The sequence below is a fragment of the Motacilla alba genome, chromosome 2 (assembly GCF_015832195.1).
Source record: "Motacilla alba alba isolate MOTALB_02 chromosome 2, Motacilla_alba_V1.0_pri, whole genome shotgun sequence".
NCBI classification, from domain to species: domain Eukaryota; kingdom Metazoa; phylum Chordata; class Aves; order Passeriformes; family Motacillidae; genus Motacilla; species Motacilla alba.
The window spans coordinates 14,779,081-15,005,606 of NC_052017.1; the positions used below are offsets into that span (position 1 = coordinate 14,779,081).

Consider the following 226,526-nt stretch of genomic DNA (forward strand, 5'->3'; position numbering starts at 1 on the left):
AGCTTCAGCTCTAGAGCATCCAGCATTATGGGCTGGTTGGGTTTGCTTCTTCAGTGGCTTTCCAGCTCTTGGAATAGTCCCCACATGACTGGCTCCCAGCCCACACTGCTCTCAGTGAACCCAGAGCACAGAGGCACATGGAAGAGGACTGTCCTAGTCATGGGAAAAGGCTGCAAGGTGAATGGCTGGTGAAATCCTGCCATATAGCTGTGCATTTCCCACATCTACCCCCGAGTCTCACAAACTGGAAAATCCCACATGAAACATTCTTAATACAGAGCAGGGCTTGGGGCTGCTAAACAGAGCTTAAGACGACCTGTGAGTCACAAAGCAAGTGGCTGCATCCCTTTTCTGCTTGGATTGGCTGCCACAGACAGGTGTTGCGCTTGTTCATGTCCAAGATCAGAAATCAGTGACCAGAAAAATATTGCTAGCAAGAAGCCAGTACAACACACACAGGGCTTAATGTGAAAGAATAAATAATATTAAAATATTTTATTATTATTATAGGACCAGGATCGTTGAATTAAGATTGAGGAAAACTAACACTGTGACTGCACCATTCCACAGTTACAGGTTTCAACAAAACTCATTCACAGAGCCAGTATGAATGAGGAAACCGCACTGACTCTCTAGGCTGTTCTTTGGGCAGTTTTAGCTACTACCTCACCTCAATAGCAGCAGGAGTTACAATTAGCTGTTACTCTCAGATTAGCTGTTCTGCCAGGTTCTCCTCTTACTCCACCAATCAAATTGCATGAAAACAACAAATCAGCACTAATCTTACAGGGTATCTACATATGAGAGCAGAGGAGAGAAAACAAACCTGGCATTTCAAGCACTGCACCCCAAATTCCTTTATCCCCATCAATTCACCAATCCAATGTCAGGAGGAAAGCTAGAAGTGTTCATCTACCTGGGGCAGCATCTCAGGCTTGTGTGGTCAATCCCATGGTCCTGCCTTGTGAGAAGGAAAGTGTCCTCAAAGCCAGCACTGACTGGCTGAGCATATTCCTTACCCTGTGCCCAAAAGGGAATTCCCTGCAGCATCAGCTGTTGGTGACCAGCATCATACTGTGAGCAAACTGGAGCTTCAGTGGAAAGCAGGCACTTGGGAGAATATTATTGAGCTATTTCTGCTGATCTACTACTTGTTCCAAAAGGGAAACATTGACTGGGAGTTAGAAGCAGAGACTGGTCAAACTGTTCTTCTCCACAGTGCAGCCAAGCAGGGTTGTGGGGAGCCTGTCCCACCAGCTGAAACCTCTATCCCAGCAGGGCTGTGCAAACAGTGGGACTCACCACAGCAACCTGCCACTGCCTCTTTCCACAAAAGCACCACAGGCTTTCAGAGAAGCTCAGAATCAGCTTTCACCAGTTCTGTCCATGGGTCCACAACTCCTCCTGAGCTAAGTACCCATTTGGGAGACTGGTGGGACAGTGGTAGACAGAAAAAAAGTTCTCCCAAATGATTAAATATTAATTTTTGTTTTTTTTTTCCTTTTACCTGTGTCCCATTTTCTCTTCTCTTCTGGCTGCCACATACAGGTAGCATATTTTTCAGACATAATGTTTTATTTGCTGTTTTAGCATACTAATGTCTTCACATTTCCAGCCCATTTCACTGCTAACAAATCCTTATGTGGGCAGGAATAATTGTGTAATCAAAGAACAATACTTTTAAGAGTCAGGATGGGGCAGTTTAAAACCATAGCAAATAAAATCATGACTCAATGCCTGAAAGCTATGTGACTGACAGAAAACACAGAATGTCATGTTCAGTGTACTACCTTTTTCATGTGCAGACTCCCTACACCAGAAACTTTGCTTAAACATGGAGTTCTTGGGTGTCTATTTGAAACAAGCAGAGAACACCAGGTAACCCAGGCAAGCAACCAAACTCTCCCCCTAGCCATTCAGGACATGTTTAGAACCCATGCAGGGCTCTAAAACCAGTTCAAGAATATTTTAATGGCCCTTTGTAATTTCCAGCCATAAATGGTATCCCTATAGTGGACAGGGAAGGCAGCAGAAAGTTAAAGCATAATCTGTCTAAGGCCTTACACTGATGTGCTTTCTGTTGTCAGCTTCACATTTCAGGAAAGCATTGTGATAAGTAACAAGTATATAATGGATAATAAAATATTTTCTGCAAAACCTTAAAGCTTTCCTAGGTAATGTTAAGAGCAAAGCACCCAGGTAGAAAGTTGGGTTCGTTGTCCTGCTTCATGGAACTGGGCCATTAGATACGAAATAGTGTAAAATTTACAGGAACTCTGAGATCTGACAACAGTGAATTGTTTCAGTGCCTGTGGCCCCCTTGCTGGCTCTTGTCTTTCAGCTGAGATTCTAAAGGCTTTAGAGGTGGGTGAATGTTGCCCTTCAGCAGCATTTGAAGGACTGACAATCTTTTCAAGAAACAAAAGCAAATGCTACTACCCTGCCAGAGGGAAAAACAAGGTCAATCATGCTATGCAAATCAGCTCTCTGCTGGAGAGAAAAATCAAAACAGAGGAACCTGCTACCCTCATGGTACAGACTGAACATGAATAATCAAAACCTAATTCCTGCTTGATTTTATCACCAGGGAGGGTGAACGAGGAAAATATATAGGTGCAAAAATGCTTAGATGAATACAGCAGTGACTTTAGAAACCTCTTGGTGCTTGAAAAATAAACTTGTTGCTATAAAGCCCTGCATTTTCAAACTAACAGTGTATCACATGAGGAAGGCAGCTAAGGACCTCTGAGGAACTGGCATCTAAACAGCTTTTTGCTGATACGTATGTAAGAAGCATTCTGGCTCTGAATACTGCTCCTAACATTTTCTTGGGTTATTTCATTTCAGTTCTTGACAGAAACCCATACATGAAAGGAAATACTCCAGTACTGAACATTCACCTGCAATATCTCATGTCAGGTGAATAGTACTTGCTTATTTCTAAGTTTTAATTAATTTACTTAAAGGCTTGGTTACAATTTACCAGTCCATCTGTCAAAACAAGATTCACTGTAACTATGAAGCAATACTTATTGCAGATCTTGCAGAAATTCATACCTCACACATTTAAAATTCCCACTTCAAGTCCCTTGGCCTAGGAGAATGAAAAGAGCAGCAACAGGCACCACCCCAAGAAAAGCTAAAACCTGAGGTATCACCACAAGCAGAGCTCTAAATGGTTGCAGGACAGAAAGAAAGCTATGGAGCCAGGAATGAAAATGTGAAACCCACTAGGATACCAGAGGAGAACCACACAGCTTATTTTAGAAATGCCAAATGCCAGAAAAACATTTCAAACCATAAGCAAATATTTACTCGAAGAGTCTATTCAATGTCCTAATTAACTGAGTAAAAACAATTTTATCTTCAGTGCTTATTAAAGAATGGACACAACACTCATTTTCAATTCAAATTTTACTCCCAATTGCACAAAGTTTTGAAAAGATTTTTTCAAATTTTGAAAACCATCATAATAATTTTGGTTTCGTATATAAAACAGGGAAACCCAAAGAATACAGAGTTGTGTGACTGACAGGTTCCAACATTCAGCATTAAAGTTTTGCCCAACTTTATCTCATACATTGATTATTTTCTACATTATCTGCTTCTCAAATTATAACTCTGTACAATACCCACAGACATCAAAGGTTAAAATATTTTGAGAAAATACTATGTTATGGAAGGTTCCAATGCTAGTACAGATTACAGTACAAATTAATGACAAGTCAGAGCATTGCTAAGAGTTTATTCAGAAGCTTTTACTTTTGGTTCTTATATCACAAAAGACATGTTTAATGTTTACAACAAGGATTAGAAACTGAGATGTTTTTATTTCTACTATTATAAAAGTAACATAGGAGACCCTTCTAAGCCATCTTCAAAATGCAGACCAATCTTTTTTTTTTTTGTATATAAACTGTACACAAAAAACAAGGCACTATACATTTTTGGATAATAAAGTATAAAGGTTGATTCGCATAGTTTCTCAAGAAATCCATGCTATAAATACAAATGCTTTGTTCAGTTTAGCACCTGAAGCAGCACTGAGAACAATTATTAACTATTGCAAAGAGAACTTTTCAGAATGCAGAGGAGATACATATTGGTGGTATAGCTAATTCAGTACAAGCAACTGCCATCCAGCTACTTTTCTGTAGTTTTGACATGGAAGTCTTGAAAGTGAATACATATTGCATTGTTAAATACATACTTGTTCTATGTGTTTATATAAATATAAATTCTTTGTAATCCACAAACTAACAAAATAACACTTTACAAAGAGAACTTCTTTAAAAACAAAAATGGCAAGTATTGGATATAGCCAAAGGACACCTGCAGCAGTAGCTCAAGAAACTACTGTTTAAGTGCATAGGAGAACGGGGCTTAAAAACATTACCTTTAAGAGTCAAAATTGAATTCCATTTTCAAAGAGTTCTCTTGGCCTTTTATTATAATATTACACACCTCCAGATAGGTAGTCACTAATAACTTTGGATTATTTTTATTTGTTCTGTAAATGTAGGGTACAATTCTTCTAAAGGACATAGAAAGTGAGAGTGGACATCCCTTTAGTGCTCACTTCCATAAACACAGCTTAGAAAAGTCCTTTTGCCTTCTTCAGGTTAACTTGCTTCCAAGATGGCAGTGCATTGTACTCCTCTCTTGTCATCTCTAATGCAACCTGCATTTAAAAAGAAAGGATGTACTATTAGCAAAAACAACTGATGAGTAGCACGACCAGCAAATTACTTTCTTGCATGGTTAGGCACAGATGCACAGAGTAACAGTGCACCTATTCTTACCTCAAAGTCCTTATCTGAAAGGTAAATTTCAAGCTTCAGTGGATCAACTCCCTCAGGCAAAGGCCTAGCTAAGAGGTCTGCTAATGGATACACTGTTTTACACAGCTTGGCCAGCACGTCCTCTACAAGTATTATCTGATTAGAAACGTCAGCGTCCTGAAAGGAGAAAACAGAGAACAGGATCGCAATGCTGAAAGCATCAGCTGCGCCCATGGCCATCTGCAGATGGCATGGGATAACCTGCCCTGCCTGAGCACAAAGCCGTGTGTCCAGGTGTGCACACAGGACAACAGACCTGCCCTACAACAATTTCACAGCTAAAAACAGGTCTGCACTTAGCAGAAGGACATCCTGTACTCCCAGAATCTCAGTTTAAGGCTGAAATTTGTTTTTAGTCATGAAGCCAGCATTTTTTACTAAGGATATCTGCAGAAGACTTACAAAACAGAAAATGTCACTTGTGTTGAGATGCACTTTGACTGAAAGATTTTAAAGCAGCCACATATAATTTGGCTGTGACTCTGAATCCCAGATGAGGGAGTCAGTAACAAAGCCCTTGGAGCCAGCTGACCCTTTGAAAGATGTTTTGTTCCCCTGCACTTCGAATCTGTGGAACAGACCAGAGCTGCACATTGCTGCATGACTGAAACAGCTATTCTGTTAAGCTCAAACTCCAGCACAGCTCTTTCTAAGAGATGATTCAGGTAACACTTTCCTTCTGTTTTTAACAAAAGAAGAATATAAGAAGTTACATGAAAAATAAAAAAGCAATGCCTCTGATATACACATTCCCAGTCAGAATTTTACTGTGGTGTTGGGTTTTTATTTTTCCCTGTGCAGACTCTTGAACTGTGCTTTCTAAGTTTATCCTCTGGATCTTGGGGCTTGACAATGGAAACAACCAGTGTTACTGACAACACAAGACACAATTACTAGCAACAGGAAACAGATTATGCAATGAAAAGATTTACCATTTCTGTGATCTCTGCAATGTCTTCCCTGTGCTCCCAGCTTGGGAACATATTAGTGAATGTCAGAGGCTCTAGGCCAGCATGAATTAGATAGGATTTGGGGGGCTTCTTTACATTTTTTCCTGAAAAAAAGGAGGGAGAAATTACAAAAGGTACAGTGTTTTGCAATCTCACCCACTATTCAAAGTTACCTCCTAAGGGTATTTAATTTTTGCCTTAAGAATAAATTTTCCAGAATTTCTTTTTAATTAATATGGAGCCTTTTAACACATTTTTCAGTATTTTTACACGCGTCTTTTACTGTATCTGACTGCAAAGATTAAAACATATATGCTGAAAATCCCCAACAGCTACTTCTAACCCAATGCCTTTTTTATCTTAGAAAAAAAGACTTAAAATAGAGTAAGCAGACTGTGATAGTCTGAAATAAGCCAAATTCAGGTAAACAAAATCTTCTGGTATGCTCAGCAGAAGTGTCCTGCCAAGAACCAACTAAGCTTAAGCTCGGAGGCTTAAGTGAGCATGTTTAAACTGCTAACTTGTGATTCTGAGGGGTAACACAATAAATAAAGCCTTTCTACTGAGAGCAGTCAGTAGAGTACCTTGGCAATTTGGGAACAGCGCTGTTACTAGACAAATGGTTTGCTAAGAAAGAGTGGGGAATGTATCTTCAAATGAACTGATGTTTATTGGTAACATTGGGGGAGCACCTTTCAGCTCAAGATAGAAGGCATGGACAGGTGTGACACACTCAGCAGTCGTGCACAGCACTCTGTTACCTTTGCAGTACCGGAGCACCGTCTCCATGGCGCATTTCCTGTCTGTAGCCCACCTGATTCGAGCTGATCCAGTGATTTTGTTCTCCACAGGCCACCAGCCTTGCCACAGGTACACTTCATGGTGATTGTCAACAAGGAAGAGTGCTACACAGTCAGAAAATAACAAATCCATCATTAGCCACTTACTAGTTTTTTTAATGCCCTGAACAACCCCAGTCTTATATGCTTGTCAGCATCACAACAGGATGACATCACCAATCTTACCAATTCTTTTGTTAATTATTCAGCTAAACTTTAGCTGGACTTTGATTCTCTAATATAAACAATGTATTTGTACAGCAAGCTTCTGGGATACATACATACACTTGATTATTTCTCGGCATCTTCATCATGGAAAAATTACTGTTATTGCTTAGTATTGTATAAGGATCACGTGCACACATTTTCCGGTGATATATCAAGTTAAAAGTGCTTACAATTACTGAGACACTGCTTGATGCAGGATGCAGTCATCTGTTTTCTTGTTACTTAAGTATTTTAAAGCACATACCTGGCTGTGGGGCAGTGTAAAGATCCTCTTGCAAGAATGGCATGGAATTGATGACAGCAGGGTCTCTTGAAGGGTAAACATACTCAGTGGCTGAAAATTCTCCTGATGAACTACTGAGGCTGAACAGGCGGGGTGTGAAATTAAACTTTCCAGGATCTTTAAAGAAAAAAAAAATTAAGAAGAGTCACAACAAAAAATGTTAGACTTAATTGTAAAAACTAACAATACACTTTAAAAGTGACTGTAAATTTTCTGGGTTGAAAAATCAGGAAAGACAACCAGATGTCTTGAGGGACTAGCAACAGCTGTAAAGAAGTCGAGCTGAGTGGCTGGCTGCCATCAGTCTGAATCTGATCCTGGTTAGTTACTATCAGCCATTTCATAACCAGCTGTTCTGCAGCTTAAGTGAAGCAAGGCCATCGCAGAGTTAGCTGACAAATTTTCCACTTGGTAAATCAATTCCCCTGCTATCTTTGTTGGCAGTTTCAAAGCAAAGGCTGAACGGGAATGTGAGCAGAACTGCCTATTAAATCCCTTCAGAAGAGAAGCAACATATATTTCTAACAGTGTTAACTATTGCTCTGTGCTGCCTGAATACAGAGGGGCAGGAGAAGCCGGGGAGAACAAAATGAAACACTTGGTTTTCCAGTACTTTCCTTCTAGAACAGTATTGCTTAACTCAGTGAGATTTTTGGTAGCATTTCTCTGAAGAACTCAACTACCAAAAAATTCTTCATAAATTTTATATTAAATCTGACAACACGGTAGACTAGTAGAGTAAAATGTGAGTGCCAAATCCAGGAAGGCAGATCTACCTTGCAACATGCAGTCATAGGCCTTCCGATCTCTCCTCCCCAAGGCGTCCCAGAATCCCAAAGGCTCTGACCCTTCATCACATTCATGAATTGTCACCTTGCTGCTGCTGTGCAGCCCTGCCTCCAGTGGACACCTATAATACACAAAGAGAGAGTGAACTCATATTGTTCCTGCCCCAAACACAGCTAACACAAACCTGCTGGCCGCTCGCAGTAATGGACCCCAAAAGCACCCTATAGGCTTGTTGCACACTTCAGGCCAACACAGGCACTTTGAAAAATTATCAGAAAACAAGACAGGGAATTTCAACAGCTGTTCTTGTAGCATTTGGATCCCATTCCCAGAGTGAAGGAGATGCTCACAGGAGTTCTCATTAGGGATTTCATAACTGCCTGCTTTTGTAATGGTTGCTGTCCTCTTTGCATGCTTTCCCAAGTTAATTTCCTATTCCTTAATCACAAGGCTGGATTCTAATTCTCCTATCAAATGCCCTTTAATTTTCTATTCAGGTGTTTAGCATCTCACTCCAAATGGAAAACTTTGCTTTAACTGTAATTAGTACAGTAGGAAGAATGTGGGTGCCCAATCCCTGGAAGTGTTCAAGGCCAGGTTGCATGGGGCTGTGAGCAATCTGGTCTAAGATACCAGAAGGTATCTTTGCTCATGGCAAGGGGATTTGAGTTAGATGGTCTTTAAGGTCCCTTCCAATCATTCTATGAGTTTATTAATAAACGCACTTGACCTCCAGTGAAAGCAATTACAGGACATGAGTTTTCTCCACTCTACCAACCAACCTTCACTCTTCCTCCTGACGAAGCATGCACATGCTGCATTTGTACTTAGAGGACAGCTTTATTTATTTCAAATTTTCTTTGAGTAAGACTACTTCAAGTAAATTGGTAGTCTATATAATCATCTCCAAAATATAGATCAGACACTCACTGTTCTTTTATTTTATTGGCTGCTGTTCTTCCTACATCCTTGGTGTGAGACTGTGCTTTGCAGCCATGCCACAGGTAGATGAGAGCTTTGTTGATATTAAGGACAATCATGGATGTCCTGGAACGCAGGCTGCTGCAGTGACACGCTACTTCAAGTAAGTTTCCTTCATTGGGAACTTCTCCTCGCACGCAATAAAGCCTCCAATCACCTGGAGCAGACAGAACAGAGCAGCACTATTATAAAATCACATGGGACTGAAAATTCAAAACCTCTGCTCTGGAACAGCTGCTCTCATACTGGATGAATTTCACCTACTGCATGCCTACGTTGTGACAGAATGAACTAGCTAAGCACCAGGTTTGGCAAACATTACTTCAGAAACCCTGTGCAGAAGAGATGCCTTCTAAAACCTTGCCACAAGAGCACAAGTATTGAGAACTGAAGAGCTTAACAGAGCAGGAGAGTCAAGTTCTGCTACTTCATACAGTGAAGAAGGGAAACAAACACAGTATTTCTCCTATTCAGCTTCTCTTCCTCTCTGCACCTTAGGAACATAAGGTCACAGTCAAGTGAAAACTGGAGCATCTCCATGCTACACTTCCATTGAAATTCTCCTACCTTAACTACCACATTCAAGGAATATGTTACAAAATGCAATGATTGGGTAATAAAAGCTTAGAGCTTTCTCTGGAGCAGAACTGCTCGTAAAAAACACTCTTCTTCCCCAGACTGTGTAGAAAAGAACATACGTTAAAGCAAACGGGTACTTGGCTTAAGTAAAATCAAACTAAAAGAAATTATAGGTGCACCAACACAATGAAGTCAGCATGCTCTAGGGTGACAAAATCCATTCTCTGCTCAAAGAAGAAAAAGGCTACCTTGAAACAAAGCATTGCAAAGCTGTCTCAAGAGTTTCATAGCATTCATTTTTTTTTTTCTACAGAGTAGGGTAGTTGAGACTGAATACAAAGCTCTTCACAACAGCTAAAAAGCATTTTGGGGCAGAAACTCATAACTAACAATAATTTACTTTGTGCATTTTCTTCTTCCTCTTCCCTTCTTCCAGCATGCACAATCATCCCTCCTTGGAAACACTGCAAGAAGCACGGTGGTTCTTTCCCTTGAAGCACTTGTACCTGGAAATTGAAAGCACCACTCTTCATTAAAAAAATAAAGCAAATATACAGACTCAGGAAAACTGGTCTCTATGGATTATTAAAAATTATATAGTTAGGGCCACACACAAAGATGGCTTTCCTTCTACTTTACAACTGCTGACTATTGTTTAAATTACCATATATCAGCATGCAATGGGTTCCATATGTGGCCTGTATATTAAAAAAAACTCTAGCTGGAATCCAACAATTGAGTTTCAGAGGATAATGGAATACCAAATGAGCTTTAATTTAAATTGGTTTAAACTAACCATTTTTTGAATTTTATGAATATTTACAGAACCTGTCCACCTTGACCGATGTTCACTGAAACTATTATGGAGATAACACAGGAACTGAAGTAGGTTCAAAATTTGCTATACACAGGTTTCTATGATAACATGCATGTTCTTTGCTCACTAAACATTGCATTTGGAGTATGAAACTGATACAGCCAATTCCTAAATCAGCTATGTTGCAGAGACTCACACTCTTGATCAAGGGCCCTTATATTTCTCCTCTATGAACTCCTGTCTTGCTGGTCATTTCTATGCTATTGTGAAAAAACTAATTAAAGCAGGATCAAGGTACAGAAACTAACTTTAAACTACCCATCTTGTATGCTGGTAACAGTGAAGCCACAGCAAAGCCCAAGTCTGCCTAAAGACAAAGCAAATTAGCCTGTCCTCTCAGCTTCTAATTTCATTTCCTAGAATCTCTGCAAACAATGCAATTAATATGTAATTAAAGAGTAAGCAAATTGAAAATTTCCAAAGTATTCTTTGCCTTGGCCTGCAGAAAGTACTTCTCCTTAGCACTAGGAAGACAGCCCTGCTATCTGAACACGTACTCGAAAGGATGGTATGAATCTGTGCAACTGTGCTTCACCTATTCCTGCAGGGAAGGGAGAAAAGACCTTCTCCTTCAGCCTTTTTCAGAAATATCCTTAGAAGCAGCATTTGGGAATGACAATCCATAAAGTCTCTGGCAATTGGAACAATGTCAAAAGTAATTTTGAAGTCTGACTATTTGTAATGGCAAGAACACATTTACAGAAAGGGAGGAGGCAAAAAAGAGAATTCCTGTTTACTGTTCATGGCTATCCAGACAAGCAAATCTTACCAGATCTGCCATCTAGAAAGCTCACCTGTGCTCCTCTCTCTTCATCAAGTTCCACTGTCATGAGTGCTGATGTTCCTTTCTCACTCACTGTGGAGTGCCTTCCTTGCCAAAAGAAATACACGCATTTCTCTTTTCCAACAGCCCGTACTTGTTGCTCTCCTTTTTGTCTGCTTCCAACTGTGAAACAGAGAGCACATGCTGAAGAAAGTATTCTGGCTATAGGTTTAAACAGCACATAGTTTCATCTCATCTGCCAGCTCAGCACTATCCCATCCAAAACAGGAAAGAAAAAATGTACAACTGGAGGAACATTAGGTCTCCAAGCCAGAGTGTCCCCATGCAGAGCTGGCATCGTCTCCTCAGGTGGATATAAGCCCACAGGCAGAGATGCCTGTGTTGGCTAGAGAAAGAGATGTAGAAAGACCTGGTACTATCTGGAGAAAAATAACTGACAGCATTTGAGCCAATTTGCATGTGAAATGGCATGTCCAGTAATGTTACCAGAGGAGTGCATTATGGCTGATTTTCCACATTACACACTGTTCTTTGGCAGCAGGAGAGGAGCTGCTTTTTTTTTTTTTTCTTAAGAATTGGCCTTTACTTTTTATGATAAGCAAATAATGTTTACAGCAAGTGAAATTCACAACACAACCACTTACAGAATATTGCAGTCTTCACAGTGAATAGAGAATAAACAGTTAGAATTAAATCAAAGATTTTAAAAAACCCAAGAGTTTTAAAACAGATTTGAAAAAAAAATATTAAAACATCTGCCTTGATTCCAGCAGTGCTGAGCAGCATCCAAGTGAAACACTTAGGAGAAAGCATCCTGTTTTTTTCAAGTTGAGAATACTCAAAACACTACTTACTTTAAAATTTATGGGTTTCATTCTTATCTGTACATCCAGCCCATAAAAGTACTGCCTCCTACATAAAAATTTATTCTGTTTTGGAGTGATGGAATATGTTTTCATCCATTTGGATTATAAGTCTGTTTACAGTTCAGTACTAGTGTTACCCACTTCTCCCAAGACTTACAAGCTTTTGTATTTTTCTTGGATTTGTCAGTATCTGATCTCAACGATCCTGACTAAGACCTACCTACATGTTTTCAACTAAAAGCCTGAAGCTGTATAACTGTTATGGTGCTTTCAACCGTAATAAACTCTATTTGGAACAATCAGTTTTAGACTATTTGTTTTTAACTTACCACAAAAACCACCTATTCTTAGTTTAGTGCCAGAAGGGAGAGTTCCAATGGGCTTATGGAGCTGACTAGTTCTCAGGCTTTACCTGCTGCTCTCAGGCTCTTTGTCAGAACACTGCTGAGCCTCAAATCCAGATCAAAGGGTTTCCAGCAATGGCAGAAGGGACAGCAAGGGCAATGAGCTGGCAAGGGCTTTTCCAGTCATTGTTATTGATCTCCATAACCAGCAAAGGTTTTCCTTGTTGCTAAGCCTACCTCTTTTACGAGACATTCAGAATACTGCCATTAGTCCAGCTGCCTAATTATTTTGGTGTTAAACTGTGGGCATAATTCTGGCTTAATGAACTGTCCTGTGAACATGTACACCACCAATGGTGGGAAAAAGCAGAGATGGACAGCATTACATCTGGTGTGTCAAAAATAACTACAACTTCTTTATTTTTTACTGCTTTCTTTTAAACAAAATACAAAACATTTTAATGACCTAGAAAGGCTAAATTAGCATCCCTAGCCTTTCAAACTGTCTCACATCCATGGAAATCTAGGTCTGGATCTCACCATTAACAGCAGGAGTTTTAGCTGCACTTCTGCATGTTTCAGCAGGATGAAATGGAATTGTTCACTAACCTGTAGTGCTCACCATGTACTTCCACTTCACCACATATGTGTCTCCCTCATGGAACTGCCCTATGCTTTGCTTAGGCAGTCTACTATAATCGAATTCCAGGATATGCCAGACATCCACAGAGGCAGTGATAATTTCAAACTGCCTCCCATCTTCTCCTTCTACCAGTCCATAACCCCGGCCAATATTCATTCCATCCAACACCGTGCCCACAGTTGTTTGAGGCACAGCTACCATTAGCATGACATCATACGGTTTAGAGTCAGATCTGGATTCTTCCTGTCAGAAAACACAGAAAAGAGATTTCTTTGAGCACAGCATTTTTTCTCCTTGTCCCACAGTTCCAGTCAAACATTTTGACTCCTGCAGATTTCAGTACTTTAGTATCTTGTCATCATTTGAAGCCCTGTCAAAGCCACCTCAGCAGTATTCATTGAGCTGCCTGGCTCATATATTATTATTAATAATATTATGAATAACAACAATAACAATAATTTTAAAATTATATATATATATAATATATATAAAACAACACATAAGTAATAATAATAATAATAATAATAATAATAATAATAATAATAAGTATAAGTATAAGTATAAGTATAAGTATAAGTATAAAAAAACTCTGTGGGTATACTGTAAGAGGTGATGTTCTGACCCTGAGGTCAAAGCCCACAAGATAAAAAATGCGCTCTTGATCCTTGAGCACTAGCTTTCCTGGCTGCCATCCCAACTAAGTCATCTAGTTTGAAATACCTAGCATGCTTATTATATGCACCTTCTGGTGAAGGGATTCACTAGAATTCTTCTCATTGAGTTTCTTCAGTTCTGTCCAATCAAGAAATTTTTCTTTGAACAGTATCGTCTCGTTATGTTCTGTGAGTCTGCCAAATACAGCCCAGTCTGGGCGTCCTTGTCCCTTTCTGTGCAAGGGAAGAAAAGATACAGAATCAAATTAAACACTGTGAAAAGAGGGCAAGAAAACTATGTATCTGCAAGGAGACTAATTTGAGTTACAATACCTGGGTATGAGGGGATTGCATTCTCCGGGGTCCAGAGGATTTATATCACAATTGGAGTAGTCAAAGGTGCCATTCCACAAGTGTTTTGCCAGCTGGAATGCCACTTTTCTTTGTGCTAAAGTAACTTCTTTTCCATGCCATACATATACTTCACTGCCAAAATCAAACACCAGCACCTAAAATCCAAACCAAACAACAAAAAAATCAACCTACCATTAGGTTAGGTGATACCCTGATCCTCCAGTTTCCTTGAGCTGAACAGAAACTCCTCCAAATATGAACTTCTTCAGTGACACTAACAAGTAGCACTGCAATGCAAGTAAGGACAGGCCAGTGGTCTGCATTGTGATGTTTTTGAGGATGACTGGAAGCAAGTAGGGGGAATGCTGTGAGGTGTATCATTAGGTAGCTGAAGTCACTAGCAGATTAGAGAGCTCTTACTGCTAGAAACGTGGTTTTGTTGCATGACTGATAGCTGTCCAGTTTCAGCAGCTTTCTCTGACATTTAGACCTATGCCTCATCCTACAGCCAGGGAGGGCTGACAGAACACACAATATAGGCAAAAGGGCAGTGACTTCAATACTTTGAAGAAAATGCATCATGTCCTCATTTCAGAAACCTGCTCTCATTCTGACTTAGATGGGTGAAATGGTTGTTAGAAGAGGAAAAGTCAGTTCGGGATAGAAATAAAACCAGGTTTTATTTTGTTTTGTTTTTCCAAAGTGCTACTTGTTTTGCACTTCACAACTTTGGGGTAAGCCACTGTTGACAAAAAAGATTTACACTTCCTAAAATGGTATTTTATTTTGAAGATAATATGAACTAATTTCTCAAGACCTTGCAGCACACTCTAGGCAGCAAAGTGTGCAGAAGCCTTTCAGAAACACAGAGGACCCAGCTTTCAGCGATCCTCTCCATGAGCATTTGCAGTTACTGCAAGTCATCACCAGCTGCATGTTCCTGCACTTACCACAGGAGCAGTTAGTGGCACAATACCTCTTTTGGTTGTAGCAGGGTACATTTTGGCACCTTTCCCCAGTAGTCATCCTCAGGAATGAGTTTATCCTCTACGAGGCGGTAAATGCAGTTTGTTTCTATTATTGCGGCTTCGTACATTTCATCTTCTTCAGGACTTCCAGCAGCTTAGGGGAAAGATTGTCAAAAATAACAACAAAAAAAATTTAACCTCCAACTATCTTTACTAAAGAGAACCAACTCTACTATTTTATTGTGGTAGAGCATCAGGTACTGTAACTATAACAATGCTTACACTGGTAATTTGTCTGTCCACCAAGGAGTTTCCAGAAGTCTTTGGCTGCGTGGGTATGGGTATTTATTCCTTCTTCTATAGTCTGTATATAAGAAGCTCTACAGCCAAGTTCCCTCTTTGTCTGAATTAAAGTTGCAAGTTCTGAAGCCTAAGAGATTAACAGTTATCTGAACAGGATTGCTTAAGTCTTTGGAATACTTGTGCAATATTCTTGCTCAGTAAGAAGGCAAATGAGAAAGCATACAGCAAATAGCATAAGAAATGGTTATTATTTATTTCACCAAATAAACAGACACTAGAAGAAATGTTACAGAAATGCATTCATTCTTTCATTTGCCTTAAAGCATGACTGATCTCAGTGGACATGGGGAAGAAAAGGACATCCTGCAATTCAGGCTATTTTTTTTTTTTTAGTTCAGTCGGTATCCTGAGGATATCCTTTTTTCTCTTGCAGCTTCACAAACTACACACTCCTTCACAAATGCCAGCTTTCATTCTGTGCATGACCTAAAACACATTTTCAGGAATCCTGCATATCTCCCTGTCATGGACTATCAGTAACATGCCACTTTTTGAGAGAATTGGCACTTAGGCTCAATTTTAGCAGAGACAAATACTGAAAAGGTTCTAAAAATAAATAATAAATAAAACCTCACAACAGTACTGACCTTTGCTTTTTCTATGACATTTGCAAACTCTCCTACCCACAAGAAACATAAATGTGGAGTTAACAACAGGAAACAGTCTCCGCTGTTCAGTGATGAGGCTCTTGGTTCAACTAATCTTGTTTGAACATGTCTTCTTCCTAAAGAGAAAACAAAGCTAATTATATTCCTTCAACTACTACTATCAAATGCCACGATCTAATTTGTTTTGAATGAAACACAAATAATCCCAGCACATGTAGCAAAATATGTGGAAAGAGACTGTTTAAAGAATAATTAAAAGACTACTACTGTGGAAAAAGTTTACTCACAGGAAAAAAAAAATGTTGTCTCCTATCAACTAATATTTCTATTATTTCCTGTTCTTGCTTTAACAACTCAGTGTCCTTCTGGAAAGAAATGATTTAAGTAAATGGCAGACAGCAGCAAAATTCCAGAACCTTTTACATTTGCTTCAGTGAAGTCATAGAACAGTTTCTGTAGGCAGTAAAAAGTTTTAAGAATTTAAGAATTTTAAGAATTTTGCTTTCCAAAACCTAGCTATTTGCAGAATCAGATATGTTACCATGCACTGTAAGGGGAAGTGGAGCAAGAACACTGTCACATCATTTCCAAATAATATTGAGCACTGGAAGAATGGGACAGTTAAAAAATTTCCACAGGGGATAGCCAGAATTTGTGAAATACTCTATTTTCTCTTTGGGAAACACACACCAGTGGACCAATGCACACCTATTTGTAAGGTTTAACTTTTTTTTGCACAATTACCACTTATTTTTTCAGGTTTTGGAATCCTGAAGATTTAGAACAAGCTAAGCATCTAAATGTAGTAGCAACTCCCACATGTTACATTCAGCCTATTATTTATGGAAAGTAAAAGTAGTTCCAGCATACCTTTAATTTGCAGGAGCATTAGCTTCTTGTATGGCACAGCACTGTTGTTAGAGTTTTGCTCTGTCAGGTTAACACTCCGCAGGCTAATGTTGCTGAAGTTCTCTTTGCTTGCCAGGCCAGCAAGTGCTACTTCTGAGAAATTTGAATTTGTAGACACTTGTACATAAAAAGAAATTGGAGGAAAGACAGACAGATGTAAAAATTAAAAAAACATTATAATAAAAAATTGGTTGTTGCATTAAGAAAATACTTCCTGCCCATTATTTCCAGTTTTTCTTTTTCTCCATAGCAATAGCAAAGGCAGGTTGAACTCAGATTAACCACCACTCTAAAAGATTTGTGGGTTCAGAATTATCTTAATTCTCAGATATCTAAGAGTACACTGTCAGTGTCAGAATTATGCTGTTTGGCATGAATACCAACTTTGTTAGGAACCATCCTACCCAATGTTTTGTGAAGTACTGTGCAGATCTTCAGTGCCTTATAAGTAATTAATAACAAAAGACAGCACGGAGACAAGGCTAATTAACTGTAATTCCCTTAAAATTTGGCTGAGACAGTCTGATGCAACACCCATTTACATTTCAAAGTCTTAGCCATGTTTTACTGTAAACTTACAGCCCAGATTCTTGGCTACTTTTGTTTATTACTCAACCAAAGACAAGACACTTTATGAATTTATAACTCAGGCAACAAAGTATTACATACATAGTGTTTTCATCAATACTATCAATAGTTAAAGATGATCTTTCTTTACTCAAGTGTAGTAAGGAAAACTTGTACCCCAAAATGTAAGAGTGGCTGGACAAATCTTTGAGTAAATTTCACAAGGATGTCTTTGCTGTCCATCAGGAAAAAGCAAATTCACAAGTAAAACACCTTGTAAGCCCTGCCACAAAGCAGTGATCCTTTATGGAAATTAATCAGAAGGAGTCAAGAAGGCTAATTCCACTATTTAAGAGAAAATTAGGACCCAAACGTGAGGCCAGTGTATCTGAATAAAAATTCATCTACTCCTGCCAGCTCTCACCCCAGCATGACGAGGTTGGATCTGCTTTCCTTGATCTCCTGTCCTCACCCTGCACACCCTGCAGGCATCGTGGCTATCTCTCTCTCTCTGCACAAGGTGACTATGCTAAAAACAAATAATTAAATCTGTGTACAGGAGGTGGCTATAGGTAGCTTTCCCTGAGGAAATCACACATGCCCTTCTCTCCAGGTCTCCTACACAGTCTACATTTCACCTTATACCTCAATCAATTTATTGCCACTCAGAGAATATGTTCCATTCCTTCAGTTCCATTCCTTCCAATGTTTTTTGCATTGGGATTTTTTTTAAATTACAAAGACAAGATGGTGTCTTGTACAAATCATGCTGCTAGCTTACTTTTTTCTACTTTCATTCGCTTTGACTCCATGAAGGCAACATTCAGTCTTTGTTCAGTATATTCATGAAGAATATCTTGTCTTGCTGCAAGCATTTTCAGAGGGTTTCTTGAGGACTGGACTCTGCGCGTGGGCCTAACTGCACGTTTGTGCTCTGCTACAGAAGATGTCAACCTGAAAAACAAGTAGTGTTTATAATCATCAGGTAATTTTTCTAGTCAGAATCATCTAATGACAAGAAATCAGGATCAGTTCCTCAATTCAGGCAGGAGCATAATTTCAGAAGAAATGGACATGGCCAGTGCTAAGATAGCTACGGGATGACTTAGAACTGAACATTCTGAGCACTGCCCTTGTGTCTGCATTCAAAACAATGGGAAAAAGTAATTCTTACTTTGGTGCGTAAGGATCAAAGATGGCATCGAAGTCCTCATCAAGGTCCAAAGGCACTGAGGAGGAAGGGAAATCCACATGGCGATAAAATTTGGAAAATGTTTCATCATCATCCAGCTTCATCACCTCTTTCACAGATCTTCCCGTAACTGTCAGCACTGTCTCTTGCATCCCAGCAACTGCAGGAAGAAAACACCTCACCCAGTAAATAACCATACTAGAGTTTCTAACTCTAGAAAAGGTAAACACGACTTGTTTGGTAGTTGCCTGGGTGTCACCGACATATTTTATGAAAAATCCTTTCCTTAGGATTTTCTCCTGAGAAGCTGAGAGGCCTCAGGAACAAAATGCAAACAATGACTGTCTGCTGCTGTGGAATGCTACAGGTGGAGCTGTGATTGGTCTCATGTGGTTGTTTCTAATTAATGGCCAATCACAGTCCAGCTGTCCAGACTGTCTTGGTCAGTCACAAAACTTTATTACCATTCTATTCTTGTCTAGCCTTCTGATGATTCCTTTCTCTCTATTCTTTTAGCATAGTTTTAGTTTAGCATTTTTAATACAATATATATCATAATATAATAAATCAGCCTTCTGAAACATGGAGTCAAGATTCTCGTCTCTTCCCTCATCCCGGCTGCCCTGCAATGGACACACCTGGGTCATTTTTTTTCCGGTGTGGTGGTGCTGGTATTTTGGTTTTTGTTCGGGTTTTTTTCGTGTTAGTTTTTTTTTAATTGATGGTAGAAAAGTGTGTGGATAAAGAATATTAAAATAGTGTAACTGCAACTATATGCAATAATCATTATATGAAATGGTAGGGAAATAAGGCTAAATGAAAACTTAGACACTATAAATGAGTTGCTATAGTATGATGATATAAGCAATTTGGGGTTTTGTATATTCCATCTTGCCTCAACTGTGTAATTCCTGCCTTTGAAAAGATCTAGAATCACAAGGGAAAAGTCACTACTTCAGACAAGTGAGTGTGACACAGTCATTATCCTATGCTAGTGCCTCCTGTACTGAAATGTGAATACATTTGTTTATGGTATCCATTACACTAAAAATTACAAAAAGATGTAATAAAGATTTTTGTCTTGCAAATGAAGGACAGACATATGAGATGGAAACACCAGACAACTCTAGAGAGCTTCATAAATAGCCAACAGGCTGTACAGGGAAGCTGATGAGCTGCTACAGAGAGTCAATTTTCAAAAAAGCAGGAAAGTGAATGAATTGCTGTGCTTGGGAGCAGCTTAGTATCCTATTTTGATTTTCATAGGACTCAACTACATTTAAAGATGTTTCACTGTATATGGCAATATGGTTCAGATTGGCTGTATGCTCTTAGAAAATTCTGTCCTACAGAAGAATGTGTACATTGTTTCCAGAGAATTAAGAAAGTTATTAAGGCATCTGTAATTTATTCTACCGTATACTTACACAATTGCGAAAGGCTTTTCTTAAAATTTAGCAAAGACTGAATCACAAAAAATAAATTATCAGTAACTGCAGTCTGAGCAAAGAAATATTCAGTTTCTGCTACTAGATATTTTAACTAAGGGGCACTTAAATCAATTTAATAAAGTTAGAGGGTGGATACACTTCCACCCTTCGTAACTCTACCAACCTTTGTTATTCAGCCTTCCCAAGAATGACTCCAACTTGTCAAGCTTCATATCCGATTCCAAATGCATATCAGGCCTGGCTTCAATTTCTAAGCAAACCAGAAAGTAAAACCTGTTAATTGACAGGAAGTAAATAAGCCTGAACATATTTCAACCATTTTTATTCCTTACCTTCCAAGGGCTTTGTAACTGGAGTGGTAGACTTCTGCCGGAAAGGGGATGCTACTGGTGTTAGTGCACTTGGAGAAGCCAGGCCTGCACAGGGACACAGAACATAGGAAATGCAGCCATGAGTCAGCTTGTGTTTCCAACAGTGATGACAGAGAAGCTATTTGGGGAAAGCAGATGAGCCTGGCTACTTCCTACAGGCCAGCACACTTCCCCAGCCATTGTATTAGAGATGGCAGAGGGCCCTGCCTGCTCCTTTAATCAACAGTAGCCTCAGAAACCACCCCATTCACAAGAACAAAGCTTCATTTCCAAGTGTCTCTTAGCAATCTAACACAAGATATAGGCTGTCTCTGGAATATAGTAATTTTGCTCCTTTTCAAGGTAACAGCAGTTCATTCAGTCTACATTTTGGGCTCAAGCTATACCACAAAATGTGTTTAAAATACACATTTTAAAAACATGTAAGTGTTCTGAACAAAAAGAGAAGTTTGGCAGGGAAGTCACCATGATGTCGCTAGGCACCTTCACCTCTACCACCCTCTTACTCCCTTTTTTAAATTTATGCACATCTCTATTAATAGATGTAACAGGATGCATCTGACTTGTGAATGCTATCCCTGGATTTCCCAGTAATTCTTGCGCCCTGTTGAGTTTTTAAGAACACATGGAAATTGAAGTAGAAATGGAAGTTAGAGTCTCCACTATATCAAACACTACGCTCTCCTTTTTTTGTACTCTCCTCCATCCTTTTCAGTAACTATCATAAAGCAATTCATTCTGGACCCAGTGGGTAAAATAAGGATGGATTTTTTAGTTTCAGTTTTCATGTGAATCTACACTGTTCTAGTAAGAGAACTGCACTCTACAGGAGTTGTGAGTTGTGGGTTTATTAGGCAGAAAAGGATACTGAGGCAAAGAATTGCACCTATTAACTTTTGTTGCCTAGACTTTCAGTAAATGGAGAAACAGACATTTACACTGTTCTCTATTATCTATTTTCCACTTAGCCATAGTTTACTAATTACTGAGCCATGTAAGTCTAAGTCTTTAGTTATTTTGATCAGATTAAACCAATATTATGCTGGGAGAACATATACTAAACATGTTTCCACAATCTTTACTGTAAGTCGTAGCAATATAATTGTTGTAATTGTTAAACTTGTAATTGTTAAACTCCAAGTTAAATTTGGAATATACCTAGGTAGCTTTTCCACAAGCAGTTTTGTCCCCTGTTACCTAAGAGATTCAAAATTCCAGCAGGTTTTAAGTCAATGGGTAAAGCCTTCCTCAAGACTCACTCAAGAGGACACAGCTCTTAAGCAGCTCTACCAGCACATAATCCACAAGACCACACTGAGAACTGCTTAGGAAAGGATCACCTTCCAATTAGGACTGGATAATTTTCAGCCATAAGAAGCAATTAAAATACAGCATCTGTGCACATGCATATAACAAAGATGTTATTTTGCACTGCTTTCTCATAATCTCTTAAATTAAAAACTCATAATGATAATGATAATTTATTCTTTCAGGATATAAATCAGTACGCATCTAACAAAAATTCCACTTTGGCTACTTTTATTGATTTCACTGTCATTGCATTACCTTGCTTCTTCAAAAGAATCATCATAGCACCTAAAGAGATCCTTTCGAGTTATTTTTTTTTCATGTTAAGAAGAGCAAATGCTACCACCTTCTTTTCCTTTCCAAAGACCAATCTATTTGCCAAAAAAAAATTAAAAATCTCAAAGAGCAGGTCTGAGGGCAACTAAACAGTTTTTCTTGGTGACCCTCCAAGAAGGGTTGCTCTTTAAACAGTGACCAAATGTCATTTCTAGCAGCAAAACTCAGTAAAATGTAAGCAGCAGCTAAAATATGTTACTAACAGAGGTGATTCCCGATACCGTTTATCTGTTTGTCTGCCAACAGATTATGGCTTGGATTGCAAGCAGTTACTGCTGTTGCAGTATTGCCTTTGCCCTACAATGATTTTTTTAAATGGTTGTAATTTAATTCAAGGCTCATCGTTGTTGTGTTTAATAACCAAGTCCTTGTAACAACCCAAAACCTAGTAGTCATTAAGCACAAAAGATCAGTTTAGGTGCCTTCTTCCCAAAGCTATCATCTTCTCAGGCATGCTGCATGAACAGCTGCGTTCCTACCATGTACTGCCTTCAGAGACTCCTGTCCATTTTAGAAGAATAATTAGATCAGGAAACAGTGACTGAATTCAAGAGATCCCAAAAAAGTCAACATTGCTCCCTTGTCATTTCTATTCTGTGGTTTTATGCAGAACCAGGGAATCTTCAGCCAAACATAACACTTCAAGCTGTTGTCCAAGACAGCATCCATAAAAACAATACTTGTTTGCTAAATATTCCCAGTGATCCTAGGAGTGGGGGAAATGCCAGCAACAGAAACAACTCGATTTCACAACTATTCTCTAGACAGTGCAGCTGGGTTTTCAAAGGAAGAATAAGTAAGAAAGAATAATCCAACTATGTCCTGTGGGTTGTATTAGAAGGAAAACCAAAACATATATCCCTGTTCAAGTGATAGATTTCCACCAGCCAGACAGTGATAAGTAGATGGCAGTGCAACAGTGCAGAATAAAATGGATCAATACCACGCCCACAAGAAACTAAAGTGAACAGCCTCATGACACAATTATTCAGTTGAAGATAAACAGTCTTCCTCTTGCTAAATACAGATGCTGTTTCTGCATAGCTTTAGTTTGACTTTATTTTGACTAGACAGATAAGAGGTGTCTTATTTATATTTGGATAATTTCATCACTGACCTTTTTTTACCATTCGGCCAGCCACAGTGAACTGTGAGGAGTCATTGGCTGCTCCTTTCCCCCTGGACTTCCAGGCTTCTTCTCGAGCTGTAATCAGGTGTTTTCTTTCCTCAATGGTCATTTGACTCTCCTGGTTATCTGCCACTCTTTGCTTTTTGGGGAAAGAAAGGAAGAAAGAAAGAAAGAACGAGATGTTTAAAAACCTGCTAGAGATATAGCTAAAGACTGGCAGAACATTTCAGCTGCCAGATGCAGAGGGAAGGGAGCAGGGAACGAGCTGCTGCAGTGAAGTCACACACAGCTTAGTGACCCTGCAGTGCTTCATTGTCTTGCTGCCACATTACACTGTGAGCACAAGGTTTTGGTCTGTGCTCTTTGACCTTTTCTTGAGACTACCAGCCAGGGCAGATGGCACTCCTCTACGCAAAGCAAACTATTCATTCCGTGTAAGAAATCATTTTCCAGGCCTTGTTCTTTTGAACCATGACTTGCTACACAAGTGACATCACTACTGACTATGAGCAGATGTTTCCAAGTGTGCAAATCTGGACGTGGCACAGGGAAAAACAGAGAAGTGGTGTAACTTCAGTGGGTGATTCCTAATCAGTCTCTTACAGTAACTCAGCTCCCCAGGCAGGATTAGCAGCGTCTCCAGAGGCCGCTCATTTTAGTTCTTAAGTCAGCTTGCTCTACTGAATATTTTTCCAGGGACTGATCATCTCTACCACTCCCTCTTTCCCCCCCACCCCAGGTCACCCTCAGCTTTCCTTTCTTGCTTTGGAGGTTGGCAGGCAACAGCTGCAGTGATTAGAAGCAGAAGGTGCACTGTCTCAGTGCCCTTCTCACAAAGACAGATTGATGATGGTACTTTAAGTAGGAAAGAAACTGAATTTACATACTCTGCTGCAGCTAGGTTAGGCCAAAGGACTGTTACTTTAATATACTTATCTTTAAAAACTATCAACATTTCAGGGATTACACTGCATAGAAGTCAAACAAAGAAGTATTTTTAGTGCACGGGACTGTCAACTCTAGAATCACTTCCAAGTTGATGCTATTCATAATTTTTCTTCACAACCTAGCTGCTAGAATTGAAAAAACAAATTAAAATCTCAAGCTTTAATATCACTCTAGGTCAGAGAACCGCAGAAGGAAAATGCAAAAGTCACCAGCTTGTGAACATAAACATTCTTCTCCTTTCAAGATACAAAGAAGATATTGTTATTTTTTATTTTCTTAAAAATCGATCAAGACTAAATAAGTAAGTCATTTTATATAAAAAGTATTGTGACTGCAGGGGACACTCTAATACAGAGACTTGGTAGCTTTCAGCATTTACCAGGATCAGTAAATCAGCCAGAAGAATGAAGACAAGCCAAGTAAAGGTTTGTACAAGGACTAGGACCATGAGAGCCCTCCACTACTTCCCTCTAGTTCCATGTATTTCTGCAGCCTTCTGCAGTTACACTTCTCTATTTATCAGGGAAGACAGCCAGACAATATGACTGCAAGCCATGATAATCAAGATTAAATACTCTGATTTTTCCCTAGAACTCCAAAATGTTCAATAGAAATAACAACATGCAAGTCTATTCAGTATCATTTCCTCATCTGTCAAAGCCTCTGAATGCTTTAAAGAAAAACATTGAAGAAGTCTCTTTCATTTCTTTCATTCTCTACCCATTGTCAGCACAGCCACCTCTGGGATGAAAAGTTGGTAGAAAATACCACAACAATATATTAAAGGAGACCTGGGCAGGAAATTAATAAATACCTAATGAAGCCACAAGTAAAATTTAATACAAAAACCAAATATTTTTAACTTAGTAAGGATGCTGACTTCCATTATGATATGAGAGAAGCGAGGGAGAGGCAGAAAGAAGTAAAATAATATGGATTTGGTTTTGGGTTTTTAATCTTACAAGAGTCTTAATTTTGGATTTTGTCTCCAGCAAATACCTGGAACTTCAGAGTCTACAGAGCTACTGAAAATTCTGAAGATGCAGACCTAGAAAGTATGTGTGTTAATCACTCCACACATGAATTGCCAGAAAGATTGTCAGTAATTCTGGAGCTGTGTCAAAGGATAAAAAAAAAAAAGAGCTGTCAGACAGGAGAAATGGACTTTTTGTTCTTTCTTTTTTTTTTTTTTAATGGAACAATTCAAGCCGTTTCATTGGACAAAACACCTTTAGAGTTCCTAACCAAAAAAAAACCCCAAAAAACCCCCACCACAAAACAACAAACAAACAAACAAACAAAAAAAACCAGACTGCGTACATACGTTACACAATTTGGAGAAATTCCCTACTAGATCTCTTCCTAATGCATGAAGACTCCTACCTTAATCTATTACTAAACAAATGAACTAAAAAATTATAAACCACCAAGAAATTCCCAATCAACTTAATTTCCCGTAACAGTTCTGCTGAAAATCAGAAGTATATGCCATGATTAAATAAATAATAATTTTATATAGCCAGAAAGCTAATATGAGACAATGCAGCTGTCAAAAGAAATTTCAGAAAAAATCCAACTGCTAGTTGGGAACAGTTTAGAAAGCTTTCAGAATTGGCACATGGAGCATTTGTGGAGGAATTAACTGGTCAAAGCACATTCTAATTGGGAGAAAATACGTTAAGAAAGATAAAACTCAAGAAGCTTCTAAGTCCAAATTTTATTTCTAAGTTTAAAAACCCAAATTATGATATGAAAGAAGAACCTCAAATTTGCAACTGTAAAAAAGTCAAATAAAAAATTAATATATCAAGAATAAATAAAAATAACATATTAAAACTTACGGATAAAACAGCTCTAATGCAATTTTTTCATTAAAAAGGTGGTTACTTTCAATGAAATATTCTAATTCATTGTGTAAAATAGATGGATGTGTTCATTGATACCTTAGACAAAAAAACTGGAAAAGGAGATGCCACAAAACACAAAAACAAATTTCAAAAAGTAGCCTTTGAAAATGGGAAAATAAAAAGGACAAAAGCTCAGATGTGGGCAATATTTAGAAGTAAAACTAAAGCATGTAGGAACAGGTCACACAAGCTGTTGGTTCTTTCAGACACCCATGGAAAGGCTGCTGCAAAGACAATCAATGAAGAATCAAATCACCAGCATGTAATTAATGCCATTCCACATGGCATTATGGAAAACAGGTTTAATCAAAAGGCTAAGTTTGATGAGCTCAGGTATGATTAAATATATTAACACTGTTACCTCTGATTTCTTTAATATACTTGAGTTAATTACAGATGACATTCTGGGGCAGTTTTTTTTTTTTTTTTGAGCAATATAAAAATATCAGAGCAGCTTACAGGCTATAAACTAGTTAACTGACCCAACAGGGAAGAGCCATGCAGTGATCTGATTCATCCCAAATTTGATCAAAATGTTTTCATGAACATGGAAAACAAAGGATGTAGTCTCATCTCCTGAGAAGACCCTCATGATGACACCAACATAGAGAAGAATGATGAAGATAAAGAAAAGATAATCACATAGATGGTTGGAAAAAAAAAGGATATCAGAAAAGTCTGGTAAAGCAGGCTTTTAAGAGAAATGTTATTAAAAAAAACCCAACCCAGCCAATTAGGAAGACAGAAAAAGAAGAGAGACAAAAACTCTCATGGAAAGTTTTTGGGAACAGATAATCTGTACTGGAAGAAGTCAGCCATTTCCAGACTCCATGCTTCTACCCCGGATGCTGACAATTTTGAAAGGTTTCAGGAAAGGGCTGGAATATTTTTTTTAAATTAACGTTAGATTATATCAGATAAGTATGTATTTTCACTGAAGGAAGGGTTAAGAGTTACATTTAATACAGCAAGAATAATAACATATGAAGAATTACTTAATATTGCCAAGAATTTTCTGTAGGCTGACAGTTTAGAATTAGGACTGTGTGTTTGTCTAAAAGGTCCTGGTTTTAGTCTGGGAAGGATTTCCAGACTCAATGCAAGAACAGTTAGAAACAGGGATTACTTTCTCCCACAGCTTGGCTAGGTTGGATGATGATATTGGTCATTTCTAGCACTGTACCACATTTCTTGAGGGTATGACAGGCACTCCCCTGTTTATGCTAAGGAAGGGGCCACATCTAGACAATGCTCCTACAGTTTTGCAGTCCAAGCAGTGTTCCCTTTAGGGCACAAGAACTGAGAAAGAGTGGTCTGTTAGCATGCTGGTGTGCTGTTTGGTTTTGTTGGTTTTTTTTTTTTTTGTTTGTTCTTGGTTTTTTTTTTTGATACAAGAAATAAGATAATTCATGGTTTTCTATGTAGAAGATCAAGACTGCCCCTACCTGGGGGAGTCTGAACCAAGAATGAACACACACAAAAAAAATCTGTTTTTCAAAAGAGGGTTCTATTTAAAACAAATGCTATGAATTACAAAAATTAATGCTTCAAAAAGTATCTTTTTTTTTTTTTAAAATACAAGTAACTTCTCTAGTTTAAGCTCATAACGTAAAAAAGCATTAGGAGAATTCAACAGTTGTACAAGTATGGTAAAAAGTGTCTGTGTTATTTTGCTCTGCAACTTTAGATGGGCCTTCATGTAAGAGAACATGGAGGGAAAACCCCAGTGCAAATGTATGCCTTTCTGTTCAGAACTGCTTTAAGGAAAACAGAACACACTCAACTCATGTTTGGTGCACATAACAAAGTGATTAACTGTGACAGAAAGAAAACCCAAAAAAACCCCAAACAAGTCTGCAAAAACCAAAAAAAACCTCAAACTGTGCTAGAAGGAAGCAGTTTGCTAAGAGAGAAGGGTGTAGCTCATCAGAGTCAATGGAAAGATGAACACTACTTTTGCTGTTTTCCTTTTAAGACAGATGGAATGAACAGTTCATGGAAGGGCCTCCTGTCATTACTGGAGGGTTATTATCAAGTTAGAATTTACTGTTCTCTTCTAGATACATAAAGCTGGTGAACTCTGTCACAACCAGATTAATAGGTGATCCAAAGTAAATAAGCTATATTAAATCCAGAGCTTATAGGAAAAAGGTAACACTAACAGATTTTAAAATACTCCAAAATTTAATGTTTAACTTTAGAAACTCACACTAAAAGATCATATTCAAAAACAGCTATGGAAGTGAATGTGGAAATGGTAAATATCAGTTGCCTAAATGTTTATAATGTATCCAGTAGCCTCTTCTCTATTCATTATCCTCAACCCAGCAGTGAGTATCTGCTCCTTGAATTCACTGCCATCACCCATGCTGGTGAGAAAGCTCCCTGCATGCAGCACAGACTGTGGGAATGAAGAACCCTGTAGCACAGGAACCACAAGTGCAAGCTGGGAGGCAAGGGACTAGGAAGTATAATATAGATTTACATAGACCTATTGAGACCTTCCAGTGAGCTCTCCTTGTTCTCTTGTGGTTTTCTGCAGCTTGTTTCTTTGTCCACTTCTGCCTTTGCATTTTTTACCTCTGACCATGTGAACCAGGTATGGTTTGCTCAGATTAAGGTCTAGTACTCTACTGCTCAAAGAGAACTTTGTTATGTTGCTCTGGGTGTAGGAAGTTTATATGTCTCATTATCTATGAATTCTGAAAATTGTCTGTGATGGAGTTGCAGAGGTACAGACATGATGTTGAAGAACACTTCACAAGGAAGCTTCTCTAATATGTACTGGAGCAGCAGCAGAACTCTGTTCCCAAGCAAACACAAATTAGGAATGTGCATCATCAATCTGAGTGTAATTTTCTGTCTCACTCCTCCCTCCAAAAATTAAATAGAAATTTTATATAGCATTTCACCTTCCATCTCCAAGGATGACGGTCATCAGAAATCAGAGAGCTTGATTCTTTCAAACTAGCACTACAGACCTTAAAGGAAGAAAGAGAGAGAAGCAGGAAGATGGGACAGTCAGAGAATAGAAGCAGGACGTGCAAGACAAAAATCCTTTACACAGGGACTAGGGAAAAGCACTATGGGAAAGTCACCTCTCAACAAAAGCAGTTTTTTTAGTCAGCAAGTTAGATAATGTTATGTCTTACATTGTACATGCACATTACTTACAAGGAGGTCAGGGTACACAGCATGTTATTCTAAAATAAATGCTGTGTAGTTTCATAGTACTCCTTTTATACACCCGTTTTAGCAACTTATAAGTTTTCAGTATTATAATGAATGCAATAATGTTTTCTTCCTTTACTTTCTCACCTACAGAGTCTAAAACAGATACAGAACTTTAGGAAAAGCAACCATAAGAGAAATAGTAGCACAATGTATACTGAAGTAGAGTACACAGGATAGTGGCATAACATTATGTTTCTTTAAAGCTACATTTACTGAGCTGGTTAATCAGTTAAGAGGATTATTAATTTCATACATCAAAAAACATGGGCAAATTGTCCTTACTTGAAATTGTTGAGCATTTAAATTGTGCAGACTTTTGCTCACCTGATTAATAGGTAGAAAAGGATGAAATTTATGGAGAGCAGGTATAACAGGAGAGTAAGTAGAAGCATATACAGGTTCCTATGACAAGGACAGAAGCAGAGCAAAGGAATTAGAAAAGAACTGGACTACCAGAAATGGAAATGTGGGAGAAATAACTCCTCTTTCCCTTATTTCTTACTAAATCTTTTGATCTTCTAGAGATGTTTTCCCTGTTGGAAAGCGGAGATCAAAAATGCTGTCATAATACAACAGCATGTTTACCAAAGCCATTCCATGCAGGAATTATCCAACTTAGTAACAATATCACTGCAACCCAACACAGAACAAAACATCACAGCTGGAAGATACACTTTTTGTATGCTGATAATTTTTATATGTCTCTGTTTCCATGCAGCATTAAATTGATGAACCATGTCAACCACAATGTGAATAATTCTGCTGCCAGTTTAATCAGACCCTGCTAAACAGCAAATCATCTATTCTCTGGATGAAAGGAAAGAATGCTTGCTGAAACTGGGAGACTCAAAAGCCATCTGGAAGGATTTGCTAAGCCCAGAGTACCCAGTGAAGGTGAGTTCACCATTCCAAACAGAGCCTACAAATAAACCCTGCCCCAGAGCTGGGCTTACCCAAAGCTGATTAGACATGGTTTTATCAGCTTTAATTCTTCTCCCTTTTTGTAGGTTACAGCAAATGAGGAACATGGCACAGTGGATGGATAAATGCAGCTTATTAGAGTGGCAAAAAACGAAGCCTAATAATAAAGTTTCAGCTTTGATGAGAATGTGATACAAGCACTTGGTGGATGCCATATATGAAATGGATAAAACTCTTACCACAGCAAAAGACTAATATTTTAGTGCCTAAAAGTGACTTTTCAAGGGCTTACCCTCTCTAAGATCTTTACACACTTCATCTCTGAGTAATTTTGAAATGACTGCTCAGCCCTAGCCTTTAACACTGGTGCTGAGCTATAATTTAAACATAATGTAAGAATTAAGTGTTTCAAATGTCAGTCACTGCTTTAATGCAACTGCAAGGCAGCTGGTAATCACATTAATCAGGGACTCTGTTAAAAATGGTTCACTATAAACCAGAAATTTTTATTCCAGTAAATCTTCCTATTTTGATATTATGGAAAAATTTTGAAGTTAATTAATTTTTCTACTCATGAAGAAATCCAACAAACTGCAAGTGTTCCATCCAGCCTAAGATGATGAAAACAAAGATCCTAAATCCAAAATATTTTTCCTAAATAAAAAAGCTTTTTTTTCCAGTAAGACATTCTTCCAGTAAGACAGTTGTTCCCCTGATGTTAGAGCTATTCTTTGAATTGTCACAATATGTTTTACCATATATATAAATAATTTAAGAAGTCTCACAGCTTCCAAAAATTTTTCCTCCTGTGTGCAGCAATCATCAAAACAGATGCTGGACCTCCAAGTAAATCTCAGCTTCCCCCCTCATCTGTATCTGCTTGTGTTAATTCCTTAGTCTCTCTTTTTTTTTTTTTCCTGTTTGAGGTTACTCTGTCAGCTTTTCCATGAATTTTATGGTGTTTTTCTACAGTTTAGTCTACACACAAATGACTGTAACACATTTGGATAAATATTTCACCATGTAGACACCACGAAGAAGTATTTTGACTAGAAGTGATCAAACAGCACTATTTAATGTAGCTATTTTGTTAAGAGTATGAATCTTTCCACTTTTGTTGTTTATATTAAATCTAAATGTACTCTAATAACTTCTAATTTCTGCAGCTATGCTTCAATAATCAAATCTCCAGAATAATTTAGGTAACCTTTTAAGAGAGACACACACAGACACACAAAAAAAAAAACCCTAAAAAGGTGTCTGACTACATTAATAGGAACACCATCCTGCAACTAAAACCATCAGGCATTGTTTTGAAGCAGCAGGGCATGACAGAAGTTTACACACCCTTGCTGTTGATGCCATGGTGTTGATGACTGCCATGATGTTGATGACTGCCATGTGTCTAACTAGCTCAAAATTCAGTAATCAATACTATTCCTGCATTTTTACTGTAATCCAGCAACAGAAAACACTTAAGATTCCCAAATGCAGCAGAGTCTCAAAGTTCTACAAACAGACCTCAATAGCACAGTGCTTTATGGTCCTCAAAGGATTACAGCCACCACACTGATTGCTTATCAAAACCAGTACTTCTAGATTTAAGGGCAGCTGACATGGTGTCTTGCAAGTACAGTAGGCACCTCAGTAAGGGTTTACATATTTCTCATGTATCACATGAGAAGCAGCATCCCAAACATCACTACTGTTCATGGAATTGTGTCTTGTGTATGGGTGAAACCCCAGGTTTTCATCCATAGGCAGACATGAAAATCCTTTGATTTAGGTTCTAAATAGGCAAGAGCTAATATGAACTATCAGAGTGGGTGACCCAGTGTCACAGAAACTTCCCCTGCTAGCACTGTCACTTCAAAGCTTGTATCCCTCAAGCACTTCATGCTCCCCTGCTCGCTTTAAAAGCCTGACTCGTGCTTGCTGCACATGGTAACGCAGCAGGGAGGGCATGGGTGCTGAGGGGTGAGAAGAGAGAACAAAGGGTTTGTCTCTGCCTAACTCTTGGCAGCTGTTTAAAGCTTTTCCTCAACCCCACTGTCTTTAGCTAGAGTACATTTGTTATCTGATCTCAACAGTTGTCATTTTGGAGACCAGCCTGTTAAAAATGTGACCACAATTTTGCTTTCCTCCCTGGAACCATTTTTGCTTTAGGATGTCTTTCAAACTAGCAGCTGGATTTTTGAACAAGTCCACAAGGGCAAAACCAAAACAAACCCCATAAATCAAACTGCAGAAATCAGCTTTATTCTTTTCTGTCCAGTTAACAGGACTGATGACTCACATGTTCAGACACAGATTTATCCTCAATAATGACAAACTGTGTCCTTACTTGTAATGCACTGATGGAACAGGAGACTTTTTGTTACTGTTTGCCTATGCTATTTAGTAGAAGTAAACAACCAAATAATTGGATCCAAAGATTACCGTCCCCAGTAGAAAATTTTGTAATACAAATTTTATTTTCACCTGTCCTCTATGAAGGACTCCTACAGAAATTAAAGGCTTTTGAGACAGCCTATTTCATCTGACTGAGAAGGGAAACAAGTCTCCAATGGTCCTTTACTTTGAGCCAGGGGACAGTCCATTTTGAAGCAAATCTCCCAGTCACCCTCGCTTTCTGTACTTTGGTTCACACTGCAGACTGCACAGACTTTTGCATGAAACCAAGCCCTGAAGTGCACTCCAAGATCCCCAGGCAGTACTACTGCTGCTAAAGGCAGTTAGGCCACAGGACCAAGCTAAATTTAGTCTGAAACAAAACTTCACTGAACCAAAACAAGCAAGTATGGCACAGGTAGCACATCCTCAGTGGTAATTATTCTGATTTACAGATCTGCTCTTGCTGGGCAGCCCAATTTACTCATGCATAGGCATAACCAGAGTGTGCTAACAGTGTGGATCTCCCTTTTCTCTACACCTTTCTGCGAATCTCCCTCTCCATTTGCTACCTGTTGTAAGACAGATAAAATCTTGGTCCTGCCACTTCTGGCTCTTCACAAACAGCAAAGATCATGCAAGATAACCAAAAGCCAAATGGCTCACGAATGCTCTGGTACCTGCTTTACCTCAGTAGCTCTAGGATCCAAAATTACTGGTCAAAACCCCAGTGTATGCACAGAGATAACACAGTGTTAGGAATGTGACATTTTTACAAACTCACCATACATAAGAAAACATCAGAACTAAGTATTAAGGCAATTTCAATGTAGGGGCATGGAAGGGGGAGAGGAGGAGAAAGGGCTTAAATCATTATACCTGTTCATTCTGCAGAAGCCTTACAGACCCACTCACTAGCTCATTATCTTCTGATGTGAAGACACTGTAACCACTATTACACATCCCAGGACAGTGAAGACCTCCTCATGAGGTAATCTCTCATGTTGGGAGAATTGTTTTTTAAACAAGCCTGACAACAAGAGGAGTAGCAGGAGCTAGCAGCTAATATTAGGCATGCTTGTCTACTTGGATGCATCTTCAAATAGCAAAAGCATTTCAAACAAGATGTTTTTCCCAAATAGGGACAGAGTTACCTTCTTCAACAGCTGCTCAACCTCTTGCATCTGCGCACTGCGATCAGCGACAGGCACTTTTGCATACTCCTGCTTTTTGCTGAGCCTGCTCTTCCAATCTTCTTCACCACTCTTCTTCAGCAATGCCAACCTGCAAGGAAAAGCATGCCAACAGGCAGCTTTAAACACTGTCCTTCACATTATCCTCAAAAGATAACCTTATTGTTTCACTAATGCTGCATTCAATATAATCTGAAATTAGGTTTTCTAGCATTAACTAAGTTATTTACATTTCATACACATATACAAAGCTCACAAACAAACACCAAGCCTTATACTGTACATGTTGAATGGCAATCATCTGTCAAAAAACAGACATCCAGACCTGAGACAGACACTCCAGTTAATTTGTATCATCAGTGGAAATTGCCAATACAGTCAAGGGAGACCAAGGTACAACACAGATCCTCCTAAAGTAGGTATAAAAAGGTCAGATTAATAACTGCTTTTCCCCCCTCCACTCAGTCACTAAGGCACAGCAAGTGAGTAGCTTGGTTATGGATACTTATCCTGTAGATGTCCAAAGTTAAGAATATGTATCATCCTACCTTTGGTCTTCATTGTACTCATTAAAAAATACTTTAAAAATGATTTTCTTTAAAGCCCAAGAAGAAAGAGGTCTGTTCAGCAGGCACACACCAATTAGGTCTCATCAGGCACATCAAAGGACAACTCTGCAGTTCCTGCTTTCACTACAACTCCAGGGGCTGAGGTTACTTATCAGACTCCCTGGGATCACTTTGTATGTCCTTGCTTAGCCCAGGCATTGCTGCGACACAAATCAGCAGCACCAATGCACTAATAACCTGGTGCTAACTACCCTGCAGCTGTGAAATCTATCAGCAAGGTTCAACTTGTTTAAAGGAGGTCTTACATTTAAAATGTGGATTACCATTAATCTCAGTAAGTGGGATCTTTTCACAACACTGTTTCCTAATCTTGAGCAAAATTCTGAATATAGTACAAAGGGCTGACTGGCTGCAGTGGAGACAACATGTAGATTAGTTTTGCTAGAATTGTATTTGTCCATACAAAGCCCGAGGTGACTACTTTTGGGGATAGGGGAAGTCAGTCAGGAATATGATGTCTATACAGCCATGATGATCTTCAGTTTACCTTCCTCAGAAATCAACATTTATATGAGTTTTCTACCCTTCAGAAATCATTCTTAGTAATCCCTAAAATGTGTATCTGCAGCACTTATGCAAACAGTTGCATTGATCTAGTAAACAATTTTTTAGTTTAATTAAGTATTATGACATACCTTCCTCAAATCTAAAGCATTTCAATAAGAATTATACAAAACCCTTAACCCTATTAATGTTTGAACAGGTTGAGTAGTTAAAATCTATTCTGATTACAAGATATGGAAATTCTTTTTCAGAGATGTGATTACTGTTATCCTCACAAATCTTGTCTGGAAACTCTGAGGAGAAGGAAAGGGTAGAACCAAAGAGGTCCAGCCAGAAGCCAAGTTTCAGGCAGCTGCCTCCTGCAAAAATCCAGGGGGTGCAACCATGCTACTGATCTATCTGGGGATGATCAACTGGGCCTAGGGCAGTCACTTGAGAAAAACTAAGAATGCAGAAAACAGTAAATCTACAGAATACAATGGCAGTAAGAATGTTAGTATTCAAGAAAGCAGTTATTTCCTCTCTTCCTGGCCAGGCAGGCAGTGCTGGCAGGCTTCACATTGCCTGGTTGCTTCATACCTCACAGCACGGGATGAGTAGGGGTGAGAAGGACTCACAATAAGGAGTTGAGGTCATGGTCACTGTTTGCAGAAAGGACACAAGATTTCACTGCCCAGAACTAATCTTCTGGAGTGCATCCATGCATGTGTAAAACTGTGGAGGAGACCAAGATGGGACTGAATTGCCAGCATGCAATGAGTTATCTTCAGTAGCTATGTTCTCTCAAGTCAGTTTTGCTTAGAAATGATCTGTGATAATTGAAGCTGGAAGGCATATTGGTCAGCTTTGGTCTAAGCTGGGTTTGTTTCAAAAATGTTTACAGCTACTCAGCATAGCAGGCAGGGGAAAAAGTGGTTTTTTTCTTTCTTGGTTTTTGGTTTTTTAAGCTAACATTACTGCAGGGTATTTAGACCTTTGACCCAAACAGCCTGCTTGATCAGGGAGAGAAAAATCTATAATTCTAAGAATACTTCTGTGTCTTTGGAGATTTTGTTTTCTTCTCTGGCATAAGAATGGTTTCATAGCAGCCCTCCACTCTTCACTGGTATATATAATGAAACAAGTGACTCCTACAAGTGAGAACACACATTTGCCTGTTTTGAGCAATGAAATCACCACTTAAAAGAAACATGTATGCTCTGTATACCAATAAAATCTTCACTGCTGTGTAAAACCTAAAGCCATGCATTTCTTTTGAACAATGGAAGTGGCAGTAAAGTCAGACTGCCCTGACTCAGCAACAACTGAATGGAGGACACGCTTTTGTAAGAATAAAGATGAAAGAGCTACTGAATTGGTTCCTAAAAGTAAGCCCACCAGCTCAGCAGTACAGAGCAGCTGATTCTTTGGAAAGTCTTAGAAAATAAGGCAAATATTAGGTCTGACCCTTAGACTTGTTTAAGGCCTGCTGTTTACTAGTTTCATTGAACACCTCTAGTTTTCCACCTTTTATAAATAATGAATAATCATTCATTAGTCACTTTCACAGTGTAAAAATGCTACTTTTGCCTCCAAAAGCTCCTTTTCCAATATGAAGAAAATAACTTCTACTCTTTTCTTGAAAGAAAAAGCTTTTAGTGTGTCTGCCCATCTTTGACAGCTTGCTCTGCATCCTTCTTTCACCTGCTACTGAGATAGACTGAGTGACATCAAGACAGAAGGAGCCTCATCCCAGAGGTGTCAGGGTGGCCTCAAAGCAAAGGCTTTCAGGGCTGAAGGCAAAATGCTGGATAGTGAATATTGAAGGAAAACAGAAATGAGATGTGAACAATGGTTTTGCCTAAACAAAGAGAGTTGCATGAAAGGCCTTGGCAAAAATCCTGGCAGAAAATGTCCAAAATGAGACATCTTTCTTCTGTGGCAATATTTTAATATCTTAGTTGCTAGTTGTCTCCTTGAGCTAGAATAAACTGGACATAGGCTTGGTTTTCACATGTTCTCCCTTGGCTGCACTTGACCAGTTCTTTTTGGATGAATCATAAATCCTGGAAGGCAATATGAGATATGTAACTACAGAAAGGAAGTTGACTGTTAAAGGAGTGCATAAATTCAGTATAGTGGGAACCAGACTGCATAAGAAAGTATTGCTCAGGTAGCCATACATCAAAAAGGTTGAAAACTAAGTTTAGGCTAGATTTTTCCTGAGAAAGTGAGAATGATGGTAAGAGGTTCACCAGAAATTAATCAGATGTAGCTTTTTAAAATGGTGATCATGGAATGCAGCTGACTTCTTACGTAGAGCTGACAGGATGGCCTTTGGTCTCAATAAATGCACAGAGACAGGAGAAGAGAGGATAGGTGTCTTTCCTCCTTAAAAAATAATGATTTTCATTTTTCTATATAATATGGGCAATTCTGAAAATGCCAGCCATAAATTTACTCTACGAGGATAGTATTAGTTCAGTGAAGCAAGTCTTTGTGGAAAATCACTTTCATCCAGACCAGCATTCATGCATCCTGCCCAAATACTATTTCATATGTGGAAAAGTTGTTCTTCCATAAGGTGAAAGAATGTCTGACACAGCCAGAAAAATCCACTGGATGGGAAGATGAAGTTAGTGAATGTAAAAGGAAAAAGAAATCCAAGTGTAATAGTTAATCTTTAGCAGAAATGTTCTTTGATGTTTATGAATACTTGGCATGAATTGCAGCCAAGCAAAAGAAACTTAGTGGTTGTAGTCTTTTAATTCTGGGACAAGAAGTAGACTACTGTGGTATTTTGGAAGGCTAAAACATTTTGATACGAGCTCAGTCGTTTACAGATGTTTGTGGAATCAGGGTATGCAAACTCCTGACAAGACAGCAGGTCAGCTGTCAGCTTTTGTCAGCTCTGGGACTGAGTGCACAGTCTTGCAGTCCTAACAAAAGTGGTTCCTGATTGTGTGACCGACAGGCTTCAGTTCCTCAAGAGATCAACTCAGCTGAGGCATTGAAGTTAGGCCTGCAACAGTTACTAACACTTGGATTTTCCCTCCAACCTCTTTCTCCCCATCAGGATCAGGGATGGTAGGTCATTTACCACCTATAAACCAGAAGTTATTGGTCTTAAACCTCATCTGCCAAGACAACTGACATATTTACAGGAGGGGAATGGGGAAGAGGGATGAAAGTTGCTTTAAACAAAACAACAGTAAACTGAAAAAGGTTCAGAATGCCTAATATCACACTCCCCTCATTAAGTGAGGGAATACTTTTACACAGTGAAAATTCAATCAGGCAGCTATTTTCATTTATTGGTTCTGCTTTCATGCAGAAAAACTGAAGCAAAGATAGGCCAAATAATCATAATTCACTCAATGGATTGCTACCAGTTTGGGACTGAGTTTATACTCTCAAAGTTTTAACTAAGTTAGGAAAACTTCTACAAGTACTACAGCAGCTATTGGCACTTCAATCCTGAACTCCCAGTCTCTGCACAAGTGCAGGACTTAACATTTTGCTTCAGATCAGAATGATCTTGGGTTGCAAAAAAGTATTTCTAGTACTCCTATAAACCTGTCCAACTTACTATACTTTTAAAATCCCTACATTAAGTTCTGAGAAGTCAAAATAGCCATCAGGTACTTCTGAAGTAGTGGGGCAATATAAGAGTCTATCTCTGACTCCCTCTAGTCAGCTTATTTAAGGGACTCCTGTAGACCAAGAAGAAATGGTTATTAAAATAAACCAGAATCACACTATAGCTGTTGTATAACTGAAAGCAGAACCTGGAGGAGTATATTGAGTATACAAGTGTAATTAGAACATGTATCTTTTACAACTTTAATTTTTGGAAATATTAATTGATTATTCAGGTGGCTCTTTCAAAATTAGGTTATTATGTTCTCTTGAATGGTAATTCTTATTCACCATCATCTGCTTTATAAGCATGTCAGGCAGATTAGCTGCATGTTTCTGTTGTTAGTAATAACAAATCCTAATAATCACTACTCAGGCTCTTTAGAAACAGTTTTAAAGTTTCTTTTTATACCATCATCAATATAATAACTGCATTTATAGGGATCATTAAAAAAAGAAAGAGAAATTTAAGTACCTTTCCTTAATTGACATAGTTTTGCTGGCATTGTCAAGGACATCCTCAGCTGTTTGTGCTTTGCTCTCTCCCATGGAAAACATCTCACAGGAATTCTTATAAAATTTGCCTTCCAATTGTTCAGAGAGCTCCTGCAGTCTACAGGATGCTGCAGCTGCTGTTTGTGAAACTGTCCTCGTGGCTGATGTGCTGGTGAGTTCAGAAGAAGGCTCAGCGTGGTCTGCCCATTCAAAAGAGAAGCGCTGAATTAGTTCTATTCTCAAAGACACTTTACATTGCTAACACTGAAGAAGCAAATCTGTATTTTAAACATTCACATCACATACTATTCTAACAGGGGGAAACTCCTGCCTGAGCTAGAGCACAGAGATTAATTGTGCAGCATTACTTGCTGCAGGCACTAGCCATTTGTGGCTGATGTTCACATGAAGCCACAGAACACCATGTTCAATACACGACTCTGAACTTCACATGGGTGAGGCACAAACTGCTGCTCCCCTCATCACACCAACAGGAAAACAAACAGATGGAAGTGACAGGGAACAAAGAGCAGGGAAAGAGAAGCAGACAAAATTTAAACAAGAAAATTAACTATTTGGTAAAGCAGTTTAATGTTTGAGTAGCATACTAGGACATTTAATAGCTTAATAGAGGTATTGTATTCTAGGAGGGTGTTGGGGGCTCTTTTGGGTTTGTTTTTTCAAGCAGCAATTAAACCACAGGGAAAAACTGCCTTGAAGAAAGATAAATGCACTATTATAGTTATCCTTAAAGAAATATAAGTCATCTTCATTTTTCTTTTTGAAATGTTATAAGCACAACACCTCTCTGATATATGACTGCTCCTATTATATCCCAGTCTCCATCTCCCCTGCAGTCATCAAAGGCTAATTGGACAGAATGGATACTGCTTTAGAGGAATACAGGCAGAACTGTACCTTCCTCTCTATGCCTGTGTGAAGACCATTAAATTCAAAATATATTAACTTCACAGGATGAACACAAAAATGCTTTTAGTGCTACAGGGTAGCGCGATCCTGTCACCCATCACAATAAAACAGAAAAGGAATACAACATCCTTCTAAATTCATCAGAATAGAAGGACTTATGAAATGACAAAATTCACTATTTATTTCCAAAGAACTTTAAATAAAGATGGGCAACTTGATTTTTTAAGTTTAAATTATGCTGTGCATATAAAAATGTAATTGCTCTGAGAATTTCCTGGTTTGTCTTTCATCACCACATCAAAGAGAAAATAATACTAGTTTTGCAAAATTAATTATCTGAAAATTATCCACTCCTAGTTATGCATGCACATATGTAGCTAATTCATAACTCTATATGCACAATAAGGCAAAAATTAAGGGCAGATAATTGACTCAGAGCAGCAAGTTTAGTTTGCTCTGAATTTTGGAGAGCAGGAGCAAGGGCAAAACCAGAAAGAATAAATCTTAGCTTCAGCATATAATACCACTTCTTTCAAAGTAAATAAATCTGAATAAAACTGAGCCATCTTTAAAGACTGAAAAATTGAAAGAATAATTAAAAAAAACTCCTCTAAAACTTAACACTTCACAGATATTTCTGTACTTCTAAGCAGTGTTAGAAAAAGGAAACTCAACCAGCCTTGATAAAGCTTGAAACATCATTTGCTGAATGAGACCACATCAACAGCAAGTAATTACCACACCTCTTTGCCAAGTCTTGCTTTTCATAACACTTTCCAAATCCACCTTTTCTTCAAAGGACTGGCCTTTTTTGTCTTCCCATTTACCTTGCATGCCAGTATCGATTTCCTTCTGTTCCAGAGGCTGAAAAAGTGCTTGTGAACCAAATAGTTCCAAGCTGCCCTTCCTCAGGAAGCTGTATGTTGTCTCTTTATGGTGGTCTCCTGTTTTTTCAGGAACAGGATGTGCGGTTTCTTCCTCAAAGGAGCTGTACTTTTTAATTTCATTAGCTTCATGGGCTAGAAACCTCTTTCTTTCTTCTTCATGTTTCTTTGATGATGTTCTGCTTTCTAGGGCTTCCGTTGAGGGCTGCCACTGTTCTGACTTGTGTGTGCGTTTTCCTGATGAGTCCAAGCTTTCTGCTGCAGGGTGGAACCTGGTGGCAGCACTCCCTCTGCCATCAGCGCCTGCCTTCCCGGGCAGCTCCCCGAACAGCGGAGCCAGGGCAGAGGCCATGGCTGAAATCGATGTTGCAACTGCAGATGACAGGGGAGCGATCTTTCCACTTTCACTCTGTACCTATGAAGGGAAAGAACAAACGAACAAAAAATTCCAAAAAAGCCAAACAGGACTTACAGGCTCTGAAATTATCAATTCCAAAAACCAGCCTTATCGCATCAGTTCATCCAAGGTATGTTTTCATGTAAATATTGTACTCTATCAGTACAGACTAGAACAGGTAAGGAAAGCAAAAATTGCTCCATAAATTCATCTGCAGATGGGTTATTCCACTCAAGGTAAAAACAACTGCATGTGAGCAGCAACATCTTTAGTAACAACGGGTGTGTGTGGAACATGCAACCTGGCATCGTGTCAGGGCTCAGGACCTGCAGCAGTGCAGGAAGGAATTAGCTCAGGTTCCAGATGCTGGCTGACATGCCATGTGCCCAGGCTAATCACCTCTGCATCTCAGCAGGACTCATTAGCTTTGGCACAGCTCTGCTCTTACACAGCTCTGCAGCTCCCAGCTCTGGTGACCACTCAGTGCCAAGGAGAGACTGTTCCGTGCTGTCCTAACCCGGGGCAGACATTCCTGATGCTCCTTCCACATAAATCACCTTCATGCAGGACTTTTTCAAATATAAACATTGGCTGTCATGAGCAAAGTATTTGAGCCTAAGAAGCACATTAAAAACGCTTCCAAACTTATTCTGCCAGCCCCCATGGTGGAACAACTATATTTTCTACTCTTCTAACATAATAATTTTGTAAAATTTTCCTTGATGCAGTTGAGATGCATTTTTTTTTTCTGAAATGCAGAGCTTTATCTTCTCCAAAAGAGACAAAAGCTAGGAAAGAGAGTGACAAACATGCCTCATACACATCTGGAGAGGGCTTTTTTTGTTGTTTTCTTAAACTGCAGAGTTAGTGAACAGTGTGCAAAAGGACAGACAAGATCACACCAGTACGAAGAAATCAGCTCAGAACCTAAAATGTGCATGCAGATTCCATAAAACACAGACAACAGTCATTCACTAAACAAACTGGGAAGCAGAGCAAAGACTATGTTAGCTCAAAGGTTCCAAAACAAGATGAAGAGAATAGTTACCAGTTTATTTTTTTTCCATTGCATCTATCAGAATTAGAAATTTAGAGGAGATCAGAAAAGTGAATTCAGTTTTACATTTACAAGATATTTACATTTGCAATATGCATTTTGGGAATAGAACCTCTAGTTATCTATTCTGAGACCTCTCTTTTGCTTCTTCCTACAAAAACCATACCTGCATCTCCAAACCCCCCAACACTCCAATGAACAGTTCACTGTAGAAAGTCTTTTTGAAAATACACTCCCATTGAGCTTGCTTCAGAGTCAACTCTGATTTCATTTGCTAGGTTCAGACAGATGACACAACATGCTTCCTCTGATTTTTCTTGCTTGAAAAACAAGTTTGCTCGGTAAGGCTGACAAAGTAACGTGACTGTCACTTCTTCCCCATCTGCTTCAGCCCTATTCTGTTCACCACCACGCTGGCCCCCAAACAAGTTGGTGACACAATCATTAAAGAGGCCATGCTGTGACAGTGACTGGCATGTGGAGAGTGAATGGAAAAAGGGCTATGTAAGGTCTGGAAACCTTGCTTATATAAATCTGTCAAGCATTTATTACTACTTCATGGGCAAGCGAAATAGGCATAAAGTACAATTATAATCTGTACAGCCTTGCACCAATATGTTTAGAGAAATCCTGCTTTCTCACTATCCTGTTATTATAAAATATGGAAAAGTTATAATCATGAATGAAGCATGTAGAAAGAAAAGGGTAGGAACTTTCTACCTCAGATTTCTCCAAATACATAGAAATATGACATGCACAGGAGTTGTGCTTCACTGTTAAAGTGATTTCTTTCAAAGCTGTAGTGCAAAGGGACTGCTGTTTTTGCTATTGTGAACAGATCTAAAAGACCACTTCTGGGCTACCTTATGCTGAGGCTTAACTAAAAAGGCATTCCTTTGCAGTTCCAATTAGATGAAGTATTCCAGAACAGGAAGCCAAATTTCACTGCACATTAAATAATTTCTCTTTGACTTCCTGAATTTCAAAAGTATTCTGCTTTTAGGGAAAAAAATACAGATAAAAATCAATGCCTCCTCCCAGAGGAAAATGACAGACCGTGTCCTTACTAATAATGGAAATATTTTGTGCTTTAAGGAAAGAGCCTGAAAACTGCACATGACAAAGCTCCAAAATGCCCTGAAAATACACCTAAAGCAAAATGATGTGTGTCTCAGTTTTTTACACCTTTGATCAGGAATTTTCTTTCAGACAACATGTAATACCCTACCCAACATGTGTGGAAGTGACACACACTGTGAAAGGTACAACTTGCACCAGGCAGGAAGTCGATATACTCTCAAATTACTTAAAAAAAAAGAAGAAAACCATACAAAAAAATTTGAACACTTCAGGGAATGTTCAGTGTCAGAAGGCAGCTTCCTGACAAACGTTTTCCTCTGTGTGTAGTTCAGAGCAAAGGAAAGGCCAGCCTTTATGGTATCTTACACTGAAGCTGTTTTCTCCAATAAAAAGAAATGCAGAAGACCTATGATGGCACTTACCTGCTCAACTTCTCCAAGAGTGACTGGCTGAGTCTGGTAACGAGCATTCATTCTCCTGTGCCTCACATCTCCCCGATTCCTCGTGGAGATGGCCCTGGACACTGGCTGAGACAGTTTGTTAAACAAAGCCATCTTTTCTGCCAAGCTTAAGGTGGAAGAATCTGGTTCCTCAGACTGATCTTGCCCCATCGCCTCTTTGGCTGCTCTTATCTCCTCTTTAGCTAAAATTTTTTGGTGTGCTGATGCCTGTAAGCTGAAGAAGCAGAACTAGGAATTAGTTTTGAAGAAGCCATTGTGCAGTTCCAAAATCTCAACCTGATAGAAGCAGAAGATCTGCACGTGAAGCACAATAGCCAATGTAATATAGCAGCCTAAGTGGGTATGCAGTGGTTCAACATTGGCATGATGAATTCTAATTCAACAGCTGAAGATTTAAAAAAAAGTTACATTTTCATTCATGAATTCATTTGATTAGGACACAACATTTTTTACAAGGGAACTCAAGATTGAAGAGTGATTTTAAAGATAATCTCTTTATACAGAGCACAGAGTTATGGAGAGACATTTAAATGCCTTTAAGGTCCTACAGTGCAATTTATATAAAGTTCAATTTTATTGAAAGCAATTTGTGGACCATATATGATAAAAACATTTAAATGCCAGACTTAAACTCCAAGTTTGTGCTGCTTTTAAGTTAGAATAAATTGCAATGAATCTTCTAATCTGAAGTGGAACAGAATTCAGACTGTCTTTTGTTTTGAATTATCTGGGATAAATCACCAATAAAAATTGGTTTTGAAACACAGTCCATTGATTTTGAAAATTGACCAATGCTGAAGGCAGACATATTCATTCATAAAAGCTGTAACTGCATTTGTCTCTACAATAATGTATTTTATTCACCTTTACTATAAAATACTTTATTGTTCAACTTCTTTCACATTTATGGAATTAGTAGTATTTTTTTGTCATGGTCTCTGCTGAAATTCTCTCATTCAGAACAGTATTCTGCAACTTTACCTATAGGTGGTGCAATTTCTTATATTTCCTTTAATTTTGCAAGCTAAAAAAATACATGTAGAGACAGACAAAGGACATGTACTGCTTGTGAAATCAAGCACTCAGCTGTGTTATTTCCATCTCAGGATGACACTACCATACAAGAAAAATTACAAGAGCAAAGAGGGTTCTGCTATGTTTGCTCACATGCAAATTAATTTCTTTCTTTCAGAAGAATAAGCTTCTACAACAGGTTAAGTGTGGTTAGAAGGGTCCTGAAAACAGACAGTTGACAAAAAAAAGCTGCATTGCTTTATCATGCAAACATAAATGAAGTTGACGAATGTTTTAAATATTCTTCAAACAAGTATTCACTTGACACATTGAAAAGGCATTCAAGACTTTAAAGATGCATCTGCTATTGAGGAATCTTGTGCTCCATGTAACATGCATGTTTACCCCCCCAGTACCTGGTAGGTTGTACAGTGCTCTTAACTACAGTGGGACTAGGTACTCTTGTCACTACTGTGTGGGTATTCACAGAACGTGAAGCAGGGGTAGTTTCACTTAAAGAATTGCCAAGGAGGGAAAATTCACAGGGAGAGAGAAGAAAAAAGCATTAAGAAAAGCAATACATTAAGTGTTAACTACAGAAAAGACCAAACCAAAACAAAACAGAAAAAAAACCAAACAGCAATCATTTTTAATTAACCGAGTTATCTGCTGTGACATTTGCAAAGTAATTCCAAAAAACTTGAAAGAACAAAAAACCTAGAGGAGCAAACAGGCTGTCTCTTGATGTTATTCTTAACCCATAAAGTAAGTTATCAGCTGACCATTAGGTGAACATCCATTCAATTCACTGTTGTTTAATTTTCCCCCCAAAATGATTTTCCCTTTTTCAGGAAAATGTCATGATATACGAGTACAGCATAAGAAAAGCATTTCCCAGAAAGTACCTTTGAGATTTCAGGGTGTAAAAAGTTTTCCCCAATATATATACATTCCATACAAAATTGTGCAGACTTCCCTCAGCACAAACTATCTTATTCATTTGGGTTATGAAACAATGCTATGATTAATCTCGTTTACCTAATCCACAGGTTCCTAAACTTCCTGCCAAATTACAGTTCATACAAGTTATGCTTTACTAGTCCCTCTACATTTAAAAAGGAATTTCAATATAGTTTCCCCTGTGGCTCTCAAGGCCCTTAGCTATAAATGTTTTCCTCGCTACAAAGTTATAAGCACCACAGATATGGAGCTCATTCCCAGGTTGGAAAGCAGGAGCCAGGGGTAGAGCCAACACGTGCACCAGACTTACGTAGCTGCAATGACCACCTCCTCGCTGGTGATGGGCTGTGTGTGAGACCTGTCCTGCAAGCGCCGCAGCCTTCTCTCCACCGCCGAACTTCTGGTAGGTGGCTTGGGAATATTTTTCATTTCAAATGATTTTTCCATTTCCTAACAGGACATATGTCATAATTAAAACCATGGAAGAAAAGTCCTGAAACAATACTTTATTCTTAGCTTTCTTGCATGCACAGCAGTGAAGTTCCCAAATGCCCATCTCTGAATTAGAAGCAAGATGGAACCACACAGTATGCACCATGGAGTTAAAACTAAAACTCTCCATGGAGAGTTAAACTAACCATGGAGTTAAAACTCTCTCAAAATGACATTCTTTAAGTAGGCAACAGGTCTACTGTGTAGGTAGGGAATGAAGTAGATAACAAAAGTTATGTAGCTTGAACTTGATTAATTGCATTATACTTCATACATTCATTTGGGTTCCTTCAGCATCTTGTATTTGAAATGTTTAATTCAACCTCCTATTTAGAAAATGCAATACTCACTCTAAAAAGGAGTCTCTTTGCAGCTACACTTAGTTTAGCTCGGTCATCCAATTTTTCTTCATCTACACAAAGAGAAAAAAAAAGGAGGCTGAACATAATGAATCAATCTCATATAAAGAGTAATATTTTTTTAATATGATTAATTACAAACCAGAAAATAAGCTGGCTGTTTCTCACATTAAAAAAAAAAACAAACTTATTGTGAACACAGCTGTGTAAACTTTACCTGTTTTTAAATGTATTGCATCAAATGAGCAATACAGTCTGACATGTAGTCTGACATGATTTGCAAACAAAAGACTTGTCTTTAGGACAGTTCAAGTCCTTTCAAACTATCTAAACAACATTTGATGAATAATCAAACTTATTGCATCAGTCTATGAAAACACATGGACTAAGAAAATAAAGACTGCCTTAAGGGTGAGTGAAGAGTACTGAACATCATCTTCTACTAGCTGGCCATTCCGATAACCACCTTGTGTCCACATTTCTCACAGGCTAAATTGGTATCCTCAGGAGCTGAAATCAGCATCCTCCAGATCCAAGAGCCAGCATCTCAGAGCTGCAAGGAATATCAGCTTTCAAATAGCATAAGGCATTAAATCTAAATATAGCTACTCATGAGATTACCTACTTAATTTGTGCCAGACTTGCCAAGGGTGACAAGAGGGAAAGAGAAGCAAGATGGCAGACTGAATTCTGTCATTTAATAACCTGCATTTTGCAACTTCCTTAGCCAAAAAACAAGTTAGCAACATCAGTTTCACAATATACTACAGGCTTTCTTTAAATTATAAGTCCTAGACCAGCGATTAAAACTGATCAATAATTAATTTTTTCCCAACAACTACCTTATTTATTGTCTAAATTAGGATAAAACCCAACCCCAACTATAAGGAAAAGTTTCAAGCCATTCTCCGCTTGATTCCCATTTGAAGTTTGGTATCCACCGACAGACTTATGGACTGAAAATGAGATTGAAATCAAGTCTGTAATAGATATGGCCCAAGGAAAAGGGGTATTTCAACTACATATCATACGCAAAGATATTTTCAAGTGGATTTTGTTTGTATTATCAAACAGTTCTTTAGTTAAAACAAAATAAAACTCATCAAAGCCCATTTCTTCCTTGGAAAACAGTACAGCAACATACCGTCAGCAGTTGGTATTTCTGCATACAAAATTGACCTAGTGAAAAATTATCAAACAGAAAAAAGTTAGCTGGAAACAAGACATCAAAAATGAAATTCAAATTCAATCTGAAGTAGCAGAAGAATTTATCTGTTTTTCAAGTTTCAGCAGCGTCCACTTGGGAACATCCTTTAATAAAGCATAAATGCAAGCAATTGCAGCCAAACTTAAATACAGTCAAGGAAAATTATTTCTAGTTCACCTTGCAGAAAACAGAAGTCTATGATTTGCTACCAGCTTTTTAACATAAAAAGGTACCTTTGGTGCTTTACAAAGAGAGTAAATGATAAAGCAGAATAGGTGGAAAGGAAACCCTTTATATGAAATCAAAAGCATTTAACATTCGAACCAGAGAGCTACAGTACTTTAGGATGATTCACTGTTCACTATTTCAAATGGGAGGAATTTGCAACAAATTGGTTTTAATGGGGGAGGGGTTTGGATTTCATTTTGTAAGAAGCTACAAAAAATTGTTTTTAAAGACAAACAATAACCTTGCAAAACATTTATTCTGATATATGGACAAATCTTATCCCAACCTTGTTAATATCCACCTGCGCCAGAATGCTACACAGAGCTACATACGTGCCTACCTATCTGTCTCCTTTCGTTCTGCTGATGTTATAGGTTGAGTTTTAAATCTCTCAGAAGTCTTTCTATTTTCACCAGGAGTAAAATAGCGCCTTGCCTTTCGTGGCCCACGGTCCCCATTGGCAGACACAGTACTACCTGCTGCTGACATCTCAAACCGAGATTCACTTTCAAATCGCATGACAGAGAGCGCATAGGAAAGAAAATAGGAGAGAGAAGTAAAACATAGATGTAAGCATCTCAACAACTCCCCAGAGATCACTCTGCATGCTCCTCCAGGTCCATGCGCAGACGAACACATTCCAGCTACCCCACATCACAACTCGCACTAGCAAGCAGAAGCACAAAAGCAGGATTCAAACCATCTCAGCCTCCAGTACACACTGGTGAGAGCTAAGCTGTGTGCTTTAAGTGCTGAACAACAACTGCTGTTGAGTGGGTGTAATTTTGCCAAGGACGTGCAAGTTTCACACGAAAATACGAGTGAAATGTCACCTACAGTTCCGTTTTCTTGTTGGCATTAGCAGACTCCAGAAAGACATTACGGAGCTGGGCAACAGAGACTTTTGTGTCAACCATGCCAATCTCACCATTTGGTGGATTTGCTTCCATGCTCTCCTTACTTTTAAAAGGTTCTAGCTTAGTAGTCACAGTATAGTCAGACATGGAGCGAGTCAGGACCTTATGCTTTGTTGACACTTTCCAAACAGGAGCCTTTGCCTTGTCAGGCTGCAATACAGATCCGCTCTGTATGTACATAACAGCTTCACTCCTTTCTACGTTCTCGGGGGTCTTAAACTGCTGCTCTGGGGCCTGCCTCTTATTGCATTCCAACTCCCTCTGAACTTCTGAGTTAACTTTCGGCTTGCTTGCAAAGGAGGAACTCCCCACAGGGGTCTCTAATTCTCCTCCGCCAAAGAGGCCTTCATGGTTCTTCCCTTGCTTGCGAATCTCAGATGGCAGAATGGGCCTTCTGCCTTTGGAAGCCTGTTCACCCTCCAAGGAATCTCCTTCAGCAGGTTTTGCTCCGTAACCGGGTGCTTCCTTCTTTTCAGTCTCTGAGGCGGTGGCTGCTGAGGATTTTGTTCCAAGGCTAGCGTGCTCTGTCGGGAGGAGGCTGCCAGCAGGGGTGTTCGCTGGTTCTTCCGCTGCCATCAGCTGAGCTGTGTGAGCAATGCCAGCAGGCTGGATATAGCCATGGATTGGCTGGCGGACGGAACTGACGGGCTGATTTATAACCCTATCAAAGGCAGACGTTTCTGTCTGAAGAGGCATGTAGTGGGCTGGCACTGGATGGGATTTTCTCTGAGATACTGTGTCTGTGACAAGTTCAGGGCTTCCACGAGCACTTTCCTCTTTCACCAATTTCTCTCTAACTTTTACTCTTTAAGAAAGAAAAAGGATTAAAGCTGTGAACAGCAATACCCAATCTGGAAAGGAACACAGACACCTACTGTGGGTACAGACAGCAACATTGTAGTAAAATAAAAACCAGTGCATTAAAATAAAGCAATCTTATGATGCAACCCCTTCCACCCCCCAAATCTCAGCAGTAACACTGTTCAAAAACAGTCAAGTGATTCAGGGGACATGGACATGCATGACTCCTGAGAAGGTAACTGTGCAAGCTCTGGGAACATACAGCATGTTCTCATGAGATCACAAGTGCACTTGCCAAACAGCACATACCCATAGTCTCAAAAAAACCAAGATGATCAAAACTGCTTTTTATATTATCAGAGTGTTGGGTTCAGCCTGAAATTACAAATTCTACTGGCAGCTGTGTATGCAGTCAGACATTTGAAGATGTCTAAACACTGGGAAGCTTACATCATACCAAGATATTGTTATATAGGGGAAAGGGGTGAAAAAAACATGTTATCTCCACCTAGCCCTTCAGATATTTTGCCAGATATTTTGGTTTACTTGCGTTTTTGTATGTCATTTAAGACATCTGCAAAATCACATGTAGTATAATCTGTTTCAGTAACTGAATAAAAACATTGAAAGGGCAAGTCCTAAACCCAAAAGCAAACTATGGCATGGCTGTTGCTCTTCAGAGAGCTTGCAGGGAAAAAGGCATTTAAAATCTGAAACAGGCATTCTGTTTTAATATGTTTCATTACATCCTGCAAGTGCAAAACTTGCAAAAAAAAAACCCCTTGTTCCCAAAAGTTACCTTACTTCGGTGTGTTTTCTAGAAACACCTCTGGACTTGTGCAACACCCATGCAAAACAGAGTTTTATTTAACCTTTCTAAACAGAATACAGCAGCACAGTGGGAGGCAAGCACATGCAGCCAGGGGCAGCCTTTGCTCTGGGGCTGTTGCTGCAGGTAAAGCTCTCCAGCACTTTCACAGCCTCGCCGAGGCTCAGACACCTCACAGGGTGAGTGTCTGTAGATAACACACACAGTATTAAAAATGAAAGCCCTGTACTTCCTCCCCTCCCAAATGGGTATGAAAAAATAATTTTAGTTTTGAGGAAAGAGAGAGAGTCAAGCTAGCAAACTACTGTTTGAAAGTAAGTAATCCAGCTCAAAGTATGTGCAATTCCAGGCTTGCTACCAACATATTTTTTGGAGTTTACATCATTGAGAAAAAAGAAAAAATTAAGATTTAGGGGGAAAAAAGACAAATTATTCAGGATATCCAAAGTTATTTGAAACACCACTCTTTCTAACATTTTGGTGCTTCTTACCTCTGAAGATCGATGCACTTGTCAGGGAAAGTTGCTTAAGCACATAAAGTGTGTTAAGTCTGAAGAAGTATGCTTTGAACTACATGTACCAAGCAATTTCCAGAACATCCACACCGATGTTAGTACTGGGTTATAGGTATTATTTAACCAGGAACATGAAAAACAGTCTTCCTGCAATGCTTTTCATGGTGGGCTTACTGTATATGTTACCAAACCAGGAGAAAGCAGCTGCCTGTAGCTTTGATCATGAATTTGTTTTACTTTTCCATGTAATTTTTTTTTTTACTTCTCTTGTACCATCTCCTTTGGAATTCAAGGAGTTACTTGAAGGGAATGCTAACATGGAACGGTGTACAGTATAAAAATATGATAGTTTGCAGAGCACAAAATGAGATAAAATAAGAAGTTATAAAATCTAGTGGAAGCCAGAATGATAGTAGCTGTGGAAGAAGCTTGGGGAATTTGTACTTCTTCATCAAAATACCAATTGGTTCTAAGTTAGAATAAAAGCAGATGCTTCAGAAAAGTTTCACAGGCTTTTTATTCACAAAAACCCCACTTTCTTACTTGCTGCTGTTAAAGGAAAATTAAGGGCAAGTGTTAAATGTAGACAGTAAAAGGAAAGAAAGGGGGGGTTGTAGTCTGACTGTTAGCCACACAGCTATGTTTTATGATACCTGGAGGGCCAGCTGATAAGTGAAGGTGTGTCCCCTTCTGAATCTTTCTGAAGAAACCATTCAGGTTTTGCTTTCCCTGCACTACTATAGAAAACAAAACTTCAGGTAATTTCTGAGATCTCAATACATGCTCCCATTATTTCTCCCAATCTCCCTTCCCCACTGCTTTTTATTTTTGATTACTCAGTTGCAGAGGACTGTTCTAGAAAACAAAAGCAATGCACACTAAGCTAATTCAAAGGTGATAAACTGTGAAAGAAATTATTATACAATCCTACAAACATATACAAAGTAGGCTAAGTGGTAAAGATTCTATAGAGGTAATTCTATCAAGTGCACATTGTCCAAAAATTGAGAAGTGAAAGCGACCACACAACTTATTTTTGCATTTGCCATTGCGGGTCAGTTTGTGTAAGGACATCTGAAAAAGTTGTTGAACCCATTCCTTTAATTTGTGATTTGAAGTGGTAAAGACTGCTGCCACCAAAACAAAGGAGCAATAAGAATTTAATGAAGTGAAAAATTCACACGGCTACATCATATTTTCTAAGAAATTCTCAGGAGCATCTGGAACCCCTCTGTCCTCTTGTAACCCTGTATCACAGAGCTTCAGAAATGCTCACCTGGTTAGCACAAGTCAAAGACACTGTGTCACTGGGTGACTTGGCAAAGAAAAACTTAAGAAAAAAAGTGACCTCTAATTTAATCTTGCCTTGACTTTACTCTGTTCACATTTTGGAGTTGAAAGCATAAAAAGACAGAAGAGCTTTTAAAAGTCCTGCAGCAGGGCAAGAAAGGGTGTTTGGAGGTTTCCTACATAAAGTTTCTCAAAAACTTTCCTAATGCTCACCTTCACCTACAATTCCCCAGCAACAGTAGAACACATCAAGTACTTTTAACCTTGCAAGCACAGCCTGTCCTGCCACAGTGTTTACAAACTCATTCCCCAGAGGTGACAAGCACCCAGGATGCTTTCCATTACTTATAGCTATGTCTGAAAGAACTTTTCCATTGGAGAAGAGCCATTTGGGATAAAAACCCCAAATTAAGTACCAGTTCATACACTTCAATTTTTCTTAGCTACTCTTTTATGAAAAATAGTTGAAAAAGGTTAAATCATCAACTGTTCTGGAGATAACAATGTATTTGATGCAAGTAAGTTTAAATTTGAGAACTCACCTGCTGTTGTCATTGAATCCAAATCTATCTTAGAACAGCAAACACCAACTGTTGAAACACCTTCTGTTTCTCCAAACGTTTCTGAATCCCTAATGGAACTGACCAAATAGGAGGCAAACCCTTTTCACAGAAGCTGACTAGAAGCAGCTAGCTGGAATCGTTTTGAAGCACAGGAACTTCCCTCTCTTTAATGTGTACTTTGGCACAATTTTATAGTGGGCACGGCCCAAGCAATAATTATTTGTACTTGATCATTCATCCTTTGAAGAGTGCAATCAGAAGAACGCAAGCCATGTTTTGAATTTAATCAGCCATTTCAGGAGCCAAATGCAGGCAATGTCAAATGATACCTTCTCAGTGATGAGTAACTGGATTAATTATTAAATCGTAGTACTGAAGGCACAAAAGCTTTCATATATATTCCAAAGTGAGATGCATTTATTTTCCAATTTAAACTCAGGAAGTTTAAATTCAACAAAATCGATTTTATAGCCTGTATATAATGTGGGACTCACTTCAGAACAGCAGTCACATGAAAAACTGGAGTTAGCTTTTTTTCCCCTTGTGCAAATAACTTTATAGGAGACCACCACAGAGTAACTTTAAATGGACTGCATGGACACAATGACTTTTTTACCACTCAGAATCAGGGACAAGAGTTTCAGAGAGGAGATTCTTACATCTCTGAATATCATACCAGGGAGTACACACTGGCACTGAAAGTGTCAGAGGTATCAAAGAATGGGCTCTTGGCAACATGGCCTTTAAAATACCAGCTACTGCCTACATGTGTAACCAAACAAGAGATCAAATCCCACATTTAAGCTCTTGGCTGCTTTAGGTACTACACCACATCTTGGTGGGTGCAGATGGTTTCCTTCAAAAGACAGACAGACAGCAATTAGGGGAAATTTGTTTTATGCAAATATTGACTCAAGCCTCATCTGGAAAAAAATCTGAAATTAGAGATAATGTAGTCAGCAATTTGTATTATATTATTACTCACACAGTAGTTTGAGTTGGATGAGACCTTTAAAGGTCATTTAGTCCAATCTCTCTGCAATGAGCGGGGACACTTCAACTAGATCAGGTTGCTCAGAGTCCCATTCAACATCACCCTGAATGCTTGCAGAGATGGGGGATCTACCTTCTCTGTGGACAACCTGTACCTGTGTTTTACCAGCTTTCTTGTAAAAAATTTCCTCCTTATATCTAGTATCAACCTACCCCTCTTTTAGCTCAAAACCATTCCTCCTTGTCCTACCAGAAAAGAGGAATGTCCCTGTTAAAAAGTCTGTCCTGATCTTATAATCACTTCCTGCAACACTGAAAGGCTGAAATCAGATCTCCCTGGAACCTTTTCTTTTCCAAGCTGAACAACCCCAACTGTCTCAGCCTTTCCTTATAGGAAAGGTGCCCCATCTCTCTGATTATTTTTGTTGCTCTCTTCTGGAATTGTTCCAACACTCCATGTCTTTCCTGTGCTGAGGATTACAGATACAGTATTCCAGGTGGGATCTCAAGAGAGTGAAGCAGGGGGGCAGAATCACCTCTCTCAAGCTGCTGACCATGATCCTTTTGATGTGGCCCAGGACACATTTAGCTTTCCGGGCTGCAGGTGCACATTGCCAGCCCATGTCCAGCCCCTCATCCACCAGTTCCCCAAAGTTCTTGGCAGAGCTGCTCTCAATCCCTTCAACCCCTATCCTGTACTGGTTCTACTGGGGCTTGCCCCAGACCAGGTGCAGGACTTGGCACTTGTCCTAACCAAAGCCCTTATGAGACTCTGATGAGCCCACTTCTCAAGGTTGTCCATGTCCCTCTGGGTGATTGTCCCATCCTTCAGGAGTGTCAACCACACCACTTGAATTGGTGTCATCTGCAAAATTGCTGAGGGTGCACTCAAACCCCTTGTGTCATTGAGGAAGACATTAAATAACCTTGGTCCCCACAGAGACCCTCAAGGGACACCACTTGTCACTGATGTCCATCAGGACTCTGAGCTGTTGACCACTACTCCCCGGATGCAGCTGTCCAACCAATTCCTCATCTACCAAACAATCCATCCATAGCTCTTCAATTTAGAGAGAAGGATGCTGTGGGGGACGGTGTAGAAGGCCTTGCAGAAGCACAGACAGAGACATCTGTAGCCTTTCCCTTGTCCACTTATGTAGTCACTCAACCACAGAAGGCCACTAGATGGGTCAGGCAGGACTTGCCTTGAAGAAGCTGTGCTGGCTGTCTCGAATCACCTCCCTGTCCTCCATGTACCTTAGCATAGTTTCTGAGAGGATCTGTTCCATGATCTTCCCAGGTACAGAGGTGAGGCTGACAGGGCAGCAGTTTCCAGTATCCTCCTTTCTACCCTTTTTAAAGATGGGTGCAATGTTTCCCTTTTTCCAGTCACTTGGGACTTCACCTGACTGCTCAGATATCATGGAGATATATCACCCAATTCCCTCAAGACTCCAGGATAAATCTAATTGGGTCCTGTAGCCTTATTTTTGTTCAGTTTCCTCAGGCAGTCAGGAACATGATTTTGTTCTTATAGCAGGAGGGACTTTGCTTCCCCAGTCACCACCCTACTGTCCACTCACTCATGAGGTGTGGAAGGAGAAGTTGCCATTGAAGGCTGAGGCAAAAAAGTAGTTGAGCCTTCTCCTCATCCTTTGTTACCAGTTTTGCTTTGACCTTCCATACCTAGCTAACATACCTGTAGAAGTCCTTGCTATGCTTTGCATCCCTTGCCAAGTTCAGTTCCAGCTTCACCTTGCCCCTCCTAACCTCATCTCTGCACAACTGGGCAGGGTCCCTATGCTCTTCCCAAAACACCTGTCTCTGCTCACTACTGTGCATTTACTTCTTTAATAATCCATGTTGGCTTCTTTCCTTTTTTTTCCTGATTTCTCACAACTGGGAGCTGAAAAGCTCTTCTGCTCTATGGAAAGCATAAATGGTTGAGTTTATACCTGTTACCTCAGTTTCTTAAAAACAGTCAACACTGTTCAGCATTATGCACATATGTATAAAATTAGGTTCTCATTTACATCAGTTTTAGTTGCAACGTTTTAAGTTAAGGTTTTACAGTTATTATTTTCTATCCGCCTACCAAGAAAATAAAGACTCACACTTAGAGAAAATAATACTTAAAAAAAATTCTTAGTCACACATTATTTTCAGTCAGCATAACAATTTGACAGTATTTCTATACCACACTGAGAAATTGTAATGTAAAATTAATTGAAACTATTTTTTTTTCCTTTTGGAAGAATCTGGTTACCCTATTACCATAGTAAATTTGTCAAGTCTAAAGCAATTCAGCATAGAATTTTAACTCTCCCCTCTGCCCCTTCATGCACATATATGCCTGATATTATCTGAAAAATTGACTACCACAGTTCAAAAGGGTTTTTACACTTTCGCATCAGGAAAACAAATCAACTATTATTTCAAGTGACCCAAGACACTCTTCAGCTTTTAAGTTTGCAAACTGTTTTATTTTGGAAGATGTCATCATAAAGATAGTCAAATCTTCACTGAGAAGCAGCTTGCCTCTACTTGGAAGCTACCAGCCAGCAATTACAAGGTATAAAAGAAAGAAAGTTCAGAGACTTGCTCTAACAGGTTATTAAAAATTCAAAAAACAAAACCCAAGGGGATTTAGAACCATAACTCCTTCAACTTTTAGTTTGTGTCCTCCCCACAAAGGGCCTAATTTTAGCAAAAACTGTATAAATATAAAGTGAAACCAAGGACATAGCTAATTAGAGAAATACATAGCTACTTCCTTGTATCAGATACGCACTGTGATACAATAAACCCAACTAATCCATCCTGAGACATCCAAAGCAACTAAATACATTCTTCAAGGGTAATAAATACATTCTCATTAATACTGTAGACACTGATGCAAAAGCTGATTAAGATAAAGGAATCTACAGCAAAACAGAAAATGGAAATCATACTTACCTTTGTCTGCTGTTACTGTGCAAGGGCTGGTCATTCTGCAAGTGGGTCGGTGAGGCTGCCCGCTTGGGTGAAGAGAGGGACTCTCGGGGGGCTTGCTTTGGTGGTATTGGCACTTCGTTGTAGCAGGAAGAGTCTCGTCCAGAAAGTGAAAGGGAGACAGAACTATCCAAGGTTGCTGAAGGCTCAGGAGCCTGTCTAATGGCACTGTCATCTGCTTTTCTAACACCCTTTTCATTTGAGAGGTCATCTTTATCTTCACGGTTGGAGTACTCTTTGGAATCAGAAATCACACTCTTCGATGCCTTTGTCTCAGTCCTGGAAAAATAGAGGGTGCCATAGTCCTTGTTTTCATCATCTTGCCTTTCACTTTTCACTCCCTTTCTTTCCACGCTGTCAGGATCTTTCCTTGCCCGTGTATATCTGGATGAGTAGTCAGAATCCAAATCAGACTCAAGAGATAATCCATACTTTTCTGCCAGCTGGCGTCGCCTCTCTGCCTTGTACCTAGCTATTCTCTCTGCTTTTGACTCCAGTTCCTGGACATCCATGTTTGCTGTGCTGTACAAGGGCTCTGTATTACCTCCTGTGGTTTCTGATCGGTATCTGGATGATCTGGGGTGTTTCTCTACAGAAGAATCTGAAGTTTCCTCCTCTTCATTTGATCTTCCTGTCAAAAGTGCAACATATATGAGCAAGTCCTTCCCAAAACTCCAGGTACCCACCCACCACTCAAACTGATTGAACTAAAAGCTTTCCATTTTCTTACAAATCAAAGTGACGGCACAGACACATTATATTTATTATTTTGTCTCCAAAAGCATATACAAACAATTAAGAAATATGTATTAGGAATAATTCTTTAATAAGTAATAGTTCTCAATTCAAATGGTTATTTGAAAGCAGTAAGAACCATCAACATTTTCCAAGGAAGACAACTGGACACTTAAAAGGGAAATTAAAAAAAACCCAAACAAGCTGACAGAGCTCTTCAGTAGAAGAGCTTCTAGGCTGATAGTGTAGCAAACATGAAGTAATTCAGCAGTGCAAGAAGGCCTGCCATGTGCCACTTACCTAAGTGGGGACTGTATGGGTCAGTTGCACGCATATATCTTGGTGTATCCTCCTCTAGCAAACGGTGTGTGACGGATCCTGGGCAGTTTTGTAGAAGCATAGGCTGTGCATCGTTTTCAATTCCCTCTAAGCGCCTAGCTATTCTTTCTTTTCTGAAAAATATGTGAAAAATGTGAAAACAGGCATCTTGAAGATTCGAGGGCACAGTTTCTACGAGGAGGTAACAAAACAAGTTGTGTGTTTTGTTTTACAGGCCAAACACTTTTTTCCTTTACCTTTTCATTTCCAAAAAATCTCGGCTGTTTGGTTCAAAGAGTTTTCTTAATTCTGAAACTGAGACAACAAAAGATTATGCAGCTTATAAAACAATGAGTTTCAGAAACTTGCGAAAATGCTTTAGAGTAAGAAGGAACAGTCAAATAAGTTCAGTGGTTTGAAATAGCTTTTTTGAGGAAATGAGCATTTTCCTCTTGTTTTCCTAGTTTATTAAGGTTGTGCTGTCAAAAGTGCATTAGGCACATGGGTGTGACCATCAAGTACTGCTCTCCTCCACATACTTCCAGGCTAATCCCAAATCTGCTATGCCCATCCCAGCAGTTTTCAAGATGTAGTATATACTGGACAAGTTGTATTTTGATTAGCCAAAGTTAAGCTTATGTGCCCTAGTAACCCATTTCAGAACCAGGTAGTATGGAAAGTCTGCTTACCCTGCCAACTCAAAGGTCAGGGACTGACTATGTTTTAAGAGAAGCAGTAAGGAAGAGGTCCCTTCTTCCTTACTTTCCTCCACACCTTTATATTGATCAAATCCCAAGAATCCCAGTGACTCATTGCTGAAGTGAAAATTACCATGCACCATCATGGTACTCTTGCATGGTTAATCACTTGCTACTTTGCTAACTTTCCCCTGTAGTTTTAATTGGACATACTTTCCTTCTCTTCCCCTGAACCCTTTGCTGGTGTGAAGTGCCAGCAGACAGCTGCCACAGTCCACAAAATTGTAGTGAACCAAGGGGAGGCACGATAGATGAAGTAATCCCTATATATACACCCATATGTGCACGTGCAAACCACACTGGAGCAGCGAGTGCTACGCAAATAAGTGCAGTGTGACTTCTTACCAGCAGGAAGAGAAACTGCCCAGGCTGTCCAGGGAAGCAGTGGACTGGGGTGGGGTGTGCCTAACAACACAGACATGCACATCCACACACCTCCGTACTGGGGCCTTGGCAAACGTGGTGCTGAAAGCTGTGTGCACCTATTCTTGAGCCAATGCACCTCTGGAGCTCTAACCCTGTTGACCCAGGGATCAAAAGTTAAAGCAAGTGAAAGTCTATGCCTGCTAAATTGGCAGAGATTGCCATCAGAAACACCCGATGAGTCAGGAGTGTCTAGCTGACATTGTTCCACTGCAGAGGTAAACCTATCAGCTTATTTTTCTTGCTACCAGATCTCATTGCTCTAGATACTTAAAGGATAAATATTATTGAAACACCACCCTTTTAAAGGTCAGATGCACCTTTTCTGCCTTCCCTCTACTGCAAGAACTTTACATGCACGGCTTGGTCAGGGCTCCAGTTCAGCTGACTCATCCAGGAAGTTTGCTGTACTCAATACCAGTGCTCACACCTCATAGATATTGTTGACACTGACTGTCACATCAACCTTACATGCTGAAAAGCCTGAAAGTAGGACTACAGATAAAATGTGCAGGATCAGCAAGAATTAACACATTCTGATCCTGAACCAACACCAAAGCAAAGATGAGCCCTTATGTTGTGTTTTCACAGACTTTTCTCTCAATGCATGAGCAGCTTCCACTGTTGCCCTGTCTACTCAAGCTGTGCTGGCAATGGAACTGTATTAAACAGAGAACTTGTCCATTTGAAACCAGCCTTCATTTCAGATCCACACCAAAGGAAATTATTTCTCAAAGACTAAAGACTCTCTCTAAAGACTTTGCTCTCACCTCCCCAAATCTATTATTTAATTATGTTCCACTAGTTATTAGAGTTTTTCTGTTCCATCTGTTGGTTATGTATACACAACATGGTCAAAACAAAACCCATAATTGTCTGTTTTCAGACAGGTCAAAGGCCTCCAGAACTGAGAGTTACTAAAATCACATTCCTTTCAAATCCTGATCATTTTTTTCCCCTAGTCCCCAATTTATACAGTCACCAAAACCATCATCAGAGAACAGGTCTTTTACAAGCTTTAGTAAATCTCTAAAGCACAGCTTCATTTATTAGTGAAAGTCTACTCTCCCCCCACCCCCAGAAAAGGAAACTTGACTATAAGTTGTCCACATACAAGAAATGTGGAACATCCAAAGAACTCCTAAAGCATTAGCTCAACACTCTCTTGCTACATGCTAGCTGAAGTTCCAGAGATTCTACTACCACTCTGCAGTCCTAATAAGAGCACTGGTCTCATGAAAAATGTCTCCCAACACCTCTCCAAACAACACAGGACAAAAATAGCATGGGACTACTCTATGCTGCCTTAGACTTTTTCCAAGCTTGAGATTACAGAAGTAATTTCAGCTAGGTTGGACAACATCTGTAGATTTTTTTTTGTGAAAGCAATTCCAGAAATATTCTTGTTTTGGTAAGGAGGGAAAAAGAAGCACAAAAAAAGCAAAACCAAAAGAAGACAAAATGAAGAAAATCTTCTAGTCTAGTGGTTTCTGTTTGATGAATAAAATATTTTACTTCAAAATGTAAAAAACAGTTGGAGACATTTCACTCTCAAGGACTCTGTTCGGCCCTTGCAAATTTAGGTGACCAGGTTTCTCCTTTTTAGTTTACAATTTGAGTATGTTGGTGCCAGCTCCCATCTGTCCATGGGATATTTTCCCATGTGACCATCACAAGCAACACCATGGGAGCACTAAAGCAACACTTTTACCCAAAAAGTAACACAAAAATCTGATTCAGCAAACAAGAAAAGACTAAGAAGCTTAAAATAATTAATTTCACAGTAAAAGCTCCTTATCTAGATTACTTCACGGCAACACACTTTGTAAGCACCACTGGTCAGCTAAGGGCATGAGGAAGAACAACCACAGCTCAGAAACAGCTCTGAACTTGAGGCTTTATTTTAGGATGTTGAGCAGGATGCTGTGGTAGGACACTCTCTGAGGTAAACTGTCAAGAGGCATCTTAACTTTGGCAACTATAGTCCTTCAAAACAAAATTTACTTTGGAATACCTTTATTTAGGAAAAACAGTATTGTGCCATATGCTGACCCAGAATGAAAAACAAAAAGTACATTTGGAGCGCATCTTATATTTTAAAAACTCCTTAAATTAAAGTGGAATATTTCTTATAGAAATACATATTCACAGACATCTTTCAGAAGCCTGCTACAGAATATAAACATGTTGATGCTGAAAGCCCTTTTTGACAGTTGCAGAGGGGACATGTGAATAAAGTTGCAGCCATGTGACAGCAGTCTTCTGTTCACAATACAGACGCTGTATTGTAAAAAGAAGCCTTCAAAAAAATACGTAATGGGGGGAGCATGTACACTTGTGAAGCCTGGATAGACTTCACAATGGATCAAAAGGTTACCTGCAGAGGATTAATTTCTCAGAGATGGTAAATAACCATTGCAACATAGGTACCACACATTTTCATTTCGAGGAAAATTTAACAGAATAGCAAACCTACGAGCCTCATTCCTACTTCCTCCTCTACACAACTGGAAAGGTGATGGTCTTAAAACTAGGCTGGAAAAGCATTTATCTTCTGTTTATGCCAGCAAAGGTGTATTGACATGTTCAATGCCCAACTGCAGGCCTCCGTTCAGTCTGTATCAGTTGAAAAGTAAACATATTCCTTCAATTTCTCAACATATGCAAACCTGGATCAAAATTAGCTCTAGAAAGGCTCTGGAAAATAACATGGACTTTCAAAAAGCCCTGCACTTCAAGTACTCCCATTGGAGCGCAACCAAAAGCTCCCACTGCTGTTTCTTAAGTCTGGTACACACCAAGTATGATCCCCTCATTATGAGAATATTTTTTTGAAAAATAAAAACATCCTGGAATAGAAATTAGTTCACTGTGAAGGAACTTACAGATAAGGTTTCTCAAGTGAAGGTTCAGTTAAGTTGCTGGCCATCTGACTGTAAGGCTAAGTGTAAGGAATAATGAGGGACTATGGATTATTACAGTCTTGTGCTGTCAGAAGCCTGTATTGTATAATTGCACATCACTCTATTCCATCATTTTTACCACCAATGCTTCTTTCTGAACATCTGTAATGATCATATTTAAAAGCATGTCACTTATATACCACTTAAACGTTATGCTGGAAGAAGTGCTCCTTTCTAGAGGAACTCTGCAACAAATGACATTAAAAGAGCAAGTCAGCTCCTTTATGTTGGAATTAGTGCATTTAGCCTTGTAGCTTGTCTGGAAAGAGTAAATACCACCAGAACATATACACATGCAATTTTAATCCAAGTTCTGATGTCCAGAACATCCTTGAATGAAAGGAACATCTTTGAGCCAGTTGCACATAGTTCTTCAGTCAAATGTCACCCTTTGGGGGTCAAGCACATTATGATTTTTCTCTAAATAATACAAGAGAAGTAATTCTTGCCTCTACCTCAACTGTGTCAAATGATAAAGATGGAACTGCTGTTTCCTTCAGAAATTACTCAGACTAAGATAGAAGTTTGGAAAATACAAAATATCTCCCAAACTAAACTGCATATGTATTGCAGGCCTTTTAGAATAAAAGACAAAAGTTCAAGTGCAGTCAATTGGTCATGAAAGCACAGTGACTCCACCAACCACTGCAGGGGCCTGGGAAGAGCTACGATTCTTAACAAGTCAAGTCAATACTTTTGAACTCAGGATTATCTATCTGTAAAAATAAACTCTGTGAAGTTTTGGATTTCAACTACCAACCTATTGAAACCAGGCAAACAAAGCTGAACTTTATGAAGCAGGGATGCAGGAAGGTCTTGTAAAAGAGCTTTGTGGTTCATCCCCTGTTTCATCCTTCATGCATACTTCACAGGGAAAACTCATTTACAAAACATCTGTGCCTAAGTGATTTTAACTGTGCCTTGTACTTGCAAAGATGAAACTTCACATGCTGTTCAATTACCACTTGTGTTCATAACATGTCTCCCTCACCTACCTTTGGGAAGTACTGCTAAGAGATTAGCATCAATATCCTTTGTGCTGTTCGCAAGTTCTTCTTTATCTTCAAATGAGAACTCCTTCTGAAAACTGAAAGCAACATCTGGTTTACAGAACTGTGGATGTCTCTGCTGCAAATCAAATAAACCCAAGACATAACCAATTTACTGCAAGATAGTCTAACAGAGATACCAAAGAAAATATTTTCTCTAAGAATGAGCTAAGAAATAACCCAAAGAAACTCAGAAAGCCAAACCTAACATAATTTGAAACTTGTTTGGAACTGACTGTGACACATTTTTGCATTAGATTACTGACTGCCTTCAAAATGCTCTACTAAACAAGTACATTTAATATAATCTACATTGAATGGTTCTTCATAAATATTAAAACGTCATCAAAGGCAGTACTGCATGTACACTCCACCTAGAAACCCTCTGCACAACTACTCTGTTGTTGTTACTGCATTGTTCTCTGGATCTTACAGTTTATAATATGCTAATAGGAGTACCAGATCATTTAATTTTATACCATGTCTTTTCAAAACAGGAAAATTGCCCATTTAGATGAAACAAAATATTTCTTTAAATATCTTCATTAAATATGCAAATTTAACTGTAAAATGTAGTTGTCATAGTGGCCTAAAGTAGATCCTAGTTGTCTACAGAAACCTTTTTGGAGGAAGTGTTCCTCCTTGTAAGCAAGATTTTTTTTCTCCAGTCAATAAAAATAGAGAACAAATTACTGTATTCAGCCATTGTGACTATTCCAGCTGGGTGTAAGAAAACTTATAATGGTCTTAAAGCCTTTAGTAAACTGTGTAGACAGGTGTAACAGATATAAATCCTCACAGTGATCCCAGGTTCTTCATTTTGTCACAGTAGTGGTGTGCCATATAATTTAATGTCATTCTGATAAGAAAAACTGTTCAATCTTACTGTTGAAAAATCCTTCCTGAGGACAGATTTTAAATGTCTGCTTTTTTTTTTTCCAAGGGTATGAATTCTGTACTCACTATTTCCAAAAAACAATTCTCATTGAAAAGAGTTTTAACCTATATTGACTGATGTGCTTCATAAGTATTCCTGTTTGTAAATATATTTTTATAAATAACATCTCTTTTTAAGATACTGAGGGGAGAACAAAATCCTTGAAATGACAATGAAGAACCTGGGCTGTGTCACCACCAGGCACTATGCCACCTGCCGCAAATTGTCTCCAACAACTGCACTTAGAGAAATTATTCCAGGTACTGCCAAGAAAAGCAATGTTAGCCACTACAGAAAATAACAAATAGAAGATGGAGAGCTGCAATAAGCTGTCCATTAGAGAGAACTGTGTGTCCTTACACAGCAAACACATGGTAATTGAACTAAACAAAAATCAAAACACAATGAAAAAATAGCACACAGCAGCCACAAGCAGATGGATCCATGTGTCATCTGAGACTGGGCAAAGACTCAGACAGTTAACTGGATGTTTTTCTATGCCTGACCCCACACTGCCAACATTTGCAATTCTTACTAGCCTCACAATATATTATTTTCTTACAGACACACTTCTAGAGAACACTGGATGGAGAGAAACCCAATTTGAAAGTAGTTTCTACTCCTTTTAGCTGAGGATGAGTTTGAAAAATGCAAATAATATTGGTCTAAGGCTATAAACCAACCCTAAATTTATTCTGCCAAATCAACTTAATGACTTAAGACAAAAGTGCTGAAGGATCCAGCTCATTTGAATGAGCTTCAAAGTCTTTCAGACTTCTGAATACCTGGGCTTTATTTAGCAGTATCTCCACTTGCTTTCATAATGCCTGTGACAGTGCAGCACCTTAAGCTTCCCTAAACAAGGGGCTTTGTGCAGAAAAGCATTCACTGAACAGCAAAATCCTTGTTTAAATGAACTGTGTGTGAACACCCACCACTGTGCCTAATTCCCACATGAATTTCCAAGGGTAAAATCATGGAATCAGGATTGGCACTAGCCTGATGGTTCTATAAACAACCATATTATTGGATTGCTTGTAAACTAGTTACATTCACTCCAGCTCCTCCCCTCCAGGGAGTTCTAGCGACTTTGAAGGCAGAGCTCCTTTAAACCCCGTTTAAATGTCTGTCACTGAGTTTTCATACATTTGTTCTTGTGCCAGTGTTGTCAGTTACCTTGCTTATTTTTCTTAAAAGAGCTTATCTACATGTACTCAGATTTCTCAGGACAGGCTCTCAGTCTCAGTGATTATTTGTTACAGTGTCCTCTACTTATTCCAGTTTTAAGTAACCTTTTCTTGTATATGGTGACCAGAATTGGGTAGTCTTGATTCCAGACTTGGGTCTCAGCAGTATCTTATGAAAATATGATTTTTTAATAGAGAAAGCATTATTATATACCTAGCTGAATGCTGGGATCTACAACACATTTGCCTTTTTACAGATACACTGTATGGGTTACTCAATCCTGCATGAGAAACTAATATGCAAAGGTTTTGCTTTCATCAGTTGCAAGTGACAGAAAAATTTATCAGCCCCCAATGCACAACTGTGCACTTAGTATTATTACATTACATCCTTTTTCTATTAATCCTCAAGGTCATCCAGTTCTTCCTGTATGGGAGCTCCCTCCTCCTTTATACAGAGGGTGGCTTGCAGCCTTTGCTCACTGGCAGATTTCATTAAAATTCCTTAAATAACCACAAACTTCCTAAGCTTAACCCTTGCTGCACTAGACAGGATCACAGGTTACCTGCTTTGTGAAAGTCCCTTTACAGTTTCCCTTGTGCCCTCATTTTCCACTTCCCCCTGGACAGACTGTCAACCATTATTGTTTATTTATTTTTTAAAGATTAACGATTTTCATATTCTATTTTATCCACAATTTAGGAGTTTTCTCTCTCCAGAGACTTTTTTTTTGCTCTCTCTTGCTAAGCTGCAGGTGGAATTGGTTGTTTTAAATGTGTGCACATGAGAAAACCCAAATGTTTTAATCCAATGCATAATTACATTGCTTTCCCATGCACAGAGGATTCAGAGATAGCACTGCTCTGAAGACGACAGAGTCAAGCCAAACAATCGAGTATTTATAGACACATACATCAAATTAATTCTAAAAATGAAAGGAGGCATATTTAGGACATGTCACAGCGTTCAGTAAGAACATTCATTAGGAATCTAAATTGAGTTGGAATGATGTTAATTCAATTCCAAATAGCAAAAAAATTAAAAAATTACAGGAGGCTACTCATCACCATTTATAAGTGTTTTGAAAAACAAACTCATAAGTAATTCCTTCACAAGACTTCCCTTTTAACTCAAAGGGCTCTTTCCAGAGCTCTCCTTGCTTTATTAGTTTCTCTGCTGGGGGAGCAGTCACAGCATCAATTCAGTTGCTTAAGCAGAGTCAGTCAGACTTGGATTGCCAGATATATTGTACCTTCAAACTCCTCCAAAATCCTCTTCTAGAAATACCACAATTAAATCTAGTAATGCTGTAAATTTAGGTGCAGATTCTGAGCAGCAGCACTATGAATTTTTGCACTTAATAGCTAGGTTATGCACATGTATTATTAAAATAATTAGGAAATACATGGGTTTTTCTAAATAAAAAATAATTAGCCAGAAGTTTGAAGGAATTCTTTCTTGAAGTCCCTGATAAATCTGGATATTGAAAGAGAAACTTATTATCCTTTCCTTGCTTGAAATATAGCTTTTGATCATGGTTCATGAAATGAAATTAACATCATGAGGTTCCAGCAGTTTGTTTCACACAGGATTTGTGTGTGGCTTGGCCTCAGGTCCCCAACAAACTCATTATACTCTCCATTGTTCAGGAATTCAGATGATTCCTGTTAAAACACAGGCAAAAATGTTTCACAATCTCAACAGTTTTTCTTTAAAAACAATGTACAATGCAGGATCAGTAGAGTACTCGAAAGTCTCAGTAGTTGTACTGTTCTGGCAACTTCCAAAGTAAGTGTGAGCTGCATGCTGTACATCAGGGATTCCAGGCTGAAAACTTCATCTGCTGCTGCAGCAGCAGCATATGGTTTCTAAATAGCTGTCCCACTAACCTAGTTACACGCTCAAAAGCAACCAGAAGTTTGATCCAAATGCCACTGGTAACACTGACCTGCCATCCCAATTAAAGCTGTGGCATATACTGAGATTTTATGATTGAAGAACAAAACCCACTTGTACACCTGCCAGCTAGGTGCCCGCTGTTCACTTTTCTTCTCTTTCTCTGCCTCCAGGAGACCTTCCTTCCCTGAACCCTTATGTAAAAAGTCCATTTTACAGTCATGTCCTCCTCTCCTGCCTTCATAGCACAGTGTGTCCTGTACAGCATTCCCTCCATCTCTCTGCAGGACCTAGGAAACAACATGGCAGGGAAGCAGGTGTGCTCTAGGTGTGTGCACTGACTGAAAAGAAGCTCACAAAGATGTGCCTGTGCACCTCTGGCAGGTGAGTTCCTGTGCATCTGGTTCCTGGGGCAAGGGTCGATTCCCAGCTCCTGACCTCCTCTCTGTGCCACTGTGAATGAGTCCAGCAAGCACAAATGTGGACACCCAAGGCAGCTGGAGCAAGGATGGGAAGAGAGAGAACATGACCTGCCTTCCTGCTTAATTGTTTAAGTGTATCCCCTTAGCCTCGTGCAACTGTGCCCTAAGAACGCAAACCACGAGGCAGCCACAGCCCTGCAGGGAAGCAACACCACCAGTCCACCCATCTCTGCAGAGCCCCCTTCTTCTCTCTCACTGGATGTCTATACTCTGGCCATGCCATGCAAGGAAAAATGGGCATTAAAATGGGCATTGCAATGGCAAGAAGCTCAGTGCACAGCGGGACTTTCCCTTCAGCAATGTCAGCTAGAAAATGCAACATTACTTTAGAGGCAGTTGCTGTTTTCAATGCTTGATCAGAACATCTGCTCTGTACAAAAGCTTGGTCCTGTGAGAGGACAATAATCATTTTTCCTGATGAAAGAATAAATGTAGATTCAAGCAATGAAAGTTACTGCAACCAGCCATTTTCACTGGGTGAGAAAAATTCAACCTTACCTTAATGCTCTCTTCCTTAGGAGCAGTCGTGAAGGCTTAAATCTGATTGAGTTTCCTTTGGCAAAATCTGTGAAATAGAAAAAAAAATCACATCATTGTGAAGATGCTGTAATAAATGGGAAACTTTTGGTATGCTAGGTTAGAGTTTCCAAGCATAGCCTTTTTCCCCTGCAAAAGACTATGCAGAGGCCTTCTCTCTAAGCAAAGGAAAACCAGCTGGCATGTCCAAGATGGTGAAAAACCAAAGCTTTGCAAAAATGAGTACAGACAGCAGACACATCAAAAACATCAACACTTTATGGAACTGCCGTGTTCTATTCCTAATATTTGTGGTGTATCAATACAGACTAAGGTGATCATTTAAACTCACTGTTTCCCAGCTTATAAAATGGGCAATGGACATATTTATGAAGCACTTTGCAAATGAAAAATGCTGCAGGCAGCAAGAGCTGTTTTGGCTGCAGCCTGGCAACACTATAAAAACTGCATATTCACTGCAGAAGCCAAGAGATGTCCCACTGAGGATTTGTTGCAACAGTATTACACCCTCCATGACAGAAATATTTCTGAAGATTGTCTACTGTTTGGAAGGTCTCTTTCTTTTTCTGAATAGCCTTACAACATGCATTTCACAGAGGAACTCATGTTTACACTGAGAGCAAAATTGCAGCCTTATGATAAAAAAGCATGTATGACAAAACCTCTGGGTTCCCAAAACCGTGTGAACCATAACAAGCAATGGGCAACCTCCCACCCTCTCCTAGATTAAACTTTTTCATTTCTGCAATCAAGTGCATCATCAGAGGGTCTAAATGACGACTGGTGGCAGGAGGGAACATGTTCCGAGCACCCTCTCCCTCCATTCAGCAAGGATGCAACCAAGACACCCCAGAGCACTGCCAGCCAGGGAGCAGGTCCTGCTCTGGGACTGCTGTGCACACACATGGAGCTACTGACAACTTACTCCCAATGAAAAATTGCCTTCTGTCCCCATCTGTATTAAATCTACTACCCAAGACCCTACATTAATAAACAGTTGGTCACTGACACAGCAATCATTTCATTTTTCAAAAACAGACCCAGACTTTAGTACACAGTCCAGACTTTAGAACAATTCAGTTGCAGTTACACTCCTCTTACTCTACCTCAGAGCTGAGATTTAACTATTTCAAGGAAGACCTAACTGCAAAAAATAATATTTTTTTGCTTATGCACAGTATTTTAAGTCTGGGTAGAATGTCTCTTATTTTTGCAGAAAGGGTTTAATGAAACTTATTATAGCTGACAATGTGTGTCTTAATTGAGGGAATGTACATTTTTTTCTAAGCATTTAAAAACTTCTTATCCTCTTCCATTTCCTTCTGCCACCTCTACAGGTATAAAGATTGAAAAAAACTTTTTAAAAGTAATAGAAAAAAAAGATGATTTTAACAACTTGATAAAGAAGCTTAAAATGTGCAAAAAGGCCTTTTCTAGGCATCTGTTACAAGTCAGTACAGATTTCAAACAGCTTTGCTAAGAGCAGTCTTCAACTTTAATAGGCAACTTTTCCTGTTTTTGTTAGCATTCATTTTCTCTTTCCATTAAGTGGAGAATAAAGCACATAGATTACACAAAAGCATCTTGTTAGATCAAAACAGAATACTGTAAGAAAAACAGTGTGAATGGTATATAAATCATTGTATTTTACACTACAGCATTAAAAAGAATACCCTGAGCCATATGGATCCTCTAAAAAGGTGAGATTTACATTGCTTTGATAGGACTATGCACTAACTTCCAAAGCCCAGCTCAGTATCAGCTTAGTTAATCAGAACCAGGCATATCTTAAATTTATAGCTGCTCTAACAGGATGCAACCCATCCTAGAATTATTGGCACTGGAACAGCTGTCCACCATGAAAACCACAAGCAGACCACAGAGAAATTCTGCCTAGCCCAGCCAAAACTGGGGAAGGAATATGAGAACAGAAGAAAGGAGCCTGGATTGCATCCCTGGGAGCAGAGAGGGAGAAGGGCTGCTAGGAGGGGCACATCAGCCAGTTTGGCTCTTGCATCCCTTAAACACATTCAGCAACATTTGTACACAACACATCTATAATGCCTCAAAATAATTTTAAAACTTTGCTGTGTTTCACAGGGGTGCGTCCCAATATTCCCCCTCATCCCAAACACGGGAAAACTTAGCAGACAATTAAATTCCATCACAGAGTTTTGATATTTTATGTATTTCCTCCTGTTCAAATTAAACACCATGTGGGGGGGATTAAAGTCCAATAAAACTTACTTACCACAATATGGAAGTCTTAAATACAAACACAGGAGGAAAAGTAAACAACTCTGCATCAAAAGACAATAAATATGCCCACAAAAGAAACATCAGTTTAGCAGAGTTTTATTCAATGGTTAATTTAAAGATAAAAAAACACCCTCACTGTACTCTAGAGACAGAACAAAAATATTTACAACAGCAGTTTGTTCTGGGTTTTCCTGAAGAATTCTAAACATGTTCATAATCATATTATAGCAATTTAAAATATTTTTATTCAAAATTAAGAGTATCTTCACTGAAGTGTAAATCAGACTTGCTCACAAGTTTAACCATTTCTTCAGTCGAGTTCCCACTCTCTTAGGCACAAACTACCCGATAAAACCACTATCCATAATTTAACATGTAGGAAATTTAAAATTAACAATCTAAAAAGAAAAAGTAGATATAACCTTCCAGCGTTACTCAGTATATTTAAAGGCCCTAAGTCGGTGGCATGCTAAGCTAATTAAAAGATCCATCTAATCGGATCTTTCAAAAGTGTCCTTTAGGAAATAACAAAATAGCCTAGGTGACTAACTGCATACTGATTGCTAAAGTACCTAATGCAGCTGCAGGAGAGCCAGTCAAACAATATTTACACATGCAGACATATACATGAGAGATTAAACACACACAAACTGCATTTTCTTTTATCTGCTTGCAACTCTTACCTTGCTCCTCAGAGTATTTAACATTTCCCAAATAGCTGGAGATCCAAGGATTTCTGAACATGGTTGCACAAACAAAGGATTCGGCAAAGAGAAACTACAATAGCAGCTAATTCTCAAGCAGCCACAGCCCTTAGGCCTGTCTTAGCAATATCGTGTAGAGATTTTTCATAGCACAGGACTGGAGCTGTCAGGCTGTGCGTCCCAGGGAGTACAGTAAATGCATAGCAATAGGCTGCAAGCCGGAGCAGCTCAAGCCAGTAATCAGATTACGAACAGAAATTAGGCACATGAATGCTAAAACAGATTGGGCAACGGTGATTGGGAGATTTATAATATTACCACTTCAAAGATCCAGCCAAATTGCACATTATATTCCTGCAAAACGAATGCAGAACCCCTGAATCCTCATATTAAGAAACTGAAGAAACAAAAAAAAAAAAACCCAACAACAACAGAAAAAAACGTCGAGAAGAGGAATAATTCCTTCATATCTCTAATCAGGATAAACTGCAGTGCTTATTTAAGAAAAACAGCACCCAGGCTGCCAAAAAATGGACTCTGATAATCACAGCATTATGCTTAAATGTTTTGCCTAACTATTAGTTGGAACATTTAAAACAGACAAGATTTATGGATAACATATGAGCAAAATTACTGGTGGGGGTAGGGATTTAAGAACAGACACCACAGCTCCAAATATTTTAATTCGAGACAGAAGGTGAAAAATGGCACTAAAGTACTGTCTAGCTACCTTTTTTTTTCTTTTATTAAACAGATTTGTTGGATTTTGGATTGAAGAGTTGGAACTCTTTTAGCGAATTTTGAAAGTCTGGAAATATTTGTTTGCAATGGTGCAATAACCCTCTGCTCAGTCACTCACACGGAACTACCTGATGGTCTAACACAGACCCAAAGAAGCATTAAATCTGTGATTGAAACAGGTCCATGCACTTAGCCCCATCCGAACAAATAGGGAAGTCTATCAGCTTCCCTCCAAAAGACTTCTTCCCCCCCAAAAGATTTCAGCTACTATCAGTATTCCAGGCTGAGTGGTTCAGCCTGGAAAAGGTCCCAGGGAGACCTTAGAGCACCTTCCAGTACCTAAAGGTGGCTACAAGAGTGCAGGAAAGGGACTTTTCAAGGACCTGTACGCAGGACAAAGGGTAATGGCTTTAAGCTGAAGAAGGGTAGGATATTGGGAAGAAATTCAAAGTATTGCAATGCACCCGATATTTTAATCTATTTATTTTTAAAAATATAAATCATGTCGGAGTCAACCTAATCAAAGCACCTTTTCTTAGCTGATCTTTCAACAGTCCAGAGCTCCCTGAAACACGAGTCACTCAACACAAGGAATATGGCCTTGAAGCCTCTGACTCATCAAGTAACGTTTTCTGTTTAGAAATATTTGATGGTACACACCACATTTCTTTTCTTTTCCTGTAACCTTGCCACCCCTCATGTTTAATTCTAACCCCTCCCAGCACTACCAACAGAACACACACCAACACTGCTGTGCTCTCCTGACCAGCTGCGAAGGCCTCCATGCACTTGAGCCTAATATATACAAAAAATGTAATCTGTTGGCACTAATCCAAACCTGCAATTAACATGAAAATCTGGCGCTTTATGGCCTAGGCATAAGTGCAGGTGTGCTTAAAACACAAAAATAAGATGAGGCAGAACTTACTAAGGAGCTGCTGGTGACAGTTAATGGGGAAATTCTGGACCAGGATATGTGTAGGTACAGCAACAAGAGACACCCTCCCCCTGTAAAAACTCTTCTTTCTCAACCCTGCCTGTCTGAAGACTGTTTACCTGATCTTGTGAATAGAGGTATTATTGCTTGCAGCATTTTTAACTCATCTGGTACACAGTAAGGGAAGTTTCTGATAAAGCTCAGGTAAACTCCACTCATTTGACAAATATTGTATCTGCCATCTTTAGCAAGGTTGAAGAAGAAGTTAGACTTGACAGCTGAGCTGATGCAATAGCTCAAGGCTGCCAAGAAAGACACTTCTAGCCATCATTCCTCCTGCTGCAGCACCTCTGCTAGGTCCTGCTCCCCTAGTGACCCAGTCTGGCAACTAAACTGGGAGTAAATATTCCCTTTCATTTTTGCTGGGTGCACTTTTCAGGAGGTGCCAGAACAAAAAAAAAAAAAAGGCACAGGATCTTATCATCAGGAAAGGGATCAACTCTTCTGGCTAACAAAGGAGGTGAGCTCAGCTCAAATGTCACCCCCCTGTCTGGCAATGTCCCGTACAACAGAGAGGAGGGCTCAAGCTCCCCCATTCCTCTGCTATACATCATCCTCAACATTTTGTCCTGGTGAATGAGGTGCAGAAGGGAAAGCACAGCTGCAGAAAGACAGGAAAACTCTGGAATGCCTTTCACAATTGTGTAATTTTTAAATGGGCTCTTGCTTGTGCTGTTCAGATTCTGCCTACAGTACACAGTAAGAAGCCAGTCTCTCCAAGTGGTCTGGCTACCACCTGGGAAGAAATATCTGTGACAGGCTTTGGTGCAAATAGGGCTCCTTTTCCTACTACATACAGCTGGCAGGTCAAGAATCCAGGGGCTACCTCATGGGTCCAAAGAGAGATATTATAGGGGAAAATAAAATATTCAATTTAAAAAAGAATCTCTATCAAGCTCTTCACAAAATCACCTAGAGTTTGGCTTCAAGACCTCTTCACGTTTGGTTGGAAGGTGATCACCAGCCATTGCTCTGTGCACAGGACCTACAATTTAACATTCCTGACGCTGCTGTTGGTACTGAAACTGTGCTGCTGTGAAGAATCTGCAATCCCAGAGTTCATTTAGTGTTGATTCAAGATGAGGGGTATGTGCCAACACTGCTTCCAGTATTAAAACTCTGAGATGTTGGAGCCTTTGGGTATTACAGCAATGCTATGCACTTCACACAGGTCATTTGGAATACTGAACTGTAGCTAAGTGACCACTTGCTTTCCTCCTTTCCACCAAAAAGGGATCATCTGTCACAAGAGGAGTCTCTGTGCTGGCCCTTAACCAGCTTTGGAAGTGGAGGAAATGGTGCAAAAACAGTAAGTCAGCAGAGTCAACCAAGGGTATCAAGAAAAGAAGTCTTGGATTTAGCATTTTGCTGCTTGTTTGAAAACAGCAGGTTTAAGAGCAAATCTTTCCCAGAGGAAAAGAAGTTAATCTCCAAATACTTAATGAAGAAAGGAAGAAGAGCAGTTTGTCCTTCAAAAATGACCCAGTCTCCAGGACCTGCAAGTGTGCTCAGCCAAACTGTTCTCAAGGCTGTACTACACATCGGTAGTTATGTTCTTGTCCCCCTCTTGCCATCATTAATTCTTCAGCATTAGCAGCTTCCAACATAAGCAAACACAGAGAGAACAACAGTTCAGCCTCCAGAAAGGGGGGCAGCCCAGTGGGAAGCTAAGTTTGCAGTCATCTGGGCTTAGAGCTTGAGGTTAAGCATGTATACATTTCAAATCTGAGACCGCTCATGAAAGACCAGCTGGCAGTTTAATGTTGTTCTGAAGCTTCCCACAGGAAGAGAAGGAAGATATCTTCCTTTTGTCTGGCAAAACTAATAGCTCTAATCAAAGCTGGAGTTTAAATGACTTGCAAAACACTTCCCAACTTCAAGGCCTGCCAGCCCCAAAGCACTGAGGAGTTATGAACCAGGTCCCACCAAGATCAGGCCTTTTTTCCTCTTGAATATTGAGCACTTATGAATTTATATTTAGAAGTGTTTAGAAGTGATAAAGAGAGGTAGATACTTTGTTGTGACTTGCAGTTATCATAAAAGCAGAAATCAAAGAAGCCCATGACAGCTGTTTGAAGAAAACCTAAAAATAAAATAAAATTTTAAAGAAATCAACAATGCAGAGGAAAGAAAACCCACAGTGACTGCATGAAACTTTCTGCAAATATGCTAGTTAGGTAAACAGGAATCGGAGCAGCACAGAAAACTGAGATGTATAAATGATGATCTGAATAAACGTAATGATGAAGTCATGTTTTCATCCACTCTTCATGGGTAGAGATCTAAAGGAGCTCATGAATTTTATTCAACTGCTCTTCTGGCCAAGGTGAGCAGCCTTGGATTAGCTAGTCAAAATGAGCTATGCCAAGATCTGAGATGCTGTGGATGATTGCAGGAATGAAGGTCAGAAGACCGGGCTAAATCAGACCACTCTTTTCCATCAATCTATCTGAACTCCCCTCCCAGGTTGCAGGCTTCTTGCCTACCCCACACCATCCTGTCAGCTTTTGGTATGCAGGCATATCTTTCCAAAGGAATGTGGCAAGGCACTCCCTTTTCTTATTTCTCCTTCCTCCAGCAATCTCTGCCAAGTTGTTCAAGAAGTCAGCCCAAAGCTGAAGGATGGGTCAAAAAGCTCCCAGAAGATAACTTCAGTAGTACAATCACTTAAAAGCTCAAGTCACATCCCAGCAGCCCACCTTGCAATCACAGTATGTACTCTGGGTTGGCAATGCCAGTCAGGTTTGTCTTCTCCATCCAAACCCCATGTATGTGGGGAACTGTATTTTCTCACTTCTTAAACTGAGGCCATTCTTATGAACTTTAAAAATAGGATAAAGTTTCCTGCTATGGTGTCATCACTCCAGCAGAAAGCATATATAATCCTTTCCAAATAATCATCCTGGCAAAACTATTTATGTTTGGCCAGTGATTGTGTTTTGGACAAGTCTTCAGTTTAACTTCAGCAGTGCATTGCTTGAGTAGTGTACTTCCAAACAGGTCATATGCAAAGAGGTGAAAAAAGCTGATTAGTAAGATTTATAAAGGGGACTGAGGTTTGTAGTACAAAATGTGTTGAAAGAATATGGATGGTCTTTTTGTACTGGCTATTTAGTAATGTGCTCTGGAAAAGGGGAGAACAGCAAGTATTTTTGTACCCGCACTAGAAATCCCCTTCCGATCTCCAGATTACTATTTCAGATTTCACTCCACTCATTAATATCAGCAATTAATTACTCCTAAAAGGAGATTTTGGTCTCTTTCAGTTTTGGAATACATTTCAGAATAAGGAACATGAGTTTAACATCCCCTGACATCCCTACCTCTCGTATCACTGTTCGCAAAACTGCATGACAAGACTGTAGCATAATTAAAAGATATCCAAGATTTTCCTCTTTAGGAGTAGGATAAGAGTAGAGGAGCTCCTTCAAGGAAGTTTAAAGGTTAGATATCCTTTTCTCATGTGGTAATCAGATATATCAGTGGGGCACAACATCTGAATTCAGTCACACCTATTTGTCTCTGGACCCAAAGCAGTAACAGAAGATGTCAGGTGTGTACATGGCATTTCTGCAGTGAGAAAATGGCTGGAAAGAAGGATAAGGCAGGAACTCCTCTCCAGCAATACAGACAATCTCAATCATTAAACAGCTCCAGGACTTTGAGGAGACATGGCTTTTTACCCAGAAAAACAGCACTGGAGAGCGTTTCACAGCACAGCTCTCTGTGGAGCAGCTGCAGCTCAGACTGTGAAGGCACAGGGTTAGTCACAGCTCTCTGGACATCCTCCACTGGAGTCATGAAGCCCCTGCTTCTTCTTTGCTATTGCAGTGAACGAGAGCTTTGCTGCTGAGACAGCGCTGGGAGACTGTTAAATTTGTGTGCCTCAAAAACAAGGTTTCTAGGACGGGTTTCCCCATCTTCTGACACTTCTAGTGTCTGCAACCAGTTCAAAGCTGTCTCCTTGCCTGGAGCAGCAAGTGGCCCCATGCAGTTAGGTGCCACAAAAAGCCCTGCCACACTACTGAGTTTTCTCCTGGCTGCTCTTGAACACCTCTGCTTGTGTGTAAAAGCCCAATAAGGGAGCAGAGAGGGGCATGCATACCCAAAGGAAGAATTTATAACAAAGTTCTTTGGCTCTTCATGATAGTCATCTAAGGAAAACACCAATTTTGTTTACCACTGCAATGTGACATTTCACAGGCCACATCCTATCCCTGCATACTTACCCTGAAATATAATTTTTCAAGCCTCAGGCAGACAGCAACCTTGCAGACAAGAAATCCATGACCCCAGCTCCCACCCTGTTTATGGCATGATGCAATGTTTTCTCAGAAAATTAAATATTTATTAAAAGAAATAAAGTAAAATGTATGTTTTATTCAAGAGCTGATGGTCAAGGCAGGATAGCTTGACTACAAGTACTGTCACTGCACTATGAAAACGGCACATGTAGCAGGCTTAATTTGCAACCAGCATGGCTAAGCAAAAATTAAAGAGGAAAAAAAAAGCTAACCCAGTGATGCTGCAGTTCTGGAGTCCGCTCTCTAGAGAGCAGGTTTAAATTCATGGCAGCTGTGGCGTTTTTCTCTTTATTGCCCTCATTCACTCCCAAGGCCCCTGCAAAAATCACCAAGATTCTTGGTGCTCGGGGGGGTACCAGGAAGTTCATCACAAGTCAGATTGGAAGAGCCTTCCCAGAGCTGCCTGGGAAAGTCTGCAGAGCATCTGCTTGTCTAAATCTATGGAGATTACACTAAAGGAAAAACGTAAATACTTTTTTAAAGGCTTCTTCCATGTGAAAGTCAGATTTTATGAAGTGGGTATGAAGCAACCTAGCTTAGTCCCGGCCTGTACACAGACAGCGGGTGCCAACATACCCTTTCTTCTGGGAGTGAGATAATTGTTTTAGCCAGTAAAAACCAGTTTTCCAATAAAGGGCATAAAATGGCATAATAAGATAGGAGAAACAAGTCCCAAAGTAACTTAAAAAAATAAAAATTAGCTCCTCTTAGTCCAGTACTCCTCTGAAAGCAGGCAGTGCAAGGAATGAAGACACACTTCCCAGCAAAGGCCCACAGAGTGTTTCAGTATATGGACTGACAGCGTGAACTGCCGTCCTAAGGTTATAACCAAGCACATAAAAAACGCGCCAGGAACAGAACTACAGCCACTAACATTTACACAAAAGGATTTCACTTTTTAAAGCCACCTCTAGCATAGTTCATGGTATTTGCCAGGCAGAGTGCAGTGTCAGTGACAGCTGGGCTCAGGCAGCAGCAGCTCGCTGTCAGCACCGCAGTTCTGGGTCGCATCTCCCGGGGTCTGCGCCGGATCCGTTCTGGGCTGCGCGTCTCCTCCAGCGTGTTCCGTCCCCAGACGCGGCTCCGCAGCTTGCCTAATAAGGCCAGGCGTGAGTTGACTGGCTGGCTTAGAGGTCACCCAGTGTTTACCTTGTGAGCCGGCAGCAGCTGGAGCCTCCCAGCCCTCCTCTGCTCCGGGCCACCGCTGCGCCATGCCCGCGCTTGCGGGGCCACGGCACCCGGGGCACATGGGCACTGCCCGGCCAGCGAAGCCGCCCACAGCTCGGGGGGACACGCTTTGGTTTCACTGCAGGCGTGAAACTGCAGGGAGTGCAGGTACAGTTTCCACCACAGCGCACTGCAGAACCGCTAGACTGGAAAAATAATCAGGTTTCTCACTGCATGAATTGCTCGAAAGTAGGGCAGCGGTGTAGGTATGAACAGCCATCTTCACAGCTCCAAGGCAGCAGACAGGTACTTGTCAAACACCAGAACCAAGGGAACTAGATGAAAGCAAGGCAGAGATACTCATTTGAGCACTAATATTTAATTATTTATTACTCTTGATCAGTTATGGTGAGATTCACTGCAATTCAGACAGATGGCTTCAAAAGTGATGATTTACCCTCCACAAAAACAGCTATCCGGCCAAATTAAAAAACCTCTTCTTCTGTTGCTTCCCTTGTGATTCAGTCTATTTTCTCCTTTACACCACTCCTAAGGCAACTTCAAGATGCTAGATTTGGATACTGTCCTGCCCCCTTTCCCAGCACAGTCTGAGGAAAGCCTGGACACAGCTCTGCAGTTAGAGCTGGCAGGCAGAGGAGAGCGGCACAGGTCACCTCGTACCACAGCACTGCCACGGGACCCCTGCGAGGGGACACACACAGTACAGACAATGCATTTCCATCCTTCATCAAAAACACCTTGTAAGGTTTAAATACCTACCTCGTACTATCAGATATAATGATGTACTTATCATATGATTCAGCTAGAAAACTGTCTTGAGCACAGGGAGTAAAACTAAACTATGATTATCACCCTACTGAAGTAACCAAACTATCACAGTTATGTCCTGTTCCTGCAATGAACCTGAGGTTCATGCTATTATAATTAAAAGAGATCAAATATATGGCCCACTCACTCTTAAAACAGTACATTTAAAAAAAACAGCTGATAGTTCATAAGCTTAGCCATTATCATTTTGGGCTGAAGCTGTGCCCAGGTGCTCACACAGATCTTGGCTCAGAATTGCTGACTTTCTCCTCAGTCTGTTCTCACCCAAAATATGCTTCAGTTATACAAAGAAATGGGGCACACACATTCAAAAAAGGGCCAGTCAGACATGATTACACAAAGGTAAGTCCTAAAATAATCCAACTCACTTTGTGTCCAATTTGCTTAGATCAGCAGCACAATATGCTCTTATGAATATCAATAATGAATGCTGGAGGAAACTAAACAACACACAAGGAATGAGAAGAACTGCTGTGTGAGCATCAGGCCTGTCAAGAGTTTTAGGAAGAAGTCAAGATAGCCCTGAACTAAGAAAATCAGTCACATTTCACAGACTTTCAGGCTGGGATGAGAGAAAAACTAGAGGAAACTGCTTGGCTAGAGGAAATGGGTTCACCCATTCGTATCAAGTCTCTCTGAACACACACTGACAAATCCAAAGTACCAGGGGAACACTACTTCTCCTCTTGGTTAAAAAGGAGAATCTCAATAAACTTAGGCACATCTGTAAGGGAACACTCTGACACCCTCACAGGTGATTGCTAATTTGTTACCAGTTAATTTAGGATCGTTTGTGTAACTGCACATGAGCACAGGCTTTCAAATGCTTTTATGTTTTCACTGTTTTAATTTTAAACGGGAGATAATGTTACAGCTGACTGTTCTCCATTTTAACACTCCCATTTTTTCAGCTCCTAGATATTACGAATTCTAAGACAGGCATTACATTCTAACACAGCATTATCTCCTCCCCTGTGCTAAAGATGGGGGAAAAGATAGAAATAACATTTTCTAAAATCTGTATTCTGAATATTTTAAATGCAAAAGGATACTTAAGTGGTAGGGAAATCACCCTCATGAAGAAACTGGTTTTTTCACTGCTCAGGACAAAGCACTGTAACTGTAGTCAGTTAAACCTGACTGGTGCAGAGCTAGAGAGTAAAGTTCTCATTGAATTTTTCAAGAACAGGCCAGAAAAGCAATTTCAGCAAAATCTGTACATGTATAGCAAAGGTGATGCTGAAAGAACAGAATAATGGCTCACTCTTTTTAAGACCTCTGCTTAAATCAAGGCTGAAGGATATTTTCCACACTCAGTCCCCCAAAAAGGCCACCTCCTCCAGTGACCTTACAAGAATCAGCTGCCACCCCAGCTCTCGGTCACACGAGAGGAAACACATCCACCATGTAATCACCAGTTATGTGCTGCAGGCACACATTCACTGAGAAGACAGATGGGGTTTCAGTGAGGTAATGGGGAGCTGTTCTTCCCCTGGTCTACAGATGGTCAGTTCAAGCTCAAAAGTAAAACATCATGACTTTGCTAAAATGAAGTGAGCAGAAAAAACAGCTAACAAATGAAAGAACGAGGGCAGTTGCTTGGGGAGCCAGGAGGTTTGTTATAGTCCAGGTTCCCAGAGCCACCTCATGAGCATAGAGGGAACAGGCCCCAGGGCTGGTGCAATATTGATGCCTGTGTGATGGCTGAAGAGAAGCGCTCAGTCACAGCCCAGCTTTTACTGACACATGGAGGAGATCAGCTGCATTTGCTTCAAATTTCTTCTTCCCAAGAAGAACCACCATTCCCAGCTCTACTCCTTTTAGTCTCCCAGCTCTCACCTTTGCCAATCCCTCACTTCAGATTTTATTTCTGCTGCCTTCTGTATACTTCCACCTTCTTCCTGTACCCCATTCTATGGGTAATCCCCCTGCATTTCTATTCTTCAGTGTTTCCAAATGCACTTCCACTTCTCCCCTGGCTCTTCTGCTCTCACTGCAGATTCTCCCATTAGAGACCCAGTCTCCTCACTGGCCCTCTTAACCCACTTCATTTCATCTCCTGCAAAAACCCAGCCATCTTTTTGAGAAGGGTTTTGTTTTCCTCCTCCAGGAGATTTCAGTAAAGGTCTGTCCAACCTAGCACACTTTATTAGCAGAGAACTGATCACAGGAAACTAAGGAGCTGTTTTAGTGAGAGGTGAACCAACTGCAGTGCACAAAGCTTAACTTCAGCAGCACACTGTGGAGCAGCCAATAACCAGAAGGTCACAGTGTAAACATGCTGATACTCTTGGACATTTTTTTCTTGCAGGTAAATTCCCTTCATCAGTCAACTTGTTTGTCCCATGAATAGCATCAAAGGAATGCTGCACTGTTTCAAGAGAGGCACTAAGCATGTGTAATGGAAAGAGACATCCCTTAAAAAAGAGAAAAGACAGGCAGCTTGAACAAATTAAGAGCTGGAAAGAAAGGACTCTCTTGATGTCTTAATGGCCATTGGTTGTTACAGTAATACACCAACAACCAGTTACAGAAAAGGTGCTGGACCAGATCCTTGCAAGGGAAAAATACCTTGCCTTGCAAGGTATTTGTCTAAAAGTGAGGCAAAATCCCTGCTGAGGAACAGTGTATAATCATCAAAATCACAGACAAGCACAGTACAATGTCTCCTAGCACAGTGGGACACAGCCCTGTGACAGGTGATGCTACAGAATGCTCAGGCCCTAGGGACCTCAGGAGGAGCTGCAAACCCCAGCAGGGAAATGGGGTATTTTCTGCAGTAAGACTTCTGTCTGCCACCACACCGCACTGGCTCCAAACCAGGACCTTGCAGTTCCCAGGAAAAATGAGACATTGCAAGCTTTGGGGAATTCTGGGTACAGGGACCCTAGGAAGCTCCAGTTTTAAACGCCCCATCATCCTCACATGCACCATAGAGGCTGGGCCCACAGTTTGTGACTCAAGCAAGGAAAGGCAGCCATTCATGAGCCTCAGTACCTTGACAGAGCACGTCCTGGACAGACACACATGAAATTCATGCACTGAGTTTATTGCCAGCACAGAGTCTGCCCACAGAGTCTACAGAAAGGCATTCTTATGGCATGCAGACAGTCCTCCTTCCTACACCAGGGAGTCTCTGGGAGCCATCTGGGAACTTCACTTCAGCCCAGCAGCACTACTGGCATATTTACCATTAAGTTCTATATCTACAATCCACACTAAGGATGTTGTTGAAGTCCAAGCAAGATGCTTGTTTTCCTCATTGCCTTTCTATACCTGGCCTGACTTGTAAGTGCTAATGGAAAAACTGAATAAAATACAGTGGTAGAAGAGTTAAGTAATCCAGCAGCTTTTCTAAATGATTTAAAAATTTGTAGTGCAGTTGAGCTTACACCTAGATTGCTTTGACTTAAAAAAAATCATGTTCATAAATAGTCAAGTAAACAAACAAAAAAAAAAAGGCTCAGTGAAGGCTACATTTTAGGACATTCAGACTATCTTGTAAAAATCCTGTTTGCCAATGGCTGTAAGTCAAACTGCAGCAGTATTTCATGGACAGTATGCCTGCATTAAAACCCAGCACAAGAAACTAAATTCCTGACAGCATGTGGCCATGCATGAGATCACTGTGAAAAGCTGCAACATTTTCTTGAACTCTTTATTTTTGTTTCCTGAGAAGTTTGAAGCCATAATCAGCAGCTTATACCCAAAGTCTAGATGTAAAGTCAGCACAGGCTGGACTAAGTCCAGGAGTTGCATTAGTTCACAATAGACAGGAAAAGAACAAAATCCTATCCAAGGAGAACCAGAGCACTAGAATGCTATTTAATGAAGGCTGAACAAAACTAGAGGAGTGCTCTAGTGAGGACACTATATAGGGATTTCACTGGGATACCATAATTTCATTTTTATAGTCAAATTCTCACTTTCTGCCCTCAAGGGTATGTGTGCATATGTGTGAAAGTATCCTATTAAACAATTTGGCATATGTAAGTTCTCAACTGGTTTCTTTTTTGAGTTTTTTGAGAGCTTTTTTTGGCTAAGTAGTAATATCATTATTACTTGCAAGTCATTATGAAGAACAGTATGTGAGTACCCAGTTTCTAGTATTTCAAGGGTCTGTGGGTGCATAAAACACACCTGCATAGAAACTGGGTTTTACAGAAAGAAATGTTTCATTGGTTAGGGTTTTTTAGATTTTTTTTTTCATCTATTGACTATTAGAACATTTTATGTGAGAATAAACACACAACTCACCTTTCCTGCCGTTTTGTCTTGCAATCAGAATGCAAAGAACAGCAGAAGTCAGGTAACTTGGTAAATAATCTCAAAAAATTACTTCGGAAAACAGAAAGGCAGGGAGGAGAAACAGGAGTAAACTGAGGGATGCCAAGGTGAATCAGCTCTAGGAATGCCAGAAATCTAGATTTAGTGCGGACTGCTCTCCTGTTTTGTTTCAGAAGTTGTTTCTCTGTGGAAGTCATACTGTTAGTTATGTTTCTTTTTCAAATCAGTGAAGCAAATGACTGAGTGTGTTCCACTATCACTACTTTGTGGAAAATGCCTTAATGGGAACATCCAATAGCAAACATTGTTAAATATTGTAACAAATTTATCCCTCACTACACAAATATAAAACTAACATTGTATTTCTATTTTCTTATCTACAGGGCTTAAATGCTTCTGTTCACTGACTCTTTTTTCCTCTTTAATATCCTCTATCGTGAGAAAAACAAACAAACTTGGGCTTGTACAGAATTTTTCAGTTTTTAAATTTGGATACTGCAGCAGGTCTTTTGCTTCCTTTCAGTTACCCTCATGAAGAGATAGGAGGTGGAAAAAAATATCTCAGAACAGATTTGGGCTCCAATTGAGTTGGAAGAATATACAGTTAACCCATTTCTATTGACTGAAATAATTAACTTTTTTCCCCCTTCCCATTTTTAATCCCATCAAGTGTTATGCCAGCTAATTCTCTCTCTCCAAGCACAAGTATTATTAATTAATCAGGATGGAGTCCTATAAATACTCATATTTCAACTTTATAGAGCATTCTGGCTGCCTCTGCCATAAATAAAAGCTACTTACACAACACGCAGCCAATATACAAAGCCCCTATCTGTCAGAACTGAGCCATCACACTCCATTAAGCACCAGTTAGATTACAGCTTTTCTGTAACTTGTTGCACACCACACATTAGTCTAATACAGCTTCTCCTTTTTTATTAAGTATTAAAACAATATATTAGTATTAGCGTCTAATATTTCCTTCCCTATGAACTTGCCACAGAGAGGCCACACTCAGTACCTCCGATCCCTCGAGTCTGAGGGTGATCTGGTGTCCAGGGTAGGTGCTCAGGACATTTCCTGAGACTCATAAGACAGGTTACTAAAGCACTGGCAATACTGCTGAAGTGGTAGTGGTGGAGGGTATTCACAATTAATTACAGGTAAATTCTTGGTAAATTGAGAGCAAACCACACAAACCTTCGCTCCGACACTAGCCATGTGACCAAAGAGTTCTGTGACACCAGTACCCCATGGAAGGGATATTCTAACATACTTTAAACTTTAAAAGTCTACCTTCAAGTAAGCCAAGCACAGCCAGGCCATATCCTACAGCATCAAGGATCATGGAGGATGCTGCAGTCTCTCCCACTCACTGTGTAACTGCTCCCAATACCTGACAACATTTTTCAAATTGTTGGCTCAGCAGGCTGGAGGAAGCTGTCTTGTGGCAGAGAAAGACAAATGCTAGAACAGCTATACCCTTTCCTGACAAGTAATTTATCTGAATTAGATTAAGCTTTTCTGACCTCCTCCACCTACCCAGGGCTTGGGTTAAATTCCAGGGTTACCTATCCAGCCCCTGCCGTACAAACGGGACACAGCTGAGTAAACAGCTCTGCCCTCCTAACATACAGCAGTGGGACTCAGAACAATGAACAGCCTGGTTCCTGGGACTCCTGACACCACCACAACAGCATCAATTGTTTTGACCATCATAACTGATACTGAAAGTCAGTCTTGCATGATAAAGGCAGATACTGTAACTTTAAAATATGCAGAGGTTAATTTACAGAGCATTTGTACAGACAGCCCACTAACCATAACTAAGAAGTCAGATGAGCAAGCAAGAAGATTGTGACTTCTACTTGAACGTATTTAATCTGTCATTGCTTTAACCATAATATTTATCAATTTAGGATACAGCACTACAGAACAATATTGAAAAGCTTTTTCTAAAGAGTACCAAGTAGTTCTCCTCTGCTCTCTACAGTGTACAGTCCAATACATACTGACAGTGAGTGCATCATCAGATCTGTATTGAAACCACATTGATAACACAACCTAGCTCAAATCTTAGAAACAGCACATTGCCAACTCTGATAGCAGCACAAGTAAAACATCTGTTACTCTACAAAGCCTTGAAACCCATTTTTTAAGCATTTAAACTCTGAATTTGACTTCTGCTTGAGTAAAATAATAGATTTTTTAAAAGCCTAGCATTTAGGACTTTTTGTCAGAATAGATCGATCAGATTTAAGAAGTAAATACTTTTTGCTCAAAAAAACCCAATAAACAATGGAGGTTTAGTTGTTGAGGTTTTTTTTCTTTCAGCCATTATCTCTACAAATATGAACTTGGTGTTAAGTAACTTCTTAAGTCAGCAGTGTAGGCTAAGGATGGCAATCAATTGACAAAGAATGCCTGAAACTAAATTTGTCTGATAAAGTTCCTTTAGTTAAAACCAACTATTTGTCTACAAATTACTGATGTGGCAATCATGATTCTCAAAAATCCTACAAAACCAAAACCTTACAAAGAGAGGACAAAGAACTAAAATTTCCTATCCCCAAGATACTAAGAACAGTCATGAGCTCACCAGGTACTGGTTTTATAGCCTCCCCCTGTTTAACAGGCTGAGAATTCCTTATCTCTTTCTGCAGTATAACAATCATCTTCCCACCCTCCCTCCTCCCCTGAAGGAATATCATACCAGCTAGCTCTTCTTTGGCAGTTCAATGCATGTCTGATTAAACAGGGCAGTTTTTCATAACTTCTGTTTAACCTTGAAATCTGCTGCTTCTATTTCAGACCTGATGAAGTGCTCGTGTGCCTGCAAGCTTGGCTCATTTTTTCCCCCCATACCAGCTGGTCTAATAAATTACCTCTTCCTAACAACCTCATGTTAGCTATGTCCTTAGATCATACACAGCTAAATGCTATTATGCCACTTCAAACTTGTGTTAAACCATGATAAAGAGTACTGCTGGCATAAGAAATAATAAAAAAAACCAAAGTCACTCAAACTACTACCTTGCATTTCAGGTAGTCATTCACCTTGCCCACTCCTCACACAGATGAGAAAGGATCAATTTTAAATGACTGCCAGGAACATGAGCATTTTCTGTTTAAGCTGCTTTAAATGTACAACAAAATACACAGATTGAACATTTTAGTAAGTTTGAGGTGACTCCAGGCCTGATGGTAAGGTTCCCTAACTGTCTGCCAGAGAGAATGAGTTTAAAACATGCAACTTGCATGATTTAAATTTTAAAGCAACTTTTTTGCCTAATTTGAGAAAGGAAAGAGGGTGGGGAAGGAGCATTTTGTTGCAGAAAAATCACCTCTTTTCAATCCATGGGTAAAAAGTCCTTTCTTTAAGGTCCAGCAGTTGGAAGCTTAACTCCCGTTTCAGACATGCCTTTATTTGGAAACAATGCGGGAGCAGGCAAGGCAGGGCTTTTTCATAGATGCTGCCTGGCCACAGGCAAGCTAACAACCTGGCAAAATGCCAGGCAGCTCTGCACAATCAATACAGCCATGTGCTCCTTGAACAAAAAAAAAAAACAAAACAAAAAAAAAACAAGCGTGGAGTTTACGGTTTGAAAAAGCAAACAAACAAAAAAACCCTTTCTAATTGCTTATTAATCATTAAAGGAAAGAGGCGAAGACCAGAGCTCCATCCAAATCCCACAGGGATGAGGCTCACCCAGCTGCGCTCTTGAGACACCGATTGCCTGGAGCACAGTGCTATCTTCAGGACTGCAGGGTACCTGCTCTGGAGCACAAGCACCAGCTCCAGAGCAGAGGCCACAGCCGTGCAAGGCACAGGAATGGGAGGGGGCAGGAGCTGGCTGAAGTGCTGACAAAGGACTCGATGTAAAACTCCAACTGCACACCATCAACGCACCAGCACGCAGGAATTTGGGCAGCTCCCACACTGGTGTTGGCACTTGGCTGTTCCCAGAAGTACCTGCAAGATGGCTCCTTGAAATCACATCCCCCTTCTTCCCACAGACAGGGAGAGAGACTATTTTTACACAGCCGCTGATCACTTTGACAAAAATAAATGGAAGGAAAACTTGAGGCCAGTCATCTTCCTGATACTCCTCTCTCCCAGGGATCGCAGGAATATTAGAGGCAGAGGAGACAAGGGAGAAGAGCAGACCCCAAGAATTTGAAGAAATAACCTGATCTCAAATGAAAGATCACAATCTGCATTTTCTTTCTCAACCCTGCTTTCTCTCACACCAAGAAAAAACTCAGTTAGAAAAGCTGACATATCTTCAAAAATTTTTCTTTTTTCTTTTGGAAAAAGAGACTCCATCAAGGTCCATTCAGGTTTTCTTCCCTACCTTCTTCCTCCCTAGTATTGCCAAGGTCAGATAGAGGAGTCATACAAAAAGGCATGAAAGCAAAACAGAAAGAGGAGGTATCTATTTAAAGGTACTTTCATTCTCTTCAGAAAAAAAAAAAACTTTTTCTTCCAGAAGTTCACACTCTGCACAATCTTTAGCTTGTGGTTTTCCCTACAGTCCTGAAGCATTGGCTCAGTGCTGTTGAACTGAGGAAAAATCATCCACTTCACTGCTGATCCCAGCACTGGTGCTGGGTGGACCACCACCACCACTAAGCCAGTCTCTCACTTCCAACCTCTCTGGACCACAGTGTTCAAAAGACATCTGACTTCTATGATAGGAACTGCTCATATCCATCCTCTGATGGATGGTCGATAAGAGAAAGAAGGGGAAATACTTATTGAAATATTATTTTGCTAAGGAAAAGCCTAGCTTTCCAACTAACATGGTTTTTCTTTCCAGTGGACAGATTTGTGATGAAGGTTTGGCATCTGTTCATTTCTTCCTCTGTGACAAGTAACTTTCCTGTCTCCTGCATGGATGCAATCAGCACAGCCTTGGCTGCCAGCATGTGACATCCTTTCATCCACAACAGTCTTGAACTTGGTTTTCCATTGTGAAATACATCTTGCAGATGTATATTTTCATTTTTCCACCTGATCTCATGTACAGAGGCCATATTGTTAAAGCATCTTTAGTAAGCAGAAAGAACCAGGACCCAGGGCAGGACCCAGTTTCTGTGGCACAAATCCCTCTTGAAGGAAAAGGACTCAAGACTGAACAGTGTGGAAGGTCTCATGCTAACTTAATCATGCAAACTGCAGGATCAGGCAAGTGATAGATATGCTTTCCTCTGAGAACACTCTGAAGGCCTCTGTCAAAAAGGCAGCCTGTGTTTTACACCCAAAAGCAGATGCTGCCTCTTTAGTCACCCTACAATAAGGGCTGCTGAAAGCTGAGGTTAAGAAATGATTTACCTTCTCTCAAGATTGCATCATATCTCACTAGACATTACCAATTTCCTGTTGCACTCCCAGAACTGATGAGAGTTCTTGGAAGCATTATTTCTGATAAAATGCATTTCAAAATGTGAAACTTTTTTCATATTCGTGGTCACAAAGCATCTCTATTAGACTTACTGACTGCTGGAGAGCTGCCTCTTAAGAAAAAAGATTTGAATTTCAAAGCAAGTTGGAATGATTTTCTAAATTATCCTAAAATTTCAGAATCAATTTAACCTGTTTTGAGATTCACAGTTGTTTTCAGGCCTTTTGCTTGGATTTAAGAACTGCTTCATCGATGTTTACAGTGTTTTTTTCAGGTGTTTCTTGACCAAACCAAATTAACTAGTTTGGTTTAGATTTTAATTTTATACAACATCTTAAAAAAATAATTCCAATAATTATTTTCTTCCTCTTTCTTCTATGGATCATGCTATTAAAAGGATCCTGTCATACAAATTTTGAACTGAGAAACACAGTAATGTGTTCTTCCTTTTCATTCTTCCTATTTAAGAAAGGAAATACTATTAGGATAGGAACAGTAACATTAATTACAGTAAGATCCCACAATTTAGAGCTTTAACCACCTGATTCCAGGGTAGCTATAATTGTGTTCAGTAGTTTTGCCCACTGCACTACTACAATGCCAAAATAAATGGAAGAGCCACAGAATATTCTGAGTTGCAAACAATGCACAAAGATCACTGAGTCCAACTCTAAACTCTGAATGGCCCACATGGGGTACGGTCCCACAACCATGGCTATTAGCCCCATGCTCTAACCCAGCGAGCTAATAAATACAAGGGATTGGCATGGGCATTTCTCCTAGAGGTTTAATCAATGCTGTCAAAAATGCACTAGCAACTGATTGCTGCCTTGAGTAAGTAAAGTTAGTGAAGTATTAGTATTTCTTGTAATAAGGTTCATGAACACTACAGATTGAATGTAACAATTGGCAATTTTCAAAAGAGCCACCACAGGAGAGCAGCCCAACCCTGCAGGGCACCTTATGACAAGTGAATGACCCCGAAACCGAAATCAATTCAGTGACAAAAATAAGTTCACAAGACAAACAGCAACTCAATCACTAGAAGCTGATTTATTTCCACAGTAGCTCGAGGTAAATACTTCCCCTTCTCCGCACTGCTAGACTTTCAGTTCAAGAAATATATTAAGAGATTGAGAACCTACATCAAACACTGTGGCTCCCTCTGATTGTTGTATTGTGTTAAAACTATTGTGAGAGTATGTTCAGCCTAGTTAGCCAAGAACTTTACCACCTCTATAATTAACTCTGGAATCTGACATCATCATCCCCTCAAGGTTCTCTTAAAATTTTAATAGCCTGGTTTATGAATATTCATTTGTCAGCATTACACTTCCAGGGATTTATGAAAACCCAATGGCATGTCAGTGCTCAAAGAGGTTCTATTACTTCTGCTTCTTCCTTAGCACATTTACTACAAGTCAGAAAATGTATCAAGGCTGCAGTTGATCCAACCATCAGGGTGAATTCACAGAGATTAAGTGCCACAGCAGACATCTAGTGCTGCTGCTCAGGGTGCCTATTAATCCCACCAGTGGAGATGATGCTTCTTCACAGGCCTCATCAGTTCTAGGCTATAAAAACTGTTTCTCCCTTATCTCCTCCTCTTTCTCGCCTCCTACATGCCACTGCAATTACAAGCTGAGCACACAACAGCCAGCCCTTCAGAGGCTGCTCCTGTGTAAGAGAACAGTTGCCCAAACCACAGAGTTTATCAGATGTGTACAGGCAATTATTCCCCATAGCCAGCGTGTTTCAGCAAGTGCTACAGCACAGATGGAACTGGCACACTGCAACAGCTAAATAAAGTTTATGACACTTTGGTCCATTAACAAGAGGCATAAACATTTCTTCTGTATCACAGGCTGTAATTTGTTTGACAGCTTTTTGTGTTTTCCAAATTGTGACAGTGCTGAAGTTTTAGGCCACTGGCTTGGAATTACTGTATGTCACAGACATATGAACCAATTATCCCCAGATGTGAAGCACCTCCAGTTCTAAAAGGAGAGCTCAATAAAAGTTCACAATGCAGGTAGATCAAAAGCTCTTGTGAACCTGAATAGCACAACAAATATTTAGAGCACAGCTTTTAAGGAATGTGAAATTCAAGGCTATATTTAATGCATTTAACCGGGTGTATTATTAACCCAGAAGCTTCCTCCTAATAGTTATGCACACTGTAAAGCATAACTAGAAAGCCAAATAGTGTCATTTCTCCTATGTATTCCTTAGCTGTATTTCTCCTTTGTCAGCAAAGAAGCAGCTCAGCAAAACTCAGAACTGCTTTTGTCATTTCCTGACAAAACAAATTTAGTTAGAACTTTCTGAAGTTATTGTCAAGCCTTACCTTACAACAATTTATGCAATTATGTGATTTTCCCCTCAGCACCGCTGCTTCAGAACAAACAAGGTAAGAGGTTTGATCTGTCATAAATGAACATTCCAAGCTTCTGGTTTCTGTTTCTGCTCAAAATATTTACAGGAACAATGAAAAGTTCCAAATTTGGAAGAGTAACTTCCAACAGCACCATTTGGCAAATGCAATATTTAAAGGCATCTTCAAAGAGAACCCCTAGACTATTCAGCAGGAAAAAAGAGAAGAGAAATGTAAATAAAGAATAACAAATAATAAAAAGGATAGAATCCCTGAAGGGAAAGGGAGGAGAAATTAGAGATCAGCAACTGAAACAGTGAAGATAAAAGGTCAGAAGTCCTGAAGGATGTAATCATGATCCTATTTTAAAAAGGGAAAGGCTAAAATTGTGACTGATACAATGGCCTATGGGCCAATCCACAAAGTCTGAAGTACCGTAAATAAAATGGCTTTGTAGAACATCATCACTTGATGCTTCCTCTAGCTCCCAGGCCAGAGCTTTGGCCAGAGACTGGTGTTTGGGAAGGCTTCTGAGAATTCTCAGCAGCGCCTGGGGGAAAGCTCTGCACTGCAGGCAGTCCTGGACACTGGTCAGGGCACAGCATGCACACATCACTGTGGCTGCAGTACACTACTTCTGCTTGGCTTCTGTAGAGAAACCAGCTTATTTGGACTTGTTTTTCAGCCTCCTAGCCCTCTTTGGGGAGGGAATAATTTATGCTATGTCTTCAGAACACAAAGACCTATTGTCAAAGTCACAAGCTGCCTGTTTGCCCTAACCAGGAGAGATCCTTTGTGGTGCAGGGGGAAGGGGAACCTTTCACTTCTTTGGGATCTCCCTTAGAAGCAGAATGGAGTTTTTAAACTATTATGACTATTTTAAAAAGCAACAGAAGTTTAAAATCATTTACTTCAAGAATCTGACCCAAAAGCTTGATTGTTTTTTTGCCAAGAGCTCCAAAAGTTGGTGAAAAAAATCCAAACTGAGTCTGGCCTGCAAAACTCTTCCAGCACCATCAACCCCCTTTATTTATTTATTTTTAGTGGCTTGCCAGTTAAATCTCTAGCCTGCAATCAAATCAGCTTTGGGTAGCTGTCAACCCTTAAAGCTGAAGAGCTACAACACTTGGCAGGTGGTTTTAAGACTTTTAGCTACAAAGGAAAACATGATGGGCTGGATAAAGCTGAATGCCCAGTTTTTTTTGGCATCCAATACTCTTGTAGCATAGACAGCCATGTTGGCCAGCTTCAGGGTCCTGAATTGTGTACATATTTCCAAACATTTTGAGCCTGTCTGTCTTGCTGGACCACCCACAGGGAGTACAGCTTGATGGCCATGGGAACACTACCACCAACTACATTGTTTTTTACTGAACTCTACTGAATACACTTAACCTCCAGTGAGCTGACAAAATTACTGCTCTGTGGAGGCAGATCCACACATGTCTGCGCAGCAGGAGATGCAGTGGGGCATCCTCTTGTAGGCAGAAGGGCACATCTCAGCTCCACGGGCTTTCATGGTTAGGTTTTGCACACCAGTTTAGCAACGAGCAAGGGACACACTTGTGCTTTGCTCCCCCAGGTAACAGTGAAAGTGCTTAACACAAAAATCTGTGCTCGTGGAAGCAACACACAGAAAATGTCATGGTAATTCAACTAATTGTTACATGTCACAAGAGAGAAGCAATTCAGTAGTGTTAATCAGCCTGAAGCTCATTTGAACTCAAACCATTCTTTAGACTCTCTAGTTGAGCAGCAGGTTGTGTTTCACAGACTGAGTCAAAGATAGGAATAAGGAGTAAAACACGCCCGGGTACCGGATGAGGCATTGTCAGGGTACAGGTCATGTAAGTGAAGTCATGTTGGGAACGAGTCATTTACGCCTCCTAGGGTGTAATCCCATGATGCAATATTTAGATTAAATCTTAGACTATTATCCCAGCATATCGAGCCTGTCTGCTCCCAGCAGAGGTGTCTGAAGATCCTGTTTAAACTAGCTCGTTTATCCAATCAAGACAGAAGAAACAAAAACATGAGAGAGCTCCTCTTGTGACTCTTGGGGACGGTGCTGTGCAGGGCCAGGAGTTGGACTCGATGATCCTTGCAGGCCCCTTCCAACTCAGTTTATTCTGATTCTTTAAGCGCTTCCCCTGAAGATACCTTTCCATCTCAATGCCTGGTCCCTAATCCTTGATCTCTCTCAACTCCTGCTTCTCTGCTCTCTGTCTTGCCAAAGTCTTGCACAGGGAGCAAGTGGCCTGCTGTGGAAGGCCACCATGACACCAGGAAGTACAAGAAAGTGAGGCAAACAATTATTGATTTATCTGAAGCATTTGCTGAGAGTATTATGCGTGGAGTCACTTCTTTCCTGACAATTGACTTCCATGGAGTTGTGCTGTCGTGACATTTCATTGTCTGCATTCAATCCCTCACAGGCACTTGAAGTCACTCATAAAATTCTACTCAATTACTGGGCCCTAGGTTTCAATCAAAAATATTTGTACATTTAATATTTCACTACAAATGTGCTACTTCTGTGCTGGCTTCAATTCAGCTTTAAAGTATGTGTGATATCAAATATCATTCTTTCATAGTTCATATTCAAAATTATGCCCCATTTTTACTTATACCTATTTTTACCTAAGTCCAAATAAGAAAGCCCAGGCTGTATATGAGCTTTGGTCATTCAAGAAAAGAATTTACATATATCTCAAATCGAAGGCGCAGAACTAAGTAATTTCAAGTAGAACACTGTTTAAACTTAAGTCTTCATGATATTCTTCCAGAAGCATTACACAGAGGCAAATAGATTGTGGGCAGTTTTAATAGTGGGCTAGAAGACACAGCAGTAGACTTGGTCCAAGAATCAATACAGTGTCTTAATAGAAAATATTACAAAATCTTTTATATAATCTTATATTAATCTTAATATAAAATTATCTTTTGCATAGAAATATTAGCCCAACACTCACACAGCACATTTTGCTACGTTGTCTTACCAACATTTGCTTAAGTCTCTAAATCAAGCAAACAGGCTCTCACGAACAGAGAATGACAGACCTCACAGCACAAAGATTTAAATGTTGACATCCCACCTGATGAGGCGAAAGCAAAGCACTGAGGAACCTCACAGAGCTCATAGGCCCTCCAGTTGTCATCTCTTCTCTTGCCATCTAACCTGAGCCAACACAGTGCTCCCTCCTCACCTGCCCTACACGCTCACTCCCACACTGAGGAACTCTTTTCAAAGCCTGACTCTTCCTCTGCTGCTAATTCAGCACCCACGCTGACACAGCCACGGTGAGCAGGTCTGAGCAACCCACAGGACATGAGAGAAGTGGAAAAAACTTCTGACAGAGCAGTTCCTGATCTGTGTGGTCATGTATTCAACTCATGCTATTGAAGAGAGTGGTTCTGGAGCAAACTGGGACTGGAAAGGCAAGTGGGAAGGATTCCTAAATTGGTATTTCAAAGCCAGGCTGCCACTTCCACTATTCCTATCTGCCAATCCAAACCATCAGCTGCCTAAAGTAGTCAGAAGAACAAAATTGGTAACCCTGGCCTTCAACAAAAATTGAGATCTCATTTTGAAATTTACCCACCTGGAGCCTCAATCCACTTCAAGACAGTCCTAAGCATGAGTCTACAAGCAAATTAATAGCAAGGCCACTCCTGGCCCCTATGGTTTAAAGCAGGGCAGCTGCAAAGAACACAAAGTCTCTTTGATGACTATATGTTTTCTTTCCTGCAATTAGCAATTGCTATGAATCCTAACTAATATGTCTGGAACACATTACTTACTCAGAGAACAAAATGTTGGACACAAGTGTTGATGCTGAGTTTTCTCCTTTGACTTAACACTTACAAATCCTTATAGCCAGCAAATATACATAGTCCAAATAGCCAGAAACACAATTAACACCAGAAAATCCAGGCCTCTATGACTCACTCTGAGTAAGTGCCAGGATAGATCATTTTCCTTTGCCCACCTAAACATAGCTCTTACATATAAAGGGTTGTGACTTCATCTAATGACTGAACAGCAAAGGCTGCCAGCCTCTGATCGGAAGAGAAATGCCAAACATTTGCATATACAGGAGCTTTTTTTTAACTTCACAGCTCTTTCACTTCCTTTCAGAGTTCTCTGATCTAAACTATGTTGAAAATGAGCATTCAATTATCAAACCTTTGAGCTGTGATGTACTGCAAGACAACCATTTCTTGGCTACTTTTTAAAACAACCTAACTTAGCCTAACTAAGATTTTCTACATCTTAAACATGCCACTCCCACCACAGCAAGATCTCCATCTGAACAGGTTACTCTCCAGATGCACACAACAATCAGGAGCCCTGATGAAGGCTTGGTATAGATTCCTACACTCCAACCCTGCTGGCACCAGCTCTGAGCCTGCCTGGCCCTTCCCTGCCCCACTTGTAGCTGCTCAGGGCAGCAACATGTTTGTGTCTGTTTGCCCTTCACAGATGTGTACACACACCTATCTACCTGGCTGATCCCCACTCCTCCAAAATCCTTGGCAGATGTCAAGGGTAGATTTACACGTTATTTCATAAAAGTTACCTTTGTCAGCATATGTGGTCAGTTCATTTGGTCCTTATTGCTCCAAATAAGCCAAAAGACCTTTATCCTTTCTAGAAATGTCAACAAGAGGGGAAAGAAAAAATAAAAGTTGTCCACACATCAAATACAAACAATTTTTGCAAACAGATGTTTCTTCCACAAGTGTTTGGGTTCAAAACCACTGCAGTCAGTTGAAACACAATTCTAGATGATTGCTACGTAAGCAGAATTGACCACAAGAAAACTTCTAATGGTTTTGTTCATTCTCAGTACAGCTGGTTGACTGAAAATGCAATGTTGATTTTTTTGCAGAGCTACAGTTTCCAATATTTCCACATATAAACTGACAATGCATTTTGACAATGTCAAAACTGCATCTGTCACAATTACATTTGCAGCACATCTTTGTACTGATAAACAGAGTATTCTAGTATGCAGAGCTCTACGACCAAAACATATCCTGTGCTATTTTTTAAAGTTTAGTTTAAGGAAAGGAATTTCAAGAAATATGGGAAACTTCAACCTGAGAATTTGGTTTTTAAATCTGTAATGCAGCCTTTAAAGACCTGAGTTAATTTTACAAGTATGAAATGAAGTTTCCCATTCTAAAACTCAACCTTCATCTATAAATGCAAAGTTTCCTTACTTGCCAAGCCAACCCTTACTATCCAATCAGAATGGAAGGATGGGGGCTGAGCTCTGTTTTCAAAGTGTACAACTCACGCAGCTTTTGCTGAGCGCAACTCAGGGAGCTAGCATATCCCTTTTGTTTGAAACAGGTTAGTAAAAACTAACTCTAGGGCATGCAGTAAGCTTTATTTGCTTCAGCTTCACATTGCTTAGAATTACCAATACTAAAGCCTTGAGCCTGCTTTTCAAATGAATTATATGCTCTGGTTGTTTGACTACAATAAGAAATATATCATTCAAGGTTAACTTTACTCACTACAAAAAATAGCTGCTTCTCTTCACAATGAAGAGGTAAAAAAGTGAAATCCAGTGCTGCTGGAGCAACAACTGTGTTGGTTGTTCAGCTCCAGTTGCCTGTGTTAAAACATCTGGCAGGGCTTTTTTATAAGAACTGAAGGCAGGCAGGTGTTACAATGACTGACACCAAAGCCAAGTGAACCCAGGTCTCAACTTCCAGACCTAACTTGTGGCTGCAGGGTTAGCCTTATCCCCCGCTAGACACCGCTGGAATGCCAACAGCTGCCTGAAATGCTGCTTTCAGTAGGACTTCTCGCTTTCAGTTGCCACTTAATGGAAAATGACATTGACATACTGTCCATTTTCCACTCTAATATAAACAGTTGGGGCAATTCTTTTCCAAGAGTTAAAGAGTTATTCTAGCTGTCTCTGAGGCTTAACTGGGCTTCTTTTCAGAAAGGACAAGATTGAAAAAGTCACATGTGAAGCACATATGACTTGCATATTCTCTAGATCATTTGGTGCAACTGTTTTGAAACAGTCATCCACAGTCCTTCATCCTTCCACAGAGAGATGATGGGAGACAGTGCTACCTTTGTTTTATTTTAGGGAATAGACAGTAATTTTGTCTAAATCTAAGGCTGATATAACAGAGCAAGAATGAAATCCTGCACATCTTTGCTGCCTGCCAAGAGTTTTACAGGTATAAGCCACAAGGAGCACATTTGGCAGTCATTAACTCCACAGAAATATCATTTACTTCTCACAGTACTTTGGCACACAATCTCTGGACTAACACCTGAATGCAGTCCTTTTGTAACAGGCACTGGTAACAGCATGGCATTTTTTGGTGTCAAACAGCTCAGTTCTGTCAGGAAATTGCACACTTCCTTCCTAATGGTCTGATGGAAGCTAAGTTGCTTTAGAAATTTATCTGGCCTTAAATATTATGACACATGATGCTTGATGTCCAAGTTCCTTGTGATGATTTTTTTGTGTACATGAAGAGAGGCATGGAAAGCCAAATAATTTTAATCTGGGTCTTTGAAAACTGACTTAATTTTTTTTTAAAACTCTGAAACCTGGCATCATCAGAGCAAAGAGAGACCATTCCATCAACTAAATCCAAATAAATCATCAAAGAGTTAATGCATAATTGCTGTACCCTCTGTACTGAAAGACTCCCTTCAACACACCACCACGTGAATCAGTGACATCAGAAGCATTTTTACCACCAGTTACCCAATGCATTCTTATCTGCTTAAGGCAGACTCCAAGTAGGACATGTTTAAAAATCACGACCTTCCAATGTGTCCATTAACTCTCAAGTGCCTAGTTGGGAATATAGCAAAAGCAGGGAATTAACAAGGTGAGACCATGGTGCACACTAATTCCTTTGCAAGCTCACTGTTCCCCTGCAGTAGCCAAATGGAGGCTTGTCCATGCAGAAGCAGAAGACAGAAGCTTTTGCATTCAGCAAGAAAAGCACTCTGCAGACTGCAAGGCCTTTAAAAAGTGAATAATCTCAGCCACCCTGTTCCTGCGGACTATTCCGCAGCTTTTGCCTCCAGAAAAAGTACAGTGAAATTTCCATCTACAACAGCCAACACAGGGAGGAGCAACGTGAACTCAAACAATGGTAATTAAAACTAAATAAGCTTGTGCAATTTTCTCCTCTGTTCATTATGTTAAAGGTTTCATAGACACCTGATCTTGTGAACATGTTCTAAGAAAGTAACAATGTTGCATTTAGAAACCCCAAAACCACAAACCACAAGTTCCACACATTCTTAATCACCTTTTGCATAAACAAATGTACTAAACTACAGACAGCTTGGAAACCACTTCAACACAGAGACAAGAGAAACCTCGGCTCATACTGTGTTATGATGTGCAACACAGACACTTTCCAAACAGAAAAGATTCCAGAGACCTGCCTAAATGTCTTGGTCACAAATGGCTCACCTCCACCATCTCTGAGCCTACCTGGACTCACTGTGAAGGAACAATGTGCACTACCTTTTTCATTTTCCTCTACTAGACAGTTCTGGGGAGTTCCATGTACAGTTACAGTGTAATCTTTCTTCTCGGCATAAAAAAGTAAACATGGCATAGTTAGAGACAGATTAAAACTGCTTTACATCCCCCCTACCTTTATCCCATAAAAAGTATCAAATGCAGAGAATTTAGTGAAGAAATGTCAAGTGCACAGCTATCGTCCTGCTGAATAAAGCTCAGAGAAAATCTGAAATCCTCCCTCCTACTGGAAATTTTTGCCAAAAATGTCATTTAGCAATGAAATCAAGAAAAAACAACATGTGAGAGGCAGAATTAACATTTAAATTGAGATAGGGAAGAAAATTTACCTGCTCTAAAAAGTTTAAACCTTTGCTGCACAAGGAGAAGCTGATATTGTTACTTTTCATCAATCAAAATGTTTCCTTCATTCCATCCTTGGTGCACTTTAGTCTTAAATTCAAGTTAAGAGCTACTGCACACTCTGTGGTATCTAACTTCCATATCTGAAGTCTCTGTTGTGGTCTGTTTTAAGACTTTAGGGCATTGATACCTTCTAGCAGGTTTACAGGAACACAACAGGCATGTTAAAATGGTGGAGCAATTTACAGCAACTTGCTTTTCAAAATACAATCAGAAAAGGAAAAGAAAATCAGATCATAAAAAAGGATGCTTATTAAAAATACTCATTTTAGTGGAAGCAATGTAAAAACATTTAAAACTCAGTACCAGACTGAAGCACACATCTGTTACACAATACAGAAATTAGGAAGATGTCTGAAGGAGTATTTTTATCAGGCAGTTTCTTCCTAACCCTCACTGATTCTTCAGGTAGAAGGATTCAATCTCCTATACAATATGCAGATACAGGTGATTATTTAAATATATACCTAACAAAGTCTGTGGGAGAAAGATTCATTATATGGGGGAGTTTATTCCAATACAATATTCCTATCACTAAACTCATAAAGCGGTTTTTAAATAGTAATGCTCCAGACATGTTCTGTCTTCTGGTATTCTCCAGGCTAAAACAAAGGTTTATATAATTCAGAATAAAAATTCTAGATCCATTTGAGAGAAATACAGATTTATAATCCTAACAAAATGGAAGGTGGCCTTAAATTGCTAGTTCTTGAAAGGGAAATAGAGAAGCGGAATTTTTTTTTTTTGGGTCAAGGATATTTTTCTTGTGTTTCTGGTGATTAAAATACAACACCTGGAATATCCCTGAAGCAAGGAAACTCGCCTTCCAATCCCCCTGTCCTTTATGCTCCCCCTGCTTTAAGCAGGCTGGAATAAACCCACTCACATTTCAACCTGACAATGCTGCAAATTTTCTGAAACAAATGGCTGAAGGAACTGTGAGCAAAGATATTCCTGCAGGAGAAGAAGGTAAAACAGTGCCAGTAACTTCTACCTCTTCTACCTGCAGTGTCCTGGTGATGTTTAAGAGAATGGAAAGTTGGAGCAAGTCTTCCTCAGAATGCTCCAAGTCTCAAAATAGAGCACAGTTATCCAATGCAACAGTACTCCCATGTATTTATAGAACTTCTTAAACACAAGAGAAAAATACCACTGAAAGTTTTGTTATTACAGAAATGTTCTTATAGCTGTTTGTAGTACTGTGGCTAAGGTTAGCCTAATAAAACCTAATAAGAAAAGAGAAACACAGCACACAAACCAACCAGCAACAGGACTTTCCATTCATAGCAGAATGAACTCATCTTCTAAGCAAAACCATGAGAATAAAAAGACAAAATGCCTTAAGGAAGGCTGAAGGACTGGCATGCACAGGCTGGAATAAACCCACTTGCATTTCAACCTGACAGTGCTGTGAATATTCACAAACTACTGGCTTGAGCAACGGTGTGCAAGCTGCCCGAGTGAGGAGCTACTTACTTCAGAATCCTGTAAAAAATCCACTTGTCTGTCTTTACACAACGAGGACAGAAAGAAGGTACAGATGCAGCAAAAGGGGTCAAAGTCTTCTCAAAATAGTTACTGATAACTCCTGTAGCCCTCTTTGGCCATGTGCTTCATTATTCTTGCTTTAAAGAAGTTTCTCACGTCAGCTAAGATTTTTTTCCCAAGAACCTAACACTCACCCACTTAGACAACAGAAAAGTGACTTCACAAAAGTTACCAAATATCAACATGCGTGGCTGGCAAGTACATGTGCAGTCAAGATGATTCAGATAAGTCAGATAAATTTAGAACAGCGCTTTCCTAAAAGCATGCGTTCACCAAATGCAGTAAATATGCAGGAGCTATATCCAAGTGCTGATTCCAAACATCAGAGCAAAAAATTTATTAGTGAAAATCTCCTTTTAAGAGTTCGCTGCCATCTGAAGTCCTCAACAGTGTTACTCCTTGATCTGCCTTTAGTATTTCCATCCATCACTGGATTTATCCACATAAAAAGCTATAGGCTCTCCAACCTCTGAGGACTAAGCCAAATGCAGTGTGGCAACTTCACATAGGACCAGCCTTTTATGGTTGGAACAGTAGAGCTTTGATACAGCTAATCTACCATAAATAGCTCTTGAAACTCAGAAGGATCAAATCAGCTGTTGCAACAGTCCCAGCCTGTAGCTGCTTCAAATCCAATTATACTGTCAACCCTGTCTTGCAGCTCTCCCTTTTATTCCCCCCGTCCAAAACATTTTCAGTCCTCCTTCTGGCAGAAATTAGAAGCTGCTGAGGCAAACACAGCAGAATCAAACCCATTAAACAAATTCCGAAACAGATGCACAAGTATTCTTACAACTACTTTAAGGAAGACAAGTTCTGTTCTCTTATAAAATAGCTTAAGTATTTGATGCTCATAAAAAAGAAGTTATCAGCCCTGACTTATAAAGCAAACACATAATTTGAAATAAGCAAACAGTTCCAAGAGCAGCAAGCGCAGCCTTAAAAGGTGGATGAAATTAAGCAGATAAACTTCATGGAGCGCTATCCATGTCCCAGATTAAGGCATAAGGCACTGAATTGCTTGCATGTTTTTTTTCTGTAACCTAAATATACTTGAGAAGTACTAGAATACCCTGTTATAAATCCTTGAATTACAATGTTTCCTTTCAGGTAGTTAGAACTATTTTCCCGCAAAGAAGTTGAGAACTATAATTTAAGAATTCTCGCAGCATTAAAAGCTTCCAAAATATATGTTTACTAACCATGTAAGTTGGTATAACTGAAAATTACTACTAGGACTACAAGAGCAGAGTAATTACTGAGAAACCAGTGCAGTGGCATTGTTCTGAGAAAAAAAGCAGGTTTGGATCCAACAAAACATAGGTGAGCAATATTATCTTCATGGTTCACCTCGCAGTGCAAAGAAACAGTGCACAATGCAAGCTTGTAGGTATATGCAAATAAAAGGAATTTTTTCAAACATATATTATTAACACCCCACCGGTCTTTCCAAAACATTACATCCCAAAACATCAATTACTGCACTGCAATACAGGAACTCTGGTACTTCAAAGGGGAAGAAGTGTCTTGTGGGCAAAGTCTGTATCTCTACCTCCCACAAGCACAAAAATTCTGAACATTGCCAGGGCATCCTCCCAGAATACTGGGCAGGACCATCTACATCTAAGCATTCACCCTTCCTATCCAAGCAAAGATAAAAGAGGATTGCCAATTCCTGCTTTGCAAATTGCTTTAAGGGCCTCTGGAAGCTACTCTAATGGAAGGGCCAAAATATAAAAATCATCAGTTTCCACTTAATGGAAAATTGTCAGCCGTACACCATCTTATTAACCTTCATGCTTGTGTTAAATTTTATCATCTCTGTTAAAGGGCCTGGGTTTTAACTGATTTGCAAAGCATGTAACATACCTTGAACACAAGAAAAAAGAGTCACTAGTTGCCTACAAAGACAATAACAAAACAATTTCAATTGAGTGTGGGTGGGTGAAATCAACTGGTTTGCAGTCTCCTCTAAAGTGTGCATGAATAACCCAGTCGGGTCACCTTCTGGAAGTCTCAGTAAAGTCAAAAAGCTATACAAAGGCAGACATTTTTCTCTTTAGGACCTAGAAAATGCCCAACTGAATCAATTCAGATGCATGAAGGACAGTGAGCATTTCATTAGCATGGAGGAAACTCAGCATGTTACAAGTAGATAAAACAGACCAGCAAGATCTGCCTAAGTAAGTTTCTAATTTTGAAAAGAGCTTGTAGAATGTGTCACACTGTGCTTCTGCATTGTGGTGAAAAAAAAAGTAGCTGAACCAACTGCTGACAAAAGTTCAACAGAGCTCTTAAAAATGCAGCAGGCATGCTTGCAGCTGGTATAGAGAAAGAGCAGCCGAGAGCATGCTGCCACAGCACAATCACTGCTGCTTTATGCCCTATCCATAACCATTAAAATCCAAGGTCTTTTATTACTGTGGAATTTGAAGGATGCAAGTTATGACATGGAAACACACCCCCTCTCCAGAAGCAAGACAGGGATTGCTTGTTTCTTTTATAGAAACCACTCTACATTCATTCTCCATATCACACAAGAAACTATGCTGAAGATTTCATGTTTGTACCTAATTAAAAAAAAAAAAAGATTAAAAATCCTGCATGTGCTTTTTCATAGAACACAGGCTTCCCTGACTACAAGCACATAAAACAGAGCTGCCTACCACAGAAATACAGCAGTTTCTTCCTCTTCCTCCCCAATACAAAATTTCTGTAAACACAGAGCAGAGGAAGCCACAGACAATACATGAGCTAACCACTATCCCTTTACAATAAGCCTAACATCTAGAATGTATCTTCCAGATACTATCAGCTCCATCAGCAAAGAGAGGGAGACATCAAGCACTTCTCAGACCACAGTTTGATTCTGTCCCAATGAAGACAGAAATACAACTTAACAGACACACTTCTGATTCTGAGGTCTGGCTTTGCAGGAGAGGATATGTGCTTCAGTGAGTAACAGCCAAGAAATAACACCAGGGTAACTAACACACAGTGAAGTGCACACAGCGTGCAAAGTCTGGGTTCAGCATTCTCTTATTTAACAATTCAGCTTCCCAGTTTGCAGATAGCTTCTTTTCAGCTGGGGGCAGGGGGAGGCAGGGGAGGGGAAGGAGAGACTTCCCAGAAAAAAACCCAGACAAATTTAATAAAAAGCGACTTACCAGCATCCATTGTTAGAATCATGACCCCACTTGTGTGTCCCAGGAAGCAGGAAGCCTTACCCATCCAGTGTATGCGAATGACTCAGAAGGACAGCATGGCTTTGTTTCAGCTTATATCTTCTGGCTCATTCACCCCTCCTCCCTTTCGTGGGATAAAAGTGTTGCCTGTGCCTGGCCATCCCCATTGGCTCAGCTAGGGGAACCTACCCATTTAGCACATTCAAGTTTCTGTGAGAGCCTAAAATGACTCACAGAGGATTTTTTATTTATCTTAAAAAAACACCCAACAACATTAAAAAAAAAACAAAACCAAACCCAACACAAACACTTTCTGTCTTTCTGGGAGAATAAATCATTCATTCTTTCACTATCAGACACAAATTACAGTGATGTTATTGCCACAGGGATGAACAATTCCCTGCACTCTGAATCGATGAGAAGGTGACAAGTCAGGAGGACAGTCCCACAGTCTTCAGTAATCCCCAGCTTGCTGCATTGTCTGTCCATGGGAATAAAGCCACACGTTTTGTGTCAAATCCTATGCCCCCTAGCCCAGCTTATCTTCAATGCAAACTGTACATAATCCCAAATTTGAGCATCTCCTGATTTGCCAGGAAGAATTTGCTCCTCCATTCTATTTTTAAGCAGGCAGAACAGTAAAAGATTATTGTCTTACTAAAGACACACACCCAGACTCCCAGACTCTACAGGTTTAACCCTGCAGTGAGGAAAATTAAGTGATATTTTCTTAATCTCCAGGATTCTTTAGGTGTAATAATTGGTACAATCTACGCTCTGCCTGAAGAATTTGGAAAGCTGTTACAACCTGTGAGCCTCCTCTCTAGTGTTTAAAAAAGAAAAATCTATCTGGTCAAGAGATATCACAACCCACTGTCAAGTTTGATCAAACCACAGGACAGCTTAAAAAGTGCATTTGGGTGAGCAGCTGGAGGGGGAGAGGAATTTGTTTCTTTCTATATTGCAAAATCCTTAAATACTTGCAGTCAGACCCCGAGAGGGAAGTGCTGTGTCTTGGCAGCATAAACTGTCAGCAGATTTGGTATCTGTCCTTAGGGGTTCAGCAAGCACAGAGAGTGAAACACCGGTGTTCCTTGCCTCTGATAAGAGCTACCTTTTCTAAATAAAGCGTGGACATATGAGGCTCCTGTCTCACCACATTACTCACCACCAGATAACCTAAGATTCATAACTCTGCGATACAACCACAAGTGTATTTTGGAAGTGTTGCTTGTGGCTGTTGAAATAAACAGAGTACTCTCTCTCACTCTCCTGCCTCCTTCTGTTTTTAGAAAAGGTATCAGTTGCAAGTCACAAACGCGGAGGTTTGCAGACGCTACTGATGAAGTCAGAATCCACAATTCAAAGAAATCAGCAAAAGCAGCACAACTGAATCATCCCTTCTCAGATTTCTTGACCCTCTCTCGCTTTGCAGGGTGGTTTTACAGCAACACACTTGAGTCATTACACTTTGGGGGAAACACATTCCTTAGGCTGAAAATGTCTGATGTTTTCTGTAGGGCACTGTAATAAAACTTAGGAAAGAAACTTGACTTTAGGAAGATGCATGAGTAATCCAGATCCCAGAAACAAATATGAAACCTTTCAGTGAATGGAAATTAGGGACAAATGACCCAGGTGGACAGGGTGCTCCTCAAAAGCCATGCCACAGAAAGAAGTGCAGTGGCAGAACTGAACTGAATGGCTTCATCCAAAGTTTACAATTCTCAAATAGTCAGGACACTGTTTTGTCCATAAAAAATAGCTAAGGACACGTGGCAACAGCCATGCAGAGGCTATGTGCAGAGATACATGTTAACTTTTGAGATTGACATCAGGCATAGCTTCTTTCTTACCAATAATTTATTAGTCTGAAGAAAAATGCAGCAGTAAGGAAGACACATTTGCACTCTTCCTATTCCACTCTTTTCCACCTGACATCTTCATTAAATATTTCCAATGGTCTAAATAAAATTCATGACAACAAAAATCAGTTTTGAGGATTCCTTCAAGAAATGCAATCCCAAAGACTGGAAGGAACTTCTGGAGAAAATACTATAACACTTGTCCTTACCAACAAGGTAGAAGGGGAAGAGCTGGTAGAGGGAAAAGCTTTAAGGACAATTAAAGACCTTGGCTCTCTGCACAAGAGACCAGGAAAATCCAACACTCCCAACCTCAGGTAAACTGAGTGAGTAACACTGCCAGAGAATACGAGGCCCAACAGGTCTTATGCCAAACAAATACATTTTAAGAAAAGCATTATCATATGCTGTGTAAGAACAAACCACTTTTGACAGAATGACATTTCCCGTAAGCTTGGCTTTTGCAAGAAGTTCAGTACCATTGTCCTGGAACAGTAAAATGCAGAAGTTCAAGCAAACTGTTTCCAAAACAGAAAAAAAAAAACAAAAAAAAAAAACCAAAACAACCCAACTGCTGGGTCAGCAATGGATTGTGAGGTACTGCATGCACTGTCTTTAAAAATGGTGCAAGCATTAATAATTCAGCTTACAAATCATTTGGAAAATGAAAACCATGAAAATTGAAACCATAGTAGAGAGGAACAATCTTACTGGTATTCTAGAAAAAAGGAAATACATCTATTTGCCTTTATTTTCAGAAGGGAGTGGATGAAGTTTTTGGTCAGGCTAGCAAGAACATTAACCTGAACGGGACTGCTGCATGACACAGGATTTACAAAAGCTGGGTATCTCCAATGTTCCAATTCTATTCTAGAAGGCAGAAATTATGCTGTTCACTGTTTTTCAAGCAATATTAGCCAGAAAGAGTTGGCTGTAATTGATGTTCTTAAAAATTCACCAGTGTTAGAAGGAACACTGTATGTTTCTTCACATTTAAGCAAGGCTGCTAAAGTGTCCAGCAAGACAGCACATGAACTTGCACATGAAGCCTTGGCTTTGTTGACATTGTAGAAGCTATGAAATACAGACAGCACATGATAAATGGTAGGCTGCTAGCAAAGTTAGCATACTATAAATTAAAAAAACAAATACCTGTCCATAAAGTGTTTCTATTGTAATGTTATGAAAAGAGGGTGTAAGTGACTCATCCAAAGTCAACTGGCCAGTCCCAGATGCAACTCCAGCAGTGAAGTAGAAAGCTGGTCATGACCTCCAGAAATCACCAATTTTTTCCCATATTTTTTCAGTCAGATAATCTGAAGTCCATGTAATTGCTTAATGAATATAGGTTATGAGGCAGTAACAGGTACAGTAAATAGTGCACAGAATTCAAGAGGAGCTGTGGAAAAACATGAACACATTAATCTGAAGACTCTATCCAAACAGCCCATGGCTTAGTTATCTGACATGGTCCAGCTGTGTCACATCAAGTGTGTAACTTGCATACTGTTAACAAACTCCAGTTGTGTAAATTCTCTACTAAAATAAATCTCTTTTTTGTTGCTGATTTTTTAAAAATACAGCAGAATACTCATTCACATGGTCTAACAGCATCATCTTCTGAAGCTTACAACCATTGTATGATGGTATATACTAAGAAATAAGTTCAGCAAGAAATTCTCTGAAGACTTGACTTGAATCCTTGTTGAAAGAAGTTAAGTCCATATTACCCTTAAAAAACTAAATTCCCATGACTGTTCACATAATTTTAAGTACCTGCATTAGTCTTGTGAGAGCACACTACTTCTGCTCACCTTCATTAAATTATTCCCTGCATAGAAAGCATGCAGCTAATAATTGTGATGTGCTTGCTCTAACATTTTTAGAGGAAACTTTATTAATATGCTTTAATCCTGAATTGTCAAGATTCAGTTCATGTTTTCCATGACCATGCGCTCCAAGCTCAAATCTTCAGCAATCAAGGTTAGGTTTTGCTTTTCTACTGCAAGGCCTTACAACTTTTCAGTCTTTCTAGCACATGTAAGAGTAAACACTGTTCCCAGTCCCTCACTTTCCTTCTTTTTAAGTAAGATATTAAAGCCAGCAGAAGATGATTTCATTCACTCTTTACACAGTGGTCTCCCAGACTTCAGAAGCTATGACAAGTTGCAAGGAAAACAGCTCTTGCATAATTCTGGAGCAACAGCTGAAATGGTGCCTTCCATACCTCTGAGAGAAAACCTGGGCTACATATGGCAAAAGAACTGATAGCACGACAGCTCTGCCTGGCAATATGACCAGAATTAGACATCAATTCTCTTTAAGGAATGTTAAAAGATAGATAATCTACATACTAATTTTGCTGATTCAAAACCACTGAGACATTCCTGATCACATCCAAGAAATCACATCTCTCCAGTAAGCAAAATTACACAATTCTCCAGGAGCAAGATTAATCCCACACTTGACAGAAATTTTGCAAGCTCTGCCTTAGTGAGACCCATAGAACCTTCCACACACAAAAAGGTCCCTTTTGTTCTTGGTTTGTATTCACATGGGGAAATGCTTTTCCATAGCTAAGAGCTAATAAAAATCCTGAATCAATCTAAACTGCAAATATTTAATCAAAAGTCTGCAACATGAAGAGTGGGCAACATGAAAGAAAGTACAGATCTGCAATGAATTAAAATATTACATTTGAAGGAATTGTACACAATCTAGAATGATAGAAGCTACTCTGTTCTACAATATTTGTAAGAAAGAATAATAGACAGGCTGAAACAGGAGGTCTATCTTAGCTGCCTCTGCCTCCTGGTGAATTCTCAGAAGAAGTTTCAGGAACTCTTATTGCTCCTTCCTTATTGAACATTTCTATTGAACATTTCTTCCCCAGGCAGCATTAGCATCTCCTAGGTATTTAAATACCAATCAGCTTTTCTGAAGGTCCTATGGGCTACTCTGAAATCTTAATTATTATATCACTGCATTTTATTATAGTACATATGCACTAGAGGGCACACACAGATCCTTCTTTTAATGTTTGATACAAACACCTCCAGAAAAAAAAAAAGGAGAAAAAAAACCCCAAACCAACAACCCATAGTTCTTGTTTCAGATCTGCATGTATTTTTTAGCAAAGGATTACCTTAAATCCCAGCCATCCAGGCCTGACCCTCTACGAGCAGCTGCATCACCTTGTCCAGGTGGCTCACAGTCCAAAGGCAGTCAGTCTTCCTACAAGAAACAAACACAACAAAGCATGGGTAAGAACCACAATGCACCCCAGGCTTTGGCAACCTTTGAGAACTAGAGGCAGAGGCACAAAGGGGATGAACTGATGGACTGCAAGGGCTGAGGCAGCTTAGAGCATACTGCAGCCTTGTCCATTCATATAGACAAGAACTGAACTTTCCCTTAGCCACCCCACAGGAAGCCTTTATTATCATACATTCAGTCTTTCAATAAGGTCAAGCAGCACTGGAGATAATAACAGAACCAGAAGCATCTACCAAAATACTATTACCCTCAAAATCCTATATTTTAAACATCACTGGAAGCAACTGAAAGAGCCAATTCTCTTTCTAGAACCACAGCAACCAGGAGACAGATCCAAGACTTCTCCTAGTGCAGAGCACTTGACCTACCAAGCAAACAACACTGCCACAAGGCCTGATTTCTGATCCCCACACCTTGAACCACAACTGGTTTTATTTTATTCTTTGGCAAATGCAAAACACCTCTGGCTGTGCCTGTAACATTATTTGCTGGGTGATTCAGCCCATGTGGATATTCATGTTGATTAATTGTACAAGTTAGAGTGTTTCAAACTAGCTGAATTATCCCAGCACCACACTGTCCTTAAAGGTGCCAATCCCCTGAACATATAAAAACTTAAAACAACCAGCTGCTCTGGGATTCTTCCTCTATTCTGTACCATATGCAGTTGCTTCTTTCCACAGAGAGTGAAGAGTTCTCCAATGCAGACCTGAACCACCTGAAGCAGTCTGTGCTGTTGCACAGGTTATTGTCTCCCTCCTCTTTCAGCAGCTAAGTAAAATAACATTTTTACTCTTGCTCAGCTCTGGCTCAGCTCACCTGCATATGTTTAGGTGCCAAATGTACTGTTTTCACTTTCACAATAGCTTTATTCAACTTTTTTTTTTCCCTTAATCTATTAGGAGGTACACAATGAAGTCATGCTATCCTATGTGACTAGAGCAACAATTTTCAAGAGCAGTCAGGTCACTGCTCTGCTTCCTGCAGCTGCTGAACATGTCAGATTCTAATAACAGCATCTAGAGAAGAGGTCAAAACAAAAATAATTCATTGAAAAGACAGATAAGACAGAAATTTTGCCTGAGTTGGGAAAAATTCTGATTTTGGAAGACAAGCAGACCCCCAAATACAGACTACCTTAGAATGCACAGGGACAGATAAGGCAGCAAATCAGTCTTGTCCCTAATGTTATATAACTGCTCACGACAATTGAACTGAGATAGTTTTTAAGATCTACCCACATTTATCTCTGCATTTCAGGGAGGAAACTCACTTAAAATTCCCAGAATATGGTAAACCACATGCTATTGCTATTGCATTTCCAGCTTCCATTCCCCTCAAATGAGCACTCCTGCACTTTAGAAGGGTGAATGAGTGGGCACTTCAGTGTGGTAGGAAAGGTGAAGAAAAATGATGGCTAACAATGGATAGAAGAAAGATAAAGTTTTTCCACCATCACATAATTCTTCGCTCCAAATTCCTTCTTGCTACTTAACCATAGGGTTGCCTAATTACTTCTGCTGCTCCTACTTTCTTCCTCTTTAAGTATCAGTATTTAAAAATAAAATTTAAAAAAAACACAAAAAAACCCAAAAAAACCCCCCAGAAAATAAAGGATTTGAAATCCAGCTATTATTTTGGTCAACTACTTCAGAGACTTCCTGGAAGCAATTGTGAGGTGGGAAGAAGGGACATTTGTAATGCACAAAACACATTAAACCCGGTGCACACAACCACTGTCCCACCGCTACATTTTATTAATTCCTCCCTTTTTTTGCCAAATTCCTCCTTTTTTTTTTTTTTGTATATTGGAACAAGAGAGAAGATTAGAGTGCTGCAGTTTTGAAGGCCTGCAGCTTTGAAGTCTACTCTTCTCAAGGAACCTTGAGTAACTAGTGTGAGTTTAAATATCTTGACAGAGTGGTTTGGGGTTTTTTATATATACATCTATTGTCACTATGTCACTATGTGCTACAGGTCTTTGATAGATCTTTGACAGTGTCTTATGAGGAGTTTTGGCAGGAACACAATACAAGCAGAAGACCTAACAAATACAGAGCACCTATCAGGAAACATTTCAGATTGAAATCAAAATGTGAGGGCTGGCAATTGAATTCTAATCTTTTCAAGACTGATCTTGGCTGCAACTTTTTGCACTCTCTCTGCAGTTCATCTGAGAAATTCCTGGCAAGCCACTTGAACTGTATGCCTGATAACCCCTGCATTCTGAGAGTTTAGAACAAAAGCAGGAAAAGACACTCCAAATACTAACACTTGCCATTTTCATGGACTCGTTATTACACAGCAGACAGACTGCAGAGTTAGTCAGTACATCATGAAGAGACATGAAAATATCATTAGGATACTTCCTACTATGAACTAGAAAGAGGGGCTAGTGGGTGATCATCTCTGTTCAGCCACAAAGGTCTATCACTTTTGATCCAAGAGAATAATCAAACTTACATTTCTTCTAGACAGATTTTCTTCTAGGTGCAGAGAACATCAACACTTGGACTGATTTAACACTTGACAGCTGAACCAAGAAAGAATGTCACCATGTGCAACAGACAAATAGCTGCTCTGCAAGAATCTGCAGCGATCCATCAGGCTGCTCACTGGTTTGGCCACAGGACACCCACACCATCTTCTTTTCTTCATGATAAGCCACCTAGTTCCTGAGCTCTTACATGTAGAACAGACTCTGATGTGTTCCACTGAAACAAATTAAGGTTGCATGCCTCCAATCAGAAAAGGATAGGGAAAGGAAAACAATTTTTAGGATGTTTTATTTGTTGCTTGATGACTTATATCACATCAGTTTTGCAAAGCCATCACCTTTTCAGGCTCTTGCCCAACCAAACGAAGCCTAACACCACAGAGATATTTTGATAAAGCCCCATTCTGCAAAGCCTTGGTACATTTTCATTTCTTACAGGAAGAAGAAATGCAGCCTGGGAAAGAGGTAGAAGAGTGCAATATCTTTCCTTTGAAGCCAGGAATCCTCATAGGAGTCTAGCAGCTCCTTCACACTATCTCAGCTGAGGTGTCATCCTTCTTCATGCTCCTGAGGCATGTAGCACTACATACTGGGCAGCAGCCAGGTGCAAAGGAGATTTTCAGATTGCTGGTTTTCCTTTTACCATGTCTCCTTTCACTTCCATCTCACCAAAAAGAAAGACCACAAAGATGTCCATCAGTCCAAGTCTCTTGAAGACTCAGAATATCACTCAAAACCAGCAAAATTCCGCTCTGTGCCTGCACTAACGCTTTATATTGGTGCAAGCCTGTAAACTCCTAACATCCCAGGTTATTTTATTTTTCTGAGGCATTTCAGAAGAACTCTACACAGGAGTAACAGGATACAGCCACTTCTGTTTGTAGCCAGTTCTCACAGAAAACTGTGAGAGCTCAAATCCACCCTAGTGAAGTATTTCCACCATCCTACTAAAATTGTCATTTGTGATGCAGCCTGCCCCAGGCAGCAGGGCTCTCCTTCAGTGCATTTCCCTCCCATTTCACATCACACAACACTGCTGGAGTTCTGCTCTGGCGCCCCTGCCCAATGATGTCTGCAGGAACAAACTGCTTTTGCACACTCCAGATGTTTAAAGAAATTACTTATCTGGAGAACTGAAGAAAAGCTGCTGAAGAAAGAATCTCTGCAAGTGAAGTGAATTTGTGAGGTCCCCAGAATGGAGGAGGAATTGAGAATCTGACTCCATGTTCTCAGAAGGCTGATTCATTATTTTATGATATTACATTATATTAAAAGAAATGCTATACTAAAACTATACTAAAGAATAGAGAAAGGATACAGACAGAAGGCTTAACAAGAGTGATAATGAAAGCTCGTGACTGACTCCTCAGAGTCCAACACAGCTGAGGGTGATTGGTCATGAAGTTAAAACAATTCACATGAAACCAATCAAACAATGACCAGTTGGTAAACAATCTCCATACCATATTCCACAGCAGCCAAACACAGGAGAAGCGATCAGATAATTATTGTTTTCATTTTTCTCTGAGGCTTCTCAACTTCCCCAGAGAAGAAATCCTGGTGAAGAGATTTTTCAGAAAATATGACAGTGACACTGCAAGTACCATGACAGAATCATATTTGACTGTGCTTCCCTCAACCCCCAGGAGTGAAGCCACCCACCTGGAAGTCACCAGCCAGTGTTCAGGAAGCTGACACCTACTCTAAAAATAATGGATGCATGTGCAATTCTCCCCCCATGCCCTTCAGAGGTACAGTGCACAAGCTAAGGAAGACTCCTGTAAATACCCTGGCACACAGAATTATGAACCAAAGAGTCATGGCATCGCAGTGAAAGATGAATGTTTGAGGTGCACACTGGAGCAATTGACTGTGCACATTCCTGCTTACCGCATCAAAGTACTCTTACTGACATTTGCCTTGTATTTGCTAGGCAAGGAAAGTTAAAAGTAGGAAGCTCAAAAAAAGTCCTTTAGCCAAGAAAGTCACAAGACACTTCAATGTTAAGTTTTTTCCATAGTAACAGGCTACAGTTTCTCTTAGAATCTGGTTTCAAAGTTGGTGAAATAGGATTCTGCAAGAAACTCTATACCACAGCACAGAAGCTCCCATCATACACTGACCTCTAGTGTAATAAAGACTCAAAACATCAGAAGTCTCTTTGAAGACTTAGAAAAATTATCATTTTTTTTCCCAGCACTCTGAAGAATATTTTCATGCAGTAAAACAGACTGAAGTCAGAGGGGCCGCCCCGGAATACTCTCAATTGTTTAAGAAAACTGGAGCATGGGTTAAAGAAGCTACAGAACTTAAACTGTTCAACGGATGTGAAGTTCCTGCTGTGTTTACATAAAGTAATTTACATCAAAGCTGTATTTAACTTCTTTGAACCCAGCTGAATTTAACACCTACGCATTCTGAATGTGTAGAATTGTTTCCTAACTACAGTTTTACAAAGCTAAATTAAAAAGCATTTAAAGTTGAAACACTCAGCTTGGGCAAGTCCTGTATCAGCCAGATCACAATTAGACCACCCCAGATTCTGCACAAGACTCTCCAAGTGCCTGTGGACAGGGTGGCTGACTCAGATGTGCTTCCTGTAGCCAGCACTGAAGACACAGAGGTTGCTGGAAATGCAATATAGAAATCTGCATGAGTCCTCACTCCCTGAAGACACAGGGCTCACAGAGGTATGTGGAGGTGGCTCTGAGCCCAGGCAGACTGGGGTGAGAGAGGAGATGCTTGGTTTGGGTTAGCAACTTTTTAAAATGGTAAAAACACAACCTACTAACACCAAACAAAAAGCACAAAAAAAAAAGTTAGTTTCAAAAACTGTTTCAAACAAAAATGGTTTCCCCACAACTTTTAAGATTAAAGAAACTGCATTTTTTTTTACGAGCTAGCTAGTTTTATGACAAGAACTACTTAATTAGAGCATAGCCAATGCTAAGAGAAAGAACAATTGAAACAGATACCCAAACTATTTAAGCATGTATGCCACTTCTGCCCACTCCCTATGCACCTGCCTCTGGACAACAAATCCCAGAGATGCTTCCTTTACTTCAGACCATTTAACACACCTCCTCAAAAAGCAAGGAATCATCCAGAGGCTGTTTCCAAGTGAAGTGATATTTTCAATATGAGCAAGCTTTCCTAATATGTGGCTCTGTTTGAACAAGAGCTTTCACCTGCACTCCAGAGAAGGAGCTCTTATAAAATCTTTTGAACAAGATGTTAAAAGCCTCAGAAATATTGAATTCAGAGTTAAGCACAGCATGAAAGCAGCCATAATAATGTATGAAGGAAGTATTCAGAAGTCATCTCAGAGGCAAATGTTTGGAACTAAGTTCAGATCAACCAGAGGAGGTCCATTACATTTTACAGGTCCTTATACTCAGTCCCAGACTTGAGACTGTGAAGATAAACAAGTGAGGACTGAATTGTTAATATTAGTTTCTAGCTCTGAGTATCAGAACTCAATAAACCCTTATCTGTAACAACAATATCTAAAAGATAGCTTTAAATGACTTTAAAAACCCACTACTTAATGACGTGTTCAAACCTACACAGTTTCAGACCACATCTAAAATACATGCAAGTCACTAGGAAGACAACTATTAATACCTGCCACTTGTCTTCTGCACAGCAGTGAGCTTTTTACCACACCAAGACTTGAGTTCCACCTCAGCTTCAGTAGTCGCCTGGGTCCTGACTCGGATTCTTGGATATCCTGTATCCTGCACTCTAAAACTGGCAGCCCCTCTGTCAGAGCAAGGTGACAGCACCAAAGTACACAGGCTTTCATGAAGCACAGCACCCTCCCTGCAATTTGGTCATCACTCTAGGAGAACAAGGACTCCTAGCTTCTGGCCCACAATGCTCCCTCCAGGTCAAACCTTACCCACAAGAATTGCTTTTGTTTTCTTTGTCGCATTTATTTTATAAGCAAGAACTCTCACTGCATCTACAGCATGGAGACAAACAGAAGCACTCAGGATTCACAAGGATATTGGTCACTGAGTCAGATCACTTCAGGCAGAGTTATGGATAAGATTCATGTTTTAATATGAGAGCTCCTGCTTTAAGCCACTCGGCCACACTTGGTTTGCAACAAAGGAAACCAACTCAGCCACCTCACATGGAGCCCAAACATCACTCAAACAAGAAAGTACATTGAGAAATCCCTTTAGAGTTTAGCTTTATGCTCAACTCTAATGTCTATCCAGAAAACAGTTTACCACCAACTAGGAAAGCACAATACCACTCACCCAGCTCCAAGGAAGGAAGAGCTGAGGCACAGAGCACACCAGAGCCCTGAATCAGTGACTGCAGAACTGTGTGAGTGAGCTCCAACAGCTTCACAACAGATCCTTCCCATTGTATTTGACAGAATGTGTCCTTCCAACTATTTTTTCTCTAAATTCTTGTGTTTAATTCAATGCATGTGGTGAGGGGAATGACTTTTAGAACAGTGATGTGCAGCAGTACACAGATGTTCCACATTTGTCATGTCACATGAACCTTGTGGCTAACACCCAACCTTTAAAAGTCTAAAAAGCCTCCCACATAAAAATCCATATGATATATTTGTTCCTAGAAGAACACCAGACAATATATCAGATTGTTGGAGATAGGTTTCTCCAATATTATCCTTCCTAAAAAAAAAAAAACAAAACCAAACCAAAAAACCCACCTGCACCAAGCTGTCTTTGATTTCAAGAAGTTAAAAAAACCTCAAATAAATACAACAAAAAAAACCATAACTAGACATAGAAATTAAGTCAAGTGGTAGGTTGACAAGATTTGTCACAGTTAGAAAAAAGGCCTTCAAATTGAATTAACTGTAGTGTATTGTGCAAAGAAAATGCACATATGTTACATACAATCACATCCAGAATATTTTTTGGCTGGCCCTTTTTCTAAAGAAACTTTAAACAGACAGAAGCAACACAGACAGATTTATAACCAGCAGAGAGCTCCAGAATCTTCACTCAGAAAAGTTTTAGTTTCTTTCCTCCCATATGAATTCTAACAGAAAAATAGAGCATAGAAATTGATGCCAGAATACATGACCTAAGCCCTCATACCCTTACTTTCAGCACTGCTTTCATAATATACATAGCTCAAAATGCTGTACATCCAGAAATTTGTGTGCATCCAGCAGTTTGTGAGCCCAGGACTGGAGAAATGCTCCATTCTAAATTCTAAACAACGTATTAGGCCACTGATAAAGTATCAGCTGCAGATTGTGTGAGCTATCAAGCAACTGAGACCAACGGATTTTTTTACCGAATTGGCAATATAATGCCATGCCATGATTTGTTTCAGGCACTAACTCTGGCTCTACCTTTACTAAAGGGCAGTAGTCCTTATACAGCAATGTGCTGTAGTTGACAGATCACTAGCTGTACAAAAATCACATTTCTAAGGGAAAGTTAGCTTGAGTTAATTATGAATTCCTTGTGGAATGCACCCAGCTGACACCTGAAAATCTACAGTTATGACCAGTTCAGTGTGTTTGGATTTTGGCATACACTAGAAAGCATCTATTAATAGGAAGCACCCACTAGAAAGCAACTATTAATTCATACACCAGTATTTGCAAACAAACAAATTCAAGTAGAATAAATCTAAAGCCACTTCCTGCCAGTTACTGCATTTGACAGACCTGTGGTCAGCACCCTGTATAACACCAGAGAGGTTTCAATTTCCTGCTGACAGAAGCTTGTGTGACCTTGGCAAAGTCACCAGGGCTGGTCTGTGGCTCCATGGCAATCTCAGCCAGCTGCTGGCTGCCGGATTCCCACTCCTCTCCCTTCCCTGCTCCACAACATTTGACCCTGCACTGACTCATTTCAGACCAGCAACCATAAAAATAATTCAACTTCTCTCGTAGGTATCAAGCACGGATGAGTCAGTGCAGGGTCAGGAGAGCAGAGCAGAGGGGAGCAGGCACATGGGGGTGAGAATGTGGCAGCCAGCCCCCAGAACCCAGCTCCCAGTCCATCATTCAAGATAAAGGGAGCTCTTCAATTTCACAGGGGTCTGGTGAGCATAAATAACAAAAGGTTAAAAAAGCACTGAGATTCATATTAACTCACTGGAGCAATTTTTTAGATTATTTGTCTAAGGAAGGGAATTTTTTTCTACAGAACACCCATATTGGTGTAAGTCTTTGGCCTCCATCACTCAAATTTCTAAGCTCTGTAGGGACTTCGAGTCAGAGACTTAGTGAAGTAAAATAAAGCTTACAGAGGGATCCATGCTGATGCAGAGACTCCAGGAAGCTCCAGTACCAGGGATGTAAAAGGGAAAAAGCACAGAAGGGGCCTTCCCATACAAGATCATCATTTGCTGCTGTTTCTTTGTGTGATTCCTTCTGTATCTGGGTGTGGAGCATTACACAGATTTATCTGAACAAGAACAAATTCCTGTAGCAGAAGTATGCATAGTGCTTTATCTCAACTGGACAAACACCTAGTACAAACAAACAAACACACAAACAAAAGATAAGACAGTCTTGAGGATGTTCCCTAGAGAAGGTGCCCCCAAAAGATGGAACTCATTTCTCCTCTCTCAAAAAATGGAGGAGACACAATCCATTCTTAAAGTACCCCAAAAGGAAGCTACAGTTTCCTGTGATCTCCAGAGTGCTGGCTGTATCTCATGGCTCTTTGGGGCTGGCTGTCTCAAAGACCAGGCAGGACAAGCCATTAGGATGATGTCCATCAACTCCATGGCTGAGCACCTCAGCTATCTCTCTCCTCCAACACCCATGTTCTGGGGAGCATTTTCTTCTAGTTGTATTCTTCCTAGTGCTTCTGTTGGCACAGCTGTCTTAGGGGGAGAATTAGATGGGATAAATGAGATCAGAACAGGGATGTGTTAATAGCACCAAAGCAGAACATAAAAGGTCACAGCAACGCTCACTTTATTACCACAATTAGAATACAGCAGAGAGAAAGTATTTAGCAATATATATTACCTAGCAGAACAAGTAGCAAAAAGCTCACTGAACATTTAAAGGCTATTTTGAATGGATTACTAAAGTAACCTACTGGAAACACAGCTATATGGGTAAAGAAATTCAGCAGATATCTAACAATAAGTTTATTTCTTATACTCTGTACAACTTTGCCATTTATCACACACATACTTTAAACAATTAAGAATTAACATTTACCCCTCTGCAAAACCTTAAGTAGCCTCTGGAGCCCTCAGTCTCCTTGTTTATTTTATGAAATCACATCACAAATAATCCAGTCTTATTCATGAGCAAAGCTCTGGAATTTTTCTCACTTAGTAGTCTACATAATTATGTAGAGATTATCTTGGCCTGGGGGTTTGAATAGTTCCTTGCTAACTGTCTCTGCTGTTAAAAAGTTTACATTGCTTAACAGTTTATTTATGGACTTAGGTTCTTTAGGTTTAAGATAACTGTCTCAAATTCTAACCAAAGCCTTAGATCAGAGCAATTCTGTGGTGCACTTCACTGTAGCCAAGAGCAGTCTGGTTAGTAATACAGCTGTGGATGCTGTATGTAGAGTACAATAGTTGGAATTCACTGGAAGCAATGGCATTACCATTCAATTTGCCAGTTTTGCATAAACCTCTTCAGAAGATACCTGTGCTGTTGGCAGAGTAGTGAATAAACAGTGGGCAGAAAAAGCAAGCATGATATGCAGATCTTGTAAAGGAAAAGTTGTGTATTATTACAACACAAGAAGCACTTATGGTATGATTTTACATTTTCAGAGTGAAATAGTCTGTGCTGACAAATTCAGTTGTGAAAACAGAACCATAAGTACTGTAAGTCAGAACACCAGGAAGGCTGGAAGAGCCACAGCTTGATTTGCATATTTAGCTGTTAGCAGCAAGAAGCTTCCAGCAGAACAAGTGACAGAAGAACATTGCTTCATGTAACTCCTGGGAAAGCTGATTCTCACAGCACGTTTACTGTGATCCCCACCTGGAGCCTTATCACTGCTGGCAAGCTCAGCCAGCACTCCTCTCCTCCAGCACACAGCTGGGAAGGCATCCCAGCAAGCACAGCCCTCCCTGCTCACACCCGTGAGAAACTGCAGAGCAGGGACATCAGCTCATCCTGCCCTGCACAGGGCTGTCCTCTTGCCTTTCCCCAGGTCCATGGAAATTCCTAACCTGTCTGTCTAGGGCAGGTGTTCAGTCTGCCAGTCAGCCAGCAGCAGGCAAGTGCTTTCTCTGAAATATGCACAACGGGTACATTTTATTTATTTATTTTGAATTGAGTTTAGACAACCATGTTTCACTTTAAATGAAGAGTGAGGTGTTCTTTAAGGCTAGTAATACGCCACTGAAAAGCTAAACACAGTGTAAAAAAGGCTGTCAGCCAGGTAAGTTGCTGTGCTAATGCAAAAATTAACTGTTTGCATCACTGTTGAAATGCATCTAAGTTCAAATGAATTTCCCTACTTAGAAGTGAAAAAAGAGCAGGGAAAAAAATCCCTAAAAAAAACCAACCCTCACAGCACAATACAAACAAATAGATTAAAATTTCAGGGTTTACAGCACACCTAGGAATCAACTCTTGTCTTCAGTATCTTCCTCACAGTTTAGAGAGTATGTGCTGTAGAACACCCACTTGATGTATCAGCCAACTGGCAGACCCAAGTGGGCTGTGTTTATGTTATCTCCGTGACTTCTAAGCTGCACTTGCACAGCTCTGCTCAGCCAGGCCTTGGCCAGAAACTGGGGCTGTGCTATTTGCACTCCTTCTGAGAGAGTAACCTCTGACATGGGCCAGTGTGCAAGCAACAGCATGGGAATCTCTCCTGCCAGAGTGCCCCGGGACAGAAACAGTGGCCAGAAACACAGACTATAGTTAGAGCTTCAGTCATGAGTTCAGAGGGCAAATTACATTGCTTGAGCCCTCCCAGGCACGCTCACTCCTTAATCTGCAGCTTGAATTCCTTCTACATATCAATTAGATACAGCAGAATAAAAGCCAAGCACTAGCTGCATGAACTAGCTCATCCCACAAATCCAGTTTTTAAAAAGTGCTGCAATTCCCACATGTTCTAGACAGCAAGAGAGTGGGTATCCCAGTGAAAAACAGTCCAGGTTTTACCCAGGTCCCTGAATACACCTGACTGTATATTGAAATAACTTCAGCAAAGTTGACTAAGATACACCTAGCAAAGAGAAGATTCCTTTCATACCTGTAAACCAGCTGCCATTAATTCAAGTCACAGTCATCCATCCTAACACAGGCAAATGTCTAATGAGACTTGCAGTCAATTGCCTGCTCAACTGTTTATCTGAGAAAGAACAATTACTTCCAAAATTTTCCCATAAACCCCTAGAAAGCACAACTGTAATTAAATAAATGCCAATTTTAGCCAAAATGAAATATGATCTTAGGTTTAAAGGTTTCATTATTTAATAGCTCCTTAACAACTAAAATGTGACATCAGAGATGGTTCCATTACAGTGCCTCTCTTAGCTCCTCTGGCAGGGGCATCAATTATGTAGGACATCTTCTGAAAGGGCTGCAAAACCAAATTATAATGTTCTTAGTCTTGTTGAGCAGCAACACTCATGAAAGCAATATTTTACTAGCATGTAAACCAATGTCTTCTGCCAACCTAACAGTGCTATGGAGCAGATTTCCACACACATGTATTAGGTTGTCTTCCAAACCCTCAAAATGAATTTTTGAAACATTTGTTCAGACTCAGAGACATTTGCATGTTCTGACTTCATAACAATAGCAGTTTTTTTTCCTTTAGAACACACATTCCATTATGCAGATTACAGTTCTTCACCACCTCTTAAAAAAAACCCCATACATTCAATAATCCATTAATACGAAGTAAATTTTATTTGATTTTCTTATATTATCTCACTTCTGACTCATTTTTCTGCCATGTTATTTTCTTATTGTAATTTAAGTCTATGGCATTCCTAGTACATAAGTTTCAGGGTTAATACAAAGCACTGAGGTCCAGAGAGTCACTCCTTCAAGCCAGTCTGTTCTCTTTCTCCAAAACAAATCAATTTCACATCAATTTTGATACTTTACTGTGTCCCTGAAATATATGAGAAATATGAAAATCAGATGCATCAATTAATTTTCAGAATGTTTACAAACATGATCTGAAGCACATTTTAAGTAAGGAACTGCTCAGTTTCCACTTAAATTAGTTACTCCAAAGCCATTAGCAGCGTGAAGTATTCATTGCTATGAAGATGCTGAACTTGTACATGCCAAGGAGTGGAGTGATTACAACTGTTTTCTACAGAATCACAGAAGAACAAGAGCTGCTGCATTCAAGGACAGAGACAAGAGCTGACAGCAGAGTCACTCTGAAACTCCAGTTCATCACAAAAACCACTTACAGTTTTGAACATGCCAGCACTTAGCCAAACAGAGACAGGTGTCCATTTCTGCAGTTCAAGAATTAAGGGGGGGAAAATCTTTTTAAAAGACAGTTCTACATATAGTAATTATACAGTTTTGAACATCAAGTACTTCAGATTACTCTGCTCTCAAAAACAAATTAGTCTGCTTTCAAAACTCTCAAAAAGAGTTTTGCTGGAGTTTTTTTTTAACCTCCATTGGGTCTTCACCTACAGAGATGAAATTTGTTGAGATGATATCATTCACATAACTCATGCCCTCCGTCCAAACTCACATTACCTCCCCACTCTGGCAAAATGATTGAGTAGTGCAAAAAAGGCATATTAAAATGTGCATGCCTCTCTTTTTTTGGCCAGAAAAGTAAGATACTGCCAATATGGCTAAAGGAGAGAATCTGGTGAGGTCAGGCAAAGGCTGAAGTGCTAAATGAGAATGTAAGCTGTGCAGATTCATAATAAAAAAGTAGTCCTTTAAAATATACCTGCCTTCCACCAGCCCTTTCCCTAAAGCTAGTAAGAGGTCACATAATTAGGAATCCTGTTTTCCTCTTCTTTTTTTCCACAGGCATTTCTCCTGGTCAGGTTATTATGCATCATCCCAAAATGCACAAGCACATCATCCAACTCCAACACAACACAAGTTACCTCAGCTACTGGGATTACTTGGATCAACTGGATGTGGCTGGTGTCTAGGAATGAAGTCTTTGGAGCAAGTTAAGGAGGAACACCCACCAAAGAAACTTCCCAAACACACAAGAATTGACTAATGATAGAAAGAAAAATATAAAATCCAAAATAGAAACAGTTGAATTTCCTACCAAAGGCAACAGTCACTGCTAACCACAGTCTCTAGGAAGATTCAGAAATGGAAGGAACATTAAACATTTGGTTTCCCCAGACCAGTCAAAAAGACATGACTAATCATGCACTATCCTTAGCCAGTAGGTCCTGCACTAGTCCATTCAGATCATCTCCTAATGTATTCAAGACACAACATCTCTCTACAATGTATTCCCCCACATTTAGATTTACCTCCTGGACTTAAGCATCTCATGAAAGCATGACTGAAAACAACTCCCTTATTAATGGAACTAATTTCCTTACAAATAAATTCAATCAGTATTCCTAAAGTTTAAAAAAAATACATTTTTCAAACAAAATAATATAATGAGTGACATGTTGGATTCATGTAATCCACTGCACTTCTGTTAACCTATGTAAATTTTCAAAAATACTCTGTTAGTGACCACACTGGAAAACAGAGGAACTCTTACAATGAGTCTACAATGGTCTTCTGCAACACCTCAAAGCATCTCAAGCTTCCTTGACAACAACTGACATTTCTTCACTGAGCAATTATGGAACAAGACAGAGTACTTGCCTATACACGAGAGAGAGAGCTGCAGTTCTAAGCCCTTGCAAATGGGTAGTACCACACAAGAAAGAAACAGAAACACAGCAAAGGCAGTAGACAAGATGAAGCAAGACTCTGAAGACACCTGAAACATAACAGTGAATCTTGTTAAGCAGGTGCACACACAAATAAATCCTTGTTCTAAACAGCAGCACTGAATAGAGAAGATATTAAGAGGATTGAAAAAAACCAAAACCAAACCAAAAACACAACATAAAAGACAATACTCAGGTTGCCATGAACAACCGAATAAAATGAGGTCTTGTACTCAAAGATCAAAGCAAGTATATTAATTAAACAGAATGAATCCAATCAATGGTGCAATTAGCCCTGGAGAAAACATAAAGTAGTATTTTTGAGCATAATCTGAACAGTCCCAACTAAGTTCCAGAAGCACATTTCAGGATAAGGCTCCCCCATGTCATATCAATCAAGTTACACATGTTGGTGCTGTGAGACATCAAAAACAGCACTTAAACAAGAGTGCTGCAAGCAGAGCTCAGCTAACAAACCCTGCAGCTCAGCTGAGCAGCAAGAGCACCTTTGTTAACAATTAACACAGCAAAATCTCTGAACAACATGGACTTTGCTATGGAGATATATTAACTTCGAATCTAAATCTCAGATCCAAATTATGCAGTATTTTGGATGATAAGCTCACCAGACAACAATGTAAAAACAAAAAAAAAAGTCTAACGAGAATCTTTTCAGGACACTCCTCAACCTGTGAAGAGGTTTGTTTATACAAGTGAAGCTCAAAGCAGTCAAGCAGTTGCACTCTGCTCATGGCCAGATGGCTCTGATTTTTTTTTTTCATCTACCTGTAATGTAGAACACCTTCTCACATTTGGAGCTTAACACAGTCAAGAGTCTTCCCTTCACACACTGGATGTGCATCTACTGCCAGAATGAAAATTTTGAGAAATCAAATTGTTTTGGTTTGGTGGTTAATTGTTTGTTTTTTTTTTTTTTTTCCTTTTGCTCAAATACTTCAATTCAATACTCTATAATGAGGAAAAGGTTTCTTATGATGTAAAAGAAGACAGGGCCTTCTTCTGTTTTGGTCAAAAATGTATATATGAATTGGCCTGGAGAATATACTGACAGTACAGCTCCTCTAAAACACTGGAGCAATTCAACACCTGCAGCCACAGAGGCAGCTCAGGTGTCCTTTCTAAAGGAAGCCCAGCAATAATCTAGAGATCTTGGTCTGGGAGATGCTGTCTTCAGTCACCAGACTCTTGTGCTGTGAGGGAGGGGTGCGTGGCCAGTGGCTGGCAGCGAGTTCACCAAGCTGCACCTGGGATGCCATGCAGCCTGCAGGAGAAGCAAGAGTTCTGATAAACTCAGCTGGCACTTGCTGGGAAGCCAGGGCACTGGAACTGACCATCCACCAAGCTGTTCTGTTAAATCTGATTACTTTGTTTCAAGCCAGTGTTTATAAATAACCAGCTTGTACCCTAGATTATAGTGGTTTTGAGACATTAAAAAATCCTGGAGTTTATGCAGGTTGTCATAACTATTTTTGTGGCCAAATATGCATTGGTGGCACTATTGAGCATTTACAGAAAGGGCTAGGAATCAGCTCATTGCTGTCTGGTTTCCAACCAGACACTTGTATTCTGCTAACTCAAATAAGAAACTTACCTTCCTTGTGCCAAAGTAAATTCCCAGTTGCAAAACTATGTGAAAAAGCAGGCCTTCACTGGTGATCACAAGCAAAGCCATCAGGTTCAATAGCATGTATTACTATCTAGTAAACATTTAAGTACTCAGCCCGAGTTTAACAAAGCTTCCTAAGACTTCCTATGTTGTTTGCATTGACCCATGTATAGTTATTTCAAATCTCCTTACTATTTATTCCCCACTCTCTTTCATTTTCTCCACCAGTACAAAGAAACATGCTGTCACCACGACCATTCTAACTCCAAAATGCTGTAACTCAGCCTAATTTTACAGGATGCTGAATGGTCTCACAGCATTTTTACAATCTGACAAACAGTAAAGCATCTACAATTCTAGGTTAGAGTCACACACAGTTACAATCCAACAGAGCCAAGCAACTGCAATCATTTCAGGCCTTTCCAGCTGCAGTTTTCCCTGGGAAGTATAAAGCTTCCTTTAAACAAACAACATGTAAAAACAGTGTGGTATAGGAGCTACAAACACAAAGGGGGAAAAATACAATTCCAACGTTTTAAGCTTCAAATAAACACTATTTTGGGGTTCCATTTGAAAGCTTTTAATTTGTCAAATCAGAACTGATTTGACAGGTGCCATCAGAAAACTCATGTTCATCTACAGATCCATGCTAGGCCAACTGAACCGTGCAGAGAACATATTTTTTGTCCAGTCTGACACTGTCCCCACTGCACCAGCTCCCACATATCTGGGAGGTCTGAGACCTTCCTTGCTTCACTAACAGCAGATGCTGATCTACTGATCCAGCAACCAAAACCTGAGATAAAGCAGCTTACAAAGCAGAAGGAGTGGACTAGAACCACCCCAGAATAACCAGCACATGCATACAGCTGGGAGCAGGAAAGAAAGAGGGAAATGGGAGGAGAGCTCTTAGAGTAATAAAATTTCAGCCCAAAAAAATGGCATTATTGAAAGGGCACAGACATAAACGGGTTGTTTTGAAAATTGTGACACAGGTTTCAAAGCTCATTAAAACTGTCTCTAGAAGGAAGTTTTCAGAGTAGGGTTACAGTGGGAGAAGGGGGATAATTTCTCTAGATTAAAAGAGTCTGCCATTCTACAGAACAGTTCTGAGGCTCCACAGAGTTGCCTCATTATCCTGTGCACGGAATACTTGATAATACTGTAATAATACTGTACAAACTATTTACAATAAAAGCCTGCAAACCGAACAGCTGTTGGGACATAAACCAGAGTTGAGAGAGCAGCTAACACTGAGGCTACTGGAAGGGAAAAGTCCCAAATCCCAAGGAAGTCAATGTGCAAGCCATGACTCCCAGAAGCAAGGGAGGAAGCTGAGGGCAGGACACCAGGAGGATGCTGCTCGGGCTGGGTCCCAGAAGCCTCAGTGTGTGCAGCATGAGGCAGTGTTTGTGAGAAGCATGCATTTATTTTGTGCACATCCTTGTGTACAGAAAGTTACACCCGACTAGAAAGAAAAGTTAATTTGGCCTAGTTTAGCAAATTATTGAAACTCTGCCAAAGCATTGTCCAGAAGACACAAGACATAGCTACTGGCAAGTTCCTGCTCTCAGAAATTAGACTTCCAACGAGTTGTTTAACTTCTGTGTTATTTTTAGGTTGTAGAAAGAGCAAGGGCTACATAGGTAGAGCATAAAGGCAAGAATTGTTCAGGCTTGGGGAAATCAGACTCTAGACACATCATGACAGATGTCCTGCCTTAAATAGCAGCAGTAAACGTTCCAGTACTTGAGAACCCAGCTAACACTCCAAAATAGTAGAAACTATAAAACATTGATGAAGATATGATAAAGCTGTTTCCAACAAGTAGCCTGCACTGCAAAAAAAACCAAAAAACAAAAAAAAACCAACCCTCAAAAAAACCAAACATTTTTATCACTGCTAGCTTATGTGATTTACTATATCCCCACCCACTGTCCTTTCTTCTGTCATTAAAAAAATAAAAAGAATGTGCCTGTGTAATTTGAGTTCTACTCTTGACAGTGTATTTGAAAGGAAAAAAAAACTAAGTAAAACTTAGTTAAGAAGGGATTTTACTTCATGTGCAGTTTGATTATAGCTTGCATACCAAATCCAGAGTAGGAATTTGAAAAAAAAAAAAAAAGTAAAGAGGAAAAGACTGAAAAAGACTAGCATAAAGAAAAAGAGGTATGTTCCGTGAAGTCACAGAAGTAATTTTTGCAGTCACTTGAAACTGAAGCTCCCAGCCTGTAGTACACATCACATACTAGAGGTGTACGAGTCATACTGACATTGCACACCAGTGTTCCAAGGGGTGCACACAAGCACAGGGTGTGTCTGTGTGTGTGTGCACCGAGTGACTCTGCTCCAGGAGCTGCCCCACCACCAAAGGCAATTTCAAGTGCACCAGTTTCAGAAACCCTAACAAAGCAACTCATCAAACACATTGCTGTATTTAATACAGGGATCATGTTCACTCGCTGCAACTGTCAGACTTAAGAGGGTAAAAATAATTGAGCAATAAAGATGGTCTCAGGTTTGTAGGCATTTGAGAAGTATCCAAGTCCCAGCAGCATGCACAGGGACTACAAGTGACTGGAAACATCTGAGCAAGTGCTCTTCTGTTTATCAAAAGAGAAGCATTTCTTAGAGCAGCTCTCCAGAGGCCACAAGGAAAAAAAACCAAAAACCCAGAACATTCTGAACATTTAATACACAAAACTAATGACTGTTTTACAAGAGTTAGAAGTTTTCCGCTGTAAGAATTTGTGGTTTCCTGTGCAAGGAAGAATGCCAATTCATACCAACATGTTCATGGAAAAAGTTTTTTCAGGGCTTCCTTAAGAAACAAACCTCTGTAACACCAAGATTACTTGCTTTGTTTCAGAGGTGACTGGCGTGATTATAAGTTCTCATATTGGTCTTTGCATAAGAAACATTCCATGAAGTAACATTTGTTTTATTGGAAGGGCACTGTCTTCATTTGTATGTTACTCTGGGAGTCTCACATGTCATCATAATTTTTGAAGGCAATAATGAAGGTGCCCCATTTCTTTATTGCACTTGGAAAGATTTTGCAGCTGAAGTTCAGCACAAAACCACTCTCATTCCCAGCTTCCTTACTTCACACACATATATAGGCCTTTTGGGGTCTTGCTTTTGATGTCAGCAGCTCCTTGCTGGCAAACACCTCCCGGGACTCCAGAAAAAGCACGTTCAACCAAATATTGCTTTAAAATTTCTTTTAAAGGCTACTAGGTCCTCTAACAGTAGGTCAGATGAAACAAAATCACTGGTAACTTCTTTTTCACAGCTCTCTATCTCTTACAGTAAGGCAGGTTAGGTTCCCAAACCAGGCCATGGAAATTTATATCTCACCTGGAATGTTTCATCTGCTTTCTCCCTGCCCACACAAATCCCTTCAAGTTATCTGTGGCTGTACTATCCCAGCAGGGTACACCACACAGTGCACTTCAGACACGAAGTTTATTACAGGAGTATAAGCTGAGCATTCCCCTCTTAAACCACAAATTTTAAGAACCTGAAATGCATCCCTAGCAGTCGTTAGCTATGCTATAGTTTGCTTTTATTAATGTAAGCCCTAGGAAACTGTTTAACTGGGTTCAGTGCCGCTTGAATTCAAAGTTAATTTTACTCAACACAATGTAATTTCAAGCTAAAAGAATTAAATTTGCATACCATACCAGGGATCCATATAAACAACTGGCTTCCATACACCAGGCTTTTGCTTGCAGTAGGAAGCCACAATTACTTTGTTGCCAACCCACAAAAACAGTACAAAAATAGGCATTTGCATGCAAGTTGTTGAGTCAGGCGTGCAACAAATATTACGGAGACAAGACAAACAAGTGTATTTCAGGAAAAACAAATCCTTTGCCTGTCAACTATTGGCATTCTGCAGTACAACAGGAAGGAAGAGGACGGGCCCAGGGGGAGCATCCAGAAGAGGCTTGGTGCAATCCCATGGTCAGGGTGTTTATAACTGCTGGAGAGTCTTTACCCTCTGAGTTTTGCAAGGGTCAAGTTTTGTACAAACTCCTTTGAAGTAATATTTGTCACAGCATATATTTCAAACCACAAATGACAGAAGACTCTGACTAAAGTAGTTTAAGCCTAAAGCCAAGAGCATGATCTAAACAGGAATATCTCAGCTAAGTTTTGTGGAGTAAGGTGGGAGAAGAAGCAGCAGTACTGGAACTTTTCAGCAGTTTACAGCTAAATGCTGATTACAGATGAGAGCACAGCCTCACGTGCAGCACACAAACAAGGCAAAGCATCCAGAACTCAAGCAGCTGTAACAGGCAACCCTAACAACAGAGCCTAACTAAGCCAGATCCTTACTGACACATATTAACTAAGTAAATATATTTGGGTTTTTTTGTAATTTTGTTCATTATTGCAACTTTTGCCTAAGCAACCTTCTTTCAAAGCCTTGAATCTTCTCAGTGATAGAGACAATTTTGTGTGGTCTCTAGGGAGCTGTGCATATGGCTGATAAGCTACACATGGGGCAGAGACTTGAGCCCCACAACCTGTGAGATAACAGGCACCCAAACTCATCAGTGTGCAGGACAACCCACACGAAGAGCTGCAGTGACCACCCTGGAGAGAAATAACTTTAAGTGCCAAAGTTAAAGATCATAACTCTCATAAGCTTGCAGCTTAGTGAAGAAGCTCTATTAGAGCCACTGCTCTATTTCTGTCTTTAAATTGACACATGCTGTAATTTTTAGTCCCCGAGAGTAATGGAAGAATCAGTGGAGTGAGGCAGGCACAACAGCACTAGCACTGAGCAAAGGAAATCATTAACAACAGCAAAAGGAAACAAAGGTGGAAGGGATTAATTCAAGCTACATTTTCACAACAGCAATTTTTCTGCTGCTAGAAATGCTGCTCTCATGTGCAATCAACAAGGTCTCCTCCTTCATTAAGCTTTAGAGTTTTCAGCTTTCCTGGAGTTAGAAGGTATTACATAGACAGACATGTCTTTAAATTGGCTAGGAAGCCAATTTAAGTTTAGAGGAAACTTTAAAATAAATATTTTCCCCTGTAGAGGACGGAGCAAATTTAAGCCAAGTTAAAAACACTGGCAGAACCTTTCATTTAAAGAAAGAAAGAAAGAAAAACACCTAACAAAAAGCTTTCTCAAATGCTTTATTTTTATGCCTTCCCAAAACATTCACCAACTTCATTAAAAACAGTCTCAGGAGGTGGGTGAGACGGTAATCCCTTCCTTTTTCCCCTCTATTATTTAAACATGTTTAGCCAATTTAAGGCCATTTAAAATCTTTTCACTTCACTTCCCACCACGTTCTGAAAGAAATATTTATTTCTCCTAAAGCCTTCAATAATTGAACACTAATCACTAATCAAATACTGTCTTCCTCCTCTGTTTAACTGAGGACAAACCAACAATTCCTTACTTCCTTACTCCTCAAAATCCACTTCTCCCAATCTCCTCTATGTCCATTCCCTAAACTCATTCCAAAGGGGTTTATGAATTAATCAGCAGCACTTAAAAAAATTAAAATGTTAAGATGCTCTCCCTACCTTTCTCGGTGACAGAAGCTCCTTCTCCATCCCCTACCCCTCCCTCCCTGCCCTCAGTATCACACTTGGTTGTCTCCCTGTATTTTTGAAGCATGGTCAATCTGCTGTTCTGAAAGAGAAACCCTGTTACCTGCTTTCTAAACAACTGTTCACACATGTTAATTAAATCCAGAACTCACGTTCATTTCCACATTTTCTGTGTTAGCTAACACAGAAATTTATGTGTTAATAATTTATGTGTTAATAAAGTTATGTGTTATGTATTTAATCTATTTTAATCTAATATATAACACTCTGCTCAGCTAACGTAACTATGTATCTAGTATGATCACTTCAAATTATAAGCCTGTATTTCTGCTATGATTTCAGATAAATAAAGATTTAATGCTCCAACACTGACTTTGAAAAATTAACTTTCCAGAAGACAAGAGCAAGCATCTAGCCAAAGAGTGTTCCAACTTCTTTTAAAACACTTGCATTAGAATGGAAAAGTTCAAACTCTGAGCTATTTGGAGATACGAAAACCAGATCCTGAAACATGCCAGCCTAAATCAAGAGACTTTTTTTTATGGTTTTGCTTTTGTTTTTACAGGTCAAATCTCTATTATGAAGCCAGAGTCATCCTAGCATAATTTAGGTAGTGTTGATGTTTAACATGAACATGAAAGCTACAACCAGCAAGGATTGAGCAGGCCTGGAGAAAGGGTGGGGAAAAAAAGAGGTAGAAAAAAAGAAATGTATTTACAGTTACCTGGAAATTTCCTCTCTGATTAATAGGGTATTCAGGCCAGTTACAATGGGTAACTTGGACCCTGGGGCAGAGGCAGTCTTGCAACCTTTTCTGCAATCAGGAGCAAGAATGCACAAGTCATTCCCTTCCAGTCTCCCTCACCATGAAACAAACAGCAAAACCATGAAAAAACAAATTTACATTTTTTTAAAATACAAACTGCATTAAAAATTATTTCAGGTGAATTTTTGCCCTTGTATGGGAGTAAGGAATACTAATCAATGGCACCAGCTCAAGCCTCAGGAAACTTTATCACTATCTTTAGCAGTCTCTTGCAGCAACCAAGGATACACTCCTCCTCACCCCAAGTTTCAAGCTGACAGAACAGGTTAAGTGGTTAGAATAGTAACTTCAGTCATGAACAGAATTATCTCCTTTCTCCAAAGGAGCTAGAATTTACTCCGACTTTCAACTAGTGTATCTCCAGGCAGATAGCTATGGATTCAAAGCTACAGTAAAGAGGAGCTCAGGCACACAAAACATTTTCCAGACACTTCCTATCACATTCATGGCAGGGAGAGCAGGCTGGAAAAGGCAGGTCTCAGCCTGTGGCTCCTCACCTGGACTGAGCACTCACTGCAGATACAAGATATTGCAGAGCCCCTGTTCCTTCCTTGACATCCAGTCTGAGCAGTGCTGCCACTAAAACAAAAGTTCCCAGATTCAGGAAACAAAAGGGTTGGCTGACAAGAGAGCACAGGATGCCTTGTCAAACTGAACATTGTTCCGTGAAGTGGTTAAACAAATGAGCTGTTGACATGGCTTTAAGGCACACCTTTTGTAACCCAGTTATTTCGGATTAGTTACTGCTACAATCTGTGGCTGTATGTGTAAACATAATTGTGTTTTGTGTTTGTTTCAACTCTACAAAACAAAGATTTTTATGCAACCTGTTCAACTAGTGACAAAGGAAACTTCTAACAGCTTCGATGTGGTAAGAGCAGCCAACGTTTAAGTCCATTCGAAGCAGGAGAGGGGCTCACAGCATCTAACATTTAACAAGTCAATTTTATCTCCACTAATACTTAACACCAGAGAGACAAATGCAGCTACAGTTGCCTGTATTAAGCAGCTGGCAAGCTCAGAGATGGAAAAGTTGCAGAACAGCTGGGGAATGCGAGACCCTTTTGAACAGGCTGCTATATGATCCAAAATAATGGTACATGTTTACACACAACACAATGGCAGCAACAGCCAAATGCAGGTCTGGTGAATGGACTACAGCTGCTCCTTCCCTCAGACAAGGCACAGCAAGCAGATAAAAAGGAGTTCATATTCACAAAATATGGCTTTCATCTTAAAAGGCAGCAGTCTGTGCTCCAAAATAGACAGCTGACCCTCCAACTGGACCAAACTGTACAAGACTGTATTAGAAGTTACCCTCTAAAACAAGTCTGATTTAGGGTCACAGAGCTTTCCAAGCTGCTGCTACTCTACCACCAACAGCTTCCAACAATTGTTACTCAGACGAACAGGTTGCTGTCTAACATACAAAAAAACTTCTCTCATGACAATATTTTCCAGCTAGAGTGAGGAAGACAGCCATTTACAAACTCTTAACATCGACTACACAGAAGTTAGCTTTCCACTTCAGAGGAAGACGCTGAGTATGCTAGAAAGGAGGGTTAGAATAAACACGAGCTTTACATCTTTTTATATCTTTTTTTACACTGGTGTTGCACATCGGTGTAAAAGTGAGCTGGCACTTGAAGACAGCACATCCCACTGCTCACCTAGACAGAGGGGTGGCCCTTATTTGTGCCTACTTATGCAATTACTGATAGCATGTTGCAAGGAGCACTCGCTTGTTTCACAATTGCCATCTGAAGATGACAAGATTCTGTACGTGACCTCGTACAAAAATTGCATCACCTTATTTCAAGTGATCTTCCCAGTTTTCAAGTCTCAGAAGCACAGTATCCGTGGTACCATCTGTCTTGCTCGAGACAAACCATGATTAATTAGTGCTAAGGAACTGGCTTAATTAATATAATTAATAAATAAATACAATTAATATAATTAATTTATATTGTAACCATATCAGTCCTAATTACGCCAGGCACCAAAACAGAGTTACTAATGGAATCCTTCTGCTCATTGCAACTTTACTAAAACTAGTGTAACTCAAAAGAAATATTTTTTGACTGAGAGAAGGAGACAGTATTGAAAGACCTCCACTTCTTCTGCACATAGCCATTGAAGTTACATCCCCAGTTAGGAGCTACTCAGAATAGGATGGTTAAAACTGGACAAAGACAGCTGTGATGGCAACAATAACAGATGCAGACACAATTTTTAACTTCCTCTGCTTTTACAAAGAAAAATGCCACTAACAGCCATCATAGAAAGCAGGATTTTGAAACATGGGTTGTAAGACTACCTCATAACTAATGGGACTCTGCTAATAGCAAACATATCTCTCAGCACACTTAAGCAACAAAATGCCACATCAATTTTGCCACTTCAATTTCAGACTTCAGATAAAGAAGTCTTTCTAGTAAAATTAATATGTGAAATAAGCCACATTTGTAAGGAAATTTCCCATAATCATAAAGAAGGAAAATAAGTTGAGCCTTGAATCATACAGTAAAGATGCTTCCTGTACCAAAACAGTACTATGCCAGGTGCCCTTCCTGCAGTCAAAGAAGTGGCACACACACTACCTTCAAATCCTACCATCTGTAAAGGTAAGAGCACAGATTTGCTTTTCCTGCTGCACTGACAGTGCATGAATACAAAGGCTGCCATGCTGTGGCACTGGGAGACATGGTTTGTACCCCCAAGGGACCTCAGTGAGCTTCATCTGCACCAGGGGCTTCTTCTCCAGGGTTTGGAACCTCTTCTGCAACCCGTACATACCCAGTTTTGAGCAAATCCCACTACTCTAGTGCCTCTAGAATCTTGTTCTCACAACAAAAAAAATTAAGAGTGGATGCTTAAAAGGTTGCAGGATGTTGGGAGGAGTTACGACATCAGCGAAGCTGGGCACAGTTCAGGAAACAGATGATGTTTACCTGTTACAGGTAATGCACTGACAGTCAGCCCACCTGAGCAAGCAATGTGGGATTGATCTAGACCATCCGTAAGATCACTGAACCTCTCCCAAACTGCTCTCTGTACTTATCATACTGGATGACTCTTTCAACCAAGCTCACAATAATAACCAAAAAAACCCCAATCCAAATTTTAAAACCCACAAAAGAACCAAAGAAGTATAGTTTCTTGTCAACTAGTCTCCACTGAATGAATTACTTCTTTAAAGGAGAAAATATTTATCTTAAAACTCCAATACTGTACTTAGCAGGTACAGACAAAATAAGTGTACTTAGAAATCATTATCTGATTCCACTCTCTTCTTTTGTAGCCAAATCATATACTGTAACTGATTTTCAATTAAAAGAATGAGAATTTTTGTGCGCATGAATGGGCGGGGGTTTCCATATTTCTGAGAAGTTTTTTTTAACATGCATTTCACCCATAGAGATAAACTTGGGTACTTCACAAGACAATGAATTACCACTGGTATTGGCCAGAGAGGAACTAAGAAAACAAATATTCTAATAGCGTGTTCCTGGTTTTACTATAACTGCCCACAGAGGTTGTTTTAGAAATTGCTGGGAGGTACATCTACACCAAAGTGTACTTGCCGTAACAAAGATTCCCCTCCACGCAGATCTCCTGACAGCCGTGTCCCAACAGGCTCCAGATCGTTCACACACATACCACGTATTGTTCAAAGCAGACTTGCTTTAAGCAAGATTAAATACCTGTTCAGTTTGAACTGTCCCAGTGCCAGGACAAACCACACTAAACTAGTTCAGATGATTATCCCGCTGGGCACCAATGGCCTTTGAAACTCCCAGAACCCCAGAATCTGCTGCTTCTGGGATTTATGCCAGGAGCTGTGGGATAGCTCTCCACAGAGGACATTACAAATTAAATCTTTTAGAAGTGTGCCTGTGTTTACATGGAGCGAGGCTGCAGTTCAGCTTATGAGTCAGCATGGTTTGCATCCACTCAGAACCGAGCAGTGCAGTTGGGAACTATAAATTTTCTAGCGAAACAAAGGGTGTGAAATGATTCCCTCAGGGGAATACACTCAGGCCGCACCTAGCAAGAGCTAGCACTCACCTGAAGACAGGAATTTTGTTCAGAGATTTATTGTGATAAAAACCCCATGATTTTCCTTTGGTGACTGCAGAAGTTTCTACACAGGACGGACACTGGTCCTGGCTGTATCAGAGAGGTTTGTAACAATACCATGGCCAGATAAGCTCACAGGCATGCACATCCACGCTAGAATACAACTCTTTAGGCTTTACAATTAACCACTTTAAAGTGAAAGCTGAAGCATATTTCCTATCAGGACAGCAAATCAAATTTTAACTGCATCTCACTTAACACAGTAACATGTAACAAAGCCTCCACTCAGATAAACAAAGCAGAACTGAAACTGAGCAAACTACTCTAAAGCATCTCACCATGCCATTACCTACGGCCAGATGCGTTTAAGGACAGGCCAAAACCCTTTCATTGTGGCCTCAGGGGGCAGAGGAGAACAGGGTGGCATCTCGAGCCTCTCAATGTCCCACCAGGGAAGAACATTTCTTGGCAAGAGCAGCTGTCAAGCCTGTGCTTGAGGAGCGGGGCACAATACCACTATTCCTTCCCAGTCTCCACAACAAGCACTTCTATCTCATGAAGGCTCCAAAAGGACCATAAAGCAACCAGGACTTTTTCTCTGAAAACTCAGGCTGGACCTCTGCCACTGCTGGTGACACAGAGCCAGCGGACAGCCCATCCTCACCTCGAGTTGCACTCCCAGGTCTGAGGCAACACCACCTCAGTGTAGTAACACTGCACACAGCTCTGTTGTCATAAACCTCATTAGCCACGTGCATCACTCAAGAGTAGTTTCAGTTTTCCGGTGGCTGTTGTTTTCATTTTGAACAGATGAGATTAAGATATTACAGGCTGAGAACATTCTTCAGTATGATACAGTCTGGTTTACTCTTCCAGAAACACATTTGCCCATTATAAAAATAACCAGACTTGTTCAGAACATATTCCATATCAGAGGGACTGCTTGCACAGCTAGAAGAAGGAGGTACCAACCAAGACAAGAGTAATGTCTTTCAGTACATGAGATGCTATCTGAGCTAGGATCAGTCTATGATGACACTTATAACCGTCAAAGACACAATATCAAAACTAAATGAGTAATGTTCACTTCCTATTTTCATTCCCAGGCTTCATGCTGCTGCCCCCTGCCAAGTAATAAACTTGAGCACACTCAGTCTTCGAAAGACCACGTAAGTCTCTCTTGAAAGAGTCATAATCCATGATCGTGATCCATCAGACTGCAAGAAGTGTTAATAGTGGAACGGATGCAAAGGTGTACTTAAGTAGTCAGTTCTGCAGCATTGGGTATCCATGCTCTGTGTAAAACCCTACAAGCACTGCACTAATAACCATCGGCATACCCTACTCATTTTTCTCCTATTAATCACAATACCACATTGTTCCCCCCGCCCCTCCTTCTAAACGTCATATTGTTTTCAGGAGTTTGGACAAGCCGGGGCAAGCCAGAACCCCACTGCTGAGCCATTTAAGGTGAGTACTCAGTCTCTCCAAACCAGCTCGGGGGCTCTGGGCCGAAGCGGCTCCGTGCACCACTCAACAAGCGCCCTGTTGATTCTGTCCTCCTTTCCCGGTATCCTACTGAGCTGCAATCAGCCAGCATCACGAAGTCCCTCTTTCCCTACATCACACGTGCGCGCTGCTGCCGCCGCCGATGCCTTTCCTTTTCCAGCTGAAAGAGAGACAAAACTCCTCCAAACATTTCTCAGCCCCGCTGCGATGCGGCCCCTGCGCCTCGGGCGGCCCCGGGAGCGGCCCCTGCGCCGCGGCCCCGCTCGCTGCTCCCGCGGGCGCCGAGCCGTCCCCGCAGAGCCCCGCAGAGCGGCGGCGGCCCCGGCTGCAGCGCGGCCCCGGAGCAGGTGCGGAGAGCGCGGGGCGAGCCCCGCATCCCCACGGGCTGCCGCGCCGGGACAGCCCCGAGCCGGAGTGACAGCGCGGCGCCGGCGGGAGCGGCGGGCGAGTTTCGGGAGGCAGCTCCGCCACCGCAGGCGCTGCCCGGGCGCCCGCGGCGCCTCCGCCACGGCGGCAGCGGCCGTGCCCGGGGGCAGCGGCCGTGCGGGCTCCCCGCCCGCGGGAGCGGGGCGAGAGCGCGGCCGCCGCCACTCACCTCGCACCCGGCGGCTCGGAGCGGCCGCTGCCTCCGGCGGCCTCGTCAGTCACTGGGTCCGTCCGTCAGTCCGTCCGTCCGTGCCTGCGGCCGGTCGGCGGGGCGGAGCGGGGCGGGGGGAGCGGCGCGGCCGCGGGGGGCGGGGGGCGGCCGCCTCCTGCCGGCGGGGCGGGGCCGGGCGGGGCGGGGCGGCCCCGGGGCTCGGCGCCCCCCGAAGCGGGCGGACCGGCCCGGCCCCGGCGGCGCCGTGCGGAGCTCCCGGCTCCGCACCGAGCTCCCGCCACACGCCGCACGGACCGGACCCAACGGGACCGGACCCAACGGGACCGGACCGAACTAGGACCGGCTCCCGCTCCCGCGGGCTCCGCTCCGCGCCTTAAAGGAGCCGCGCCCGGCGCGGCGGGGAGCGGCATTTTTGGGTCCCTTTCGCCGAGCGTGGCCAATAGAATCTTTATTTATTCAAAGCAGAGCAGGCCCAGCGAGAGAGCTCCGGGGCAGCAAAGGGCTGGGCGGGCTCGGCGCCGTCACTCGGCGCACGTTTATGGGTAGCTCCTGCGTTAGCAGCGTTTCTGGACAGCGTTTCTCTGTAGTGTACATTCAGAGACACACGACTATTCTCTTTAGTGACTTGCACGACCTCTCCAGGCTGTCTCAACCTGATGGAAGAGTTTGCTCCTGCTGGGATCCTGGAAGACCTTGGGGTGAAGGCTGTCCGAAGGAGCAATTCGATAAACGTCCTGCTCCTTCCCTGCTACTGGGGCCACATGAGGTGGAAGTTGGGAAGTCATCACCACATTTTATTTAAATGGTGAAACTTTTTCCTTCGGATGTATTTATCTAAAATCAAGGCATCATTAGGAAGGTGGGGGGAATAACGTTACAGATTTCACCTCTGATGCAGCAAAGGTGGTTGTCCACACAGTTAAAGGGAAACAGCATTGAAACTGATTAATATTAAAGATCCCAGAGGGCAGAATCGTTTATCTTCCTTTCACTTCAGTCTTTTCTTTTAATCAAGTATTTTGTAAGTGAATTGCATGGATAATTCAAGACCTGCTTGATCAAGTCTTACAAAGCAACCTGCAACCTGATCAACAGCACAGAGAAAATAATCAAAAATCTAAAATGTCATTTGAAAAATGTGTTAATCCTGGCCACTTAGGTAGAGGACGCCCAGAACCAAGCATAATAACATGCTTCTGTTCCATTCAGTTGCCGAGAAGGGCTATCTTCTCTACATCGATGTGAAGTCTCTGCAGAGAAGCAGGAGAAAATCTTAAGGTGTGGAAACGTGCTGAGATGAGGCAAACCTAAAAAATTTCCAATCGACGCTCAACAAGTATTTTACATGGCACGCTATAGAGTGCTCTCTGCAGCACCACAGCAGCTTTGTGCCCTAGATGAATTCAGAATGAATATTGAGGGCTTAGCTTGAAACATCACTGGGCTTTATAGCTTTGTGGCAGGGAGAATTCTCTTAATTGCAGGATAATGATGTGGTGTGGGCACATGCCTTTTGCCAAGTGGTTATGAATTACTTTGTGCAGATACATGAAACCCACATCAAATAGAAAGCACAGACGTGTCCTTCCAGTCTGAAGGAGAGAAAGAAGAAAACTCCTGTGGAAAGGAGGTCAGACATAAATCATAGCAAGGTTAAAAGCCATGGATTAAAAAACTGACCTTGAAAATACGGTTTATCCTGCTGCCTTTCAAGAAAATTTTTCCTGTTGTTCAACATCCCTATTTGAAACTATCAAAGGCTTATCTTTCCTTATGAAAAAAAAAAAAAAAGAGGCAGCAGCATCTCACTAGAACTGTCAAGGTTTAGAGATGGAATTCTGATTCGGAAAAAAATGCCCTTTAACACAGGCCTGAGAGAATTGTCTGAGGGGACAGAAAATTAATGGAATGCTAAATTTGCCGTTCGTGTAGATGACATGAGGCTGTTCTTACTTGTTTTCAAATATCAGAATGGTTTCTTGATGGAACTTTTGTAACTGAAAACCTGCAACCCATTTAACCAGAACTCTGTTTTCACCCGAGCTCAAAGCTGATTTGTGTGTCTGGATTTAGCTTTAGGCATGGGCCCTGCCATCTTCTGCCAGAGACTTTTCTCCTGCAAACTTAATCCATGATCCAGATACATGATTATTTCAAATTTACATTTCAAAAGGAGTGAAAGATTGATTTTAATTCCAAGGGAGAAGAGGGAATCACAATGATGTTGTAGAATCTTTTGTTCACAGAAGAATCAGCAAAAAATTAACAGTATTGAAGAACTGTAATTTTGGTCAGACCGACCATCCTAATCCATGTCTGCTATTTTCTACTCTTTTTAATGTGTTAGACATAAGTATGTTTGATTTATGACAGAAGTCAAAAACATCTGTACTTTGGGGCACAAGCAAATACTCACTTGAACAATGGGCTCCCTGGGGAGGGATATAGAAAAGAAATGACATTTTTTTGCAAATAATTCAGTGTTTTCCACTCCATAAAGTATTTTGCTTTGTTTTGAAAAGTGCTCTGCAGAAGACACAATGACTCAAACCATTATAAAGGAGTCCAGAAACTTTCACCTTTATGTGACTGTGTGTCTGTGAGCCAGGGTAGCACTGGGGAAATGCTGATACCATGTGCTGGCCTTGGAGTGACCCACGTGAAAAGAATTGGTCATCTCGGTCCCACTGGCAGCATACAAGTATTCACATCTTAAAAACATTTGGAACTTGTTGGCAGTCTGAGGCCTTGTCTGTACTGAGGATTAGTTTTGATTTCAGGAATTATTTTAGCTTCTGGTAAAAACCCACTGTAGATCAAGTTGTGCAAATTGTGATCTGTGCTGCCATCTGCATCAATGAATGGCTGATGTGGGGCTTAGTTCTAATTGCAGGTAAGGTTGAAGGAGAGGAACCATGTTCTGAATAGTTACATATTCTGGATCAACTCTCATTATGTGCTTCAGTAGTTTATTTGAGGTTTTTTTAAAAAAAAAGTGTCCAAAATATCAGAAGATCAGTATCTGTACTGTTTTCAGTTCAAGCCTGCACTGGCCAGAGATTCAGTTCTGTAACCAGATGCTGTGCTCTGTGTGCATTGACATGATTAGAAACAGGCTTGAAAGTAACATTTAAAGTCACTAGTAAACTTCTCAGACCTCAGTAAGCCAGGTCTGGGAATGAATGCTATGCCAGCTCCTTTTAAACCCATGATCTTGAATCCAGACATCTCTGCACTTCAGGGCCTTTCTTGCCAAGCCTTGGAGCTGACCTCTGTGGCTGAGCACAGTCCACACTGTGTGACAAAGATGTGCCTCATTGTAGAGCCCAGTGTAAAGTCCTAATGTCAACAAAGAGGCCAGAGCAGAGAGACAGAAATAATGTCTGCTCCTGTGAGGTTCTCACATATAGAGAAAGCAGAACAAATTTAAAAGTAACAATCCACATTTCAGCTGCTTCTCTAAATGAACATATTCAACAATGTGGCAGTCTAGTAGCTTTCTGTGCCTGTGGTAAAACTATGCCAAGCTACAGTAAGAAGGCCTAGGGTCTTTTAAGATAAGGTGTGAAAAACTCTGTAGCAAGTGTAGAATTTTAGAAAAGAGCCAAAGCCTCTGTCCACCCTCAGAAGAGCAAAATGACAGAGCTCTGGCAACCATAGCAGCCACCCCCGATTTATTTAGGAGTTCCTGGAGTTGGTCCAGTGTAATCATGGGCCTGAACTCCAGATCAGATTCACTTGACATTTGAGAAAGTCTGTGGAAAAGCAGTAATAATAAACTGATAATAACCATTCATCTCATAAGCAACAAAAAAATAAAGAGAAGAGAAAGGGCAGGTGGGGAGAGGGGGTGGCAACATAATCCCCCAAAAATCTCCTGTTTGTCAGGAGATACTTTCAGTACAAACTTCCATGTATTTTCTGAAAGGAGCTGTGGAGAATGTTGGAGTGACTCCTGCCTTATGTCTGTGCTATTGCAATTATTGCACTGAAAAAAATGAAAATAGGGGGTGCAAAGGAAGTTGGGCTAAGTTAGGACAGCAGTTTCTACAGGTGGAGTACATATTTTGTGGCCCACATGGTGTTTATACAAGCATGCTCATCACCTAAATCATCTTACCAAGAAGCTGTTGAGTTTGGAAAAAGATGTTTGAAGAAACTGTGCTGTAGCATATGATTAGTTTTAAATTTCATGCACAATATAAAAAATACATTTTTTGTGCTTTACTGTTGGCGTCTGATTCTGCTTGTTCATTTCACTGTATAACATGAATGAGTACCAGGGTTAAAAAAAATCGTTGTATGTAAAAACACCTGAAGTCTTATATCAGGATTTATATTCTACTTTTCAGTCCTTTTTATTTAAATACTTTGTATGATTTTCAATTGAGGTTCTGTAAGACTCCTTTAAAAACCCAACCCTCTAGGTATTAAAAAAAAAAAAGTATTTTTAAAGTAAGGTAAGTTGGTTAATGCTGCTGAATGAAAAAGGCAGCTTCTCTGAGAAGAAAGAGGGCTGACATTTAGTTTACAGTTGTCTCGAGTATTTTGTTACAGGTGATGGAATTGAATTGCAAGTTATGAGTGAATGTTTAGCAAAGCAAGAGCAGTTAGTTACATTTATGCTACATGCAAACAGCTTTTCTTTATGTAGGTTTCAGAATGTATCACCTACATATGCACAGATACAAAGGACTCCACGTATGTAAAAGGTTTTCCTCAGAGGAAGCACTCCAATTAGCTGCTTTCATCAAACAACAGCAAGCAAATGTCAAGGTTCCCTGGCAATCAATACCAAGGCCAGTAACACGAGACAGTGTCTGAGGGAAAAGGAATCCTGGGTGAATGAATGGGGTTACTGGCCCAGAACATGTTGCCTTCAAGTGACCTGCTTTGCCGTGCTCACCCGACTCCTCGGGAGCTTCTGCTCACAACTGGAGTGGGTGGCTTCAGTTCTGAAGGAGAAGGAACATTGGAAAAGGGTCCCAGCTGTATTTAGAACAAATGCAGTTCTCAGATACCTCGTGCATGTACGCTTTTCCTGGTTAGCATGGAGTTCCAGGCACTGAAGTGGTTTATCCTGGTCTCCCTGGTCTGACAATGATGCCATGCATTTCTGCTTAGGAACTCTATGTAGAACTGGGGTTGGTTGGTTGGTTGGCTGATTTTTAATTTGGCTTTTTATTTAATTTCTTTATTTGGCATCTCTTTAACACATTAGGTTATTGAGTTATTTCTCATAGGCCTTGAGGAGGTGACTTAGTTTGAGGCACTGGAATAAGGTCAATAATAAAAGTTTGATTTATAGGGTAGGATTTTTATTTTTTTTTACCTACCTTATATCAGGCTTTTACCAGACATATTGTTTTATGTTCTTGGCAATTTTGTTGGGGATGCATTTGAGAATCCTGACAATTGTCTAGAACAGTCTCACCAGAATAGCAACTCTGCCTGAGCTGCTGGATATCTGGAAATCCCAGACACATTCATGTGCATTGCAGATCAACTCTACAAAGTCTGCAGTACTTCCAGTGTTAAACCTTCTGAGCATATGTTGCCCAGATGAACAGCACAACCCATACTAAACCCACTTACTGTGCAAAGTCAGATTAAATGTATAATTTATGCACTGTACCTCTGCTATTTGGTCATGCCAGGCTTATGGTGATTTTCTGTTCGTCACATGCTCAAAGAATTCTACAGAGTATTTCTTTGATACAAAAAATTGACTTTTCATTTACTTGTTTGCAAGTCTTCCCCCAATGAGACACTGTTACCTGGAAAAAACTGATTTTTGTTTGGAGTCAGTCATAAAATTCAGCAAGACTGTTATAGTTTGGGGATTCACCCAAACCACTGAACTCAGCAGAGTGTTGGAGCACAGGGTCATGCTGAATAAAGCTTTCAGCTACTGGCAGCATCTGAAAAGCATCAAGAAAAAGCTGAAAGCCTCTGTACATGTCCTTCAGAAAGTGGCTGGCACTGACATACAGATTTCAGGAAAGGCAGTGGGCCTGTCTGTCATGGAGTTTTCTTCACATTATTTGGTGTAACAGTCCTCACATGGAGATCACAGTTACCAAAATACAAAATTCTAGTGCTTCTAGAATAATATATGGGATTTTGACTGTCATTCCTCAGCTTGGACTTCTAGTACCATCCAGAAGTCTTATAGCAGATATTAAAACGTAAAACAATTAACATACAAGAGGAACAAAAATAGTAATTCCATAATGACAAGGAACATCACCATTAGCAATCTCATTTTGCCATTCACCAGAATTTAGAGAGTTACTGGCATCAAATATTCATGGTCCATAGTGCTGAAAAGGAACTGGACAGCACTCAGGGGCACTCCAGTGACTGCACAGAGCTGTGTGTCCTCTGCTCAGACACGCTGTAGTCATTTATTTATCTGACATGTGCCTGTGGCACAACGGTGATGATAATCTCTAATGTTAATGGCTTTGAAGTATGCAAGGGACCTAAAGCAGTTGCTCACAATTCCTCAGCCTTCCAGCCTCAGCAAGCTGTGTAATTGTGGCATTACAGAGTTTGGAATCTGTTGTGGCTTTCTGTAATGGCACAGCCCACAAAGAGATGGAGCAAAACCCATGTGGGTCCATTCATATGCAGAACTCCTCCACATGGAAAAAACCCTGCAGGTTCCTTGTTTTTTGTCCTTTCACTTGTGTAACTGAGCTTACCAGTTCATTTCTCGAACTTCTGTTTCCACAGAGTTGGTGTTCTGCAAGGGTTGCACTTCTGCTTCCAACACTTCAAGGGAATATTCAATTTATAAGAAATTATGTAAATAAAAATACCAGTACTTTAAGCAGTTCACTGACAAAGCCCTAGCATACATTAGCTTTTCTTGAAAGCCTTGTATGAAAGCAAGGTCTTTACTTGCAAACATCTACAACTAGAGGAGCTTTAGCTGCTTCAGTGTGCACAAACTTTGATTGCTTGTAGTGGAGAGCATGGGAGCAGAGCTCTCACTGGGAGTCCTTTTGCTGCAGAACTGCTTAGAGAAAGGACTGTTTAGAGAAAGGATTGTTTTGCAGTACTTTGGAGTATCAAGGATTTTATTTCACATAGTCAAGGCATTAAGCAAGTTGTATTCAAGGGAACAACAGTATTTGGGAATGTCAGTTTAATTTTCTGAATTGCTTCCAGTTTAATTTTCTGAATTGCTTCAACAGGAAAAGAAGGAGGAGAATCAGAAATACTAAATGTTTAATGGTGATAATTTTAAGTTAAATGTTTTGACTTTTGATTTGAAAGTGTCAGGTCAATTTTATAGTTGGTTTAATTTTTAAAAGAGCTGCAAAACAGTTAAATAATTTTAAGCATGAAACAAAACAGCTTGGAAAAATTATTACTTTGAAAGTTTTTAAATTTTCCCTTTTTTCAAAAATATTGTGGCTCACTGAATTAGAAGTCCATGACCCATTGTCTTTGTGGGAGAGCTCTGGCCACTGCTCAGACATCCAGTAATCCTCCACATGAAGTTAGGTCTTCATCTCATTAGCTGGAGCAAGAATCATTGTGGCTGAAGGAGATGGAAATGGATGGTCCTGAATGATCCACTAGCAATAATAAGTTTTCTGGAGCACTCTTGTGCTTAAACACAGACGTCCCATGAAGTTCCACAACTGCAAATAGTTAGAAATATATGAAAAGCACAATCTTTTAAAATTAATCCCTCCCGAGTCTTATAGCTGCCAGTGGCATATAAACATAAAGTGTGATTAATGTTTACACTCCCAAGGAAAGTCTGAGTTTGTTGCAATATTTCACTGGGATCCTGCAGTTTAATAGTGCATTCATTATTTATTTTCCATCTTAAAGTCATGTGTCAGCAACAACTATGAGTGCCACAAAAAATCCCCAGAAACAATGGAGACACTTCTTATGGGCAATCCACATCAAAGGGTAAAAGACTGTAGGGGTGGAAACTGGAGCTTGGGGTGACTTCTGTCTACAGGAATGAAAATGTTTGCAATCTCATTTGCAGTCTTTGTCTCAGAAAAGCTACATGGGACCCATCCTCCTCCAGGCTACATCTCATCTGTGAAATAAAGATCTCACTTTTGGCTTGCCTGAAGCAACTTTTCAGAGAAATAAAATAAGGTTCTTTGAATAGGAAAGCCCTAATTTAAACAAGTAACACTCTGTACAACTCAGAGCTTTTTCAGCAAACTGAATTCATTAAGGAACAGAAAGCTAAACAGAGATGTTTTGTCTTGTAATGAAATGCCCCAACCTCTTCTAGGCCTAAATAAAACTTTCATAGCAGGGATTTTATAGGAAGACAGATTTTATGAAGCACATTCCTGTTTACTACCAAGTAATATAGAGAGTACTTTGGTGACCTAGCAGTTTGTTGTTACATGATTGTATTGTGATATTTCAGAAACATCATCGTTGTCACTGTGTTGTGTGATGTAAATGTTGTCTTCAGTATAAACTAATTTTGCCAATACTCTTCTATACTCACTGGTTGTCTACAACATGACTCAGATAGCAAGATTAAATGGAAAACAGCATGGGCCATCAGCTACAACTCCCAGCCACAGAAATGGAGGACAGTGTGTCTTCCAGCTGAAAACTCAGTCTCTGGTTGTACACAGTTTGAGTGAGAACCACTGCACACATCTCCAGAGCAGTCCAGAATATTGTCACTATCTTCTAGGCAGTAAGGCAGAAGGTACAAAAAAATGTTCTCAAAGACTTGCTTGTGAGTTCATTTGCAGTGCTGACAATTTCACACACTTTTCCTCCAGCCCTGGAGATACTGCTGCCAAAGATCTGTGTCTGGTAATGAGCAAAAGCAAAATGAGAAAAAATAATCCCAGCAGTAACACTGTGTCAAGGAGTAATTTCCCTAATGATGATAATTTTATAAAGATCAGAAATTACTTAGCCATAAAATATATACTCCGAACTAACAGTTAAAATACCTCAAATCAAGGACAAATTATTTTCTGCCTTCTATGTGATTTATTTATTTGTTTATTTATTTATTTATGCCCCAGGTGAACATATTTGTTCAGTGTTTGAGAATGCTCAAAGAATACATTAGTAATACTCAGAATTAAACAGTTGTAGTGGAAGATTTCATGTTAAGCTGAAGCGATTTGCCAGTTTTATGCTGAATCCACAAGCTGTGATTGATAGAGGTTTGTAGCAAAAGACAATGGTACTTGAAGCTCTGGGATTGCTTCTCATTTTCTTCAGGTATTTGAGGTTCTACGAAGTGCTGTAATAGCTGGGAGATGGGTAAAAATATTTTAAAAAAATTAAAAGCCTGGAATACAACATGATCTGGCAACAAATCTCTCTTCATTGATATACTCCAAAGTATGGGCACTGAGGTTGGAGATGAGCGAGGGAGCACCTTGGAAAAGGTTGGGAAAATCCATGGACATCAGTTGCATTAACTCTGAACCCCATCATGTTGCTGTGGCAGTGTGGAAGAGCACGAACAGAACTAGCCACACAGGAGGTTTTTAAAAGCTCAGCAGGTTTAATGTCATGGGAAGGTCATAAGCACTGAGCTGCCAAACTGCACTCTGAGACCTTTCTCCTGCTGTGAACTAATGGCTACATAAGGTACAAGGCAGTGGAAAATCAGGTTCTGAAGCTACCCCTCATTAACTGCAAAATGTTTGCATTTTAGCCAATTAAAATGTCTCAGTGTGTTCAAATAATCTGTAAATCCATGATCTTGAAGGCAGTCCAAAACCAATAAAAAAGGCCAGTACCTGCCACAAAGACGACACAAGTCAGGGAACTTTAAATGTGCTGCACAGGTCTATATAATGAACACATTTGGGTGGGATTGCTTGCAGAGTCACAGATTTGGCCTGGCTTGAGCAGACTTAGCTCACTGTTTTGGAAACTGCATCCTCCTATAAGAGGAGCATTCCTGTGCTTCTCGGGGTTTCTGTGTCAGGTATCTCTACACCCAGGTCCAATTCCTTATATTCTTCTTACTCATCTTCTTAAAGCAAATAACCTTCCCCAGTCTGATATGAGTGTAATTACACTTCTTTAGTACACAAGCAAGCCATGAAAAAGCCATAAAAATGCTATATTTTATGCTAGAAGCAGCAACAAAAATAATAATACTACTCTTCCTTGACAGTGCTTGCACCTATGAATGGATGGAATTTATGGTGTTTCATGTGTGCGGATCACATACAGATCAAGTCAAATCAAATCAAATCAAATCAAATCAAAACAAATCAAATGTAGAAATGTAAGTGGAGAAAATTCAGATAACTTAGAAGAGACTGAGTTACCATAATGAGAGTACTTCTGCAAGGCTACCAAGTTATTTTTTTCCAGTGGAAACAATGCCAATACATATGGAAAGGTGGGAGAAAGGTGTGAGATAAATGAGATAAACATCTCATTGATGGGGACAATGAGTCAGTACATTTGTTCTTCAGATGTCCACTTCTGTCCTATCTTCTGCTCCTTTGTGACCATTGGGACCTGAGTGGAAATGAGCAGTTGAGAAAGTTGGTGAAGAGCAGAAGTTCTGTTTCCACTCTTGTAAGGCCTTTTAGTGCTGCAGAAAAAAAGCACAAAGTGGCAAAGGAGCAGCTGCTGCCAACAGCATCTGAGATGTTCTGGTTGGTGCCAAGAAGGTGATTCCAGGGCAAACTTCCTTCCAGTCCCATTGAGACAGATGATCATCAGTGAGTGTGCTGCTACCTTACATGTAAAGTATGCCAAGTACAAGATGTGGAGAGCATTTATATAACATTTATGGTACTTTTTAGTAAAATTTATTTGAAAACAGAAGCTAAAGAATACTTTGAAACAGTTTCCCAATATATTCCTAGTGCTGGGAAAATATTTTCTAAATGTTCTCCATTTTGAAAATGCTGAATCATCAGTGGGAATATGTCAAAGTGGAAATTTCATATTAGAAATATTCATACTCAGTAAAAGGAAATTTGGTTAAAGTTTATTGCAAAGGTCTTAGAAAAATATTTTTCTTATTTATTCTTCTTTCAGAAGAGCTTTTATTCTTTTAAAAAACAAGCAAACAAACAAAAACTAAATTGATATTTTATTGAATTTTAACAAAGTTATATATTTCCATTGACATTACTTTTTTGGAACATATTCCTTTATAGAAATTTATGAATTCTCTGATCTTTTTCTCAGTCCAAACCTGGATATGTTTCAAAATGTCAGAATTTCCTGTGAAAAAGAAATTCCAGTTCTGCCACAGTCTTGTCTGTGGAGCCTTTGGAATGGGAAATAGTGGTTAATTACCTTAACCCAAATAAATCCAACCTTGAAGAAAATAAATAAAAGGGGAAAAAAGGTTGTGAGAAGAAATAACTTAGGCAGATTTTTATGATGAGCATGTCCTCAGTAACTCAAGAATACATGCAATAGTCCCTGTGACAGAAGTAGTTCTAAGAAACAAGAGCTTTCCAACAATAAACCTGTGTCTGCCCTCAGACACTGTTGTGTCAAGGAGACATCATGGTATGGTATGGGCCACTCTTCTCGTCACTTTTTTCCTCATGCTGGAATGTAAAGATGGATTTGGTTTAAATCTGTGGCAAAAATAATCACTCATAAAATCATGGAATCTGAATGTAACCATTTGGGGCCTTTTAAAGCTGCCTTGCTTTGCGTAGCTGTGCTAGTTCAACTGCTCGTTACTGGCATACTTAAATATTCATCTACAAGCTTGGAAATCCATTCTCTCTCTGAACAATTTATTCACATAATAGACTTTCATTTTTCCAGTAAATTTAACTAGTGATTTCTCTCTCTCTTAAATCTCTTTTCAGAAGATTAAAAGACAGAATTTCTAAGGAGGATATAACACCATAAGGCATTCACCTTACTGATCCTGCCTAGGAGGAGTATTGATATTTCGAGCCACCTGACCAAATCACTTCTCATTTCTAAAAATGCCTTGATCAGGTTTCATGCTGTAAGATGGACAAAGGGGAAGAGATTTGTAGGCAATACTAAATACAGCTGGGTGACTTCTGTTACACCAAAGACCAGAGAGAGAACTGCAAAGATTAGGAGGAAGGCTCTGTGCTACTGTAGTTTTTTTTTCCAAAGTCAAAAAGGAACCAAAATAAAGTTCTTGAGTTTTTTTTCTTCCAAGAATAAGTAAATCTGGATGCATGAAGAAGTAACATACTATCTACATAAAGTATTTCCATTTCCTGGCTCCACCCATCTGAATTTACTGGATTTTGGCCAAACAGTTGTAACTGCCAAATTTTTCTCTAACAAAAAAATCCATCTGAGCAGAATTTAGTATTGGCAGAACATGTTTGGAGACATGTGTGAAAAATTACGGACCCTTTAAGGGAAGAAGTCACCCAATTAAAAAAGTGCAGAAAATAATCTATCATACATTCCCATCAAATCCCTTTTGATTTCAAGTACCAAAATAATGACTGGATCAGATCCCAGTTGAGTCTAGAGCTGGCTGAACTGTTTGTTATGGATTTACCATTATTTTTGGAAAGAGAAAAAAATGTGAATTGAGCTTTTTAATGTTTTAGTGTTGCTTTTCACCTACTTTCTTTGTGGAATACCTTGCACAAACAATTTTCAGTCCTTTGGCTCTTTGAAACAGTTTCCTTTGAGCATTTCCACACATTTATCTGCCTTGTGTATTTGTACTCTCAAGCATTGTTTTTCCTTGACTGGATGACTCCTAAATTTAAAATAGAATCATAAATCAAGGGATAAAAATACCACACTTTAACATATTCTGCTTCTAGAGGATAATTACTTTTCTAAATTATATTAAAGTTAGTAACCACAAGCATTTGGAGGAAATGCTAAATAAGGCAAAAGATTAATAATATTACAAATTAACAGAACGTTCTTCAGCTTATTAGCAACTCTATTTGCTAGTTAGGAAGTTTTTTTTGTCTTACTCTGTAAATACTGACTCCACTTCACACACAATAGGTGTGATACTGGATTTGTAGAGCAAAACTCAGTGCAGATAAATAGAAAAGCTGCAAAATAATTTTTTAAAGTTCTTTCCCCATTTCATTTTGTAATTATCATCAAAACACTTTCTTTTTTAAATAGCACCTTTTTTAAAGAGAGAAAAAAAGTCAAAATAATCTCCTAATTTCCAAATTCAGTATTTAATTTTCAGCATTCTTGAACAGAAACCTTTGTGTGGCATCTATCTGACCTGCTGTAAGCATCACCATCCTAAACACATATATATCTCTGAATAAAGTGATTTGACGTCCATTCGTGCCTCTTTCTCCAAATTTTCTGTAAGAATGGAGTTAGACAAAATGCTTAACTCAGATTTGGCTACAGGCAATTATTTTCCCCCAGAAAAACCCTCATCCAATCCTCCCAAACCTGTTTTTTGGAGTAAGTTTGAAATTACTTCACATATTGAACTCCTAAATTCATGATTACTTGACAGTTCAGCCTGAATTATTCCACATATTTGGTCCAAACCTACTCCTGAAGCATGCCCTAGAGAGAGAAATGATCATATAGCACTCAATTCTCCATGTCCGTAAAGATCTGAGTTCTATTTTTTCATCCCAAATTATGTCTGCTTTATCATAGCTTCAGGGAATGTTACAGTTAGCCTTTGCTCTGCTAACCAAGAAGAATGTGCCTATTATTCCCCACATTTCTTTTGTGAAACCAGTCCCTGTTTCTGGGTGGATGCAGGAAAAGTGTCCACCTCACCAGACGGATCACTGGAAGTCTGAACAGAAACAGCCCAATGAGTTTCCGGCCTTGTAGCTTCTGTGATTGATTAAATACAGATCTGTGCATTCCAGAATGGAAAACAAACAAAAACGCGTCCTCCAAGAGCATCTTTCCTCTAACCCCTGTGATACAGAGCTGAGAAATGATTCTTGCATATGGTAATGAGAAATTTGCAAAGATCTTGGCTTCATCAGGAAGCTGCTGGACCCCACAAGCCTCAGGCACAGGCTGTGACACATGCCAATCCAGATACAACCAGTAAAGATAAAAGGACTTTATAATAAGTGTATTTTATATAGTGTGTATTCCTATATTGGCAGAACTACTTCTTGAAACAATTAAAAAATATTTTTTTCCTTGCACAGCTTGTGGTATACCTGTCCCCTTGTGTCTGATTTGGTAACTAGTTCCAGTATTTTTCATAGACCCAAAGCACAATTTGGGTTGGAAAGTGCTCCTGGAAGCCATCTGGTCTGATCGCCTACTTAAAACAGGACTAGCTTCAATATTCAGCCAGGTTGCTCAGGGTCTCATCCAGTTGAGATCTGAGTATCTGCAAGGATCAAATCTCTGCAAGGTCTTTGTACAACTTGTTCTGGTGTTTGGCTGCCCTCAAGGAATATTTCCCTAATCGGAATTTCCTTCTTGCAGTTTGTCTCTGTTGCCTCTTTGACTGATGACCTCTAAGATAAGTATGTCTTATCTTCTGTATTAAACCACCCAATCTCTAGTTAGGACAGAAGTTAGATCCCCACTTTCAGCCTTCTTTTCTCCAGGCTGAACAATTGCCTCAGCCTCTGCTTTTAAGCCACATGCTCCAGCCTCCCAACCATTGTAGACCTCTACAAACAGATGTTATATTTTTCACATTTTCTGCAGTCTCTTAGTGTTGCCACTTTAAAAAAAACCCAAGTCATTGAAATTAAAATACATTTTTATTTGTGTAAATTCCAATGCATTTGCAGTAATCTGATCATCCCCAAAAGGGAACTGCTTGAAAAATATGACCAGCTTTTCTACTCATCAGATCTGTGGAAAAGTGACTTACTCCAATGAGGCAGCCAAATTTAACAAGGACAAAAACCAGATTTAGCAACCGTATCAAGAGCAGACATGCTTTCAAGAGATTTAAGACTCTTGATACCAGCCCAGGCATCAGCACAAGCAACTTCCTAACTCCTGGTTTAAAGCTGGATGGAGAATATATTTCTATTCTAAAATTGTTCAAAATGAAAAAATAGAATGAGTGTGTACATAGGGTTAAAAATTACATATACATTTCTGAAGCCATGCAGTGAGGGAAGGGCAATGGCAGCATGAACAAAATTAGGGCACTGAGCCTCTTTTTGCCAGAAACTACAAAGAGTTAACACAGAGTATAAAAGACATGACTGCAATTAAAATACTGATTCCTCTTAGATTTCAGTAGAATGGCACCGAGGCAGACTGGCAGATTTTTCTCCATAAAGTATTCTTAACTGTACATTCAAACCAAAAGAGTACATTGGCTGAGCCTGGTCCTACTTCCATGATCATATTTAAAATGCCAGAGCAGAATCTGGCACCTGGCTTTATCCATCCCCACTCTTGCACGGGAAAACCACAGATTTGGTGTCAGTCACACACCGAGGCAGCTATGAGCTGAAGTGAGGAGTGAGCACTGTCCCGAGGGCTGGGGTCACAGCCTGCTGTCCCACCAGTCCTCCTGCAAATAGGTCAGCAGGCAGTTTGTGCTCCTGCCTGGCTGAGAGCATCGGCTGCCAGCGGGGAGCTCAGCGGAGCCCTGCCAAGCTTGCGCTCAGCGCTGAGCGCTGCCTTCCTCCTCCAAACGCTTCACCCTCCCTGCAGCGTGCACAAAGCTAACCGTGCTTTCCAGAGAGTCCCGGCATGGGGGCTCGTTTTTGAGGGACAACTGGGAACTGACAGTCTCAGCTTCCTGCTGGTCTCTGTTGTGCTCCTGGCAGGGAGGGCTGAGCAAGGTCTCCAACCCCAAAAATTTCAGCCATGTGCCGAGGCTGACCCGGTGCCAACGCTCTTCCTGTAGCTGATGTGTTTTTATTTTATCTACGTAATCAGTGACACCACCAACATCAGCTGCAGGGGAGAAGAGAATCGCTGCCAGGTATGGGGTTGTTTTTCACATGTAGCAGGATTTGAATTGTTGATTTAAGGAAGTGATGTTGATTAGTTGTGTCACAATCCTGTCCACTTGGGGACCAGTGGGAGTCCTTTCCCATCCACTTAGACCAGATGTAACTACTGGGGCGATGGGCACAAAGAGGAAGTCAACATTGAGCTGGCTTAGTAGTGACTTCATCTGACTACATTTCTAGGTTTTCTGGATTTATGCCTGGAAAGCAACCCAAATATATGATATAAATTACTAAGAAAAATACTATTATCAAAGAATATATTATATAAACTATAACAATATAAATTTCTTTTATATTTTAGAACTAATATATGTAGCTACCTGGGCTGCTAACGCCCCAAACCTCTTCCCAGGTGCCCTGTACAAAGGCAAGACTTCTCTCCTGCTCTGGTGAGTGTGCAGCAAGAGCACTTATGGTTAATATCTGCCCTGCTACATATGTATTATACTACTGAAGAGCAAATGTGCACGATGTCCATTATGTCCCATGCAAACATTTCATATTTGCATGACCCATGCCCAAGAAAAAGTCAAAGCAATGCAGCTCCACCTGCTTAGGTTATTTGGAAAAAGAGTCTCAGGGCTCTCCCTGCAGGATTCTGTTAGTTCCTTGCTGTCAAGATGGTAACATTTCTTTTCTTTTCTTTTCTTTTCTTTTCTTTTCTTTTCTTTTCTTTTCTTTTCTTTTCTTTTCTTTTCTTTTCTTTTCTTTTCTTTTCTTTTCTTTTCTTTTCTTTTCTTTTCTTTTCTTTTCTTTTCTTTTCTTTTCTTTTCTTTTCTTTTCTTTTCTTTTCTTTTCTTTTCTTTTCTTTTCTTTTCTTTTCTTTTCTTTTCTTTCTTTCCTGTTGGCCTTGTCACTCTGTCTGTTTTGTTTTAAAAAAGAATTTATGCAGAAGTTTCCAAATTATAATTATCTGGGGAAATACTTGTGTTCTCTGGAAGCCAGTATTGTTAAATACCTGTGGATTTACTTCAAAGGAGAGGAAAGTTAAAATACAGAAACACTGGCAAATTAACTCATTTCTAATTTTCCTCTGCCTATTTTAGGTTTGTAGCTACAGACAGACATTAATGTAGGACAAACTTTGGCTTAAGGAGACACATTATTTCTATGAGACAAGGGTCAGAAACAAGCTCTGGAAACCATTTGTCAATAAAACCCTGATAAAACTAGGAAACTATTCATGTGGTTTGTATTCCCACTAAGTCTTGTAAAGCTCTATTTATCATGGTGACAGCCACCAAATAAATCCTACAATTATAAAGGGACACTACTAAACAGTTTTGACACTGCGCTGTTGAGTTGGGACATCAAACACTCAGCTGAACCATGTTCTGGGAAGACACTAGAAATATCTCATTACCACTTTGTGAGGGGCAGCATATGGACTCATGTAAATGAACTTTACTACACAAAAGTGAGGTACAGAGCAAAGTAACCAATGATGCTTGCCACCTGTTCAGCACGAAAGGATACCTTGAAATTAAAGGAGAGTGGGCAAAGGAGTCAGATGTAAAGGATACTTTCCCTGAAGATGGTTTGCAGTGGGTTGTTGTCCCTGGAGAAGGATAGATACCCAGGCAGTGACCCTGCACATAGACAACAGTTGCATTGTTGCCACCATGTATGCAATTCCTGATAAGTTTAAACAGTTGGTCATGGGAAGAAGAATGCCAGCAGCACTTGAGCTCAAAGCAAGGGCTTTGAGACAGGAGGGCCTTCATCTGAAGCCTGAAAAGGGGACAGCAAGTCTTGAGATGGGTGGTTAAGGACTGAGAGAGTGGAAGACTTTGGCCCTCTGGTTCTCTCTGGCTTTTTCCTTGTTGAAAAGCTTTAGGGAAACTCAGGCTGCCTTGGCTTTCAGGTTAGAGAAAGGCCTGGTTTCTCTGCCCAAAGATCGTGAGATTGCCTGATTTTCCACGAGAACTTTCACCAAAAGAACCTGTGCCAGCTGCCATAGCACTTTCAGGGCTAGTCTGTTCGAGGCTCTGCAGAGGCAAGCTGCACAGTTCCCTGGTTGATTCTTTTCCCAGGCTAGGAAAGGAGCCAGCACAGACCCCTTCTAACAACTGTGCAAAGAAAGAAACTGGAAAGGCTGGTACCCAGCATTGTTTTAAGTAATGAACTCTAAGAAGAAAGGGAAGCCATCAGTTTCCTGCTCTGTTACTGTCGGATGAGTGGGCTCAGCTTTTCCTCTTGCTCATCTTGTGCTTCTTTGTTTTCCCTCTTCCTACATCTCAGAGTCCTGAGTGCACTAAAAGGCTTGAATTGACCCCACCTTTCCCGTTATTCCAACAGTCCCTCTCGTCTCCTATTTCAATAATATTTTCCCCATGACATCCCCTGAAACCAGGTTTATGTAATATAAGTACAGCAAATGAGTCAGAAAGAAATGGAGCTAACAAGCCATGCATCTATCATCACCCCTCCCTTGATTTGTCTCTGGTATTATATCCCACAAACTTGACCATTGTTTGCTCTTTCAACTTGCAAGTTATTGAGGCCAGGAACTCTATCTCTGCATGCATTTGGACAGCACACCGTTCAGCAGGGACCTAATTTCTGCTTGGGGCATTGCTATTATATTCATTACAGTAACTGAGAGTCTCAGGTGTGCTTGGGCTGGAGTTGAACCAAAAGAAAAAGCAAACCTCTGGACTATAAGAAAGGCAGAAGCTTACTCAGACCTGACAATGGAGTTTCTCACTTTTGCCAAACTTGGAATAGCCATTTGTATCATTTTCCTGAAACAGTACAGCAGATTCCTTGTAGGAAACCCTAGGGAGTCTAGCCCAAGGTTTTCCTTAGTGAGTTGGGCACAGAGCTGAGGAATGCCCTAGGGGCACCTCCTTAGACCCCTCCTGGTATGCCTGGATGAATGCCATCTGCTAAGAATTCCCTAACACCACATCCTAGTTGACCCACCTGCAGTCAGAGTCAGAGTTTTGTTCTGTCCAGAGCTTCACCCTCCAGGCTGAGTGCCTTGTCAAGCCCATTTCGTGCCCAGTTAGCTTCTGCAGAGAGCTTTTAACTCCAAATAAGGGTCTAGTGATTCCTTTGTATTGTCAATACACATCCAGGTATGACTGGAATGAAGAGCCTTGCCTCCAAGGCAGTTAGATAGTCTGCTATCAGCTTTTAGAAAAATAAATTATTTTGTCCATACATCTGCATGTATTTTGTAAGGAGTGGTGCATCTATTGCTCTGCTAGGCAGTTACCTCAAGCCTGCACCTTGTAGACTGAGATGTATTAGGTGCCACTTACCTTTGTACACAGGCACCAGTCACTTGTGTCACGTGTATGGCAGAGCTGCCCGAGCAGCGAGTGACAGGTCCTGTCAGTGTAGTGACTGGGAAGCTCTTTAAGATTTGTTTAAAGCTCACAATCATTGGCTTCCCCTGGTTTCCAGTTTCAAGACTGGAGCTGTCAAGCTGTTTTGACACAGCAGAATGTATCAGGGCAGAGAGCTGAGATGATGAGAATGCATAAACAGTTAGCAGGTTCATTAACTCACTCTCTGGAAATCTGGAAATAGGGCTATGGACTAACCTTGAGTTCAGGAGACCTGGCTTATTCCTATCTCTCTGCTGCTAACCCAGTTCAGCAGCCTGGACAAGAGGCTTCACTTCTCTGTTTCACCTTCTACTATGTTTGCTCTGCAGATAAGTAGGCCTGGTTACTCAACCCCCATTGAATTCCTTTTTCAAATATGAAAACACATTCACAAAGAACTTGTAAAGTGGTCTGTAAAGCTTGAATGGAAATGCCACCCCCACACTTACCAGCCTAAATCAGAGGAGAACTGTTCCCTAAATGGTTTCACAATGCGACATGGCAAATCAAGTCAGACAATAGAAAGATGGAGATTTGAGTTTCTGGATGTGTTCTCAGAAGATCAGATCCTTTTCCTAATTCTGCTTTTGCAGCTGGCATTGTCTTGAGGAAAACTGACAGCTTGAAAACCAGAGGTGGGAGGGAAAAGGGAATATTGCTGGCACTGTGAACAGGATCAGCACTCAGCTTGAGTAGGACCTGCTTTGACTTTGTCTGGATCTCCTTTGGAAAAGACAACTGCGTAAAGGGAAGCAGCTTTGTATAACTTTTGAGAGATTTCTCAATCTCTTACTGAGAGAATTCTCGATATTGAAAATGTTGTCACAAAAACTAAGCTAGCATTGGAAACTCTTGCACCTTAATCACACTGTGTTTTCCAAATTTAGTTAATGATTCATCCTGTTTAGTTTCTTCTTTGACAGTGGTTAATGGCAGATATTTCAGAAAAATGTGTAAGTAACTTTATAAGTAGATAGTCTAAGATTAGGTTGCCCAAGACAAGTTTCTTCCTAAAGCCAGGTAGCTGACTGATGGCCTGGTCCAGGAAGGTTTGTTTCCCCTCAGTGCAATGATACATGATTCCCTAGATTGCCTAATCACCCACTGAACTATTTGTTATTCCAAAGTACAAGTTATTAGAAACAGAGCAGGAAGGAATGTTTTGAACTGTCTTGGTTTCTAACCTACTCAGATGAACCAAAGCACTGGAGAATTATTTTAAGTGTCCTTCAGAGGGAGTAGTAAGAAAGTGTGATTCTTGAAAAGTAGTTTCAGTTGCATCCATTATCCATTTTGGGTGCCATGCCTCTATTCTCTATGTGCTTCCCCTTCAAAAGAAAAAAAAAAAAAGAAGAGTAATCAGAAGCAGGTTTGGGGTTTGGGTAGGTTTCATAGAGTCTGGGCTTTTAGAGTCTGGGCTTAGTCAAGTACCTGAAAGCTAATGTTTGTTTGGTATTTACATATACCCATATTTCACCAGATAGAGAACCAGTAAAAAACTCTCTCACATAACAATTTTCAGCTCTCTGACTTCTGGCAGTGGCCAGAAACCCTGCAAATTGAACTTTTTCTTGTGAATTTCTGCTTTTTTGGTCCTCATCCCAGAAGGAAATTAGAAGCATAATAGACATCTAAAAACTTTTTCATGGGAGCATTTCAGGTGCATTTCAGCTGCAGTCTGCCTCCAAAGCAAGGTCCTTTAGAAACATCCTTAGCTGATGACACTAATAATATTGCCCAACCATCTGATGTTACTGTGGCCTTGAAAGGATCATGATGGGGACACCATGAAGGCAGAAATAGCTACTGGTCAGTAGCAGCAGCATAGCTGGTCACCCTTGCCTCTGTGTGTGCTCTGGAGAGAACAGCTTGTCTCCAGTGAAGCCTTCTAAAGCCTACTTCTTCTCAGCTTCTCAAGGCATTTTCTGTGCCTTGATGCCGTGGCAGTCCCCATTTGTCTTGTGTAAGTGCACCGTAACCTCACTGTAGTGACCTTTATGTAAGTTATTCCATGAGCTATACTTGGAGGTCTAGTTGTCAGATTATTTGGATCTCACAAGTTAGTGCAGAGACAAACAGAGCCCAGATAGGCTGAAAACTGAGCTAAAAGGATTAGCAGAGGTGGTTCATAGGGACCTTTCTGCCCCTGCCCATTAGCCTGTGCAGAAACTGCTGTTGGTGCAGAGGCACAGCATAGCAGGCATTTAAGGTTCAGTGCCTTTGTAAGAAATGAAGAAAATGAAGAAATTTTGGGAGAACACCAGGATATTTAATAGAATCAGATGAATATTTGGTTCTAAAAGTGAATTTAAATTCATTTGTGGTGGAAGTTCACATCTTGAAAAGCTGCATCTGTCTACTCATAGGAGATCTTCCACTGCTAGATCATTTCTTTGTGTGAAGGAGATTTTTCCACACCTAATTCACCAGCCACACTGGGATTCAAAAGGAGTGGCAAATTACAAGCAAGGTGGCAGGGGTTTTGTTTCTACTCCAAATTCTGGTCAACTGTCTCAAGTTTCTCCTGCATAAAATATTTCAAAGCTTCAGACACCAGCTGGGAGTTGGGCAGAGGAAGAAAGCAGACGCACAAAAGTTAATGAGATGCTGAGCTAAGAAGATGATGTTCCCTGCCTAGGTAAGGGAAAGAGACCAACTCTTGCCATCACCCAGGGATTTTTTAGTGTAATACAGCCTTTGGAATTTGTAATTCAGGCTGCTTGGGATAATGTTGTTCTGTCTTTTGCTGTAACGATCTCCCAGTGTGATAGAGTTACAAAAAGGGCAGTACATAATGTCGTTCACATTCATGTTTTCCAGGCCAGTTAAACAGGCTTTCATTTGTTTTAGAAGGAATCTATTCAAACTTTGGCAGAGCAAGTCAATAATTGTGTGTTTCCTTTTTTCCTCCCATTTGGAATCCAGTCTGGATCACGCACAGACATGATGGGGGGGGAGGAGAAAAGGGGACCTCCAAGAAGTCAAATGCCTTCCACCATTAAATGAAGCAAAATGATCCCATTTCATGCACTGCCCTCCACAGCAAGTGTATTAATGCAGCACTTCACCCTGTAACAACAAAACGGAGAGGTCATTGCCCACCTTGCTGCAGTCCCAGCTCTGGCCCTTATCTGAGCTCTTTTTTATCCACCCTCTCCAGACAGATGCTCAGGCTGTGGCCCCTGGAGCCATCTGTTCCAAGGCCTGATCCAGATTTCTGGCCCTACTCTGCCTCCAGCTTCTGACATCTGCTCTATCTCCAGCACGTTCTGGGTGTCACTGCCACTCAGCTGTGCCTTTCACAAGACACTGGCTTGTTCTGCACTTGCACCAGCAGCTCACTGGACCTCTGCCCCATAGCAGCCACCAGCTTTTAGCACTGTATGACTGAAATGAGCTGAATCCTGAAGAAATTAGGCAGGGTGCATGTAAAAAAGTGCCTACATGTACATAAACTTGTCAAGTAGCCTCCAGCTGGTAGGTGGTCAGTGGAGGTGAAGGATACAGCCCTGGGAGTGAAGACTCAAGGAAATATGGAAAGTTGTTGTGGAACTTTCAAAAAGCAGCATCTGCTCCCCAGACTCTAAATGAAGTCTAGCAGAAAAGAGAGGTGCCAGAATCTTTATCAACTGCCCCAGTAAGGTGAGCAGTTCCCATGTGCAGAATGCATCATATGAGCCTGGTCTTTAGAGGATTTTGTTAATATTATGGTGAGCTCTGAATAAAAACCTGATAAATTCCTCAAGGATAAAGTGTAGTTCATGGTCTAATCCTTTTCCTTATTTTAGTCACTGAATATTCACATTTTTTCTTAGCGGCAAGTTGAAAAAATTACACTCAGGTAGCATGCACAAAGGCAGGGTAGTTGATGTTACCCATTTCACTCTGAAAGATCAACTGTGAAAGCTGACCAAAAACCATCACCGACCAAAAACCTCACCCTCAGTGTTGGGAAAGAAAAAAAGAGAAAGAGAAAGCCCAGTAACTAACAAAATTGTACTGCACCAATCCTTTCCTAAATTTGATCTCTTGCAGGTTGGATCCTCAATCCATCTCCTTTGTTTATGCCTCAAGTGTAAACCTCTTCAGCTCACATTGTTCTGCTTCAAGAGCTAATTCCATGTGAGTCATAGTTCTGGAATGCCAATAAATATGGCTGTGACCATGCTTTAGTTTGTTGCTGCAGATCATTTTGGCACAAAATTAGGCCTGTTCTTATCTTTGTTTCTGTAACTCTTCTCAAAGTAAATAAAAAAAAAAACCAAAAACAAAGGCTCTTCAGGCCTGGCTGTGGCCTTTGGGTGCAAAAACAGGAGAAAAATTTTAAACCAGCCAAAATTGTTCATATCTTGTTGAACCAATCCACAGAAAGAGATGTGTGTCCTTGCCTCTGAAGCCCCCTGAAGAGGGACAGTCTGTGCCCTCTACGAGGACAACTCTGTTTCTGCTGAGCAGCAAAGTATTGCTATTCGCTGGTAGGATCAGAAGGGGGAGGCCCCAGTGGGACTGCTGTTAGGTAGGGGTGTGTTCCCCAAAATCTGTTCCAATGACGTTTTTATGGTAAAATTTGTTGTTCATGAGTTACTAACGGAAATAAAGAGTGAATGTCTAATACTACTGTTTCCTCCCATCCCCCTATCCCTCCCTTTTTTCCTGCTTCCCTTTCTACCTTCCTCCCTCTTTGCCCTTCTCCACTGCCTTGTCCTTTTTCTGTTTCAAGTACAAACTTTTTTTTGCATTTGTTTCTTGAGATTAAGTTGTTAAAAAGTTTTTTAACTGAAGTGAAATCCCAATCAGAACCATGGCAAAACCTTTCCTAATAGGGTTGTCTGTATCAGTTAGTTAAGGCTGTCCCTGGGGCCTGGAATGCAGTGCAGTAACTGAGATATCTATTTATAAGCTAGTTGAAAGATAATTGTGTTTATCTAATATTTAATCATTTGTATGTAATTTTACAAATAAATCAGTCTGTTGGATATTGGCGTAGTATGAATAATTTCTATCCAAAAATACAAAGCAGAAAATCACAGAGGCAGAGTAACATTCAGGCACGATTGGTCCTTTGCAGTTCCCTCTGGAATTCACTTTGGTGTACATCATGCTGAGAAAAGCAGGGCTGTTTAGGCTGCAGGTTTCTAGGCCTGACTTGAAGGGCATTGCACCTCAAAACACTGTGATGTTGTGCTGTCCCCTCTGACCAAGGGACTGCTGCTGGTAGCACTGAGGAGGGAGGCAGGATGTCCCCAGACCACTGCCCTGGCACAAAGCAGATTCTGACTCTTCACCTACTGCTTTTCTCTTGAGCAATACTTCTTAATGGATGACCCTTTAGCTTAAAATTGCTTTGGAGTGAGTGATGCTGGCTGGGAGCCAACGTGTTTTCTCAACTACTGGAAGGTGTCACTTTGTGAACATCACTCTTTTAAAATTTCTATTTAATGACACCAAGTTCTTGTTTCTAACTGAAGTAACATGCAGTCCCAAGGCCAGTTTTTAAGCCTTTTTAAGCCTTTTTAAGCCTTTTTAAGCCTTTAGGGTTCCTAAACCTGAGTTTATTCTCTTAGCAAGAGTGAGTATCATTCACAATTGCTTCCCAAAGAGATGCAGGTACACATCAGTGTTGCTTCCTGAGGACAGATGAGTGTAGGAGGTCAGCTGCAGGACAGAGCCATCCCATCAAATAAGGAGGGACATAAGAAGACTTTTCTTGTTTCCTGGGAGAACAGAATTTCTTCATCCACGATTTCTACATGAACTTGCCACAGTTTCACTGCAAGCTCCTTGATAAGATTTAGGTAAAGTAAATAGATTGCATTTTGTTTACAGCACATGATGAAAGAGTGTGTATTCAGGCCAGGGGAAGATCCCATTAAATCTACTTATACTGGGTTAATGCTTACACAGTGCAATGCTTTTACACTGTTCTCTAGGGAATTGTGCTGGGATTGTCATTGATGAGGACAGTGCCCTTCAACTTCCCATGTCTGACAGAACCCCATTGCCAGCAACTGGGTGGGCCACAAAAGGCAGCTTAACCAAGCCTCCAAAAGATATTCAAATTTAAAAGAAAATTACTTTTTCATCCGTCTGTTGTGAAAGTTAAAGCAAATGCAATGCAAAGAGCATTATCTTTTGCACTGAACTAGTCTAGTGGGAAAAGCCTTTTACAAATAACTGCAAGTATATAACTAAGAACCACATATATAAAATTTATTTTTATGTATGTGCATTAACATACATATATATGGATCTGTAGTTGTATGTACTGAGATGGCACTGGAATTTCTGTCCAACATAAAGAAAACCATTCCCTTTTGAACATTCCCTGAAAATTTGTCACCAAAGGGGAACCTTCCTTACAGTAGAGTTTGTTACCAGCCTTGGTTTCATAAACAGTAACTACTGTCTTTGTCATCATCGAAAGCAGCAGGCTAATGGGGTCTAAAATTTACAGACAAGAAAGTATTTAATTACCTTGACTGTTGTAACTTGGAGATCAGAAAAGGTCCATATCTTGGGATGATAAAAGATAAGGTCTGACTACAAGGCCATGCTGTGCCTGAGAGCTCCTTAACTCAAGTGCTTTGCCCAGATGAGCTCAGGATGTTTGCTCCAGAGCCATGTCCATGTCCCTGCCCTGCCAGCAGCACAGCCTGAGAGCCCAGCACGGCAGCCCTAGTCCTGGCTCCAGAGGCCCTTCCAGCCCTGACCTGCAGCAGCAGCAGCCAGGTGAGGACCAAGAGGTTTCTACATCACTCAAAGTCCAGCTCAAGACTGTTTTTGATTGATCTATTTCATGTGTGAAATTCCTCCTGGCATATAACCTAAGTGATTCCAGAAATATGATCCTTCAGTATCCTACCACCTGTCGTGTGATGTATGGAGCCACTGTAATCCTACATTCACCCTCAGGGGAACATTTTCAGGCATCCAGGCTTTGATCTGTACTTGGATTATGCAGATGTTTCAAAATGACTCTGAATGTAATGGTGAGTGTTTCAGATTTTTGTTTGGTCCTGGAATGAGCTGGGCTGCTGCTTGAAGCCTCCTTGAGAAAGGACCTAATGTCAGATCAAAGATTGTTATAGCACACAAGGACCAATGGAACTGCTCCAAATTAGCAACTAAGGTTAAAATAAAGAGTGGAGGTATTTTTCTTAATGTAATTTGAAATTGTTTGGGGTAATTATCCTGAAGTACATTGATAAAAATAAAAGTCCCTTAAAGTCTGCCAGTTCTGTAGGGATCCCTTTTAAGCCACGTTGTTGTTGGATATCTGATGAGGACATGATGGTGTGCTGGGGGCAGAATGGAGCTAAACTGATCTAACTGCTCATAGAAGGACCACCTCTGCTGCCTCTGACAGCTGTAATGAGCTTCAGGGGGGACACTCATGGATTTCTTCTGGTTAATGAGGAAAGAGAATGAACCCACTAGATACTCAGGCAGCATGAGGTGGGAAGGCTGTCATCCTTGCAGCACGCAGATGTCATCACTAGATCCTTCCCCCATGCATGAAGCCCTCTGCACTTCTGGCTGTTCAAAACGCAGACTGCAGGTTCCAGGGTCAGAAGGTCTTGAAGAAGTTTCTGTAGCTGTGGCACTGATTCCAGTCCTGCCCCCAGCTTTACTGCAGCACAGGCAGCCAGCCAGCCCTTCTCCTGCCTGTGGGGTGGCCTTGGCCCTTTCTGACCCTTGTGGGCTTGCCTTGTTGTGATGGTCTTCACAGCACATGAGCTGCAGCAAGCTCCGTGTCACCAGGGGTGTGAGCAGCAGGCAGAGCTGGGGAGCTGGGCCGGGAGTGGCTCTGAGGTTGTGCACACAACCAGGACGTGAGCTGGGTAACAGGGCTTGGGTCCAGGAGAGGGAGAGGGTCAGGGATGCCTTGTGTTTCTGTATTTGTGGGAAGTGAATTAATGTGTGAAAAATTCCATCATGCTCACTTAACTTATTTGAGACAATATCACAAAGATTCAGTTCTGAATGCATCCAGAGCTCTGCTAGCCTTTTTTCATGGTAACATGAAGTTTCATTCCAACCTTTGATGCATTCCCTGCTCCCTCATTATTTAAAGTGTGGTTTTGCTCTAAAGACTGCCTGTATAAAATTGGCGTCTGCTTCCTTAACAGATATATTCCATGTGTGAAATCAGAATACCGGTCTAGTGACTTCAATTGCAAGAATTTTTTTCACATGCTCCTTTTTTTGTTGGTGGTAGAGAGGCTGAGTTGCACTCTTGCGTCTCAGGCCATAGCAGTATTGCACTTCCCTTTTAACCCTAAGCTTTTAGCCAAATGAGGAGTAGTGGAATATTTCCTTTAAAAGGAAAAGTGACAATGAAGAGAGTCCTTTTGGTACACATCTGTTAATGCACTAAGGGTATGCACTGGTCACAAATCACAGGAAAAATCAGACAAAAGGGGATAATCTCTTGCTTTACACTTCTAACCCAGTCAAACATCCTTTCTTTCTTGCAGAGCTTTTTATACTGCACTACTGGGATGGGGTTTTTAGAGGGCTTCTTTTACATCTTCTCTGCTAGCTCCCCTTGGCTGCACGGCCTCTTTCTCAAACACATAAGCCTTTGTGAAAGAGAGGCAGTAAAAACTCTCCCTCCTTCTATGCCTCATGTGTACTTTCATCTGGGGTAGTGACACATACTTGTGTTTGATGTGGAGGTTCCTGTAGGTTTAATTATATGGTTTCTTGTGGAATGTAATCGTTTCTTCAGCTATCAAGTGGTGGTCACTGTGTCTGGCCAAAGGCAGAATTAAACTTCATTAATTCCTGCTCAGTCAGATTCTGCACTCATTCATCACTCTGCAATCCCACAGAAGACAAAGAGGGTGTCTGGTGTGGAGGGATGGGGTACAATGACATGCACCACACAGGGGTAATGCAGCATAGCCTGGTCTCAGGCTGTTTGGGGCTGGGCATGAGACACAAGGAGGGGAACCTCAGCTCAACTTTCAGATCTAAAATGAATCTCTTCGCTTAACAAATCAGAAAATCATGACTATCTGAAACAGAACTTTGCAAAAAAATCAGAATAATGGTATTAAATAATTCAGTGATCTTCCAGTATTTCACTTGAGAAATCTAACCCAGATTTTTTGAAATTGGAGGAAGATGATTGTTTTCTCTGGAAAGGCTTGTTGGGGGGCAGGTGGGTTTAAAGAAAGGTAAGCTCACTAACTAGTGAGCCTTCGTAAAATGCTGGCTTGACATAGAGGCACCAGGGATGGTCCACATCTGCAGGCTGGTCACACAAATAATGAAACATCTTTTTGGGTCTTACTCACAATTAAAAAGAAAGCATGCAAAGAATACATGAAATTTTCTCTATGTAAAGACTTGAAGGACTGGCAGCTACAAACCCGGGTTCAGCTCCATTCCTGCTTCCCTGTCTATTATAGGAGAGCATCCTGTGCAACGCTGGAGCCCCCATGTAGGTCACCTCCTCCCTGTAAACCTGGTAGAAAAATAGGTGCCCTCACCCTGAGCTGCCCTGTGCCCCTTTGAGCCATTAACATCTCCCTTACATGGTGTGGGGCTTAGAGCAGATGGGGCTCTGACTAATACCATCTACACTAAGTCCCCTGTTACAGTCCCTTCCACTTTATGACAGACTTTATTACTGCAGCTGTGTGCTGGCCTCATGGTTTCAATGATTTTTCTGTAATACTCTCAATCCCTTCCCTGCTCGCTCTGACTGATTGGTTCCTTACTCTCACATTAAATTATGTTACATTTTTCTGCAGCAAACTGCATCATGCTGTATTACAAGCTAGTATTTACCATCTGCTGGTCCAATCTCACTAACAAGCCCAAGCCCTTTGAATAAAAGGTATTTTAGTTTGTACTGCCTCTAATACCAGTATTCTCTACAGACCTGAAGCACATAATTATTTCATCAGGTATTCTGCAAATAGATCCAAGTTGATGCCAGGACATCCTAGAGAACATATCTGTGGTGAAATAGTTGCAAGGTTTGGCCTTTCCAAGGCAGACAGTTAAGACAGGCAGCTATTGCAGCCTTTTTGTTGCCCTCTTACAGTAATTAAAATCTCCTTCACAAGTGCACTCTCCTTCCTTCTCGTAATCTGGTTTTTGATGTTGCTCCCAGTTTGATCAGTTCTAGAAACCAATTACCACAGGCTTTCCCCCAGGGGACTGTTCATTGCTGCCTGCCTCAGAACCACTGGACCATTACGCCGACTGTATTTTTTTAAAGATACTCAGTACCACTGTCCACCAATTTGCTACATCTGAACCTGCCGGAGTCCTGAGAACCCTGAATGTCCCAAACCCAGAAGTCTCCAGCTCTCCCCCCACTTCCCTTTGTAATGCCTGGGAGAGAAATAAGCCTCCCAGCCAGGTTCCTCACATGGAGAAAGGTAACATCTTTCAGTGTCTGATTGTTCCACCAAGTCTGCTTTAGCTTTGTTGTTTTCATTGATCTGAATTTGAAATATAAATCGGCTAAAAGATGAAGTACTAGTTCAGTCTTTGGCAATGGCAGCGGAAGGGAAGGGAAGGTTGTGATGATGCTCAGAAATGGTGATGATGCTCAGAAACGCTCAAGAGTTTGGAAGCATCTTCTTATCCCCAGCTGAAATGAGGCTGCTGTGAATTGGGACTTTGGGAGAAAATTAAGAAAGGTGAAAGGCAGCCCCAGGCCAGGAGGATATTGAGAAGGTCAAAGTAGAGTGGGTACCTCAGGCTTTGTCATGGATTCACAGGCAAAAAGCCTACAGCAAGACACTTCATTTTAAAAGGAGCTAGCAGAAGCTAGCAGCCCAGGGGGTATGTGTCTGAGGCTTGGTGCAGATTGTTTTTTCATGCTGACAAATGTGTATTTTCTGCCGTACATGGGAACGTGTAGCCCTTGAGCCCTGCTCTGCAGCTCCCCTACCAAGAGGGGTGCCTCTGGTGGTAGCTGTGCACAGCAACCTCGGTGTGAGCCCCAGCCTGGGCTGCATTCTCCTCACCCTGACTTCCACGCTGCTCTACCCCCCTTGACTGTGCTTGGATTTTTAAATGGCTTGAAGTGTTATTAAAGCAGGACTTGTAAGGAAAGAAACAGCTTCTGCAGACTGAGGAATAGAGTGTCAGCAAAAGAAAACTGTCTCTCAGCAGAATAACTGCATGTGTCAAATGATTCCTTATAAATATGTCTGTGCCACAAGACAAAGCACTACCACATTCATCTGATACATTTCAACTAGTTTAAGGCTTCAGTGTTTATACTGGTTGGCTAAACAATATAAGTTTACACATTTAAATACAAAAATATACCACTATATGTAATAATAAAAATTATTCAGATGTTTTATTATCATAATACCACATTATAAGATGTTGTTATTGCATGTCATATAATTATAAACATGTAAATAAAAGCATGGGTGTGCTTTGAATTGTTCTGCATGCTTCTGTTCCAGAGTATGGACTCAGCTCTCCCCCTTCAGCTGTACAGAATATGAAGAATAATAAGCATGTGATTTTTGTGCTCACTTGAGTCCAACCAGTGATTGTGAGCAACCCAAGGGATAAGGAAATGAGGGAGAAGAGCCTGGATAGAAACTTGGGAGCATTAAGGTGAAAGGCTTTCTAAAGGCTTATGCAGTGCTTTGGAAAGATTGCAAAGCTGTGGTTTCACATTAGTTCCCTTAATCATCAGCAGGCTGGGAAATTACAGGGAAATATTGGAATCTGCAGTGACACCAAGTGTGATAGGCTCTATAGGAATATGCAGTCAGCTTTACTGACAGAAGTAACATCTTCCAAAGCGCTTGGGAAATCAATTCCTAACCCTATTTTGTGGAGAGGGTAATGTGGAATCAGCATGACTCAAATATCCTCTGACCAAGTTCTTTCAGATGTTTCACTCAAGAAGAGTTTGATGTTTAGTATCAAGTTTACTTATTAGTAGGTATTTAACATTGCCTGGAATTCTGATATAACAGAGTGATACAGCAGTGCTCTGAAATCACAAGGCAAACACAATAAAGCAAGTTGAATGTACAGTTGGATTGTAATACATGATTTCCATTACTGGCTGAGAGCAGCTCAGACCCATTGCTCTCTTCAGGGTCCATTTTGTTGGCTTTTAGACTCTATGTGGGGCCAAACCGTGAATTGGTTTCTCCCATGCTGGTGTGGCTGGCTCAGGAAGACAATAATACCTGCTAATCATTTTAGGAAAGGCCATTTTCACAACCAGTTGACCCACTCAACAGATACAGCTGTTTATCTAAAATGTAGGCCACCCTCTGGATGTCTTTACAAGTTCAGCTTCCTGTACTACATCTGTGCTCACTTCCTCTGTGGTTTTCTAAGCTTCACAAGCATATCATCCTTTCCTATCTTCTTCCAGCCTTTTTCCATGGATGAGTTTTGCTAATTGCCCACAGAAGTCCCCAACGCCGCAGAGCAGGCCGGGGTTCCACCCACAAAGTGAGTTCATGTGTACATAAAACATTCCTGTTAGCAAAGGACAGAATCCACACTTGTGTATTTTAGAGACAGGATCTCACCATCCAAACCTAGCTTTTAGTTGTTTTTAACCAAATAGCATTGGCTAAACTCTTAGTTCTGGCGGCAATCAGCAGCAGCAGTGCATAACCCAGCCTGACCCTGTGCCCTGGGCGCTGCTCTGCCTGCCAAGGCAGCGTGTTCAATCAGCAGCCTCTTCTGTAAACCGTGCCGTGCGCTGCGCAGCTTGAGTGCCTGCCATCAAAATAATAGTGTCCAGCATTTTTTTTATGGGTGGTCATCTTTCTGGGTTTTGTAAGCCATTTTCCCCGTCTGGAGACCATACATGGCTAAGATTTATGTATATTTATTTTCGATGGCCTATTCGCTAACCCTACAAGATTGTGCATGAAACACAGGGAATCCAAAACTCCTTTATCCCAGGATGAGGGAGGAGCAGAGGAAAAGATTGAAGATTAAACAAGTGAGACCAATATTAAGAATCATTTTTTATTGCATTCTTTAGAGTGAATACACTTTTACAACACATTTTTCTCCTAAATGATGTGTTCAGGCAGAGGCCCAATGTTGTAAAGAGACACATAATTGGCACTCAAACAGGTCTGAGTTATTGCTTGGTTGGTGTAATTTTACACCTGTCACTGCCCATATATTTAGAAAGAGTGAAAAAGCCAGAGCTGGGGTTGTTTCCCTGCTGGTTGCCTTCAGGCTGTGCTGACACACTGGCTGAATTTATAGCACGCCTTTGCAAAGAGCAGGGCCTGCAGAGGCCAAACCCAGAGCTCACCTAACACACAGCCTGGAGGGAGGGGCTCAGCAAGTGGCCCCTGGTTGCAGCCCCACAGGAGCTGCATGGTTTGCAGGTTGGCCCAGCTCTCCCTGACACACTGGTGCCAGTGTCCATCTCCGTGGGCCCCTCCTCTCCCAGGGCCAGTGGGCAGCACGCTGAGATAGCCATCTTCTAAGGGCACCTTTATTAAACAGTTCTGTGTTGGTCTTGGTTTGGTTTTGGTTTGTTTTCTTCCCTCAGATTTGCTGAAAGTACCTAGCTTGTGACCTCAGCTGTTTTTCTTGAGCTTAAAATATGCAAATATAGTAGAAATACAAAAGAACTGCTGGCCAAGAGTGCCCAGACGTCAGTAGCATTTATCTAGAAGAATAACAGTGCAACCCCATTCCTCCTTAATTCACCTTCTGGTGGCTGGGAACAAAAGGCTGGACAGGACCAGTTAAAATCTTGCCTCTCTCCCTGCTATCAGTTTTAGGGTCCAAGTGAATTGCAGCTTGCCTCAGGCTGGCGAGTTCCTCTGCCCAAAGACAGAAGCCCCCCTGGAGCCAGAGAACTTGACCACAGTGCTCCAGGAGCTTACTGCAGGTGTCCCAGTCTGGAGAGGCCAGAGGTGGGGGAAGCAAAACAGCTGGAAACTCAGCTCATGAGCCCAGCTGTGCTAATCCCCTCTGCAGAAATGTTTGTCCAGGTACCTCCGGGCCCTGCATCATAATCCTCCTCCTTCATTTGACCCAAATAGATGATTACTTTTTAATTCTTCTTTTTCTAGTAAGTGAGTCAGAAACAAGGCAGTTTTCTGCAGAGCTCCAGCAATGATTTTCCTCGGAATCGCATGAATCACATCCTTTCACACGGCGCAGCTGACCCCAGCGATGGCTGCTGCTAATGCAGCCGCGGGTGGCAGGTTCAGCACAGGCAGCACAGCTCCTCCTGTGCTGGGCTGCTCGGAGGCCATCCAGCCCTCCTGCACTTCCCTGGCAGGCTGGGATCCCTCTCCTTCTTCTATGATGGAGCTCTGGTTTGCATGGCAGAGAGATGTTGAGATCCAACAAAACCAGCACCACTTTGCAGCCGTTTTCTCATCAGATTCATTCAACTGAAGTTGGCCAAGCATTAATAGGTTGGGAAATTGGAGTATCACCCATTTTTAATAGTTTTACAATGCTGAAAAAAGGCTGGCCTATCTGGCTGATGCATCTCTGAATGCAGCCTGTTCAGTCAGATACAAACACTTTGATTTAAACATGAGATTTTATACAATTACTTTGGATACTTTTCCCTCTCGATTTCTGAGAGTAATTAATTATATTAATTTCATGTTTTCCTAGTGAGTTTTCTTGTTATGCTGAAAGGAAGAAAATTGTGTCCTGTGAAGTGACATTTGCATTTTTGCATGTCCAGGTGGTAAAACTCCAAGAACATCTGAAATGGCAGGAACTTTGAGACACAGTCAGGCTATCAACAGGTCTCCTGAAGCCAGGAAGGAGCAGTGTAAAAAACAATATTACACATACCCTATTTTGTCCCTTCTCAGCTTAAACTTTTCAGTTTCCTGTGGCCCTAAGTCACATAAGAAAAGGTCTCACCCTGAGATGCTCAGCTGGGCATTGTTGCCTTAGTGTCATATTATATTCACACTTGGGACAAATATTGAAGACGGAGACCTGGTTTTTACATTTTTATCTGTAAATTCTAGCCTAGAAATTAGGGAGACTTGCAAGCCTTAAGTACTCAAAGTCAAGAGGGGCCATTTGAGAGGGAAAGATTTCCCAGAACAAGCTTTCTCATTGTAAAAGGCTAAAATTATTGCTCTCCTGTGATTTATAGTGCAAAGGCCTTCAGTGTTACAGAGCACCTGAAATATTCAGCATTAATTCAGAAACAAAGCTGTGTGTTGTTGATAAAGCATATCTCTGCAGAATCTGTAGTATTGAGGTACCTGTACATATTTTACACATCAAGAGATTATCCTGAATGTGCTACTAATGTAAATCTATTTGCTGTTGTTGGCATAATTCACAAGCACGAAATGCATGTGGCTACAACAAAGCCCTCTGGCTGCTCCATCAATTACTCCTCATTTTCTAGCTCTGACTTGTATATGCTTATATCTTCCCAGAAAAGATGAATGGTGAGAGATGAGAAAAATTTAATTTATGGATTCACCTCAAATTAAGTCTTAAGTGGCATGCATTTATCTTTAGCATTGCAATGAAGCTGCAGATAAAGTGAGGTTCTCCACAATGCAAACCTCCTGGGAGAGATCCCTGACCCTCTTTACCCTCACCCACATGTGTCACAGTTCAAGAATGCTTCTGAACTTAACTGCTCCTCTCCTTTCTCCCTGACCCTCAGTTCTGTACTTGGGGCTCCCCCACCTCTCAAGCCCACGAAACAGTGTGTGTCTCCTGGTCTGGGGGAAAGCTGCTGTCTGCTAGCAGAGCAGACCAGCCCTGAGCCCTGCATCCCTCTGTCCATGAGTTTCCTTTCCTGTCCGACTGCACACTTCACTCCTCAATCCATGGCATGAATGATGGAGTCAGCATGAATAAAATGAGAGACCAAAGTTAGAGACATGGAAGTGATTCCTACTCTGCTCCTGCTACTTTAGACATGTGGACACTCTCTGGACCTGCAGTTTCTGTTTGGGTGCTCTTTATTCCTTTATTCCTTTAAATCTGTCCATTTGGCCTGCAGTTTATGACTGGGCCAAGACTCTGGCACCTTCAGGTATAGATGGGTACTTGTAGCTCTGGTGTCCTTAGCCCTGAGAGCTAACCTGAATTCCCTGTCCTTGAAACCATTCTCCCTGTTGTCTGACCTCATGGGGTTGCTGGTTAATTTTTATTCTTTCAGGGGCAACTGGGTACTGAAGCAAATAAAGCCAAGGCTTTGTTGAATGATTTCCAAATGTAAGTGACAGACTTGCAACAGGAAGCAGCAAGGCACAATTCCCACCTGGGACCTTACCATCTCTGGCACCTCTGCAGTCACTTTTTTGCTTGTGTTTGAACTTATTTCTGGTGTGCAGCCTTCCTTTCTGTCACTCCTCTTCCAGGTAACCTCTCAATGTTCAGCGTACCAGACCATGTTTCAGGGACCTCTGATAATGCCCTGCATTTCAGTTCTTCCTTTTTGCCTGTTCTTTTCTGCGGCCTGAGGGAAATTGTTTCACCCCTTACAGACACATCATAGTCCTGGTGTGTGTGATCCATTGAGCTGTACATGGTCCTGTGCAACTGTCCCTGCAGGAGGAGACCCAGGCTCCCATTATCTTTTCTCTAAAAAAAGATATGATGAAAGCATACCAGAAAGACCACCAGCAAATAACAAGAGATAAAGTCCCTGTCATCAAAGCCCCTAGACAGATGTTCCTCATTCTGGCAGCTTGTGCAGAGAAAATGCAGCCATGGCCATTGGAGAGGGAAAGGTTGAATGAGGTGTTCTGAATGCATTGCTGGGAGAGGCCAGGGAAGATTAGGAGGTTTATGCCTTTTTTTTTCCCCTGACCATCTCATGCAGCATCTCAGTATTGTTAGTAAATACCTTGTGCTACTGTAGGAGGATTTAACATCCCAGAGCCTGCTTTTAGGACACGCTGCCTGGCCCTGGAGACAGCCATGGCTCAGGCTGGCTGTCCCCAGCAGCACTCAGGATGCCACAGGACTGGGCTCTCCAGCTTAGATCAGCAGGAGCAGTCCAGTGTAGCATGAAAACCAAAACACGAAGCTGGAGGAATGTACACAAAGGAGAAAAGGCAAAACACTGAATTTCGGGATAACTCCTGACTGAGGCTCACTGGAAATGTAATCATGAGCCAGGCTCATTTGCCAGCACTGGTAGCCGGGACAAGTGTTTGGTCTCATCTTTTTCTATCACCAAACGAAGGCATGGAGCTCTGCATGGAATAATATTAAGGGTTGATTGATTGCAGATTAAGAGCCTGAATAAAAGCTCAGTGACGTCAATGGAAAGATTCTCATTGGCTTGAGTCAGCCCCAAGATGCTGCTCGGCCGATGAAATGGATTTTTTTTATTTTTTAAATGCAATCATTACAATGTAAAAGCTCCTGTTGGACAGAAATATCTCACATAAGCAGCATTAAAAAGAGGTCTGAAACAAAAGGATGGATTTAGATGCCCAAGACTGGTATTTCAGCACAGATGTATGTTCACGTGATGTTTCATCACAATGTATTTCACTTTGCATTGAAGAGGGAAAGCTCCAGTGTGCTCAGATCTCTCTCATAAATGAGATGTTCTTTATAAAGTTTTTTCTATTCTTCCAAGGGCCTGCCTGTCACTGGGGAGGTCTTTACCATCCCAGAGTGATCCGTGCAGTCTGCGTGCTCACAAGAGTGTGTCATGCTTGGCACAGAGGCATCGACTGCAGGAAAGACAACAGCCCTGTGCCCTCTTGCTGTAGCACATGCTACTCATGGGAAACACACACACCCTCACAGATATTCATACAGCTTTATGTTACAGGTTATTGTCCTCTTTCTTCAAAGCGAAGGAATTTTCATGAAGTGTGTATACATCTGGTATCGGATCAATTCAAGATTATGATAAAGAGATTATTTATAGCTCCACACTGACATTTGTTTATTGTATAGATGACATCAGCATGCCAGACGTTGCTTTAACTCAATATTTCCCACTTTTATTGCATTTGTGATCCTTTATATGGCCACAGAACAAATCATTAAGGAGGATTCCATGAAGGATAATGAGTACCATAATACTTCTAAGCCTCACATACACTCTTTAGCTGGACTCAAATTCTTTTCATCTGTCAAGCAAAGTTGCAAGAAACAGGAAATAGTGTATGTTGAATGACACATTTGCTTGTAATCTCAGATTTTGCAAATCCCCATGGTGTACCTGTGTTCCCCTTTTCTTCACTAATGAATTCTGACACTAAAACAGATGTTGCCCTCTAAATTCTCTTACATTACTTTATTTCCCAGCAATGCTGGCTGCTCCAGATATATTCGGTAAGAGGTAAATGCTCTAATATGTGGACACCTTTGTCATGTTTTTCCTCTTCCCCTCCTTTGCTCTTTGCCAGATCACAGTGGATTTAGTCCTGCATAATGCAAGGGTGACTAGGGAATAACAGCTTTTTAATATAAAGCAGTGATCAAATTTCTATAATTTTCTACAAATAAAGCATTTCATTGAATAGTTTGCTAAGGTGGGAAGGAAAATGTAACTTTGTTTTTGTTAAATTCTGTCTTTCTGCTATATTTGCAGTTTACTACCAAAGCATGGAGCTGGACCTGAGCCTGAGCCCAGTCACAGATGCCAAACTGGGAAAGCAGCTTTGCACTGCCAGGCTGCCCAGTCCTCTGCGAGTCCTCCAGCAGTGTCTGTGCAGCCATGGTCCCCAAACCCACCAGGGACCACCCAGAATGGCACTGCCAGCACACTGGCTGCTGCTGACCCAGCCATCCCATCCCCCTCCACATCGATTTGCCATAGCCCAAGATCCAGCCAGCTCACCCCGTTTTGTTGTTGGGGCTGGAGCGTTGTTTCACACAACTTTATAGATTTGCTCATAAAATATCTCTTTTGAGTAGCTGCAGAAAGCACCCTTTCTACCAGGGGACTTGCTCTAGCCAATTTTCTTTCTGTGTGCAAAAATTTACAGAAGAGAGAAGTTTATTTGGGCAAAGAAGGAAATGGATTGCATAGGCTCTGAAGTGTTTATGTAAGAGACTTCACTAACCCTGATCTTAGAGTAATTGGCCAAATTAAGTTGCCTCAGATTTCTTTGCTACATGGCATGAAATGCATGTGTAATAAAAGCAGCACAAAATCATTTCATGCCTCTGTACAGCAGATCTGACAGTGGAGTCAGAGGCTGCACAAACTGTGTGAGGGTGGCCCTGTGATTGTCATTCAGTCTGTCCAGATTTCTGAGAAAACACCCGTTTGCCAGATGAGAAACCTATTGATCTTTTTTCTTGAATAACCCCTGTTTTTCTCCCCACTCATCACTTTTCTTTTAATTTTCTTTCTGCCACTCTTTAATTTTTCAGAACTTCCACATTTTTATAGTGTCTTGAAAGCTTAGGGTAACAAGGGTAAATTTTAAAAAGTGGGGAAAAGTGCTACTCTGTGGCCACCACTTAGTCTATTATATTTGGCAGCAAATAAGAAACTAAAAGCTAAACTACCAAAAAGATGAAATACTTCAAAAACATTCCACAAATTGCAAAAAGTGTAAAAAAAATATTCACTTCAGACTTTGGAGAATGAAAATATTTTTTATTCCATTCTGGTTAGATTTTTTCCATTCTGATTTCTTATTGCAGCAACTGAAAGTCATGGCTGCTTAGGCCTGAGCTGTCCCTCAGCTGTGTGGGCGGCAAGAGGAAGGTTCACAAGCATCTCTGGATTTTGCTGCAGATTTGTCACCCCTGGAAGGACACACGGCTGTTTGTCTTTCATGGGTAATGCCATGGCAGCCACATGAGGATGTTTCCCAGGAAAATTCATGGATTCAGAGCGATTCTTGGAGTTGTCCTTCCCTTTATCTCATGGCCAGCACTGAGTCTTTGCCCTTTTCCTCTCCTCTGGTTCCCCTGACCACTGACAGTGAACATGACCACCAGGGACATGCAATGGTAGTGGCTGTCCCTTGATCCATGACTGTGGCATCACAGGGCAGCGCTGAGTGAAATCTCTGTCGCCTCAGGCTGGGATTCAGGAATAGCAGGAGGCCAAGGCTCTGCACTGCCCTTGGGGGCCTTGTTTGCATTTTAGTTTGAGTGTGCAGAGGCGTGCAGCCCTGGTGAGCAGATCCTGTTTGGGGACAGCTCTCCTGTTGAGCTGGGTCTCCCTGGGACCAGCTGTCCCCTGCCAGGACCTCTTTCTTCTCCAAACCAGCGATGGAGCTAAGGGCATAGTGTGTGAGGAGAGGCAAGCAGAGAGCTCAGCTCAGCACAGCTTTGCCCCATGGTGTGAAGTGTGAGTGTCACACAGCACAGGGCTCTCCTGAGCCTGATACTGCTGGGCCGTGGGAGGTGGCCCTGCTGCTGGCTGTCCCCAACACCCCAGGGACACTCACCTGCACTGGCACAGGGTGCCTGCATCGCTCGCTGGGGTGAGAAGCAGCACAACCTGGTGTAGCCATCAAACATAAATAGGTGGCACAGAGAGGATCTTTCCCCAGGGATCATCTGCCTGTAAGTGCTGCAAATCCACGCTCCAAAGCCTTCACTTCCCTAAAACAAATAAGAGTTTTGCCTGAGCAAAGGATTGCCATAAAAACTGAATGAGTGCTGCAGGATCTGCCCTTTTGGTACCTCCTCATTTTGTCTTTGCTGCTGCCTGCACATGCTCAGGGGACACCTCCAAAGCCCAGTTTTTGCTGTGTTTGGCTGCTAGCTGCCAGCTTTGCAGGCTAAGATAGTATGTGATTTGGCTTAGGGACACATCACATGTAGCTTTACATCAGAAATGGTAGTTTGCCAGTTTTAGGTATAATTAACAGACCGGAAAAAAACTCTAAACAATAGATTGAAGTAGCCTCAAGCCAGCTTGTGGGTAGAATATTAAACAGACTACATTTTTCAGAGCGTATAGAGAAAATTAAGTCTGTGGCTGGGGAGTGGCTCCAGACAACCTGAGGGGAGCTTTGAAAGGCTCATTAACTTGCGATGCTGAGATGAAAACTTTGCATTCATTGGGATGTTGGAGCCTCAGGAGTAATTCCTGGGCTTTCACAATTAAGACACAGCCCAATAGCTCCTGTACTCACTTAACTTGAGAAGGAGAGAAGATGGCAGCTGCTGGTGTGAGGCTCATCAGTGGCTCATGACAGCCTGTCCTGCCCCCCTGATTAACAGGATAGGCATTCACATGAGATACTCTCTGGGGATCCAGGAGATTTGGGTTCAGTTGTCAGCTTTGCTATGGATTCTGTGGAGTCTGGCTTCTCTTGTTTGCAATTCCCTCTCTCTGCCTTGTCATGTCTCCTGTGTTATTGAATGTAATGACTTCAAAGAAGAAAGAAACTCCTCTGGCAAAAGAGGCTGTCAGATCTCGATGTCACTTGGAACTAAGAAACACTTGTGATATAATTCAGCAGGCACTGAACTCAGTGTCAGTTAGACAAGAAAAAACAGCATGGGATTCAAAGCAGGACAAGAACAGAATGCAAAATATAATAGGAAATAATAATAATAATTTATGTGCATGTGAACTCACAGGAACACAGAAAAATAGAAGGGAAGATGCTCCAACAATCCCTTTTTTATTCTCTGGTCTCTAAAAGTTTCACCCGTAAAGTATTCACAGTTATTTGTGTAGCCTGCTCTCAAAGATGCCCACTCCCTCCATCAACACCACATTTCCATGCCCTGCTTATGAAAATGGCAAAGCACGGCATTCAGTGCCTGGCTAAAATGAAGCTGTTTGCCCTCCCCCACAAAGCCTGCTATTTACCCCAGGGGGAAAATAACTTTATTTCTCACAATTCAACGCAGAGTGCTATTTATTTCCTTGCTAATGATTTTTAAAAATTTGAGACTATTAAAATTAACTACTAAAGACAAAGCCTTGCCTCTTTTTCCCTAATATGTAAGTAGCTAACTGGTTACCTGGTTGCAGCAAAGACTGATGAAAAAAATATGCAAAAAATTTAAGTCTTTTGCTAACAGTTGCAACATCGTTTAGCAGTGAAGCAGGGTGTTCCCTGGCCTTTTTCTTTCTACCAGTGCTTCTATCAAAGGGATTCTTCTTCCTCTAGATGTCACCTGGTATCTATTGCTTGATGTGTGCTGTGGTTTTCTTTGCTGTGTCCTCTGGAAGGACCTGCATGTCCTCCAAGCCAGGGCGTTCTGTCAGCCATGTCAGCTTGTCAGATAAATATGCTGCTTCTCTGTGTGAATTCTGGGTCCTGGACATTGTAGGACACCACCAGTTGCAAAGTCACCACAGTCCTGCCCCCTTGTTCCTGGTTTGTTCTTACCTCTCTCTTGCCTCAGCCTTGCCTCTCTTTTTCATACTTTATACTTAATTCACACGATGTAGTTTCCACAACTTCTGTTTCCCTCTAGCTCCTGAAGCCACTGTTTTAGCCAGGCTAGTCACCACCCTAATCAGGTGTTCATCCTTGTACACTTGATGGCTTTCTTGAGGAAATGCCATCTCTCCTTGGCCTCTTGTCTTTTGTCTGTCCCCTGGAACCTCTCAAGGAGTCATTTTCACCATTTTTTCATCATCAGATAGCCAGTCTCTGTTAGAGAAGTTCTGTGCAGGTCTTGTGGGTGTACTTTTATTCCTATTTCCATAAAAAAAAAAAAGAAAATCCAGACAAAAAAGTAAAAAATGTAGATATTTTCCTTGTCTCCATGAAGGATTCCATACAGACTGGGGAAATTTTCAGCCTGAGGGATGAACAAATAAAAGAAAAAGTAAATATAAATTCAATAAATAATGTAATGGAGCTTTTTAAACTTTCTGGCAGAACTTCATAAATCTGAGTTACTTAGACACATGTTTATCATACAACTATTTCTAGGAACACAGCATATATCAAGGAGGGTAAAATTTGCTTGCATTCTTGTGCAGACATATTATAAGGTGTGAGAAGAATATCCTAGTCAACAACTGTGCTTTTATTTCAAAAGCTGGAATATATTATAACATAAGTGTAAGAAAAGCCAGTAAGTAAAGATATTTCAGGAGGAACATAAACAGCTAATCCAAAAGTTAGAGTTTTCATTGCAGAGGACATTTTACTTCTTTGAGGTTTTTTTTCCATTCCAGAATGAATATTGCAAATGAATCCTAATTGTGAAAAAAATGCAAGATGGTTAAAACATCTTCAAACACCTTATATAACAAAAATGAAGACTTTGATTGAAATAAGCTTCTGGGAATAGGCTATAGCTCATAATACAAAGAAAAAGGCTGATGATGTCCAAATAGAACAATGTTCAATGTTATGAAAATTATATCTCCATTTTCCCCCTTCTGTTGATTTTATTAATTGAAGGCCAAATGTATCCTCGAGACAAGTAACTACAGTCAATGTTTTGCAAGTAAATTTTTTCCACTGGAAGACTTCTAGTCAGGTTTCCGTTTCAGTTCTGTAGAACACATAATTGATTTTTCCATCTAGTTCTATTCTATTTGATGCATTCAGATTTGTAGTAAGCTATCTGTTTATTGTGGGTGATATGTTTTATTAATTTAAAGGACAACTTCTTTTTTCCAGTTTTCTTGGTGCAGTTCCTATCCACAACCTTTTGCAGTTCCTATCCACATCCTTGAGTTCCAGATCTTGGCACTCTCGTTCTTGCTCTTGCACGGTTGGCATGACCTATCTGGTGCTTGTGACTGTGACTCTTCTGGGGGTCAGCAGGCACATGGACCGCTGATCTGGGCTGTGAGAACATGGCTGGCCATGGATGGACACTGTGCTGTGGCCAGTGTGTGTGCTCCAGCCTCCAGCCCCTCTTGATGACTGCCCATGAAAGGCAGCAAGGTCCATCTGCAAATCCCAAGGTGGAATTCGGCCCTGAGAGCCAAACCCACAAAAGCAGGGGTATCTACAGGTAAGGGCGTCTGCTGTCCTTCCACTGTCAGTGGTGATCTGGTCAATGAAAGGGGTTGGAGAGCCTTTGGTGATCACATTTGGGCATCTGAAACACCTGTCGACCCAGCTGGTGTGTTGGCCTGATCACTAAGGACCACAGAGGGCCTTGGACTCCTAGAACACCTGTGGGCACAAGTGTCCTGAGCTGTGATCTGAATCCTGTCTCTAGTTGCTTAGTTAAGTGGTCAAATCCAGGAACCGTGGATCTCATGTTTTACTGCAAACTTTCCCCTTGCATGCAATGCAATTGGCCAAACCCTTCCAAAAACTTTAAAGCAGGAGTCAACCCCCTTTTCCCATCCCCTTATTGGATGTGTAAACCTTGATCAGAGCTGCAGAGCCACTGCGGTGTGCTGCTTTATCACAGCAGTATCCAGAAAGATACAAATTGAAACAGGGGACTGAAGAGCTAAAGCTCAAACTAAGATACAAGGAAGTCCCAAACTTTCAATGGTGTATTAAAGATTATATTTTTCAACCTTTTAAGGCTTTAGAATAATCTTCTCTCCTCATATAATTTCATAATTTCAGATAGATAGGAAGTAACAGTACAGCATGTGAGGGAACACGGGTTGCCGCAGGCATGGAAGTACCAGCAGCCATTAAACAGGACACAGCAGTATCTGCGCAGCAGGAGCTGCAAGAGGAAGGAATAGTCTTTTTCTTACTCCTTGTCCTCATTGGTTTGACTTTCTCTACCCTTACTGTGCTCTGCACCAGCAGTGTGAGGGTAATGGCGGCATCAAAATACCAAAATTCACATAGGCACAAGTTATTCGTTAGGTATTTTCCACTGGCTCTCCAGAATTTTTAAGAGACACTGGCTGAGGACAGCTTTGATATTTCTCTAGTCTAAAGATGGACACAGGAAAATTGCTGAGCAAACTACAGCTGGAACCAGCAACAAGTAAGACAAGGAGAATATTTTCTTCCACTGCCATTGTTAAACTCATGTGTGAACAGTCTGTCCTAGCAGCTTGAAAGTTCTCCAAGACACATCAGTGCTGGCTGTATAATTAGTATAATTATATAGTTGTATAATGTAGTAGTATAATTAGGCAAAAAAGAGTCTCACTACACATCTGTCTGGCCCAGCTACAGGCCTGATCAGGAAACCTCAGTAGCATCTCTTCAGCCTCTTTCACATCACATGTACCTCTCCTACTGCTGACATCTGCAAAATAAACATGAGGTTTCAAGGAGTAGAGCATGTGAGTGTTCTTTTGGATAACAATTTGGTTCCAGTTAGAGGTCAGTATTCCCTCTAATGTTCCCCTAATAATGTTAATTTTTTTTAAACTAATAAATACCTTCATGAGGGAAATGTCTAAAGAAAATTGTCCTTTACTTTTTTAGTTACTCAGGAATTGTGAGAAAAAGGGATCCCAGGACACCCATTTCAAGCTGTCTGCATGGCGTTAAACTGAATGTTTGGCTATCTGAACAAGCCTTTTATTCCCAGCTTACTAAATGCCATGTAGCTTAAAACTTGCAACTGTCTCAGCTGCTTATTCACCAACAGCATTATTATTATTTTCTTGTCATTCAGCTGTAACAATGAATGACGGACAAATTGTTTTATCACTTTATCAGAAGGAATGGTTATAGTGCACCCAAAATCTGATTACTATTACTGTGTAGATTTGACTGTGTAGTGCCTGACAGAGGAAGAGGCAGGCAAGACAGCTGACAACTCTCTGTGCCCACAACTTGTGGAACAATTTCCATATGAGCTTTGCCTGTTCTCAGCCAGTCCATGTTTCATCCTCTGATGGAAATGTCCAAGACCAAAGATACTGCAATTCACTCTATGCTTTTGACTCTGTTTAACATGTAAATACAGCACCAGTAAGACTCTTCAACACATTTCAGAAAGGAATCCACTCATCAGCTTCTTGCTGTGAATGCAAAACCAGGTAATTAGAAGACTATACCCCCATGGCAGATGGTGCACAAAGAAGATTGGTAGGAAAATCTGCTTTGGTTTCTGAAGAAGAGACAGATGACACTTCTGATAATGTGCGTGTACCAGCCACAGTCATCATCACAGAAGGAAATCAAGGAATGGGTACACAGTGATGATGGAAACCTGATGTTCCCAAATGCAGTAAATCCAAATGGACTTGAAAACAGCAGGGAATTGTACATTTTTTAATGCTGCTACACTGTAAGACATAAAATAAGTGACACATTTCTTTACTGTAGAAGTTCTTGTCTTTATTCTTGTGACAATTTTTGCTCATCCTGTTCTTTCAGACATGCTTGGTTGTAGTTTGTTAGGCTACTCAGTGGCCTATATTATTATTCAAGGTCTGTAAAGTGACATATTTATGCATATTCCTGGGATTCATTTTTTGGAAGGAAGAATGCTACATTTTCCTTTAGACAAGGAAATATTTAGAAGGGGAAATGAAGCACAGCTTCCATTCTGTCTGAGAAAAAAAGATTGTTCTGTAAATCATATTTTTACTTTTGTGTACAGAAGCAGATTTGCCATCTCAGTAAAACACAAGAAAAGCTACTTTGTGAACAAGAGTTACCACACAGCACCTTTTGGAACTAAACAGGCCCTCCACCATGCAGAGGGGACAGGAAAAGGGTATCTATCTTTTTGACCAGTTCAGCACTGGCTGTGTATCATTGCCCAGTGAGCAAAATTGCTGAGTGGAAAGTGGAAGGTGTGTGTGTGGGGCCATACCTACCCACTGAGCCTTGCAAGGAGGGGTTGCTTTGCACCATCTGGATGTGGTCCCATGTGCTGTCTAGTGCATGTCTGGAGAGCATTCCCTTTTGTTTGAAAGATTATCCAGTTCACATCCTCTGAAACCTCTCTCTCATCACAAAACATGACACATAGAGACTTCTGCTTTGAAAGTCTCATCCTGGTCTGCACTAAGTTGTTAATAGAGACACAGACAGTTCAGGAGTCCCTCACTGTCCATTTACGTGGCACAGCAGAGACACTCAGAGAGCTGAAGGGCACAGTGAAAACTCACTTTTATAACCTATCTGGCAATACTTTCACAACCTCAGTGTTGTAATGCTGATGGCATAATTGTCCTGCTTTAATGATGATTGCCTCCAGGTCCATGAAGTCTGGCTCTTTTTACTTCCTCGTGGCCCACAAACCAACTGTGACTGCACAGAATACAAATTAAGGTTATTTTATGTTCTACCTCCGTGTAAGGGTATTTGTCATGAGATCTCCCCTTGCAGAAACCAGGGGGATATTGGCACAGACCCTGAGCAGAACCAGCTGCCTGCCCCACCAGCACCTTGAGGCCCACCCATTCCCCTGTGGTGTCAAGCCTTGCCAGTTGAGACCAGGCAGAGTAAGCACTCAGACGGTGACTGATTAAATAGAGGTGATGGAGTATCCAAGGAGGCTGCCAAAATGCCTCATGATTAATCAAATTCTTAAAAAAATTCAGGGAATCTGAGTGCTGCAAAACCTCACTCTGTTTTTCATCTCCTGAGAAGGTAAACACATGAGCTTACTCCACACCAGAAGTTAATCAGCTTGGGAGACCCTGGAGCCAACAATCCTTGTAGCCATTCCAAAAGCAGAGCTCTGTCTCTTTTCTCATGCACTCTCTTCCTGGACCCTCCTAGGGCACATTCCTCAGCTTGGCCCCCCAGCCCCTCTCCTCCTGGCCATCCCCCACCACCTCCATAAGCTGTGGCTCTTGGGCTGCCCTGGGAGGTGCATGGAAAATTGCCCCCCATTCATTGCACCAGGGAAACAGATACACGAACACCCAACAGCAGAGGAAGAGAACTCTTGGAAGCACAGAGAGCACCTCAGGCAGGGGACATAATCTCTTTGGCTACAGAAGTGAGAGCAGCTGAGTTAGGTCAATTTGCAATACAGTACTTTAGGTGAAATCCAGCTCTTCTCATTCAGAGGTTCCTCCATGATCTTTCCCTTCTCTCAAGAGAAGAAGCTTGAATTATTCCTCCCTCTGTCACCTGAAATGCACCCTGATGATTCCAACTATCTTGGAATAGGGCAGCTGACTGCTCTGCTATTTATTCCAAGACACTAAGACCAGAGACCCAGCAGCCAGCATACCTCAAACACAGGCAAAGGACAGGCAGGAGCTGGCCTTAAATTAGGAACATAAAAGTTGTAATTTTGGACAGGAAGATGAGCTGGTAATACTAGTTTTATTTGTGGTGGGATTGACTGAAGGAGAATACAAAGTCAGGACACTTTGCCTGGGGTCTTGAACCCCTGACTGTCCCCCAGAGTACTTCAAGAAGCCTGCCCTGTGCTGAGCAGCTTGCTAATGACTCTCAACAACTTCATTTTACATACACCTGACTTGAAATGTGCTGACTCTGCATGTTTGCTTTTTTCCTGCCCAGCAACGTCAGTCACAGGATGCTGGAAGCAGCTGGGAAAGCAGCTGGAACGCCAGCCGCCACCCAGGGCCAGGATTTTGTGGGGCTCATTTCTGCCCACAGCTGGCTAAAATACCCCATGCTGCAGTGCAGGAAAACATGGAAAACTCTCTGGCACATATGGGCTGTGATTTCTGCTTACCCAGACTGAATAAGCAAGCACCAAGACAGAATATGGCATTTTTCTTTTAATAATTTAAGTTTACAAGTGAATGCTTTGAAACTTAAAACAAACATAGGGGGAGGTAATTTTCTGCATGGCAAGAGATGTAAAATCTTTGGGCTTGGGTTTGTCAGCAAATGGCAAATTCTGTTCTGTGAGACCACAGACATTGACACATGCCTGCAAGCTGCTGCTCTGTCTGGGCCTAGAAATGTGAGGGGCAGAGCTGCATTGCTCTGGCATCACAGCCATTCCTGTCTTCTTCTTTTGATCTCCTGTTGGCTCAGTCTCCCATGGCACCTTCTCAGCTACTCTGTTTGTGACCCCACTGCTTGCGGTGCACCTTCTCCCCACAGAAACAGAAAAATGGAATAAAATGAAAATAATTTTTGGTCAAAGTTTTGCTAATTTGTAGAGGGAGACAGACAGGAAATTTGTATGTTGGTCCTCACTGACACTGCAAATAATGTAAACTCCTTATTTCCTCCACAGCTGGCTGGAAGCTTGGCTCCTTCCACACAATGAGGGGAAATGTAATTTTCTGTTTGTTGTATTGTTGGAAGTTTTAGTTTTTACAGCTGCTATTTGACTCCCTCTACTTTTTATAATAGACTCTTTTTTCTCCTCATATGCAGGTTGCCTCCCTAAAAATAAACCTTTGGAAGTTCTGCATCCCAGTCCCAGGCTCTCAGGTCCATGGTTACAGAGGGGCTTGCATCTGGAAAGAGCAATGAATCGTCATTCTGGAGTGCACCTCTTGCTCCCCCTCTCCTCCTGTCACTTCCCAGTGCAGGCAACTCTTAGGGACTCCTCTGAAAGATGACTGAAAACAATAAGATCAGTAATAGCTGATCTGGATGTGCCTCAAATATTTGCTCCATGATATAAATGCTTGTGATTATCCCATGAATCATCCTTTGGACAAATGTTTTGAATTATCTGTTTCCAAGAACAGGCTTTGGTGAATGGTTTGGAGCAACTTTCCCAAGCATGTTTGCTACCTCGAGCCACACAGATACCTCTGCCACACAGGAATCCCCTGCCCTGCAAGCCTGGCCGGGCTGCAGCGCAGTTTCTGATGGCACCCCATGGGACAGGCAACTTTGAGGTCTTGACAGTCTCCCAGCTCCATTCCTGTCGGGTTTCAGCCCTGGATTGGGGTGACCCCGAAAGATGGAAAAGTCTCTCCTCCAACCCGTGCCTTCAAAGAAAGACTCAGTAGTCCCCTGTTGTCCAGTCTCAAGGTTGTTTATTGTTGGTTATCTAAAAGATTCTTTTCCTGAACTGCTGTGGCCCGTTCAGCAGCTCAGACAAAGGCACACTGCCCTCCCAGGGGGCTGGTGCCATCTTTTATATCATACATTACGTGTTACATGTTTATACCTTTTCCCCAATGCCTACTATCTATATTGAATGGTGACTTTCTACTCTAATCCAATCTGTGAGTGCCAACATCACCAAAGACATGGAGGTTAGGAAGGAGAAAGAAAGAGGACAGGGCACACCCAAATCCCTCCATCTTAGATCCCCTGACCCCCATGTACAAAACTTGGACCCCTGCGTAGAAGGCTTAAAACCCCCCTGTACAGCACCCAAAAATCCTTCCTTTCACTTCATGACTACTTCTACTACAATACCTAAACTTTTGTGGCTTGTAATTCTTCATACAGAGTTGGTAATTTGCTCCACGGGCTAAGATCAAAACCCCATGTGTCTTTGGCTGCATGCCAGGGTCTCAGAGCCCCCTGCCAGTGGCTCGGGCCATCCAGGGCACCCAGAGGGACGTCCTGGGCTCCCACACATTCCCATGTTTTCCTCAGGATGCAGCAGCATCTTGTTATCAAATCTCTCCCTATGAGAAAGTTCCCACACCGTGGAATTTGATCTGGCCCTCTCAGAGACCTCACCTTTGTTCCAGTCTGCAGACAACAGCCCCAGCTAACAAAGTCCTCAGTGCCTTACAGGACTAACCCTGGCTAATAAAATAGGGAACTATTTAATCACAATAAGGCTGCTATGTAGACACAGAGGCAAGATTAATAAACCATTGTTAAGCCCAGGCTAAGTCAATAAAGTGGAACTGATTGGAAGCCAGGACAGCAGCCAGGTAATGATTAATCTGTATGTGTGATACTGAGTTTAAAGACCAGCTGTCACTTGAAACCCCTGCAGATGCATGGGGTGTCTGGGAGGGCACCACAGACTGTTACCTTACACCCTGCATGGAAAGCAGGAAGAGCTGCATTCTTTGTGATTAACCCAGCTTGAACTTTGAAATCTGAGACCCAAATATTTACAAGAAAATTACATCTAAGAAAAAGTGTTGGTGTTCAAAAGGTCCTTTAGTTCTACAGTGTGGGACAAGGTTCCTATGGGGCTTGGGGCAAGACCCTTCAACTCCTGGGACTTCACTTTCCCATATTCAGAGTACAGTTCTTCCCCAAAATGCTATTTCCTTTGCATATCTTATTTCCAGGGCAAATTGGTACTCAAATTTTAGAAGAAAAGAAAGAAAAAAAAAAAAAAAAAAAGGGAGAGCTAAGAAATACCAAAGCCTAAAAGCCTGAGAGAGTTTTCCTTTATTTCAAAGAAGAGCACGGCTGGCCAGAGAAGTAGCAAACCTTTCCAAGCTCAAAATAAGTCTTCTACTAAATATTAGGAGTGCTTTGTTACCCAGTCCACACAATTATTATAGGAGAAGACACCAGTTCCCAGGAATCACAGCTTCACTGCTTTTGACTTCATTTGTGGGGAAAGAAGTTCTTATGTTCTGAGGGCTTTAACAGAGCTGTTCTCCCTGGGATTGGCTGGCTGGTAAAATTATCCCCTTTCCTCACTCCAGAGAATCACCAGGGTCTCCAGAGGATGGGGGGGAGGGTGAGGGATGTGGTGCCCTGGGTGAGTTGATGACCCAAAGGTGCAGCATTCCCACCTGGAGGCAGCTGTGGGGAAAGCCCCAGTGAGGCACCCACAGGATGATCCCACCCTGCATCCACAAGTCACTGACAGAGCAGATGACTTTACCCTTGTGAAAGTGATTTAACTTACGGATAAAATATTGCTTTACCCTCTGCCCTGCTGCTCAGCCTAACTCCAGCATTAGCTTTCATAGCTATAACAAACCTCCAAAGCCAACAGCTTTTAAGCTCTGCTTCCAAATCAGGCTGGATAAGGAGCGAGCAAGCTCAAATTGGTGCAGTGGCCAATTCATTGTCCCTTCCTCTGCCTCTGCTCCCCTGACCCTTGAGAGAGATTGGGTTTAGTGCTTCCTTTTTACAGCTTCCCCTGAACTGAGTGGATATTAGTCCCTGCATTTGCATGGATACTTTAATTGCTTAGAGCCTGGACAAAGCCTCTGGAATGTTTAAATCTGTGGGGTCTGAGTGGAACTCTTCTAGAGGAGGACAAATGCAGCCTTGCTGTTACTGCACGAGGTGCTCCCAGCTGTGTCACCCGTGTGACAAACAGGGCTGAAGAAGTTGCTTTTGCAAGGTGCCAATGGCTGCTCAGACTCCAGGGTGGGGATGATTCTCCCCACAATCCCTCCAAAGTGCACAGCTCTAGTAGCAAGCAGAGCTGGCAGGAGGGGAGGAAGGCAAGGGAGGTGATGGAAACTTCCCAGGGCAGAGTTATTAAAGAGCCTGAACAGCCTCTGGTACATCCAAGCACAAGTAAACTTAGCAATGAGGGCCCTGTTTTGTCTCATGACAGCACCTTCAAAAACATCTCAAACATTTGTTTTTCTTTGTGCAGCCTCACATGCCACCACCCAGCACCAACAAATACGAGCTCCTCACTTTTTAAGCACAGCCTTATGAGGAAATATTGTCACAATGAGCCACGGCTCAAGCCTGGTGTAAAGAGAAAAACGAGCACAGGAATAGCAGATGAGTGAGTGTGTGTGCAGAAAATTGCAAGGAGAAGCAGACGGGAGCAATTGCAGTGGCTTCCAGGAGCCCCATGGGGAGAAGAGGCTTTCAGATACTGAAAAATTAAGGAGATCTCTTAGGAAGAACTTGAGACGTTTGTAAAAGCTGTTTTATGACTCTTTAGACGGAGATGACCATCAAAAATGAGCAGGTACACTTTTTTATGAGTTACAGTGAGTGTTGTTGCTGCTGCAGCAACACCTTCCCCAAAAGCTGTGCCCCAACACGGTCTGTCTGGTGGGGCAGAAGCTTTGCAGAACTCCCATGAACTGTGGAGCCAGTAAGCCTGGCCTTTGGAAAAGTATCTGCTCTGCTTGAACAGGCCTGACTCTGGAGAACAGGTGCTCAGCATGCCCCAAAGTTCACATCTACTGGAAAAAATGGCCACTACTCATCCCAAACCACTACTGGTTTTGCACATCCTGGCCTCAAGTCTCAGGCTTCTCCGGAGACTCTAACGCCAAGGACAGCAACGCTGGCTGAGAGAAGCAGCTGATGAGCACCTCACATAGACCCGAAGCCATGGATTTTATGGACCTTAAGGGCAGAAGATAAAACTACCTACAAATTAGGTATTTAGCCAGTAAAATTCTGCCTTGTCACCAGAGCCCATAATCATGAATTAGACAAAGACACACAAATCCTGAGGGAATAGAGCTACTAATTGCTACCAGCAGATCAGGAATCAGCCTTATAACATCCACATACAATTCCTCAATCCAAATCTCCCTGCAGGGTAACCAGGCAATGTCATAAATCTGTCAGGAAAATGAGCTTCACAATAGGCCCAAATTAGGCCCCAGGTATATAAACAGGGAGAATGGGGAATTCTTTGCATATTTCACATCCTGTCTTCTCAACTCTAACAAGGTGTCTATCATGACACTTCGGTGCCATGATGAGCATCCCTCCCAATGTCCCACCCAGAGAAAGGAATTGCATTGCCCTCATCCTAACAGAGATGAGTTAGAAAAGAACTTCCATATTGAACTCCAAAGGACATCCACGGGACTCGAATTGGTCCAAGTCCTCCTTAAGGCCCTATTTCTCTCCATCCTGATGTTGAGCTCCTGCTAAGGCCCTGTGAGCTGCCACTGGAGCCGTGGCCTCAGTCCTTGTCAGAGCCACTGCTTGCCAAGACCATGCATCCCTCCCTGGGTCGCCAGCATTTATCTCCATTTCCATTTGCAAAGAGCAACTGGCTGGAAGGGAGGAGAAGCTGAACGCTCCATAAGAGCAACTGGTTGGAAGGGAGGAGAAGCTGAATGCTCCATAAGAGCAACTGGTTGGAAGGGAGGAGAAGGTGAACCCTCCATGTTGCCAGCAGGACAATCCATCAGTTGTGAGGGTCACAGTCTCATATTTGCACAGGAGCAGGAGGTTTGTCCTGTGCCTGGCCACCAACAGGCACTTTCCTGGAGACCTCCACATGCCCCAGGCCTCTTGTGGTTGCAGACTTGGCAGCTGGTACAAGCTGGCCCCAACACACAACTTTCCCTAAATATTATGTTTTTCAGGGTGTTGGTTTTAGCTGTTATATTTGGCATGTTTCCTTCATTGCCTTTAGCAGCAATGACTTACTGATAGGAGGGAAAATTTGAGGACATTAGTGGATTATTCCAGCTCTCCTACTTTGTCTCCTACACGCACATGCCACTCCCTTACTACCAAACCCTGAAGAGGGGCTAGGTGGTAAGGACTGGTACTCAGAGTAGTGTATATCTGTACTTTTCTCCTTGCAGAATATTTCCAGGATCAGATTTTCTCTCTGTGGTTTGGTTTGTTTTGATAACATTCACCAGCATCTTGGTAGGATGAGATGTGGGGTAGATCAAGAGCTTCATATTTCCCTGATGGGAGACATGTACGGAGTTTTGTCCTTCTTAAAACTGCAGGCTGGCATTTCAAAACTTCCTCTTAGGTGCCAAAAAGGTAGCTACAGCCTCATCAGAGCCTAGATCCTGTGTGCTGTCCATGTGTAAGGATCTCGATGGACAGATGTTCCTTGCCAGTTTCTGAAACACTTGATCTTATTTCTATAGCAACTTTTGAATGTTTCACCCCCACAAATGCATGGTCAGAAAAAAGAAGAAATGGGAGATTGAGGGAGGTGGGGAGAGGAGAGAGAAGATTCATTTCTTCTTCCGAACACCATTCTTTGATCTCTGAATATGAGCTGTTATCTCAACATCAGGATTTGGGTAGAAGATTTACAGGAAAGTCATGTAAAACTCTTTCCCTGTTGTGAGGAAACGATGCATGAGTGGAAATAAAAACAGAAATATCCAACTGGGACATAAGATGCTTACCAAGGCCACCCAGTGAGTTGGCTTTTATTCTGGATCAACTCTCTGTTCTGCATTTGTGAATGTCTTTTCGTCATGAGATCCTTGGCTTGAAGAGATACCATGACCTACCACTGCTTTGCTGATGGCAAATTAAGGCCTCCTGTGCTTCATGTGCTGAGCTGTGCTGCACTTCCCTCACCAAGCCTCCTCCAGAAATAGTCAGGAAGCGCCTCAGGGTGGAAAACATAAGGCAGGAAAGTTCTTTGGCATGACTGATTCCTGAACACAGCAGATTGACTTCATCTCACTCAGCACAGGCTGCTGGAAATAACTGCCAGGGAACAAGTCTTTCCCATTGCTATTGTCACTAGAGCAAGTGAAGGCAAATGAAGTACCCAGGGTCTTCACGACCTGTGGCCTCCTGGAAGGAGAAATGAACCCCGCTCTGCAGAGCTTTGCAGGTTTTGGCCTAGTTTGCTGAGAGCAGGAGTTCACTGCCACCCTTTGTCTCTCAGATTGTTCTTCAAACCTTGACTTGCCTTTTGGAAGCTCACAGTGTAGCCTAAACTAATGTCATCTGGGTTTTACTCTGAAAATGGGTGTCTGTACAAGAGGGCTGGTTATTCCTAATTCCTGGTGGTTTGAGACCAGATGGTGCAGCTTTACAGGAGCAAGTGCTGAGTGCCCTCCCAGGGTCACTGTGCATGCTCTGCGGTTCAGCTGCAGAGACATGAAGCTCCCCAGTATAGCTGCAGCTGCCTCCCAAACACCACTTGAAGATCCAGGAGAGGCAAGAGCACTTCTTGGGCTGCACACAACAGATGCAAGTTACAGGACAGTTTCTGTCTCCAGGAACTCAAAGTCCATATTGAGACAAGATTGTAGTGAGAGGAGTCATGACAACTGGGGACAGGGAGAAAGGAGGCTGGGAATCAGGAACTTTGTTTCGATGCTGGCTTTTTAGCACACCGTCTTTTTGTTTAAAGCTAACTTTCCTTTTTTTCTGTAATGATCTCCCAGCACATCCCACTTCAGTCCTGTTTGTCTCTGTCAATATGTGGTGCTTATATTGCATTTCTAGATACATAATTCATCAGCTTCACATATGGTTTTAATAAGCAGTGGGTATCTACACAGAGTGGTTGCAAAGAGCATCTGACTGATTGCATTGCAGAAGGATGCCTGGAAATAGGGTTGTTTTCCCAGATCAACATAGGCAGGACATATTTGAGACCATTTATTTCTCCACTCCTTCTCATCACATGTGTATTTTCAGGACTCAAAGTCTGGACAAGCAGAACATCACAATGTCAACTAAGGGAAGATGTAAATCTCCTTAAGTAATTTTTAATGAAAAAAAAATTGAGTTTCTCTGAGTGCCATAGTTTCTGGGTGGCTGGTTTTGACTTTAGCAACCCACACTTTAAGGGAAATTTTACAATCTTAATATATTCCAGATGCTCTCCTAGTCCCAGATGAAAGCTCTGTCGTCGTTTGCTGCTAATATTTTTGTCAGCAGTAGAATTTTATTGTAATACCCCATATTATTTGTAGTCACTATTAGTCATGAGAGAAACCTCCTCTACAAGTAATCCTTGGGTCACTCCTTGAGTGTCCTGTCTCACTCTATTTAATTAAAAACCATTAACTGCTTGTTGTGTCCAGGACCTGTCCATATAATGCATGTATACAATGACTTTTTACCTGATGAAAACCATTTGCTTCTAGTAGTTGGACTAAAAAAATAAAGTTATACTCTACAATAACAATAGCTGGCTTTATAACAGCTCTCTGGTGAAAGGAAAACAAGAGATTTGCTTTGAAAATAAACCTCCATGAACTTGGATCAACAACAAGGGACATGCAGGTTTACTGCAAAAACAAGTAACATATTTCATGCTGTTAATCTTTGATCAGAGGGTAGTTTCTCACAAGAAGAATAGAATTTAAATGTGGCAATTTTGATCCTTTGTAGTGATTGATGGCCTGGTTACAGAGGGAAAGGGATTTGGGGAAACAGTCGAGCAGATTATCAAAACACAAGTCTTCTGGATGGAAAGCTGAGGACCTTCATTATTAAATGAGAGGCGACTAGAGTAAAAAAAAATTCCCTACATGATGGGGTCTAAATGATAATGAGTTTGTATGTAATTTGGAAGCCATTCTGCTATTTTTTCCTCACCACTTTCTCTGACAATTACCCTGAATTTTGAAAAGTCATGTCGTGTTGCTCCTGCTCTCACCTCACCTCCTTCCCTGAGGGCTGAGAGGACCCATGGAGATGCATGCTTTTCCAAGACTGTGGCCAACTCCTGGGCCAGCAACTCAGCACCAGCAGCAGGGTTCTGCTCTTTGGAAAAGGAGTCTTGCACAGTCTCTTGGCAGCTCAGGGTGCAAACAGAGCCTTTTTTAACAGAAGTTTCTTTCTAAGTTTACAAACATGACAGCAAGATTCAAAGTGCAAGCTAAAACATTATTAGGGGATAATTATTATCCAGAGACAGCAATAATGAGACAAGGATTTGTCATGTTTCTTCTGTCCTGTAGCTGCAGCTGTGGTTGTATCTTCACGAAGTGGTGAGCAAAAAAATCACTCTCAGTGCAGCTGAGCTCTTCCCTGTGTAAAGCCCTTCACAAGAACACAATGGAAAAGAAGGGCAGAGGGTGATATCCTGGAGCTATAGTGGATGTAATGAGCCTGCATATCATAGAGGCCTGAAGAGGTCACCACTCATCCGACTCTCATTGAGACATAAACACACTGCTTCTGAATTTCTCTTGTACAGCGGTGCTGAGCACTGCTGGCAATGTCAGTGACCACATCTAATTAGGGACAGTGCAGGTGTTCAGCAGCTGAGTGAATTTCACAGACTTACATTGGAAGGAAATAGACCTCATTAAGTGGACTATATTTTATATATATCTCCTTCTTTCACTTTGGCATCATTACCATCATCCATGGGTTGTTATCGCACAAACACAAAATCTCCTGCAATGCCAGCACTGAGAGAAGAATGATGACTGACAACACCAAACAGGCCTGGCAGCAATTTATGAAGCTCTGCTCTTTTTTGACACTTGTGGTTAAGACGGTCATTGGGAAACCTCATCTCCAGCGACACTGAAATTGCACATTGGCGTTACTACTGACTTAAAACCCAGCAGACTACTGAACTATCCTCTGACAATGAACAGATGACATCACCACTGGATATAATGTACTGCACCGTCTTTGGACCCTTTATGGCTTGAGTTGCTCTGATATTTTTGAAGAGAGAAACCTTCTAGGTAGTTGAAACTTGTATGATAATCTGTCTTTTCTTTGTTACTTTATACAAGCCCCCTGTGTGTAAGCCACAGGCTGATAGCCACTATGTGCTTGGCACTGTGGCTGTCACACATTGCAAGCTGCACTGAATTAGGAATGAGCCAAGAGAAAGATCAGATTTTTGCTGGATGCAGTTCAGCTAATGGGCTGAATTGCACATGATCTGGTTTGTATCACCTCATGGTACGTTCATGGACCATTTCTCAGCAACCCCATATACCATATTTCTCTTGTGGTCTCAATTCACTCTTATTCCGTCATATTTCCCTTTTTGAATTTTATTCTTTCTACCATGACTGTCACCCCAGCCCTGTAGACCACCACCCTCTGGAGCACACCCGAGTCCCTCACTTTCAACTTGTGCTCCCCATATACAGCCTGGGGTGATGGTGTCTTTCAGCAAGTAAATAACTTTTGTAGCCTCTGTAGATATTCCCATTTGGCAACACAGTGCCAAACATATCACAGCCTGCATTGGTTGGAAATAAAGCACAAATGTGGAACAGCTCTTTGTTCAATGGGATAGTCAGAGGCACTGTATTTCTATTAGAGATGATTCATGTCGTTCCTAAATATACATTGCTACTGTCCTTCGATGTAATTCAGGGGGTTTTAAGGATGTTTAAGATGTAATAGACAATTTTAGTCTCTGTTGGGTTTTTTTCAATTCATAAAAATCTGTCAGTAGAGCTCTGCTGCAGACTGTTTAGACAAAGAAAATATTATTTCTGTTCCTGCACATGAAGTGAGAAAGGGCATAAAAAACTCTAAGTATTTTAATAAATTGAAGAATATGACTGAAAATACAGCTTAGACCAGTCCCTAGTACAATTTCCTTAAACATGGACAAGCTACTTGGTAATTTGCCTTCAATTTTTGTCAGAAATTTTTCCATGAAAGTGATTGAAATGATTAATGAAATTATGTTAGCTGTAATAAAAATGTGAAGTCAGGTATTTAAAAACTAATATATACACAGAATGATCCTGCTTTACACCTTTTCTGCCTTGCCATTATGCTTTAAAAGTACGACTTGAACACAATAGAATTTGCTGGTTTTGTTCTTCCTTCTTTTGTTTGTTCTTCACAAGTTGTGTGAAATGTGTGAGTTCACTGAGAGCTCTTTAAGAGCCTCTCCTGTAATGTTTACAGTAAGTCAAATAACAATTGTTACTCTCCTCAATTATCCACACAAAATGGTTTTTTCTCTTGCTTTCAGCAGTGCAAAGCTCTGGTGTCTATCTTTGAGGGCATGTCTCTTGAGAGGACAAGAACGTTACCCCAGTACCCACTGTCACGGAAGCAATTTCCCTGAGAGGTAAATAGGATTCCTTGAGTAACCCAAAGTGCTCAGACCCAGTTTTAGCCATGCAGCTTTCTCTCCTCTGCACTGCCTGTGTGAGTGATATCACAGGCCCAAGTGCCTGGTCCAGACTGCCATTGCCTTTGGTGTTTCGGGACACCAAAATGTCACCACATTGCACACAGAGAAAAGACAACCCCCTGCACCTAGGATTCATTGAACCTTTGCAAGAAAACCTGACATCAAATACAGGAGGGGAGTATTTGCTCTTTATATACTCAGCCAGAAATTTTCTTCCATGAATGCCATTCTTCTACCTGGCTTCCCTCTCAAAACAAAGGTCTGCAATATTATCATGTTGTAACTAGCAAAGCCTCAAGCCCTAGTGATTTTCATTTCATGTGAAAGATATGATGAAAAATGGAGACCCTCATTTTGTGTTTTGTTTGCTCTGCAATTAAAGTCTGTAAAAATCCCTGTTGAGCTCTGAACACAGAAAATCCAGCTTAATCAGCAGTTGAGCAGCCTGGTGTCACCATGTGAAGTCCAGACAATTCTTCCTTTCCTTCTCATGGCCCATGAATGAAAGAAATGTTTTCTGGTATAAACATCTGGCATCCCCCAGCACAGATAGCCATGAACTGCTCTGCCAGCAAGCCATGTAACTGGACTGGGTAACTCTGAACACCCACTGGGGCTTTTCCCCCAGGGCAGGCACTGACCTGGGTCTTAGTCCTTTGAACAGACCCCAGGTCTCACGTGACAGGGACAAAGAGCCTCTTTGGGACCCTCATCCTGTTCCAACCTGTCTGAGCTGGCACACGAGCTGGAAAGATGCTGGCTGGAGGAAAGGAAAGGAGTCTGACAGGCAGAGTGCGTCAAAACCACACCAGCGTCATTTTCTTTGGAAAGCAGACCTGTCAAGAAGTGTACAGGCCTTCTTTTCCTAGAAAGATTTCTTTCTTCAGCTGCTAGAAGCCTAAAGAAAAACTTCATCCTTCTTGGATTCTCTTATTTTACCATATGTGACTTCATTGGCATAAGTCATGGGTTGAACTGAGAGCTCAGGATACAAGTGTGGAATTGTGCTGTGCCAGAAGAGCAGCTGTGAAGGTGTCTCTGTGGAGCAATGGACTCCCTCCTCACGGGTGCAGCAGCCTGTAAGCACCCCAGGTGGGCTGTGCCTGCGGGCCAGCCAGCCATCCTGCTCATGGAGATGTGAGAAATGCTGCTGCTCCAAAAGAAAACTGAGGCTGGTTGCCACAAATGCCAGGGTAAGGCACACTGCTTGCAAAAGCCTCTGCCAGAGGAGCCAGGGAGAAGGGACCGTGTTGTGTTTTTAATTCAAAATTATTTTTATTCATACATGCGCAAGAAAAATACAGAAACTTGCTGTTATTTTATTGACTTGAAGCTCTACAGAATGGGTACAGCACACACAGCACAAACCCACAGGCCATATAACATGTAGGAAATTAAGGCTATGGGAGTGAGTTAGAGATGCAGAGAGGCAGTGCCGCTGCAGATGGGATGAGCAGTGACCCTTGGTGGGCTCAGAGCCAAAGCTGCCCAAGGAGCTGCACAGATTTCACATTGAGCATGGCTGTCCATCCCGCTCTGCCAAACAGCCTTCAGAGCAATTGGTCCAGGTGGACTCTGCAGAGCTTCTCTCATTTTTTCCTGCCCAGTAGAGCATTCTGTTTCTGTGCCAACCACAGACAAAAAGAGGAGTTTCAGCACAAGCTCTTTGGTGAAATGAAGCCAATCACCCCGAGTTCGTGGCACACAGTACACTCTCTCTGCCAAAGTGGAATGCAGTTTGGAAGGGCAGAACCTTATCATAAACAAGCTATTGTTTTCTGTGTTTGAGTACAAGCAGATTAGTGATGAATCAGCTTTTTATGAATGCCCCTCTTCATCCCTTCGCTATCTCTCACCTGTGTCTGGCTTTCAAGACAGATGGTGTAACTTCCTTTGCAACTTCAGTTCCCATTGCTCACGTCTTGTCTTGCCACTGGGGAACACTCCCAGGTAGGGCAGCTCATAAATAAATTTTTTCTAACAATTGCTCAGTGACATGTGCAGCCTATAAACAATCCCTCAATGTTGAATAAGGATCTAATTCAAGCTGATAACCCTTAAACATGAACAGAATACACTGAATAAAGACAGCTGGGTTATAGGTTCTGCTACTTTTGTAAAACATGCTTTATATTAAAATAAATACATGAAATGTGAACTTAGATATGATCCAAAACAAAACCAATGCAAAGTACGAGTATGAATTGTCAGACACACAAGACTATCAGTCAGCTGAATAAATGACTAAGTAAATCAATATGAATTGTCATTTCAGGTTTAAAATGTCTAATGCAATGAAATTAGAGGCATTACAGAAAATTCTGCTTCAGCCTTACTCTGCTCCAAATTCATTGTTCTGAAATAGTTCAAAGTTTCTTTATCTGAAAGTAAAGACTAGTGTAATCAGCAATATGCTTCTGCAAATGGCATATGCAGTTCCTCCAGACTTGCATCATTAGGGTTGTGTGGAAAAAACCTGGATACTGCAGAGTAAGGACTTTTTTTTACAGAAGAGAACCCTATTAAAAGACAAACATTTTTTCCCCCTGAAGGTCATGGGAACTGTTTCCCATAGAGCTTTGCCCAGGAGTTTCTAGTTAAATGGCAGCCATTTTATTAAAATGTCTGTTTTCTGTCAAGGAAACTTAGCACATCTTTAACTGTCAGAAAAGGCTACACAAACATGTGCTATAGCAAAACACAGAATCCATATACATTTGCTAATAACATGCTATGACTCCACTGATAAAGACAAGTTTATCAAGCCCTGGAGTTACCACTGTCACCATTAGGGAGCCTTGCACTTGACTGGAGCTGAAGACCAGGAAGAAATACCACAGGAATAAAGTTATCACCACTCTCACCTTAAGGTTAAACTGTGGTAAATGACTTTGTGTTTGTTATTAATGTCTTATTTTGAATAGTGCCTGTTATGGTAGGAAGATAGGGGGTTTCTTTTCTTAATTGCAAAAACTCGTCAAGGAAAGAGCTTGGAATCAGACCTTGTAGGGTCCCTTCCTACATCAGTACAAAGTCACTTCTTCATCCTGTCAAGCCCCTCAGCTACTCCATCCTTCCCACACTGAGACTAATACACTCCATCACCACATCTCAGCTCCTTCCTGAGCTCCCCACTGGGATTAACTTCTCACATGCTTGCTCTCTTTTACTCTCTCTTCCAGTATATACAATTATTTGAATTTTCTAACAACACACACATGTTGCTATATAAAACAGGTAACATCAAAGAAGCAGAGTTTATACTGAGGGCAGAAGGTGATGAGGTATTTCCCGTGGAAGTTCATGCTACGGTCTTAGAGATGTAAGATATTGTTGTTTTGGGGAGATAAATCTTTGGTAACCTTAGTGGTTTATGTAAGTTCATGTAACGTGTGATGTTCTTTAACCAGTGCTTACTATGCAGTATGAGTTATTTGGCTGGGATTTGTATGGCAACACAGTGACAGAAGAGCAGAACACAGGCTGTAAATTTATAGTACACAAAAGTTTCTCAAGTTCCCACTTAAAAAGACAGAGTTCTTCAGCACAGCTCAAACACCATTTGATAGACCTACCCTGAGGCACTGCTGAATCCACCTTAAGCAGCTTTTGTTGTCAGGCCAAGATTGCTTCTCTTTGAGTTTGTGCAATAATTCAGTAATAACTGAGTACCAGTTAAAATGCTAACACAGTATAAACCTGTATTGATGTTACTGAGTTTAGGAGACAATTATTAAATTCACAGCTATGGACAGCTGGAATTGGAAAAAGATGTTCTGGGACTGCTGAGGCCCAAGAAGTGGCAGAAGAGAAGGCAGGAAAGATAGGAGAGATCCCGGACTTCAGCAAAGATCTGGAGGGACAGTAGTCACTTGGTTTGTACAAACTGCCAAGAGTCAGGACCTGACCAAGGGACACAGGATTAATAAACAGGCAGAGAAAGGGAGCTCAGGCTCAAAGCATGGAAAATACAGTGGAGAAATCAGGAGAGGCAGGAGTAGGTAGAAGCAAAACTGATGCAATACTGAAGTAAAGAGCACTCAAGCATTGTCCTGTAAATGGACCGTTTCCAGGTACTTCCTTTATTACAGGATGAAGCCATTTGTGAGGAGGGGCATGCAGGGATGTACAGCCTGAGGTGGAGTGAGAGCATTCTAGGGAGAGCAGGGAGAGCTTTGTAATCCTGCAAGAAATTTCACATAAAAGGGCCATATAATACTCCCTTTCTTATTATTGCAAACAATAAGAGAGCTGTCCTGTGTGCTCCTACCTGGCACACTGTGAGAGACACACGAGGAAGCCATGAAACAGAATAAGCACAAGAAGAAGCCAGATGGAGCTGCCTCGTTAGAGAGCAAAAAGAAGGAGCCCTAAGAATAACATAGGGAAAAAGCAAAAGGAAGCAGAAAGCCAGGAGGAGCTAGAGGTCACATCCAAACTGGGATGCAGACAGCTTGGAGAGCAAGCCAGGCAGAGCACTGTGTAGCCTATTAACTCATCACCAGTGCATCTGGGATATTTCCATGAAACTTATTTCTTCTGTGGGGGACCAAGGAACTGCTGGTCTGGATCACACTCACAGCCAGAACCTCCTATGGAATGACACCTAAGACCAAGGAGGAAGAAACATTAGAGAGGCTGACATTAGGGAAAAGATGTTGCAAGGAAAGGTTTCCCCAGGAGTGAGGTGACATTCTGCCTTATGTCCTCAAAGTTGAGATCCATTCCACTGTTTCACTCTGGAATGTAAGTGGTCATCACTTGTTTTCAAACCAACACTTACTGGCTGGAAAAATATCTTTGAAAAAATATTTTTGAAAATATCTTTAATAGAGCATTCCCTCTAATTCCAAAGTATAGAAACTACTAAGTATTTCTTCTGTGTCAGGAATTCTCACTTTCCCCTGGCTTCTCATCTCAAAGTTGCATTGTTTTAGCTGAAGAAGATGTTATTTCAGGATTAGTTGTAAGAAACATCTGAGATGATCCCTGATTGAGCCATAACCCAGCCCTGTTTCCACAGAAGCTCCTGCTGACTTTACAGGTCATGCTTTCCTTTTATTATTTAAAATATTTTTTTCTAGTAAGAAACATTCTTACATTTTATGCTGAAACTAAATTTGCTTGGAGATACTTTTCTAATGCTCTGCATGGAGATTTTTGATTCTTCTAATCCTAAGGAAGATTTTAATCTGCAGTTATTATTTTTGTTTCATTTGGCATCTACATTTGGGAAAGACCCAAGGAAGGAAGTGACAAATCCATCAACCTAAGACAGGAAACACTGATTTCAGGGCTGTGCCTATCTCATTAGAAGTTCCTTTTCCCTTTGGCTATTTTATATTAACATCCTTTCATGGGATAGTTTCTCCATTCACATCATTAAGATGTACCGTCACAATATTTATTCATCAAAAACTGACTGGAATAAGTCTAATCTTGCCTGTTATATTCCTCACCATGTTTACATATCACCCAAGACAGCAGACCTTCATGGGACAGGGGGGAATGACTGTGGGTTAAACATAGCACAGTAATACAGTCTCACCAAAAGAATGAATCATTTGTCTAATTACTACCCTGCTTATAAACTATTTTGCCTGGAAGACACCAAGTCATTCACAAATACCACCTTGTCTGTGTATGTTTCTAATATATTTCTGTAGGATCTTTCCTCCTTTGCCTGAGGCATGGTGGAAACAAGCAGCAGTCACTCACTCCAGCACCTTCCCCATGAAAAAAAACTGTGTATTTCAGCATTAGAAAAAGGGAAGTTTTCAGTTTACTACCCTTAGTAGCAACTGTCAGTGTCTTGAGATCCTTATTACAGAAGAAAATCAAGTGAGAATAACAGCATTAAGTTATTAAGTTGTGCCTAGCAAAACAGAGACTCTTTGCTCTGAACAGAGACTCCAGAATAGCAATAAAAACATTGCAAAACAATATAAATACCAGTGTGATTAAAAAGTCTCCCTCTAAAGCAAACAAGTCAGAGCACACAGAAGGAGTGTCACATCTAATAGCTGCCCTGAGTTGCACAATATCTAGCATCTCTTACTAGTAGCTCTCACCATGCCCCAGAACAGTTTCCACCAAGAAAAAGGCACTTCAGTCCCTAGTTACTGGTCCCAAGAAGGCTTGGAGCCTCTGTGTGTGTCCTCTGAGTCTTCCTGCTGTGTTGCAACCCTGGCAGGGGAACCACGAGGCTGTGGGTGATCAGCAGCAAAGTCTGGAACGAGGCTGTCAGAAAGAAAAGGAAGATTAGGATGAGAGCTGCCTTGAACCAGAGCCAGCAGTCCAACCATGGTACTTACACAGTAAATAACCACGATGATAACTTTGCTCACCTTTCAGCACTTGCCCCTTTTAAACAATTCTGTAATAGCTTGTGCCCTTACTATTAACAACGTATCATTGTGGGTGTTGACATTTAACCTGTTTGTCAACAGATCCATTTACATCTCATTTCGCTGGCACCCCATGCAAGAGGCACTAAGTGAAGAGCATTTTAGCACAAGTGATGAAAGATGTCATTGCTGGTGCCCTTTTGTGCTGCCTGCACTGTCATGAAGTATAGCAACCATTAGTAACAGGGATTTGAGTGTAATGTCTACGTTCACCCACCAAGGTCAAAAATTTATGGTTCTGACCTTTTCTCTCTCCTCTGATGGTAGAGTGGGCTTGGGTCATGTTTGCAAGAAATGACATAAAATCAAATGGAGTTGATGCAGATTCAGTGTGATGAGATGAGGAGATAGGAATCTACCTTTCCCTGATAAAAATGACTTCAATACCTTTAATAATGAAGGCCATGAAGTTCCACAAGCTTTGCAGAAAAGGTTGTAAGCGTGTTGAGTGTTTCAAAGGGGCACGCAAGACAAAGTAATTATTCCAAGGAGATCTACATTTATTCTTATTCTCTAGTTTCTCAGATGTGTTGCTCAAGGACTCAAAGATTTGTTTCAAGAAAAGCAAGCCTTGTTATGGCATAAAGATCTGTGTTAATTAAACCAGCCTAACTCCTAAGTGCTGTGCTCTTAGCAGGTTATAAACCACTTTGATTTTGTTTGGGTTGGTCACTTCGCACACACAAAGAGAGACTCACCAGCCCCCCTGCTGCATTGCCCTGATCTGTCAGACTGCTGTCCATGCTGACAAGCCTTGGAGGTTCAGTGTACTTCTCATACTTTTCCCTCATTCTTATTTTTAAGGCCAACCAGAGTTGAACTATTCAGTTGAGTCGCTTTTCAGCACCAGGGCCCTGTGACGTGCCCAGCTGCTGTACAGTCTCCAGCACTCTTCTCTCAGCCTGTCAGCAGCAGCTCAGCGTGCAAGGAGCAGGAGTGCTGCTCGCACCAGGGATGGAGGGCAACTGCCCAGCCACGGGGAGGAAAGGGTATTTTAGGGACTGTTGGCTCCTCTCTCACTAAGCATGACAGACAAGAGTCACAAAGTTCAGCCAAGATCAATCCTTCTAGTGCTTATGACTGGGGATTAGCTTGGCCCGCTGCAGACACAGTGGCTCAGTGAGAAACCAATTTCCAAATAACAAGTTGCCCTGAGGTCTCATTATCTGGAATAGGCTTTTTTTCCCTCCCTCTTTGGTGAGTCTTTTTGGTTGCTTTGGGGGTGTTTTTTTCTGCAAAGAAGCTCAATGCCTCTCTAGCTGCCTCAAACATACAGACATGGCAGCTATGCAGAGATCCAAACATATATTTTCTGTGAGGCTGAAGTACAGCTGGCATTTAATTTTCATACAGCTTGGTTTACTTGTAATTTATTTTCTAGCCGTTCTGCGCAACAGTGAGACTCCACTTCGACAAGGAAAGATTTAGAGCAGTTCTGGACACTCATAAAACATGTTTCTATGAGAGACCTGCAGATTTCCTGATTTTTTTTTGTGCTGGTGCTTTTTTGGCTTTGTATCTATAGGTGGTCCCCCTGGCTGCAGTACCACAAGCCGAAGCAAAAGTAGCCTTCCTTGAAGAGAATCCTTCCCAAACTTTCTGCTAAGGATGCATAACTTCATCAATTCCCTAAGTTTTAGATCTGAGTTTGGGACTTCTATCAGAAAATAGAATGTCTATTTGCATACAACCTATCTATTTTAATGGGCATACAAGCAGTCCTCACTGCCAGACTCCAGCAAGCCATGTTGTTTAACAGTGTCTTTGGAAATACCAAGTCATACGTAAGCTATGAAATAGTTTGTTATTGTTATATAAATATTTCTAACACATTTGAGCACTAAGCAATTAATACAAACACATTTTGTCTCCTGTTAACTGAATCCCTTGGTATCCCGCGTTCCCTCCGCGCTTCTTGTAGTCTGACACGTGACACAATTTGCACTAGCCTGCCCAGGGCAAGCAAGCAAGAAATAACTTAAATGTTGCATATATTTTGTTGCTGCTTGTTATTTCTACAGAGAACTTTCTCCCTGCTGTGCAATTTCACATCCAAATTTCCTCCCCAATACCACAGGATGCTGCAAGTGCTAACTAAAAGAAATGCAGGGTTGAACACAAAGAAAGGAGACAAATAGGGGTTAGCAAGGGTAACAAGACTAATAGGAATAGCTGTTACAACGAGGGTTCTAATGCCAGCAAGACCACTAGGAAACAATATTGTATCCAGTAACGTTCCTTGTCAAATCTAATGGATTATAGGTACCTCAGCTTCTCCTTATATAGATACTTCAAATTCATTTTGTAAAACCATGAGACAGATACACTAAACACCTACCACTGGCCCTCTGACTGTCCTTGCTGCAGCTCGTGACCTGCCTTGCATTCCGCTGTGATCCTCTATGTCCATACTCAGCCCTTCCTCTCCAGCCAGGAATGCAGAGGCATGGAAACCCTCCTAACTATGGGGCACATTCAGCTTTGCAGGTACATCCCCAGGACTGGCTCAGCAGCATGTTGGTTTTGGTACTACAGGTGTTACAAATGTTACAACTTTTTTTCCAGGCAGTCTAACTCCTCTGCGAAAACTGCATTTTTAGTGCCACTCAGTTTTCAGACTGTTGGCTTTATATGGAACAAGTGGACTGCTAGAAACCATAAGAAACCAGAATCTTTTAAGTTTTGCCATTCCTAGATTACTACTAGATTGAGCTCCATGCTTCTCTTCCTTGGGGTCTCCCCCAGCCTGCCGAGTCCTCGGGCTTAGGGGACACCGACGCCTGGGACACCATGTGAGGCTGAGTCTGGCATGGGAGCTACCCCGTGGCAGTGGAATGGGCCTGTGAGCTGCTGCTGTGAAACATACTTACCTCAATGTCAGGTTTTCAGCAGAAGTAAGAATCAATTTGGTTAGGTTTTTTTTTGTGAATTTCTTTTCTATGTAAAAAAAAAAAAATTAGTTTTTACATCCTTATGTAGTTCTTTACCTGCTTGCTGGATATCAGCATTGCAAACCTCACCACTACAGAAGCTGCAGGGCATTATCACTCATTTCAGAATGGGACACAATGCTCAGAAATACAGTATTTAAAGCATGGGTTATCCCACTGAATATTTTATGCTTTTTGTTTTGCTTTTTGCTTACCAATTAGAAAGTGCCCTTTGTTTGTGTTTCGACAGAATTATTGTAGTGGGACACACTACCAAAAAAGGCAAGAAAAGAGCTTTCATGCCAGACAAGGGTTCTCTTTTTAATTTCTAGCAATGACAGAGTCATAAAATAGGACTATTTCAGAGGCAGGCAGTCCGGAGTTTGGTTAATCAGGAATGAAAAAAAAAAACCCTACAAGTGATAACTTGCTGTTTTGTAACAAAGATTACCTCAAAGCCAGGAAACGTTATGCAGTAAACCTCTCCTTGTTTACATTTCAGAACAGTTGCTAAAATATTGCTTCTCTGTACTTGAAAATAACCAGTGCATATCTTCCTCTCCTGCTGTCATCAGGATGGCTTCAACAACAGGTCAGCTTCCCTGGCTCAGACCTGAGCTGCCATGCATGTTTGTCAGTGGTTTGTGCCCCTTTTGCTGTTGGTCTGGAAAGGAAAGGTGGAGCTGGGAGAAACCAGCTCCATCTCACTCTCCCAACCACCATCAACACAGCCCCCAGAGCAGATTATTTTCTTGTCATTGCATGACTAGTACAACCACTGGCACTTGAAGTGCATGGGAATTTTTCCAGGCAGTGTTCAGAGAAACCTTTCTTCTGGGGAGGGTCTTATGACATATGAAAATATTGTTTTCCTTTCAGTGAAGAGTCGGCTGGCACCATCGGTGCAGCATGATGGGCCCCAAATCTGGCATCAGTGGAAAATGGTTCTTCTTGAATCCTTCATATACCTTGTATTTCCCACCAAACAGGCTACATTGATGACAGTGACAGTCCATGCATTTCTGCATTTTCTCAGGCATGTCCTCTAGTTAAGCTTTGCCAAAAATGGCAGAACTGATCATTTCAGGGTTGCTGCACAAGAACTCACAAGACAGAAGCCTTGCTAGGCTGTGCAATACATGCCACAGCACAATACCAGCAGCATGTGGTGGCAGCTTACGAGGTTGGAAAGAGCCATTTTAATTCTTGCACATGCTGACATTGCATTTTCAGGTTCTCCTCTGGTTAGCCAGGAGCCTGCAAGTCCCTGAGCAGGGTTAACCAGCTCCCTGCTGGGACCCTCATTAGTAGCAGCTGAGGCATTGCTGTTTCTTCTGTGCCTCTTTATACATCTGTTTCTATGTTTCTGAGAAGTCTTGCCAAGAACCCCCCCAGTTTATTTAGCTCTCACATCTGATTTGATTTGAAGCTTCTCAGTCCCTCACTCTCGGGTCTGGCCAGATCATTGGAGCAGAAGTCACAAGATTTCTTAAAAAGAAAACAGCAATAAAAAAGCTGAGTAGACAAAACTTTTGAAAATCTTCAAGAATTAATTTACAGACTGTATGTGATAGCTTCCCAGAATGGCATCCTTCCAACTGCAGTGTTCCTATCATTCCAGTCAATGATGGGACAGATTAGGCACTGAATTCCTGACAGCTGGTACATTGGAGCATTTATATTTATGAAAAATGTTGCAATTTGGTAGGCTTTGACCATTCCTTTGAACTTTGGAAGTTCATATTGCCTGTAAGGTTTGCACCTCGGTGAACAGCTGGGTGCTGTTCAAGATCTACATCACCCCAGCAATGATACCTTTTATTTATGAACATGACCCATGTGTGCTTCAACTACATGAGCTTGATAAAAATCCTATCCCAACCACAAAAACTGAAGGGCAAATTAATTACTAACACAGTCTTAATGCGTTCTAAATAAAGGACTCTGTGGTTGTCTTCAAGGGTGATCATACCTAAAATATGATACTCAATTTCATGTTGGAGATCCTCCACTCTGTGGGGCCAGACAGGCTGCTGGCACACAGCCTTTCCAGCCCAGTGGGAATTCAGTTCTGCAAAACCCTCTGAATGATGCTACCAGCACCAGCCCACAGCTGATGTCTGTGAGCAGGGAGCATCACTGGCTACTCCGTAAGATAAATATGTCAGTGAGCCTTACAGAAACACTGCAAAGTCTCCACTGGATAGAGTGGCAGTGTGTGGCTACAAACCCAGCTACTGGTCAGTAAAGACATGGGCCAAAATCAGTCTTTATGATTTGAAATAAGGGGGATTTGTATTTAAGCTTTGAGGCCTAATTCCTGCAGACTTACTTTTTAACTAGCTTCACAATGTCCAGTCCAAGTTAAGGAAAAAAAAAAAAGCATTCAATGAGAGAGGGAAAAATTTCTTGTGTCTGACTGTCCAAGTTTTGCAGAATAACTTATGAAAATTATGGGCAGTAATTGTTCAGGTTGTAAACTGAACCTTTGGTTCAGTTTGTAAGTGGATCCCTGGTATTAAAATACAGATTTAGGACGAAACTTGCAAGAGAGGAGATCGTTTTGTTTGATTTGTTTCCTACAGAGGTCAAAGACGGGCAATTTTTTTTTTTTTTACAAATCCAAGCATCAAGTGAAAATAGGAAAATACCCCAGGAGCTCGGACCTCTCTGCATAGGAGCAAATCTGTAATTCAGCTGGATTCATACCGGAGCTGTACGAACCTGAGCGCAGGTCAGCAGGTGGCAGGCGGGACACAAGGGCAGAGCGGGGCAGGAGAGGCTCCTCAAAGCCCGAGTTTGGACCGGGGCTCTGCCCGCCGCTGTTCAAAGCCAGGGCAGAGCGGGGCAGGAGAGGCTCCTCAAAGCCCGAGCCTGGCCCGGGTCTCTGCCCGCGGCTGTTCAAAGCCAGGGCAGAGCGGGGCAGGAGAGGCTCCTCAAAGCCCGAGCCTGGCCCGGGTCTCTGCCCGCGGCTGTTCAAAGCCGGGACAGCCGGGGCAGCCCGGGCTCCGCGCCGGCACCGCCGCCCGCTGAACCGGGGCCTCGCGCACCGATTTATTTTAGAAAGCGCAGGGCACAGTTACTGGGCAGCCTAAATATAGCTTTACCAAAATGGAAAAACAATCTGAGCTCAGTCGAGCACAATCAACAAACGTCCCCGCACCTCGGCAGTCGGGACGTGCTGTCCAGCGCTCCACACGCGGCTCCGCGCGGGGACAGAGGCCGGGAACGAGCCGGGTGTCCCCTGGGAACACAGCAACAGGTACATGCAGGAGTCTGCAAAGCAAGCTGGCTTCGACCGCAGTAATGCCGTAAAGACAAAAAAAACAAAACAAAAAAAGGGGGGGGGGGGGGGAATCTGTGGAGAAAGCAAATGGTAATTACATGTTTCTAGAGCTCCTATTCTCCAAATATTCTGAAGCAAGATGTGGAGGAAATATGGTTTTTACTCGTGTAAGCAGTTCTTAGCCAAATGTCTTCTCCTTCCTCCCCCTTCACTACTTCTCGACAAATCCCTTTCCTTACTCACACACAAACAAGGCTGTTGCCATAGAAGTCTTCTTGACTCGGTTAAAAAGCGATTCAAGAGGATCACCCGGTGGCTGAACGGGCTTATGCTGAGAGTAAGGCAGCAGAAAGCAGGCTGGGGCTGGGGGAGAGCCCCAGCTCTCCCTTACAGCTTGCCAATCTTGGTCTCTGCTTTTGCTCAGAAAGTGAAGCTGAACAGGAAATTATTGTGCTGCGTGACACAGAGAAGTACATTATGGAGTATTAGGAAGATTATGTTTATAAAATCTTATTTTACCACTTTAACAGTTAAAACCTTTGGACTTGTTTTCTTAACATCATTTTCATTTTCTGCAGTTATTGATGTTTTAATGCTCTCCTCCTCCAAAGGAGAGGATCCCCTCCTCTTGCACTAATGCATCACCTCCGTGTCTCCACAGCAGCCCTGGGGCTGAGGGAAGGGAAGGCAAGTCCTGACACAGGCCAAGCATGTGGGGGAACCATCCCTTTGTGCCTCTTCACTCCTGAGCCCATGGCAGAGCAGAGAGCTGGGGGCACGTGAGAGGCTTTGTGGACCACAAAGAACAGGGGGGAGGCTTGTAAAGCAAGAGGCTAAGTGGGCCCTTCCTCCAGTGGGAGCAAATGTGCTCTCACCTTCTTCATCTTTCAGAAATGGTCTGTAGCAAAGTGCTGGTATTATAAGAGGCCCTGTGACACTGGGAGTGCAGTTTAAACCAGTTCATCCATTTCCAAGAGTAAGGCTGAAAGAAAATACACGCTGCTCAGCCTATTGTAGACATTATCAGCCTCCTTTGTAGTGTCCCTGATGAGTCTCCTCCAGCCAACCCTGTGCTGCAGCAGAGGTTTGGCAATGCCATTACAGATGTATGCCCTTCCAAGAACATTCCCCAAGTTAAGGATAACTATTGCCTCGGAGAATTTGCACTCCTCACATGCTTTATAGAGACAGAAGCTGCCCAACTCCTGAGGTGCCCCAGCAGTGAGCTTGCCCCACTGCCCTTTGCTGCTGCATGGCACTGGCCCAGACATGTGCCACCAGAAGCCATGCTCCTGCTGCTGCGGGCACTGAGCAGCTGTGGGCTGCCCCATGGTCCCCCTGGGCCAGGCACATGTTCCCTCACAGGGTCCCAAATGTCCCTTTGCCAACAGAGTGGCAAGGGACAGGATTCAACATCCTGCCTTTAGCTGGAAGTAAAGGACAGAGAAATCAGTGGGGTCTGCCCAAAGGGAGAAGGGAAGGATGATGAAGAGGAAGGAGCTGTGTCTGTTGGGGCGGATGGGATATCTGGAGAAGGCAGAGGACAGCCACATCCTCACAGCTCTACTGGGTGCTGGCAACTGGCTGCTGAGCTCCAGCTGTGGGGTCTGGGGTCTGAGTTCTGACCCTGCCCTAGGCCACAGGACCCAAGGTCCTGGATTACCTTAGGAGGGACAGGATGAAACCCACCTCTTGATTAGCTGTTGATTAATTAGGCTGCTGTAACCTGGGTGGAACAGAGGACCTATAGGAGATGGAGCATCTGGCTGTGAAGGATGTGACACAAGGCAGCACAGGAAGGTTGCACTGGGGTGGGTACTGGCCTCTCCTAGCCCAGGGGCTTCATTCAGTAGCTTCAATATTTAGTTGACATATTTTTGTGCTATTTTAAAACACATCCTGAAGTTCAACACAGGCCACTGTCACAGGCCTGAAGCTGAAAGGCAAGACAGGGCTCATGGTGTGTCCTGCGTGCATGTGGATCTAATTATCGGGGGGGCATTAACAAAATTATCTCTGCCAAGGCTTGTAGAACTCCCAAGACATTGTCTGAGAGAATTCTCTGACATTTTTAGAGTGTTAAGGCTATGGATTTTTCATATTTTTTAGAGCTAAACATGTGGAATGCATACAATATATTTCTCCATCCTAATTAGCATTTTCTTTGGCTTAACTGTGCCTGGCCCTAATAGTTCTAAGAGGCCCACTGGTTCCACACACCAGGAGGCCCCACAGAAAGCAGATACACAAAGACAATGCAATTATGCAGGATTTTAAGCAGCTTCCATTTAACCAGTGAGTGGTGTAATACTAGTCTAAAATCTTCAACCAGGCTTTGAAGTAAAATTTGACTGCTGAAGAAGAGAGACAGAGAGAGAAAGAGAAGAAAAGGCCCAGAACAGACTGTGCAGACTGGAGCTAGATAAAAACTGCTGATCAAACACTTTGATTAGTTGAGTGCCATGATTTGAACTGAAGGAGACCTGAACCTCAGTTTGAAAGTTGTTTCCTTCCCAGATGCAAACTCAAAAGATCACCTATCTGCTTGGTATTTAATTTGCAATATTGACACGCCAAGCTGCTCCCACACACAGTAAATCAAGGAGCAAGGAGTTGTAGATAACTGCCAGCCCATACAGACAGTGACCTGCTTCATTTATTACCCAATGAAGTGTGTCCATTTTGCAGATAGAAATGACATTTTCCTTGTTTGGTGGCACTAAGTATCTTATTACAGCAGGACTGTCAGGGTCAGAGACCTACTGACAGCTCAGGATAAAAGTGCCCAGTGCCCCATGGCTCTAATTCAGTGAAAACCAGGCTGATGGAGATGTGGACATATCTCTTTATCTCTTTAAAGAACAGAATATACTGCAGTGATGCCAGAAATTCTTAGGTACTATTTATCTGTGAAACAATGTGTCTGAAAGGGAAAAGAAAAGAGTTTTGACGTGTTGCCCATGCCAAATGTGAAGTGCTTAGCATGCTGTCTTCTGGAAGCAAGCAGGGTAATCCTGGGGAGGTGCACCTTCCCAGGCCTGCTGGGACACAGCAGGGTTGTCAAACCCAGCCTTTGCCTCTGTTAAGACAGGCCAGAAGCTCAAAAGATGAAAATCAGGAGATATGTGTTCCATCACTCACAGCAGCACTTCCCCACTAGCAGCTGTTGAACAGCTAATGAAAAAAAGCAAGCACAGACTGGTCTAACACTTGAAACATGGTGTTGCCTTCATGTGTCACTGTCATCCATCCTTGCATGCTCCAATGCCTGCAATCTTATTTTCATGTGAGGCACTGAAAAAACGATTGCCTGTGAAGCTGAGCAGGGCATCATGTGATGAGGTAGCCCTGTAGTGCAGCACTGCCTTTCTCAGGCCAGAAGCTTTGCACTGGATTTCAAAATACTGAGGACTGAGATTTTTGGGCTCTGTCTGAACTCTTCTTGATCTGCTTGCAGTTTTGTTTTACTTTGTTTTGCTTCATTTAGATGTGGCAGTTAGGTTCTCTAAGTGACCGTGTGTGCAAAGTTAGTTGGTTTTACTTTTGCACATCTTTACATGCTATGGCCACAATTTTTTCAGAGGCTGTAGTTATTCTATGCAGAATAAGCTGGTTTTGATCAATACAATCAATACAATAATGCAGTGTAGGGGTGGACAAGTTGGCCACCACATCTATGGAGAAGGGGATCTCCATAGCACAGGATGCACAGGCATGGGATGGCAAGAGATGTGGCACAGACAGGCACTGGTGATCCCACAGATATAAATATCCCTCCCTTCAATAAAATTCAAGTAGAGTTAGTTCAATGAAGTGTGGAACTGGACAAACCTGGTTTTAGAGTAAAATAAGAAAAAGAAACAGTACTAAACTTATGTAAAAGGCATAACATGTAGTAAACTCCAGAGTATATGGAGCTGGAGACCAGTGCAGAAAGAGAAAGGTATGAAAAAAGCAAGTTAGAAAATTTATGAAAACTACTCCTAGTGGAGTAGTGGATCCTAGATCAAGAAAGGTAACACCAACCTGAACATCAACCTGAACATCAGCCTGAACATCAGCCTGAACATCAACCTGAACATCAGCCTGAACATCAACCTGAACATCAACCTGAACATCATCCTGAACATCAGCCTGAACATCAGCCTGAACATCAACCTGAACATCACGATCCTCCTTGCAAAACACTCTGGATGTCCCTGACTTGCTGCAATGCCCCAGCCCTACCAGACTGAGCCCACCCACATCAGGGCATGGAAGAGCAGCCTGACACCAGGAAAAGGGGTAGAAATCAGGTGTGTGTGAAAGAATTTTGACTGCACTACTATTCTTTCTTTCTCTGTATCAATTAGATCTGGACTAGCAGTGATTTTCAAATTACTGTTCAGGTTTCCAATAGTATATGGTGAGCTTCTCCTTCACCTGCAAACAAGATTTTTAACATAAGAATTTCTGAAATTAATTAAATGTGGTAACATTAAAATGATAGTGAGGCCATGGATAGGAAAGGGTCTACTGATCTCTGATCTTCTGTGGGTTTGCTCTGGCTGTCACAATTCCCATGACTGAGATGTGGTCTGGGGTGGCTTCTGGAGGTCAGACAAGGCATGGCTGGGAGCTGCACAGCACAGCATGTTCTTGGGTGAGGGAGAGCTATTTCAGCAGAGAGTGGCAAGCTTTCATCCACCATGAGGAAATCACTGCTTTTCCCAGGAAAGGGAATATGAATTTCCTCAGATCTCACCGAGGAAACAAAAATCCTGGAACAGATGAACTGTAACACACATTATTAGTGTTAAAATACTGAAGATCAGGCCAGAAAATGCTATAGCCAAATTGATTTGGAAGGGCTAAGCTGGATTCATGAGAGGGAGTCTAGGAGAGGATGGTATGTGTCTAATTTGTAACTTAACCCAGGCTGCAGTGATATGGAGACACTAGCTGCCAAACCCTTCATGGATGAATAGAAAACATTTAACATGATTTAACAGGACTTTTTGAATCAAGTGCTTTTGAAGTTAGTTTTTCACAAGCTTTGATGATAGTGTTTTCTTTATGGACCTTCCCCTGTGAATTTTTTGCCAAAACTCAGCAGGATGCAATTTCTTCTTCATGTGCCCTGAGAATGTTCCCACTGTGGGGCTAATCTAGCAGGTATGTAGTCATTAACAGTCTTTAATCAAGTCCCTTTTTTTTTCCCTTATAAATGAGGAAAGAGGTATTTGTAGTTTCTGAGCTAAGGCACTTAGGAAACAGCAAGTGCAAAAACCCAGAGGCTTGGGAAGTCTGGGGGCCAGTGTTCGATGCATTACCATGCAAACTGCATCGCATAGAGCACTGACTCCAAGTTCTGTAATCACAGATTTTATGAACTCCAGGAGCAGTACTGTGCTTTGAAAACCTACCTGGATGCCAGATCCAAGAGAGCCTAACCAGCTCAGTGGAATTAAACATATGGATATCATCCAGCTCCAATAGAAGCACAGGTCTGTGGCAACTCTTCAAATGTGCAAACATTTTTGAAGGCCATTGCCAGCTTTTCAATATCACAGTTTTTAGTCTAATACTCAGACCTATTCCACCTGCTTTACAGCTACACAGAAGCTCTGGTCTTTGCTCCAAAGACTTTATTTTCTGTACATATGGATCTCATGCAGGCAAGTCTGATGCTAGAATTAATAGTCTACTAATCATGTTAGCTTTTACTTTCCAGCATGTGCTGATGCCATATTTCTGCAGCCAAGTTATCTATAGCATGATGGATAATTTTGTCTGCTTCTAGTTTTCAAGTAATACTGGGAACATTTTAGATTTAACCAAAAGAACCTGACATTATTCTATGGTTTTGTTTTTGGCATTGCTTTCGTGGTTCAAAAACATTCCCAGTACCCAGCTTTCAAACTCTTAATAGAGATTGGTTTGGGTATACCCAAAGTTTCCAGTCTCCATCATTATGTGTCAGCCTCACTCAAGGGATAATCTGCTTTCCCATTACTTGCTGCAGAGCCTGGACCTTCTGTGCTGCCAGCCCAGCACCAGGGTTACTCTCACAGTGTCCAACCTGTTGCCTTGTAGAGGGGCTACTGGGGAGGCAGAGGAAGAGGGAATATCCCTCATTGAGTCTTTCTGGGAAGCAGACTAACTGTAGGACCCACTGCACTGCTGAATTGCCCTCCCAAAGCAGCTGTGTGGAGGAGGGCAAGCACAGTGCCTCGCCTGTGCTGGCAGACACAGGAGCTGGCACGTGCAGCATCTTGTGGCACTGTCATGGTCCTTGCACGAGTTGGACTGTGTGCTGTCAAAGGAAAGTGCTGTGGAATGTTTTGTGGTGGTATGTTCCCCCTCCCATCCTGGCAAGATAAGTCACAGAGCAGGGGGAGTTCATTAAGTTCCATGTTTGTTGATCCAGGCAAGACAGAATGAACTGATTTTATTTGGCTGGAAGGGGCTGAACAGCAGCTAATATTAAACACCACTCATGTGAAGCAGGGACATTGGTACTGAAAGAATTATAATTTAATGTGAACAGTAATAAAGCGTTCATGAATAATACATTTTAAATTATTACCTAGATATTGGCTGGCTGGAGCTCCAACCTTAGCCCATATTTCTCTGGCAGTATTTAACCTTGTCACTAATTTAGGGAATTAGAGGCACTTGAAATCCTAGCTGGAGGGGAAATATGGGTAGACTTCAAATACAATCCTTGTCCCATTCACTCACTGTTTTTCTTTTGCTTGTATAAAGGAGAGTAACAGATAAAATGAAGTCTGTGAATGAAGTCCATAAAATTAAGTCTACACGGAGTCTATGGCCTCTCCACACATTGAGATGGGCCTTCCACCAGCCCAGGCCATGCTGTGCCCCCAGGAGCTCGTCAGAAGTGCAGGAGCTGTTTTCCTGTGATGCTGCAAGTACCTACAGCAGCACTTCTGCACTTCATTGTGTCCAATGCAGCAGACAGCAAATTCAGCCCATCTTCTTTTAACTGTGAGAGTTTAGATTGGGATTCACATAGAAAACATCCCACTAGCCAGAATTTTCCAGGCAATGGATGGAGGAGGCAGATAACACTGTAACACATAGGCATATAAAGGGACACACTTCCCTTTTCCGATTGAAAGCACAAGTAGCTGTATCCATTTCCAACACCCCTAGCACTATGCAGGTACCTTCTGCACAGCTGCTTCTTGCAGCACTGCGCCTCTAACAAGTGCTTTAGTGACACAGGGTACAGCTACAGATATCTCAGAATGAAGTGGAGGTGTGGATTTGCAGTGTCAGTGTAGCTGCTAGTGGCAACTTCTTCCTCTTGCCTTGAAGCAAATTTCCCGTTATGGTTAGGGAACTTTTCACTTACCATAGACTGTGAATGGGATCTTGCTGTGGAAAACATGATGTGATGTACATGCATCTCCCCACAGTAATTTGTTTGTATAGCTGTACCTTTAGAAATAAGAGCTGCAACCCGAGTAGGGTTTGACAAGAGTCCTGCTGCTGCCCAAACAATGCTTTCAAAGGACTTTCAAGCAGCGTGTCATGAGGGATTTGTAATTTGTTTTGCCATACAAACCTCTGTGGCACCCATTTCAGCCTGGGTCTGAAGCAGAGTTTGTGGTTAAAAACACTGTGCAGCTGTAATACAACAACAAAACAGTTCCTCTGACTAATGCTGGCTGTAGTCCTAGGGTCTTTTCTCTTGCTTTCTCAGCCACACCCTTCCCTGAAATCTCCTTCTGGGTTATGCAGCTGACCGCAAGTCCATGGGGTTAGTCTATAACGGCAAAATGATTTTCCAGAACAGAACATTTACAGTTTGATATCTAGATAAAGAGTGACTAATTTTTCACTCATGAGTAATGCCTGACCTTACTGATGTGCCCCCAGCTGGTTTGCAGAAATTGAACTATCAAGGGAAATACTCATCCTCAAATTCCCAAGCGCCATGGATGTCATGTGGCTGTCTCCAGAATGACAAATGTGCACCCACACGTCCCTCCCCTGCTGCACCCCAAAGTGCTGTGGCCCTTCAGAAGCTGAAACATCTGCAGCCTTTCTCCTGGGTACACACAGAATGGCAGATGTTACCTTTCTTGCAGCAGCTGTACACACAGCTCCTGTATGGCCACCCCTCCTCTGCCAAGCAATGCTGTGCAGGACTGTGCAGGGTTAAGCAGAACAGACATTGTGTGCAGGATGTATTCTGTTTTCATCTCAATATTTTGAAAGTAAGGGAATGCATGAGAACGCGTATTTGCTGCAACCCAACAATTCCTTCTTTTTTTGTTTTAATAAGAAAACCACAGTCTGCAGCTAAATATTCCCCAAATTTTTTGAAATTTCCTCCAAACTGAAGCTCCTGTACAAGCCAGGCACTTTCAGAGAAACAAAGGCAATAAAAAAGTTGGATCATTAACATTGTGCAGAAGCTCAGTTTCAGATGAATGTGTTGGAAATGTGCATACTTTCAATATCTTTTCATCCTTAAATGGGAAACCATGTAAGTTAAGGAAAGAAGGTGGGACAACACATGGTACAACATGGAAAAAATTCAGTAGTTCTCCTCACAGCTCAGAGATCTGCCTTCAGCAAACTTGCAGTCCACCTTGCAGTCCACAAGAGTGCCTATGTGCTGCAGTAGCTCTACTACATCAACATCCACTTCAAGTGATGAAAATCCACAGGAACAGGTGTCTCTTGTCCAAGCATTCCAGTAAGTGGAATTTATTGTTTTAATACTCCCTTCTCCCATTTCTCAACCAAGGGATCTTCCATCACTAAATCAACATGACCCAGACTGGTGCAGGAAGACAGAGAACAGGACAAGTGCAGACTTTCAAAAATTAAAATAGAGTCAAAGCGGTCCTCTGCAATACTGAGTTTTACTATGGTACCAAGATGACCCAAGAGAGCTACCCTGGGAGGCCAACAAAAGAAAGAGGTAGCAAGAAAAGCTTATTACTGGTATAAATATGACAAGAACGGGTGAAAATCATCCTAGAGCTGAGACAATCTGGTCCCTCCACCCCAGTGCCTTCATCATCACATTGGTCACAGATGAGGGCAGTAGGGTTTGAGGGTGAACATTTGCTTTGTGCTTTGCTGCTTTCTCTGTTCCCAAGGCCAGAAAGGATAAGAGCACCACCTCTCAAGTATCAGTCCACTGGCAATTTCTCAGTGCTAAAGAGAAAACTGGGCTTGGCAACACCCTGTGTCTTGGATGGCCCAAATGTACTTCCAAAGGGAGAGGATAGAAATAGCACCTTCATCCTTCCCACATCACCTGTCCACATGGGAGTCACTAGATCTGCCCCTCCCTGTGAGTGGCCCATCCAACTTCTACAGGATACCTGGAAGTGCTTTATTCCTGGTAATGGTAAAGGAGAGTAGTGTCTTACAGTATGTAGTGCACAGAAACAGTGCAAAAAAATGAACCAGAGGGTTTACAATGTAATTAAAGGGTTTAATTTTTTACATACACTGTAAAACTGAAAATCCAACTAGGTGCATTTGAAAACAAAGCAAACCAGATAAACCTGAGCTGTTTCACACTAGACTATGGGTGTATTTGTGTAGAAGACTGAACAAATAAATTAATGGGTTTTTTCTTATAATGGTAATACTCCCAAGAACACTGGAGATCCCAGCAAAGTCATCTGGATGGGGATATAACACAGTGCAGATGTGAAAGTGCTTGAAGGGAAAGAGGGAACATCCAAGTCATTCCCAAGACTCTCCTAACACTCTTATGACAGTGATCTGCTTCAGTGTTGTTGTTGGCATGGCTCACTCAGCAGCCATCACATCCCAGCTTCATAATTGAAGCTACAGGCCCAATTCATTAAAAGAAGATTTACTGGTTTTAGGAGGGTTTTGTCATAGATTTTGTTTTCATAAATGGGGCTCTCTAGTGCATGTGATTTACAGAGGAAAAAAAAATCTGAATTATGGGGAGAATTGCATGTGAGTAAGGTTCTTGGAGTGAGAATAGTTTAGTGGAGGAGAAGGAATTCAATCTCCCCTCTTACCTGCTGACATCCCAGGAGATGTCTCAGCAAGACAAAACCACACTGGGCTTGTTGTGGTGCTCTGCACACCACTCTGCTCCTTCTCTTCTCCAGTGTGCTCCAGCAGCTCCAGGGGAGCTCGCAAGGAACAAGGGAGTCCCAGCTCCCACAGCTCACTGCCTCCCCAGTGTAGCTCTCCTGTCTCTGAGAACCACTCAGCTGAACGCTGAGGCCCTGTAGATGTCTTCTACACTTGGAGTGACTTTCCAGCCAGACTGGCAAGTACAGCCCAGCAAGATGAGCAAGGGGAGCTGCAGCTCTAGTGCGAGTGGCTGTGGGAGCCACAGTGCAAAAGATGTGCACGACATCTAGGTATGGCATAATGAATGATAATGGCAATAATAAATAATGGCATAATAAATAATAATAGCAAGCAGGGACCTGGTCAGTGTGAGCAGCCGAGTCTTGACGTGTCTCATCCTAAACGGGTGTCCAAAACAACAGGCTCTCCAATAACCCCCCTCTTTTCATTGCCTACCAAGGGTGCTAGGGTGCTGATTGGACCCCATTGAGGTGAAGTCTTTCCATGGGTCCTGATTCAAGCCTAATTGCAACCTTGCTGCTGCCCATGAGGCACAATACAAACAGCACAGCCATGTACAGTGCTGTCTGTGTTGGCAGAAGCAATGCAACGGCTCAATCCAGGTGGGGAAATCCTGAGGACAGATCAAAATTTTTCCACTCCCCTTCCCTCTTCCCCCCCCCCCCAAAAACAGTGTATGCCTATTACCCTTTATGTCTAGAGTGCAAAACAATTGAGTAAAAATTCCCGTCCTTTCACTGAACCCTTTATATTTGTTATTAAAAGACAAGTAAATTACTTTACAAAAAAATGTGGTAGTTTCTAATTTTTATGAGGTTTTTCTCTCAAAATTCATAAAAGGCTATAATGTGATTAACAAAGCCAATGAGCAATGTACAGCCTTAGTATCAGGCATATTGGAGCTGGTCAAAATCCGTGACAGCCAGGAGTTAACAGACCTATAGAAGTGAACAAGGGAAACTGTTACTTGTTTTGATTATGATGTGATGTTATAAGCATTTTGCTCTTGCAGATCTCATATGCTGCAGTGACCTACATGTGACACACAGCTCCTCCAGAGGGTGTCCTGTATACAACCAAGCAATTTCCCTGGCCAGATCTTGTATGTACAAATGATTTTCTGGAAACATTCTTTCACATCTTTACTTAGGGATATCATAAAGGCCAAAAAAGTTTGTTGGCTTTTTAATGAAAAGGAAGTGTGAAGTGAAGCATTTACTGCCTTTAAATTGCTCATACTTGTCCAGGAATCAGGAGCTGTTTTCCAGAGGCCCTGCAGGTGTCCGAGTGCACATTGAATTTGACATCTATTGTTTATGCCAAGAGTAGATTTTTGAGGAACAATTGGAAACATTCACAGAAAAGGGAAATCTTGGACTTGTGCAGTGGGAGTGATCTTGCACAAAACCTGAAGCTAAATTTACTTGCCCAGTGGGAGAACAAGGTGCAAAACCACCCTTATGAGTTATGAATTCATTCAACTCATTCAGTGGCTAAATAGTGCATATTAGATATAGGTTACTCTTAAATTGCTTTTGACCAGGGAGTTATCCACTGAGTAATTTTGATTAGGCAAAAATGTTGTAAATAGTCATAACTTGTTTGTAGTCATTTCACAAAGAAAAAGAAGTTAAACTGTCCAAATATTATCTTTATTCCAAAAATTAATTCTGTTCTAATCACATGGCAACATTCAGGTATATCAAGTTAAACCCCATTGGCAAGCCATCAGCAATAGAACACCAGGAAAATCAGCCTTGATGCTTCAAATCCATGTTGTTCATTTGCAAACCAAGAACTGTGTAGTAGAAGGGAAGAACCCGAATTTCAAAGGCAAGCTGACTGGCAACAAGTAATTACCTTGGACAAACTCCACAGCAGTTGTTCCAGGGATCTGATGACTGAAAACTGTAGTTTTAGGTCAATCATATTTCATAACCCAGTTTCAAGGGCTGGGCTTTTTCTGTGCGGAACAGTAAAACTAGGAAGAGATTTAAAAGCCTGCCTAATAATTAGCATTCCAGCCTGTCAGAGTCATATTATGGCACATAAAACCTTGATTAGATGAACAATCCAAAGGTTGCCAAGATAAGGATTCAAAAGCCAGGCAATACCAGAAATAAGGTCATTATGCTCAGTTTCAGAACTTGGAATGACACAGCCATGTTATCCTTCTGGGGGAGTCATCACTCCCCTCCACAGACAACACGTGGTCTGTGTAATTAGCGTGTCCATGAATGAAGATCCCATCTGTACTCACCAATATAAATCATGATAACCGGAACTTGCCAGAAGATTGATTTTTCTGTTTGACATGTGTCTTTCCCAATTTTTCAGGATTTTTAAGCCTGTCACCTCATCTGCCCAAAGTACAGCTACCACTGGCTTTCAGTGGTACCACCCAGCTCTTCAAAGGCTGCTTGAAAGAAGTGCCCTGCATCACCTGGGACAGCGGGACAAGGACAGTCCATCTTTTTGGGGCACTACTATCCCTGTCCTTTCTATCCCTGTCCTTCCTGACTGTAATATGTGCTTGCCTTCTGTTTGTGCTCAGAGAAGATAGACTCTTTAAGGTTCTAAAATCACAGTCTAAATGTACCTTGTTCTTTTTCTCCATGTTCTGCACTTTAGTCAGTTCTTTTGCTGCATTGCAAGCCTCTTCCAAAGAATGAAAGAACTGTCAGTCATCCCCTCACCCCTACAAGAAAGACCATTCAAGGATTTAAGCACATAAAAAAAAAAACAGCAATTTTTGATCCTTGAATGTAGCTTAAGCTGGATGTCATGAAAATCTCCTGCTGAAACATTTTCAAAAGATTGTCAAAATCACAAACAGAAAGACTGGGGACTTATAGAAGAGAAAACTCTTCAGCCCAAATAATGAGTAGACTTGCTATATCGCTCCAAAATAGCACTTCATGTAAGACCTAAAGGCATTTCCCCACATAGGGTTCAAAGCTAATAAGCTAAGGACTGGTGTATTTTACAGACATAGGACTGTAGAGAATGCTCTACATCTTCCTCTAGACATTCACTGAGATTAGACTGACACCAAGAGTTGTACTGAACTAAATCCACAGCCAAAAAGTGATGGAGTCTCTTGCTTAATGTGAGTAGCAAGTCTCTTCAGACTGAATTGCTTGATTTCTGTTCTACACTAACAATCTGTAGGACTAATTCACAGACCATAACTGATCACTTATTAGATTAAGGTGAAAACAAATACTCATATAAATCACCTTCTCTCTTCCTACAGATGGCTTCTTCAAAATGTTACTGTTCATTCGTAGAAAGCCCTGTTTGGAAGAGAAAGGCAAAGCATTACTTTGACACTATCTGCATGAGCATTGCCTCTCTACCTATTTTTCTGAGGGCGAAAATGTGGGAACTGAAACAGGAACTCCAAAAGGGTTCTGATTTAGATACCTAATGTAAGATATGCTTGAATATTTATCATCCCAAATTATATTTCAGATTTTTGGCTTTATGCTCATGTCTATTCTTTTGAATTTAGTTTTCACTGATACATGTTTTCCCTAAAGCCTCTTGCACTGCAGGAAAAAGAGCCCCTCAAAGCTGGTTTGTGTAGATTTTTAAAACTGGCTTACATGCTAAGCAATGCACACAGCTGCAGTAAAGAGCACTAGGCTTTTGATCTTAAAAGAAAAGAAAAAAATAATCAGAGTTTGAAGAACATTCATTTTATGCAAATAAATCTGTGCAGAAAAACAGTCTAAGAAAAATCCGTGCCCTTTAGAGACCCGAGAAAGCAGCTGGCGTGGCTCTGCAGGAAGCAACCTGCAGGTGCTGGGAACTGGCCAGAGGGTCAGACTTGCAGCTGCTGGACTCAGACCCGGCCTTTAGTACAGTGGGAGCAGGAAGATGTGCCTGAGGAAGCAGTAGTTGTCCCTGGAGAGGGTTCACCCCTTCCTGGCTCCAAGCAGAAGGGGGCTGCTTGGCTCTTTCCATCACATGCAGATTTCTATCAGGCTGGATTTTGTGCTTCTCTTGTAAAAAAATACTTAATTTGAGAAATATTTATTTGAAGGCTGTGTCTGGTAGGCATTTCCCTCTAGGGCAGCCTGTGCTCTGATTTTGGTCAGTCCAGTAAAAAAAAAGTCAGATAAATGCTTCTGGAGACCTGCAAAGACTGATACCTTGTTCATTTGAAAAAAAATAGTAGCTTATTTTTGCCGAACTTGTACCTTTTTCTGTTTCTTTTGGTTTTTTCCTGCTATCATGGCTATGGATTTTCTCCCTCTTCAATACCTTTCATATGAATATCCTACCTTATCAAAGGCAATATTAGAAGCTGAGGGGAGAAGGGAGACAAAAGAAGTGCAGTTGCCATGTTTCCTCCCACCCAGGTAGATCTGGATTGCTTGCCCTTCATCTCCTTAGTCTGTAACTCCAAAGGGATCAGCACAGGTATAAAACTTTATGCCATGCTGTGTGACTTGCTGTGTGAATTCCAAGGACTGTGTAACAAGCCAAGGCTGACACGGTGCAGACAATGTGATGGCACTGCCTGCCTTTCGTGTCACTACAGAGAGGGAGGTGGAGCAAGGCATTTGCATATCTCCCAGGAAAGAGAGGATGGGTTGACAGCTGGAAAAACAAACATTTTAAGAAAAGCTGATGACAAACAACAGAGAACACAGTCATGAGTATGTAGTGCTAGTACAACATTTTCCTACCTTCAGATCTCAAAAAGCTTCACCACTTTATAAGATGGGAAGCACACAAAACCCATTGCCATGTTCACCAAATGTGTTTACATCAAAATCAAGAGTGAAAAATTACCTCCATGCTACTGCACTCTTGAAACATTCCTTTTTCTTTCTCCGAGCTCATGTTGTGACATGTTTCAATATAAATGTCCCTGTCCCCATAACTGAGGTTCTCTGAGTTCAAAGGTTGGATGAAATCTAAGTTAGACTTGGAACTGAGACGGATTTCAGGAAAAAAAGGTGTTGATTTGGTAACAGCTCTTTCAAACTTCGACAAAAAATGTGTACGTGATGGGTGAGGTTAATGAGCAGCTGAACAATTAATTATTCTATTCAGTGGGTGATCCCAGTCATCCTGGAACACAGCTCCCCATGAAAGAAATGCCAAGACACAGCCCTCCTCATCCAGCATGAAGCTAACATGCCTAATCCCTTCCCTTCTTCAGCCATCTCCACCCAATCAACAATGAACAACAAAGCCAACCTCCATAAACTTTTTAGCCCTCAAGCTATTTTCCATACAAGTGTGAAATGTCAGATTTGCTGGGTTTGAAACCACAGGATTGGGATGGGGCAAGTCAGTTGTAGTATTAAAGTTAAATGGGATTATGAGTTACACATTTGTGGCTGGAATATAGGATGGTTGTCATGAAAAGAGCTATGGAGTTCGGGCTGCTAGGGTTTGGGAAGAAACTGTGCTTAAAGCAATTTTGAAAACAGTATCTTATTTCTCTGCTTCCATGAAAGCCTTCATTGGAATAAACCTCATGTCTTTTAAAATATTCATTAAAAATAAAAGATTCTCCTTTGTCAGAAGAGTCCAGTAGCCTGAAGTATCTAAGTCCAACCTCAAAATTTGGGTTTGTACGAGACAGAGAAGATTGTGGCAGCCATGCATTGACTTTCATTCCTTTTTATTAAAATTTCAGGGAATGTCTCTCTCTTTCCCTCTAAAAGAATCCTATTTTGTATTTTAAAAAATTGATATTCAGTAGGAATCGGAGAAAGTGTCTGTATAGGCTACTAGTTGGTGTAGACTGAAGACTGATTACTGGCATTCCAATTCAAAAAGAGGAAAGAATTAAAACCACAGGGTTTTGGCCAGAGTGCAAGGTGTAAATGAGATCAAGCCAGGTATGATACCAAGGGCAGGGAGGGATGGCTGTGGGAGGGATGGCAAGTAGGATGCTCCTGAGGGTTTACTGAAGAGTCAAATGTCAGTGATGTTGTTTTGGCTGAAGTGAGAGTAGAGGTGTTTTGTTCAGAACCAAGAGCACATGTCAGTGAAGCAGACACAGAGGTTTTCAGAGGTCAGTGGTAGCTGGTGAATGTGGTGAGACTGCTGAGTTATTTTGTTAATGTTGTGATCACTTCCTAATCCTGGGAAACTCTCTTACAGTGAAGTTGCGGGTCCCCCTGCCTTTGGGGAATCTGCTGAAGCAGAACTCACATGTCTCAGGGATGCTGAAAGGATAATCTGGTTGATGGCAGTAGATGGACTGGCCACCTAGAAGCAGAACAGCCGGTGCTGTAATGGGTGCCTCTGCAGATCTGACCGGAGTGCAGCAGTCAGGCACATCATCCCAGGTAGGCCTATCCTAAGGAGAGTTATAATGGGAGTGGTTCACGACAGGCATAATTGGCACCTGGTATAATTCTTGGGGTGGTTTGTGCATGGCCAGGAGGCAGACTTCAGTGATACTTGTGAGTCCCTTACAACTCAGGGTTTTCTATGATTCTATGACACATGCCTCACAGGTAATTCCAAGGAAGTGTGAGCTCTGTTGAAAGGTTTTCTGAATTTTTTTGTCGCTATCCAGTTCTGCCAAATGATGCTTCCAACAGTATGTCACAGCTAGACAAAAAGGCTGACACACCTTATATACCTGGCCTCCCTACCCTCACCTCCCACCAGCTTCTTCTGCCCCTTCTCCAGGCTCCAGTTCAACAGGACTTGGACACAACCAGTCTCACCTATCCCACCCGCTTGCCACCCTCCCCATCCTATCTCTGAATGCTCCCGCTAAACTTTCCTGCCTCCGCCTGTTTCCATGTCGGCTGCCCCGCAGCCCGTGTCCCCTCGGTGAGGGTGTCCGGCCGGGCGCGGCCTCTCCCCGCCGCTGCCTGAGGGCCGCGGGCAGCGGCCCCGGCGCCATTCCGCGGCCCGCAGGTGGCGCTGCTGCGCCGGGCCCGCGGCCGGGCTGAGGCGGGCGCGCGCCGGCCGCCTTTTGCCTCAGGCGAGGGCACCGGTACGAACAAAACAAAAGCGAAATAGGTTTTCACTGACGAACAGTCTTTGGCGGAAAAGAAACTAACGGGTAGCCAGGCGCGGTGGCAGCCTTCCCCCACAGGAGCGCCGTGCGGCCTCCCGGACGGCACCGCCGGGTGTGGGAAGCGCGGGCTTGTGGCTAAGGATCGGGACACAGCTGAGGAGGGGTCGGGGCAGCGGCGCATGACAGAGGTGACACGAAGTTAAGACGGACACACATCATAGCCGTGACTTTCGTCTCTGCTAACGTGAGGAGGATGAAAGGTCCCTGAGGAGGACGTGGAGAAGGAGATCTGCTGCTGCCTTCCCTGCAGTTTGTGCTGAGGAGCACCGTGGCACCCGGCTGTCAGAGGGACCGTGTCAGTGCCAAGGGGACA

The 226,526-nt window shown here is 41.3% G+C and overlaps 1 protein-coding gene across 20 annotated transcripts; it reads right to left on the reverse strand.

Annotated features, from left to right (window-relative positions):
- Positions 1-3,730: 3,730 nt before the first annotated feature.
- Positions 3,731-137,916, reverse strand: SVIL (supervillin). Of its 20 annotated transcripts, XM_038129587.1 has the most exons (42): positions 137,776-137,916; positions 109,084-109,172; positions 68,269-68,335; positions 63,214-63,305; positions 58,332-58,389; positions 58,057-58,208; positions 56,986-57,652; positions 51,838-51,921; positions 48,960-49,844; positions 48,463-48,627; positions 47,832-47,866; positions 46,679-46,740; positions 46,147-46,286; positions 45,293-45,388; positions 43,824-44,076; positions 42,313-42,336; positions 40,727-41,282; positions 39,034-39,253; positions 33,769-33,898; positions 29,627-29,704; positions 28,981-29,049; positions 23,202-23,352; positions 20,402-20,485; positions 20,233-20,319; positions 18,601-18,778; positions 18,208-18,380; positions 16,821-16,976; positions 15,930-16,066; positions 15,262-15,409; positions 14,988-15,133; positions 13,991-14,166; positions 13,747-13,891; positions 12,971-13,247; positions 11,162-11,313; positions 9,891-9,996; positions 8,861-9,068; positions 7,918-8,051; positions 7,103-7,258; positions 6,553-6,696; positions 5,774-5,895; positions 4,803-4,958; positions 3,731-4,681 (listed from the first exon to the last, which is right to left on the reverse strand). In XM_038129587.1, exons 5-42 carry the CDS (start codon positions 58,337-58,339, stop codon positions 4,595-4,597), a joined length of 6,747 nt encoding a protein of 2,248 aa, XP_037985515.1. In that variant the 5' UTR covers positions 58,340-58,389; positions 63,214-63,305; positions 68,269-68,335; positions 109,084-109,172; positions 137,776-137,916; the 3' UTR covers positions 3,731-4,594. The 20 variants fall into 20 exon arrangements, with proteins under 20 accessions (XP_037985515.1, XP_037985517.1, XP_037985508.1 ...); XM_038129589.1 differs by lacking the exon at positions 58,332-58,389; XM_038129580.1 differs by lacking the exons at positions 109,084-109,172; positions 137,776-137,916 and adding an exon at positions 104,056-109,064 and having other exon boundaries at positions 51,838-51,918.
- Positions 137,917-226,526: the final 88,610 nt, after the last annotated feature.

Excerpts from the sequence above, each read along its gene's own strand:
- SVIL (XM_038129577.1), bottom strand. The coding sequence starts at position 104,119 with ATGGGTAAGGCTTCCTGCTTCCTGGGACACACAAGTGGGGTCATGATT. Across the intron at positions 58,209-58,331 it reads GATTTTTTGGAAATGAAAAG|AAAAGAAAGAATAGCTAGGC; the intron begins GTAAAGGAAAAA and ends CATATTTTTCAG. Across the intron at positions 13,892-13,990 it reads TGCAATCCCCTCATACCCAG|AAAGGGACAAGGACGCCCAG; the intron begins GTATTGTAACTC and ends TCCCTTGCACAG.